We start from the raw sequence: 281329 nt of genomic DNA on the forward strand, positions 1-281329 counted from the left end.
AAAAACACCTTTTTGTCTCAGTCAATTTTCAAATCTCTTCTTCCCAAGTTGAAAGGTAACTTTTTAGTTGTTATTTAACATCTTAATAAAAAAAGGGTGAGAAAAAGTTATCTTGTTAACAAATCTAAATGTCTAATTACCATTTAAAGCAGTTATAGTTTGTCTAAGTCTTAGTAATTTGGCAAAATTCTATTTATTTCTATGTGTAAAAAAAAATAAAACATTGTATTGTGTATCTAATGCTGGGAGCGGTAACAAAATGTCTGTGAATAAAACATCTCATTTTAAATTTAAAATCAAAAATAATTTTGTCATTGTCAACTTTAGAAGTCCTTGTAGTTTTATTTTATTTTATTTTTATAGATGGGTTTACACAAGTTAGGAAATTGTAAAAAAAAAAAAAAGAAAAGAAAAAGGGAAAAAAGTAGTAGTATTTGTCAGTCAATTCATAAAAGCAAACTTATATAACATAGAATCATTAAATATATTTTTGAAAATTCTGAAATTTTGGCTTAGGTGAAATGTAAATGTACTGTCTAAAAATAATAAACGTTGTATGAAGCTAATCAAAAAATGTCAGGTGACTGAAAACTGTTATTTACGCGCTCAAGGCTTAGTTGGGCCTTATTTTGCATCAGTGCACTCTGACATGAAGACAATTAGATTGTGTCACTGCAAAGGTGCACTGGAAGCCCAGACTGCTTTGACAGCTGCATGCCGTTTAGGTTATCTGCGTTGTTGGGTCTGGTGTCTCTCATTTTCCTCCTATAGATTTTCTGTCTGGCTCAGGATAGATGAGTTTGTTGGTAAATCAAGCACACCTTGGTCATTAAACCAGCTTTGGGTACATTTCCCAGTGTAAGCAGGTATCAGGTCCTGCTGGAAAACAAAATCTGTATCTCTATAAAACTGCGCTGTGGGCTAGTGGTAAGGATGTGTTGGATTGCATAAAAAATACTTTAATTTTTTGAAATGATAAACAAATAAAGTTTTTAAGATATTTTTTAGAAGGTTGTATATCTCTGGTATAGCAAAGAACTCAAACATTTTTTTACAAATCAGAGGCCCTACAGAGTTTTTACTCAACCACTTGAATTTGGGTCATTTTTGTAGACTTCTCTGGAAGAAGCCTTAATGCAATGTTTTACTATTTATACAGGCGTAAATGTTTTAAGCAGCAAAATGAAGATGGCAGTTGGACATAAAAGCAAGATGTAAATCTAATCCTAGCCCAAGCAAGAAATATTTGTGTGCTTAAGATTGACTTAAATACATTTGACTTATAGCCTTATTAACCAAATCATTTGTTTATATTTTTTTAATTCAATTAGATCATGGACATAATCCTCTCTGCTACACCTAATCTGGCAGCTGTATCATTAAACCAAAGTCATTAGGTACCTTAAAGTACACTGGAATTTTAAGAATTTAAAGGACAAATGTTTTATTGTAAAAAATTGAGAATCCTGAAAGTACATTCCCACAAGTAGTTTTACTTTAACACTGGCTTTATTTCCTCTGAACACACGCCGCTGTGGTTAAATCCAAAGCAGAACTCAGCTGCAGATCTTCATTGGTGTCACGTCCTTCCACAGGAACTGTGACGTTCCAGCAGACCGGTGCTGGATCTTCACTTCCCTTTTCTTAATGCATAATCAGTATTCATTCCAGTCAGCCCAATGATTTTCACTCCCTTAGTGTTTATAACTCTGCTTAGCCCCCGATCAAAATGTACCATGACAATGATGACTGCATAAAAATAAGTCCCTAACAAAGCAAGGATCAACCAACAATTAAATGGATTAGGCAGATCAGTCAAACTACTCCCCAAAGAATTATTTTCTCTGACACCAGACCTAAAATTTATAAGGAACTGTCCCCACTGTCTTTAGTGTGGTATCTAAAATACGTTTTAATTAGTATTTTCACAGACATTTAATTAAAACAGATTAATACCTGTCTGTCTGTACTGTGGGGCTGAAAATATATAGTAATGACACACATAATAGGTGACTGGTTAGAGACCATTCTGTTAAATCGTTGTTCTTTTACCTAACAAATTCTACACAGATCCAAATTCTTTTAATCAACCAAAAAAAATGTAAATATACAGTCATGTAGAAACAAAATAATTAAGTTGTCTGGGTTTTTTTTTTTTATTCAATTGATGTCAATTTGTTATCATTTATTTCGAAAAGGGAACTAAAACACATTTACAAATGCGATTACTTAATATGTTTAGTGAAATGATTCTCACAGTTTCGCTTTTACTAATGATGATGGATTGCCAGGTTTTGTTCTGCACTGACATCCCAGCAGGCTGTGAAAACACATGCTTAAAGATTGATAAACTGGCCACTAGATGGCAGTCGAGTGTTTCTCTGTTCACTGACCCCGCGGATTCTACAACGTTATAATATTTTAGCATGAATCATTCAAATGGATTTCGTATGACTTGGGCCAAATTTGTCTTAAGGAACTTCCTATTAAATGAAATGCACTATTTTCAAATGTGGACACTAAATTATTAAAGAAACGATGTTTGTTTTTCTTTTAGTTATCTTTTTACTATCATTACTGTGCTTGAATTGAATTGTCTCAATGATCTTATAGAAACAACAAGAATAGTATTATTATGTAAGTCTGCTCCCTTCAGGGGTCTCCACAGTGAATAATTTACCTCCATCCCACCCTGTTATTTACATCTTTTTGAAATCTACAGCTCTCATTCAGCCATTCACAACACCAGGGAATTTTGTCTCTGGTCTTTCTCTGGATCTCCAACCTTGTCATTCATTTATCAATATTTTAATATCAGTCCTCTGAAAATGTGCAAACCATCCCAGCCGCTGTTAATCTATGAAAGACTCTATCAGAGCCCTTCCTCTGATGTAGTTATTCCTAATCCTATTTAACTTGTTTTTATGATTATTTGGACTTTACCACCATCTTGTATACTTTTCTATTTATCCTTTTATTTATAACACACTATACTTAATCCATTCTAACCTGCCTGCACAAGCCAGCCATATTTGATTATCTATATGATGCAACTTGTCATTTGATTAAAATTTAGGCCGGTCTTTCACATCTGCTTCCAGCATTTTGCACCTCTGAAAAGACAGTAAACATGTTTTCTTTTAGATATTGCTTTTCCTGTAACCCAATGTAATAATTATTCAAATTCAATTATGTCAACTAATGTCAACTAATATCAAGACTGCAGAATGAAAGACAAGGGCTGCACGGTGGCACAGTGGTTAGTGGTCTTGCCTCACACCAAGAAGGCCCTTGGTTAAGGCCCAGCTGGGGGACCTGAACCAGAACATCAATGGGGGACCTTTCTGTGTGGAGTTTGCATGTTCTCCCCAAGCATGTGTGGGTTCTCTAAAAACATGCTTCATAGGTCAAATGGCAACTCTAAATTGGTGTGAGTGTGAATGGGTGTGTGATTCTGCAACACTGCAACAGACTGGTGAACTGTCCAAGGTGTACCCTGCCAGAGCCTATCCCTGCCTTCACCCACAAGTGGCCGGGATAGGCTCTGGCAGCCTAATGACCTCATTAAAAAAAAATAGAAAATGAACTAATATTATCAAGAGAACAATTTGTGCCTTAATAGCCACCACATGGGGCGGTATAGGGCAGCTTTCTGCTACTTCCTTCAAGCTGGTGCAAGAAAGTTATTTTTGATACATCCATCTAGGCTGGGTTACATTGGAACATAAATTTAAAACTGACAAGGAGAAATGTCAAACCCTGTGAGACCTTAGCACATGGCAATATTGGACATTCTACCTGTCTCTGCCATCTGTAAGCAAGTTGGGCTTTGAAACATTTATTGAATTTTATTTACCATATTTTTCAATTTAGAAGCACTAACTTCTAAGTTGCAGTGTAAATGTTAGTGAGACTAACTGTCAGCACTACCAGTTTAATTTGAAGCCATTCTAAACTGTCTGCAAACACGGCAGTCATGCTTTTGCAGAACAACTCCACACAATTAAAGCCATGCACCAGATTCTTAACATGCATTCATACTTTATGGATGGAAACTGGACCTGGATCCTAGAACCAGTGAGGCCTCCAGACAGAAATTAAAAGGGGAAGCTGATGGGAATAAACATTTTAGGGACACACACCAAACAGAAGATAACAGTGGTTGATTTCAGGCCAGAATTTTTAAAGTCCCACACCTTTCATCAATTGATCAATTTTAAAAGTGTTCCCAGTGGTCTTTAAATTGTAAATATGGAGTTTTTGGGCAAATATATATATATTTTTATTTTTTAGACACAGTTTCTGTAGAATAGCAGGAGTTCATCAGAAATTTTCCTCTTTTTTGTGGGAGGCATGGAGGAAGCCTTCCCTTATTTCCCATCATTCCTTTGTTTACACTGTCTCCCACTTGCTTACAGCTTACAGCTCCTCACAACCCCAATAGAAGATTACCGGTGCAACAAAGATGGAGAGTAGTATTGGAGCTATCCAGCTGTACAGTTTTGAGCCAGATGCCAGCTAAGAAAACGAAGACGTAGGTCCTTCATGAATTATTTATCTTAAAGTGGATGCATCGAAATGGAGCAGAGCAGAGAGCTTGTAGCACGCCAATTGTAGCATCTGTGTCGCTGCTACAGGCTTTTTTGAACAGCATTTTTTCACCTGTTCTGGATTCACAACGATTTGAATAAAGAAATACTCAAAAATGCAATTTTAACCTTAATTTTCTTCATATATGCTCTCCATCATGAAAAAAATTTCTACAAGAATATGTTAAAAACACCAAAAACACAATTTCAGTGGTTCTTTAATAAAGCTTTATCGTTTCACTCCATGCATGAAATCTGAGAAATGCAATTATCTGGCGTTTTTTAAAACAAAGTTTAAAACAATGTTTTGTCTTGACTGTTTCAAAATCTTAACCGAGTAATTTTTGTTTTAACTAATACCCCATGTGCCATATACCCAAACCGAAACACAATCGTTTATACACTTACTCATGATGCAATATTTTATTTTATTTTTAATGGTCTTGAAAAATATGTATATTGGGGGGGGCGGGGGGGGCAGCTATGAATTTTATCGGAAGGAGCCTCTGCACATGTCCGTCTGCGTGGTGATGATGAGGAGGAGTTCAGTGTTCCCAGTGGGGGCTGTGGCTCCCCTCGTCTTTGTCCACAGTTCTGCAAAGCTCTGCAGTCCACTCGACTGTAGACTCGTCCGTGTCCGTCCAAACTGAAGAACCGACACGAGTTTCTTCCTCGACACGCGCTGATCTCCTTGTATTTTTTTTCTCACCGTCCCAGCTGCCGGTGCTGTCATCAGTGACGTAGGTGAGGGTTGTAATGAGTCACGTGGGCAGAGCAGGTCTGCATAAAGCGCTGCTCAGGACTACACCGTGGTTTAAATCCCGTCAGCCAAGCACGGCTTGTCCTTTAGATTGATTTTTTTGAGGGGGAGAATAAGTGAAAAAATATATAATAAATAAATACATTTGCAGCTGTAGACAGATTAACATAAGAGTGGACGAAACCAAGAGACATTTGAGTTTTATTTGGACGCTCCTTGTAACAGACCACCCTCTCATCGTGGTGATGTAAGTACAGATTTTTATACTGAGGTTGAAGGCAGTCGATCCGTGGACGTTTAGTCTAAATAAGGTTTTTTTTAATACTCAGTTTGGCACGCATTGTAAATGAAACGGAGCCATGATCATTCCGGTCCTCCTTCGTTGCTGGGTTGGGTCGGTTGAAGCTGCTGGCATTATTATCGTCGTGCAATTATTTGCATCTGAAGAATCTTTAAGAATATTTTTGATTTATTATCATTATTATTATTTTAAAGAGCATTTGTCTCTCTGGGGTTTGCCGTACGGACGCTGGTGTTATTGCATCCTAGATGCTCCGTAAGATGGCCTCTACAGATGTGGGGGTAAAACAAAGTACCCCCACCCACCACCACCCACAATAATGGCTTTGTGGTCCTGTTTTATTTTTTTAAATTTATTTAAATCACTATGTGTTTGGTTTAGGTTTAAAGCAAATGTTTCTGTTCACGTGATCGAGGCTTTACAGGCTTATCCCTTTTGGTCCCGTCAGAGTTTTCCAGCACCATCTCTAAAATGCTGTTGTTTATCCTCCGGCGTCTCTCTCTCTCTCTCTCTCTGTATGTGTGTGTGTGTGTGTGTGTGTGTGTGTGTGTGTGTGTGTGTGTGTGTGTGTGTGTGTGTGTGTGTGTGTGTGTGTGTGTGTGTGTGTGTGTGTGTGTGTGTGTGTGTGTGTGTGTGTGTGTGTTTGTGTGTGTGTGTGTGTGTGTGTGTGTGGTCTGCTCGTTAAATGGGCTGGGATCTGGAATCCCCTCCTGTCAAACATTATGTCAACGGCAAATCAGGGGTTTTCGTCAGAAAAATACATGTTGAGTGAAATAACTGTGGTTCCCCTCCCTGATCAGCACCCTCCCACCCCCTTGCCCTGCACACCCACCTAATCCCTGAACAGCTTGGCTGTCCAGCCGCCAGCGTCTGTCTCTTATACCACAGATACACCACAGCTGAGAGCAAAAGTCACACCTATCATAACAAAATTACTTGTGTTACTCTGGTGATAATAAATGGTCAAAAAGAAGCTTATACCATAATATAAAATTATAAAATGTCCACTTTGTTAACCAATTTCTCTCAGTATTTGAAAAGGTAGGAAAGGCAAAACTAAAATGCATTTTTTAAAGATTTCTTTCTTGAGATGGGAATAGAACTGAAACATTGGAACAGTTTGACGCAAATGACTGCTGAGTTAAAAGTTGGAGATGACTAATAAAAACCCGGCCAGCACTGGATGTGAATGGAGAAGTTGGTTGACAAAAAGAGGATAGGCCTATCTTCCATGTCCTTATTTGTAGTGTCGTGAAAAAAAATGCATTTCCGGGACAGACCGTGAGTCAGTGACTTCTTGAGAAAACAAGGGATTGCCCAGCATTGTATACAACAATAATTCAGAACCAAATTCTGTTTTTGTTTTTTTTAAGAAGACAAAATGGGTGAAAACCCTTTTAATGACTCAATTGTGTTGATTTTTCTCCTTTTTTTTAGAAGAGTGTTAATGCTTGTAGATCCAAAATGCTCAACATTCAGCGCTTAGTTCTTATGTTGCCATGGTGAGGCTAACACGGTTTCAGGAAGGAGCTTCCTGATGAAGGCTTTGAATAGGTGGATGTTGATGTAGTTGGAAGTTAAGATTATTTCTATATTTAATCTAAACCCTTTCAACTGTTAAATGACACATCTGTGATGGCAAAGACTACATGCTGAGCTCCCCGCATCAAACCGCTGCTGTAAAAGCAGGTATATTTATAAATTGGGTTGAGTGTTATGTCACATCTGAGAGGCGGATTTACTGAACAGAATAATCGTAGATCATTGAATTAAAAATCATTGTTGTGGTCTATTAGGCGGTTTGTATGTTCATAAATAACAAGATGAGATTTTGTTATGGTGGTTAAGCAGTGTCTTTCATAAATTAGTGGGATTATGTAAAAAATCAAAAATAAATATTTCAAAAAGTTAGATAATCTGAACATTATAAAAAGGGACAATTCTACAAAGAATGCAAATCAAATGTAGGGGTTGCAAAATGTACCTTTTTGCAGATTCTTTAGTGTCATAATTCTTAGCACTGTGTTGCATCACCATCTTTTTAACAACTAATTGCGGTGAAGCTGTAGTTTGAAGAGGAAAAAATGTTGAGTTTGATAAAGAATTTTATAATATTTGGCCCCAATATTTACCTTACTGTAAACAAACCAAAAAGCAGATGATAACCTACTGATTAGCAGCTGTCTATTGCATGAATGTTTTTCCCTTCACCTCAACATTGTCTCAAAAAGTGAAAACATCTGGTTTTTCTGTATCTGTTTTTCTTGCTCTTAATTTTATCTGTGTTAGAGTGAAGCAAAATGTAGATTTCTGGACACAACAATTGACTTTTTTCATGAAAAAAAAAATTTCTGGTAGCTTTACTGAAGTTATGCAGCTTTTGCCACAAGCCAATCATATCTTTTTATGGTTCAGTGTTGCAAGAAGCCCACATATCAGTTTAAAATTTTATTTTATGTTTCTAAAAAGTATTTTTAGCACCATAAAGAACAATTTAAAGAAATATTGAAGGGACTGTTACTGGAATAAGACAATTAACTCAGTTTCTTCCCACATTTCAAATGGGGCATGAGGCACTTTCAGGCCTCACTCTGGTTTAGAGATGATCTTTACAGATTGAATTTGTAATTTCTTTGTTTTCTTTCTTTGTTTAGTGATGTTAACACATCAACTCATGAGACAATATTTGAGTTGATTTTATTTAACACAACAAATTGCCTATATTTGGACTAATTGCAATGAATAACATTTGCTGTAATGATAAAAATCCAAAATTCTGCATTTATAGTTTGATGAACTATTGAAGGAAGTGACAACACAGCGAAACTCCCTGTCTTGCTGTGTCATCTTAAGGTTCAGCACCTCTTTGAGTAAATGTTCGCATCAAAAGAAATATTTCTAAACTACTGAGGAAACACTGGACATGAGAGAAAAGGAGACGCTGGCTGTAAGGCATAGAGCAACCACTGATGAGTCAGAATTTATGAAAGCCCTCTTTCCGCTATTCAGAGTAAACAGGCTTATGAAACGAGAAGTAAAACGTACTGGATTGATGGGGCTGATTTATTTTTGCCATAGACTTATTATTATGACACGAATATCAGGTACCGGTAGTTTGATTTCCTTCATGAAACCCCACCAATTTACAGATGTGTTCAGTGTTGGACTGTGGACTAAAAAGTCCTGAATGTGCATACAAATTCATATATGTACCAAGATCTCTTTAGTAATTTTATGAGAGCAAAGTGTTTTTAATTTTTGTGGTTACTTTAGTACAAATCTGTTTGTCAAATGCTTACACTAAAGGGCAGTTTGATGTCTGAGAGGCCAAAATGTTTAAATAAATGTTACTAAAACGGAGTGCCCAAATGTTTGCATGTCTTTACCTCAGTCGGTTTATCATCCTAAAACTCTGTAAGGGATGTTTACTCATCTGTCCTCATCAAGAACAACACAGAGAAGGATCGGTTTTGTCTGTCTGCTCTGTGGCCAAGTGTTAGAGTGTTCACCCTCAGAGCTGGGGATATTCTGAGTTTGAATCTGTAGTTGTTTCCTAGTGAAAAGTCTTAGACCTAATGCTTCCCTGCTGGCCATCCAATCAGCAGATGTTTTTCACACAGCTGTGTCTGCTACTCACATGTGGTCGACTACTAATTTAACACACTGAGGTGTGTGACACCTTTGCAATAAAAATGATTGCACACCAAAGTCTTTAAGTGATGGCCAGGTTTTGACAGTGGCACATGCTGCACAAAGGAGGAGAACACTTCACCCTCATGTCGCACAGCAGTGGAAATAATGAGGAGCTGAATGCAGAGGAAATGTTGAAAGGGATAAAACTATCTCTTCAGCTGAAGTAGCAGAAGACGGCACAGCGCTCGCAGGACTTTAAGGGGGAGTAAAGAAGAAAAAAGAAGACGAGATAACTTCAAAGCCGCTCCCACCATTTCTTTCATCCACCACATCATTGTTAAGTCCAGTATAAATGCTGTCTGAACATCATTTTAGTGTCAGGGGGGAACTGCTTTGTTTGCTGTGGTGCTCTTTTCTAAATGCTATACAAGGGATTTCTTTTTTTTCTCCTGCTTTTTCTTTTAAAGGCAGGGGTTTGATTTTACATAATGGGACATGGCATACTGTAACAAGGTCATTGGTTGTAAATGTTTCCATATTTCTCGGTGAAATATTGTGTTTGTGCAGACAGGAATCCATGTTAAACACTTCCAGATGCTCTCATTACAAGGTATTTTTGCTGCTTTACCATGTATGTGTAATGTAGGTTGTGTGGGAGATTTACATACTGCAGTAGATCTCAGCGCAAGGGCTTTCATGCTGCACTTTTGACAAACAGCATGAGTTTGGGGAGAAAATGTGAAACATGTGCTGCTCAGTCCAGTTCCTTCAGGATGACAAGCTCCTTGTTTTTCTTTGTCTTGTAATCTCAGAAACATATTTTACAAAGACTAATCAACCCCCCTCACTGCCCTCCTCCTCTCTTTACACCGTCCTGCAGAGTGGGAATGGGATATGATGGAGGATAAAGCTCCTCGTGTAGCTGACTACTTCGTGGTTGCTGGCCTCCCCGACTCGCCCAAGCCCCTTGAGGATGATCTCCACTTTGATGATGCCGGTGCCAGATCTGTTAAACCCAAAGCCCCCATCACCGACGTTGCTGTGGTGATACGCTCCCTGGGTGAGGAGGTGCCTGCAGGTTTCACCTGCGTAGAGACCACCCCCACAGGGCTTTCCGCAGAGCTCAATGGAGCCAGCCTCAGGGGTCCTCAGGTCTTCTTGTGCTTCAAGCGAGGCAGAGATAAGCCTCCACTGACAGATCTTGGGTAAGAACTAATCCTTACTTGCTGACCTTTTACTGACCATGCACCGCTAATCACTGCTGTGCCATGGTAATCTGGCCTTTAATGCACTCTGAAGCCTTACATGAGGTTTTCGCAAACATAAAATGGCGCTCTGGCTTGAACTGGGTTGCAGGGTTCTGTATGAGTGGAAGGAAAAATTGAAACCAGGATGTCACATTGTCCAAACCACACCCTCGGGTCGCCCTGCCAACATAAGCAGCTCGTCCTCCCAGCGCATATACATCACCTACCGCCGCTCTCCGAAGAGCCAGCCTCACACTTCACTGGCCGTCACCGATGTCTGCGTCATCATACCAGGAAAAGGGGAGACACCCCCTCACACCTTCTGCAAGGTGGACAAGAACCTCAACAGCAGCATGGTGAGACAAGTCCTTAACACCTAATGCACACTTTGAGTGAGCCTTTCTCGAAAGCCTTCATGATATGTGTGTTTCTTTGTTCTAGTGGGGATCCTCTATCTACCTTTGTTACAAGAAATCTCTGGCTAAAGCGAATGCAATTGCATACAAAGCAGGTAAACTAGAGAGCAGCTTGTTAACAAATGTTTTTCCAGAAAGCAAAAATGAAGCTTTTTTCAGATCTGAGATTTTATGTTAACTTGTTTTATTGTGTTGTGCCTAGGTCTGTTGTGTAGGTACCCCGAGGAGGACTACGAGTCCTTCCCCCTGCCGGAGTCTGTGCCTATGTTCTGCCTCCCCATGGGGGCGATGATTGAGCGATGGCCCACTCACACCAAACACTCCTTACCAGTTTTTTCTACATTCGTACTAACGGGGGCCTCAGGAGAAAAGGTGAAACCCCCTTACTGCTCACATTTGTGTTATCATATGCTGCATGTCTCTGCTAAACTTGTGTAACACTACAATCCTGCATTCACCATTAGACAAGGAGGAGTTCTGTCTTATAAAACACACATTCTGTCATAATTACCTCATTGGAGTTGGGCTCTTTATCATTGTGCCTGCCTCTCACAATGCAGCAGGAATCCTGATGGGTTTCGTTGTTGTGTTTCTGAGGGTGAAAGATAATCGTAATCTATTTAAAAAATGACGTGAATCATAAATGCTATAAAGGCTTTGTATGGAATCCCGAAAGGGCGTTAGCCTTTGAAAGCAATGCAGCATCAAACTTTTATCTATTTATTTCCAGTGTTGCTCATCTTCTGATCTTCTGAATAATGGATGGCCTGTGCGCCACTTAGGCTTGTGTGCTGGTTTGAATGCCTGAGTGCTCATTCTTCCCTGCAATCTCTTGTCTTCAGGCTAGTCTCCCAGCACTTCATGCCTGAACTGATTTGTTCATGTATTTAAGAGAAGGATCTTCAAAAGCCAGACTTAGTTATTATGCTGAGCACACTTTTATGAAGATCCAACAATGATGTATTTTAGTGTAGTCTTTTCAATGACCTTTGAATTTTAATTTCTTACATACTTTGGCCTCTTAATGTTACTAATTCCTCATTTCTATTGTTTTGTCTGCAGGTATATGGGGCAGCGATCCAGTTTTATGAGCCGCACCCAGAAGAGAGCCTCACTGATCGTCAGCGCTCACAGCTTGGTTTGACAAGCTCTGATTTTGGAAATGATGAAACAAAAACTTTTTACAGCAACAAGAGCATCTGCTTACTTTCCCATTGGCCATTCTTTGACTCCTTCAGAAGTTTCCTCACTTTCCTGTACCGATATTCCATCTCTGGACCCCACGCTGTACCCATTGAAAAGTGAGCAACTTTTACTGATGTACTCAAATAATAAAAACCTATTTTTGAATGAGTTGCATGCGAAATTTTAAACTTTTTTTTGGTTTGTTTTTCTAATTTTTTTTTCACAGGCATGTCTCACACTTCATGCAAAATGTCCCATTTCCATCCACTCAGAGGCCCCGCATCCTCGTGCAGGTATGCCTTGAATTTGATCTGTAAGGGTACAATCTGCTTTTTTTTATTTGACAGTGTTAAATTCAAGGAAACTGCAGGCTTGGTTGCCGGTCCGCTGTCGGAAAATCACCCTAAAATCTCCTGTTTGTCTTCCACAGCTGTCTCCACATGACAGCTTGATACTGAGCCAACCAGTGTCCTCCCCCCTGCCTCTTAGGTAGGCAAACACCAACAAATAGACACAATTTACTTTGAAAATATGTCTATCTTTGACACTTTTACAATATTATATCCTTATTTATGCTTTTTTGTGTGGCAGTGGTGGCAGTCTCTCCACATTACTGCTAAATCTTGGCCCAAAGAATGCAGCTACACTGCTCGTTCTGGCTGTCACAGAGCACAAGATCCTGGTTCATTCCTTGCGTCCTGCTGTGCTCACTAGTGTTACAGAGGCCCTTGTGTCTGTAAGTCCTTTTTTATTTCCCTTTTTGATGAAAATGGACCTCAAGAAGGTGGTCTTCATGGATGAAAGCAAGATTCAGGGCTGTAGCTTTATCCAATTATTGTAGTTGTAATCAAATCAAATATACTTTAACAGTTCCCTTTGAGAGATACTTTCTCATATGGGCTACACATCAATATGTTGGGGGAAATCAAATCAGAACAAAACGTAAAATCTCTGCATTGATTTTTACATATTGTTGCACTGATGTTCATTTTTGCCTTTCAGATGATCTTTCCTTTTCACTGGCCATGCCCTTACATCCCTCTTTGTCCGCTGGCCCTGGCTGACGTGCTCAGTGCGCCGTGCCCCTTCATTGTGGGTCTGGACTCCCGATACTTTGACCTTTATGTGCCTCCAGCTGACATCAGCTGTGTGGATTTGGACACCAACACCATCTCCCAGTAAGAAGCGTTTGACCCCAAAGCTTGTGCTAGACGTCCAGTGTGGAGTTTAATCTGACGAGTTTTGGCTGGAATGTGAAATATTTTAACTGTACGCAGCACACTTTTGCTCCCACGTTAGCTTTAACAGTCTAATGAAAACATGAAGGTGTCAGTGGTGATATCAGTAAATCTGCCATATATTTTCTCTGTCATTGCATCTCCCCTGTCCTCCCTTGTGATGAAATCCATATGGTGTGCTTTCAGGAAAGAAGACAAAAAGGCTTTAACATGGAAAATCCTGCCCAGAAGAGCTTGCAAGTATCTTCTGAATACCTTGAGTAAGCTCTATCAACAGCTGATAGAAGGTGAGTGAGATTCACTTCCAAATGGTTACCTGTATAATTTAGTTTGGCTGTATGAGTCAGCATATACACATTTCTTCACAGAAAAACTGCATCAACCTTCAGTTTCAGAGAATATTTTGCGATTGTTGCTATGTCATGTGCTCTTTGGGTGGGCTATAGGTGGCACCTATGTTTACAGGAACTACCCACCTTTTTGCCTGAAACCAGACCCATGAGACTTACCGTAACCATGACAGAGTTAGTTGTAGGGTCCAACAATAAACAAAAGATGAAGAAGAAACAAAAGAAGGAACTGAGTTGGTTGCTGTGTTACCCTTTGCCTATTTTGGCGGCTACTTTTTTTTTTCTTGCCCTTGTTTCTTTATGGATATTTACTGCTATGTCAAGATAAGGACTCAGCACTTACTCATACTGACAGGTTTTTGGGTCACTTAAGGAGTTGAGTCTTCTTCCTCATTAAAAAAAACCCCTAAATCTTCCATCAGAGTGCAGGAGTGATGAGAAGAGTGTCATGGGTTGCCGTCTTGTCAACCTGACCTCTACCATCCAGACCATTTAGACCTCAATTATAAATTTCCCCAGAGGATGCTTTTGTCTCTTACTCAGATTTCAACTCATTGTGCAGACAGATTGAAGATCTATTTAAACTTTGACAGAGACCGGTTTTCATGTTTACTCATTTAATTGCAAACAAGTATTAAATGAATAACTATTAGGAAAAGAACTATTAACTTGCGATCAAACTTAAACCACTAATACTACCAATCTAACCCCAAGATTAACTGAGAACATATCAGCAACTAGGAGAAAAACAGCAAAAGCTGTGAATCAATTTGCCTTTACCAGCGATCAGTTGAAAAAGCCTTTTTTAAAAGATTGAATTAGCTTATGTGCAGATTGTTCAGAACCAAGTGGATTTAAGTAACTAGGTATTGGTTGTCAAAGTGTGAATGCGTGTGGGTGGATCTATGTCTGTATGTAAGCAGTGTGTTAAAATGTAGAAAGAAAGCATCAAGTGAGAAATGATCTAATAAGAATATAAGAGAGCGAAGTCACAGCTTCTGCCGGTGAGCTTCAGCACTTAGATGTTTGCACTGATCAGCTGATCAAACTTAACCATACTCGCATAATCGTTCATGGGCTGCAACTCATTCAATGTTGCTGAAATGAATTTTTTGAGGATTGTTGCAAGAATTTAGGAAAAAAATGTTTTTGCTTCAAACTGATGAAAAAAATGAAAAGGTGAAAAACCCCTGAAGACAAAATTATTTTATTTATGTGAAAAGCATAAGTTCAAAGCTAAACCAGCTTAGTGGCCTCGTGGTAGAGTGTCTGTCCTTAGCCTGTGAGGTTGCTGTTTAATACCCACAGTTGGTTTACACGATAGAAAATGGGACCTTCCAGCTTGACTATTAGCATTAAGGGGTTGGGTTGGATTGGGGATCAATTCATTGGATCAAATTCACCACTTCTCCCAGTAATGGGTCAACTGTGAAGAACATTTGACATGCCTGGGTGTTTGGCAACCATTGACTGTATATGTCAACCGGACTGAGTGGGTGTGACATCACCCATAGAAAATGAATTGCTTCCAGTTCCAACAAAATGAAATAAATTCATTTTTCATTTTTATACAGCTGTCGTCACGTTGGAACCAGAAAACATCAGTAAGCAGTGATTGGTCTGAGTCGGTCTGACTAGAAGACCACACCCCTTCCACTAAAAGCAGGCTTTGGATGTTGATCAAATGCTTCGAACGTTTGATGCAAAACTACATACTTTCATGGAGGCAACTGATTATTCAAGTTTATAAGTTGAATAACTTGCACTACAGCAAAAATATGAAAAAAATGGATAAGCAAGAACATGTTAAATAGAAGGTAGCAGAGCAAAAATGACTATTCTAACAAACATGATGAATGAGTGATAGCTGTTTATATTGCAATCCAAGTTTATAGGATATTTGGAACAGGAGAAGGGCGGGGTCACTCAATCTAATTCTCATATACAGTCAATGGTGGACTAATGGAACTTTAACCATTTTTTTTTAATGGTTTATTTCAAGAAATCAAAGAATAATGCAGAAAACAATGCAATAAGCATTCATACAGTCATTCAAAGTCGTGTCAAACTTAGTATAATTAGATATTAAATCAAAGATTGTTTGAAAGGGAGTGGAAGGAAGCGAACTTATATGATGCCACCCCTGTTCTACCGTAACCATTTTATTACATGATTTATCATTATCCGGTTCATAACTTTTCATCTGATATCAATGCCTTACCAACACATTTCAGGTCATTACGTATGCTTAAGTATCAATAAATCACATGGCGTGGCGTCTTCTCGGAGAACCGGGAGAAGTAACTTAAGGTTTTTTTGGTTTTCAGTGTTGATTAGGCGCTGACAGTGTCACTGGAATTTTGTTTAATAAAAAATAGTCCGTCAAATCATGAATGTCCTCTTCTCCTGTTTGCATGGCAGATTACTGCTCTGACAGCAGATACAGCAATTTTCTGGTGCGAGTCCAGCGAAGGCAGACAAATAGGAGTTATCTCATGGGTGTGAAGTGAGTAGGGGCTTGTGGAAAATATGATTTCAGCTTGCCCTTTGTCAGCTTGTTGTTTGAATTCTACTCATTTCTTCTCAGGCTCTGTATATCCTAGCAGGGTTCATAACAGAATGTGCTGGCACAAGGTCTGACAATGGATTTCTGCCACATCAACTATACACATAGACATCATTTACCAATTCAATTCAATTCAATTTTATTTGTATAGCCCAAATTCACAACAACAGTCGTCTCGATGGGCTTCGTATCACCACACGTAAGGCTCACACTGTTTGATTCAATATGTCAGATTTTCAGCTCAATGTAGCATCATATTCGTCATTTATAACACAAAAATGAAATTAATGTAATTCATTTCATGGATTGTTTGTGAAAACTTAACTCAAGTCAGAATTCAAGTAATACTTCAGCAGGGTTTATGGCCTGGAAATGTGTTCAGGTTAGTCTCTCTAAAGATAATTTCTTTCAAAAACTTTGAACTCAAATAGCTTAACTAACCAGTGATGTGCTTTCATGCTTGCTCCAATACAATAAAAGAAGCTGAAAAAGTGTATTTTTTGTTGTATTTATAAGTACATTATTAGCTTCAAACTGTTTGGCACTTTTGGAGTTAAGTGGTGTGAAAAATACCACTGAGATATTTTGAAAGGTTTCCCAGTTGTCTTTTGATTATGATTATTTTTAGTTCATTGGAAATTTGCCTCTGGGTTGGAAGCGGGCCGTTGCCGTGGAGCAACCCCACCCCCCCTTCCCCTCACTGTTGCTGGAGTGGGTCTTTAAGCAACCAAGGCGGTTTATCTTTGTGGCTCCTCCACTTAGTAATATTAAACTTAATGTGTTCCGGTTGTTTTTGTATCCATATGGTGTTCTCTTTTGTCCTCTCAGGTGGTCAGGTAAATCGTGATGACGTGCAGATGAACCACGCGGTGACTGACGATGAGCTCTACGGTGGAAAAAGCCTCCACACTCTAGAGTTGGAGATTCAGGAAGCCTTCCTCCGGTTAATGGCAGCAATCCTGCGGGGTTACCGTTCATACCTCCAGCCAATCACCCAAGCTCCATCCGAGAAAACCACTGATGTCAGCTCACTTTTTGACCTCCAAGGTAATCTTTATTCTCAGTCTGGTAAACAGATTCAACAAAGTCCAGAAAACACAGTTGGTTTAGAAAAAAAAGTGGTCATTATTAAATCCATCCTTCTAGGTTTTCAGTGTGTGGATTAGAGAATCGAGCCTTGAGTTCAGTTGTAAGCCTAAAATGTATCCTATATAACAGCTAGTGATTTAACATAAGCCTCAGCTCAGATGAGTGGGTCCAAGAGGCTGTATAATTCATAGCATAATGTCCCGGCGCATCTGGATGCTCCCATTCAAGTGGAACAGCTGAAAATTGTTTCTTCAATCCCATGCTGTTTGCTTCCTGAAGCGTTGGCTTGGTGTACATCTTTGCTTTGTGAAATTTCACAGCCTGATAAGTAAAAGTCTGACATTTGTAAATTATGACCCTAATACTTATTCTGGACTCTGAAGTTTGTCATTAAATGACTTTTCTTTTCTTTACAGGCTTCCTGAAGAGCAGAGACCGCTCACATCAGAGGTTTTACTCCCTCATGACCAAAACTCAAATGTTCAGTCGTTTCATTGAAGAATGCTCCTTTGTCAGTGATAAGGATGCCAGCCTGGCCTTCTTTGATGAGTGCGTTGATAAGGTAAGCTCTAAGGGGTTCTCTATATTAAAGATTTTCCTGTGTGTTTGTGTTGCAGATGTGAATTTTTGCAGAACCTTTTATAAATGAAAACATGAATCTGTACAGGTTGAGATTAATTATAGTGTTTCTCATTGACAAGCCATTGGTTTTAGTAAAAAAAGAAAAATGAAAAAAAAAAGACAGAAAGAGGGTGAATCACTCTTTAATTTACCGGTATTCAATAACCGGCCACGTGAAGACGCTTTTCTCTCTTACTATTTCAAGCTTTTCTTGTCTGCTCTCTGAGAATGTTTTTCTGCTTTTTTCTTTACTCTTTTCACCTTTGCTTGTCGCCATGGCTCTCGCCTTTTAGTTATTTACCACTGGAGGCAAGGTAAGACACTTGAACCTGTGTTTTTATTAGTCTGCATTTGCACATAAATGTTGCTTTTTGAATTAATTAGTTAATAAAACGATGCATTTATTTTTTGTTTGTTCTAAAATTGTACTTCAGAAAAAAGCTTCTTTTTTTTCGATTTAAAAAATAGATCTTGTCTGCGTGCCTTGTTTTGAACAAAAAGATCAACCTTCCCCCACTTCTCATTAAAAAGGCAAAAAAAAGCTCTGTGCTTGCAAACTTGTGCAATCAGGAAGTCACATTTACATCCTGTCAGAACAGTAGGGACGTCTTTGTCAATGACCGCTGTCGTTATTATCGAGAAGTGGAAGCATTGGTTCATTCAGAACACTGCTGCTGAGGTGGACAACAAATAAGCGATTGAGAAAGAGCTCTCGAGTGCAAAAGGAAGGACAACAAGTGCTGAGCAGAATAGTAGTGAGGATAGATAGGTCAGGACCAGCTGAATGAATCATCCATTCATCTTGACTGAAAAAATTCCATTAAGCCAGCACGGATAGTGTAGCTGCTGTCACAATAGTCACATTTTCTGAAGCAGAGACCTGAGATAAGCTTGCTTTAAAGATCAGGAAATCCCCCCCATGTTTGAACCAAATATGAGTCCTTTCTGTTGCTGCAGGAGTGTTGTAAATTTTTGTCTTGCTGCAGTGTACTCAAACAGTTTAACATCTTTAGACATGGCATCAAATTTGTCCAGTTCACCTCAGCTTAGTTTAACTTCAATTTGGAGGCTTAATAGGATAAAGAATTCCCTGTGGCCCTTTGCTTTAGATAAGTGGCTTTTGGACAAGAGCCATCGTCCTGATTTATGCTCCCACTGACCCTTATTTGGTCCAAGGCTCTTAGAGCTACACTTTGGAGAGTTTATGCATGAAGCTTAATAGCAAAGCAGAAAAAAAAATCTCAAATGTGCTTTTCTTTTGCAAATCAGATGGACGGTGAGCGACCAGAGGACACCCGGCTAATTGAGTTGGATGAATCTCATGGCAGTGAACACACGGTCTACGTCAACCCTCCAGAGCTGCCTCCTCTACCTCATGGAGAAGAGTATCCCCTGCGCTATAGGTATCACAGTGGCAGGCAGTGTGATAAGATCAATGTCTAAAAAATCAATGAATGTGTTTCTTCTGCTAATCTGTTTTACTTTGCACAGCGGCTAAGCAGAAATGCTGACCACGAAGCTAAGGATTAGCATAAATTTTCCCGTTTTTTGATAAATTTGATGGTGGGCTGTGCAATTATTTTTGATTTGACCCAGAGGAGCTTTGGATTTATAAGTTACAGATTAAGATTTTTGAGGATCAAAGTTATACACATCACGTGTCTTACCAGTGCTTGTTTTGAAGTGATGATGGTATATTTATCCCTGCAGCTACTCCAGATTCCCTGTGCTGAGTGTTGAGCTCCTGGAGCCACTGGAGGGACCAAATCCATCTTCAGCAGGGACTGCTTCACGCCACAGCAGCCCATCCAGCCCAACTGCCATCTTTAGACGCTCTCAACAGGTCAGCCTCAACAGAAAAGACAAAAGATTTCACTGAGAACACCAGAGCATTTTTTATTTAAATTAAGAACATTTCTAAGTAATCAACATTTCACATTACATCTTGTAAGAACTGATGGGGTAACTTAATCCTTTTTTTCATCTTGTTAGTTTGGAACTTCGACTTCATTTTTGTCTGTTTTGAATGTCAACCTTGCATTGACAGAGGTCTGAACTGTTTCTTAATGAGATCTTTCACATCACAGGAGATCAAATCGGCTCAAAGGATGGCCAAAACACATTCATCTGTGCCCCAGATGTGGTCCAAATGTCTGCTGCGCCACTGCTATGGTCTGTGGTTTATCTGCCTGCCAGGATTTGTTGGCAACTGCCACTCCAAAGTGCGTGCTCTGCGCACAGCTTATGATGTGCTGAGGAAGATGCAGGAGAAGAAGCTACAAGCTCCAGATGAGGTAAGATTTTATTATGAAAAAAATGCAGGAGTTTAAATGTGCCTTAATTGGGTAAAGAAGAGAGACAGTTTTAACAAAAAAGAATAAATGTTTCTGTTTTAGGTGTGTTACCGTGTGCTACTGCAGTTGTGTGGTCAGTACAGCCAGCCAGTCCTAGCTGTGAGGGTGCTTTTTGAGATGAAAAAGGCTGGAGTTCAGCCCAACGCTATTACTTATGGGTACTACAACAAGGTGAGCGCTCGGTATAAATGTCAACAACAAACGCCAGGGTACCACCCCTTTGCCCACGTATCTTCATTTTTCAATGTGTTGTCTTGCACCGCTGTCTGTGCCGCAGGCTGTGCTGGAGAGCACGTGGCCTTCCACCACCAGAGGAGGCTACTTTCTTTGGGGGAAACTGAGGAACGTGCTTCTAGGTGTGCTTCAGTTCAAGCAAGCAAGAAGAAAACGACGGACTCCACACAGAGAACCACAGCTTTCAGGTGAGAACACCTGAAATTCAATCCTGTTAAGAAGAAAAAAAGGGCATCTTCAACAATGTTTCTTTTAGTGATAGTTTTAGTTTGAGAATAGCTACATATTGGTTATTTTGGTCAAAAATGTCTGCAATTTATTACTATTTGTCACACATGGTTGCATTGTATGTTAATTAGCCTTTAAACTAATATTGCTCAATTAAAAGTGTCTATAAAATATGTAAATCTGAGGTTTTACCACATTGAATGGATTAAGATGAATCTAATGAAACTGTTTTCAATTATCTAAACCCCCAACTCCTTTTTTAAATTTGATTACTTTGAGCTTAACCCTAATCACCCTTGAAATTGTAAACAAGTTAAGAATGTAAAATATGTTCTCGTTAGTTGTTTTTGCCATCAATAGTTCTCGTTGAGTTTGAACCTGCCAGAGTGCTTCCTTCTTTGAGGCTTTAATCCAAACTGCAGCCTCCTCCAGCATGCACTGTTCCCAGTCTGCATTTTCCTAATGACACTTTAATATAATGATAATCAAACAAAGTGAAGAGGTTTTCTTTCCCAGCAGCCTTGGCACACAGGATGCCCATGATGGCACTCTCCTTAATTGTCTACAAGCCAAAGAGACTTTCATTAATGCGATGACAAACTGTCTGTGGGTTTTAAAGAAGGATCATGGTTTGCATGATGTGCGGCCTCATTACTCCGCTTTTTATTGGGGTAATTTTTGAAAGAGATCAGTCTTTTTGCCACTTAGGAGAATTTCTGAAGTGAAGAACAGATTTATTCCGCTTTTTTATGTCTGTGTATGATTTTGTTTCTTCACCACTGACTTTTCTGTTACCTCCCTAAAGATGGCAGTGATCTTGACACTGTCAGTCATGGCAGCATGGACAGTGCAAACGACTCTGCTGAGCGCACCTCCATTGACACTGACTTCACCAAAATGGACTCCAGTGATGACGGGTTTAGCACAGGTAAGAAGACCTCACTGTTTTCTATGGGGTTCAGTTGAATACAGTGAAAGAGTAAGTAAATATGCAACTATTTTTTTTTCAGGCGGCCAATCTGACCAAGGCTACGATTCTCTTTCCAAAGAAGAGGAGAGGTTTTGCAGCAGAGAGACTGACGGCACAGCTTTAGCGGAAGAAAAAATGCTGAGGCGGGCTGGTGAGTCGTAGATGGTTACACCTCTCATTTTACCACTTTTGTAACCATGGCTGCAGGAGTGAGTCATTCCTGCAAAAGCAAAATTAACTCTGTCTTTAAAGCCAGGGAAAGATATCTCAGTGTGGGAGTGATGTACTTTACTTTGATTTGTTAGCTAGTATATTAAGCCGTTTGTCAGCATTGGATTTTTCTGGTAGCAGATTATGTAAGCAAATGATTGAGTGAAGTAGGAAAAATGTCTTTAAAATATAATTGTTTTTCCCCCAGCAGTCGCTTTACTGGTTTTTATGATAAGTAGTTCCCTTTAATGGATTTACTTTACTTAAAGTTTTATTTTATATAATATTTCATTTTACGGCATTTAAAATGTAGTTTCAAGTAATTTTTAATTTGTTATAATTTTAGGGTTTCTCCTTTGAGGAACAACACAACTTCATATTTTTCCTCTCTCCTCAATGCTATTTCATTAATATTTTTTGAAGCATCAAGATATTCATTATTCTAAAATGTCTAGATTTCCTTTTAATTTGTTGTTCAAAAGAATAATTTCATCTGTAAAATTTAGGACTTAATTTTATCAACTTTGAGACCAAGGTCCAAACATGCAGGTTCAATGCTTCTATAGTTGTTTACAACTTATAATTGTCAGTCTGAGTATTTTTAAAACAGATGTTTTCAGAACATTGTTTTTCCGCATAAAATACAGACATTTGTGGATTTGTTATTGGATTATTTTTTGTTGAAACAATGCTTCTCAGAATTTATTCTTGTATTACTGGAAAGCCTGTTTATTCTTTTCAATTCTTTTCAATTCTGCTTATTTAGAAACTCTTGCCTTACATCCAAGATCTCTTAAGGCCGGCTGGAAAAAAAAATGACAGAGCATAAAACAAAGCTAAAATAATTACAATTGAAATAATCCAACTCATTCCAAACATTCCAGATCATCTTAATCTTGTTCAGTCCAGACAAATCCAATAACGCTGAATTGTCTTAATTGGATAATATTTGCCTGTAAAAGGGGCCAACAAAGTACATTGAGGAGTCATCCTGAGCAAACAAAAGGCAACTGGAAACAAGAAAACTCTTTAAATGACGGACTGGGAAGAAATCTTTAGAAGACCTAGTCTCGATAAGAGCAACGATCTGCCGTGAACGGTTTGGGTCTGACAGGACCGGAAATCAGAATCAGAATCAGCTTTATTGGCCAAGTACAGGCTTTGGTGTCTTATGCTTTCGTGCAAACTAAACAAGGTATAGAATAGGTGTAAAAGGGTAAAGACTAAAAAGATAAATAATAAAAAAATATGAAGATAAATTTAAAAATAAATTAAAATACAACAGTAGGCAGACAGATACTGACTTACTTCTCTTCTGCCAACACCATTTCATTACGTCGTTGACTAGTTTGGTCTGTGTAGAACTAGATGATTAAAGATTGAACAAACAAAAATGTATCCATTTTATAAATGGGAGCCTTTTTGTGTGAAAAAACCATGCACCACAGCCTGAAACCTGCTCCCCATGCTGGTCTTCAGCCTGGCAGACAGGACTTGGCAACTCACATACTCGGCTCACAAATGCATGTTCTTTACAAATGAGTCACCATTAAAAAGGGGGGAAAAAACAGCCTAAAGTATTGCTGCAATAAAGAAATGGTATACAACCCACCATTTCCCTTCATTTATGTATACACACACATCTCTCTGACCTGAATCTTTTCTTATGGTTCCAGACAGTGGCAGCAGGCTGGCTTCTAATGACACTCATCTATATGGAGTTTTGCCAAAGACAGAGAGGCCCAAATCTCTAGATTTGTCAGGACAGGGATTTACGAGGCTCACCGTGCCTCTTCTTAACTCACCAAAGCAGCACGCCCCTGCTTCTGACAGACTGGACGGAGTAGAAGAAGAAGATGTGGAGTCAGTGAAACAGAAAGCTCTGGACAGAAGTGTCAGCTGCACTGCGGTGAGGAGGACAGGCTCTGAGGTGCAGTTGGATCCCCTGTCGCAGATGGCGGCAGAGCCCGAGTGTGATCAAAACAGCAGCAGCAGCACGCCCAGCTCCAGCCGCAACCTTGTTGAGGAGATAGAGACGTACATGAACAACAGCAGTAGCCCTTTGAGGAGCTGCACCCCCTGTACAGACCTGCAGAACTCTTCAAGTCCACTGTTTCGCTCCCCTTTATCTGGTCACTCTCCACAGTCCTCCACCCTTGTCCGCTCTAGTACACATCTGTCTCTGCCTGTCAGATCCAAAGAGAGGCTGAGGCCATCGCCATCTCTTCCTCTGGGAGTGTGTAGGAAGGACAGAGAGAGACCTTCCTCTTTGGTCTCCCCGTCATCACCCTCCCCTTCTAACTCCTCATTCTCCATGGACTCTCTCTTCACCCCAACTCTGGACATCTTCAAGAGCAGCGTCATATCAGCAGGCAAAGGCGTTGCTGAGAAAGCCAGTCGTCTCTACTCCCGTTTGTCCTCGCAGACTTCATTAACGCAGGTCAGATGTGTGAGATTTTCCAAACACTTTGCTCAACAGCTTTCTCTAAGAACCTCAGCAGTGTTTCAGCGGTTGTCTCACGTGTCCTCTGTAGGATGCAAACTGCGACCGTCTAAGTGTTTCCTCGCTGACCTCAGCGGAGGCAGAATGCTCCTCGTTGACAGAGAACTACGAATCCAGTCTGGACCCCGAAGGCTTTACTTCCCCTCAGCACAGCAGCGTGTCTCGGCTGAGAATAAGCCCTGTTGGGGTTTGCCACCCGAGCCTGGGCAGCCCCAGTAGCCCTACAGGGGTGTTAAGACACAACTCCTTCTCAGGTAAGAGTTTCTGTTTTTATTAAATTACAAGCCCATTGTTTTGATGGTTTTGAGCTACACAGAAGGGAAAAAGATCAGGCGACATTGATTTAAAGTGCTTGCTGTTCATTTCTGATTAAAGCCTCTGTGAAAGGAGAACTCTTAGAGCCCTGCTGGCTTTGTGCTTATTATAACTGGAGGGTTGATTTTATTTAAGAATAGATAGTGGAGATAGAAACAATAGATAGTCTAAATTTAGAGCAGGAAACAACAAAGTAGAAAACCTGGCCAATTGGCATGCAGGCTGATTTAGTGAGTGGCACATCCAGCCATAACCCTTGTGTACACATGCAGCCTCATATAGAATAAAATTGAAAAATTCAGTTTAAACTCTAAAAACTTTGAGTTGTGTTAGGGGGCATTTTATTTTTTAAGTGTAAATGATATAGAATGATAACTTTTGCTTTGCCCTGTGTTTCTAATTGTGATTGTTTCCTACATAGGTGCTTTGGCACTTCCCTCTAAAACTCCTCACACTCCAAGTTCCTCCCCTGATGCAAGCCGCTTCCAGCCAACCTCTAATTATATCATTGAGGTAAGATACTAAAATCACAGGATCTCTGATTAGACACTGATGTTAAAGGTTGTTGGGTAAAAAAAAAATGTTTCCTTTGTCGTTGCAGGTGCTGATGTCCAGTTGTTCTCTATGTAAGACATGTGACTGTTTGGTGTATGATGAGGAGATCATGGCGGGCTGGACGGCAAATGATTCAAACCTCAACAGCACTTGTCCTTTCTGTGGCACAGCCTTCTTGCCTTTCCTAAATGCTGAAATTAAAGATTTGAAACCACAAAACAAGTAAGATTTAAACATATTTAACCATTTTTTTAGGTTTCTGGTCACAATATAATGTATCTGCCTTTCCTTCAGTTTGTTTCTCCTTAGTCACTGGTAACTTAGATCTCCCATGGTAGATCTTTTTTTCTTGATTTACCTACTGCTATTAAAAAAAAAAACATACACATATGAATGAGAAACTAAAATCTTTCCTCCTTGTAGGCTTTCCTTAACAGATTCTGTCTCTCCTCAGGTTCTCTAAGCTAAGTAATCCTGTTAAAGAAGAAGACATCTCTGCAACGCTTAGTCCAAAGGACAATATGTCTGAGGCAGCTCAGCCATCTGTGGCTTCCATACACCCGGTGGAGACCAGTGGAAGTGCTGGCGTGTCTCCACCAGCCTCAGTCCCAACATCTGCTTCTGATTTAGTGACTGTGCCCTACCTAAGCCCACTAGTTCTGTGGAAGGAGCTTGAAAGCCTGCTGGTGAATGAAGGTGACCAGGCAATCTCTTCGCCAAGTGTTGTGGACCAACACCCCATTGTCTTCTGGAACCTTGTGTGGTACTTCAGAAGGCTGGAGCTGCCTAGTAACCTGTCAGCTCTCATCCTGGCATCCCAGCACTGCAGTAGTGGAGACCAGGTAAACAGCTAAGACCATTTCCTCTTGTTTTTTTTAAGGACTTTAGCTCCTCCTAGTGTTAAAGCAAAAAGTCAACAGGACACAACGTGAAATGAGCACACAATTTGTGCGAAAATGCATTTATCTTGCATTTTTTTAATCCCCTTTAGAGTCTACCCAGTGTTTCATCTGAGGACAGTAGGCAGGTGCTTGTGAGGATTATGTGGGACAACTTGAAGCTGCACAGAGACAAAGTTCAGCCGTGCTATGTGCTGTGGAACACACACTGTGAGTTCTCTGTGATTTTTGTTTTTCATGATTGTTCCTTAATTTATGACTGAAGAGTCAAAAGATAAATATGATTGAGGATCTAGACAAAGAAAATGCACAATCATGAACCCCTTCATTGTGTATAATCAATAGTCAGATTCAGATTTTAAGAAAAACAATGTTAATTTGGGATTTCTTTCAGGATTGTGACCTATTTTTCCATGTTTGCAGGTGCCAACTCCTTGATCCGCTCTGGGCTTTGTGAAGAAGGTCAGCTCTTCACTGTGGAGCTGCTGCAGAGCTTTGTGAGGAGCATTAAGAAGAGCGATGTCTATCAACCCATGACTCAGATCATCCAGCTGCTGGGGCCTGAGCTGGGATTCAAGAGACAGAGGTCAGACAGGGAAGATGGATGTGTTAATGTGGGAAGTTTTGAGATGAACAACCTAATTTATTTTTTGTTCTTTGTCCCAAAAAGGAGCCTCTATAGAGATTTGTTGTTCCTGTCTTTAGTGGCTTTGGGAAAGAACAACATTAATATCAGTAAGTTAAAATTATTTAACTTTCTTTTTTACTTTGATTGGTTCATTTGTCAAATGTCGAATGCTTCAGCTGTTAAATGGTTTTCCTGTCCCTCCTAAGGTTTACATTTTTCTTGAAAAAATGAAACGCCCTGGATTTGATTGCTGGAACAGCTCAAAAAGTTAGTCTGTATGATATCAGAGGAAGATTATCCTAATATGTAACATCATGACATCCTTCCATGTGCAGAAATTAGGCAAACCTAAAGAAGACAAAAAAAAACAATTTGAACTTCTTACTTCAGTGGTTGTAAAGAACTGCTTTAAACATTTCAATATGAAATTGTTTTGGATTCAAATTTAATCTTTCAATATTGTGGAAGAATTTTGGCCTGCTGATGAACTCTGCCGCAATCCAGTGAGGTTTGCCACCAGTCACTAATGCACGGAGTTGGAATATGCACTTAACCAGACTGCTGCAAGACATGCGTTGTTTTTTTATCATTTACTGTAGATTGATTTGTGTTCATGGAGATGTTGGTTTTTTGTACGACACAAATCAGGTCATTTTTTAAAGATAATTTGACAGATGTTGTTGTCAGAACTCAGAGCTCTGTCTCCCCCTCTGGTCACTGGCAGGAACCGTCTCCAGAGTTTCTGGATGCCACACACCTGACGTTCATGTGCAATCACTGACAGTATACTTAAGCACTGCACTGAGCCTCACTCAGTGTGAAGTGTTGTTTGTGCCACTCTGCCTGCATTACTGATTGGTAAATCCAGACCTGATCAGCTGATCCTGTTTTGGCTCTGGCTCTGGCTCTGGCTCTGGCTCTGGCTCTGGCTCTGGCTCTGGCTCTGGCTCTGGCTCTGGCTCTGGCTCTGGCTCTGGCTCTGGCTCTGGCTCTGGCTCTGGCTCTGGCTCTGGCTCTGGCTCTGGCTCTGGCTCTGGCTCTGGCTCTGGCTCTGGCTCTGGCTCTGGCTCTGGCTCTGGCTCTGGCTCTGGCTCTGGCTCTGGCTCTGGCTCTGGCTCTGGCTCTGGCTCTGGCTCTGGCTCTGGCTCTGGCTCTGGCTCTGGCTCTGGCTCTGGCTCTGGCTCTGGCTCTGGCTCTGGCTCTGGCTCTGGCTCTGGCTCTGGCTCTGGCTCTGGCTCTGGCTCTGGCTCTGGCTCTGGCTCTGGCTGCCCCGCCCCGACTCGACTCTCGTCTGGGTCCTTACTGTTCTCGTTGTTTGTCTGGTGCTCCCGTGCTCGTTGTTGATTACTGCCTGCCTGACCCTATTTTGGCTTTGTGGACTTTTAGCTGAGCTTATAAACCTGCTGCAATTGGAGCCAACCGTCTGCCTGTTTTGTGACAGTTGTTTAGAATAGTAAAATAATGAGACTTAACAGTAGATGTCAACCCCCTATTAACAGGGGGAGCAGGCTGGCTGTTTGTCATGATGGAGCACCTGGTTCACCCCAGCAGGTCAAACAAGTTAAAAATGTGAGATGTCAGTGCACTCATCTGCTAAAAAAGTGGTCATTATGAACAGAAAGTGACACCTCCACAGCTGACTGGGACCATTAGGCAGCGGTTTTAATGAAACATGTTGATATTGTTGTCAAAATGAGGTTTTATGACTTCCACCTTTATTGCTAAATCTAAACCTTCCCTGGGTTGCAATGATCATGAAACAGCACTCCATGCCCTGGTTTTGCCACTGCTCTGTACTTTAATGTCACACTTAACCGCCTGAAGCTAGTCCAGAATGCAGCAGCACCATTTTAAACCGGGGCATCAGACGAGTGCACATCACTCCAGTTCAGTTCACTGGCTCCATGTTACTTTAGAGTTGAGTTTTTACTTGTTGTCTTTAAAGTTTTTAATGTTCTTATTCCAGCTAATACTTAATTCTTTTTTTTACTTGTTCACTGCTATTCTGTGGAGTTCCAAAGTTTGCCAACCAGTATGTGCTTAATGCACCCAGATCACAAAATAAACATTGGGATGACCATACAAATTATTGTTGCCACCTTCCAAACATGTAATAATATCTCTTCTAAATCTATATCTATTGTTCTGTCTTATTTTTTATTTGCCTTTTATGTCATTTTATGACCTTATTGTTACAATGTTTCTAATTGTTTATTTATCAATTTATTATCTATTTTTATTACACAAAGCACTTTTTTGCCACAGTGGCATTGTAAAGTGCTATATCAAGAAAGTTTATTCATTCCTTTCCAAGCTAAACGTTAACTCACTGAGTGATGAACTTCTGTTGACATTAAAAGGCACAAACCTGCAACGTTCAACTCCCACCACAATGGATCCACGCCGGCCCTCATCTTTATATACGATTTTTTTTGTTTGTTTCTCTTTTTGCAGATGCTTTTGACCGGGAGTACAGGTTGGCTTACGACCGCCTCACCCCCAGCCAGGTGAAACTGACGCATAACTGTGATCGGACCCCTGGAGCGGGGGTCATGGAGTGCAGGAGGACCTTTGGGGAGCCTGGTCTCTAAATTTCTTTCCCCATAAATGTTCTCCTGCTACTACAATCACTGCTGCTGATGTTACAGACTGCTCTTCAGACTCAGGACCAGCTCGCTGGACTCGGACACGGAGCTGTTAAAAGCACAATGGATCATTTTTGTTCACCTGAAACAACAGCCACAAGCGTCTTTCTGTCAGAGCTGAGAGGTATGAAGGGACGGGCCTCGTTAGTAAATTATTTGAAATTTGTCCATATTTTCAATATACTTGTAGTAAAATGTTTATACAGTTATTATACAGACTATTTTATGCCTTTTTTTTCTGTTAACAGCTGTGAATGGTTACGTAAAGTGAGTGTGAGATGACATCGTCCAAATTCCTCTGAGGTCTAGGTGGCCTTGTTCTGACTGTTGTGTGTGTGTGTGTGTGTGTGTGTGTGTGTGGGAGGGGAGGGGGACTTTGTGTATTTGTGTGTGGGTGGGTGCGTGTATGTAATGTATACTCTCTAGTTGATGTCCATTTTTTTTACAAAGCACTTTGACAAGATGACCTCTTTTTTTTCAGTTGCATAACATAATGGTCCATCAACCAAAGCCACAAAGTCACAGTTTATGTAACGCTTGAAAGAGCTTCAGTAAGACTTCAAATTACACTCACAGTCATCTATAAACAAAAAGAAACCCTGACTTAGCAGCAGTTTTTGCATATCTGAAAATCTTTAACTGCACTGTAGCATCATATCAACACAAGATAATCTTCTGAAACAGGAAGGAAACGTCCAAATAATGTTTGCACACATTTTATCCTTTTTATTTCTTTTTACAATGTCAACAAAAGGGGAAAAAAAGCTCTCATCACAACTTTTGATTAATGTAACTTTTTTTTACAATGGATTTTTTTAAGTCATGATTTAGAATTTCATTAAAACAAGTACAATCAAACTAAAAGTGAACAAATAAAAGTCTCCTTTGATTTAATTCATTTTTTTTTTGTTGGAGACTGGGTTTAAATGACAGAGTCACAGGTCTCTAAATATGTACAGGGTATTTGGCTGTTGTGTTTTGTACATTCTCTTTTTGGTCCCAACTGTTTGATGTAAAAGTCGGCTTTAGATTTTTAGACAACTTAATGTTTTAATGTGACATACAGAGCGGAAAAAACATTTTGTGCTTAAAACCCTTGTTCTTAATGACTGTTTCTTCGAACAAATCACAGTGCAGAGAGTTTTGTTGCACTGTTATTAAAACATGAAATGCACTTTTATCTGCCAATTTGTTAGGTACACCTTGTTTGCACTGGGTCAGACCTCCTTTTCTCATTTAAACTGCCTTAATTATGCAGACTAAAGTGTTTAAAGGGGGATCTGTTGGTTTTAGGATTAAAATGCCAAGAAAATATCTCCTATCACAGTACTACTGCCACAAGCCTGGATCTTTGATGCAGGACAGACTGGATCTCATCATGCTGAGAAATACATTGTTTTCACTGAAGTTAAATATTCAAATTACTGTTTCCTTTTTTGTCATCGTCAATGACTGTCTTGGTATCAATTAGAAATGATGTTTTGTTAACAATTAATTGAATTTTTCTGTCCTTTGGCTTTTATTTAGATAAGTCTGATACTGATGTCTGTCAATTCCAGCAAGTTTCTTAAATATTCAGAATTTCTTTTTAAAAAGTATTTTTCTGCCTCATTCTGTTATTGTTCAAGATTTTGGATGTTTGAATAAAAAATGTCATGTATCCAATAAAGAAGCCAGTGAGTGTAAAGATAAAAGCTTTCTCCTGCCCCGAAAACACTTTAAACAATAGGTTTAGTCACTTTCTCAATGTTGTCTTTTGCCATTCAATAACATATATGTATATATATATATATATATATGTGTGTATATATAAAAAAATCTATGGATTATGTGCTTTTCCTGTACAGGATATCACAATCCCTTGTATTGCATTCCAACACCTTGTAACCAAGTGTCTGTGAACTACTAATGACCAAAACATTGCTATGTGTTTGTTTACTGTCTCACTACTTCTCAATTATATACAAGGTTTCTAAAGTGTTATTTATCATTTGTAACACAAATATCAATTTGTATGGTTTTTACATAAAAAAATAAATCTAAATTCTTCCCCTATCTGGATGTACAATTTTTCCTCGTTTGTGAATAAATACACGAACTTCTATGGAGTTTAAGTCTCTTTATTCCAAAATGAGCTTTTTGATTTAGAAACTATAAAAGACAGCTATTTAGGAATATATACTAAACAAAATGGAAATCAGGGCCCTACATTGCTAAAAGGTTGTGCACATGTTTGCATATTTTACTTATATGGACAGTATTTTGTAAAAGGAAAGTCCATATTTCGTGTTTTTTTTTGTTTTAGGTGTTTTAACTATTGAAAGAAAAAGAAATGTAAAAGCTGCCTTTATTCTGAAAACCTTTCTGGTTTTAGAAAATGTTGCTGCGTTTTCTATTTCTGCTGACATAGAAAATGTCACTGGCAATGATGCAAAGCAGCTTGAATAGTTTCTATTCAGTCTTGTGAAACAGCAAAGTTCAATGTCTTGAAATATTTGAAAAATGAAACATTTACTGTTCTTTGAGAAGTTGTCTAAACAGACTATAAATCCTAGGAGATACCCCATTAAATGTATATCTTACTTCGATCTTCACAAAGAATCACTCATATAAAAATGTAAACACGTGTCAACATTTAATCACCTCTTAAAACTGCTGAAATTAGAAGGAAGGGTGAATTATTGCAGCCTTTGTAGGGTTGTTCAAGTTTAATACTTTATAATACTTTTTTAAATACTTCAATGTCAAAAATTGGAATTAAATGAGAATCATGTACCAATACACTTTTCACTGTTTCAAGGTCCACAGTCATGAGATCCTTAAGTTACTGCAGATGAGGGGTCCTGCTTCAGTTCAAAACCAGAGAAAAAGTCTGCTTTAGAGAAGGTTTCAGCTTCCTTTTTCAGATGGAAACAGGGCAGATAATGACTCGATCCTCCAGCAAAACGCTGACCACCAGGAAAAAGAAGTACAAGAGAAACATAGTGAATCCCAGCACCTTATTCATCCTCCAGTTACAGACTGCAATGGAGATTATGACGAAGAGCAGCATGATGAAGAGCAGCACAATGGCACAGAAGAGTCCATTGCTGCTAACAGCCACTGGACCAAAACCATGGATGGACGCGTACAGCAGCCAGGGGACTGGAAGACTTTTGAATGAGACAACGGTAAGAGAAAAAAAAGGTAATAAGTCAGATGGTATTATAAACACTCTATTTACCTAACCATTGACTGTATATGAGAACTGGACTGACTGGCCCCTCCCTCCATACATTCAAAACAGGAAGTAGAAGAAGCACAATTCCATATACTTGTATTGAGATGTAAACAGCTATCAGTAAGTCATTCTATTTGTCAGAATAACCATTCTTGCTCTGCTACCTTTTCCTAACATATTCTTGCTAGGAAGTTCTAAACTGGCCAATCAGATTCCTCAATAAAAGTATGTTGTTCCTGCAGGCCCCCACGTTTAACTTCATTTAACTTTCGAAACGTTTGATTTACAGATTCTCCAGAGTCTGTTTCAAGTGGTAAGAGTGTGGACCTCCTACAAGCTTAATCCTGATTGGCTGTAGAAACACTGACCAAGATCGATGCAGATCTATCGCTGCTAACTGATGATGTGTGGCTCCAAACAGTGCAACCTCCACATTGCAAAAAAATAGCGATTGAAGGTTTTTGTTGGAGCCTGAATTAAGCAATTTTTTATGGGCGACGCCGTCCAGTTTCTTATGGACAGTCAATGGTCCTGATGAATCAAGTTACAAACGCTCACCCCACAGTGATGTCAAAGATGTTGCTGCCCACTGAGCTGGACACTGCCATGTCCCCAAGGCCTTTGCGAGCTACAATCACACTGGTAATGAGATCAGGGATGGATGTCCCTGCAGCCAGGATTGTAAGCCCCATAATCTCCTCAGAGATCCCAATGGTCTCTCCAACCTATAAAGATAAAGCAATATATGTAGAAGCTGCAAAAACTTTAATGGACTCCACAGTTAGTCTTAGAGTAATTTCATAGGAAAACAGCCTATTGAATCATGTTTTTAGTGACTTGTAGCCTAATTGTGACTGACCTGATGAGCCCACCACACCATAAGGTATGAAAAAATAGCAATCCACATGATGGAGCCCAGGAAGGTGATTGCAAAGAATTTCCTAGATTTCTGTGGATTAAAGTAAGACGTGATCAGGTATTAGACTAAAAGAGTTTTTGTTTTAAAGCTGATGTCTGCCTCATACCTCTCTGCGAACATCAGGAACAGTTAGCCACAGAGGGAAGACAATGGGCAACAAGAAGAGGTAGGTAGCTTGTTTACTAGGCGTGTCAGGCCACTGCAACGACAGGGGCTCATCTTCTTTTTCCTCTTCTTCTCCCTCATCCTTCTCATCATCATCCTCCTCCTCTTCACTAGACTCGTCGCTGTCGTCCTCTTCATCCTCCTCATCGCTGCCTGATTCTTCTGAGCCCCCAGACTCCCTCTGCTCTGCTGGCACATCATCCTGAAATGAAGACGTCTCCTTGACTGATGACGGTGGAAGTGCACAAACATGATGCATCGAACAGCTAAATTAGTAAAACACTTCTGTTTGAAGAGTTGCAGCGTTGTTAATTGACTCTTACATAGACAGGTATCAAAGACTGACTTCTGGGCTTTTTGAAAGCCATCAGCACATGGGTGCGGAGTACCTTCTTGTCATCTTGCTGCTCCTTCTTCTCTTTGTCTGTGGTTGGAGCAGCCTCTTGTTCTTTGGTCTGGTCTGTTTTCTTCTGATTGTCTGTAAGAGAAATCCCTAACTTTTTCATCATGTCTTTTCTGTTGAATTTAGTGGTTCAAAAAATAGTTCCCTATCAACACAGTAGTCAGTGAATAATTTATCAGTATATTCTTTTTACAACAAAGTAAAAAGGTCAGTTATTTTTCCCACATTGCTTGCAGTATTCAACAAAACAGTCATATGACATTTAAAATTTGTACTGATTCTTTTCCTGTGGTAATCTCTGAATCTACTTTGTTAAAGGGAAGCTATCTAGATGGAATTCCCTGTTTAGTTGGGCCTATCCCAGTTTATTTATCTTAAAAAAAGCCCAGAGGCAGACATGTCTAATCTTAATCCAACATTTATTACCATACTTTGACAAGGTAGATCACAAATGTTAAACTGGACTAAATTTAATAAATAAAATCAAGTATTAAGACTCCAACAAGTCATTTTTTGGAAAAAAAATTTTAGTATAAGATAGCAGTGCTAAATCCTTACAGGCATCGCTTTCCTCAATATTTTGCCTTCTATCATCAAACCAATAAAATTGTTGTGTTTTGTTTTGTTTTTCACAGGTTTAGCATTTACAAAGAAAGTCAGATATTTGTGATCATTACATCTTCTGTAATCTGTGTTTATGAGAATCTGTGAGATGTTCATTGCAGCTCACAACTGCTCAGATTGACAATAGTTTAAAAAAAATTGAATAACATAAAAAATGAATAGGAAAAGAATAAGTCATCAATTTCAGACATGCAACCAAGATTAAAGATTTTCATAAAAGATAGTCATTATTTTGGTGTGGTACAGACAGAAACCAGTCAGATATGAATCTCATACACTTTTTTTAAATCTATTATTTTTACCAAGTTATCAAGTTTGAAATGTAAACTACTGTGGTTTAAATCTGAGTCGGACTGCAAAATCAAATGAAAGGTGACGGATAGTTAAAGTCCTGCTGGTTACCTTCACCTTTGTCCTGAGTTTTGGGCTCAGATTTCCGTCTAGCCACGCTTGTCAGAATCTCAGCCTTTTCCTTAAATTTTCCTAAAACACAAGCATACACTGGCATCTGTAATAGTTACTAATCCACAACAATGACAGAGGCCAACAGAATTACACCAAAAAACGGATGAGGGAGCAGATATTCAAAAACAGCAGTTACTGGTGTCTAAAGAGAAAGTTGTAGCAACTTTCAGTCACAAGTTTGATACAAAAATGACATTGGCAAGAAAGAAAATGTCAATATATCTAAAAGTCCTTTTCAGTTAAAAGAAAAAATTAGCGTAAAACAACATTTTTGCATAGAGATTTTTGAAACTAGAAATAGCACAACACAGTTATATGTTCAAGATTGTTGAGTAAATAATAAGTCTCCCTGAAAGGATTTATTTTGTTACCTTAAATGGTCCCAGACAAACAGAAATTTCAACTTTAAGGATCCATGTCCCATTCAAGTAATCTTTTTGTGTGGCAACAGGAGAAAAATGTTTTTAAGATAAAATGGAGTTGTGCCATTAGTGTCAAAAAGAAAGGAACTCTACGAGGAGACAAAGCTGAATCAATGAAATCTTTTTAGAGCCCTTTCCAGTCATCTTTTGATCACAGCGTTAGTGGTGCTGTATTTTTGATTATGCTGTTTTTTGCCAAATTTGAAAAAACATTATTGTTTTCTAGGACATCGTTTCTCAAAGGTGGCAGGACTTCATCAGAAATGTACTTCGGGGTAGTGGACGGAACTGTTGATGAGCCTCCCCTCCTTTCCCATCATCCCTATGTTTACACTCTCTCCCGCAGGCTTACAGCCCCTCACAATCCCAACCTAACCTTTTTAGTGTAACAAAAATGGCCAGCAAGTGTACAGTTTTGAGCTAGATGCCAGCTCAAAGGAGGAAATGAAAATGTACATGGATCTAGTCATGTACAAGTGGATGCATCGGAATAGAGCGGGGCAGTGAGCTTGAGGCCCGCCAACTGTAACACGTACGTCACTGATACCGGTTTCTCCAGCAGCTGCTCCTGATCACAACATTCAGAATAAAAAACTGTTCCAAAATGCAATTTTAATATTGATTTTCTTTATATATGTCGCCCATCATCATAAGAATGCTACAAGAGCACGTTAAAAACCCCAAAATCATGCTTTTATTTGGAGTGGGTCTTTAAAGGGTATCGTTTTGCAGACTGTGTTTGATGTAAACTTGGCAGATTTTTAGCTAGCTTCCATGATAAATTTAAAAATAGATAAAAGACTGAAATCTGATTCATTGCAATGTAGGATTCTTTATTTCTTTAATTAAATAAAATCACCTCCTCTCGAGGTGCAGATGAAGATAAGTAACATCAAGTCAAGCCACTGATTCATCTCACGTTTTTTTGGTTCCACGTGAGAAGATTTTCTGTGAGAGCATGAAGTGAGTGATTGTAGCCTTGATCCAGATTGGATGGGCTCATTCAGAAGCTGATTATTGTGTACAGTTTATTGTGGAGTAACAGCTTTAATGAAAGGATGCTTGAAAGTGAAATTAAAGGTCATGAAACTGGAAGACGTCTTTTGTCCACCTCAATCATCTGCTTAACAATGATTAACAAATGCTTAATCATTTGTTCGTTTCATAAAATATTTTCAAAATAGAAGAAAATTGGCCAGCTCCAAAAGGATTTTAAATCACATAATAGAATTTTGAAACTTTCTGGGTTGACTGTATGATTGCATGTCTTTTGTTACATTAGCCTACAAATGAACTCTTCACTAGTCTAGGGGAGGAGGGGTATTTATCTACTTAGTATCAATCTGGACTTAGTGATGCCTTCCCACAGGACACAAGCTAATCCATTCTACATTGAGAGGATGAAGGAAACTATAAAAGTTGTTTTCAAGAAATTTATGCTCACCGTTTCCCAGGGGATCCAGTGTATGAATCATCAGTTGGAATATGGTATTTCTCATGGTGCTGTTGTGCAAAGAAGCTGAACTCCCCCCTCGCTGAAGGGACGGCTTCAACTGGAGGGAGGAAAAAATATATAGCTAAGGTCATGACAGCTATATTATGCACAGACAAAAACACTGCAGAGACAATCACTTCATTGTGGATGACAGGATGTTTTTCTCAAAAGACGACTGAGCATGAGCCAGAACTTCTATCATGGCTCTCACTGCAGACACACAAGTCAGGACCCAGCATGAACAAATTCCAAACATTTGGAGACAAAACAACAAAAAGACGACTGTTCTTTTACAGGAAATTGGTAACTTGGTTCCATTATTACCTTTAACCGATTCTTGTCCTCTGGAGCAGGAGGGGTATTCTCTTCAACGTTCCCATTTGTCTGTGTACAACAATTTTTTGTTCAGTGATGAGTATTAGTTGATAACTCTGGACAAAAGTTATGTCCTTTTTGTCAAGTTGAAAAACAAGCTCATTTGCTGTTGTTGTATATTTGTCATGTTAGGGTCATGTCCTGATTACATATTAACAAAAGTGTTTCCATTGTTTTTTGGCATAATGGGATTCTATGAAGGTGATTGGATCGTCTTTACACCTTTAAAAGATAAATGTTAAATTTTGAAAATTGACTTAACTTTCCTCTAAGTGAAGAAATTAGTCAAATACAACAATGAGCAAAATAATGAGAAGAGAGCTGTAGTCTTCTGAAAACCTTTTATGGAAACCGGTTTTCCAAGGGGTCTGCTCACACTTACAAAGCAACTTTGTAATATATTTGTGGGTAGAGTAAGAAATTTAGCAAAACACTTATTAACACAACACCTGCAACTGACTGGCAAACTGTCTAGGGTGTAAACTGCCTTCACTCAACAGTAGCTGGGAGACGCTCCAGCAACCTCTGACCCATAAGGGATTCAGAGGTCCAGAAGATACATTGATGGATGAAAACACAGGTCATGCAAAATCTGAGAGTTTTAAAGGTATCAGGTACCAGGCATGGTGGTATCAGGACCTGTCATGTAGAATAAACTAGACAATAAAAAGTCTGTTGCATAAATTAAAATAGTGATGAAAAAGATACCTTAAATGTTGTAAAAATTGAACTCTACAGCAAAGTATTTTATTCAGTTGAAAAAAGAAACCTCAACGTGAGCCATCAGGCCTGCTTACCTTTTCTGGTTCTTCCACTGCAATAACTTTCACAATGATCTTGTGTTTGTGGAGTTGAGTCTTGAAAGCCCGTTCCAGTTGTACATTATACTTCATAAATACCACATAGAGAGAGTAACAGGCCACCAGCATCATGCTCTCCCACCACAGTATGACGTTATCCAAGAAGAAAATTATCAGTAAGATGAGGTCAAGTATGTAGAATGATACATCTCTAAAAAGTGGCCACCAGGTGAGGTGAAGCACCTCTCGGGAAAACAAGGCGCACATTCCAATCACGAACAAAATGTTAAAAACTGCCGAACCAACTATGGTGCCGATACCCACGTTGCTGTGTGCGATGAAGACCCCTATCAAAGAGGTGAAAAGCTCTGGGGCAGAGCCTCCGGCAGCCATAAACGTGGCTCCTGCTACGTCATCAGAGATTTCTAATTTGTAAGTGATCACACCGAGTGCAGGCACAAAGAACTCATCACAGACGATTGCAAGAGACACAAACATGTACACCATCCCCAAGATGTGGAGGATCACCCATCCTCTTCTGCGGTCTTCAATTGAGAAGATGTCTTCTGGGTAGTCACCCTTTACATGAGCTTCTCCAGGCAAAACTGGAGGAATTGTGGTAACAGGAGCTGGAACTTGGGGAGGCGTCTCTGCTGGAGGTTCAGGGGCCACATAGATGCAGTTCACCATAGTCCGGTTTGTTGTTGGCAGAGCAGGTGATTCTGTTGGGGTGGATGCTTCTGACTCCGTAGCTGTTTCTGTGGTAACAACGTATGTGTCCATGTCCATATCTCTCTGTGTCTGGGATGCCACGTCCATCTCTGTTGTCGTTTCATCTGTGGGCTCTAACCCATGTGGGGTGGGAGGCCTTGTCTGCACCTCTGGCTTTAATGTTGCCTCCTGAACACCCTCTGCCGAACCTTCCATGTTCACGCCAACCTGAGGCTGTGGAAAAGGCTCATACAGCTGGGCACTGATGGTCAGCTGGTACAGGGTGCAGAGGAACACTCCCGAGAGGAGAAACAGGACCCGGCTCATCTGCAGTCTCTTCCTTCTTGTATAATGCATTTTTCCTCCCAAGCTGAGTTCCCGATGGCTACGTGGAATTGTTATGCAGCATAAACAGGCTTTGACGGAGTCGAGCTCGCTCCCTTGCAGGAGACCATTGGGTAACGGATTTCAAAACCTCAATGGCATTATTCATGTCATGAAACATTTGGAAAATCCCTCCTGAGGCAAATTAAAGAAAAAAACAGAAAAAGTGATGCAGTGTCATTTGACTTGATACAAAAATCAAAAATGTTCAGTCGTTTTTCAGTTATAAGGTGTTAAAGCTTTTCAATGTGCTGCTTTTCTGTCAACATGATCATGAAAACACCAGAGACAAAGATAATATCAGGGCGGAAAACATTAAACACTGAACTTTCAATAACATTAACATATCGAACCATGTTAAGAACTCAATTCATCAAATGCAAAGACAACAGAACAAGTCATTTTTTTGAAATACAAACCTACCATTGTATTTATTTCTTGCAAAATCTTCAGTGTTGAGATGTCCAAAGGTATAATGAAAAAGTATGTTCGATGACCAGACGGTTATGTAGGACACAGAACGAGTCTTCACAATGGATCAGCATAATACTTAACACCTGAAGTTGTCTAAGAGGATTAGGTACATTGTCTCACTCTCACTTTGTTAGCATACCTTAGTAATGACAAACACGATACAGTCAAAACATTTATTTTCCTTTTTAAGCTGTTGTCCTCCTTGCTTTTACAACTCAAAACATAAAACTCTTGTTTAGGCTTGAAAATAATATTTTACAATACTTATACTGATTCAATCAGTTAAATATTATGTTCAAGCATATTTTTTTTATTTTGGCAAATAAAAAAGCTTCATTTTTATAAGAACAGATGAAACACATCGTCATATGTGTCACTCAGGATTATCCAGAGGTCAATTTTCCCAAACTAGTTTTAAAACTAAACTGCAAAGTAAATGAGGGAGCATGAGTAAAACGCCAGGACTACTCTATCACACGCGTGCAGCATGACAGCACTTGTCATGAGACCTGACACCTGCAAACGAGCAAAATCCGCTGTGTTTTTTAAAGCCACATTTTCCAGTTTTAGTGAAAGTCTCTTTTTTCCCCTAAATTCCGGGTTTCAAACGAATTAAGTGTTTATATGAAAAAGAACTTTCTCGTTTAAAGTAAAACATTAAGAAAGGGACAAAATAATAAAATATCAAAAGATTGTTTATTGTGGAGAGCCTAAGCAGGAGTACAAGTGAATGAAATATTCCTCAGAGGTTAATAAACAGTAAATATTACACAGACATGAGTATTAAACAGTACAAAAACAAGAATAATCTGGTTTAAAATACAGTCCTGTATTTGTTTACATTATACTAAAAGACCAACCCCAGTGAAAATTGTGCTTTTATTATTTTCTTGTAGAGTCTTATTGATGATGGAGGACATATGTTAAGAAAATTAAGCTCAAAATGGCTTTTCTAAGAATTTCTTTATTCAAATTGTAAATCAGGAGCACACAAACTAAGAGAAGGGGGGGCGGGGTTGCTCTTCGTCAACGGTCCCGCTCACAACTCAGGTTTTAAATATATATATATATATATATATATGTACCGGCTGGGTAGCTCGGTTGGTAAGGTGCAGGACTGTCATGCAGGAAACCCGGGTTCGATTCCCAGGGCGGAATGAACAATTAATGGTAATGGAAAAAATGGCAACGGAAATGGGGCAATTACCATGGAAATGAGGCAATTACCATAACAATGACGGGCAATTAACATCACCCAGTGAGGGTCCTTGGGCAAGACCCTTAACGCTGATGCCTACCTCACAACATGAGAGACAATGAACCACATGTCATGCCGGCTAAGACGTCGCCCGGCCAAACAAGGTCTGCGTCAGGTGCTGGGGGACCAGAGCACCCTGATGGAAAGTGGGCTACTGGAACAAGACGGAAATGGACTAGATGTGAAAACAAGGTTCTGTTAGAATGCTACTACTCGAGTAATCCCACCCAGAGGGGTTACATGCAGAGAATGTGGAAAGAATGGATGCTTCGAAACCCACAATCAAGGCTAACTGCCAAACAACTGGTAGCCCAGCGTACTAACATCCACAAACGGCAACTCCTATCACAACTTGAGATTGAAGCGATACAATACAATGCCACAGGAGAGCCAGAACAGGTCAGAGAGGAGGTTATACCACACTCCCACCCTGAGATTGGGTACACAGCCCCAACAACCACAATTCCGCTGAGCGAGGCAGCAAGTGACCTGAAAGACAAGATCATGTCTACAATGAAGACTAGGCAACCCCGACACCAGCTACAACGGTTAAGTGATGTACCGCCTGAAAGTCTACTGGAAACTGTGAATGAAGCATTGAGGGCAATTCCTACCACAACCATCACAGAAACCAATGAACTGGTTTACACTTCAGCAACAGTGATCCTTGAGATGCTTGGCTATAAGAGCAACCATGGAAGAAAACAGTACCCACCATGGAAGCAACGGTTAGAGGCTAAAATCAAGGCAACTCGGAAGGATGTGAGTAGGCTGACAGAGGCTCAAAGAGGTACAATGAGAAAGCAAGTACCTAAGAGATACAGCCAGATGCCCATACCTGAAGCACTGGAAACTGCCAAACAAAGGCTCCTAGCCTTGAGCAGCCGCCTAAAGAGGTACACAAGAGACAATGAAGCCAGACGAATAAACAGGCTCTTCGCAACTCAACCTGCAAAAGTGTACGCTCAGTGGCAGGGTCAAAACAGCCGAGCAGACCCCCCAAGGCTGGAAACTGAACAGTACTGGAAAAGTATATGGGAGAAAGAGACAGCACATAACAGCAATGCCCAGTGGCTGGTCTCTCTGAGAAAAGAACATAGCAACCTCCCTGAACAGAATCCAGTAACCATCACAGTGGCAGACATCCAAGAAAGAGTCTCAGGTATGAAGAACTGGACAGCACCAGGCCCTGACATGATACATGCCTACTGGCTAAAGAAGCTTACCGCACTCCACGAGCGCCTGGCAGCACAAATGAACCAGCTGCTAAGAGATGGGACTCACCCCGAATGGCTAACGGAAGGGCGAACAATCCTGATCCAGAAGGATCCCTTAAAGGGTGCAGTCCCATCCAACTACCGGCCAATAACCTGTCTCTCCACAACATGGAAGCTCATGTCTGGCATCATTGCAACTAAGATAAATAGGCACATGGATCAATTCATGAGCAACACACAGAAGGGCATTGGTAGAGACTCCAGAGGAGCCAAACACCAACTCCTGGTTGACAGAACAGTCGCTCAAGACTGCAAGTCACGACACACCAACCTGTGCACAGCCTGGATTGATTACAAGAAGGCCTATGACTCAATGCCACACACATGGATCACTGAATGCTTGGAGCTGTACAACATCAACAGGACTCTAAGAGCCTTCATAGGAAACTCAATGAAGCTGTGGAAAACCACCCTTGAAGCCAATGGGAAGCCACTTGCACAAGTGTCCATCAAATGTGGGATATACCAAGGTGATGCTCTGTCCCCACTGCTGTTCTGCATAGGTCTGAACCCCCTCAGCCAAATAATCAACAAGACTGGCTATGGATACCGACTCAGAAATGGGGCCAACATCAGTCACCTCCTCTACATGGATGACATCAAGCTATATACAAAGAGCGAGCGTGACATTGACTCCCTGATCCACACCACCAGGATCTACAGTACTGACATTGGGATGTCATTCGGGCTCGAGAAATGCAGCCGGATGGTGACAAAAAGAGGCAAGGTAGTCCACACAGGAGGGGTCTCACTCCCAGAAGGAACAATAGCAGACATTGAGGACAGCTACAAGTACCTTGGAATTCCACAGGCAAATGGCAACCTTGAGCAGGCAACAAGGAAAGCTGCAACAGCTAAATACCTACAACGAGTGAGGCAAGTCCTGAGAAGCCAGCTCAATGGCAAAAATAAGGCCCGGGCAATAAACAGCTACGCACTGCCAGTTATCAGATACCCTGCAGGAATAATAAGATGGCCAAAGGAAGAGATACAGACCACGGATGTTAAAACACGAAAGCTCCTCACCATGCATGGAGGGTTCCACCCCAAATCCAGCACCCTGAGACTGTATGCGAGCCGCAAGGAAGGAGGCCGAGGACTAGTGAGCGTAGAAGCCACTATCCAGGATGAAACATCCAAGATGCATGAGTACATCAAGCTCAAGGCCCCAACTGACAGTGTGCTCAGTGAATGCCTCAGGCAATGGAGAGCAGAGGATACAGTGCTGGAGGACAGATCCTCATGGGAAGACAAACCCCTGCATGGGATGTACCACCGGACCATAACTGAAGTGGCTGATATCAAGAAGTCCTACCAATGGCTAGAAAGGGCTGGCCTACAGGACAGCACTGAAGCGCTCATCCTGGCAGCTCAGGAACAAGCCCTGAGCACCAGAGCGATAGAGGCTCAGATCTACCACACCAGACAAGACCCAAGGTGTAGGCTGTGCAAAGAGGCGCCTGAAACAATCCAGCACATAACTGCAGGATGTAAGATGCTGGCAGGTAAAGCATACATGGAGCGCCACAATCAAGTGGCTGGAATAATATACAGGAACATGTGTGCAGAATATGGACTGGAAACCCCAAGGTCAAAATGGGAAACACCTCCGAAGGTGGTAGAGAATGAGAGGGCAAAGATCCTGTGGGACTTCCAGATCCAGACTGATAGGATGGTAATGTCGAACCAACCAGACATTGTAGTGGTGGATAAAGAACAGAGGAAAGCCGTTGTGGTGGATGTGGCAGTGCCAAGCGATGGGAACATCAGGAAGAAGGAACATGAGAAACTGGAGAAATACCAGGGACTCAGAGAAGAACTGGAGAAAACCTGGAAAGTGAAGGTGACAGTGGTGCCTGTAGTAATTGGGACACTTGGGGCAGTAACCCCCAAGCTGGAGGAGTGGCTACAGCAGATACCTGGAAAGACATCAGACCTCTCAGTCCAGAAAAGCGCAGTGCTAGGAACAGCTAAGATACTGCGCAGGACCCTCAAGCTCCCAGGCCTCTGGTAGAGGACCCGAGCTTGGAGGAGAAACCACCCGCGGAGGGTGAGAGGGGCGTTTTTATTTTTATATACATATATATATGTATACATATATATAGGCCAAAAATAGCATAATCATTATTAAAAGATCACTTAAAACTCTACATCAAAAGACTAGAGTGTGCAATATCTGTAATAAATAGAGGGAGGTGTGGTATACTTGTACAAACTCTTACACAAGAAAAAGCAACTTTTGTTAATAAATCTAAGGTGTAAACTGACCAAAAATGTCCTTGTGTGCATTAAAATAAGGTATCAAATATCAGAATAACAGGAACTTTTTTTGCTAAAGCAAAAGTTGAATTCCTCTCATCTAGAATAAGGGACAGACAATGATGCCAAGGACGAAAAGAATGCTTGTGACCACAAAAATGATGTAAAGCAGGACCAAGCTGGCACCCAAAGCTTTATTCATCTTCCACTTGCAGGATATAATGGAGACGATGGCCAAGACGAGCATGAGGACGAGTAGCATCATGCTGCAAAAGATCCCTTTGGAGCTGACACCTGCAGGAGCAAAACCGTGGCTCAAGGAGTACAGCAGCATTGGCAGCGGGAGACTTCAGGAATGAACAAACAAAAAAGAGGAAATGTTGGAGGTTTCACGTTTATGTCCTCCGGTGCTTTTTGTTTTAGAAGTTCAGCGAACGCTCACCTCACAGTCATGCTGAAGATGCTACTGCCTATACTGCTGGATACAGCCATGTTCCCCAGGCCTTTGCGAGTCACAATTACACTGGTAATAAGGTCAGGGCTGCATATAATCAAGATCAAAATCCCCATAAATTGCAAGCCTTCTGCAGTTTCTCCAATCTACAAAAAGGAACCAGTTTTCAGTTCAACTTTAAATTATAGGATTCAGTATTTTTTTTGTGACAGACTTTGTTGCAAGAAATATCTAACCTGATAGGTCCACCAATGTGTGAAATAGGAGAAAACACAAATCCAAATAATGGAAACCAGGAAGGTCACCGCATCTTCTATATTTCTTTAAAAGAATCACAGGAACATGCCAATAAAAGCCCAAAATTGCACTTTGAGGACAGTTCACATGCAAGTCTTACCCGGGTTCGGACATCGGGAATGGTGAGCCACAGTGGCAGCTTGATCTGCAACAGGAAGAGGTAGATGGCCCGCTTACACCGGGTGTCCACCCGGTGTAAGCGGGCCAGACTCCTGAAGGAGGTCTTTGATACCATTGGCCCCTGGATAGTTGGTCTCCTTAACTCCTCTCTTGTCTCGGGGTGTGTGCCAGCTGCTTTTAAACATGCTGTTGTGCACCCCCTTTTGAAAAAGCACAACTTGGATCCCAATGTTCTATCAAACTTTAGGCCGATCTCCAAGTTGTCTTTTCTTTCAAAAATTTTAGAGAAGGTGGTTTATCTACAACTGCAGGAGCATCTAACAAATTATGATATCTTCGAGAAGTTTCAGTCAGGTTTTAAATCCTGCCACAGCACTGAAACGGCTCTCCTCAGGGTGTGTAACGACCTGCTTCTAGCTGCTGATTCTGGGGCCTCCACTGTTTTAATTCTTTTAGATCTCTCTGCTGCTTTCGACACAGTGGATCACAGTGTTTTATTATCCCGACTGGAGCACTCTGTCGGTGTGAAGGGCACAGCACTCAGTTGGTTCAGTTCATATTTATGTGGCAGGAGTTTTTCTGTCCAACTAGGACAGTGCTCTTCTTCAGAGGCTCCGCTCAAATATGGTGTACCCCAGGGCTCAGTTTTAGGCCCACTTTTATTCTCACTTTATCTGCTGCCACTGGGGTCCATTTTTAGGAAATATAACGTGTCATTCCACTGCTACGCAGATGACATCCAGATCTATCTTCCCCTAAAATCTGGAGGAGCGGATGTTCTCGACAGATTGCAGAACTGCTTAGCAGACATCAAGTCTTGGATGGAGCTTAACTTCCTCTGTCTAAATGAAAACAAGACAGAGGTGTTTGTCTTTGGAAAGACTGACCTGCTGACAGGCTGCTGTAGTGCTGTTGGCCCCCTGGACCCTTCAGATGCTCCATTCATTAGAGATCTTGGGGTAAACCTTGACAGACATTTTAAATTTGACAGGCAGGTCAGTGTTGTAGTCCAGTCTAGTTTTTATCACTTGAGGCTAATTAGCAAAGTCAAGCCATATCTTCCTCCTCACGCTTTGCAACAAGTGATTCATGCTTTGATCTTTTCCAGACTGGACTACTGTAACTCTCTGTACAGTGGTATAGATCAGTCTCTGCTCCGCCGCCTCCAGCTGGTTCAAAATTCAGCGGCCCGCCTGTTAACGGGGACCAGACGGTGTGAGCATATAACACCGATATTACGCTCACTTCATTGGCTGCCTGTGTCTTTTAGAATTACTTTTAAGATTTTGCTTTTGGTTTTTAAATGTCTGAATGGTCTGGCACCTCAGTATCTTTCTGAGCTTCTGCATGTTTATCGTCCTTGTCGAGTCCTTAGGTCTGAAGATCAAATGCTTTTAGCGGTTCCCAGGACTCGGCTTGTGACTCGGGGAGACAGAGCCTTTTCAGTTGCAGGTCCTAAACTCTGGAATGCTCTCCCTTTTTCTGTGAGGTCTGCCAGAACTGTCAGTAATTTTAAGACTCTTTTAAAAACACATCTTTTTACTCAGGCTTTTAACTCCAGTGAGCATATCTAGTGGGCCAGCTTGTTCATTGTTCATTTTATTAATCTTATTCTTTTATTGTTTTATTGCTTTAATTGTTCAATTGATTTTATTGTTTTATTCCTATTGTTTCTTTATTGCATCGTATTGTTTGTGATTTTAGTTGATTTTATGTTAAGCACTTTGGTTGCCTTGGCTTTTATAAGTGCTATACAAATAATAAATTGATTGATTGATTGATTGATTGTGTCAGACCACTGCAAGGAGCGGGATGCTTCTGGACCATCTTCTCCCAGAAGCACATCTGCATTTACCTAAAAGAGAATCAAAATCCAATAAAATTGTCAACGCTATAAAGACACCTTTACAATCTTCAAAGAAACTGATCATACCCTAAAGATTTTACTCTTTTCTTTTACTTTTTTTTTATCTTACATGTTTACTGTGCAAAAAGAGAATTATTCAAATCAATATTAGTCTGAAGTGCTAAAATTCTCTTAGTATTTGTGAGGTTTTCAATTGTACATTGTATCTTGAAATTGAGGTTATAAAACATGCCAGCAAGGTGAGGTAACAGCAGCTTTAGTCCAAAAACTTTCATCTATTTTGGATTTGTATCACAGGTTTGATTTACAATTCAAATAAACATGGATTTTTTTTTATTTTAAATCCAATTTTGGTCGACAATGCTAAAGTTTTTAGGTCACACAGATTGTATTTTAATCAATAAAAGTAGGAAATCATAGTTAAGACAAAGAGAAAAGCCTTTTTTTTCCTGAAAAGGTTGAACTACTTAAACGTGTCATTCTGTAATAACATGACATTATTGTATAATATTGTTCTTTTTTTTTTTACTTTAGAAAATACTGTACCTTTTCTTTATAGTGATTTTTGACATTTTTACTGCCTTTCATTGTGTTTGTATTAATATTGGAACTTAAAAATAGTCAGTTTGTTTTTCCGTTTGTTTTATGTTGATTTGCTATATAAATATAACAAAAATTTGATTTTCACTTTGTTTACAGACATTTCATGTGTGCATTTACAAGTCTATTAATTCTTTATTAAAATGTCCTTAAAAACCTGAGACCCACTTTCATGAAAAATGTTGTTGGTGTTTTTAAAATGTTCTTGTAGCATTTTTCTGATGGAGGACAAATTCAAAGAAATTAAGCTCACAATTGCATTTCTTAGTATTTCTTTATTTAAATTATTTTAAAACAGGAGCAGATGTAAAAATGCAGTTAAAAAAAATACTGGGCGGGGCCACAAGCTCCCTGATCAACGCCAGTGGTCCTGCCCAAAACGCAAGTGGCAAACTTCTAATGAGCAACTGCCGCTCTGCAGAAACTATGTCCAAGAATAACACAGATTTCTGATTTTGGCTAATCAGAATTAACGACCACTGGGAATGCTTTGAAAATAGATCAAAAGATGATCAGAGAGGGTATTTAAAAATGCTAGAAACACACTTCTGCTGATGACAGAACTGCAGTAGTATTTTTCTTCTTTTTCATTCTGTTCTTTCTTTGTTGTCCTCCCATAATTTCAATTCATCCTTTTTTTTTTAACCCGTTTTACCCCTTTCTGAGTCACAGGACTGCCAGAGCCTAACCCAGCTACTGTTGTGGGCAGGTCGGGCAAACCATAGACCAGTCACCAGGCAGGCTGTTGCAGGGCCACACAATCACACACACTCACAGTCACTCCTAGACACAACAATAATAATAATAATAATAATAATGGATGCTCAAAGCGCTTACAAGGTGTTCATTATTCATTCACACTTGGTGATGGTCACTACTGATGTAGTCACAGCTGCCCTGGGGCAGACTGACAGAGGTATGGCTGCCAGTACGCACCTACGGCACCTCTGACCATCACCGGGACATTCCTGCACAAGGAGGGGGAAGTGCCTTGCCCAACGACACAGCAACAGTTGGCTGGGGGAACAGGGATCAAACAGCCGACCCTTCGATCTTTGGGCGACCTGCTCAACCGCCTGAGACCATGGATGTAGAGTCATCAATCAACCAATGAAGCATGTTTTTGGACTGTTGGAGGAACCTAGAGTCCCTGGAGACAGCCCCCGCATGCACTGGAAGAACACGCAAACTCCACACAGAAAGGTCTGGACCAGACTGGACCAGGCAAGAGGCAAGAGCGCTGACCACTGAGCCCCCATGCACCAGCCCTTCAATTAACGTGTTGGATTATTGTTTGTTCAGCCAGTTCCACACATTTCCCTCTAAAAAAAGATCCTGAGAAATTTTAAAGAGTTTTGATCATAAATCAATGGGACATTTTAGATTAACCCTTGTGCTATCCTAGGCACTTTACCATTGGGAGTTGGGTCATCTAGACCCACTAGACAGTGCGCTGAACCGTTTTTCTTCAATGATTTGTGATCTTCACTGGTGTCCATGGATTACATGAAATTTTTCCACCTTTATCCACCTTTGTCCACTTTTGTCATGGTAGGAATAACATGTCAATGGAAGGGTGGGGTCATCTAAGATAGCACAAGGGTTAAAAGGCACAAAAATCCCTAAAGGGGTGATTCCTGCTCACCTTAGGGGAGGCTTCAGCTGAATTGTCTGTCTGAACGGGCTTCAGTTTGCGGAGGATAGACTTGAACACCATCTCTGCCTGAGTGTTAAACTTCATGAAGGTGACATACAGAATATACCCTGCCACCAGAGCCCCGCTCTCCCACCACCTTATAGCATTGTCCAAGAAAAAGAGCCCGACTAAAATGAGGTAAAGCAGGTAGAATGACAAGTCCCTGAAAAGTGGCCACCAGCTCAGATGAAGAACTGTCGGAGACAACCCAGCACACATTCCTGTCACAAACACAATTCTGTAAACTCCTGAAGCGAAGACTCCCCCCAAGCTAACTCTGCTGTCTGTGAAGAAGACTGTTACTAGACTAAAAAGAACACTGGGAAAGGATCTTCCAGCAGCCATGAAGGTGGCTCCAACTACATCATCAGAGACGGCCAACTTCTCCATAATTAGACCAACGGCAGGAACAAAGAACCCATCACAGATGATTATAAGTGACACAAACATGTACATTATACCCATCCCTTTCTGCGCTGTTCAACAGAAAATAAATCTGCAGGGTATCTATTGTAATGTGGAACGTCATCTGGGGAAACTGTGGGAGCGGTCATAGTACTGGAATCATCCGGCAGCTTTGTGTGAAAGTTCTGGAGGTTTGCATCATGAATGCCTGGAGATGCAGAAGCAGAACTTTTGCCATGTCCACCTCGGGTCCTAAGATATGCATGATCTGTGGACTCTGAGTCAAAAGTCATCTCCTCCTCCATCTCTCTTTTGAAGGTTTTGCCAAAATCTCCATCCTGAGTCTCTGGGAAAAGATAATCCAGCTGGATGCTCATGGTCAGACGGACAAGGGTCCAGAGTAAAACCCCAGACACGATAAACAGACATCTGACCGACATCTTTTCTGTTCTGAAAACATAAAAAGAAAGGAAAAAAGTATGTTATTAGGTGAATACATGTTTGTAACGGTTTAACAGACTTTATAGTTCAGGCTAAGGGGAAATTTGAAAAGAAAATCAAAAGGCACTACTGTCATATTTCTCCTTAAATATGTCAACAACATGATTTTGCCCTCAAATATTCAACCAAGAAAACTCGTTACACCATGTAAGATATACAAGCATTAAGTCAAACTTTACATGAAATAAATAAATATAAAACAAGATTCTAAATAATTGAAGAATAAAACTGAGGGACTTACGTAAACCAGCGCGGAAGTAGAGGTAAAGTTACTGTTTGGAGGATTCCTTTTGTCAAAGCAATGACGTAGGAGGGCGGCATTCAAAATGAGTCGGGGGCGATGTAGCGCGCTAAACTTGTAATCAACTGAAGAAAAGTTTTGTTTAAACCGGTTCTTTTAGATAGCCTATCTGGTCAGATATCTACGATGAAGTCAGTTTTAAACTAAGAACTTCAGTACCGATGAAATATCTATCTAAAAATGTGTCCGGTGAATCAAAAATTGACTGGGAAGCCAACTTCAGCAAAACTCTCTCATCTAATTTTCACAACTACAATCAAAACCTAGAAAAAGGCGCTGCTATAGATATATTGTTGTTCCCTGACAAATTTTGTATGTATTTATCAGTGACGTGCGGTGAGGTTAATGGCTGGTGAGGCACTGACGTCATCAGTCAGATTTACAAACATATGAACCATGAGTATAAATAACTGAGTAACTTATTCACCATTTGATTGACAACAGTTAACGTTTTGTTTAAAATATAATTTCAACATGTTTTTTTTCATATACAAACTGCAGCATAGAAAAAAGCACAAACGTTATTATCGTCTTACCTTTAGTTGTAAATAAAGTCCATACGCCGCTCCTTCTGAAGAAAATGACTTGCCGCTTGCTATCACTTCTTCTAGTATTTTTAGCGTCATAATCTCAGGGCTCACCGGCGCCCCCTAACATGAGGCACGAGAACTGCAACATGAGGCACGAGAATGTCTGGCCTCACCCAGCGGCTTTTTCGCCGTCGTTTAGCGCTCAGCACAAGAAACACGTCCCTCACATACAGTTATTTATAAAAACAAGCACTGTGCATCATATACATCTGCTAAATTATTTAAACTCAGCTCATATAGTACAAGTGATTGAACCGACATACAGAGAGACAGCAGTACCGTCTGACTGCATAGGTATTGCGCAATCCAAGGTGAGGCTCAGCGGGCTGGTGCCTCATCGCAGGTCACTTAGTATCTGAACGGCAAATGCGGGAATTCAGCGATTTTGAAAAGAAAAAACACCCAAAAATGGTACATTTAAATGGAAAATGACCGCAAAGCACAACTTACTGATTAAATATAATAATTGAATTTATTTTTTCTCTTTTCTTCCCATAATGACAGGTGAGGCTGTGCCTCACCTGCCTCTCCTGACTGCACGTCACTGGTATTTATATTTAAAGTCTAAAATATTACTGGTCGCATGTAGGAACTATTTGTTGACTGCGACGTTCTACTCGGAAGGATAACTTCGATGCACATTCTAAAACAACATCGCCCATAGCAAGACAAACCACTGTTCTCGCATTTGAATTATGGTTTGTTTATATTCGTCTTTAACTTTAGTAGTCGTCTAAAATGCTATAATGATTAATATGTGTTATTTTGAAAAATCTAGTTTTTTTTTTTTTTTTTTTCAAAGTCGAACTGAATGTTGACTGACTAGCTTAGAGACTAACTAGCCGTCCTGTAGCTTGAGCCGGGAATGGACCTCGCTAACTGAGTCTCATTCATTGCAAGCCACATCCTCGTTCTGGCTCAGGTTGACGCATATTGCAGAGTTTGTAAAGGGGGTCTGGACTGGGATTGAGCCATGCCTACTGTTGTGTTGATGGACGTGTCTCTGTCCATGACCCGGCCCGTGTCGCTCGATGGCAGCGAGGAGTTTCAGAGAAAGAACCTGGCCGTCCACGGACTTAACATGCTGTTTGAACACATGGCCTCGAACTACCGACTTGAATTCACAGCATTGATGGCCTTTTCGTCTCTCTGGGAGCTGTTGGTGCCTTTCACGAGGGATTACAATGCTCTGCAGGTAAAGCCAAACACAATGGCCGGCGTCCTGTCCTCTGTCTCTCTGTGTTGACATTATTATTTTGACTTTTGGAAAGCCGGATTCGTGTTTCATTTTCATTATTTTACTTCGCAGGAGGCACTTAGCAGCCTTGAAGACTATGATAAAACGTGTATCGAAGCAGCTCTCAATGGAGTCAATAATGTTGTTCAGCAGGAGTGGGGCAGTGGGTGTCCCTGTCAGGTACTGTGGAACTTCAACAAGAAGCTGTTTAAAAAAAAAAAACCGTTACATTTGTTAAAGAACTTAATCATAACTTTAATGTTTAATTTATCAGATAATGCACTTTACATTCAATTGTAATTATTTAGAGTACATACAAGTTGGAGGTGATTTTTTGACACGGGTTGCTTTAAAAATAGTTATTTTACTTGAAGGAATGAAGTGAAATTTCTCCAATTTAAGGCTAAAATATTAGGGTTCTTGAAGTTTTAAATTGGATCAGTTCCAGTGAATGTTGCCCCTCTGTCCCAGATGGTTGAGATAACCTAAAGCACTACTGCAAACACGCCATTGACTAAAACCTGCTCTTTCACATGATAAAATATAGCATTTCGCATTTTGCTGAATTGAATCTATTTCAAGGCTTGCACATACTAATACTTGGCAGTGGACAAACTAAAAACATACCTGGGACCTTATTTATAAAGACCACCATGAACAGAAAAGTTGCATAGACATGACTCATCCAGACAGACATGATAACACATTTGATGTTTGTTTGTTTTTTGACACCACTAGGTTCATTGTTAACTTGCGTTATAGAAGGAGAATAAATAGTAATTTTTCTAATGTTTTATAATCCAATAGATCCATCCATTTTCAGAACCCGCCAAATCCCATTTGAGGTCACGGGTAATCCAATTGAATTTATTATAGTTACAAGCCCAGGGGGCTGAGAGCTAAAGGTGTAGATGCACAGTAAAAGAGCAGCAGTGAATGAACAAAAATACACTGTTCCATGTTTCAATGTGGTTTCCTCATTATGTCATACCCCAAAACAGTTTACTAACTTTTTAAGATTAAATTGACAAAAGTATCTGTGCCTAGAACTGTGTCACTGGGGCTGAAAGTGCACTGGCTGCTCCGCTTCATTTCTGTGGATAAATGAGAGTAGACTGTAGAACTTGAAGCCCGTTTGGTTATTTTAGTATTGGTGTATATAAAGTTTTTCAAAACGAATGTGTTTTTACCTTCAGAAATGACCTGTTTAGCCAGTTCTTCATTTTTTACTCTGCCATCACTATCTTCTAATCTCTGTTTATAAAATACATATTTTACAAATACATGTCTTCACTACGTAAAGCACTTTGTGTTAAATATGTCTGCAAACTTTTTATAAATAAAGTTTAAATGGAATTGTAGATTTCAAGAATCACATGACTTTTCTGTGAACTGCTCATGTTTGTGTACCTCCCTCTTTCGTCCCATAGGTGGTGCTTGTTACTGATGGATCACTTGGGATTGGAAAGGGCTCTCTGCGCCACTCTCTCCAAACCTTAAAGCATCGTGGAGAAGACAAGAAGTTCCCACTTCCTTTCCCTTTCCCTACAAAACTCTACATCCTGTGCATAGCAAATTCAGAAGAGGTAATCCATCACACCTTCTATTGTCTAATCTACCTTTAAGACTATCAGTAAAATAGCAGTTGGTGTAAAATCCACTGAAAGGATGAGACCGAACCTCTTGTTATTGACAGCATCAGGAGATAGGTTGAAATAATACATTAACAGTTTTGATTTGATTGTATGCATTTATGTCACAATTTTTGTCATGTCACAACTTGGCAAGAACAAAAACCTCAATTCTTTTGTGCATATGCAGTTACAGATGACAGATGCCATGGATAATTTGGAGCATCTCCTTTGCCTCAGTGGAGGAGATGGTCAGATCTTCACCATGGAAGGTCCACTTTGCATGAAGAGCGTACAAACTATGTTTGGGTGAGACTACCGCATATACGAGATACTTTTTTTATGTGTACTAAGGAGTGTTTGTTCATAGCACATGTTGTTGTTTTCCAGGAGGTTGATTGATCACGCATACTCCCCTTTCCACGCGGTTCTGCACTGTGGGAACCTGTCCTCAGATGTTCAGGTGTTCCCTCGTCCTGAGCCGATGGTGGTGGATGAAGAAGTGGAGCCCATGCCCCGGGCGGTCAGCACAGGTCCTAAGCCGGCTTCACTATTCATTGGAATCAGTTCCATTTTATTTTAATTGCTTTAAACTAATATATGTTTTTGATGTACCCCATTCAGATCTGGAGATTGTGGGTTTCATTGAAATCGCTGACATTTCCAGCCCTCCTGTTATATCAAGGCACCTTGTGCTTCCTATTGCTGTAAATAAAGGTTTGTTTTGATTTTACACTTTAGTTATTATTTACTGATGAACACAGACGTTAATTTTAAACTTATTTATCTCTGAATGCTTCTGCTTTTTAAGTTAACAAGCTAAAAGTCTGCACAGCAGCTCGCTTCCTTCTGCTTTTTGCATCGAGACATTAAGATAAAGTCTGTGGTCGCTGTTACAAATGCAGATGGTTATTGTTTAGGGAACCTTCTTCTGCTGTTAGACAATTTCAGAAAATGCTCACGGTAATAGAATTCTTTGCAGTAAAAGAAGAGGGACCGACAAGATTCCTCACCACTTGGCCAAAAATGAATAAAAGATGTTTTTGTAAATGTTCTTGCGTTCAGATGTGGATGAAGTCGGTGCAGCAGCCACAGACGAGCTTGAGGATGAGCCTTCAGCAACCCAAATGGCCGGCAAAAGCCCCAACTTCTGTGTTCTTTTACATGGAAGTTTGAAAGTTGAGGGAATGGTAGCACTGGTCCAGTTAGGGTGAGATTCTTTTATTTTTTACATTCATGTGCAGGGTGACGAGCTTACTGCTAAACAGATGGCTAAATAGAGCTTGTATTTCTGTGTGTGTCTCAGACCAGAGTGGTATGGGATGCTGTACTCTCAAGCTGACAGCAAGAAGAAGTCCAACCTGATGATGTCCCTGTTTGAGCCCGGATCAGAACCACTGCCATGGCTTGGCAAAATTTCCTATTTGGGGCCAGTCTCAGGTTAAAAACAATAAAATAAAACTTATCATTTTTACAAGTTCATTTTAAATGCAATCATGCACGACATATTTATAATTAATATCTGACATTTTTCACATTTCTTTAGGATAATTTGAAATCTTCTAACGTAATAATAATCAACTCCAGAAGAAACTGATCAAATGTTCGAAAAATTTCACAGAGGTCTCTTTTTAAATGTCTTTTTTTATGTTTTAGAGGCTGCAGAGAATCCGTATGGAGAGGACGACAGTAAAAGCCCCTTTCCAGTGCAACCGCCAGCCAAACGAAGCTATGCTCAGAATGTCACTGTGTGGATCAAGGCCAGTGGACTACAGGTACAGTGGTGTTCCTAGAGAATATGACATCACATCTTCAAATCTATCCTGATCAATCAAATAATGAAGTTATTGTTTAGTTCATGCAATATTTGTTGACCATATTCAGAATTATTCCTTTCAGTAAATATCATTGCAGAACTGGACCTAAGCTTAATAATGTTTCAGTTTCTCTGATAAATAACAGAATTTTTATATTTTACCTGTTAATTCTACATTTTTTTTCTCCACGTTCTTAATAGAAAAATAAAATCTTATTTCTTTATATGCAGGCTAATTCTATAGCTAGTTAAACTGAATCAAAGATCTGTGGAAGTGTTTTATTAAGCTGATTAAAATAAAACAGCTGGTTTTATAAACAGTCATGTTGCCATAGTAACTTTTCCTTTCTCTGCTCACCGCCCAGCATTGACCTGTACTCAAATCTAAATGTTTAGTCAAATGTGAAGTTGAATCCTTTTTATTCTTTTGCCATATTTCACCTTGTTGATTTGCTGTTAATGCTGTGAATGTACAGGCGGATGTCCAGAAGATTCTGAGAAATGCCAGGAAGCTACCAGATAAAACTCAAACCTTCTACAAAGTGAGTTGATCTGTCAAAATTAGGAGTTTAAACTTGTGCAGCCTCTAATGTATATTTGAATGTGTCAGGAACTGAACCGAATGCGAAAAGCTGCTTTGGCCTTCGGGTTCCTGGAGCTCTTGAAGGGCGTGGCGGACCTGCTGGAGAGGGAGTGCACCCTGCTGCCAGACTCGGCTCATCCAGATGCTGCTTTCCAGCTCTCCCATGCCGCACAGCAGCTCAAACTGGCCAGCACCGGCGACTCCCAGTATGCCGACTTTGATCACAACATTGCTCCCATGCATACAGACTTCTCCAGCTGAGAGAACTTTTCACTTCTACGAACGAGACATGAACACTGAAGCTCCAGCTAAAAGTGGACGAGGTGGGACGCTGCTGAGGGGATCCAAATGGTTACATGTGGAAACTGGTCCAGAAGCCAGAAGATGCAAGACCAGAAGGTTTTTTTTTTTCTCCCATGTTTATTCAAGAAATGTTTGACACACCATTCAAATGTAATCCTCATTCATATTCACAGAAAACAGGTTTGCCTTGAAAATTCAAGTGACTTTGAGAATAAAGTGAGAAATGATTTTTATATTAACGAAAACTCAATAAAATGAGGGAAACAATTCTTTAACTGTTGCCTTTTCCCTGAGCTTTAAGAGACAGTTCTAGAGCAATTATGCATTTGAGCCTGATAAAACAGCACAGCATTAAAGCTGATGGATAAAGAAGCCCAGTATTTTAAAGAACAACATCTGTGGTTTCTGAACCGTACCTGAAAAATGACTCAGTTGGTGTGACTGAGCAAAAGATGCCTCATCTTTAGGGTCATGATAATACAAATGAAAGGAGAGAGACAACAAGCGTGCCATAACATTGAAAATACATTTTCTTCAAAAGTAAAAAGAAACCCTATTTGATCAGAGTTGTTTGGGAATGTGAGGATTGTAAAAGTTCAGAAATGAGCAGGCAGCAGAGGTGTTGGAGGAATGTGGTTGAGCTCAATTGGCTTTCCTCTTTTTGGTGCGGAAACGCCTCTTCCTCTGCTTGTGAAGATGACGGAAGTTGATAAAAAGCCCTGGGTAGAAAAAAAATGTAAAAAGATTTTTTTTAAAATACAGGAGAGCATAAGATGATGTAGGCGTGTTATAGTAGGAACTTACCCAAAAACATAAGGATAAGATAGCCTTGAAGCACATAAGAGAAGCTGAGAGAGCCACCGATGGCTTTAGGCAGCGGAATGCTAAAAAGCTTGTTTTTGTCAAAGATGGGAATGGCCTGTAGCACTGCAACGGCTGAACACATAATAGGGATGTTGGATATTATGCAGTGAAAAAAATGTATGATTAGGATTTTTTTTTTTAAGAAGCTCACCTTCAGCTAAAACACCTAACGGGTACAGCGGGATCCAGACTGTGTATCGCAGCCAGGTGAGGGTTTTCCACTCCGTGTTGAAACAGCCCAGCATATAAAAGGGGTACCTGAAATCAGAATACCACACACTTTTGAATAAATGGGAAGAAAATAAAAAAAGTACCCCGCTATAATCAGACTACTTCTGTTCATAAACGTGGTCATAAACGTAGCGCATAGTCTGCGTGTTTAGTCAGAAAGCATCACAAACTATTCAGTAAAAGAGTTTAGAGACCTGGGAGGAAAAGCAGACATCAAAACTTCAAGGTTTATTAACAGACGCTTCCAGCCATGGATAGACAGTAAATTCCTACTTCTACAACGAATAATCGGACAGATTATCTCCTTCTATGGCCTGCATTTTATTTTTTCATACCGCTATAGACGCCTTACGTCTGGCATAGCCCCACAAGTTATTCTGTGCCTGAAAAAATTAACATTACCTTTACATTTCATCATCTCTTACCAAAGAACGGCATTTCTGATGCATTAATGGACGAGAGGCTGTAGCTATTTACTACATCCAGCAATTAAATGGATCCATTTATTATCTACTTACTGCCAGAAAACAAACATAAGAATAAGGAATAATTGGCCTCTTTGACTCGTTACATCTGCTCAAATCTACACTTCATTAGCTTAATGTATTTTTCAAAAAATAACAAACCTCGCAGAAAATAAAGAAAACATTGAAACTTATGAGAGTATTTCAAGAATATTAACTAAAACAAAACGACATATTTACTATGTATATTTACCTAAAAATCTCAATTGCACTCCAAAGATAGAAAACAAAAAACACGACCGGCCGATTGTGCATTTCATCCAAACTCCCAAAAATGATGAAGAGGATGAAATTCCTTCCAATCACCTACAAAGAAAAAAGTAAAAATATAAATAAAAATAGGCAGGAAAATCAAAATGTTGTTCCATTTGTGATTCAATGTTAACAGTCATCCCTGTACCTGAATGAAGGTGGGAACTACGCCTGTCCGCACCACACCAAAAGCAGCATTAAGAACTTCAACTGCTGCCAGGGTCTGGCAGAAGAACATCACATCCGATATGGTGTGAAAAGTGTCGTAGAGAGAATCTGGAATGGGTTAAATCACTTCGATGACTTTAGGAAAGATGTAGTGACTAGCAAAAACAAAATACAGCTTTAAAACTTTCTTTACCTTTTCCAAAAATAAAGAGGCGCACAGTCATGTTGACAAATATCCACGAAAATCCAAGAAACTGGACCAAGTTATATGCAAACAAAAAGCCTGTTTTAAGGCTAATAAACCCTGAAATACAGAGAAACTGAGTTTCAGGCAGCTGGTTGTGCAAACAATGTTTAAGAAAAGCCACTTAGAGTCTAAAAGGTGAATTGGGTTAGTATAAAAGCATTAATATAAGCTGCCATGACACCAAACTTGCAGTGACCTGGTTCTTTGAGCCTTGCAGACCTCAGCCTGTTCCTTCTTTCTTCCTTTTAAAAGAAAAAAAAAACAAGAATAAAGCCAATAAAAAATAGTTTCGTTTGTCAGAGTTTTTCAGAATAAAAGCATGCCATCCTACTTTTTCCCTGATCTCCATCTCAGCATCTGATTCTTCCAGCCAGCGATCAAAGTCCGGCGCCAGGAAGACGGGCTTACGCTCCTGCGTAACCAGCCTTTCCCACCAGCCTCTCTTCTCCTTCCCCACCACGACATTCACCTGCCTCTGTGTGGACTTGTAACTTACCTGGGTATATATGCATGCGATGAAAATACAAAAAAGACTCAAAGGAAAACTATCATTAAAGTTGAGACATTTTAAGAGAACACATACCTCAGGCTTTACTGGAAAAAGAAACTCCAGGCTGAACTCGTACTCGTTTTGTCCTTTGGCACCATGACCTCGAGCTGAACAGTTGATAACACACAAAAAAAAAAAGGTCAAAGATTGTGTCTCTTTTTGAAGCACATTCTTCATCGGGTGCACACAACAACAAAAGACCTAATCTCACCTCTGAACTGAAGAACTTTGTCGTGCACTTGGACATCAATGTTCTGCAGAAAGACAGGCAGTTGGTAAGCATACCTCCTCTTCCAATGTGAACTTTCAAAGACCATTGGACTTTTTTTTGTGTACAATGCAGTGGATTATAAATGCATTCACTACAAGAAAAAAAAAGTCCATCCTCAAAAAATCAACTACCTTAACATACAAGAATACTCTAAATAAAAATATATGACAGCTATTAGTTGTGATTAGTTGCTTTGTTTCCCTAAAAAAGAGGCATTGTCCTCCACAACAGCTGTTTAAAAAAAGTTTAATATGTTTATGTGTTTCAAAAATTGAAAGTCCTTTATTTTATGGAATTATTACACAAATATTGAGATAATTTAAGCCATTATGTCTTTTAAGTTTGGTGATTATGGCCAATAAACAATAAAAACTTTAAATGTAGTTATAAGAAGATCACATCAGGCAGATTATAAAAGGATGTCTTCACCTTAAAGGGCAGATTCCTGAAACTGTGTTCATGTCTGACATATATAAAGAAAATAAAGCTTAAAATTGGATTTCTACACATTTCTTTATTCAAATTGTTGTGAATCAGAAGCAGACGAAAAAATGCTGTTGGAAAAAGCTTGTAGCAGTGACATAGAAGGCACAACTGTAAGCCATAAGCCCCCATCCGCCCCATTCTGAGGCATCCACTTGCAGACAAATAGATCCATGAACGTCTTTCTTTTCCTCGTCCGAGCTGGAATCAAAACGGCTGCATAGCTCAGATATTGCTTGCCATTTTTGTTGCACTGGTAATTGGTGCGAGAGGCTGTAAGCTAGTAAGCTAGTGGATAAACAGATGGATGACGGGAAAGGGGGGAGGTGTTGCTCTGCACCAACCAAATTTCTAATGAACTCCTGCCGCTCTGCAGAAACTATGTCACAGAAGAGGACACAGTTTTTGTTGTTGTTTTTAATTATTTTTGCCTAAACGCAGCATAATCATAGTTAATAGACAACTGGGAATGCTTTTACAATAGATCAAAAGATGTTAAGAGAAGTACTTTGAATGTTGATGTGTCTGCCTGTGTGTTATAAATGACTGTTTCAATTGTAGACTCCAGAAAACACATAAAATACATTGGCCATGATCTGAAAGAAGACTTTGGGCTTTGTTTCTGACATTTTCTCTGGTGAGAGGCTTGACTGAAGGAAAACAACATTTGTGGCCCATAAGTCTTCATCTGTGTGGTGATGGCTCCGGTTAGACTGACTGCTAACCAGATTCAGATTCTTGAATGAATGGATGGTGTGGCCTATTGACTGTTTTTCAAATGTGTGGCCCCAAGATAGGGGTTTGGAACCTGGTTTAACACAATTTCCTTAAGATTGAGGACTTCAGACTGATTGGCGCTCTGGGTCTGAATGCGTAAAGTCACGTGACTGACACTTCACGCTCGCGAACTCGACTCTTATCTTTAATTCGACCTATTATTTAACAGCTTTAATGGGGTTAACCTCCTCAGTGGCTGCATGAAAGATCAACACCGAGGACTAGAAACATGTAACATGATGTACGGAGAGCTTCACGCTACCTTCTAAGAATGAAGACCCTCTCCAAACGTATTCATTCATTTATTAAGAGCTCGGAGCCAACAGTGAGTGATGTCGGCGGCAGGGGTCGGGTTTCACTCACCTGAGCATCCGTGAGCTCCACTCGCAGGTAAATTTCCTCGTGACGCTGGGCCCAGTAAACGAGAGGCGTTAGCATCATTGTTGTGCTCGAGTCGTGTTTACTTCAATTAAAAGGTTCTAACTAAAAATCGCATAAAAGCGCGCTAGCTGCCAGAAACCCGGTCAGCTAATACCCAGAATATTCCGTCAGCGTGCGCGCTCTCAAAGCGTCAGTTTAAGCAACGTACTCGTGCGGGGGAGGGTCACGTGATACTGTCCTTCTCTCTGATTGGATGTTTGGGAATATTTACAATAGTATCATTGGCTGGTAAAAAAAAAGGGTGACAGCCAGTTCAGACGGGATGTTAGCTTCATCTTGAGCTAGCATGCAACAGGAGAAGCAAGTTTTATGTAAAACGGTCGAGTCGCTGAACTCTTCTGGAAGTTTCCGTGTTCTCGTTGGGGTGACGGGGAGTGTTGCATCGTTAAAACTACCAGCTTTAGTCGACCAGCTTCTTCAACTCCCTGGGGTGAGAAGAAAAGAACTTGCGTGTTGTTAGCCAAAAGTGCTTGATATTTAGCCTCTGGTGGAACACCCATGACAATACAGCAGACTTCCATTGTGTGCGTGGCTTCAGTTTTACCGCAAGATGGGGATAATAGACAGTCACTTGAAAAAACTGAACATCATCTGTATGAACAACAAAATATTAAATGTTGTTGTTTAGTTGCTAATAACATTCAGCAATCCTCGAGAATGTCAAGAATAAGTGTATTGATCCATATATCCACATGATGGAAGAAGATCTCTTTGACTAATTAAACTATCAATGTTTTTTTACCATATTAATTTATTTCATTTTTATATAGATTTAGCTATGTGGATTTAATTAATTTGACTAAATAGAAATTGGATTAAACTGGGGTGTATAGTCTGTAGTTCTGGTTAACTCGTAGACAGGTTTGTTGATGTAATTTTGAAACCAAGAAGGTCTCAATAAAAAAAGAACTATTGAGAAGTGAAACCTGAAACATCCGGTGGTAGGAGTCCGTCTGGGAGTTGTGAAGGAAAATGTTTAGCAATACACTAAATAAAAACAGTGATGGTACTGTTGTTCTAAACAGGAAGGTACAGCTGTGTGTCAATAAATGCAAATATTTCCCCCTGTTTTCCATTCACTATGTGGACTTTTGTCAACAGCCTTTTTGGGGGAAAGTCCCCCCCCCCCCCCCCCCCCCCAAAAAAAAAAGAAATAAATAGAGCCCAACCTATTGTCAATATTTTAATTTTAAAAAAAAGTATTGAAGCCTCCACAGAATATCTCGGTGTTGAGCACCAAAATAAAACCATATTCCACCAATGCATGAAAGCTAAATCTTGGAATCTTCAATGTAACGATGCACAAGAATTTACTTTATGATGCATACGTTTGCAACAAACTCCATTTAACAGCTCCTGCTGCAGAAAATGTGACTTTACAAGTCTGTCTTCATTTGCTGCAAGCTTTAGTGTGTCTAAAGCTTATCAGTTCCGTTCATTTTAACAGTTTTTTTTCTCAGAAGTTTGATTAAACGACAGACTACTTCCCTAAAAGAAATTATTGTGGTTTTCATGGTCCAGTTTTGTGCTTTAGGTGGATGTCAGAGTGGTCACCACAGAGCACGCCAAGCACTTCTACAAGCATGCAGAAGTGGCAGTAAAAATCTACAGCGACAAGGATGAATGGGAGGTAATGTTGGGATTGCCCCAAATGTTTTTTGACATTTTTTCTTGTCGTCTTTTCTTGAACACGAGTGAATTACTAAGAAATGTGGGGAACTGCCTCTAAGATGTGTAAATATTGTGAAATGCTGACGTCGCGTGTCCCCAAAGGAGCAGTGAAGAAAAAAGCGTCTTAGTGTTTGCTTGCCAAATATCCTGTTTCTCATTTAGCTCTGGAAGGAGCGCACTGACCCCGTGTTACACATTGAGCTGAGGCGCTGGGCAGACCTGCTTGTCATTGCACCACTTGATGCCAACACACTTGGAAAGATTTCTAATGGCATTTGTGACAATCTGTTGGTGAGGAAACATATGATCGGTCAACACAATTTGTCACACAGTTCACTAAGGTCCTTTGTAGATTTATGTGACTTTTATTTTTTTATTGATGATTTCTTTTTTTAGACATGTGTCGTAAGGGCCTGGGATACAAGTCGACCTCTTCTTTTCTGTCCTGCAATGAATACAGCAATGTGGCTGCATCCCATAACAGCCCAGCAGATATCCAGACTAAAAGAGTTTGGATACATGGAAGTCCCTTGCATTTCCAAGAAGCTAGTATGTGGAGATGAAGGTTGGTTTATTTTTTTACAAAGTGATTTCTTTGTTTTCTTTCCTTGCCGTATCAAATATGAGGTTATGGTGTCTTTATTTTGAACATTTTCTAAAATAACAATTATCCCTGCTCCCACAAATCAAAAGAGTTTCTCCCATATGTCACATTTTAAATCAACAAAGTTTGGTTTTATTTTACAGGCAATAAAACAGGAGGTCTTGTGCAGAAGCATTAACTACAAAAGTGTCTCTTTTCCTCCTTCAGGATTGCATAATTTCCCCCAAACTGTTGCTGTGCCAAACGATCATCTGAGCGTATTGCCTTTCAATCAGGAAGCCCCCAAAATGCCTCGGAATGTGCAGACAGGTGTGGATTTGCAGCAACTTAATACTTGCTGCTGATAAAAACCTATCCTGAAACCATAACAGACATCCATACAAGTTAAAAGAAAATGCCATTACTTGTTAAATTCACCTTTTTACTGGAGCAATCATTGCTGAAACTCCCACAGGCCTGCTCCCAGGCCCACACTTCCCTTTGCACAGGTTACATTTTTTAGCCATTACATACAGATATATAGTATTTCCTGTTTTACATATTTTTGCGATTACGCAATGACAGTGCGGTAGCCGCGCTGTCCTTCCCGCCGGTTTCTTCTCCTTTCAGACTTAAGACATCTGCAGTGCGACCCATCCGACTTCAATTATCGCACAAAGGTTCAACTGTTTCACAAATGACGTCCAGCAAGATCCCTGTAAACCCATGAGTTCAAGGCTGCAATGAAGTTTTTAACAAGTTTTTGATGAACAAAGTAAAAATGAGAAACTTTTTCTGATAAAGGCTGTACAAATACGGTAAACCTGTTGTTCCATCAATGTTTCAGTTATCCTCCTACATACAAAGAGTGACTTTCTTTGTGATAATTTGAAGCCCTTCATATAATATTCCTAATTTTGGATTACCTACATAAAACCTGTCCATCTATGCATAGTTAAAAGGCTCTAAAATGCTAAGGATCCTTTTTTTCTTGATGAAAAAACATAAAATGATTTTCTTTATGATAGTATTGAAAACTTCATTACTTTGTTTTACAGAAATATACTTTATTTTATACGATAATATGACAGTAATCATTTTCCCATTATTAAATATTTTCCAGTCAAAAACAGAAATATACTAGACACAATCCTCTTTCAAATGTTGTAGATTGAAGGCACTTAAAGTTTCAAATAATCTTAGTTTTCAGAATTTAGAAATTAGTCACAAAATATTTTATTGAGTGAGAAAACAGGTTTGAGCTGAAGCTCTTGGCGCTTGATTAAGGCGGAAGCTCATTTGTGAAATAGAGCCGCGTTTTCATTGAGATCGGTATCACATCTGAGATATTGATGGGCGTCTCAAGTTTGGCTTCATCTTTCACAGAAATCTGACAGTTATTTCAAAACAAAAATCATATCTACCGGTAGTCAGTTTTTCTATTGGTTCATGTCCAGTGAGGTTAAAGATCATTTTATAGAATAAATGCATTAAACAATAAAATCCTTTATTTGTCTATATTGTCTTTGCTGGAGAGCATTTATTCAAGTTGATCAGTTTTAAGGGGTGACATAATGCAACTTTGTCACTCTTAGAATTGGACTCAGACATGCCTCCAACTTTTTAATCTTCCTTTGCAGCAAACTGTCAACATATGGGACTAGTACCTAGAATTGGGTGGGATGTTTTTTCATATGAACAGAGGTATAAAACATGATGCATTAGCCCTAAATCACCTGTAAAGATCTACCACTAACTGCAGAAAACTCGGCGGACCTAGTTTCCCAACATTTCATCATTCTCCTCTCGTTAAATTTCCTTCATTTTGTTGAGGCTTGTTGGGCAGGAAAGAATTGTTCTGGTTTTACAAGTTTCCCTACACGACGGAAACGTCTCGAGACGTTTCACAGATTCACACAGGCTTCATCTTTTGGCCACTTGCTGTGAAATGCACGCGCCTGTTGGTAGGACCTTTGGTGGAAGAGGTACCAAACAGGACAACTTTGATCTCACTAAAAAAATACTGACTGGATTATAGGAGTGTTGAAATGTTTCTGCGAACATCATGCCTGCAGACGGTACAAAACCTGATCGACGTGTTCACAATGAGTAAGATGAGTTGTGCAAAACGTTAGGAAGGTAAACAAACTGTCAAGAATTTTTGCTTGTCAAGTTGGTTTAAAAAAAAAAGTCTCTGGTTTTATGAGTTTCAGATTTCATCAAATGGATGCAAACGTGGATCTTACCTCATAGAGAGGAGAGCAGCAGAGAACTCCCCCTAACATTTGAGGCAGAGGAGTGAACTTCGACCTTCAATACTTTGCATACAGTTACACCGCGACATCTCTCAAAAACAGCATAAAGGCGTTAACCACAGCAGGGTGATGTGACATCGTTAATTCGAAGCTTAAACTCCACAGAGTGCTAAAAATGAGGACTTCCTGACTATTGGTGCCTCCCGTTTCACAAGCCGCCATCACCGCAGAGCCAAAGGCTGCACGAATCAAAGGAAACTGTTAATGCCAGCGGTGTGAGAGGTCACACCAACCCCCCTTTGGCACTTTAAAATATGTTTTTTGTGTCCCCAAGTGATACTTTTAACTACTGATGTCTCTACTCGATTGAAACACTTTATTTTTTGGACTCTTTACTCAAGTGATGTATTAGATTTGGAAAGGCTGATCTGAGAACCTCCAAACCTGTTTTCTATTTCCTAAACTTGTCTGAATTCACTCCATTTTCTTCTCACAGCCACTCGGATCCACCTGTGAAATAGTTTATAGTTTTGGTGTAAAAAAACAAGCAAAAATTAGGCCAAACACTGAATGTGGCGTCTAGATAAACAGTCTTAGCAGGAGTTTATCTCTATTGTTACTTTCACTGCTTCAGACGCGAGGTATCCTCTGCATGGGAACTGCAGCACTTGCATGCAGCGTCATTCCAAAATAGGTCAACAAAAATGTAAACCAAAAAAAAAATAAAATGTGTTGTTTGGAAAAAAAAAAGTTTCGAGGACTTTTATAGAAAGCAGGTGCTTTCAGCCTTTTTTTTTTAAAGAAGGACAGGGTTCTGGGTTTTTATGTTCGTTATTTTGTTTTGTTTTTTTGATCATTTTTTTAAAAGATGGGAAAATGGAGATTATTTTGGATGAATTTTTCTGCTCAATAGAAAATCTAGGCTGCTTTCTCATTATACTCGATTTTGATCAGAATTTTAAATATTTAGATGCCCGATGGTCGCAAATAAAAGGTAAATTCATTTTCTAAATCAATATTCAAACAGGTTATTTTATTGTTCTATCTTCTGTTTATCCCGAAATTGGTGGACAGAATCAGCTGGAAGAGCTAAAGCTGCTTCAGTGTTCAGTTGGTTAACCTGGCCTTTCAGTTGCCTCTAGTTCCAACTGAGTGAAATGTGGTCGGGCTGTTGGGTTGGTTTGAAAACATGTTTCATGAACTTCCACCATCAAAGGAGAGCTGCCAAAATACAAACTCAATCTGGAACCCTTTGAACCCACCTGATATGTTCCAGTTGTCATTCACAGTACCAAACCCTGGTATGTTTGCAGACTGTTCATCAAGTGTGTTGAAAAACTAAACACATAAAACAATGCAACATGCTTTGTTAGTACCTTTAATCATGTGTGTTATTTTCAATTTGTTCTTTTCTTCGCTACACTAGCCTAAATTTCATTATTTCAGTTTTTTGCTGTTCATGTCAGTTTTTCCATAGATGTATTCCTTTTTTTTTAATGTTCTTTACTAAATGTATTTATTTTTTAATCCAAGACGTTTGCCTGATTGCTTTAAATTCTGTGCTTTCTCGTGCTCAGTTGTGTCTGAGTCTACTATCTCATGCACTCAGTCAACCTGCAGTTTCTCTGCCTCTGGCTCTCTGCAACAAAGGCTAAAGAGTTCAGAGACTATATTTAGGGATCAGAAATTCTTGGATGGACTTAGTGACACAAAAGGTGAACTGACTTTGCTTCTCTTTTGCTTCAGGTAAAGGCGCCATGGCAGAAGTATCTACTATTATCAGCGTTGTGGAGCAGCATCTCCACAAATCGAAAGAGAAACCAGAGGAATCTCAATAAAAAACGGACATCACCAAATAAATATGGTTTTCCTTCATATTCATGTTTGACTGGAGCACAAAAGGAATTTAATATTGTTGGGGTTTTCTTTTCTTGTTCATGACAAACTTTCACAAATCATTCCAATGTAATGATTTTTTATCATTCATGCGTCCTGCAGTTTGGCCATAATCTCCCGCTTTGACAAATGCATTTATGTTTATGCTCCGTTATCAAAATGTCTGATTTAGAAGATGTGATTGCAGACTTTTAGATGGTGGATATTCTTGATTTGATGAGGTTTTTGTAACTGTAGAACTTTATACTTAGTGTTTCAATGAAAAATGAATGGAAGAGATTTTAATAAAAGAGTGATTTTTGTAACAATGTCTTTTCACAGCAAAGATGATCCTCAAAAGAAGGTTAATATAGTGGTCAGATTTTGTTCATAATCTGGTGTAATCTAATTCCTTTATTTTATAAATCACTTTTATTTACGAAAGATTTATTTTAAGGAAGAGTAGCAAGTCCATCCATAATCAGGATTAGACAAGATAGTAAGAAACAGAGGGTGGGTTCCGAACCATTTGTGTGTGTGTTTTTTTTTTAATTGTCTGTCAAAGCTTTCTCGATGCCTGTGGGGATTAATTACAAGACACAAAGCAAATTCTTTTCCCAAAAGATTGGCTTCACAGCAGAGACCAAATAAAAACAAACCGAATGCTGACATGTGTCAAGATGATCTGGATTGTTTTAGCCAATCTAAACATTTATTACATTTGAAAAATCTGGTTTTCAAATTCGGTATTTGTATATTTTATTGCGTATTCTGAAACCCATGTATGAAAAAGCTTGTAACTGCTATTTCAAGTGAAGATCACATTACTCCTCAGGCATTTATTGCTCTAAAAAGCCTCCATCTCACAGCAGATGTGGAGTGTGTCTGGAATAGACGGACAAGAAAAAGAGCAAACCAGGTCCAGAGTTGCTTTACTGACATCAATCAGTCGAACAAACAGCAACAACTGCTCTTCATGGCACAATGGCGCATTCTTTGTTACTGCATGTTGGTGATACTCGGTGAAAAGTACTCCACTCAATCCTAATGAGACACTGTTCAAGCTTGTTTTTTTTATCTTTTTGCCCTGCCTAAGATGAATTTTATCTTGATTTATCTTTCTTTCCAGCAAATCCATTGAAAACATTTGCTTTGCAAATAGCTGCAGGGCATTGTTGCTGTTGAGCCCGTGAGGTTGCAGCACATGGAGCCATGTGAATGGCTCACTAAATGAGAGGCATCCTTCCTGGAGCCACAAGCAGTCTGTCCTGTTGCTATTGGCTGATGGTTAACTCAAGAGTGTGACATCAACCAAAATGATGAGGGGAGGGGTGACAGAACTGGAGTTTACTGCTCGCGTGTCATTTGTATTCAAACTAAAGTAGGGTCCAAACATTAACATTTTGGACAGTTTTTTTTCTTTTACCAGCCTTCATTGTGTTTTTCTTTGAATTTGGACGTCTATTTGTTTCCCGAGGAAAAGGAGAACAGTACTAAGTAATGTTTTAACAAGAGGCTCAAGTCCTAACACCTGGATTACATGAAATGATGGCAGAAAGGACCCTCTTTTTGTCCTGGTTATGGCCTATGCTGGGCTCAGGACAAGCTGTTGTTGAGCGTGATACCTTGAACAGTCCATGACAATATAAATACGCATTCTATCTGAATGCATATTTAAAATAAATATGGATCCAAAATCCTCTTTCTCATAATTTGCCAGTTTCTTTCATCCACAGTCCGGTATCCTATGTCTGATGGTAAATTTCTTTGTTTTGGTTAGTTGCTTATTCAGTCAAAATCCTATCAGTCAGGAAAGTATTATATAACTAACCACTGATTGATATTTAACTAGTAGAAGTCATTAAATAAATGATTTGGTTCTTCCCAGAAAAATTCTTTTTCTTTTTGTTTAAGTAGGAGTGCTTTTATTTATTTTTTGTACCATAAAAAGGAAACTGTACTCTGATTTTTCACAACTCTAATCCCAAAATAAACTTGACTGATGGTTTTATTGATGAGACAACATTTTAAAAAAATATTTGCACCCCCCTTTGCAACGGCGGCCGTGTCCCCGGGGTGCCGGCTTCCTGGGCCCGGCGGTGCTCTCTCCGCGCGGTGGGGGGGTTCACATTACATCTGAGCCGGGGGTGTCTGGTCCCTGGGGGGTGGGTTCTGGTCCTTGCTCCTGAGTGCTGGGCCCCGCCAAATTTCCAACTGTGGCCGAGCCTGGTCGGGCCATATTTATAACACCCCTTGTGGGCCCTCTTTTTTTCCCCGGGGTTCCCCCCTCCTGGGCGGGGGCGTCGGGCCCCCTGCCTCGCTCCTCCCTGGACCAACCGTGGGCCGGGCGGATGGTTGCCTGGAGTGCGGAGCGGGTCTCCCTTGGGGGGTCCTGGCTCGTACCTGGGGTTGGGGCGGGGGGATGCCCGGAACTCCTGGGTGGTGGTGGGGTGCTCGTTTGGGGCTGTGGGCGTCCTTCTCCGGTGGGGCTCTGCGTTGGGTTCTCCCGGCGCGGCGGGGGGGCTGCTCTCCTGGTTGGGCTGGGGCGGCGCTCTCTTTCCCTCCGTGCTTCCCTGGCCTCTGGCTCTGGGGGCCTTGCGGCGGCCCTGCTGGCCCTGGCCTGGGTGGCGGGCTTGGTCGCCCGGGCGGCGGTTGTTCCCTGCCGGTTCCCGTGTGGCGTTGGGGGGATTCCGGCTGCCGCTGCTGCTGCGGTGGGGGTCTTGGGGTGGGGATGGCTGGGCACTCTCCCTCCTTCTTTTCACGTTCCACCATCCATTTTAGAAGAACATAAAACCTCACCTGAGCACTGGTGTTAGCTCACCTTTGCACTAATAGCTTGCATGACTGAATGACTGAAATATTTCACACTAGTTGGTTATCAGGCATAAGTATGCGTGTGAACACTATCTGTTTTGTGTACATGTCGACAGGTGGACATTTTTGCAGCTAGCAGGTGTGTTTATAACATTTGAGTGTGTGTGGACAGGCCCCGCCCTTTTTGTACTGCATTTGAACCTTACCATAATGATTAACAACCAGTAAACTTGTTGCTGTATGCTGCTTCATGGTCTTATCCCCCTTCCCCTCCTATTATCACCCCCTACCCCCCCCTCTCTCTAGCGTCCCTCTCTCTTCTTCCCCTCTTTCCTTTTCCGTCCGGTCCAACACCAAAGATTTTCAGACATGATTGAAATTAATAAAGTTTGGCCTCAATTACAAAAGGGGTTTATTCAGACATACCTTTGGTTTGTCAGAAGATTAATAACCCCTCTTGTTAAAGCAAAATATGTCCAACACAAGAGGCCCTCAGCTCTCGTCTGTCTGCCCAGCTGTTGGACAGGACAAGTTAAAAAAAAAAAAAAAAAAAAAAAATATTTGCAGAAACCGGTTTTTCTCAGAGACAGCAGCCATTCATCACCAGTCCAATCCATCACTAGACCGGCAACGGAACATGCTTGATTCGTTTGAGAGGATAAGATTCATTAATGCTTTTAATCACAGAGATTATTTTTAAAGAGTCAAACAACAGTGCCTGATGCTGAGTCACTGATTGGAACACCAATGTCTAGATGGGCTCTTAATTTAAGTATCTTATATTAAAAAGGCAGCAAAGGAAGTTAAAAGGAGCTCAGAAAATAGCAGGGGTATTTAGGAGTCAATTTGGAATAAACAAAAACATAGGTGACCCTATATTTCTGGGGCTTAAGGCTCTGCTTGCACACTTTAAGGGGACAACCAACGTCTTCTTTTTACTGCTGGTTGATAGACTAATAAAAACAAATAAATGTATTGATTATGTGAAAGCACAGTTACAAGAGAAAGTCAACCACTTCTATTTGTTTCAGTTGTCCCTTTGTTGCTAACGGCTTGAAACTAAATCCAAATATGGTTCTTGTGTCTGAATAGTGCAATCACAATTTTTCTTCTACTATCTCAATGTGCAAGATGTTGCTGCTTTTAAATAAAATAAACTAAAATAATAAAGACCTCAAATATCGTGTAGTTTTCTTTCTAATGAACCTCAAGTCTCCATTTGTATCTTGGAGGTTTTTCCTCGTTTTCATTCCCCAATCCAAGTAGAAAGGTCAACAGTGTAAGGTCAACAGTGATGAGACGCAGGGATCACATTAGTGTTAGACATGTTTACATTTGTGAAAAGTCGACATCTCCCTCCATCTACCAACAAAGGGAAGAAAGCCCGTCTGGAGTGTGTCTAGGAAAGACAGACGAGATAAAAACACGTGGAGTAGGACCTTTTTTTTTGGTGGTCTGGTTCTGCAAAAGGTAAAGACTAAAGTCCATCAAAGTTTGCCTGTCTCTACAACAGAAAAGATTGTTCCAGAAATACTCGGCTCAATGGTAGACGAGCCTTTTTCACTCCCCGTGCAGTAGCCCACAAGCATTTATCAAATAAATATTGCTACATACAAGCCTTTTTCTTCAACAGCTGTGTCTGATGTCGGAAGAGTTCCCCAGTAAAGAACCAACGCTTCAAATTTCACCCAGTTTTGTGTGGAAACCCCCCAAATATTTATGGCATTTTCTGGATTTTTCTTTTTCAAAGACTGCTGTCTGACCAGGGAGCACCGAGAGGTCAGAGTAAAGTGCTTTCAGGGGAGGAAGCCACGAAGAGAGAGCAGGTTTAACAAAACACTTAACATGCATCCTGAAATGAGGTTCTGCAGAACTGCATAGAACATCTTTTATGCACACATTCGTGCACATTTGCTGTAGACCCCACAAAGAGCAGGATTGTGGTTGGGTTACATATTTTAATTTCTTCTTGACTATAAGAAAATTCTTCTAACATATTTGGAGTTGGTAAACTTTATCTCCTGAATTCTTTTGTTGGGCATAACAAATACTCTAACAGCTTCTGTTTTCCCTCCACTGGGCTGGTGGTTATATTTTGTCTCCGTTTATCTCTTTCTCACCACATCCAGTGGGCTCGGAGCAATTTGCTTTGCAAATAACCAAGAGGGCCTTGTTACTGTCGAGCTGCCGAGGTTGCAGCCTATCAATGAAAAGCGTCCTTCCCCGGGTCGTAACCTGGCCTGTTGCTATTGGCTGCCGGGTGATCTAGGTAATAAGAAAACAGAACTTAAACCATACGCCGATGAATGCAGGAGTGCGCAGTTTTCCACACTTCACGGGCAATAAACAGCACGGTCACACAGATCCAAGTCATGAAAACTTGAGAGAGATTCCATAGGAAGCTGGTTGAGATAAAACAAGCCACTATCTCTACTGCTATAAACGTTATCATGGGTTGTCTTAATGCAGGCGACGATAAACTGACTCTATAGTACACCATGACATTACTTTGACAACCTTTTAGCCTCAATTACTCACATAAATTTAAATATTTGCCATGATTGGATCATCACAAAAAATATATTTTTTTAAATATTTAACAATCCATTTAAATGTCATTTATTGAAACAGGTGAAATTTAAAAAAATGTGTTCAAAGGAAATAAATGTAAAAGTTTGCTCCCATAAAAACGAGTCAGACTTTCTTATACACTTGTTAGGAAAGAAGATCAACTGAATGTGGACGGGTCAGGTGTCTGTGTGCCTACGCAAAAGCACCTGCGAGCTGTGCGTCTGATGCAACTCAAACGGTCTCCAGGCTCATCCTGCAGTTTTGGCCTCCGGGAATGAGAAAGCAGCATCCTGAGAGATCACCTGCTCTGCTGTATGTCATCGCAGCTCACTTTACAGACTCTGATTCCTTTTAAAGGCATAAACACTTCCTAAACGTAGTCAACAGTAAATTTAAAACAACACAATATGTGTGTCTGATTTTGTTTTTGTGGAATATTAGAATTTCTGGGTTGTTTTTTATCAGGTTACTGTTATTCTTGACTTTGACCCACATTTCAGGCAATTTTTCAGGTCTTTTGTTTAATAAAATTACCTCAATTTGGAAATTATGATCATATTGTTGCCTAACATGGGAAAAAGCAACTATATGAGAGACCCCTTGTCAATAAATAGTGATGTGAGCAGAACTTTGCATTAAATCTGTTTCCTTCCAAAGATCAAGTTTGGCAAGATATTTCTGTAAATTTCCTGGAAATCATGGACTATATGTACCTCAACATTTAGCACAATTTGTTTCAAAAAACATTTTTTTAATGTCATAAATGCTTAAAAACACTCCCTGGTTGCTTTTGTTGATATAGCCCCAAGCTGCAGCACCATGGTAACTGGATGTGGGCCATGTGTCGGCTCCACTGGGGAGAACGACTCCTGGCTCTTCAATCAAACCCCAATGAGTGAACACCCTTTTTACCTGTGAGGCCATTGGGACTGATGGAAGTCACCTACTAGTCTAGACTAAACTTTGGCTTCCCTCATGGGTGCATAAATGAGACCGAGCCTCATGGGTGTAGAGGGACCTGCATGATGCAAGTGCGACAGGCAATTGGCTCACTCATAAGCAGAAGTGGAAGAATTTCCATGTAAGCTTTTTATGAAGTGGACTTTGTGAAGAGGTCGAGCTGCAGTCCAAAGCTCCAACTTACTGAGGGGTAAAATGTGGGTCATGATTGGTGCTAAAAGGTGAAAACACCATCTGTTTGCTGTGTGGCAGACCTGATCTTAACTTTGCTCAAATGAAGTCAACCATTAACTATATTGGGGATAAGGCAACAGCTGGGCTTTCTTTCAGAGCGAGTCTCTTCCCTGCCCAATGATTATAAAAGGATAGATTGGAAATACAAGTGGAATTGAAAGTACTTCCTTTACGAGGACAGTCATTTCCGGTTGTCAGGGGGCAGAAAAGGCACGATACTAGGTGAAGCAGGTGACCTGTCAGCGGATGGAAACACGTGATTCCAGGTGGCAGCACGCAGCAGGGCGCTCGAGGGAGACAGCCAATAAAATCGCGGAAGCCAGCCGCGGGAAAAGATCATATGAGAAGAAAACAAGCCGTGGTCGGAGCGAGGGTGTAGCTCCGCCTATTGATCAAAGACCATCCTCCTCCCTTTTGTCTTTTCTTCACTTTGTTAACCTCACTAAATGCCTCGTGGATTTCGGGCCAAAGCTCCTGGCATGCCTTCATTAGTGTCCGTGGGATCACTGCGCATCGGCGCGCTCTTAATCCCAACGAGACTCTGTCCTGCTTTTCTTCTTTCCTCCTGATCTGTTTCATGGAGTGGAAGTGGAGATCTGTGGCAGCGGCGAGGTAAGAAATTAAGTTTTTATTTGTGTGTGTGTCTGTGTTTTTTTTTTTTTTTGTTTTACTTCCCAGAATCTTTTGTGCCGTGACGACAGATAGTGAAGATTGCGAAAGTGGAGCAACGCCGAGGTCAGCCTTCCCTTTGGTGGGAAGCGCAAAAGAATGTGAAAGTATATCGCCTAATCAAAACAGAAGCACGCGTCCTCTGCGTGTGGAACTGTGTGTGTCTTTTTATTTTATTTGAATTTAGCCACATTTGTGGTTCTACTTTCTCACCGACTCTCTCTCAGCCCCGCGTGGAAACGCGCTGCCATCACTAAATCCAAAGCGCGTAATTTCATTTTCATAATATTTGCGTCCTGCTATTAATCCGAACCGGTTGGTCACGGAGATGAGACAACAAGCTCGTGATTATGTTTCCTCACATCATCATGCAAATGCATCCGAACAAGTTTGTTCCCCCCGAGTTTTAAGTTCCGTTTTGAGTTTTCGGAGTCCATTTTTTTAACGATCCGAGAGGAAACTTAACCCCCGCCTGTCTCACGCGTAATCTCTAACATTCCAAACCTGTTTCTCCTGAGGGGGAAAAGCCTTTACAGGTAAAATGATTAATGATTGTTAGACTGGAATGACGTGATTTCTGGTTTTTTCCCTTCTTTTTTGCCTTTCCTGTTCTCGCGTGGTTTCAGGCCTGTCAGTTTGGACGGTTTGCTTTCGGAAGTCACACTCCATCACCCCACTCATGGGAGCGAGGGCACACGCACACCAAAACGCGCACAACGGCTCCTGACAGTTTCCTTGTTGCACACAGATGTATTTCTTGTCCCCTCGTTGATAGAACCATCTATGGAAGGTGTCATCCTGCAGACCTGCTCACTCACTGCCAGGAGCCTGGAAAGGGCTGATATTTGACCTTAGTAAATAATTGTTTTTCTTTTTTTCTTCCTTACCGAATATCCATTGCACTCTGCAGATGTCATCTTCCAGCGTCATGCAGTTTGCAGGATGCTTCAGTTGCAGCTGTTTCAATATTTAATAGATGATGAATTCCAGACCTGCAAGTGTTTTTCACACCACTTTTGTTTAAGGAAGTGTAAAAGTAATGCAGTTGATTTACTGCAAAAAAACAAATGACAATTAAGTTATTTGCCTCAGTTGTGTCACTTTTCTGCCTTTCAAGTTAGCAGTTGAACAAATGTTTCTTTACATTTTCCACTGATTTAGAGAAAAATGTACAAAGATTTGCCAAATAGTCATGTTGGGGGTCACTTTTTTGGCAAACCCCCTTCAGGGGTTGAGAGTCACCTTTCACTGATTCGCACAGGCTAATATTAGTTTGAAGCTGAAGTGGGGCTTTTGTAATGCAAATTAAAAGATGACAGTACCACTTAATGTTTAGAAATCAGGATGAAAGTTTTTATTAAAGTAAACAACCAAAATAGTAAAACTTCAATTTCCTACTCAAGCATGTTAAAACATCAGAGGAACGATGCCATTGTCCGTTGCTGTTATTGTTCATCAAGAACGAAGATGCAGAAGTGTGTGAGTGGAAAAACTGCAGCCTTTAACAGCTCTGGGAATATATGAGGCAAAAGTTCATAGAAAGGTTGGAGCGTGTAAGCCACATTATATATAGGAAAAAAAAAAAAAGGAGTCAAGACCCCAATCACTAAGATTTATCTATTTGACATGACTGAGTAAAAAGCTGATTTTGCTTAACTTTTAGAGAAAAGGTGCCCTTTTCTCTAAAAATAAAAATAAAACATGCATGCTGGAGAAAACATCCTCTAAGGAAATGAGACTGGTATGACCATAATGCATGCTGCCACATTTTTGACAGTAAATACCTCAAAGGTCCGGCATGGTGGTGGACTGTTGATGATCTGGGCTTATTTAACCACAGCTGAGGCAACTATAAACTCTTCTGGATGAGTGTATGGTCAAATGTGAGACCGTTGGTCGTCTAAAGCATTGCCAAAACTATTTCAAAAAACACAATCCTCGTAAACACAGCAAGAGAATTGCTTAGGAACAGACCATAATGCAACGGCACTTTACCAAGCTATTACGTTGATTCAATTACTTCTAAAGAATTCCCAATTCCATCTCACGTTAACATATTTTTCGATTACTTTTATTTAATTTATCTGTTCCTATTCTTCAAATGTGTTACATTTCCATCTTTTTCTAGGTTTAAAAACTGTTTTAAAATGCTTTGGGATTCAACTGAACAAACATTGAACTTTCTTTGATAAGGTTATGAATTCTTACATGTAAAGAAAAATTATTTTATTGAAAAAAAAGTGTTTTCAAAGAAAAAAGAATCCTTGATTGATTAACATGGCATTTTCTAAGTGAAGACTGATTTGATTTTTGAATATTTTTAAATCATAGCGATAAATAAAGTGTGTTTTGCCTTTAAAGTAAGCTTTAAAATCTTTGCTTGTATCTTTTTGTAATATTTACTGCTGTGGAATAGCAGAGTTGGGAAGAAATTAGTTGACTGTTTTCTTTTTGAAAGTTACTCGGTATACCACAATCTTCCTAATTATGCATTTTTTTTGTTTTTACATTTAAATATATTCATAATGAATGGAAATAACAGGTTGCATTTAGCAAGATCATGTGATCATTTGTGTTGCCTTTTCTGTAATAAAAAAGCTTGGGTTAAGTGTTGACCATAAATGTGTCATTTGGACTAATCTAAACTGCTGCTCTGCTGCTCTGTTGATGTTGAAGTGTTCATGAACCTGCTAACCAACAGAAAAACCAAATGCACTGAATGCAACACCAGTTTGTCATTTCCAAAAACTGCAGATGTTTTCATTTCCTACTTCCCTTCTTTTCTAAAAATGCAGAAATGAATTAATTTAAAGTAGCAAAAGTTTGCTTTTTGACAAAATTAGCAGTTTTTTCTGAACAAAGGTGGCTTGAGCCAAGTGTTGTACAAGTGTGTGTGTTTTTGGAAAAAGGAAGTTTGGTTTCACTGAAAGTTTGCGGTGATTAAAAAAGCAGAATAGAAACATGACGCTCGTTCTTCCATCGGTCTTAGGATGTAAACATAAGCTCCTAAGTGTGCGTTAGATCAGATAAGAGCTGGTTAAATTGAACCTTTGGGTGTGACGGTTGACAGAGTCTGGTGTGTAAAATTAACAATGAGACCACCAAATGCGGTGGAGATGTGTAGTCATTCAGTCCCATTATAGTCTCATCTTTGTCATGTGACCTTAAAGTGAAAGATGCCGCATGTGAGTAACATGTCAACACCCAAATCAACCAATCTGGAGGCTGTGGTAGAAAAGGCAAGATTGTACTTTGACTCAACTTTGGTGTACATGGTAAGCTCAAAACTATTAATATATGTGCTCATTTCCCAGATTTGCAACCTCTCCCCCATTGCAGGCTGCTATTATCGTTCCTATGCCTCAGCTGATCATGGCGTGTGTAGCTTGTGCCATAGGCAGACAGAATTGTCAAGGCTGGAAAAATGCAGGTTCCCCATCTGATGATTTTGTGCAAATATGTATTGTTTGAAAAGAAAATCTGAATTCACTTTTTTTTTCTTGTTTTATTTCCATCAACCCCAGGTCTGGAGCCATATGTGCGCACCATTATAAAGCTACCACAGGATGAGCAGCTATCCTGTCAAGACCCTCGCTGACCCAACGCTCCAAAACAAGATGCCCTTATTTGACGGACTTTCCAAAGCAGAATCCGTGCCCGGCCTCCTAAGTAAGCAGTACGGCGGGGCCTATCTTGCTTATGATCCTCGAGGAAAAGACTCCACAGGATTTACTCCTCCCTGGAGACCAACAAAGACTTCTCCACTGGATGACAGGAGTCCCGTGAGTCACCTCTCCGGCATGGAGGCGAGAAACCACTTGATATACAGACAAGACAGCACTTCTCTAGAGGAAGTCCGAGCTCAGCCTTCTTCTGTGAGTCACACCCCAATGAGAAAAGGTTTTATGTTGTATACTAAAAGCCCGGAGATCAGCGCTCCCACAGTCGCAACTGTTAGAAAGCAGAAAAGTGAACATTCCCCACCTCAAACACACCTTTACCTGGCAATTCCTAAGCCTGTGTACGGACACAACCCCTGCTGCAGCGACCTGGGCTGTGTGATGGGACAAAGGTACATGGAGCACCTACCACCAAAGATGCCAAACTCTGTGTATGAGCCCGACTGGATGCAAACCTCTGCTCACTACGCCGAAAAGACCCACATTCAGAGAAAAGAAGTGCTGCAACAGAGGAGCTTACAGTTTGACAGCAGCACAGAGCCAAAGCGGATACCGGTGCAGGCGTACAGCCCAAGCGGGCCCAGGACGTTTCCTTCTGTCAGTGAGCCTACCTACAGCAGTTACCCCTGTACCCCACCTCGCACACTGTTTACTTCTTTAAACGAGCACAGCCAGCCGTTACACACCATCCCAGGAGGCTACCCCAGCCTGTACGCCCCCCATCCCACATACGAGCATATGACCTCAGACATTTATCAGGAACGCTCTCCCGTACCCAAATATGGTCAGTTAGCACAGCGCCCAGTGTTTTACTACGCTCAGGCAAACAGGGAGTTAGAAAACAGGACACTGTGTAAAGATGGTGGCAATAAGCAGAGGGATGCCCCCCTCCCTCAAAAACACTCAATCCCTAGCCCTCTGCCTCATTACATAGTGCCTCAATCTTTTCATGCTGAAATTCCTTTTTCTTGCACTGAAATTCTGCCTAACCATTCCTTCATACGGGGGTACGACTACCCATATTTTGCAGTTCCACGGTTTCACTTGAACTCGAGCCAAATGAGAACCCCCTTAGAAAGGTCATCGCCTACCCTGCTTTCGAGTCGCATCAACATTTCCCCACCCAAAGACAAACCTGCCACCACCCTGCACATTGACAGCTCTGCGCCGCTTGTGCATTCGGACCATGGCAGACCACCCAGCCGTGGAAGCCAACCCGCCATCTCGCCGTCCAGACAGCCTGGCAGGTTTTTTCACCCACTCGCCGGTCTGCACCGAGATGCGCCCACTCTTTCGCCGGCTGCTGCGAGCATGGACAGACACCCAGAATCTTCTTCCTGTCGGGCTCAAGTGATGAAACAGCCGCGAAACCTTGCTGTCTCCCCGGCAGGGTGGATGCTCCAGTCGCCCACCTCTGATGAAACGTACGCAGCTGCGGCTTCGGGCGCAAATGGTCAAAAAGTCATCCGTTCGCCCACAGTTACGGCAGGAAGTAATCGGTCTGATGCGGAAAATCTCATTGGCAAGCGAGGCCTGAAGAGAAGCATCTCGCACTCCTCTCCACCTGTCAAAATAAAAGAGGAGGACAGAGATTTATATGAAGTGGAATGCAGCCAGAAACAACAAAAAGTGGAAAAGGAGACTGGGAGCAAAACGGATTCCCCTCCTATGCCAGTTATTGACAATGTCTTCAGCTTGGCACCTTACCAACTTCATCTGCAGGCGTCAGGGGTGTTATTTCCAGGAAGAGTACCTAAGAGAGCCACCCAGACGCCTGAGAAACACAAAGACCAAACCAAGCATGACGGCAAAGAAAAGATGCTGGAAGGAGATGATGCTGTCTTAACTTCAGATACTCCAGATGCTGCAGCTTTTAAAGTCGAAAAAGGAGACCAGTCCGATTCAGACGCATCTGTGGAGATCTGTAACGACTACAACAAGCAGACGATCAAAAAGGAGCGCGTGGAGGCGGCTTTATCTGAAAATGGGTCTGTGAAAGAAAAAGCTGAATTTAAAACAAAGTGCTCAACTCCAGGTGAAAATGAGAGTTTAGCCGAACTTAAACCTGCCGAACCAATTTCACCGGTAGACCCGTCTTCTGACGCAAATGTGGGCAAACATTTAGTGACCGTTCAACCCAAATCTAGCCAATCCCCTCAGAGCACTGAGAGTAAAGTCGATTTCAGAAACATCCCACCTCATTTTCTAAAACTTTCTACCTACAACATCATTATTCCTGGTGGCAAGCACCGCAGCACAGAGCTGGAGAAGCTGTCTCCACAGCCGGTGACCGTTCTCTCCCCAAAACCAGACCTGGAGATGCCAGTTCGAAAGCACTTCTTTGAGCTGCACCACTCTCTATGCAAGCTAATATCCAAATCTGTGTCTGCCTCTTTAGAGGAGAACCTCAAAAAATGGCTGTTTCAGATGAAAGTCGCTGAAGCTGCATGTCGGACCGATAAAGTCAAGGTGTCCTCGCTGCTGGGAGTAAAAGCCAGAGAGGCGTGGATTAACGAGGAGATCAAGTCAACTCTGGACAGGGTCCTCGACAGGCTGAGGGAGTACACATCTCAGGAGCGCTGTCCTTTTCCGCACGTCATGCGGACGGGAGCGGTGTTCCTCCCCATGCTGGTGATGAAGGAGCTGCTCTTCCCTATGGTCCAGGGCAGCTTCATTGACCAGGTCCTGCAGGAGCACAAGGTGGAGCTGCGGCCCACCACGCTCTCGGAGGAGAAGATCCTAATCCAGCTCCACAAGCGAGCCTGTTCCTCCAAGCTCAGGAGGCTGATGTCCCTCAAGCACCTGCCCGACGTCTACACAGATGTGGTCAACCTGCTGTATTACACCGACGTCTGCAAATATCTGGGTGAGTGCTTGTTCATCCGTATATGAAGTCATTGCACTTTTGATTGCAATGACTTCATTCTGGATTTATTTAGCGATAGCGCAGAAAACAAAAGTTCATCCTTAATGACAAAGACGCCAATTTTTAAAAATAATTTCATGAAAGGCTTCTCATATTTAGATGTCCCATAAACATGCACACTTTAGAAAAATCATGTAAAAATCTGTTTCTAGTTACAGTAGACTGTTGGCAAAAAAGACCACAGTCAGTTTTTTGTGAAGTGGCAACAATTCTTGCAAAAAGAAGTTAAACTGGTCATATATATTTGAATGCCTAATGTGAAAAACACAAATAACTATTTAAATTAAACACATTTGTAGCATGATATAAAAAATAGTGTTTTAACCCCTTCATGCCTGGATTTATTTCCAATTACCGTATGTAGAAAAATATTCTGCAGTTTTGTTTTTTTCTGTTCAAGGTGATTCTATTTCTAAATCAAGTGAACTCCTGGATCAAATGGTAGGTTGGATATTAGGGACATTTGGCGTCAAGAGGTCAGTGTAGGACATCAGTGGAAAACTGCTGGATCTTTAAATCAGTGTTTGATTTAGGGGTTTGTTACTTTAAAACTTTGTGTTGGAAAATGTTTTTTTTTTTCATTGTACGGTTATTTTTATTTCCCCTGGAAAATTTTACATTGGCTCAACATCACCTGGTAAAGCTGGCTTTGTTCATTTTTGGAGTTGTAGATGCAAAGTTAAAGAAAAAACAAGGACTTTAAAAATATTCATCTGCTTTGTTACTCTTAGCACTGATTGGATTAAAAGAAATAATTGTGACGGTCTGAAGTAAACATGTCGATTTTAAGATTAAAAAGGGAAAGTATCCAGTATTTCTGGAAATCCTTTTGAGTTGCACATTTGGCAGACTTTTCAAAATAAGAGACAATTTTCTGTAAAATATCTAAAATTATATAAAGGTTTCATAAGAATTTTTCTTCAAAATAAACCCATTTATTTTTTTCACAGAATCACCTTCACCTGATGCCCAAAAGACAGTCCAGGTATATTTGTATTTTATGTTGTCCCACAGTTTCCCCACTCTTTTGCTCTTTTTCTCATTTAGAAAGCAGAAAGCCTTTCTATTTACTCTTCAGGGGAAAACGTAACACAAACTGCATGGTTTGTAGTTTTTTTCTTCTTCTGGGGGCTGAGTAAGAATTCCTGCATATTCCAGCCAGGAATATGCAGGAAGTGAAGTTTTTCATGAATTGCTGCTGTATAAAATGAGATTTAAAAAAGGCAATTTGAGCTTTTATTAGCTCACATGTTAATTTTGACTATGTTCACATGTTTTTTTACTTTTTTTAATTTAACATCGTTTTTGGAGAAATGAGATCTGCAAAGTCCACGTGGCTCTTGATAAACCTCCCATCTTTTCTACTTCTGTATTCCTTTTTAAAATTTTTTTTTGTCAGTTGTGCCATTAGCATAGCCAAATTCTTTTTCCCTAAAGACAGAGTGATTCTTGTTCTGTATTTGCTCAGATAGTGTGAATCCTGGTGGGAGTATTTAGCATTAACTCAAAGTACAGAACGTGTTTTATCATGACAGGACATGCACTTTAACCTATTAGGGCAACGACTGCACTGAAGACTAACTTTATTTTGTTGTTCACTCCCCATGTAGCTTTTCTGAATCGGGCTCACTCCACTGACATGTGTGTGTTTTATAAAGATTGTTGCGTTGATCATGCCTCACTTCCAGTTGGTTCCTGGTTTGACGGCATGGCTTGTAGCAGTCTTGGTGTTTACTCCTACAGCCTTTGCTTCTGTCTAATGGTGGAGGATCGTTCTTTCTAATCTCTAAGCGTCAGTCAGCTGACGGTCTTGTTAACACTTTTAGAGCAATCATCAACTAGTCTTCAAAATCACCAAAACTTGATTTTTGAATCAAACATTCTTACTAACCAGTGTTTTAACAATAAATTCAATTTACAAAAAACTTTGTAACATTTTTCCTTTTTTCATAAACGATCTGGATTCTTCTGTATCCAACACTGAATACCTGTGAATTTTCCAGCAGGCTTTGTTTTTGACCCCGATGTTCTTGTGTTGCAGGATTGACTCTTGATCAGAGAGAAGAACATGAAGGTCTCAAAGCATCCATCAGAAGGATCTCTGACGTCACTGCGTCACCAATTTCCCCGCCAGAGCCACAAGTCGGGGACCAAGGATCAAAATCGCCCATCGGAAGGAGTAGAACAAAAGCCAGAGTTAAGAGCCATTCAAGAAATTTCTTTCTGGACAGCGAGATGTCCAATGAGGAAGAAGATGGTACGAAGACAGCTGATGAAGGTGTTCTAAATACACCCACAAAGAAAGAATGTGGGAGTGGCCTCGCCGTTAAAGAGCAAGACTCTACAATCCTTTCACCCAATACAGCATGTGAAAATTCATGGATGTGTCCCTTAACGCCGGACAACAGGTCTTCCTCCCCTGATGAAGCAAAGATGGAGAAAGCGTTGTGCCCGCCAGCGACCTCAAAACTCCAGATTGAATCCAAGAAGTGTTCTGGCATGATTCTCAAACTGAGGAAGATGCTCAGTGCGGGCGGGAGCCAAAAAAAGCCCCGCTACCAAGCAGTGTCAGGGACCATCTTTGATTCATCCCAGGCGGACAGAGAAGATGCCAGTCTTGACGGGAAACAGCAGAGGACGCCTAAAGCCTTGCACAGGTGGCGGAAAATGGAGGGTTTCACTCGCGCCTTAAGACCACTAAGCAGCTGTTCTCTGAAAAAGCAACGTTCACTCCTGAAAATCAAGTACTGCCCCTACTTGTCCACCTGCCACAGCGCCGAACACAGGAGGCGGTGGGTACTGCGCTCAGCTGTGCAGAGAGCACGTGGCGCCATGAGGCTCTACTATCCAGACTTGGTGGGAAAGAAGATCCACCATCTGTACGAGGAAGATGACAAATCTGAGGTGTGGTACAGAGGAGAGGTGCTGCGGGTCCATGAAGCTCATACCAACCCCATGAAAACCATATTTGAGGTTAGGTATGACAGCGAGCCCGAATGGAAGTACTACCTGGAGCTGCTGGTGGACTACAAAAAGGGCTGGCTCAAGATAGAAGACTAGCTTCTGAAGACGCACCCTATATGAAAGTTCTGCTCTCCTTACAGTGTGACCTTGAAGAAAGAATGAAGCTGGACCAGAAGTCGCGAAGTCATCCCATCATTTCATGCAACGTTCAGGACTTCTGGTGCGTTTTTGAGATGAATTCAAATGCGACGTTTGCGTTATTATATTAAGTGAACGCATTCCTAAAGAAAATTACCAAGACAATTCAATAAACTGCAGGAGACAGGCGACTTAAGTCCATCTTTATAAAAATGTGACATTCGTTTTATATTTTAATAGTCAATACTGTAACTTTTATGAAACCGTTTTGTAAAGGGATTGTGTGTTTACAGTCATCTTTTTGTGCACGTCACTTTTTTTTAACCCCTATAATGGCTGTGTTCAAGCTGCTCAAAGGTTTGAAATTGAGTTTTTACCCCAAAAACTAAACCTTTTTTTTTATAAAAATATATTAAAATGTGTTTGTCTTAAAGGTTTTTTTTTGTCTTCATCTTTAGTTGTGATGGTTTACCTTCTTCGGCTCAGAGAGGGAAATCAGTTTTAGTAAAGAAACTATGAAAAATGGCACAAATGTTTATTTTAAATCAGCATTTGTCCCCACCCAGTGGAAAAAAGAACGTGCTGCATCCTGTAAGAAAGGGCAGTTCAGCTGGGGTTAAATTTGCAAAGATTTGATGTTGTTGCAACATTTCCCATAAACAACCACCAATGCAAGAAAAAAATATTTTTGCAACATTTTGCACTTTAATGTTTTCTCCAAAACAGACATCTAGTTTTTATTTTTTTCCCCACATTTTTACACTAATAGGAAATAAAAGACTTTGATAGCATAAAGAAAAGATATGTAGAAAAAGTATTAAAAGGTTTTTAGATGACTCAATTTAATGTAAGTCGTTTCTGTTAAAAGTTGAAATGGTCATGAGTTACTAGCAGACACAATGAAAAACAGAGTGAACCCTGGAGAGCAGATCAGCCCAAAGATCACAGCTGTGTTTTGGCTGCAACCGCGAGACAACTGAGAAGAGAGTCCATCTTTGATCCTTTCATCTGGTATCATCGGTTTGGGACCTGAGGCAAAATCCAACTTGAAAACGACAAAAGATCAAATAAAATAGAATAAAAAGTGCAAGTATGATTACCACAAAAAAAAAAACTAAATTATAAGTTTTTAATTTGTACATATTTCTGGAAGACAGCTCTGCCAAGGTCTTTAGGATACATCTTGAAATACATAAAGCAGAAATGCATAATGGATGTTTGGCTAATTAGTATGCTTCAGGCCAAACCTACTCTAATGACTGACACAAGAACTCCCATAAATCTGATTTCTCATAACATTTATTCAAATAAACAGTACAGTTTATAAATTCCTAGGATAAAATAATAAGTGGGAACACATACGAAGCATTTGGGAGAGAATTCTCCAAAGTTCTGGAAACCGGGGCAAAGGGCTCCTACTTGCATCAGTGCCTTATTTAGTGAGATCCCCCTTCCAGTCAGCCTCTGTGAAGACTGCCACTTCGTCCAGACACGTACAAGCATTTTACAAGCCGGAGAGCTCCACAACGACAGCAACCACCAAACGGAACGATCCGAAACCCGGAGGGGTGCTCATGTTTCCACACTAAGCCTCAACCCATGTCATAAAAATATGCTTTTTTTTTTGGGTTTTGCATAAACTTTATGCAAAACATTAGAAAAACAAAACAAAAACACCCCTACAACGTTTAGAGGTTTGCCCTGTAACTGATCTGTGTGATGATCACAAAAGTCAAGCTTGTTTTTACATTTTGTTATTCTTTTTAAAGCACTGTAGTCTCACTGCAAGGAAAAAGACATCTCTTTACAGGGGTGTGGCCAAGCCCCCACCCATAAGAGTTCTGCCCGACCCTTAACAGAACAAAGCTGTGCCGTCAGTACATTCTATTGCCCTCATTCAGTTCCCAAGGTGCAATGTCAGCTTCGAGAGGGCTACCCCAAGTCACGCAAGGAGAGGAAAAGAGAAAGAAAAACCAACAAAACAAAAAAAAGAGTGAATGTCACTCAGTTTGGCTCTCGCAAATAATGTTGTTAAATACCTCTAAAAAAGAACTAAGGATGTGGCAACAGGTGAGAGGGCCGTACGTCGGTGCGTTCGACGTGTAAACCCTTTTCCTGGTCTTGGTGTACTTTCAGTCTTTCAGCTGTTCCCTCGACAGCTAAGAACTTAGCCGCCCAAATCTCCACTTAAAGTTACGGATAAAGTGTAACTTGTGTTCGGATCTTCGGAGACGGAAGATGATGGATGTTTTAATGTCAACACTTTCATACTCCAAGTTTATGGAGAGACTGAATGTACTCGACCCCCAATTTTTTTTTTTTTGAAAGTACACCTTTACCGGATATAAGTAAAGAATAAATATTTCAAAAATGATGCAGACACGTGCCACTCTTGCTCTTAACTTCCATGCATATGGACTATTTACAAATTGAAAAATACAGTCTTGCTAGTTTGTTCTTTTCGTTTTTTTTTCTTTTTTCCCCTGAAATGTCGTTGCCCTTTTTTTGCAATCAGCCCATCGATATTCTCCCCGTCCAGATGACGACCTTAACCACATGTTGCAGACATAGCCAGGACAATTAAAGCTGTATTAAATTCTTTCACACTAATGGGAAAGCATAAGTCAAAATCCAAACAGGAAAATTCACAATCAAACAGAAAAATAAAAACAAAACAAAAAAGAGGGGTGGGAAATGCAACAAACAAAAAAAAAAAAAAAAAGAGGGAGGGGTTACAATACAAGCCAAAGGATGTATTTGTTTAAGATGGATTTTTCTGCTTTCTCAAGACTCCACTCTGTTCCTAACAATACTGTAGTACACTTTCTTTTTATTACTCTACAATTTATTTAAATATAATGTACTTTGAAGATTTTTGTTAAACAAATTCAGGAAAAAAAAAATGATGCAAAAAGTGGTTGGTTTTTCTGAATGAGACGGCAGAAGGCCCGTGCTGCCCTGTTTAATTGCATCAGCGCTGTAGTATGTCGAGATACTCAATAGTCTGTTGCACTGGACGTGTCCTCAATCCTCAATGTACTCCCACAGGTCCTTCTCATAGCCTTCATGCACATGCTGAAGCAGCACTCTTCGCCTGCTCTCACAGTATCTACAGACAAGAGGCGCATTTTAGTCCAGGAAACACAAACGTCACCGAGCCACCAAGAAATGCTTTGATTTTCTGCTGACCTGTACTTATCTTGAACTTTTTGCTTGATGTCCTGCAAAGAATCCTGGGAAATGTCCCGCTCTAGGTAGCCAGACAGCACCTCGGTGGCATTTTCTAGGTCTGCCTGGTTGTTCTAGGAAAGAGAAATTGATTATATGACATTATTCTGAATTATTGATAAATCTCAGCATTGAAGGTTCCACAAAAGCCAAAAATGGTTCAAATTATGGTTTAAACCTTTGGATTAGCTCTACTGTCATTGGGGAAAAAAAACACAAATACAAATGATATAAGGCTGACAGAGTTTCAGAGTGAATGTGAACAGGTATTTTTCATAAGATGTATGAACATCCAACAGAATTTTAAAAATATTTATCAAAGTGAAAAAGCAGGGATCGATTTTTTTGGTTACCTCAAAAATAATGGACTGGTTGTTCTTCTTGAGGTAGAAGGCAAAGACATAAGTAAACATGAGCGTGGAGCGGCACTGGCACAGCACATCCACAGCCTTCTTGAGGAACTGCACTTCAATCCAGGACATGTTGTGCTGCTGCATCTCCTCCATCTTCTGCTTAACCTGAGCGTAGAGCTTGTGCTCGAAGCGCAGACTCTGCATGTGGTTCATGTAGCGGTTGCAGTAGAACAGGTACCTCTGCAAGGCTGCCCTGGATCGCTGTGCACACAGAACAGGACTTTAACTTTAGACCCCATTAAACCCTGGCACAAACACAAACACACATTTTAGCCAGCAATGTAAGGGTTCGGTGTTTGTACAAGGGGAACTTTGAGCAGACAGAGCAAGAACCAAACCGGCAACTCTCCAATCAGAGGTTGACCACCAGTACGAGTGTAGGAGCTGGAATGTGTGAGAACAGGAGCTCAGAAATATTTTGTTCCTCACAGTCACCGAGAGAATACAATGTATAAATGTAGGGGTGTGCTTTTATACAACAGGCTCTTCTGGGGCGGTTTCCTTCTACTTCTATCTGTGGGTTTTAAACGTACATTGTCTTCAACTAAAATTTAAAGAGGTCCAACTAGAAAAAAAATTCATGAAGGTAAGGTCTGGAAAAAAAAAGTAAGTAGCCGAGGATTGGTGGCACATCTGCATGTAATTAATATCAAACTCCCACTTCAAATTAATTCAGTGCAATCTAAAACTTTGACAGGATTTAATGTCGCACCACACATGGAACTGTTTGGATCCGGGTCTGGACGGCGGTCCGCTAGTTAATGACTCCTAACCTAGAGTCTGTACTGTAAAGCGAATGCAGGAAGAATAAAAGTCTGGATTCAACTGTCCTCCAAAACACCAGAAATTATTGAGTTTAAATGTGAAAATACAGTAAACATTAAATGTCTGTGTCCTCTCATAACCAGCAACCTGCACCAAAATGTATGGAGATTTAAATGTCTTATTTGTAGAGTTTGTCTAACTTTACTTAACAAAATCCAAACGTTATTTTTGTTGCAGAGCAAACAAAAGTTTAGCTCTAAGATTTTTTAAATTATTCTCTCTAATAGAACAAAGTATCTAGTGGTGCCAAAACGTTGAAACTCTAAAATAATTCCTGATCATGTAATGTGGTGTTTCCAAAATAAATATAATAATAAATAAAACAATTTGACCACCAGGCCCTGATAGACACGTGAAACATAGCTCAAACTTTGATGCAAACAATCCTAAATCCAACAAGTTGGCAAAAACCCCTTTGCATAACTTTACAAGAAAAGACTGAGCAAAAACTCCAAAGTTATTCAAAGTCTGCCCCTGCACTCATGAGAGGAATTTCTGAAAGCAGTCATGAGATCCACCAGTAATAAAACACATCTGACTTTGCAGGAAAAGTGTGTTCTTTCCGGTAAGACGGCCTCTGGCATAAAGAAGGGATGGTCACAGGTCACTTTAATGAAATGAGCTACATTACTTGGAGTATGTTCAAAACTGTATTTTTATAGCTATATTACAATCATTCCACATATTTTTTAAAGGATTTTAAGCAATGAATCCCATGTAGTTTTGACTTGCATTTATACCATAATGGGATATAATTAGAAAAGTAATAGGAATTTATGAGGTGAGCATAACTTTTTACCTCTTGAGCATCTCTGGCTGCCTTGGCATCATCCTCATTGTAGCGGTTACAGTTGTACCTAAAATCAAAAGAAATGCAGAGAATGATTTAAGTAAGAAATAAAAAAATTAAAATAAACAGCTTTTATCATGAGACCATATGCTGAACAAATAAGAACAAGTAATTTCCAAGTGATTTTGGGATTAAAAAAATAATGCATTCTGTTTGTTTGGTTACTTTTACTTTGAAAAATGAATGCAGTGAGACTTGAAGTTTCTTTTATCCTAAACGGTTAAGTTATGATGAAGTGAGAGGAGAAGGCTGGGCACAGCAGCTTTATTTACTCTATGCACAGACAACTTAGGGATCTGATCCTTGCTAAACAACAACACATCCTACTGTCATCATCAAGCAGTCATCAAATATACTACAGATGAAAGTGCATTAGTAAATGGCAATGAGTTACCCGGATGGGAATCATGGAAGCATGTAACTAAAGCATCATTTCTTACCACGCTGAGCCATGGGGTTCCCATGGTCCCAGACAGACCCAACAGAACTCTGCTTTACAGTTTTGGTTCCGACAAACCATGTGATTGCAGCCTCCGTCTTTCTCGATAGTCACATGGCATTTTGGACACTCCTGTAACAAAAAGGTGTTTTCTGTTTTCAAATCGTGTTGGTAAGCAGAATATTTCACTGAAAGTTTTACCTTTTCTTTTCTTTCTTTTTTTTTGGTAAATTGAGGCAATAAGAACTCAATAAAAAATAGTTTACATGAAAGACGGCTGGATTGAGTCCACACTCATCACAGCAGTGAGACATTGACATGGAATTTCCAACCAGGTGACGACATTTCTTTACTCTGGAGCTAAAACAAAGCCTCAATGATGATAACTTGTTTTCATTTTGGTATGACTCCCCAACCCTGCAAATGTAGTCCAAGCAAGGAGAAAACAGGAACACTAAACCAATACCTTGGTATTTGCTGCAATCCAGTTTGAAGTTTCACTGTCATCATCACACTTCTTTATCCATTTTCTCAGCCACTGCAATCACATCACACAAACTGTAAGACGTTCTAGCGATACCTGTCGACCTTCTCTTCAGAGCTAGCATGAGAACATTCATATTTCTTGAAAAACAAGGAAAATGTGGCCATTTCTTTAGACCTACTTTACACTTCACAGGGTCGTGCCAGTTCTCCCCACAGTTGAAGCTGAAACAGCAGAACCGTTTTCAACTGATTTTAGAAAAAACAACAACAAAATCAACAGAATAAACATTTACTAGAAAACTCTTACCAGAACTGACGGCCACATTTGCATCTCACTGGCTTGGCATCTGGGTACTGGACTTTGACAACATGATGGCAGTCTGGTGCAGGACACCACTTTAATAGTCGATTGCACTTTCAGGAGCAAAAGTAGACAGATTTTGTAATATTAGCTTAATGTATTATAACAGCAAAGATGATCTTTTGTCTTTTTAAAGTTGCATGCACTGATAGTCTTAAAGCATTTCGTGAATTCAGATTTCACCTTAATTTTTCCAAAACAGAGTTGAGCAGAAAACAAAAGACTTACCTCAACAAAACTATTTGTAATTAAATGCTGGTACTTCAACTTCACTTTTGAATCTGTTATGAGGCGCCTACAAGAAAATGTAAATCAATTGTTAGCCTTAATTGCTTTAAACTCAGTAGATTATTTTTGAAAAAAAAAACAAAATTGTCATTTAAAACGAACATTAAAAAAACATAACCTACTCATTTTCCAGCTAAGGATGCAAAGACTGTTTAAATATTTTAAAATTGCAGTAATATTAAAAAAAAACGGATTCAATAATAAATTAATTGTGGGTCTTTCTTTTAAACTGTACCGTTTTTTTTGCTTCTCACTTGACAAAACAATCCCAGTCAGCTTTCCAGCTCTGATTTTAGACATAATCCACTCTTTATATGATGAACTTCTCTGATGGTTTGGAATTAAATCCTCACTTTAAATGTCTATAAACATAGTAGTGAGTAAAGGAGATATGCGGAGCAGAAAGTAAGCTGCCTCTGAAAACACTTTTAGGTCTGATGAGAGACCTACAGACCACAACATTAAGCTCTAAAGCTGGAATCAAGTCATTTTGAAAAACTAAAACATGTTTGTCGCTACAGTAAACATCATCACAGACACTTGCATTTGATACAAATGGTTTTTATTTAGGTAAATGTAACAGCACAGACTAAAGTAAGACACAACAATATTTTATATAAAAAGTTTTTATTTTTAAATTTATACACAAGATAGATGAACTGGTTATGACAACTAAAACTGTAATTCTACAGTGTTTACTTACACAATGAAATCGGTAGGGCTGGGTTGATAAAATCTATTAATCCATCGATCATTGATAATAGATCAACGATCGATCAAAAAAAGTAGAGAGCAATCTTTTATGCCTTTCCTTTTCCGGTGACCTAATGTTAATCTCGTGAGATTTTGTCAGATTTGGCGACAGTTTACAAAACACAATCTGAAGGTTTATGGAAAATTACTAATATACTCTGATACATCTACAGTGTAATTGTAACAATCACAGCAGTAAAGCCAAAATCTGCTAGCTTGATGCTAAGATATAATGGAATTTCCCATAGCTCGGTTTATGCTAACGTTTGGTCGACCTAAACATACATTGCTGACTAAATGAACAGCTTTATAGACTCGTAGACATGAATTTTAAGGAAACTGTTTTTTAAAGTAATTCTAATAAATTTTACAGCATGTGAACTGTATCAGAGTAATATTAATCTCTTGAAAAAGTGTATAGATTATTATTATTGTTTCTTTAAGCAAATATGTCTAAATGTATAAACTGTGTAAATTCAAAATTGAATTGAATCAATTCAAAAAAATCGTTAATCAAATCGATCCAGGCTCTGGTGAATCCAATCAATTCTAGAAATTATTGGTGACACGCAGTCCTAGAAATCTATAACTGGAAATGGTGATCTCTGCTGATCTTTATCGCACAACAAAAACAACACAAGACTGGATGTTAAATATACTTACATGACTGTGTTGTCATCAACCAAAATGTCACAACTATGAGCAGGACAGGAAATGGTCTGGGAAGAAAACAAAAAAGAAAATGATCAGTCAGATATAAAAAAAATGACTTGACATTCTTTCAGATACCTAACTGCCTTTGTTTTTTCTGAACAGACAATAGAAACAAAGAAAAAAAAAAAGGTGCGTGGCAGATTAGAATGATTGGAACTCATTTTTATACATTTCTGCAGCCTGCCATGGGGCCATGACAACATGTTACCAGGAGAACTTCACTAAAAATAAATAAAATACAAAAAAGTTCAGAAGTTAATAAATTAATATAGACTGCAATGTAGGCCAAAACAACACTCAAGGTATAATAATTGATAGTTTTATAATGCTGTAAACTGCGATATTTGTGCAAATAGTAAACTTAGAAGAAAATACACTTAATTTTAACCTATCCTTTCATAATCTAAATATTCTTAAAGAATATGTAAAAACAAAACACCCACCAAATCAACTGCAAATAAGAAACCAGAAGAAATATTTACATATTAGATTATTTTAAAACCATGTAGCAAAACAATAGTACTTTGGTGTTTGGATTAAAAGTAACATTTTAGACTATTACATTATTCTTAAAATGAATCTAAGCAGAATGCAGATCTAACCAGCCCACGCTTACAAAGGAAAGAAAACAACTGAGTGAAATTAAGAACAAAGAAATCCATTCTCCATTTCATGCTGTCACAAGACCTGAGACAAAATAATATTTTAGGCTACAAGGCTGAGAAAACTGCTTATCAGAATATTGTAGCAAAGGTGATAAAAAAAAAACCCGGTTTTGAAAATGTGGCAAACTCAGGAATGACTTTTTAAGATAACACATCGAGACGAGAGGCTTCAAGGTTGGAAAAACAACAGTCAGTTTAAGAAACAGAGCTGAATCGGGCCGTTTCTTATGCTACAGATATATTGTTGAGGAACGTCTGCATCTGTGTTTTCCTTAAAACAGGGCAGGTGACTTTAAGGCTATTAAAACAGATGGCTTCTTTCAAACAGTAGGATGAGTTTGTTGGAGAAATATCATTAACAAAACAAAATAAAATTAGTAAAAATTAGAACGCGAATGCATTAATCTGTTATAATCCATCCTTTCCTGTTCCATCCCACCAGTACTTTCAGGTACTGAGATGATAACGTGTATGTTAGTGTAAACCCTCATGAGACAGCAATATTTTAGGCTTTTCAACTGCCATTTATAACTTTTCACTAAAAATGAAATATGTAGGTAATCCTGGCAGGAATAAGGTTAAAAGATTCCAAGAATAGAATAAGATGATTGGGTAGCATGTAGCTGCTTGTTGTGTAAATATGGATCAATAATACTAGAGCTAGCTGATACACAAGACCAGCTCCACAACTCAAATGGAGAATTAAAATGCCTGCAACTTTCTGAATGCAGTTTTGTATTCTAAAGGGAGTAATATTACCTGTCCCATTCCTTCTTCTATGATTTTGGTGGTCAAATAATCTCCCCAGCACTGCATACAGAATTTGTGTCCACACTCCAGGCCTGTAAAGTACTGCAAAAAAAATTAAAAATAAACCCAATTAAAAAACAAGTATTATGTAAAATAACAGACAGACAGCAAAATAATGCTCTCTTAATCAAGGAAATCCAAACTTTTTAGCCTAAGACTACTCTGGAAAAAAATACTGCCAACCAAAAAAGATTAGAATAAAATCCTATTCCTGATAGTCTCTTTCAACGATCAACAGAATCTGCTTCTACAGGGAACGGTGGGACTTACAGAGTTGGGGAAATTCAGGTAGCAGATCTGACATGGCATGTCTTGTGCAGACGATCTAGTATTGATTGGAGGACGGATGCGAGGCTTCTTGCTTGGGTTGATGACATGACACTCAGAAAAGAGCTTGTCCAGATTGCCATCAAAATATCTGCATAGAATAAGTTACAGTTAAAGTAAGAAAATAATAAACACACAACAAGAACATACTAGTTCTTCACTTATGAAAGACTTAAGATCAACTAGTAGTTCTAGAAAAGGTAGAAATGAAGGGTTAAGAAGAACCAAGTATAAATCTGAATTTGTTACTGTATCTCCAATATTCTGGTTTTCTTTCTGCATCCCGATAGCCTGTAGACCATTGTCAATCATTCTCCTTTGTGCTGTGTCTCCAGTATAGAATGTGTTCAGCTCGCAAAATGTACATAAATCTTAGATTGTGAGCAGATCAATATTTTCATTCTAGAATATTGGAATTATTTTTCTATAAAGGTAAGTGTTAAAATTTTAACATCTGTTTGTGAAAAGTGTATACCAGTGTTGTTCAACCTTTTTTGAGCCACGGCACACTTTAAACTTGACAAAAATCCCGCGGCACACCAGCATCCAAAAAAAAAAAAAGAAAAAAAAGGAGAAACTCATTGTCTGTACTGATCTACGGCCCCTCCGCAATCTCACATGCATTTTTGTGATAATTTTGGCAGAAAAACCTGGAAGTTGCAGCTGTTTTTTCTAAAAGATGTAATAAAAATTAAGTTAGAAGATTTAAAAATTGTTTGATGTGCGTTCGTTGTGGTTTCAAGACGTTTAACAACGAAGACTCATTGTACGCTGAGACGCTGTCACTTTAACCTAATGCATCATGGGAGATGTAGTGCAAACAGCCACCGAGGGCAGACAGACTCGCGTCTCTGAGCTTCATGGTTTTGTTCACTTGTTCCACGGTCTGACACCGGATTCTGCTACACCGCTAAAGACGACCTTTAGCTGGTATTTTTGTTCAAACTGAGCGACTTTATGAGCAGAATCAGAACAAAGAAGTGAAGACTTTAACCACTTCTGATTGGTCAGACTGATGATGTGTGATTAAGCCTCCAAGAATGATTGGCAGAGACAGTTAAAGGGGCGGGACTTTTCAAAAAACGTCTGAAGCAACGGCTAAATCGCGGAACCGTCGTTCTTATCAAAATGTCTTTAATAGAATCAAATAAACACAAAGAAAAAATCTTTTACGATCTTTCATATTCCTATCTACTAAGTGTTTTTATAAGGGCCTGTTTGAATGAAATAAGAGCTGATATCCTGTAGATGGAAAATGTGTTTAGATCAGTGAATGAGGGCAATTTCCTACGGGACACCTGACCATCTCCCACGGCACACTGGTTGAAAAACACTGATGTATACAATGTGTTTGAGAACAGTTTTTAGAACAATGAAACACTTCATCTTGTTTTCAGGTCACCTTTAGCTCTCCACGGCCCTGTTTTAACCTTGAACTGTAAATATTTATGAACTTCTTACCTTTCCATAAGTTTCTCTTTATCCCAGTTAAAGTGACTGAGAAGGATGCGAGTTATTGTAGCAGGGTTCTAAAAAAGCAAGAAATTACAAGTTATTTATTAAATTTGATTTCACAATAAATAGGCTTATTCAACATTTACTGTATTTCGTTCCTAATTTCAATTTCATATTTGTGTTGCTGTATAAATATACATACTGCTTTAACATCGAAACTGTTCAAATACTTGAAAACTGAGAATATTGTTTAGTGAAATTAAAAATTGGCTGTTCCTACTTCATTAAAACATACCTATGTAAATTTTCTCGTTAAACAGACTTCTGTCCCCTAATTCAAAAAATCTGCAATGATACAGGAGTCTTTTAGACTCGTGTCTCAGCAGACCAAGAAGCTTTTGACTCCTGCTACAAGGCAAAAAAGGCGCTGTGTCAATAGAATTATTTTGGTGAGAGGATGTTATATCTCCGCCTCAACAGCACAAAAGCTTTTTCCAATTCATATCAGCAGAAAAAAATAAAAGAAAGATTTTTAAAGAGTAGATTTATTCAAATATTTCACAACAACAGTTGGTGTAAACCCATTTGTAAAACAAAATAAAAAGTTTTTTAAATTTTTTTTCCTGAAGTAGAGGACTTCACAATAAGAACCAAATACTCTACTCCAAAATTCAGGAAGTAAAGGTTTGCACCGCCCCCAGGCTAACACACATATCCACTGTCTCCATGGAGCTAGCCGTTTCTGGCTAAAACGCTGTCCTTTTATCTGCACATCCATCTGTGCAGAAGTTCGGATGTTTGTTTTCGTGGGCGAGATGCAGACACGCTGCCGAGGCCGACTCCAGGTTGCCGTCATGAAATGGGCGGCGCCCACATGGAGCCAAAGCCGGAGCCTCAGAGATCGAGTTATCTGGGTAGAAAAATGAGCTGCGAAAAGAACTCATTTCATTTAAATAATGTTCTTTAGTGTGCCAAAGGTAATATATCATCATATATATGGATATAGTTTACTCTGAAAGGCATGATATGGGCCCTTTAAAAATAACCAGACCCAGTCTCTTCCTCTCCCACTGTCTTTACTAATTTGTCTGCATCGTTGGTAAAAACTGCCAATGCAAAAAAAAAAAAAATCCAACTTTTAGCTGCTTAACCTAAAATGTCTGATTGGTGCATGGCGAGAACTTTTTATAAAATATTTTTTTCCCTCAAAATTGGTCAAAATGATTTCTCAAAGCAAAATATAATTTTCTAGAACAACAAATACATCAAAACTAATGAAAAACTAAGAAAGCAAATCCACTCACGGAAGGGTCAACAAGTCCTGTTTTCCAATAGAAAAAGGCAAAGCCCCAAAACTACAAGAAACTGAATTCACTTAAATATCAGAATGTTGCATGCATCAAAAAGTGCATCAGCAAAGACAGCAACAGAGATTAAGGTTGCTGTTTAAAGGGCAAAACTGTTCTGGATTTATTTAGTGTAAGAAGACAATCAAACTCAAAGCGTTTTAAGCCAATTAGAATGTATTACGTAAATGAGAGCATCTTGTCTTAAACACAAAAAATAAATCTGTAGTTAGTGGGTGGATGTTATAAGTTTAACAAAAGCAGATATGCTAACATGTAAATAAATAGATGTTGATTGTGGAGAATTTTAAGTTTTGCGTACTGAAAGTTGGACTGTCTTAAATGATGTCAACCTCATTGATTCAACACATTAGTCGTGGGTGTGAAGCACACAAGTTCATGGCAAGAGGGAGAGGCCGTGGGGTAGGCATGACAGTCGAGTAGGGGGCTGCTTTTGCCGACAATACAAAGGTAGAAAAACTCCTCTTAGGTCCCAACAGGTAGAACTGTGCCGGCGCCCAGCTGCTGTAAAGCAACCTTTTGTTACAGGTTAACATTCTAGTTACTTTAAGAGGCACTACCCAAAACAATGTGGTGTATATCATATAGAATCATCTGCTACATCCAATGAAAATTGAAACAATCTATTTTAGAAGTTGAGCCACTGTTAAACCTCTTTTAGAGAAGGTTGACCTGGATGGAAATTGGGGCAAAATTGGCATTAAAGAAATGATTGAATTTCAACAGAAAAAGTGCAGGCAGACTCCAACTTATTTTAAAAATTTCGACCAAAATATAACGTTATGAAAAACTGAAGCAAGGCCAAAAATATAACAGTGAGAGGATCCAAACAGAGCAAACTCGTCTGTTTGAAAAATGGAAAGCCAGGTCAGAAACAACACACACGCAAATTCTGTTTGAGAATATGATTAAGTGCTCAAATCACGTTTTCTGTCTTTAATACGAGTAGCACCCAAACAGGAAATACTAAATGTAAATGATTTTATTTTTAAATAAAATACTTGCTGAAGATGGAGCAACTTCATAATTTGACTAAACATCTCAGCTGAGTGCGTTTGGTTGGACCTATTTTTCTGTTCTCTAATGAACAGCAATATCTCCTTTAATATATCTCTGATAGAAATAGTCAAAGACAGAAATCTGTTTTAGCATATGGAGAAACAAAATATATATATATATTAAACCAAGCTATGCGAGAGAAACATGCACCAAATACTGTAACACTTTTTATGCTTGTTTCTTTAACAGGTTTATTTGAAGAAAAAAATGCTGTACGTTTGCTATCAGTTTAATTGAAAAAGATCAACTTCAGGTTGAATGTAAAAAAAAATTTGAGCCTAAACCTGTATGATCAATGCAACACTGCTGTTGTCTGTCAATAGAAGACTCAGTGGTTTTGGTTCACTGCTTTATTTAGCTTACTTCCATGGGTGTTACTGGAATACAACGCCATCATAATGGATCCACGGCTGTAAACCTGTCATTTGTGTCCAACCAAACCAACTTTATGATTTGCCAAACTTAGTGTTTCCATGCTTTTGTATTGAAAGCCAAGATTAAAACAAATAAAACGACTGACTGGGGAAATGGAGGCCTAATGCCACTTGACTGAACAGCAATCCCTGCTATGTTTAAGCAACATGGTCGTGTCATTATATTCAAATGTTGTTCTGGTCAAAAGAATATACGACATTGAACAATTGTGGTAAAGGGGGTTAACACATAACTCAAGTAGCCTGATAAAAAATAAACACTTGGATGACCAAGCCTTAATTCGTTAAACTAAGCCAACATTATTGTTGATAGAGCTTATCGTAACTTATGTGCAGTCGGTTTTAAACTGAAAACAAAATTGCTTCCAACAACATACATCTCGGATCTGATGCTAAACATGCACAATTAACAGCTAATTGCGTTGTGGTTTAGCAGCTAGGTGTTAGCTTAGCTTTGAGCTTTTAGCGATAAACTAGCCAAAAAGCTAACATTAGCTTAGCAGGCGTTTCTGCCAACTTCTCTTTAGGGATTAGACTACTTCCTGGAACAAACTATTGTGAACATCTTTATTTTTGTTTGAACCTGTAACTGTCTAAACGTCTAGTTCAATGTTATGTAACCGAAATGATCTATCATAAATAAAAGAAAGTGAAGTGTTCTTTTTTGTGAACAGTCATCTTCCAGCAAGTGAACTCCTCCAGCGAGGTTAGCAGCTAAAGCTAACATCCGTGGCCTGTTGACGCTTCACACAATCGTAAACCCCGGTCTTTCCTGACTTAGGCATACCAAGATACCTACCTGGATGACCTCATTGACCTCCCTGATACACTCCACCATATGCTGGAGGATTTGCTCGGCAGTCAAAACCTCGAAGCGGTAGTCCTCCTCCTCGTCCTCGCCGGGGCCGTGGCCACCTACACCGGTCTCTCCGCTTTCGTCTCGCTCTCCGCCGGCCACCACGGGATCGACCAACTCCACATCACCGAGATCCAGGGTGTCGTCGGGCTCCTCGCCGCTGACCTCGCTACATTCGTCTTCTTCGTCGTATTCATCATAGTTAAAACCCTCGTCTGAGTCCATTCCTGGGTTGTTTAGCAGCTTGTGAGGAGCACACCCAACGGTCTGAACTCTTAGGTGTTGATTGCGGAACAATGCGAGAATCAAAATACTGGAGCCTGTTTTTCAACGGCAGCGAAAAATAACAACAAAACGTCGCCACTGCTAAGCCAACAAAGGGACGAAGCGTCAGCCACTGACGACGGCCTTACGTCAGCTGGAGCGAACAAGATGACTTTAGTTTTTACTTCCAGATATTTTAAAATAGAACAGAAAAATAAATCATATCATACGTCCGATTTTAACTTTTATTAATATATATTTAAAATATATATATTTAGCACTCGTAAAAAAAACAATACATAAACTTTTATTGCGTTGACACTATCTTTCTCCGCTCTCATCCAAACACCAATTTCCAATAGCTAGGGCTGTATGAATACATGAAATTAAAACAATTTTAATGCAGATTTTGTTTAACAACTGCCAATGATGGGGCCTAAAGGTATTGGCATAGTTTAGCTGTGCAGATACTGGTAAACAAATAATCAGAGCTCATAATACCAACACTGACCACGTGACCGCTTGCCTGTCAGGGGTGACGGACTGAGTTTGTGGGGCAGAGGAAGGGGAATTAGCTTGAATGAAAGTCATGAGGGCAGTAAATACGAAACAATGCGCCCCTATAATTTACGCTTTACTTCAGCTAATTATTTTCTACGCTGGCCTGAACGCAGTAAAGGGAGTGTGGCCGTTACCGCACGCGCTCACTTCGTCGGTGGAACAATACCCGTTAAATCCTCAAACTTTTGCCTTTGATTATGGGAAACACTCAGCCACACAGCAGGGATGTTCTCTTCTGGATGCTGCGTTCAGGAGATACTTCTTGCTTATTTTTCCAGACTACACCGCTGGTAGGTGGACTGAAGAGTTCCTGAAATGTAAAATAAGATTTTTTTTTTAATTTGTATTTAAATGTAGCCTATTTTTGTTATTGTGTATTTTATTGTTAAAATTAACTTTTAGTCACATTTAAATAGTTTTACCTATTGTCTTTTGTTTAACTCATTGTTATCAAGAGCAGATGATGTTGTAGGGCACTATATAGGTACAAAAATAGAGAACAAAGTGCTCACTAGTGTTGTTTTGTATGTACTTCTTGTCACATGGCCTTTTTAAAGTGCATCAATGGGTTTTGTAGAGACAACAGTTCACTTGTCTGTCACTATGACTATCTGTGAAACATTTAACAATAAACATCTCCAGCCCCATGTTTTGATTGAGAAAAAATTACTTTCTAAATGTGGTGTTTTGTACTTCTGTAAAAGTTGAAGAAACTGCATCATTAAACTAGCGTTTAACCAACAGAAAATGGTCAACTGGAAGTAGCTGCAAATAACTCATTCAGTCTCTATATCAGCACTGATCACAATGACTGTGAGAATTACCCCAATGACGACTCATCTGAGAGATGTAAGTATGGAGTTTCACATAAAAAAACCACCAACGTTTATAATTTATAACAAGAGATTATGAAAACAGCTTCAAAAATGTATTGTTCTGTTGGTTTTCCAGACAATCTGAGTGTCTCTGCTGGACAAGCATCCCTGAATGCAGCAACAGTTTGGGGTATTTTAAGAGGTGATCTCTACATTTTGCATAGAGAACTGTCATAAGAGGAAATACATATTTATAATAGTCCAGTAAATGAAGAACTTTCGTTGTTACTCATCTACTACTTACAAATCTGTATTTAAATAGGTACATGTGTGTTTGTTTAAACACAGGTCTGGAAACGTTTAGTCAGTTGGTGTATCAAGATGATCTTGGCTCTGTAAGTCTTTTTTCCAAGTTTAGAAAGTTTTTGTGTTTGAACAGTAACTGCACAGTCTCTCTAAAAAGACCTGTTTTCATTTTGGTTTTGCTTTTCCTCTCCTTTTTTTTTCTTTTTCAGTATTTTGTGAATGAAACGTTCATCGAAGACTTCCCCCGGTTTCAGTTTCGGGGGGTTTTACTGGACACTTCACGCCATTATTTACCAGTGCATGCCATTTTAAAAACTCTGGTAATAATTTAAATATAATTTATACTGCAAGCTTCAACTTTAAGTCCCATCAGTTTTTAATATTGCACTTTTTTTGTTTTTGCTAGGATGCTATGTCTTACAGTAAGTTCAATGTTTTCCATTGGCACATCGTTGATGACCCATCTTTCCCATATCAGAGCCGCTCCTTTCCTGAACTTTCTAAGAAGGTGCGGTACACAGATAAGAAAAGCTGCTAAGTTCAAACAAAATAAAGCCTAAGTGCTCCTAATTCCGTACTTGGATTATAGTTTTAACTTGAAAATTGATTTTATTTTGCATTTCAGAGGTGCCTTTCTTTTCTGACATAGAATTGTTGGCCAAGCATTTGTTTAAATATGAGTGCTGGAAATCAGCGTCCGCCTTTACCATAAGCCTCTGTCCTGATTTAGGGGGCTTTCCATCCAGCAACACACATCTACACACAATCAGACGTGAGGAGAGTGATCTCATATGCCAGGATGCGGGGCATAAGAGTCCTTCCAGAGTTTGATTCACCGGGACACACGGGATCTTGGGGAAAAGGTAACACGTCACTCCATGGAAAAAGAATTGGATTCATCCAGATGATCTCAGAATTTTGATACTCTGATGAATAAATCTGATAAGGCCTAGTTTGACTCAGCAAGAATACATTTCTTCTACATTTCCTACCAGAATTGTGAAAGGGCAAATGACACAAATGAGGCTGACTCATTTTCATAATCTGAATACTCAAGAAATGCTGGTAGAAACATTACAAATACTAGAATATTTCTACATTTGGTTTGAATGCTTTTCATGCAACGTACAAGTTAAAGACCCACTCCAATGGAAATTGTGTTTTTGATGTTCTAACATGTTCTTTAGTATTTTTTTCATGATGGAGGATACATTTAAAAGAATTTAAGATTAAAAATGCATTTCTGAGCATTTCTTTATTCAAATTGTGATGGATTAGGAGCAGCTGTTTGAAAAAGCTCTAAAATGTGACGCACACAGCATCTGAAATGGGCGGGGCATAGTCTCACTGCTTTGCTCCATTCTGATGCAACCACCTGTAAACAAATAGATGCATTAATGTCTTCATTTTCCTCGCCCAAGTTGGCTTTTGGCTCAGAACTGTACGGCTGGATAGCTCCAATATTGCTTGCTATTTTTTGTTGCACTGGTAATGTTAGCTTTGGATTGTGAGGGGCCGTAAGGTAGAGGGAGAGAATGTAAACAAAGGGAGGATGGGAAATAGGTGGAGGGTTACTCCCGCGTTAACAGTCACATCTCAGAGGTGAATTTCCTATGAACTCCAGACTATAGGCCCGTACACACCGGGACGAATATTCGCCAGGCGTTATTCGCCAGCGTTTTTCGCCACGTTTTTTGTGTTCACACCCAGGCGATTTTCGCTGACGATGAGTGGAGTGAACATGCAATTTCATTCCCTGACATTAGATGGCGCTTAATGTAAAACAGAAATACTCCTGTACACAAGGTGGCGCTGCGCAAGTTTACGCTTCTGAAAGTCGCTTTTCACTCAGAAGAAGAGAGCAAGTATTTACACGCTTGTCAGAATCAAACAAAGAAAACATGAATATTTCAAGCACCAGTAGCTCCAACTGGTGCTTGGTTCGGGGATATTTTAGAATGTCCGTCATTATTGTTTCGCGGCTGTGTGTAGACGCTACTTGGCGTCTATCTTCTTCGCTGGTATGTGTGCTCAGCAAGGCAGTTTTGTGTTTGAGCGCCCCCAAGTTGTGTTTTACTGTAACTTCAGAAGCTCCAGACACGTGAGCAAAAGCGCCATTCTCATTGGTCGAGTAGATTTCGACGCGACGCGTCGAAAAAAAAAAACGAACCCGAGGCGTTTTTTTTTTTTGACGCTTTAACGCCTGGCGTTTTTTCGCGTCGGTGTGCACACTCTCATTGGGGCCCTTTGTTTAGTCACGAGGCGTTAAACGTCGGCGAAAATCGCCGGCGAAATTCGTCCCGGTGTGAACAGGCCTTATGTCTTAAAAAAAGGACAGGTTTTAGGATTTTGGTTAAAACTTAAATTAAATTAAAAGACCACTAGGAATAATTTTACAATAGACAAACATATAGCTGGAGTGGGACTGTTAAGATTTAAAACAAATCCTTCTTTAAACACCTCAATAGATTTCAAACTACCCAGTAAAAGGAAGTTAGAGAAAAGTTAATAAAAAAACACGTCATATGCACAAATCTTCTAACCCACAGCCACAAAAACTCATTTGGTTTGTCACACCTTTCTTGGCTTAATTCTTAAAATGGACTGTGCAATTTTTAATAAAGCTTATATAGATTCAAGTGTGGACTCTTTCAAGGTCACTGAATGACTCCATCATTCTTCACTTGTAAGCCAATTTCTCTTTTTTAATGTAATCTCTGTCATTCTTGGTGGCATCGATTCATAAACGCCCAAAAACAGTTTCACTCTTGACTATTGTTGTGTTTTTACATGAGATTAACAATATTAGTCTGTAACTCTGTCATACTAGAATTTGTGGGAGGGTTACTCGGTCTTTACTTCATCTGATTAGATCATTTTTGGTTGTAATGGTCTTAGAATTAATCCGTTCTGGGTTGTCAACAACATTTCTAATCCGCTGCTGTTTTGATTATCATCAAAATTCAAGTCCTTTGTCCTTCCTTAGATTTGTTTCTCAACATAATACTATTTGCACGTATTTGGAGAATGTTCTATACTTCAGGAAGTGTTTCCCTCTAACACACATTAACTTTAAGGCTATGAAATATTTTTTGTGTCTATTGGTTTGCACTGGATCGAGCGAATGAAAGGAATATTAGCTTAAACCTCATATGTGAAAGTTCTGACATAATAAATCTTTGAATGCTTTGGCAAGGAAAATATGTGTTTCTCAGACGTTTAACTGAAAAAAAAAATCCAAAAGATTGTTTTTGCTCTGGTAATTTTCAAAGAATGTTGCAAACAATGAATAAAATCAAATACATTTTAAGTTGTTGTATGATTCCAAAATCTAAAATCCAGAGAGCTCTGATAAGTCTTGAAACCATCCTTTCTTCAAATTAGTGCCACTGTGGAACAATACGTTCTGTTGAGATTTCTTTTTTTTTATTTATTTCTCAGGGCAGTCTCACCTGTTGACTCCTTGCTACAAAGGAGGCGCTCCTTCAGGTACCTTTGGTCCTGTCAATCCAGCATTACAGTCCACCTATCAGTTCATGGCATCCTTCTTTAAAGAAGTGACCTCTGTGTTTCCTGACTCATACATCCACTTGGGAGGTGATGAGGTCGACTTTTCCTGTTGGTAAGTTGGCGAAATGGAAAAACAGACTACAAAAATCCCTCGAAAATATGTCTATTTGACCAAATTTAAGTACAGTTGCAAAATACAAGTATGTTAATTGAATTTTTAAAGTGAATATGTTTGGGTAAATATTTGCCTTTATTGTGTAGGAGATCTAACCCTCATGTCCGTGCATTCATGCAGAAGATGGGGTTTGGGGGAGATTTCCCTAAACTTGAAGCATTTTACATTGAAAAGTAGGTTTTCAGGATACATTTTTATAAACAAAAGTAGAAACTGTGGTTTATTGGGTTCTTATATTTTCAGCATCGTGAATATCACATCAGCTAATAACAAGACATCAATTGTGTGGCAAGATGTCTTTGACTACCATGAAAGGGTAGGTGCACATCAGGATTTTACTGTCTGCAGCATCATCATCTCTATACAGATGTGATGTCTAATGCTTATTTGAAGGATGAGACGTCTGTCATGGAAGCACTTTTAAATCAACGTTAATCATAACTATCTCTGAAGAAAATGTGCAGCTTCCTTTCAAAATCTATCCATCAAAATAAAGTTATATTGTCTTTGTAGATTCTCATTCCTCCAGGTAGATTCCATTGAAGTAGTAGGTACTTAGAAATGAGTTAACTGGATTTGGTTTATCTTTTATAATTGAAGGTATTTCATCTTTTCTGAATCGACAAAGCCTTTTTTAGAAGAGATGAAATATCCTCATTAATAAAAGATAAAACTAAGTCCAGTTTACTCTTTTTTTTCCCCTTACCCTTTATGTTGATGCTTAATGGATGTATGATAGCACAGACATTAAAAACTCGTTAAGTAAGAGTTTAAAAAATACATTACTCTGATGAGATACATTTAGATGAGCACTCACCTTTTAATGGACAACTCATGGCTGTTAGCTTCATGTTGCAGCGCAGTGCTCTGTCAGTGGTGGAGGTTTGGAAACATGGCTGTTACCTGTGTAAAGTACGGCAGGTGACCAAAGCAGGACTCCGGGTAATCCTAGCCTCCCCGTGGTATCTGGACCTACCAGGACCCACGCATAACTGGGCTCGCTACTACACTGTGTGGCCCCTTGCCTTTCCTGGTCAGAAAACAACTCGTGTGCTGTGGTTTGCTGAAATCAAACTAACGGTTGTGATGTATACTCTGCAGATTAACCATAAGCTCCTTTAGATGTAGAACACATTTGTGTCTAGGGAAGACTTTCAGACCTAAGATGTTTTAGCTTTTGACTTTGATCGTTTTAAATAGATGTTGCTTGATAAAAATAATGTTTTTATGATTAAAAAAGGTTCAGGATGAAGGAGACTGATTACTTTGGTTCAAATTTAAAATGTAATGATTGGTCATGAGAGACAATAATGACAAGTAATTATTGAATTAAGCAGCAAAAGTAAAACCCTAAAATTGAGTCCCTCCCCAAAAGTCACTGTGATTTCATAAGTTGCTTACGATATACATTTATGTTCTCTTGTCATAATCTGCAAATAATCATTTAAAGGGGAAAAAAAAAATTATGGCAATAAAAAATGGCCCTATTTCTCCTGATGCTAAACCGTTTTTTAAAACAAAAATAACTAACAAAATAATCAATACCCCCGTCTAGCATTCTTGTCTCATCCCCAAGAAAATGATCCTTACAAGAATTTTCAGTCTTTTAATCACATATAAACTAAATATCACATATGGGGCATCGGTAGGGCGGTCGACCCATAATCGAAAGATTGCAGGTTTGATTCCCGCCTTGCACGCCCATGTGTCGAAGTGTCCTTGGGCAAGACTCTGAACTCCACCTTGCCTCTGGTGGGAGGTTGGTGCCAGTGTTCGACAGCGGAGCCGCCATCAGTGCGTGAATGTGTGTGTGCATGGGTGAATAGGTCTGTGAATGTAAAGCGCTTTGGGTCTTTGAAAGAGGGTAAAAAGCGCTATATAAGTATACGCCATTTACCATTTCCCATATAATTCAGGTGCTTTAGTGTGTAATAGTAATTTATAACACCACAAAAAAGTTTTAGACATTTAAAAAAAAAATTTAAATAGCAATAAATGTGAAGAGATCCATTGAGAAAACAATACAAGGACATAATAATGCTCTTCTGTTAGACTGCTCAGTGCTTCACATCTGGGAAAAAAAACCCAGCCGGTTATCAGTCTTAGCTCAGAAGGATTATCAAATCTTGGTGGGATTTCCAAAAGGTCAAAATAGCTCCCTTGTTGTACAGGATTTTCTAGTGTCTGGATTGTTTTGACATTGGGAAAACGCCAGAAGTTCTTGTGTGTATATACATAATTCACACAATTTAATTTGTTAAATCACAAGTTTAGAATTTAAAGTAGCAAATGGAAGAGGTCTGAACGAACTTCATTTAACTCAATTCAGTTTGGACTTGAGTTGCTGTGATGTATTTGAAATGAAATGGTTAGTTGGTGGGAAACTTTTTCCTATTAAAATGAACTGTTTAATTAAATACGTTTAATATTTTTTATTCCATCTCAGGTTCTGAAAAACAGAAGAGGCTGGTTATAGGGGGTGAGGTCTGCATGTGGGGGGAATATGTCGACGCCACCAATCTCTTCCCAAAACTCTGGTATGAGATTGATACGAAACCACAAACGTATTTAAATAAATCTACATGACAGTGTCAATGATTTTCCTAAATCTCACATCCAAAATTCCAGGCCAAGAGCAAGCGCTGCTGCAGAGAGACTGTGGAGTGACGAGAAGCAGACCTCCAGTGTGGAAAAAGCTTTTCCTCGACTGGAAGACTTCCGATGCAAGCTGCTGAGGTGTTCAACTTTTTCCAATTCCAATTCCACCTTTTTTGAAGCTTGTTTTTGTGATTCATTCTTTTACTTGCTTTCTTCTTTTACTTGCTTTCTTGAATTTGTTTTTTTAGGCGTGGAATCCAAGCAGGGCCTCTCAATGTGGGACATTGCAAACACGAATATCAAAGTGTTTGAAGATGAACAGAATTTCACCTTTCGGAGCATTCAGATAATAAAATACAATGTTTAGGGATTTTTATGAACATAAATTATTGAGTACTGTTTTTTTGCCATAGAAATCAAATGTTCAGGAAGTTACTATTAACATACAGATTTTGTGATTGACTTTTAACATTTGGTTGTAATATTTGGGATATTAAAACATACATACTGTATATTTTATGCAGGTGTTTAAAGCAATGGGATTGATATGTAATAAGATTCCAAGAATGTTTAGATCATATACCTATCTTGTTGTTTTCTAATAGGTAAAAAGGTGAAAAACAAAATGGAAAATTTGAAGAACAAAATCAAAACAAACCGGTAATTGTATGTAAAATCCATAGTAGTAGTGAAGTAAAATTTAGCAAATAATCTGCCTTCTAGTGTGTTTAATGGTGCATTTTCCCAATGTGTGCTTGTTTTTTTAATTGACTTTTCCCAGTTGAGAAGAAGCCAGTCGAGAATCGAAATCGCAATGTCCAAACTTAAAGATGGATTCTAGTTAAACATGACTTCAATGTTTATCACAGTAGTTTTGAAAGCAATTGGCCAAAAAACATAACAACAATGAAAGCATTTCTTTCACATTGATTCTTTGAGCATTTCTAGGAGCCAAAAACCAGATTTTCCATATGAGTAATTTTAGCCCTTTTTGACTCTCACAGGGTTGTAGCTTCATTGTCTTGTTGTTAAAATATTCTGAAGGATCTTAAAAAAAGAACTGTCCTAAATCCAAATCTGTGTGTGAAGGACAAACTGTTTTTGCTCAATCCCTTAAATGATCTTTTAAAGCAAAATCTATGATGCCAAGACAGACAAACAAGGCATTTTGGTCAACACTATCGAACAAACTGCAAACAAAAGAAAAATTACCTGAATAAAAGGCACTTTGGAAATTAACAAGTGTCTATTGACTGAAACAATGATGCAACAATAAAACATGTGCAGCAGTGATTTTAACAAATGTACGTAATGTCATTCAACCAAAGGGCTGAAGGGAAGGAGTCTGAAACAGTCTTTACCTCCAACCTGAACAATGTGAACGATCTATGCCGGACTGGGTCCCTAAGGAGGATTGCAGCTCTCTTGATGGATCTGATAGCCTGTGGAAGACAATGGAGCTCTAATGATCTCAGCAATTTACACCACTCTGCATGGGTTAGTGGTCCATCACAGGAGTGCTGTGGCTAACAGAGATGCAGCACATCAAGATGTTCTTAGCAATATAGATATAAAAGTTTCAGTAGATGTTGTTTAAGCTTTAGAGGAGGTTTCGATAGATATTATCAATGTTAAAATCCAACAATGGATGACTTTAAATGTGTTAAGCATCAATTCAGGAAAAAATAAATATTAGGTTCTGTTGTTTAACATTCTTTTCTAAGTTGAGGGCTTAAAAGAGCAATTTCTCCTTTCTTTTTCCCAACAAATTGACAGTGTAAATATGTATTTATGCAAAATGAGAATATATGCACATAACATAGATTTATTTTTGACACAACCAAACAGAATACTAACATATTAACAGTTAACAGAAAGTAATATATGCAATCACACTTACCCTCAGTCTACTACTAGGTGCATGTTTCTCCCAAAAAAGTCACCACACTGCTGTGACCTGAAAATAACAAAGGAAACACCAACAAACGTAACCACAAGGAATGGCAGCAAGTATCATGTGTGAACTGAAAAAATAATGAACTGTACTTATTCGCTTTTCTTAGTAATAACCTCTAATTATATTTTTTAAATGAACCTTTATTTATTCACAGTTAAGAACAAATTTTTGCTTATAATTGTACAGAATAAAGTCTTGTATGGGACAAGAACTAGAAAATGATTTTTTTAGTCTCTAGTTTCCATCAACTTGATCTTGATGATTAGAAAACTGTAACTTATCAAGAAAACTGTCGAAGAGCCACAGGGAAGACATTTTCACCTATTACTTCATTAAAATGTTTTTTTTTTAATTAGGGAAACAATTTACCCACTGGATTAGCTCACAATTCAACCATAAACTGTTACTCTGATTATTTTAGATAAAGGATTTTAATGATGTGAAAAATGTCAGTGAAACCTGCAGTATGTAGCAGTATGAAGTAACACTAAAAGAAAACAAATATGAGTAACCTATAAAAAATCAATAATGGTAGTATGAAATATTGGCCAGGTTTTTCTTTTTATAAAGCCTGTCAAAGCCTTTTGTCTTTGTGCGCATGTTTCATCTGTATCTGCTAACACTGACACACTCACCCAGACAACTTCTTACCTATTTAACTTTTGTTTTAGTTTTTACATTTTCCTGCTAGTTTTGTAAGAATGATTAAAAATCAGTCTCTGTCCATCTTGTTTTAGACCCATGATTTGGTCATTTCAGAAGAAAACTTTCTACCCACAGTGTTCAGGTTAGGTTTCACATTCCTGAAAATAAAATCCTTTGACAACATGAAAACAAGAAGAAATACTCATAATTAACATCCGGATCTATGCAGGGCAAAGACATATTACTACCTTCAGTATGAATTCAGCTCTAAGTCCTCACTAAAGATTCATGGACAGCAGTTAACTTAAGTCGTAACTTTCATTTTCATTATCAATACAACTTTGTGTTGACATATTTTAGTGATCTATGCCCTCCAACTGTCAGTGTTTGGGTTGAATATACATCTGTTTTTATAATTTAAAACCAGTGCAAAGAAAAACCACTAAGAGTTGGCGTTACCTTGAATATTGTGTTCATGTTGCACAAGTAGGGTCTGTAAGTCTATAACTATTGCTGTACCTCAAAACAACTTTTCTGTCTTGTCTCAGCTTTAGCTAACTATTTTCCCAATAATCACCATTTGATCTCTCAGACAAAGCGTGTCTGTCTCCCTCTGGAGACCAACAGGTGAGACAGACACACCTGAATGACCCAACAGGGTCTGTAGTGGGCTCAACCTAGAAATACACTATGGCTTCTCAAAAACAATAAGTCAGAGACTTTCAAAGCATATATTGGGGCTCTCTTTTATTATTTCAGACCATGCTCAAATGAATGAAGAGTGTATGGAGAAATACAGCAAAAACCAATACATTCATACATTTTTCCTAGCAAAAATTTGCAATATGTTTTTAAAAAGTTAAAATGTTTTTCCTCACTTAGACCATAAGTGAAGTTCCTTCACCTGTTGAACTTAGATGACACGACTTTGATATGGACTGAGATAACTCATAGGCTCATATTTGGATTACAGTAATGACAGCAGATGGCAAGGCGGGGCAATCCCCGGCAGCCATAGTGCTGACACCTCAATCCTTCTTCTTCATCTGACTTTGGGGCACAACAGGAAATGCTGAACTGAAACCCAACAAAGCTTAGTCAAGAATGCAATCAAGTAGAAATGATAGATTTTTAAAAATATTTTCTATTTTCTTTCAATTCTTTCAGCTTTATTTAAAAATTCCAAAATATATGATTAGCCTTTTGATAGATTTCAGTCTGAAAGAAATATATTGAATTGTTTGGCAACAAGTTCACAGGTTAATCTCTATCTTTGATAAAAGCTGTCGCATTAAGAAACCACATGCAAACACTGATGCAAAGCTTTAAGCTAGAACATGAGGCCATCATCTCAAGGACTATATAGATATAATTCAAATATATGTACAGTTCTTGCACAAAAAAGCTTCTTAGACTTGCACATGGCTTTAGAATTATAAACCGTGCACTGCAGCTGAAAAAAGCTAAATATCTTTGAACCGACACGCTGCTTCAGAACTCATCAATGTGCAACAGCTGATCAGTTTGGGGTCACAAGCAACTGAGCTGGGTTTTAATGGTGACGTGTTCCAAATCACCTGCACACCTCTGTCATCATCAAATTTTCCACTTAATACATAATCACTTGGCTCATGGCAGCATGCTGCTAAAGATTGACCTGCATCCAAACAGTAATCACACGGCTCAGACCTGAAGGAACGTGACAGTTATCCTCAGCAGGTAAAACCTCAAAGCAGCACTTTGCTGATGGCTGCAGCCTCTTTGCTGTGCAGAGAGCAGACTGTTGTACGTTCAAGAACCTAAACCAGGAAAATACTCATTTAATGCATAATTCTCTGAGCGTGTTGTCTTTAACAGATGTGACCATTGCATGTGTGCATCATTAATCACATAGTAATCACAGTTGAAAATATCACAGGCAAATGCACACAAAGGCATGTTGTTTCGGGAACATGTTCTGCTCATTTAATTACTTTTTTTTCTGTAGTTTGCACCAATATTTCAAAAATCCATTTTTGAGGGCTTTATTGGTTTGAAAAAGAGCACAAAGGTTACAATAAAGCAAAAATGGGCTCCTGCATTCAGAAACGGGAGCATTTTTGTGGGGGCACTTTGGGCTCTGCCCTGTTGGTTCTGCGTTGGGAACTGAAATTGGCTGATCCCAGATTACCCAGTTCCAGCATCTTGGTTCAGTAGTCATCAACCTGTGAAGCGCCTCAGGTGTTAGTTAAGAGTCGTCCATGACAGGTTTGTCGCCCCTTTTTGATTTATGCACTTTGGTAATTGGACATCACTGTCAGCAAGCAGAGCATTTTCACACCTTCTCCCCTAAACCCACACAGAAAATCTGAATGACGTTTTTTGTGTATGATGCCCATCACATAACCACACTCTGGTGGTTGCTGTTGAATCTCTGTCCCTTACCTCCATTGCTCAAGAATGAGGGGCCATTAATCCTTGTATTTACCAATGACATTGACTAATACCTTATGTATTATGTAGTGACTAATACCTTATGTAGTTTTTGGAATTATTATTCTACTTTTCTTCTTTCCTCCTATTATTTGTGCTGTTCCATAACCCCCCTCCCCCATATGTCCTCTTTTTTCCTCCATGGATAATGTTAAGTGTCTTTTTCCCCATCATCTTCTGCTATGACTTTCTTTAAATGGGAGCCCATATTGTTGGAGACTGAGTTTATTGTACTAATCTAGGCTGGATGCATTCTCGAAGATTAACTGTCATTGTCCAGACCTTGAGAGCACAAAGCCTAAATACACTTACTAAACTACAAATGAGGCTAACAAAAATACTGCCATATATATATCAACAAGTTAAAAATAGTCCCATTTAGAAATATTCAATTCCAACAGGGTTTAAGGTAGATGCTCAATGGGGCACAATTTAACCAAAAGTCCTACTGTTGATGAAATCATCAGTAAGTTATCTTATTCATGACAAAAGTTTATCACTGCTTTCTTTTTTAAAGCACTCAGGGTGAAGATGTTGAAGAATAATTTGTTGGGTAAATTAAGTGGGTTCTGTGACTGGTTGATTTACCTTCATGGAGGGTAAAGATTAAGAGGATGACAAATCAACATTTGCTGACACAGGGCCTGGTGTTAATCTGCTTGTCTTCCTCCTGAAAGCCTCTAGACAATTCAAGCTACGGGACTGACCCCAGGAACTCCACATTACACCAGAGACGCCAGGAGGAGACAGCAGGACCGACCCGTCTTTACCTCTTAAAATAAATGAGAAATACAACAAAGGAACCATAAGAAAAATTCCCAAATTACTTTATATGAAGGAGGAAAAATAACCTGTCATATTTTTCTGAAAGAATTAACCAAAATCCTGAGAAATCACAAGAAAATACCTAGAACGAATGGAGGAGCATGATATAAAAACGGATATGTATTCATCAGACCACACACAACAGACCATTGACGGATGTCAATCAGGTGAGGCCTTAACTTTATCAACATATATAATATCTTTTAAGATTATTTTAATGGAGAACCTTCAGTTAAATCTACCCAGTCTGTGCCTTTAAAGGCTGTAGAGTTTATAACACTAGAAAAGTACTTTAAGAACTAATCAAAGCCTTGTTAAAATGTTACTGAAGCAATCTAATCATAATTTCTATTCTTTTTTAGTCTTGGCAGAAAAAAGTCCTCGTAAAGGTCGTGGCCCAGACGTGCTTTGTAAAGTGTGCTCTGATTCCAGCAGTGGTAAACACTACGGCATCTATGCCTGCAATGGCTGTAGCGGCTTCTTCAAACGCAGCGTGCGGAGAAGACTGATTTACAGGTGAGGTGGAGCTGCCTGGGAACCAAAAGTCCGAGCAGAAAACATCAAGGACACAAACGGCGGTCATAATCTTTTCAAACCATTTCAAACTGTTCTATAAAATGATTGCAGATCAGACAGTGTCCCCAGACAGAGATGTTAAGCCTGTTTGTTTAGCTGTACAAGAATGAAAAATGTATGTTCTTAAGTTATATATTCTTTATTTTATGTTTTAGGTGCCAGGCTGGAACTGGAAGGTGCCCTGTTGATAAGGCCCATCGGAACCAATGCCAAGCTTGCCGACTTAAAAAGTGTCTCCAATCTGGGATGAATAAAGATGGTGAGAAATGTCAGCATATTTGATAACTCCAGTCATAGTCTTTTTTTTCATGAATGAATGAATGAATGAAAAAAATCAGTCATAGTCTGTGTTTTTTATATAGCTGTGATGCTTTTTTTTCTTTTTTTATGTCAGCTGTGCAGAATGAGCGACAGCCTCGAAGCACAGCTCATGTCAGCCTAGAATCCCTTAATGTAGAGGCTAAAAAGGAGCACTTGGCCACCACAAGGGAGTTCTCAACCTCAGATCCCTACTCATCAGCCATCTGCAGACCTCTGGTTACTTCATCTGCCTCCAATTCATCCACTACACAGCCTTGCAGCAACCCAAGTATCAGCCACCGCTTTATGGTCAACCTGTTGACTGCAGAAACCTGTGCAAAACTGGAGCCTGAAGATGGTGAGGTCACCAAGGAGAATTAAAATCAATGACTGTTTCTTTAAGCTGCAGTTCTTACGTTTTTGTTCAGGGTTATATTGGGGGAACTGGGTGGGTGGAGGGAGGAATCTGGTGAGGGAGGGGTGCGTTATTGTCTTTTGTTTTTCTGTTTTAATTAATTTTCATATTTTATGACTATTTTATTTGCCTATGTGTAAAGTTATCAAGTGTTATGAGGTCCTATACAAACAAATAAAGTTTGAGTGTGAGTGTACTTGGATTGAAATGACTGTAAACTAGTTCTTTTTTCCTGACTCACAGTGGAAGAGAATATTGATGTCACATCAAATGATCCAGAGAGGCATGACGCCTTAGAAGGTCACGCGTTTAACTCCATAGAGAGCGTGTATGAAACGTCAGCACGACTCCTCTTTATGTCAGTAAAGTGGACCAAAAATTTGCCAATTTTTGCTCACTTGCCATTTCGAGACCAGGTGAGTCTGAGTCTCCAAACAGTTCTGACACGTTTTTGCAGTGCCTCAGTCTTCATGTAGTGGCTTCTCTTGAACTTTGTCAGGTGATTCTGCTTGAGGAATCCTGGAGCGAGATGTTCCTTCTGTGTGTCATCCAGTGGTCTCTGCCCATGGACAGCTGTCCTCTTCTGTCACTGCCGGAGCTTTCTCCCAAGCAGCAGGCCAAGGTCAGCCCGCCAACATCCGACCTGCAGATCCTGGAGGAGGTTTTCAATCGTTTCAAGGCTCTGACAGTCGATCCCACTGAGTTTGCCTGTCTCAAAGCCATTGTGTTGTTCAAGCCAGGTAAGCAATTAATCATTTAGGAGGTTCAGTCACTGCTGACTGCATTTTGTAAGTGTTTGCTGTTTGTCCTTGGTGCAGAAGCACGCAGCCTCAAAGACCCAGAGCAGGTGGAAAATTTGCAGGATCAGTCTCAGGTGTTGTTGGGTCAGCACATTTATTCAGCATATCCCAACCAGAGCACCAGGTGAACCATTTTTACTGTGTTTTTGTCAGAACGCATGGATTTCTAAATGAAAATATCATTAAATATTGCCAATGCTGCTCTTATTTGTCCCACCAGATTCGGGAGGATGTTACTCCTGCTGCCATCCCTTCACTTTGTGAGTTCTGCAAAAATAGGGCAGCTGTTCTTTCAAAGAACCATAGGGAACACACCCATGGAGAAGCTGCTGTGTGATATGTTCAAAAACTGAACACATCCTGTTACTTTAAGTATTTTGATATTGCAGTTTTATTATCCTACAATAATAAGTACTTGATTATTTTCAATTACTACCTAAAGTTTTTCAGTGGTTTTCAGCTTGTTGTCATGTTTAAACATTTTCTTCAGCTTTATCATTGTGATATTTCACGTTAGTCTCAGTTTTGTAATCACTACACACTAATTGTCAATTTAGCATTTAGTCACAAACAGATTTCTTCTTTTAAAAAACCCTGGACATGACAGATGCGATGTGTGAACATGTTTTGATCCTTAAATAAAATGGAAATTCTTAATTGTTTTTATTTTTATTTTTCATTGTTTGCTCCATTTTATTCTGCTAATGAGAGTAACGCTTTTTTCCGTATAATTTGAAAAAGAAACTAATTGAAGTTTAATACTTAACATCAACTTTGAGAACTAATGTCTTAATCGCATTATTTGTCAGACAGTCCCATTTAAAATTTATCACATTTCAGTCTTTTATTGAAATAACAAATGTCATTGTACACTAAAATAAACTACATAGACAAATACACATAACAATGTTGTAAAAAATAAAAAATAAAATAAAACAAGTGAACAGGCAAAGACCACAGCCTAAAAACAGTAACATACAAATCAACAAATGATCAATTTAAAACGTATACAGATTCTTAAATCAGAGAATATTTACGAGAGGGCTAAGGGATGAAATTACACATAAGCAGTCCATAAAGTGGGCTTTAGGACGTGATTGAACAAAAGCAAATAAACAAACAAACAAACAAGCAAACAAGACCCTAATAATTCTTTCTGTCTTATCCTCTTTGTCAGATTGTGTTGAGGGGCCTTATTCAGACCTACAAATCATTCATAAGAAAGACATTTTGTCTTTTAAAACTAATTAGAGGTTAAACTACAGCATTTGATGTCTATTTAGAAGCAGAGATTTTTTTAAAGATAAATGCAATAATAGATATTAACACATGCACAATCTGTTGTTATTAAGAAGGACCCATGTGTGGCATTTAATATTTCTAGAATTTGACCCCCCTGGAAAGGATGAGTGAGTGAAGATCATATGGACTATTTACTCAATGGAAAAATTGACATTTCAACTAAAATGAAAGATATACACTATAAAAAAAGAATGGAAAAAATTGTGCCAATATTTGTAAAACCACTAAAATTCTCAGAGGATTTTGACAAAAACAAAAAAAACAGAACAAAAACAGGCCAAGTGCTGTGTATTATGTTTATTTCTGTTATATGTTGTAGTTGCTGACCTATGTCTGTAAACGCTGACAACTAGAAAACACTCAATGAAAACAAAGTAAAAAAAAAAGGGAAGTTGATGATGGAGACCAAAAGAAATAAGGAACGTAAACACTAGATGGCAGTAGTGAGCATCTTTTATATGGACACCATAAACTTCAAAGGCGAAGAAGAAGAGATGACACAAAACACGGAAGTTCCGCTTGTGGAGCTGTAAATAAACACACATGTAACAACGGCGTGTTTAAAATCAATAGCGATATTTTCAAATTGGTTTTTTTGTCAGTCAGCGGGTGAACGTGATGTTTAGCAGGTCGTATCAGCAGCTCCCCCAGAGAGACTCTAACCTTCAGAGGAGCTCTGGTTTGTCTACGGACTTCCGCTACAAAGGAATTTCCTTTGACTATATTCCAAATGTTACTGCCAACGACTTCACTGGTGAGTATTTGGCTAAAACGGACATTTAGGAACCCATATTTCTATTTTACACGCGAACAACTTCATCTATCATTGTTTAACATCACTCGCTTTTTCACAACTACAATTTCAATGCGTCATGTGATTTATAATATTCATGCATTAACTCAAACAAAACACGACTTACAAATATATGGTCCCTTGTGAAACAAAGTATTTAAAATAAATGTATAAATTAACAAGTACAAATAAGAAAAACTAAAATAAATAATTATTAAAATGAAAATATATCAATATTTCTTCCAAGAGAATAATATCATCATAGTCTTTTCTTTTTAAAGTAAGGACAACACATCATATTTACTAGACACCTCAACCATGCAACCATCAACATCAGTTACCTCCACTTTTAGACTGTTGCAGTTTTATCCCACAAACAGAAGGACAAATGTATTTTCCCCCTGACCTTCAGTTTTTCTGGTCCCTCTGCCTGGAACTTTTTTCCAATCTCCCCTGAAATGATCTAAACTTGCTTCTTTTACATTATTCCGCCCCCTTTATGAGTCCCAGAGAAGAAGTGTCCATACATCAGTGCCTGTGTTTAAAACATGGGCTGACAACTAATGCATCTTGCATCTATTGTACTTTATTAATGTCATGCTGCTCACAACTTTTGCACCGCCCAAATGGCTTTTTCTATATATTCCCATCTAAAATCACTAAGTCACTTTGTTGCACATGACTTTTAATTTTATATTGTAAAATTCTAAAGTCATCATTCTGTTTTATTTTTGTTTTAAATTGAAACTTTATGCATGTGACATATGCTGCTGACCAGGTCACCAATGATGAAGAGATCCTGCTCTCAGTGGGTTTCAACTGCTTAAATTAAGGTTGAATAAAAAAAACTAAAAAAAAACTAGTTATAATAAAGTAATACTTCTTTCTTAAATTAAAAAACACATTTATTTTTTAATAAACAAATGTAAATACATGCTGTAAATCATTTTCAAATTGAAAAGTTTCTTAAATTCATACATGATGTGATTCTTTCAAAGATACCTCGCAGGGATGGTTTTCCTGGATTTGCAACTTGCTTGTCTCCTTCCTTGTTTATACCTGCACCTTGATAACATTTCCTCTATCTGGATGGTTTGTTCTGAAGGTGAGATGAAAATGAATGCATTCAGTCACACTTGCACAAAAATTATTCACCTTAACTTAGATTTTTTTTTTTTTTTCACAGACCGTGCCCAACTATCAGAGGATAGTAGTGTTCCGCCTTGGTCGAATTTGCCCTCCAAAGGGGCCCGGTATTGTATTTGTGCTGCCTCTTATTGACCAGTGGCAGAGAGTGGACCTTCGCACTCGTGCCTTCAACATCCCTCCCTGCCAGGTAAAACCTTTTCCACGCGCTACTGGGAATTAGCAGCTGGGGGTAAAACCTGCAAATATTGAAACACTGTTGATTTATTATTATTATTATTATTATTTATTTATTTATTTATTTTTTTACATCCTTTCAAATGATTTTCTGATAGATGGAAGTTTTAAAGATGCATTTTCTCATGTATGTAGAGCCCTCACACCATGGTGGATTGTTTAAAACCATTTGTTGTAATCAGTTTCTGTGCAACGTTTTATTTACTGTTTTACAGTGTATTAATATCACTTTTAGATGTTTCCTATTTTTAATTTTATGATCATCTTGCATTTTGGTCTATAGAAAATGTAAAATGTGTCCAAAATTTGGAAAATTCAGCAACTAGAAATAAAAGGCAAATAATTAGTTACATTAGTTGTAGTGTCTAATTTGTCCTGTAGGTGGCAGCCATGGTTTATTAATTTCTTTGCCTTTGGATCACCTGTAGTTGAGTTCGAAATAATCTGGGATGAAATAGGATTTTCCATCATTGTTTAGAAGTTCTTTAAAATATATTTTAGCACAAGTTACAGGAAATGCTGTCGTCGTAGGTGATCACTCGGGATGGCGGCTTGCTTTTGGTGGGAGCAGACATCCAGTTCCGGATCTGGAATCCCGTGATGTCAGTTGTATCAGTTCAGGATCTAAACGCTTCCACCAGGATGACTGCTCAGAATGCGCTGACCCACAGTCTGGCCAAAAAGACAGCTCGGGAAATCCAGAGTGAGAGATTGAAACTTGAGGAGTATCTCGGGGTCGGTCCACATGATTTTTTTGAATATATGTTTTAAGAAAATTGTCAAATGTTGTAACTTTTTCTGTTATCTTTATTTTCTATTGCAGATAGACATAAATGAGATGACTCGTCTTTGGGGTCTTGAGGTGGATCGAGTAGAACTGACTTTCGGTTCTCTAGGAAAAGCCTTTGAAGACATAGACGCTGCACCCCATGTCCATTCTTCTATTCCTGGACTAGAGGGCCTCGCTGGCCCCATTCAGCAGCTGGCCATGCAGTTTCTGAGCCCCAGCTGTCCTTCACAGCCCACTCAAGGTAAGGCTAAACACTAAACTCTCAATTTTTTAGTAAAGTATATGTTCACGACTCTAGCCTTTCCTTTTAAATGTGTCTTCTGTACTGCAGACAGCTTAACATTTACAGATGAGCGTCACAGTGGCCCCGAATCTGCGGTCACCACACCCACTTCAGTGGAGGAACTGCTCGGTGGCGTCCAAAGGTTGCTGTCTGAGTCTTTAGTCCGCCATGTTGGAGCCAGTTTCCAGTTTGAGATCAGTTCCATGAATGGGGAACAGCACAGATACTATCTGGATCTCAGCCAAGGTGAATCATTCCTTACAGTGTGGTTTGCCTTTAGAGAAAGATCATTAATATCAACCATCTTACAAACTTTAAAACACAACAAAAAAAAAAGTAATTTACAACTACATTTGGAGAAACAAAACAGAAGAATTGTAATTTATTACATTAAAACCCCAGAGCAGTTAAAAGAAAATCAAAACACACTGGACAGAGATTTTTGGTGGAGTTCTCACATTTGTGTTGTCACAGTACATGTTTGCACAAAAAATGTAAAGATTGGACAAAATAACACACTATACGTTTAGGTGTTGCTTTTAACAGTTGAGTTTTGTTTTTTTTGGGTCAAAATTGGTTTAAAATTTAGCATCAGCTCAAACTGTGTGACCATTTTGTGGGATTCAGAGCATGGAGTGTGGCCAAAGGTGAACTAAACCCCTCCCAAATGATCAGATGAGTCTGATGACAGTAATCACAGCAGCATCAGAACTTACATGACCTAACACTCACACCACTTATAATTTTGAGTTCCTATTTGGGTTTTATGACTTAAAAAATGCCTGATTAAGAAAGTCCTCTTAAATGAAGCAGGGAAAATTTAACGTCCAGCATTAGATGAGATGAACAGGATGTTTTTACTGTTTTTGCAGACCACAGAAACGACTGCTTCTCTGCAGCGTTCATGAAGTTGCTTTAATGGTTAAAAGGATTGGCTTTTTAAAATGCAAAATTAATTCAAAACCCTTAATGTACGTGAAGTGAAGAAAGGACAATAATTCCATTGGATTTCTTCAAACTAAATGACATTAATCTCGTTATCTGAGTTTAATCCATTCAGAAATGAAAATATTTAAATGAAATACTCAGACTGGAACGCATTTGTTTCCTTTTGCAGGCACCGGCAATGCTGGATCTGGATCTTTGCTTCTTGAACCTGATGTCACGCTGAGCATGAGCGATTGCGACCTCCTGGCCATGTTCCAGGGTGGGCTGCAACCACTTGCGGCTTACACCAGTGGCAGACTGAAAGTTCAGGGGGAGATCAGTACAGCCATGAAGCTGGAAGAAGTCATAAAGCTCCTAAAGAAACAGCAATCATAATCACGTATATTTTTCTATTTATTGAAATCTTAACTTTAACTGTAAATTATGTTTTTACTGTAAAATCAAATTCAATTTTGCTTCAAATAAACTACCCTGTTTGCACCCAGTTGCGTAATTAAAATAAACCAACTCAATTATATGTTTACACCATACTTAATAGGAAGTTGCATCACTCAGTTGGGTTGAGATTTCTTTAGATGCTATGTTGTAGATCCATATGCCACAAATTTCTGCAGTATTTATATACCTGGACTTAGAGGTCTGTGTGCACTAAAGGGGGAATCTTCAAAATTATAATCAAAACTTTGTCTTTAAACCAAAGTTTCACATAAATTCTACAACTCAATTCAATTTTATTTATATAGCCCACTATTTAAAACAGTAGTCATCTCAATGGGCTTGAAACCGGTAATTGTGTAATAAATATGAATAATAAAGAACATAAAGTCATAGAATTCAATAAGTAATGGCGAAACTAAACTGAACAGACTAAGCTAAAGTGGGCATCCCTGCCCTTATACCCTCCTTCGCGTTAAGGAAAAACCCCCTTAAAAAAATCAGATTCCGGAAAAAAGAGAAGAAACCTCAGGGTTGCCCAGATGAAGGAGGGATCCTCCCTAGGACGGACATGCGATGTACCAGAACTCTAGAGAAGAATTAGCTTATCTAACACTAGAACTACATATGTAAATAGTCCAGCAGATGGACTTCATCCAGATGAGTGAGGGGATGGCTGGGGGCGCGATATGAGCCAGAGGTAAGGTCCAACTGAATCTTTATCTTCAGTATGACTACTGGTACATTTATAATCCGCACACAGCCGAAGAAACAAAAAATTTCGAAAGTTAACAAAAAATGATCTTGTAAACTAGGTCAGATTTAGTGAGATAATATGACTTCAGTGAAAAAATTAGTTTGCAAAAAAGCAGTTTCCCTTTTTCTTTCCCATTTTTCCCAGCAATTTCTTTTTTTTTTTACTAGAATGAATCATTAGGATCAGGTTCTTGTATACTTTTTTAATAGTACCTTCAGAAAAACATTTTGTTGCTGCTCAACATGATGGCACTGTATCTGCTTGGTTGTTTGGTTAAACTTCGCAGCCTTGACAAAAGTGGGCCTGACTATGTGGACCGGCCTCCTACCTCCCTTTTTTTTTGCTTGGTAAGCCGGCGTGGCTGTCCAGGATAAAGCAGAGTGAGGAGTGTAGTCTCTAAGATGGCCAGGTGGCATATGTGTCGGAGACCTGTGGGGCTGCCGCTGTCCTGGGCAGAGGAGCCGATAGCATCAGGTGCACGCTCCAGCAGCAGCATGCCTGTCATCCGGCAGGCATACCCGGAGAGCAGCAGCGTTGTCAGGCCTTTCAATGAGATTCCCGGACAGTGGAAAAACGGGCTGGTCAACCTGTACAACTTCTGGAAACTGGACGGCTTCAAAAACCTTCATCGGATCATGGTGCAGAACTTCAACACATTTGGACCCATTTACAGGTAAAGAACAAAAAAAAAACATTTTGCAAAATAGTCTGATTTTTAGACACAACAGTAATGATGTGACTGGAAGTTAAGGCTTCACAAGGTCGAATAAATACAGAAGATGAAAAGGCCTTTTCATTTTTTCTCTCTTTGTGTCAGAGAGAAAATAGGCTATTATGAAAGTGTAAATATCATCAAACCTGAAGATGCTGCAACCCTGTTTAAAGCTGAAGGCCACTATCCCAAAAGGCTAAAGGTTGAACCTTGGACATCATACAGAGACTACAGGAACCGTAAATATGGAGTTCTGCTGAAGTATGTACTCTGACACGCTGTCATCACGGTTCAGCTTCCGCTCGATTGATTTCAATCGAGCGGATAAGTCACTTTATCAGCTTTAGAATTTTCTGTATCATCTTCTTTTATAGGGACGGTGCAGACTGGAGATCAAACCGTGTGATTCTTAATAAGGAGGTGATTTCCCTGAAGATGCTGGAAAACTTTGTGCCTTTGCTGGATGACGTGGGTCAGGATTTTGTGGCCAGGGTTCACAAAAAGATCAAGCGAAATGGCCAGAACAAGTGGACCACAGACCTTTCTCAGGAACTGTTTAAATATGCCCTGGAGTGTAAGACTTGCATTTCCCCCCCATTTGTGTCAGTCTGCATGTATGCAGCTATTCTCACAAAGCTCTTTGTCTTTGTCTCATCCCATCCTCCACAGCTGTGGGCTCAGTACTGTATGGGGAGCGTTTGGGTTTATTGCTGGACTACATCGACCCTGAAGCCCAGCACTTCATTGACTGCATCACCCTCATGTTCAAAACTACCTCGCCCATGCTGTACATACCCCCCAGTGTGCTCAGGCGCATTGGATCAAAGGTGTGGCGGGACCACGTGGACGCTTGGGATGGGATATTCAACCAAGGTGAGACTATTATCTGACTTTTGTTGTCTTTAAACAGTTTTCTAAAACAGTTCTGAGGTTTTTTGTTGCACTTCTATCTTTTCGGTGCATCAGCGGACCGCTGCATCCAGAACATCTATCGGGAATTACGTCTGGAGACAGGAACCTCTGAGAAATACCCAGGAGTCCTGGCTAGCCTCCTGATGTTGGACAAGCTGTCCATTGAAGACATTAAGGCCAGCATCACTGAGCTAATGGCTGGAGGAGTAGATACAGTAAGAATAAAGAAATTAATGAAAATATGTCACTTACACGAATGTATGACTGTTTAATTCTTTGTTGTTTTTTTTTTGTCTATCAGACTTCCATAACACTCCTATGGACTTTGTATGAATTAGCCAGACACCCCAGCCTCCAGGAGGAACTGAGGTTGGAGGTGGCTGCAGCTCGAGCTGCAAGTCAGGGAGACATGATGGAGATGCTGAAGCGGGTTCCTTTGATCAAAGGGGCTATAAAAGAAACATTAAGGTGAAAAAAAAACATTTGAAAAGGTTAAATTTTAGAAATGAGACAGCATAGATAGACAAAAGCTTTTTTTTTAATCAAAAGGCTCCTCGTGATTAGTTTGTCTCAATGACTCAATAAACAAATAAAGCCAACATTTTATTGGAATATTTTCATACCTCAGGTTACATCCTGTTGCCGTGAGTCTGCAAAGATACATTACAGAGGATATAGTGATTCAAAACTACCACATCCCGGCTGGGGTAAGAAGCAGTTTTTTCAAAACATAGGTGCAAAAATGACATGACTTCTCTGACTTTTTCTACTTTTCTTGTTGGTGTTTGTGTCTAGACTTTGGTCCAGTTGGGATTGTATGCAATGGGAAGGGACCCTAAGGTGTTCTTTCGTCCAGAGCAGTATCAGCCCTCCCGCTGGCTGAGGACAGAGACACACTACTTCAGAAGCTTAGGATTCGGCTTTGGCCCTCGCCAGTGTTTAGGACGCAGAATAGCTGAGACAGAGATGCAGATCTTCCTCATCCACGTGAGATCATTAACATTAGAAAGCTTAACCTGCACAGTTGATTATTATCAGTAAAATATGCTCGTTTTGAACAATATATCTCTCTTGCAGATGCTTGAGAACTTCAGAGTGGAGAAACAGCGACACATTGAAGTGCAGAGTACCTTTGAGCTTATTCTCTTACCAGACAAACCAATAATACTGACTTTGAAACCACTACAAGCTAATCCCTAGCATCAAGCTGGAAGATTTGTGGTGTGCGGTAAGTAAAGATGAATTCTGTTGCCCTGTTTCCTCCCATTCAATTGTAAAGGGCTTCACCAAACACCACTTTAAAAAGGTTGGAAAATCTTCCAAAACGTCAACAGGGAGTGACAAAACATTAGGAAAGGAAAAAAGAGCTGCAATGGACATCAAGGACCTCATTGATTGACTATCTAATTTAGAAAGCACTTATATATACTGTACATACTTTATTTAGAGATTTGACTAGCTTTAAAAGTGTAATGTACAATGTGTTGAAAAACTGGAATGTACATGCAGATAAAAAAGATGTATTTATATAAGCTTAATAAAGAATAGAAATGATGTTAAAATGTAATTATTTTGCATTTTATATGAAAATTAAGACAGTTTTGTTTATCAAGAATGACTGTGAAGGTTCTGACGCTTACTCCGTTTGCAAAAAACATTTTTTTCCCCATTAGAATTTATTTTGACATGAACAAAATAAAGGCATGTTCCTAAAACAAAATGATCTCAATAAGATATGAGGGTGACTACGAATTTATATTGTTCATTTATACTTTTAGCCTGAATGTTTAGTATCTGGACTGGCTTTTTCTTAATTACTTCACCAATTCTCTGGTAATTAAGATTCCTATTTCTACAAAAATTGCACAAAACACAAACATATATTATTTTTAATATTCACTCCAGGGGTGAGTATTAGTTTTTTTATTAGTTTTTGTCATTATGAATAAGCCAAACCTTACATACATTATAGTAGTGGGTTTAAAGGTTGTCATCTGGACTTGGTTTTTAAAGTTGAAGACGTTTCACCTCTTATCCAAAAGGCTTTGTCAATTCTGAAATAGCTGGTAAAAGAGCTGGTTTATATGCTGGTTTAAACATATAAACCAGCTCTTTTACCAGCTATTTCAGAATTGACAAAGCCTTTTGGATAAGAGGTGAAACGTCTTCAACTTTAAAAACCAAGTCCAGATGACAACCTTTAAACCCACTATGATGGATTCTGATGAATGAGAGACTTACATACATTATTATTTTTCTTTTAGGCATTTTCCAATTTAAAAAAAAAAAAAAAAATTACAACTATTCTCTTGTAATTTTCTGCCACCAGCATCCGCTCTTCTTTTTAAATCAACCCATTTATCAGCATCTGAGTAAGTCTTTGTTGTAAATAAATATTGTTAACGTGAAATTGGTTAGAAGTATCAGGAATTAAATTTGCACTTAACAGTGATATGACCCCTGCAAACCAAAATACACACTTTCCTTTCATTTTGAAATAAGGTCTCTATAAAACTAATCAACAGCTGTTTTTTTTATTTTATTCTTTATAGAAAGAACTCTGGATAAACAAAACATCTGGTTAAACCGAAGGGACTCTTGTTGATGCTGAAAACTCTAATAGCTGCTATTTCTCACTGTCTTATGGGGGACAAAACGTACGGTATCTTACTTCTGTCTCCTGTCAACATTTGACAAAAATGCTAAAATGTTAGAATTGAACCATTAGAGCTTTGGTTTGATGTCTTCGTCCAGTCAGCTTTTCTGCAGCTATAAGATCCTGGTTTGCTTGAATTTAATAGCAACTTTTAAAAAAAGATTTATTTGCAGTGAACTGCCTTATAATTGGTAAAAGAAAAGGTTTGAATATTACTTTATTTACCTGCTTGCAACCTTGATAGTTAAAACTTTTCTATAATGACAAAATAGTACATTTTAGATGTTTTTGCAGCTATAATGATCAAATGATGCCTCTAAGTTTGTATGGATTTGGTGACTGCTGAAGTTCCATCCATCCCCTTTACTTTGGTGTAAGCAGAGACCTTCAGCAGTAACTTCTCAGTGAGGGTCACAAACTGTCCTTCAGGAGATAAGGGTTGTTATAACCACAGAGCTTATCGGGGTCCATGGCCCAAATGAGCTGTCTTATCACAAAATGCCACAGACTGGTTGGTAAAAGACACCCACAAGGATTTACAAACACAAAAAAGACTCTGTTTACGTAATAGCTTTTTATTTTTATTTATTTTTTGCTATTGAAATGACCTTACGGTTCTTTCCAAAGATCTAGATTTTTTTTTAAAATCCAGAGCAGGCCGTCATCTGCTTTTTAAAAACAAAATGTTTCGCTTTTTTTTTTTTTTAAAACATAGCGGTCAGGACAGTTTTAAATAAGGTTATGATTGCAGAAAGATTGCTACAAAGTTACTACATCTTATGAGAAATCGAAATAAAATTTCATCAAGATAGTTTATGTTTGGCAGTAAAGTAACTAAAACAAGTGCAGTGGTGGTATTGTACTGTACATACAGTAACACATAACCTCTTATTCTCTTCTTCTGGTCGTTGGGCAAATGTTTGCAAAATGATGAAAAATGAATGCTTTCTTTGCATCACAAAAGCACAGTTTCTGATATATATCTTATTAAATACATTTATTTTTGATAAATTTGGATAACTAAATGGATCGTTTTGCATGTGTTGCTCTAAAGGAAGTTTAGGAGTTTAACTTTTTCCCTCCAAATGAACTTTTGATCATTTGGAGTCTATCATAGATTGAAATCTATGGTTTCAATCTATGGTTTTGGTGTAAAAATAATTCTGCAGATATCACTGTAACAGATTAAAGACCTTACTTTTTGTGAATTTGCCAGTTGTAAGAGACAATTGCTGATAAAGAGACATAATTGTGGGTAAAGCAAACCATCGGAAGAGGCAGTTTATCAGTCTGGTTTGCAATCTCAGTCCTGGTCATGACATCAGAATCAACGTCATCCACAGACACCGGCCAAGGTCAGCTACATGGATGGGTATCAGAGAAGAACTGCTGCATTCTTCCTCCCGATCTTAATTTTTTTTCATGTTATTTCATCATTGCACAAGTTTTTCTTTTAATTTCCACAAGATCAATTGTGGGTAAATGTTTTTTTTTTTATTTATACATAAAAATAATACAAGCTTTAAAATGCAATTTTAAAGGTTAATACACATGCACATTATTTTGACTAAAGAAAAAATATCTTAAAAACAATCATAAAATACAGTTTTTTCTGCAGTCTTCTTATAAACCATGAACATTATTTTTAGTTGTCAGTTAGCTATGATTAATACTTAATATACTTAATTACTTAATGTACTTAATTGTTTTATTTTTTCTCTTTATAGCTTTATAGCTATAATCTATGTAGCTGTTAGATGTTCTTCATCTGAGCTTTTTAAAAATGTCTTATTTTTTTAGGTATTTGATGCCTCCAGCTTCAGCTGTAGTGAGACATGTAATAGGGATACATATTAAAATGACCTCCTTTAGTGGTCGAAAATTTACATATTTTTTTTACAATATTACTTATATTTTAAGAAAAAGCAATGATTAAGTTGTGAGATTTCAAAGATTTTTATTTTGTTCACATTTGAATATTTCAAACCTTTTCCAAAATTTTAGTTGAATTTGAGTCAGAGGGAGGAATTAAATAAGACTATTTACAAAAAGTGTTGAAAATGTTTAATCATTACCGTTTTTTTTCTCTAACAAAGATTCTGATTGTGTACTCAGAGTAGTCTTAGGAAACACATTGCAGGCCTGCTATCATGCTGTTCATAGCTCGTCTGGCAGCATCTAACCGCTTTTTGTTCCCTCGCACGCCACATATTTCTCTGTCATGTTGAAAAGCCTCCACTGAGAGGACACCAAGAGCGGGATCCAGCTGTGCCTATGAGAGGGGTAACAGAGAAGGAATTCTAATCTGAGATGGCGTGTGACTCCCATAGGACACAAGGGTGAAATTGAGCATCTAATTGAAAGGGCAAGGAAGAAGTGACAATCATGACTATAGATGAGATGAGGGGCCCCCACAGGCATCATGGTGCGGTCATCTCCTCCTGATGATTCTGGAAAGTCTCTTTATGTGTCCAAAATAAGAAAAAGAATCCCCAGTTGTTCTGTCAGTTCCTTTTAAAACCCAACCTACTCTCCTTACTGATCAGCATTCTCAACAATGCTGATCTCAACAGCACAGCACATCAAAGAATATTGTTTTTTTAATGTCACATTAGTTTGTCATATAATATTTTTTAATCAGAAACCTCTTGCCCTGAGTCGCACAGTTTCATATTTGTTTCAGTATGTCTTATTGAAATCTGTAAAACTATGATTATCCATAGGGTTCTATAGTGTAATGATTAGCACTCTGGACTTTGAATCCATTGATTTGAGTTCAACTCTCAGTAGAACAGTATAAAACTACATTGTCATTAAAGACATCTGTGCTGAGGGATGAAATGCTCCTTTGTATTTTGCATGTGCTGTGCAATTTAGCTCCAATGAAATAACCTTCACTAAATCGATATTTAAAGACTGCATTCCAGCCACCTGTAGTACTCTGAATAGAAAAGAAATTATAAAATGATCAGAGAACTGATTGAAATGTCAAGATCACCGTGGTGAAATTGTCAGTCTTATCATCTCCTTCACTGCCATCACACTCAAAAATGTTTTATCATGCAATGATAAGTAATCCAGCCTCTGTGTCACATTTACAGCCTCCTTCTCTCGCCAATGTCCCCTAAATAACCCTGACACTGGGAATAGCTTCACTGATGGATTAGATATTGATCACGTTGATCATTGATGACCCCTGGATCATCTTCAGTGTCTCACACCTGGAGTAAAAACACATTTGTGATGGGATATTATTTCCTGGGTCTTTGCTCTTCAGAGCTCTACCCATTTCTATTTGAAGATCAGTTGTATATAGAAATAGAAATACAAAGATAATTTTTCTTCTTTTTTGTTTGTTTTATCACAGCAGTTTCCTGGTGAATCATACAGTCATATACTCTTCTAGAGCTAGCAAAGTTGGGTTCATTGGATTTTAAATTGAGCCATATTTGTTAATGTGACTAAACAAAACAACTAAAAGGAAATGATTTTTCTTATTTAGATTTTTAAAAATATTGAATGTCAGGGTGTAGTTTGTGGTTTTAAGATCTTTAATTTAAATAAAAAATACTGTAAGAATAAATACATTTCAGCAACTCCCAAACCTGTGTAACAACGTATGATTGATTTTTGTTTAATGAAAAATTATGAATTTTAACCAACAACTTGCAGCTATGTTGTCTCAGTACTGTCTGTAATGTTTGGCACACTTTTACTTAGCTCTTCACTTCTTGAATATAAATGCTGTTGCATCACTACACAACCCACAACATAACATGAGGGCTCTTATGGGCAAAAGTACAAAAGCCCTTCAATAAATTTTGCATGCACACTTAAAACAGGTTGGGAGGCTGTGGAGGTTTACCACATAGACATAAAACTGTGTAATTATCTATTATCATCCGACAGAAAACACAATATGATCACAACAAAAAACATTATGGTCGGAGGGGCTGCTGGGATTAAAAAAATAAAATGGAAAATGTGTACATCCCACAGACATTATAGTGGCTTTTGAGTGATGCCAGAATATTACATATAAATTCCTGTTAGGCTCATTGGCCCATTTTGTTCCACCTTCTCTTTAAGCCTTTTGAGCTATCTTAGATGACCCCACCCTTACATTGACGTGTTATTCCTACCATGTCAAAGGTGGATAAAGGTGGAAAGATTTCATGTAATCCATGGACACCAGTGAGGTTCACAAATCATTGAAGAAAAAAGGTTCAGCGCACTATCTAGTGGGTCTAGATGACCCAACTCCCAATGTTAAAGTGCCTAGGATAGCACAAGGGTTACACTGTCTTTTTTCACGTTGCCTTCACAACTAAATTTTTTTAAATGCATGCCATGAAAATTGGTTTAACTGAAACATGAAATTACAAAAGATAATTATGATAATTTCTTAAACTGTTTACCTTTCCTAAAAAGCTGGGAGTCCCTCTGGAAGATCTGTGGAATTGGGTATTGGGTTATGAGCTGAAGTTATAAGCAAAACAGGTGGCTCAGGTGGTTGAGCGGGTCGTGCGATGATCGAAGGGTTGGCAGTTCGATCCCCGCTCCCACCAGCCAAAATGTCATTGTGTCCTTGGGCAAGACACTTCACCCTCCTTGCCTCCAGTGTGGCTCCACTGGTGTGTGAATGTGCATGTATGATCCCGGTGATGGTCAGAGGGGCTGTAGGCGCGAACTGGCAACCACGCCTCTGTCAGTCTGCCCCAGGGCAGCTGTGGCTACCATCACCAAGTATGAATGAGGAGTGAATGAATAATGGACACAATGTAAGCACTTTGAGTGTCTTGAAAAGCGCAGATAAATCCAATCCATTATTATTATTATTATAGAAGCAAAACCTAACAGCTCTGTGTCTGGCTGAGATGTAGTTTGGTTCCAAGCGAGCCTCATCACTGAAGAATGATTAGTAGTAACACACTAATGACCAAAATGTTGTCAAAGAGAAAAAAGGTTGAAGTGGAGTCATTTTTTGGATTTTCGGTAGCTATTGATGAAAGCACCGACATCACAGATGAATACAGCTGTGCATATTTATTAGAGGTGTTGAAGAGACCGTCACAGCAGAGTTTCTTCAGTTGATGGACACAACAACAGCTGATAAATTAGGCCGCATTCTTATGTTCACAAATGTTTGGAAGTTTAACTTAGTTTATTTTTTAATGGTTTGGACATTAACATTTTAGGCTGGTGTTTCATTTTTTCCGTAGCCCCCTCTTGAGTTTATTATCAGGATTGCTTCAGCGTCAGATGTAAAATATTCAGTCTGTATAAAATTGAATAGACCTTTTTTTAAGTGAAATTAATTTTATCTAGGATCCATTGGCCTCTGTGAAGGAATGTGTAATAATAAGTGAACAGACTTCTATGTCGGTTGAGGCATTTGTTTCCAATTGAGTAAAAAAACAAAAACAAAGCTGCTAATTTGTTTTTATGTTAGTGGTCCGGCCCACTTAAGATCAGACGGGTTGAATGTGGCCCCCGAACCAAAATAAGTTTGACACCCCTGTTTTAGACATCATGCCCTTAAAAAATACATTTATTTTGAAAAACTTTTCATATGCAATCATCACATGCAAATCCGTGTTGAAGGATCATTAATTGTCTGTCAGTACCTCTTAATCAGGTTGCTAATTGATGGTGAAGATCAGGTTAGAAGATTATTGATGACAAAGATCTAATTTGGAAGAAATGAAAGGAGAAAGAAGGCTAGAATCCAATAATTGGATCAAAGCTGAATAGTCTGTTGAAACCCACACATTCCGGACAAGTAAACCCCACAGTCCAGAAGAGATTCCAACCAGGAACGTTAGTGCTTTGTGCTAACCACCATCATCTAACACTGGCTCAAAAATAAACAATTACTTATGAAAGCAAATCCAGAAATAACCACACGCACATGCTGCAGCTGGTCAAATGAAATTCTACTCACGTTTCAAATAAATATTTTAATTCATGATAAATAATTCACGGCATGCTTTCAGCTGTATGCTCTGCTAGAAGACATAATCTCTACTAATCCAACTTGGGAAAACCTGTGTAAATGAAAAGCACTTCCTGCAGAGTGTAATGTCTCATTTTCATGCATGAGATTGCGCAACAAATTTACAAAATAATTCACATTCACGTGAGCTTGGCAGTCACAGCTTGTACTCAAAGAGCCTCTGACCTTTTTACATAGGATCTCTGGGGAAAGAAGGGGGCAGGGGGGGACTCTGACTGAGTCGGCAAGACAAAATATGGTGTCTCGGTGGTGCCTGGTCTGGGGGTTAACATGATCAGAATTCAGCACACAGTGTACAAAGTATAGCAAATGTGCTGTTTATTGAAAAACCAGTGTTGCTTCTGTTGCCTTCAATTAGCCTTCCAGAGAAGCACCGCCCCTATGAAGCTTCCTCAGCATCTTCATCTCCTTTTCCATCAGTCCTTCATCTGATCTACGCTTTTCTAACATTTCCTCTTTCCCCACATTTGACATCTCCATCCTCTGACCTTGTCGTCCTTCAGCAGTCCCCTATGTCGCCACCTAAACATGATAAGTGGAGCAGAAACACTTAATGGACGCTGAGGTAAAATAGGCGCGAAAAGAAGTGAAATCAGTTGATGCAGAAAAATGGAAGCTGTTTGGTCTGTTGGACTTCTTTCATTTATTTCTGCAAAGATCTTAAAAGCTTAAAAGATTAGACTGAGAGATATCGACAAATTAGATCATAAAACAGACCAAACTGGCATGGATTATCATGTCGAAAGACATGCATATCATTTTTGATTCTGACCCATTTGGAATAATTTGATTTTTGATGAGCACTGGGACAGTAAAGCAGAATTATTAACCTTAGGTTTATGCTGACGGAGGCAAATGTAACTTCCTAAAATTTAATTACATAGATCTGCCAGGGAAATGACATTTGCCCTGCAAGGAATCTGCTGTCAGCAGAATGAACTCACATCTACAATGAGTGGCTGAGGGTCTAAAGGTTTTTAAATGGTAATATGGAAAGAGAAACAGAGAGGGATGGTGAGTAGGTGGAGGGACAGAGAGGGAGGTGTGTGTCAAGGACGGCACATGGCTTTGACTCAAGGACACGAGGGGCTTGACGGGCAGTAGTGCTCCAAGCAAAGTCCACTGCACAAGCAAAGCCAGCTATGATCCATAAATCACCATCTGTCAATTATGCTTATGCTTCTGTGAAAGGCACAGCACCCCATAAACAAACAGGACACGCAGAGACTGACAAGGCCGAGGCGACTTGGAGCATAATGAGCAGTCAATTAACAAAAAGCAACAACATGAGAGGAATAAAAAAGGTAAGTCAGGGATTAAAATCCTCCATAACAGAGACAGAACATATACTGTTATTAATGCATATAAATGAAAAAAAAAGGCAGATTTATTAACACGTGATGAATTTTGATAGTGTATAATTGCAAAATATTACTTTTCACCATCACAAGTTGGTTTATTCAATTTTGATACAACGGTAAATAAACTAACATTAAAACACATTTAGCCGTTAAAAAACAAAACTGTATTTTTTGTTTTTCTACATTTAAATTCTGGAAGAGATTCTTAAAAATAGAGGCTTTGGGGAGCATTTAACAGAAATCAATATCAGTCCTTGACCCTTATTTTTATTCCAGGCTGGTATCCATCCCACCATCAGCATCACAGCAAGTGTCAATGACTCTTTTTCCCTGCTGGCTCCATGCGACCTTTTCCAAAATGCTATACAAGCGAGGCCTAATGACTCACACTGCAGATGACATTTACTGAAGCCAGCTTGAGTTGGAATAATTTGGGAAAACATGAAAACTCTAATCTTCCTTGGATAGAAAAACAACTTGAGTAAAAGTGGAGATATGAGTAAAACATAAAATTGAACAAAGTTAAAAAAAATTATAGAGAATTATACGTCTTCTTTTGGAATTAAGGAAAATCCACTCCCTGTTTGAAGCTGTGAAAAGGGCATGAAGATTGAGAGAGAATTAGGTGCGTGGTTGTCTTTGTGATCCATCATTCCCTTGTGACAGATCTGTCACTTGGTTCTTATTTATATTGGAGAGGGTAAGGATGTCAATGCCCAGCCACAGATCTCTACTTAAACCCTCCGATTTGAGGTCAGTGTCAAATTACAGGGATTGGAAAGCTTACAGGCAACACAGACTTACAGAGTAGATCCTCTCATGAGACAAATATCTTGAGAAAGCTTTGTTTCTAAAAAGGAAGCAATCTAAATCCGCTGAAAGCACAAGTGGGTGGAGTTACTGCGGCAAAAACGAGGGGCTGCAGACTTAAATCTAACTGTTCCCCCGTCAGTGAGTACATCACGGTCTGAGTGGAGGATTTTTATTGTGGATTCTTCTGAAAAATCACTTGTCAAAGCATTAGCAGAAAGTGCATCAGAGGGTTAAAAACCCACATTAGCCTGGTATTGACCATGGCAGGAAAACGCTTAGTGTGCATCATTTACATTTCAAAAATCAGATAAGAGCACGGCACAGAGACATTAACCTCAAACCGTTTTTGTGCGGAAAATCACTCTGATGTTTTAATGAGCTGGCTGGCCATTCATTTGTGATGGACAATGCAGCGTAGATAGAGCAACGATGGGCCATTAGCTGGAGCTGAGACAGTCCAGACAATGGCTGACACTGTTGAACAGCTTTATTGTGCAGTCGCAGACACTCTGTATTCAGGGACCATCATGAGGGAACACATTTAGCTTAGGTGAGAAAATTAGATCTGCCTTAAATTTGTTCGACACGGCTGTGGTGTAAAGATATGGGCACTTCAAAAGCAGGACCGCAGCCCATCCTGCCGTCCAGGCTGGGGAGGCTGTGGTGTTATGTCCATTCACTCCTCTGTTATCAGTGGACACAGCAGCATGAGATAAAAATAAAAAACTGAGGAATCAGCAATAACTGAAAGCAGTAAATGCTCATCATGTGCGGTAAATGCAGATTTTTGAGCTCCCAGAACAAACGTACGTCAAACGGAAAACTTTGCTGCAGATGGTTATGTCTTCAATTTCAGTGCCTGATTATATGTAATAAACTCTGATGAAATGATTTTTGTTTATGTGGTGAGAGTGAGCTTGATCATGTGTGATGAGGTCCCACATAACAGAACCTTGGCTTGTTGTGACCCTCGCTCTTCAAGGTTTTTTTTTTCCCCAAAGCATTTAGCTCTTGTAGTTGGTGTGGAGGCGGACTGAACCTCCCACATTCATAAGCTCCCTCCTCTTCCCACACGTTCCATGCTGTCTTTCAGCCTTTGTCTGTCAAGGCCATCTTCTGCTCTACGTGCAGTGGGCTGAGTCCAGTGCCTGTTGGCCTTGCAGTCTGTTGTCAGCTCTGCTTCTTGCATTCCAGCGCAGACAAAACAAAATGGTAGGAAAGCAAAGCAAAATGAGAGAACAGGGTTTTCTAGAGAAGACGAAAGTCAGACATTCAAGGTTTGAGCCCAGAGATCCGATGATTTACATTAACAGCTAGCTTTTAAGGAAATTAGTGCTGCATGAGCCAATTTTCCAAAGACAGAGAGCTCACTGACAACCACTGGGTGTCACTCTGACTCCACTTCAACCAAACCGAAACCTGAGTTTAAAAGGGAAGTTTCTCTAGTTCTGATTTGCTTTTGTTGATGTACTTTAAATGTGTTGCTGCAATCTATCCAAAGCGTCTGTAAAGCCATTACTATTCAGGAGCAGTTTTCACACGTCTAGTGACTTCTCTCTCCATTACTCACAACAACAGCAGCGGTCTCTAGAGCACTCTGAAAATACTGTCTGCTGTAGTTTTGCAGGATCGGGGAATGCATATATTACACTGTATGTGAACCCAAAGGTCCTTGTCTGTGGAGAGGCTTTTGCTAAAAAAATACATAAAACATTGCACACAAACTATTACTATTGTTAGTTGAGCTGGAGGGATGCTTGGGCATGAAAATCAAACATAGGAGATTTGCAGCACAATTATTTAATAGCAAATCTGAACGACAAACATTCATCCAAAGGAACACACGTCATCCTTTGCTACACTAAAAATTCTAAGATTTACCTGACTGTCTATCTGGCTTTTGTGTGTTCTGTCTGATGGGGGTGAAGTAATCCGATTCTTTTGAGAGCAGAAAAATCAATACCATATAAGGAGCTCTGATGAATTTGAAATCTGTACTTGGAGTAGATATCAAAGCCTATGTCCACACACAATCTATATGCAATAAAGAAAGGGAAAAACATGTATGTTGTTTCTCTGTTGTATGGAAAAGAAAGAGCTGCACATTGCAATCATCGGATAATTTCCCGCAACATGGACCCATGGAGCCCTGACAGGAGGACCAGGGGTGTGGTGTGTTTGTCTTGACCAGAAGGAACAATGAGAGTGAGAAAGCAGCCGCTAGGCATTTGCAGCATTTAACACGATTTTAGTGAGCGCCTCCCAACATTTAAGAAAATATGAGATTTTAAAAACTGATAGGAAAGAGGATTAAAATACAGTCATCTCATACTAAATCGGTTATGTTATCGGATGAAAGAATCACGGAGCCTGACTCTGCAGCAGACACAGCCAGTCTCATGTGAAATTGAAAGTATCTCATTCACGTCTTCCTGCAGCTTATAAAGAGGAGAGAGCTGTGGGCTTGTAGACACACTCCAGACTTCTTCCTAATAACATTACGAAAGGATATCCATTGCTTGGGATAATCCAGATGTTCACCACAATTACATTTTAACCCTCTAGACATCTCTAATCCAAGTTAATTGCAATAGCACTTTCCAGGCAAGACTTAATGACACAGTTACAGACTAGAAACACATAAAAAAAACAATTATGTATTTTTTACGTGTATTTTTTTTTTAGATTAAAAGATTAAATAAGTCTATGTCACTGTGGTCTAGTAATTCAACTAATAGCAGTGAGTTGAAATGTTTTGTCCAGAGTGGAAAAGTTCAAGCAGTGCAAAATGGGGAATATAAACAGGCACAAAGACATCTATATAAACCAATTTATTCAGGAGACTTGATGCAGGATTACGCCTGCTTATCTATTTTTTTTAAGAAAACTTTCTCTTTGCAAATTGTCCTTCATTATTCTGGCATCTGGAGGCCGTAATGAGCAGACTTTTTGTGGAAGCGCAATGGTCTGTTTCTGGAAATTGAAATGCAAAGAGCCCAAAGTGTGTTTGAGGAAAAACAAAGAGAGGAAAAAGCTATGCGCTGTCACACAGCCCTACCTTTGTTTTTCAGCACTTGTTTGGTCTGCTTGAATTGCCCACTCACTGACATGTAAGTATTGGTGTTACTTCTTTTTTCTTTTCAATATAAATAGATCCTAAATTGTGTTTTTTGCTTTCTGATTGGGTCAACCTCGTCCAGAAAAATCCCAATTTAGTCAGTCAACAAGTGCAGTGAGAGAAACAGATGAGGTTGCATGCAGCAGCACGCAACCAGTTGCAAACAGAGTCCCCGCAGTTCTGTCCATGGTGCTGAAGAGAACAAAAGCATCAAAGCCACAGCTCTCCTCCTTGCTCCTCTTTTTCTGGGAGGGGCCAAGCTTTAAAGGCTATAGGCACCATGTGTACTTGATTCAATTAGACGGGCTGTGAGGCCTCCCCAGGGATCTGCCTGCAAAGAGGGGGGCTGCAGGCCTGTCTAACAGAGATGTTCAACCTACTCCGAATCCGCCTCATTAGTTAGCTGAGTAAGTGCTGATCACCACAAACAGTGTCTTGTAAATAAAATAAAATTTGAGTTTTTTTTTGTGCATGTAAGTATTTGCTAAGAAATTATGCAGTAATTATTAATTTGATGAGTTTGAAAATAAAGATCAGCTTTATAAACCACGTAAAATGTCTGACAGTTCAGTTATTGTTGTTAGGAAATAAGATGTGTATTTGTAATTTAAAAAATAAAACCAGATGTGATATTTTGAAACTCTGTGCGGTGTGAGGGCGTCAGTACAAGTCGTATCTCGTGGCAAACATCTGCTGTTTTCACTGCCTGAGTCAGCCCACTAAAAGCCTTGCCTGTTCAAAGTTGCCTCTGTGGCACAGAAAATAAGAGAGCATTGAGCTCTTTTCAAAGTCATACTGATAAATGCAGTCCAGTCACATTAGTATTCAACGGGCACATTACGAGCCTCTTTGAAACACGGATGTGCTTGTTTCTGTTTTTGCATGTTGAATTTTAAAGGATTAAATCAGTAAATTTATGAGCTTGACCCCCTATAATCTATGCCATATTGTATCAGACAAAACCAATCTGTTCAGAACATTTGGAAGATAATTATTCAGAGATGGGAGACATGACCTGTTGAAAAAAAAAAACTCACACCCAGGTACCCCTTTCTAATCTGACAGGTGTGAGTGCTGGATGGGAATTGATGCACAATGTTTGGAATCTTAAGGGAATTTGTGTAACAAATTCTCCCCTATGAAATTCATTAGATCACCTTTAATCCTCCTCTTTTCATTTGCACAAGCATATTCTAGTGTGTTCTTGTGATCACAAATCTATCCACTGATGTGTTCACGTGCACTCAGATTCAACGACACAACCAGCAGTCTGACACTCACACCTGCTGTGCTTTGGGACCTCTTGGCTGCTTTGGCAATCATTGCCACCATAGGAACCAGAGATAATTACACCACCTCCACCCACCAGGCTGGTCTGCGTTGCTAAAACTGTATTGGTCCTGTGCAGCAATAACACTTATCTAAATGAATACACAGCAATTTACTGCACAAATGAAAGCACCCATTTATTGTACTATCATCTGGTAGAAAAAAGGAAAAAAAAACTATCAATTTGGCACTTAAGGCCCCATCCTTTTAAATAATGCACCACCAAACCCTTAGAAAAATCACTTATTTGATAAAAAGAGAAATAATTGTCACATTAAGTCAATCTTTCTTCAAGGATTTCCAGTTTCAGCTAACAAAACAGTTAAATTGTCTTTAAATAAACTCTAATAGATAAAATACATTAAAAAAACTGTTAGATCTCAATTAGATTTTTATCAACTCTGCCATTAGTCTAGTTGGGCATTTGTCATCATCAGAACACCAAGAAGGAAAGCATAGCTGTAAAACAAAACCAAAAGAACGAAAAATGTGAAAACAAAGAAAAAAGGTTATTTAGCAATGCAACATTTCAATCTTGTTCCTTGAATGAAACATTTTGGCTCACATTGCACAATGCAGCCCAGCATCAGAATAGCAGCTCTCCAACAACCGTCTACTGATACTATGATCCAGATCCCAGTAACACTTCTGCTCCTCCCCTTGGGAAGGACAGACGTTGGGCTGTTCCCTCTCCTGTGTCCCATTATATTCATGCAAATGAGTCTGAAGTCAAAGGAAATGTGGGGGCATCTTTTCCTGTTAGGGCTAATTAGCAATGAGTGCAATATTTTATACATTATGTATGAGGTCTTCATCCATTCACTTAAAGTTTACAACAAGGAGCATGTAGTCACAAACTTTAAAATGGGATGAAACTGTAATATATTTGTAACTATAATCCTGAAGTATAATAGTCAAAGAGCAAAAATGCTAAGGCTAAAAAATTCTGGCTGCACACAGATCTATTAATATCATATGACTGCAGCCTGCCAGTGAAGTAGGGGCCATAAAGGAGCCAGACAGCAGGAGGGAGGAAGACTGGATGCATGTCTGTGTAACACACCACAATCAAGATTGCTTCTGTGCTCCTGTAAACAGCATTTCCTGAGATCCCATAAAAGAGGCTGTATTATTATTATTACAATGTTAAGATACCCATTATGAAAGAGCTGTAAAGTTAATTTAATGGCCTCTCCAGAAAAGTGCCATGATTTTTATTTTGTTACAGAGCCAAAAGGAGAGGACCTATTTTTTTCTGCAAGAGGAAAAGGAGATAATAAAGAGAATGTTTGCTTGTGAGGCTGTGTTGCCTTTGGAAAAGGTACTTTATGCCTTTATGCCTGCAGCAACAGTCCGTTGGATGGGTTTAGGTATTAACAAAAATGTTTGGGTGAAATTAAACTTGTTTCAGGTTTTGTCTTTTGGTTGTTTTTTTAATTTTTTTGTAAAATGGCTATTAACTTTTATTAAGGAAGATAAACAGAAAGGAAACACACATTTAAGGGTAAATATCTAGCAAAAATGTAAACATGCTTTAGGTCTGTCTTTAGTCTAATGGACATTCATGAGAAGTATAACACCAGTTTTTGCACAGACTCTTATCAGTAAGAAGACACGATGATCAACAGTTGGCACAGCCTGGCTGATCCCAGCAGGAAGTGCTGTTGTTGCATAGCTGAGGCGAGAGCATGCCCAGCACCTGGCTAATGCCCTGAAGGGTAGCTGGCAGATGGTACTGACTCAAGGGTGTGCATCCGCATACGCTGAGCATGTTTAAGCCTTGCTCACTGGAAGAGTAAAGATAAGAGGATGGAGGGATGCCTGCAGGTGAAGAAAAAAAAGCAAGGTCACCTGATGGGTGAAGCTGCAGAAGGTCTGCAGGGGTCACAGTGTGCCCCCGGCAGGCAGATGTTCCTGCTTATTAGTGTTCATCAGGCTCATCTGGATACTTTACAAAGCAACATCATATCTGCATCTTTCTGAAATTAGTCTGCATGAAATGTAATCATCCGTCTAAAATTTTGAATCCTCTATTTATGAATTCCTACCTTCTGCCAAGTTGAGCCCTGCTCTGAAGCATGCAGATAACCATGATTTGCATCTCATGAGGTCCTGTCTGCAGGGACTTTGGAATACAAAAAGGCCATTGGATGAGGCTCTTCAGAGAGCAGGCTTAGGTCATCAGTGATCCAGCGTCCGATTTTCTTATTGATTTCCAATTTACCACCATTTTGCCTACCAATTACATTCCCACCTGAAATTTTATTTCTTCATTTGTATGGTGTACCTTGACTATACTGCAGCGCCAACACATTTAAAATGAGATCTAAGGTCAGAAATTCTTGATATGTGCCACACACACAAAAAAAAAATCAAAATTAGGTATTTTGTTAAATTTTTTATAATCATAAATAGATCTAAAATCTATTTAAGTACTGTACATGTTAAGTGTAAATGTAAATATAAAAAAGAATTATAAACATAATGTTAGTTGAATAGAACTTGCATAAAATGACTGTGGTTGTTGAACTTGAGCATATGAGTCACAAACTACAGAAATACAATCAAACAGGTCAAATTATTCCCACAGGAATTGGCCTATTTTTCAATTTAAAAATTGTTCCAAAATAAAATGATCAAAATAGTTATTTTTATAATGTCTTCATTTTTTTGTCTATTGTTTGTCAATACTTTACTTTTTTTTTTTAATCCATAGAACATGCAGCATGCACAACCAATTAAACTAGATCAAAAATGTAAACTTTCTTTAACCTGTCAGTCAACAATCCCCAAAATGCCTACATGTAGAGTTAAAAAAGAACTGAACAGAAAGGGCTGTGCAGCTATGTGGAGAGTGTATATGTGTGAGATGCCTGCCTGAGCACAGATGGTGGCAGAGCAGGATGTACCAACCTGTACTTTTGCCCACAATTGTGCGTGCACGCTCACACACGCATACATACATACATAATCTCATGAGCATGCATGAATGTCCTCCATACATTCACACCAACCAGCTGGTACTGACTGGCCAATTGAGTCACACATTTGATGGCAGAGAAAAGACAAGTTCTCATTCAGTTTCTTCTTTTTGCAAATCAGATGTTAAAATCAACATGACTTAAATTGTAAACCAACCAATTACTTTTCTTTTCTCTTCGTTTGTGTTTTTATATAAATAAAAAAAAATGCATTTAGAAATGTCTGTCAGTGGCTGGCTGCTGTTCAAAGCGACACCCAAGGCCGAGCAGAATAATTAGTGCACTGGAACAATCAATGCGCCTGATGAAGGGGCTGGTTTGATGAAGAAGCAATCTGAGGAAGAGTGAGAAAAAAAGCTGCAAGGTACAGCAATATTCAGGCAGCCTAAATTTAAAAATCAGTGGTTGTAATGTTTAGAACAAGCAGACTGTTTGGCTTGGGGGATGTATTATAAACAATATTTATTATTTAAATGCAATCACTGACTTTCTCAGCATATCGATCAGCAAGACAAGCCAGTGAGATATTCTCAGTGAAGAAGGCATAAAGATAGGAAGACAGTTGGATGAATGGAGGTGAGGGCTCAGCGGATCAATCAGCAAACGAAGAGCAGTAGTCCCTTAGGAGATGGGAGGCCTTTTTAACACTGTGTGAGTAGAGATGGATGACATGTGTCCTCTTTAAGAGGCTGAGTGCAGCAGAGAAGTTTGTGCCGCGACAGTCACAACGGTAAAAATGAAATAAGAGACTTTGTGGACATGGCGCTTGGTGGTACAACAGACGGTGCTGTTGATGGGATGGGAGAGATGGGAGATGGGAGAGGAGGGCATGTCGTTTCTCCAGACTCCAGTTCCCCGCCGTGACTGTGGGATGGCAGCCATGCCCGGCACAGCCTTGCTCAGCTATGGCCAAATGCAAAGCCTGAATTTCAAAGAACTGTGAAAATTAACCTATAGGTTTTTCCATAAGTATTCCAGGAGTCAAACATAAAATAGCACAACTTTGCCTTTTTATGGGTTCTTTCTATCTAAATAGGTTTCAGTACAATCAACAAACAGATATAAAGCTATTGCAATGAAAGGATATAAATATAGGCATGTTTACTTTCACTCATTGTCCTTCAGAAACACACTCTCTGTGTCGTCATCCGGAATCTGTCATTTGTCTGCAGCTGAGTGATGGAAACATGGCTTCTCAGCTAAAAGCAAACTGCTCTCCATTTTTTCAGGATAATGGGAATTTGTAATGGCGACCTGTTTTCTGCATAAATGAAAACATGATGTGGGTGTGCACAGCCATCCCTGTTACCGATTAAGGTTCCGACACCCAGAGAGAAAATCCATATGAGAGAGCCAGATAAATAAAACATTGAGTTCTACCATTTTCACTGCAGCCACAGCTTCTCTATTATTAGAAAACGGGAAGGTGCTTCTGTATGTCAAAGGCAAGATGGACTCATGAATGCACAATAAAAGAAGCAACACAGCAATTCAAAAAAACATTTTACCGTAAATAACTGATAATGCTAAAATGATTATAATAATGAGGTTCAAGAAGATGAAATGGATAGATTTAATAAAAAAATGTTAAAGAGCATGAAGTTTAAGAATTGTGATGCTCATCAATTCCAATCCATTTATGGCACTGTGATATTTGAAATAAAAACGCAAATAATAAAAGGTTTATAGTGAAATTCTATACTCATCCCAAAACATGTGTATGCACAAATGTTTTTGTCTAGTTTTTGTTTTATTCTACACATATTTATCTATTTTAATTTTCATTAAAGTGTTTTTTTCCTAACCAAGTTTAACCAGATTATCATCCTTAGCTGTTTTTGTTCAGTCATCAAAGCAAATGAGTCTGTGGTTTTGTTTGCATGTACATTAGTTCTGTTTTTTTGTTTTTTTTTGTCATTCCCTTTTTCAAGTCATATTAGTTATCTGTGATGCATTTTATGTCATGTTTCTGTTTACTTCATTATTAAACTACACATTCATGAGTCATTTTTCTGCCACTTTCCTGACATTTGCACAGGTTTCTGACTTCCTCCAAGAAGCATAGAGGCAGTGAGCAAAATTAAATTCACGAAATACTAAATTAAACTATTTTCCCAAAACACTTGTCAAATGATTTCTTTAGTCGTTAAGTTCATGATAAATAGCGAAAATACATTGTGGTGCATCTATGTTTTAACTTCATTTATGAAACATTTGGTTACAGATAAAAAAAATCTTATTAGAGCTCATATGCTACACACATTTTCTAAGTATTGTATTTTTTTAATTTAGTTTTTGTTAGGTTTGACACATTTATGCATGTGCTTCGGTTCACATCAATATACACATAAATACCCTTTTAATTTTCCCCTTTTCCCACTCCCAAACTATTCCTTTCAGTTTTTTTTACATAGTAAGTATTCCTTCTGCAAACACAAAACGTGAAAATGTGTTTAGGGTTCCCAACACTTTTACAAGAATGAACACGCAACCATGGGTCCTAACAATTTGTGTCTCTGCCATGCCCTAATAAGTTGTGTTGAGTTGAATGAGCCTGGTTGGGTTGGTGCCATAACTATAATCCACCAAATCTTGCCCAAATCTGTGTATTTTTACATATTTTTATATATTTATATATTTTTGTTGTTTGTTTTTTGAAAGCTGATGTTTTTCTGGTCACACCTGGTCTCATTACTAAATACCACAGGTGCAGCTCCTTGTGTTGATTATTCCCGTGTGTTTTTCTAAATCCGTTCAAGATACCTGCTAATTGGTTTAGTCAGAAAAATCTTCTGTTCTTCATTGGTGCAGTTTGTGGCATTTTTAGCATTTCTTTCTTAGTTTGTTCCTTTTTTTCATTAGTCAGTGTTTAAAAAGGGCCTTGCTGACAGAAGAAAGTACTTCTCAGTGGTCCATTCCAGTTGCCTTAGTGATATTTCAGCCTTGTGTTTATGCTTTCATATAGAGCAGTTGGCATTGTCTTTCATAATTGAAGTCAGCACCCTGAGGTGCATTAGTGCATTACAGCATGTGTGCATGTGCCCTCACAGACTGCAGCAGGCGGGCTCGCCCACCAGCCGTGCAACTCTTCCAGAGCATATTGATTAGACTGCTCGTGGATGCAGAATAAAAGGAAGGGAATGTTTCACTTACCGGTACCTACCCCGTTTGAATGGTAACGGTCCACTGTAGACCAGTTCTGCGTCCTGCAGGGGTTATGCATTGAGCTATTATGGAGTCTGCAAGATCACGAGAAAAATCAAGAAGGAATTTTCTGGGGTGGAGAGGATTGAGAGGTTGGCGTATGCTATCTATAAACCCCCCACTTAATCTCTGCTCGGCAAACATGGCTCATCTCTATTCCTGGTCACTCCCAGTTCTGCAGTATCACATGCCTGCATTTAACCTCAAGCTATGTGATACCACCCAACTGTCTGAAGAAAATCAATGAAATGACTCGCTTAAAATCAAATTCTCGCTTTACTTATTAAACTTAATTGGTTTTCTATCTCGCTTTGGAGAAAGAAAAGCTAAAAAATAAAGATGGTTATCATCTTCTTCTCAGATAATCTTAAAAAGATCTTAAAAAAAAGAAAAATGGTTTTAACCATTGCTTGGATGAAGAGGTTGTAAAGTCTTCTTCTTAATCTTACTGCTGAAAGACAAAGAAAAATGGTTGCAATATAAGAATTTGTAAACATGAGTTCAGTTAAGTGGAAATTTTTGCTGCAAAACCAAACTAAGGGAAAAAAAACTTGAGCACAACGATGTTACTGCCACAGAGGGGCAGCAGTCAATTAAATAAATTGAATTCCTGCAGATTAGGGTCTCTGCAGGAAGAGCATAAATTCACCTGGCAACGAAAACCTGTTTATGACCCAAGGCCAACATCTGTCTTAAGGGCATAAAAGGAAATAAATATTAGACTTCACCAACAGTGATTATGGCTTTGGCTACTCAGGAGAGTCTTCCACCCATACCTCTGTGGGAATCGATGTTTACGACCGTCATAAAAAACCAAGAACCAGGAAGCCCCAAAAGCCGGAACAATAATTTCCAGTCCTCAATACACCAAAATCATTTTAAGTTCAAATAAAATTAACTTTAAAACTTGCTTTAATCTCTATAATTAAAAAAAAAACATTTTACTAAGAAAAAGATTGCTGTTTTCTTATTTCAGCAACATTGTTTTAAAAAAAATACATAGATAAAGTATTTCACAGATTATTTATAATGACATTCTTGAGAGATGTGCATATACAGTTTACCAAATTACATGTCTGTCAGCTCACTCAAAGAACTTCAGCACTTAATAAGGGTAAAGCTTTCGGAAAACCTTTGACATTTTTTAATCTAATAGCACAGCCTCTAAAACTTTAAACAGGACAGGACAACATAGTAATTACAGAGCCAAAAGACAATAGGTCACCTAAACTTTTTTTTAATCTTCCGTTTATGAGATGAGGAGGAGATGGAAAAAAACAAGAATCTATTTTTTTTTGTTTATCATATGTTAACTAACTGCAAAATGTTTTTAAGATTCTTAGAAAGTGTTAAAACTGAGTGGTTATGTATTTGTGTGCATTTTTTAAAGTAAAATTAAAATCCCTAATGTAAGCAGTGATTAGATATAAAAACAGAGAATGAGATGTAACTCTGAAGCTAGAGTTGCATAAAAAAAGGGGAAAGAAAGCATGGATTATTCATGTCTATTCCCACAGTGCAAAAATCCCATTTCTGATGAATTGAGCCGGGGGCGCTCCTCTCTGCTCAATACCAACAGTCTGAGGCAGCTCTGCTTCACTCTGAACCACATGGTCAGGGCGATGAGCTCCCCCAGAATCACAGACGGAGCCGGCGGCTCTCGTCTCCTCTCTGCAGTCAAACATAATGATGCTGTGTGGTCTGAGGTGAATCTGAATTCAAACTAGGGCATCAGGATCAGGGCAGTGGAGCAAAAAGGCAGCGGGGAGTGAGTGCTGATGGTATTTCAGTAAGCTGACAGAAGGAAAGAATTAGCTGAAGAAGTTTGTAACCAATCAGCTGGTAGATAGAGGAGCAACAGGGGGAATGAAAGACACAGAAGAACGTTGTGTTTGTCTGCGGCTGTTTACTTTGTGGGATGAAACTTAGGCTGCATCACTGATGGTAGAAGGAAAACTACAAGGATGCTGAGCCTTTTTCTGTCCATCATGCTTTCTGCAAGGATCACACCTCAGCTCCATGCAGGTGAAGAGTTAAAAGACAGAATGAGGAAAATTTGCTGATGGTTAACAATGAATGGGACTTTCTGGGTATTGTATGAAGGATTGAAATGCTGGAGGCTCAGTGTGAGGGCTTCCATTTCACACTGTGAATGCTTTGCTTTGACTGCAGACCCCAGACAATGGCTAATGATAGGTGAGGCACAGAGACGGGAGGAAGGGATGGATCGAACAAGAAAGAATGATGAGCTGACAGACAGGAGGACAAGTTAAAAATGTGCACTAAAAGAGATAATTGGAAGAGACACTAGCGAGAGCATATAACTGTAGGGAAAAAAGGATGGAGTAAAGCTGGCTAATAATATACAAGTATAGAACAACTGATCAAACTGAGAGAATGAAGGTGATTGGATGTAATCGTAGCCTGGTCCAAATCTGCACATGTCAGTTGTAGCTTTTATGGTCCATCTACAAGCTTTTTCAAACTGCAGGTTTTCATCTGCTTCTGATTCACAACGATTTTGGCAAAGAAATTCTCGTAAATATAATTTTAAGCTCAGTTTTCTGCGTCAGACTAATGACCTGTCCAGGGTGTACCCCACCTTCACCCACCAGTGGCCGGAATAGGCTCCGGCAGCCCCAAAACCGCAAGAGAGACAAAACAGGTTTAGAAGATGAATGAATGAATGAATGAATGAATGAATGAATGAATGAATGAATGAATGAATGAATGAATGAATGAATGAATGAATGAATGAATGAATGAATGAATGAATGAATGAATTTTCTTTATATATGTCCTCCATCATGAGAAAAATGCCACAAGAACACCTCAAAGCACGATTCTCATCGGAGTGTGTCTTCAAGCCTGTATTCCTCTGTGTGTGGCAGTTCAGCCCATCAGGCTAAGCACAAAAATACCTTCCCTTCACATGAACTCTGAACTGAGGGTGAACCGGCATTTTTCCAGCTTTTTAAAAAAATACCCTGACTACAGACAGCATAAGTCTTTGCCAAATTTCTTTTGGCAGACGACTGAAAAGACAGAAAATAAAGGAATCCAGGAGGATGCGGGTCAGTTCTCAATAACGAATGTTGCCTTGAGCTGTCTACACCCTAGACACCGACTGATGGTGAGAGCCAGCTTTGTGATGAGAAAAAACACACTTTCAATGTGGTCCATTTCATCACTACACATTTAGCAGGCAAAAGTGGTAAGCTTAGTAACTCATGTAATGAGCAAATAATCATTCAAAGTACCTTAGCAACAGTTGAATCCATCACGCTGTGGTCCTAACTGCCAACTCGTGACTTTTCTGTCCTCCAATGAGCTTGCTTTACCTGCAGGGGGAGGAGGAAACTATAGCAGGATCAGGAACAAAGAGAAACATTACACTGTCTCTGTATTCCCTCCACATTTGCCGCTTTCACGTCTCACATTCACTGAGAGTGCTATTCAGTCTTGTGTGTAATTATCATGTCACGCACCTTGAACAAACAGAAGTTCGACAATCGTCAGTGAAGTTTTGTCTACAACTGATAAACAGGTGGACACAAAGAGATGGTTATTGTTTCATGCACATATTAAACCTTGATCTAACATTTTATATTCATTTCAGGAGGAAATTGTATCAAAATAGTGGCTCAAGAAGTCAAAAGACTTTAACAGGCCACATTTTTTTGGTCCCAAGGACCAATACGGGGACACTTCCAGTAAATTTGTTCCCATTTAAGATGTTTGAAACCAATTTGTGCTTAAATTACATTGTTTTCGTGTCTGTGTTTTTCTCCTTGACTCAGTTTCAAAGGCACTGATAAAGGGTGGAAAGCATTTCAACTTTAGCATGCCATGAAGTCAAGGCTTTGTATTTGTCTGGAGTTGGTAAAACCTCAAGTCACTTCATGCTGGGTTTCAAAATGTTTATGGCAATAATCGGAATCTAATCCAAACTGTATAATTTTATTAAATCATAGAGTTTTCATAGAGGTGTTGCAACCTTTAACTGCCTATTCCCGCAGGCCTGCTGCTCATAGATCTCCTCTCTCCAGAGACTGTGTGGGGGCTGATCTCTGCTTCAGCTTAAAATCAGCCCTGCACTTCCACTGGCCTCATTTACATCAATCTCAATTTTTCTCTGTGAATAACCAGGTAAAGAAGAAGTTATATGTCTTAATGAGTGTTATCTTCCTCATAAACTCTTATCCCAAAATAACAATGTTAAAATCCCATTAAACCAAAGTACAGAGAAAACAAAATAGCTTTTTCCTTCTTAGTGTTTTAGTCAGAAACAGAACAACAGGTTTCTGATCAGCTTTTTCTAACATTCCACTAGAGTCAAAGAGCGAAGTGAAATTATGCTGTTAAGCAATGCGGCTCAAAATGCTTGCCTAATCACTTGAACAGCTCACCAGTTTCCCAAACTTCTAATGGCCTAACTTGAATGCGTTCCCTCTCTCTTCAGAAGCCTGATCCTTCTTAGCCAGGATGTGAGAAACGTGCCACCTGCTTCCAGTCCTACAGCTCAAGGCCTGACTGCCCTTGTGACACTACACTGCCCCTTAATCTCATTAACAAATGCACAGCTCAGATGATGCTATCAGATACAGACTCATGAATGCAAATGCATTTCCATCAACCAAAAAAAAAGCTTATGAGAAACTCAGAAAACATCTAAAAAATCTGCAAATGCAATGCTTATTTTTACTCCAAAGAAACAAAAACCAAACCTTACAGACAATGACATCACATATTGCATTTTGAAAAAGTCCCACCGTCCCAAACTCCTGTTTTACTGGAAAAGTAGCCCGGCGCTGCCTATTAAAGTTGCCTTTCTGAACATGAGCTGTTTAAACAAGGATGGAGATGTCAAGCTGCATCAGCATCAAAAGAGGCACAAAGAAAAATCACTCATTAAATTTGTAGAGGCACTGCAGCTCTGCCGTCTGCTCATGGGACACGAGGCAGCACAAAGGGGGCATGGAGGCTTTTAGTAGCAAAGTTCATCTTTCAAAGTCACCCTAAATGGTCAAGAGTGGCCTGAACCGAACAACCCAAAATGAATAGGAGGGTTTCCTTTAAATCTCTTCCAAAAGATGTGCTCCATCGTGCTAATGTGAATCAGGAGTCAGCCAGATCTCTGAAATAGAAATTTATTATTTATGTTTGATCTAAGATAGCTGTACTTTGCTAAAATACTTAGTTGTTTATTCTTTATAGTCACATATTCATTAAAATGATAAAAACCCACTTTGAAATGTAAAGTCATTCTATTTAAATTCTATTTTAGTGACATAAAGTTGCTCACCAGTAAATAAATGTGAAAAAAATAATTCAGAATGTGTTACTGAATGAATATTCATTAGATTCAAATCTAACATTTTTAGATAGAGCACAGGGCCTTCGTCACACCAAAATGTACTACAAACTGTCTGATGTCTTTGTAAAACTGTTGTCATGTTGCCATGATTATTATTCATATTATATTGTTGCTGCCCTGCCTTTTCATTCTGCGATTACTGCAGTTGCTGTTCCAGGCTGAATTTTCTTGCAGCTGTTTGTTCTTCTGTTGTAAACAAAGGTTGTTGTTTTTTTTCTTTTTTTTCATAGTTTCTTATTTCAAGAGCCCCCTCCCCATGCCTTTTGTCTGTGAAAGCCCTGGTTTGTCATTGGAAGCCTTCGGCTGGCCTGCCCCTCTCCCGCCTCAAAGCCGGTTGTAGATGAAAAATTGATGACTGTATGTCTATTTCATATGAAGGGCTGCTGTGCTTCTTCTGATGCTGCCCCCACTGATTGGGACCGCGCCCTCCGTCTTCAGTCGACCTGCTCTTTTCCGCACAGCAGGAGCACCAATCTGGGAAAGAGAGTGGGACTAGATCCACTCTTTCACCAATTCATTAATACAGAACACCGTTTTCTTACTTGGACTGCCAGCACAGCTCTGTATCTGCCATTATTTCTAACACAAAATTATGTTTAGGACAATATCCTGCATGAATTATTTTTTATTAATGATAATTTCCCTTCTTTTTTATAACTGTCAAAGACTCAACAAAGAAATGTACTCCAAATTATTTTCTGTGCTACGCTGTTACATTTTTAAATTTCTTGTTAACATTTTCATTTAATTTCTCTACAAAAAATCTTAATTTTTAGTTTCTTGGAAAGAAAGACTTGCTTTATTTACTTTTTCATTTATCAGTTTTTCAGACTTGATGTGGTTTGGTTTCAGATTTGAAACTGACCGTCCAGATCTTAACATCCAAAGATTATTGGGAACTTTATCTTAAAATTGTAGGGGGAAAAAAGCTGTTCAGCAATGTTACAGACTAGAGTATTTGTTGATAATTCACAGACTCTGTTTTCGTTATTGTGTAACTGTCAAACATGTTTATCAAACGATGATTCCGATTATGAGAGTTTCCTTGAGCTGGGAAGAGTTATCTAGTGTGCATCGTGACAGCAATAACCCTTGTGAAGACATGGGTGTCTCTTTATATCTTGAGAAGAAATACAAAAAAACACATTTTCACACATTTTACATCATTTGCATATTACGCAAAACGATTAACTTGTCATCTTTGAGTGACTCTACCTTCAATTTCTCTTCTCTTTATAAAAAAACAAAATTAATTTCCCTTTTTTCACATCACACACTTAAGAAATTGTTTTTTTTAAACTTGTTAGAAAAATGAGCACAATGAGCTAACACATTCATTTATGTTAGACTTCAAGCAAAACTGTAGATAAGTCCTTGTGCTCAAAGACCTTGGCAAAGTCTGCTCTCATGCATGAAATCACATTGGTTTCCAAGCAACAGGTAATTTCACAACACACGTCGCAGTGTGCTCAGCAGCAGCTTTTCATAGCAGGGTTTCAAGTCAATTTAAAGTCACATCAGACAGAAACCCTGAACAGCACAATGGTGTTTCAAGCTCTGGTCAAACCGGAGGGGGCAGTGCTACATTTGTCACTATGAACGAAGCTGCAGCTGGAAAGTCTTCTTCGGTGCCTTGAATCAACGTCCTTCCCCCGAGTGGCCTGCGGTGTCCAGGAGAGGGCTCAGGTTGCAAAGCTTAAAAAGATCAAATGGAAATTGATCCATCACATTGGTTTCCAGGAAGAGCCCATCAGCACATGGAGTTATTGAAATAATGCAACAAAGTCATTAGTGAAGACATTAAGACTATAATCTAATAAAATTGTGACAGATGAGATATTCATATTCAAAATGGGTAAAATGTGCTGGTGGATGGAGGTTTGTTAAAAATGAAAAACACAATGTCTTGCATTTAATGACATGTAGCCACATGCCAATTAACATGCCTTTTACTACTAGTCTGTGCCAGACAACATATTCTTGCAAAAAGCACAAACAAGTCAAATAAATTGGTTTTTCTGGCTGCTTGATGGGTGCTTTTTTTCCAACAGTACAAAGTTCATCAAATACAGAGTAAAAGCTTAAAACCTAGTTTCTCAACATCTGTCTGAAGCCACTGATAATCCTAAAAACTCAATTACTTGAATTGATTAGCAAAAAACACGCTTTAAAAACACAAACAAGCTAATGAAAGAAAATAATTCTCAAATCTTGACCATTTAAAACACCACAGAATGTAAAATTCTGAACTTAATATCACGCTTCTCAGCAACGTTAAAAATCTACACCTCTTCTTCCTCTTTCGACTTCTCCCATCAGGGGTCGCCACAGCGAACAAGTCGCATGGTATATTTGGCAATGTTTTACGCCGGATGCCCTTCCTGACGCAACCTTCTCAAACCGGGCTTGGAACCGGCACAAAGGTAGAGAAGGGAACAGGGAGCAGCCCGGAGTCGAACCCTGGTTTCACGGATGGAAGGCGCCGCAAACCAGCACGAGCTACTTTGATTTAAATGCGTGTACTAACAAAACTGGCAGGTTATACATTTCCCTAAAACATGATCATGACTTCATATTGGCTTTAGAAAAGCAGCCAAAAGCAAAAACTGCTCGAAGCTGCAGGCAGGCAGCAACACTCCAGGAGTTCAGTCACATGGGATTCCAGGAAAGTCAATAATTCAGAGCAAGTCGAGACATCTTATAAGAAGAGATGGAAAAAAAAGCAGCAGAGTAGATATGGGGGAGTATGGAGGATAGATCCTGTTTGTTGCTCCTGACCCAGACCAATAACATGTCAGCAGAGGCTTTCAGGGATTCTGCCTGTCAATCAGGGTGCAGTCAGTACAGTGGGAGTAGCAGAAAAAGAGACACTTTACTTCCATTTTCCATTTTCTGTGGCCAAGGTTACATCAGTGAAAACACATAAAACCTGTGATGTGAGATAGTGTGTGAAGGAATTTGTTGCTGCAGGTTTAAACAACAGATGCAGGTAAAAAAAAGAAAAAAAAGCTGAGCACTGCACAGCATTTGGAGCTTAAATGCAAATCACTGCAGAGGACATTTGCATGGCAAAGGCTAATGACAGCATGAGCAATGACATTTGGTATTGAAACAGCCACTAGCATGAGTATAACAGATCCAACACTTCACACAGATAAGCAAAAGCTAAGTTGGTGTGTTTTTGACAAATGAGCTGCTAAATATGAGAGACGATGAAGGTTTTACTGGCATATCAAAACCTATTTATTATTTCATAATTAATGATGAAAGTAAGAAAATTAAGCTAGGTTTTAAAATATGTATCTATTCACACACACACACACACAGATACATATATGTGTGTGTGTGTGTGTATATATATATATATATATATATACATACATATAAAACAAATCTCTGAGTAACATGCATTTGGTAGGAATACATTTTTGTGGAATAATGCACACATTGACTTCATTGTATTTGTACAACATGTATCTGACTAAGAAGAAAGCACCAGACAAAGCCCACTCACTTGAGAAAAACAATGTTTGTACATCCAAATAATGCTGCCAGCTACCTGGAAACAGTTCCTTGATGTTTCTGCTCTCCAGAGGCAGAAAATCCCAGCAGGCAGAAATCAGATCCTTTGTTAGGATTAGAGCGCTAACATGTATTGGAGTTACATATTAGAGTTTGATTTAGCAACAACTATTGAAAATAATGCACTGATATTTTTTTTTCTAGCAAAAAATATCTTGTACAAAAGGCCAGAAAAACAACACTTCCAAATTATTATTACTTCCAAATGATTTTAGCTTTACTTTAAGCTAATTGGCCCTGAAGTGTTCCAATTCCCCCCATCATACAGATGTACACCCACTCATTTGTGCCTATTCATGCAAATGACAGTCTGCTGAGGTAATAATCAAAGTCTGGGTCACCTCAACAGAAAACATGTTAGTTTTTGTGCTCAAAGAGATGTTTTTTTTCTTTTGGTGTACATTTTGTTCTAAAATTCTTCTTTAAAGAGGTTTGCTTCAGTTAACAGAAGGGACGTATTTATTTTTTTCTTCACCGTCCCCACAGGGGTTTCCTCACGGGCTTATCTACAAACTTCTCCGGGAAACATGAGTCAAATTTCTGTGATGGTAATCGTAAATTGTAACCATGACGTCATTGAGACAAAGTGGATGTATTAAATTTTCAGTTACGCATCAGGGAAATCGTGATCACAAACATATTTGCCACAAAAACAAAACAGCATACACCTTTGTTTCATGGCTGCACTGTTTTCAGAAAATAACCTAAAGTCAGGACTGAACCACAAGGCTTTGCTCTAATCCCTTTAACTGTTTGAGGTGTCTTGGGTGTTGGTAGAAATCTTCAATACTTCTGTTGATAAGTTTTAGGCCAGACTCTTCTTCTTTATGTCTTTTAACTCATACCAATCCTGACCCGTTTTCCCTAAAACAAAAAAACAATGTGGGACATACCACAGACCAAGTGGACCATGGAACACATTTCTGATGTTCATCTGTTACAATGAAGTCAACAGTGTTATTATGGTTCAAGACGCTGCTGCAGAATTTCATCTGCTTTGAGGTCTGGACTTTAAACCACTGCAAGAGATTTGCCTTACAAATCTAAAACACTCTACAGTCTTTTCAAAATCCCATTCCGATCATCTTTTGATCTATTTTAAAAGCGTTCTCAGTGGTCTTTCAATCTCATTATACTTTTTTCTAGGACATAGTTTCTGAAGGGCGGCATTAGTTCATTAGAAATTCACCTCTGAGTTGAGGACAAGACTGCTTGCACAGCGTAAGCCCCTCCCCATTTCCCATCATCCATCTATGGTCTCCCACTAGCTTACAGCCTCTCACACCCCCAACCTAACATTACAGGTGCAAAAAAAATGGTGAGCAATATTGGAGCAATCCATTTCAACAGTTTTCAGCCAGATGCCAGCATGGATGAGGAGAATGGATCCATTTCTCTACAAGTAGATATATGAGAATGAAGCGCAGGGAGCTTGTGGCCTGCCGACTGTAGCTTCAACGACACTGCTACAAGCTTATTTTTTTTCTGCTCCTGATTCACAACAACTCAAATACAGAAATACTCAGAAATGCAATTTTGAGCTTAATTTTCTTCATGTATGTCCTCCATCAAGAGAAAAATGCCACAAATACACGTTAAAAACACCAAAAATATCTTTAAATCGATCACTCAAATCAAGAACGCCAAGAGTACTGCCCCTTTGAACATTACACAACATTGTAATTTATGAATTACACAAGCGCTTTCCTTCTGTCAGGCTGTATTTACCTAAGCTTTATTTATGGCTGCTGGCATTCCTCCTGCAGTGTGGGGTGTATACATGCATCCTTGTTCCCCCGCTGACATATGGACAGCAGTCTTTTGCTAATGGAGTCCAGCAAGAGTGATCCTTGCAGAGGTGATGGCATTATGGTCTCAGGGAATCCAAGGAAATGCCTCAACTCCTGCTGGTTTGGCCATTTGGGCTAAACTATTACAAATCATCACCCTGACTGCTCCCCCCTGAGTTAAAAGCAAGGCCGTGAATCAGAAGTGACAGGAAAGACACATTTTTCTCATCATCTTAAACCATCTTTGTGGTAAAACTGTTTGTAAATCATGCAAAGGCATCAGAAATGCAATCTGTGATGTCCATTTAGTGGGAGGATTTACAAAATGAAAAATAACCTAAACAAACACATTTTACTGGGAAGACCTGATTGTAAAGTGAATCATGTTGAAAAAAATTAAACTAAGTTCGATTGATTCACAACAAGCTACAACAGATGTTAAACATTTGTTTTATAAAATTGTTTTTTAAAAACGAAACTTTGACTTGTATATAAAGCATTTCATAAAACTTTTTCTTAATAAACTTTTTATAAAAAAAGATTGTCTTTCCAAAAATAGTTTTGCTTTTTAAAACTTTCTCTCTTCGTTTATTTTTATTTGAAGGGGCATTTAATTAATTTTAGTCAAAACTAAAGAGTCTTTTGATATTTTCAAGTGTATTTGTCGATGTTGAAATATTCAATTTTTAAATGTATTTCATTTTATGCTATTACTATCATTTTCTTTGTTTCTTTTGTGAAAACTGCTGTATTGATGTCTTCACTGTTTCCCTCACCCACAACATTTACATTCAGATTAACTACACCATTTACCTTTGTATCTTTTCTTTAACTTACATATTTCAGTTTTTATATTATATTTGACATAATTTTACCTTTTTAACCAGTTTGTGTGTTTGTGAAAGTCCAATTTCAAAACCCTACATGCAACATCAAAGCCAAAGTTTCGTAATAAAGGACATAGTAAGGCTCTCTGTTCAGTTGTGCTAAAGTTCTGAACTCACCTTCTCCTTGATTTGCTTTTCTTAAAGTACAGATTCCAGATGATAGAAGATCATTTATCCCATCTGTACTCTGTTTATGGTGCAGCAGAGATAAGCAGCCGATTATCTCTTTGTTAAGGAAATATGGCCTTTGTATTTGATGTTTGTGAAACCTCAGCACTGCTTGTATTCAGTGAAAAGGAAGACACAAACGGTTGCAGTTTGAGATATACCTGCCACCGCCCTTCTATAATAGTTTCTGAAAGGCAGCTATTGTTTACATAGCTAAATAGACATTTTTGTAAAAACACTTTTTAAATTAATGTCCTCTGTCTACAGCTCAAAATTCAGCACAAAAAAAGCTGTTTAAAGGACACATTAAAAGAAAGGATTTTACAACTTTAAAAAACGCAGCAGCTGTCACTTCACAGACTCACCGTACATCAGAATATCCCAAATAAAACCTTTTTTTTTAAGTTAAATTAATCAGTATGTGTGCAGAAAATCAAAGAAGAGGCTTTACTTCTGGTATTTCAGCAAGACCTTTTGAGTGCGTAACTAATCTTTTTGAGACCTTTTAAACTTTTATATATATTTTCTCAGTGAAAATAAAACCAAAACAACGTAAAACACAAAAAAACGTAATTGCTTTCTCTGTCCGTGATGCTAAATTCATGCAGCTGTCATTATAAACCATCCAAAGTCTACATTTACTCAAAGAAATATCCATATACGCTACAGATTCTCTATCATGTCTTTTGTGCTTAGCAGGATATTCCCCGCAGCCTTTGATAGTTCAGACAGGCTCTTGATTCAGCCTCATTCCAGCAGAGATGTGTTAAAGTCAAGCATCTCTGAACACACAGAGAGGCTTCTGCAGCCTCAAACGATGAATACATTATTCATCAGAAAAATCTAACAGATGGAAAATGGAAAATGGTCAGACGTAACTGCTTTGGCAAAAATCAGGCTTGCACTCTACCCAGACATATTTTTGATTTGCAAAGGCACAAATTTTGACAACAAAATTACCCAATGTACCATATTCTTTATTAAGCATCTCTTTCTTTGTAGTACTGCTTAAATGTTTTCCTATCTGTAATGAGTCCACAAATAAATATATTTACATGCATATGCACTCACCCACACAGATTATCCTTTATGCTTCAACAACCCAATCCTTACTGCCCTCAATTAGCTTTTGAAGGAATTTATATTTTGTACACTTTTCAGGGAGAGTTTGGTGCATTTCTAATTTTGATATGATCCAGACGTACTGGGGGCAACATTTTAAAAAAAGAAAATGATGGTGCGAGAAATTGTAATCACTCTGCCGACTGACACAGAAAATAGCTGGTTAAAAACTTGTTTTCCACTGTATTTTTTTTCCTTATACACTATTAAAACATCTGTTGAACCCTTTATTGCAAACATTTAAGGTTTTATATTTTATATATATATTGAGTCAAAATAAAAGGTGTTTTTGAACATTTTTATCACCAAGATAACATTGCAACATGTGAACAACAAACATGCAAATACGAAACATGCCAGCTCATCTGTAAAGCCTTTTAATTTATGCTGACACCCATGACAGGTGCATTGATGAAGCAGAGGCCATGGACACAACATCATCTATCACACAGACATGTCTCAACACTCCAGAGTAATCACACGGTTGCAACAGCAAGACTTCCACCTTAAAGCTCCACGTGGAACTCTGTCTGTAAAAAGGTTTATTTACACCTCACACAATAAACAGTGTTTTTCCTTGCTACCTTTTATTGTGAGTCTGTGTCTTACGTACCCTATTCACATAGAAGGATATTAGCTTGTAAAGGTGGTCTTCATAAACCTTCAAGTTGCTTCAAACACACATAACACAAAACGCCACAATGATTGAGCGTATTTAATCACAAAATATAAGCTCTGCCATTTGAGATAAAGCGAAGATCAAATTGTTGTGTGTGCGCGGCTTGTTTAAAAGGTGTTTCCCCAAGCAGTTTCATAAAGCAGATTGTTATCCTGGTGCAAAACTGGACCCTGACTCGCTGCCATAAATTCAAGGTGCTTGTCAGGCCATTGCAACAGGAACGTGACAGAGTGTGCGCTGCAGACCACCCTCAGTAGCAAAATGATGATGACCACTTTAATAACTATCAGGGAGATTTGTACTTGTCCAAGGCTGCCTAGAAACAACATCCCATTCTCTTTGCTCATAAAGACTGAGATAAATCTTTTTTACTCCTCGCTGCAGCAGCTATCATATATCAAAGCAAACAGATCTGTGGACCCCGTGAGTTTTTCTCTCAATGTAGGCTGTTTAACGTCAGACAGATGCAGTAAAAACCTCAAGTATTCAAGAATCACTCCAAAAATGTTCTTGCAAAATGAAATGTTTATCCTGCTCTTGTCTAATCTCTTTTTTGTAAGACACCTTTAAGTAATGATGTCAGGTAGGGAGGGCTGGTGAGCTTGAAGGACCCAAAGTGCAGAGACGGGAGGCACACGGTTCCAGGGCAAGGGATTTAATCAACTAACAAAAAGCGCTGCAGAGCAGGAAAACAAAACTAAACTCACTGTGGGCAGAACATGAATACATGGCAGAAGGGATGCGACGATAGAGACATTACATGAGAGACATTAATGGACCAGCACAAGAGGAAGGCAGAGACGAGACTTATATACAGACAGGACTGACAAGACACAGGTGAACATGATCAGATTGGGACCAAGGAAGTAAAACTCAAGAACATGACAAAACAGGAAACCTTTCAAAATAAAACAGGAAACAGAACTCAAACATGACTAAAACAAGCCGGAAAGCAAAAACCAATAGAAAGAAACCCAAACCATGACAAATGATTTATTGATATTTTTTTTGGTATGTAAAATGTGTTAACATACAGAAAAAAATGAAGGTTAGGAATTACAAATATTTAGATTTAACCCTTAAATCTTAAAACTGTTTTTTTATTTAATTTTTATGTCAAAGAGACATAAAATGCAGAAACTGTAAAATATGACTGTTGTGGGGATTTTTTAAAACATTTGTATCTAAGTTTTTACCATTTAAATGACTCACAGACATGACCTGCGCCATGTTCTTGATACAGAGACTGGAAGTACTAAACATCCACTGTAGCTTGACTAACATTAATGAAGTGATTTCACTTGATGCCTTATTATTAAGAATTTACATTAAAATTTGAGTTGCAACCTTGTAAATCCATCTAGGTAGCAGGAATTACCTTCCATGAATTAATTTGTGGCCCTTTTCACACCTTCATCTCATTGTATTGACCTAAAACAGATGTCCTTGCGTTGACTGCCATTTTGCCAGGGCCATTTGTCGCTGGGACCACCTCTGTTGCTGCTTGCCTCAGTTCCACCTCCCTGTTCTCTGAAGTGCATCAGTGCTGCCCTAAATGGGTAAATAGGAATTTAAACTGAGCCTGGCACAGTTATGCCCGAAAAAGCAGGCTGTGTCTTCTCAATGACATGAAGTTGGGACAGGCTCAAAAAGTCAGAACCATGAACAGGTTTTTTTTTTTTTTTAGTATTTCAGATGAATTACCATGTTTGATTCAAAATAAAAGTGCTGTCCACCTTTTTCAGTTGTCTTTGTTTTTAATTTTGAATCAAAAGGAAATGTTCTCATTTTCAGAGTATAGCCATGGAATATGCCGTTAAAGCTCGTCACGTAAATCCCAAGACACTGTTTGAAGATGTTTGGATTATGGCATTATTATAGCCCTGCATGTTTTACAGAAGCAGTCTCAGTTACCCACTTTGTTGACTATCTGAGCGGGAATTTTGAATGAGGCAATTTTCCAGACAACCTATTCTGTGTTTTTCACTTTATACCACAATCTACAAAAATCTGGTTGTCTCTGTAAAATGATCAGCTTTCAGGGTCTAACAGAAGAGATGAGGACTTGGACTTGAGACAGGCGGAGACTTGAAAACCTCAAAAACTTCAGACTTTACTTACGACTTGACTTTTGGGACTTGTAAGCTGTGTTTCAATGTTGAATCTCATTTTTACCTCAGGGCATCACAGTCAGGTCTAACAAAAAATAGTTTGTTTTAGTTTCTCTGCAGTAGTTTAATTGAGCTTTAAACTCTTTTTCCTAAATAGACTTGCATGTTCTATCGGTGATTTTAGTAGCAGAGAGACAGCAAATAATGCCAAAATCAGAAAGCATGTTTTATACGTGACAGTGTGAGGATAGAGATTAAGCTGAAACATATGGCAGCAAAAGTATCAGCTGAAAACAGAAGTAAATATCGTAAAATTTCGATCTTCTAAATTCAGTTTTTACAACTCAGTCTAGCTTTCAAGGCTCATGTCAATAATTTTTCATGCGTGTTTGGTTGTTCAAGGCATGGAGATTTGGGGTTTGTAACTAAAATTATTTGTTGAAACCAACAAGAAACAAGACTAATGGATTATGAGAGAGAGAAATGTTAATTTAAACATCTAAACCTGGCTTAAACAACAACACAAAGACAACAAAAAACTGAAATCCTCTCACACACTGCCAGCTGAGCTAATCTGTTCCCTCAAAAGAACATCATGTAGGTGTGGAAAACATAAACTGGGTAGTAAAATGAAAATAAAACTGTCTTTTGCCATGTCAAATATAATCAAGCATCTTAATCTAAATATTGAAATAAAAAGCATCACACAAATCAATAAAAAACACAAAATAGTCTCTCAATGTTGCTAAAATGTACAACTACCCAGCCTATTTCTGCTTTATTGCAGCTGTCAACAGAGAGGAGAAGCGTTTTTCATGTCTGCTCAAATGTATGGGCTTCCACCTCAAATCCAATTATATTCTAATTGAGTGTTAGTGGGCTCATTGATTATGACAGAGGCAGTGGAACGGACCGAGCGGAGGAAATTGTTCCCAGTAATTAGTCTCGTGCACACAGGAGGCCTAGAAGCCAAAGAATGGTTAAGGCAATATTTCCCTTCATTGTTCATTGTTTATGGACTTTTAAAAACAAAGAAAGTCAGTGTATTTCCATCAAACAATAAACCACAACATAAGCAAAAATATGTGTTTTCAAAAATGTTCTACACGACTTAGCCACACAGGACTTCCAGCCGTGAAAGCAGTTTTCAAACAGAATCAGCATGGAAACGTCGACGTTTTCCACACTGAGTTTGAGAAATCAGATAAGGTAGCACCAGACACAGTCATAAATACTGTTATGGGCTGAACAAAAGTAATCTTTGCCTGACCTTTAAGTCAACAAATTCAAACTCCTCTGGTATAATAAGCTTTTAAAGATTAGAACATTTCACAAACAGGATCAAAGTTTGTCCAAATTCACCAAGGCTAAAGTATTTGTTTGGGTCTCACACTTAACTGAGGGGATTGTTCTAATATTATTAGAAAAAAGTCCTTAAGAAAAAATGTCAAACATATTCCTGCTATCATGCATAATCTACTGTCCTTGTGAGTATGAGAGAAATTGCACATAATGGTTATTTCTTGCTGTTCAGGGTCACAGCAGGGCTCAAGCTTTCATCAGGCTAGAGGCAGGGTACACCCTGAACGGTTCACCAGAGGGACACACTGACAAAAAACCCAGCAATCGCACTCCATCAGGAATTTTAAACTACTTATTAAATCAACATGCATGTTCTCTGGGCTTTGAGGGAAAGCCAGAGTTTTTGCTGAAAGCCCATTCAAGCATGTGGACATGCAGTCAAACTCTCCACATGAAGGTACAGTCACAGATTAGCTGAAAATTTTCTATGTAAGTCTTAAAGAAAATCACGATTTGATTTTTTTTTTCAAATTTAGTTTTTATTGAAAAAGCACATGATAAATTGTACATTGCATTGGCAGATTACACAAAATTTGATTTTAAAGAGCAGGTTTTATTTAATTTAAAGTATTTAATATTTTATTTATTTTATATTTTTCTCAATTTTAATATTTAAAATTTAATATTTTTTTCATTAAGACCAAAGTGATTGGCCTGCACAGTCAAGAATGTTTAACCTGCGTGCAACTTTAATTCATAAACCTGGATTTCCAGTTTCCTCACAGCTATCAATTTTATAATCTCTTAATCCCACTTGTCCTTTTAAAGTCTGTAAAAAATAAAACATGTAAGCAAAATGTTCTTGGTACAGTTCTTTTCAACAACTTATTTCTGTTAGAACTTTGATATGAAAACAATCTGTACAACAGTATAGCACCAATTAAGAAACCCAACTTCAGATATATGTATATTACGGAGCCCCTAAAGGGCCATTGATAGGAAAAAAATGGAGGAAAAAAATTTTTTTTTTGAAGTAAAAATTTTTTTTTGAAGTAAAAAAAATAAAAAAAAATAAAACTAACTGGTGCGCACCAGTTAGTTTCAGGTGCGCACCCCTTAGTATCAGGTGCGCACCAGTTAGTATCAGGTGCGCACCCCTTAGTATCAGGTGCGCACCAGTTAGTATCAGGTGCGCACCAGTTAGTTTCAGGTGCGCACCAGTTAGTTTCAGGTGCGCACCAGTTAGTATCAGGTGCGCACCAGTTAGTTTCAGGTGCGCACCAGTTAGTTTCAGGTGCGCACCAGTTAGTATCAGGTGCGCACCAGTTAGTTTCAGGTGCGCACCAGTTAGTATCAGAAGATATCAGATAGTTGACCTACTTGCTCATTGTGCACCAAGTAGCTACAGTTGTCTTGAGAATGGCTAAAGTTGAGGATATGGACCTTGTAAACTTTCTGAAAACAAGAAATATTACTGACAATGTCATGATGTCACCTGAAACTAATTGGTGCGCACCTGAAACTAACTGGTGCGCACCTGATACTAACTGGTGCGCACCTGAAACTAACTGGTGCGCACCTGAAACTAACTGGTGCGCACCTGAAACTAACTGGTGCGCACCTGATACTAACTGGTGCGCACCTGAAACTAACTGGTGCGCACCTGAAACTAACTGGTGCGCACCTGAAACTAACTGGTGCGCACCTGAAACTAACTGGTGCGCACCTGAAACTAACTGGTGCGCACCTGAAACTAACTGGTGCGCACCTGAAACTAACTGGTGCGCACCTGAAACTAACTGGTGCGCACCTGAAACTAACTGGTGCGCACCTGATACTAACTGGTGCGCACCTGATACTAACTGGTGCGCACCAATAATTTATTTTTTTTCCTTTTTACTTCAAAAAAAAATATTTTACTCCCAAAAAATTTTTTTTTACTTGAAAAAAAAAATTTTTTCCTCCAGTTTTTTTTTTTTCATCAATGGCCCTTTAGGGCTCCGTAGTATATGTATATATACATAGTCTTTTTTATTTTATTTTTTATTTTTCAAACATGTTGATAATTAAAATACAATGATGTACCCCTAAATATGATAGCAATAATAAAAAAGTGCCACAATAACATTAACACAAAACATGTTTGGAATGGAACAGGCAGAAGCTTAGCTTGTTCAATAAAGCCTCCCCCTACAACAGACAAGGAAATAAATGTTTAGTTGAAAAGAGCGACATGAAAGTTGTTTGTAGTCCATGGAAAACACACTTCCTTAATTGTTGAAGAATATTTAGTTTTGTTGCCACAAAGACTATATGAAGCCTACATCTTCTCCATGTGTGTGTTTTTTTTTCTCAGTCCACTCCAGATTTCTACAAAATAAGTGTCATAGGTTGATTGCCGACTCTAAAATTGTCTCCTGTTGTGTTACTCGGTTTTGCCCTTTGATGAACTGGTGACCTGTCCAGGGTTATACCCCGTCTTCATTCCACAATAGCTGGATATGCTCCAGCGTCCCAGCTACCCCGACTGGGAATGGGCAAATATATAGGTGGATGGATGGCCCCAAAACTAAATTACTTATTTGAATCATGGCAGTCAGACTATTTATATTAGTAAAAATTCAGAAAGGGGCTTTTTGGATTACAATTAAAATCTTTTAGCCATCAGTTCATTTTATCAATAAAAATAATTAAGATTAAATCAATAAAAAATAATTGAATCCACATCTGAACCACAAACTAAATCCCTTGGTTTCCTGATGGAGACTCAGATTGATTAATTTATTTTCCGACAGTATTTATATAAGATACAGAACTATTTGCAGCCTTCAGTGCACTTTTAGAGAAATATTCGTCTTACAATGCCTCACATAAAATGCATTTGCTTACTTGTTATAATTTGTCTGCAGATAAAAGAGTCTACTAAATGACTGGTTCAGCAAAGTAAAGGTAACATGTTTTCATCTTTAAACTGTTAGAACTATCTCTCAACACTTATCCAAATGGCATGCTTACATATCATTTTGTTTAAATGTTGAACATTTAATTTAAATTGGACCTTTTTTAACATGTGCTGTCTTGCAGAAGGACAGCAGTTAAAAAATAATGAAACAATTTCATAAGACAAATGAATGTGGTCTGTTTTATTCAAGAATTACCATGAAATGCAGTGACTCGAATCTGCCCTAATGATGTTTAAGTTGCTTCAGTCAAATTTTGTGTTTTTTTTCTTTCTTGTGAAATAACCTTTCGTTGGAGTGAAATAACTGTAGAAAGAGGAACAGTCTGACATTTAAACTGAAGAAATCTTCTGATAGGTCATCATAAGTCACCAGTACATAAAGGTTGTGGTTTAAGGAATCAGCCAGAATATTTCCTTGTTATTATTATAACCTGAGAAATTAGTGTGTCTAGGTTTTTTTTAATGCATCAATTCATTTTTTACAGCTTGCATTTATCACATTAGCCACAACAAGTACCTCACGACAGCTCTTTGTCAGTTTGCACACATCAGTACTTTTATGGTTCTTTCACCATCACAAGATAGAGACAGATCAAAGTCCCAACCTTCCTCGGAGTGAGGTGTACAGAGAAAAAAAGAAGAGTTGCTCTTGAGATTTTTGTTTATGCAAAAACTAGTTTTTTTTTTACCCCCAAGACTGGTGTGTGGGGAAGAAAAACAGGATCCAGCTGCTGCATAAGGTAAGAAGCAGATCTAAATTTAAAGCACTTTCTCTGAACAGATTTTGTTTCTATTATATTTGAGTGCAAAGAAAGGGGGAATCCTTCCACATAATAAAAAAACATGCAAGTATGATTCCCCAAAAAAGCACTTAACTTTGAGAGTATATGTTTGCTTGCAGCGAAACATTTAAACAGTCGGTTAGTCTTTTTCCTGTACATAAACATGTGTGATAAATATACTCTATAGGAAAACTTTTAGTCAATTTTGCCACAGAAGAGTGAAAGTAGGAAGCTGTTAATTGCCAAAAACACATGAGAAAGTGACTCCACGGCTCTGTACACATAAAGGACGCAGATGAAGGTGAGTCGGTGACCATCTGTGGCTGGCGGCTGAAAGCGTCTCTGTTCAGAAGATCAAGCTTCAAAGGCATGAAATTTGTCCACAGTGTCTATTTGAAACCGAATCCAGCCAGGTCGTCTGTTTTTCACTGGAAAATAAGAAGAACTTGCAGCTGCAGGGACTTTTTTTTTTTTTTTACCAGTTACAAACAGCAAAAGCAGATTTTTCAATATTTTTTTGAAATATTTTGTTTATTGTAGAGCTTTTCAGATGTTTTTCTGAGAGGTTTCAAATTTACTTAATATTAAATAGTTCAGTTTTTGCCCTTTGATTTAATTAAAACTACCAGTAATTAGTTAAACAACTATGTTTGTTTTCACAAAGTAAGTCTTTTGGGCTGACATCCTTAACCTGATACAAGTGAGCTGTCAGGCTCGAGCTTTGTGATGACAGTGTTCAAAGCATTCTTTGTTCAGTGACCCCTGTTTTGCTTTTATTTTGGAAGCACATTTGATTTGATGGCTTTCTCCCCCATTGAGAGCAGGTTTTCTCAAAGCTTTCAGAGGGGATGTTTGTTGCTTTTTTAAGTAGTGGGACAGTAATCTTGTCATAATGAGTGTTTGCAGACATGGAGGCGATGGAGCAAAACCAGCTTAGTCTTACTCTGAGCCTGAATATCCACTTGAAATTCTTTCTGCTTTCAGCAGGAAAAGTCAAGACTGACACTGTGGTATTGTCACGATCCTTGACCCTAGTGTGTCTTAGGAGCTCACATGTTTATTAACAATAAGACTTTGTATTGTAAAAGAAATGAGCCGCAAAAAAGTCATGATAAAAAATAAGAAATGCCTGTGTGCTCTTTTGTCAAAAAAGCATTTTTTTCTAAATCATAAAGTTGCATTTCTACAGTGTAGTCTCTCCTAACTGCATTATTTCACAACACATGGACTTACTTCAGAAATGACTTGTTTGTGACTTTTGCAAGTTTCAAAGCAAAGTTTTTGTTTGGGAAAAGAGCTAACATTTTCTGACCTGATATAACTGAAAGGTGAAGAAAGGTTCTTTGCAAAGTCTCTGACTGAGCATTTGATTCTGCCACTCAGAAGATAAAAACCCGCATAAATGAAGAATAAGTTTTATTCACTCTTTCACAACTCAGGTCATTTCAGATCATTTTTTAGAGAAAACATGCAGGTTAAAAAATGTGTTCAATACAATGCAGTTGAATTAAATTCTTTTCTGAATCACAAAAGTCAATTTTGCATTGAAAGTGGAACTTTGCTGCATTAGCTTTTTTCAACTAGTTTTGGTCGAAATGTCAAAAATACCAGTAATCAGTCAATAAAACAGGAGACTGAATGGAAGCAACATTAACTGGGTCCCCTGATCTGGATACAAATATGGAACACATTGTAAATCTTAAAGGACAAACTTTAGAAAAAAAGACAAAGCTTCATCAAAATCATGTTAATTTGCAATCTGAGCTATATAATTAAGAATTTCAAATAAAATGAGGTGTCTGGTAGAACAGAGTATTTTGTTAAAGAAATAAACACTTGCACCTTTCACATCCTGCATTACATTTGTCTTGTTCCAAAGTAAGTTTGTTCGATTTAATAGTTATTCTAATGAAAACCAATAAAAAATTGATAGAGTAAGTTTTTGCATATACTGAATATGAACCATTAATTCTCACAGAATGAAGTGGAGAAAAACCGTAACATAAAACAAAACAGTCATCATGACACAAATAATTCCTTAAAAATTCAACAATGTGATTTCTTGGATTCTTTAGTTATATTCTGACTCTCAGGGAATCAATGACAATCATAGCAGACCTCTCTCCTCTGTTGACAGGGTTGGTGGGTACAGAATTGGTGACTGACAAATACTTTTTCCCCCGCTTTACTTAAATATGCATTGATGTAAACATTTTCTTAATTTCCAAATTCAATTTTTCTGTTGATTTTATGTACTGAAACAAAATAGGAAACAAATGTGTCCAAACCTGCCTGGGCCCATGGATGGCAACAGTTTCCATATAGACTTTGCTGTAACTGGCATTGGGTTTCACCTCACATTGGACAATTTGTAATTGTTCATTCCAACAACTTTTAAATCATTTAAATTAAATGTGGGCATGAAAGGTGTCTTTTAATATGTAGAATACAAAAGCACTGAGGTGAAGGAGTTAATTTTATTCTCACCCACAACTGTCTGTAATCTGCTGATTGGACAGTGGTGCTTTAGCTGAATGATCTAAACAAATATTGATTACATATTAGAATTGTTAAGAAGAAATTGGAATAATCAGTCGTGACATTATTCCAATCTTGATATTGTTTTATTCTTTGTGTAGCAATTTGAGACAATCTTCTCAATAAACAGGAATAAAATGAACTGGATTATAAACTTCCGTGGGAATCCCTGTGGTTCGAGATGTTCCTCCATTCTGATTTATTCGTTTCTATGTTATAGAGATGATTCATTTGGAATAATTGTTTGCAAATTCCCTTGACCTATGACAGGAGGAAAAGATGGGATGATTTCCCTGTTATCAGTCCAAAACTCCCATTCCTCTGATAGATCAGACTGATTACATGCAGCAACCCACACAGCCCTCACAGGAGTTTCATAACTCTGCACACCTGACCCCCTCCCACCACTGGCCACAGGTCTTCAAAAGTAGATGTAATCCCTGTAAGCTGCAGGTGGCCATCCAGATTGGCTCCCCGGAATTCCACGTTTCCCCCTCCTCTCACATGGAGCGCCCCTCTCTCTCTTCCACAGGCTCTTGGTGCGGTGGTTACCCTCAGCTGAAAAAAGGGCCTTTATCAGGGTGGAAGCAGCCAGCAGTGGCCGGGACCTGTCACATTACTCTCAGCACCACAGTGCGACCGGGGCACCTGCATACCGCCTGAGAGGGAAAGCAGCAGAGTGTGAGTGAGAGTAGACCAAACACAAGAAAACAAGGACGCCTCTTCAGGAGCCGAGTCCAACGTGGGACTTGGGAGATACTTTTCCCTTGAGGCAGGGCCATCTCAAATTTGTGCCATCAGAGACTGACGTTTACAGGATTCCAGCTCCATTGGGTGAATATCTGTCTGAAAGTAAAATGGATAAAGATGCTCTGGTGGACTATGAGTATCCAGATCTGGATCCTTTGCCAACTAAAATTCAAAAAGAGTAAGTATTTTCTTTTGATGTGCCAAAGAATTAAGTCTTGACAGTTTTTTTTAATGTTGTTATTAACTGTGATACATTTAAAATCTTTGCTTTTCACTCTAAGATCCAAGTTGCATTATCAATCTCTCCGTTTGTTAGTTCTTCCTAACATTGTGCTTTGACAAGCAATTATCTTGGGCTTATTTGTTGACACTTGACACACTTCTGCAGGGCCGGTGTCACTGCGTGGTCTTGATTCAGTCAAGTTGCTATCATTTTCCAGCTAGTAGGTCACAGGCTGATCTGAAAGCTGATTGGTTTTGGTGGTTGAATGAGTTACTGAACCAACTTTTTAACTTAAAAATGTTGTGATTCTATGCTTAAACCGTGTTTTACTCAACACATTTCCCCAAATGTATCAGAGGCCTGTCATGTATCACAGAAACAATAGAAAATGCTGTTAGGTTTAATTAATAAACCTACATTATGACAGGTTGTGGGAGTTTGTTACTGTGGCAACAATTTGTGGTTCTGTCACCCTTAAATAAGCACTTTGTTGCACGTATTGTACAGCCAATGCATGCATTATAAATTTAAATTGTCATGTTCTCTTGGTTAAAACAAGGTCATATGTTCACAGTCACAAATTCAGATATTTTTAGTCTAATTTAAAGCAAAGTATGCATTAAATTTATCACTGCTGTAAATCATTTTTTCAGGCTGACTTCTGTTCTTTAATTCCACAAAAACAAAGCCACAGGCATTTGTTGTTTTCCCACGTCACACTGATGCCAATCCGTTTAAATTCAAATCTCCTTCAGCCACAGAGTTCAGACCACAAATGGTCCTCCTGACGTTGACATGTGAAAAGTTTGGCGGCGTGTCACATTTTAGGGATCAGACTGCTAGTTTTGCTAACATGTGAATGCTTTGTTTCCCTCTTCAGAACAATCCCACCATGCCACCCCACTGCTGACGACATGCTGTATCACATATGCATCACTGCCATCTCTGTAAGTGCATCTTCAGTGTTCGTGAGCCGACTTTACCACTCACTGCCAGTCGAACTTATCATATCACAGCTTGTTATCTGACCACAAAATGCATTATATATATATACAAATTGGATCATTTTATTTTACCTGAAGAGGTTATGCAAGCTGGGTTTTAAAGACGGTTTTGTTTAATCCCCTTCAATACGCTTGTTACTCCATGTTTTCTCCCTTTTGCATGTCCTTTCATACAAGGAGTCTCTGAAAGGTTTGGACATAAGCCAAAGGAACAAATAATCCTCGTTTGGATTTCAGCCCCAGGAGCAAAGAATTTAGGTTACAAAAAAAGAACACTATTGAATATTTGGGCTTCTCATGAAACACTCACAAACGTGACAAACTTGTATAGACTTTTTCCGCTGATTGAGAACAATGCAGCTGTGTCTTGGTTACCCAACTTTACTCAGAAAGTAAAAGTGAGTCTTCAGCATTTTCTAACATACTTACTTTGTCGTTAGTTTTTCTTCTGTGCTTTGTTTTGAGATGATCCTTGTATTCTAGAATACCTTCAATTAAAGCAAAGCATGGGGTTCCTAAATGTGTTGCAGGTCATGACCGGTCACTAAGGCCACACTGGTCACTGATCCTGACTAATGACAAGTCTTTCACTCCAGACCAGTGGGGAGTTGTAATGAGACTGTGGTTTGGCCTTTCTGACACAGACTATCATCAGTTTTAGTGAATCTAAACGGGTTGTCATGTCTTCCAGCTAGTTGTCATGCTGATCCTTGCTGTGTTAGCCAGGCGCTCGAAGGCAGCAGGCAGACAGAAAGGACTTCCAGGTTTGTTAAGGTAACGCCCTTTCTTTTTTTACTTTAAGCCTGGATTTTTATGTTAAATTAAAATGTATGTTTTTTTACAGCTTTTCCCATTTTTCCAAAACAATGGGCTACTGTTAGGATCATTAACTAAACACAGGTTAAGCCTTTTATCTGGGATTGAAAAGCCATTTGCCATTTGGAGCCATTTGGAGCTGAGGGTGAAAAACTCAGTTTTTCTAAATGACCAAAGCATTAATTTGTTCAGTTGTTAGATCGTAAATCAAACATGCGACATGATGCTAAGATTATTTTAGCTCCAATGTCACTTTTCTACTAAAACTTGAATCTGTAGTATCACTAAGCACAACCAGCAAGAAGTAGAACTACTTTTGAAAACTTAAACATTCGGTTAACGATAATCAGAAAGAATAAAGTCATGTTCATTAGGGACCTTAAACTTATAGTCTCACTTCAATCGTCTTTTCATCTATTTTCGAAGGTTTTCTAGTGGTCTTTTAATTATAATTATGCCGTTTTTAGCCAAAGTCAAAAACCCCAGGTCATGTTCTAGAACATAATTTCTGCAGAGCAGCCTTAAAAAATCACCTCGGAGTTATGGGCAGGACCATTGGTGCAGAGTAAGCCTGCCTCTACTTCCTGACATCCATCTGTTTCAATATTTGAGCTATGCAGCCGTACAGTTTTGAGTCAGATTCCAGCTCGGACGAGGAAAACAAAGAAAGACATTCATGAATCTAATTGCCTGCAAGTGGATGCATCAGAATGGACCGGAGCATGGAGCTTGTGACTTGTTTCTACACTTTTTTCACTTGATTTTTCTTTCAAAAAAATTTATTGTCTGTTTCCTGATGATTTGAATAAAGAAATATTTAGAAATGCGTAATTTTCTTAATATATGTCCTCCACAATGAAAAATAAAACGCCACAAGAACATGTTAAAAACACTAAAAACACAATTTTCCTCAGAGTTGGTCAGAGGAAAAGCATTTATTTTTAATTTAAAATCTGTGAAGCTTGGTGATATTTTCTTCACTATCAGGTTTTCTAATTACAGGAGAGGTGAGAGTGTCAATGTGGATTCCTTATGCTATGTTGACTTTCAATGAGAGCCAAGGGGAGCTAAATCCCTTATTCTAAAGCTACACATTAACCAACACTTCATATTACACTGATTAATGATTTTTTTATTTCATAAGTGAATGTTTTTTTTAGAGTGTGTTTCTGTTTTTTTATGAATAATAAATAATTTCTTCTTTTTTTCCAGTCCTGTCAACTTTTTGGACCACACTCAGCACAAGGGCCTGGCGGTGGCTGTGTTTGGAGTGCTCTTGTGCAAACTGTGGGGCTTGCTCATCTCCCCAGATCCCCTCCCATTTACAAATGGCACAGAGAACAAGCGTAAGCTTATTTTGTAGCACCACTATGCTTCAATGTATTCACCTCAACACTACTTCCAGAGCTATCTTTGTGCACTTTTCAATTTAAGTTTGTTGAAGCGAACATTTGCCTTTTAGAAGCAAACAAAACAAGACTTTACAAAAACGGCTCAAGTGAAGCAGGAAACTCTACACTTTTTGTTCGTATTATTTTCAGCACGTAACTGGATTATAATGTTGTGTGTTTGCTACTTTTGTCTGAGGGATTTAAGACGCTTTGTCTGAAATTGCATAAGAAACAAGTGTAAGAACTCCATCCCCTACTCGTTTGCACAATCCCAAACTAGGGAAGTTAAGCTGGAGCCCAAAACGGCTAAACATTTGATTAATACTAAACAGAAGATGCAGAATTTATAGAACAAAGCCATCCTTAAATAAAAGTTCAATAAAAGTTGTCTCATTTTAATTCTGTCACATATTTATGTTGTGATTACAGAGAACTGGGTGATATTGGGAGTCTTCTACTACCCCGCGCTGTACTACCCTCTCCTGGCATGTGGCACTTTACATAATAAAGTTGGTTATGTGCTTGGAAGCCTCTTGTCATGGACACACTTTGGTATTCTGGTGTGGCAGAAAATTGACTGTCCCATAACACCTTTGGTGAGTAGCAGTACAACTCTTAGAAAAACTCCCATGGATATTTAATGTCAAACAGAAACAAGTGTCAGTCGTTTTATCATTTGGAAGTATTGAGTAATGATGTGACACTTCAATACACTGCCAAAGTGTCAACATAAAGACAAAATCTCCTTTTTTCCAGCTGACCACACAAAAACTTGCTTTGTAGTTCATCCAGAATTCTGGAAAATAAATGTTGAGAGGCTTAAAATATTATGTAATACCAGGTTCTGGTCCAAATTCAGGATAAACATTTAATAGACAACTTTCAAAAGAATTTGTTTTGCTGCCATTTTGGTCTAACCGAGAGACTCTATGGTTGATAATCAGTTTAGTGGTGGTGGGGAACTTAATCACATGGTGACAGTAGAATACATTTGAATAACATTATATTTAGACCCAGTAAAGAGAAAACCCCTACAAGTCTCTTTTGATCAGATTTTGATTTGGTTTGAGATTTAATATTTTATCGTTTGCACCAAAGGAGGAAATGCTCCTTGTAAGTCATTTAAAACCCTCAGAACAAGTTCCTTTCTGACTGAAAGCATGTCTTTTGTTCTTTTTGCAGATACACAAGCACTACTCCCTTTTCTCCAGCCTTCCTCAAATAGCTTGTTTAGCATTCCTAAGTTTCCAGTATCCCCTTCTTCTATTCAAGGGGTTCAAGGGCACTGAAAAGGGTAACGCCACAGAGGTAAGGTTTGTCCTGAGAGCTCTTCCTCTGAGACGCCTACATTAGGCTGATTGTACAGCTCTTAAGAATACTTTCCTTCCTGACAAACTAAAAATAGCAGAGCGTGTTTCTGCTATTGCGAAATCTCACTAAGACTCCGATTTCATCCGAAATTGTGCATGTTAGAAATCCTTTTAAGCTGCCTGCTAATCGAGGAGCTTACCTGGTCCATGGAGTCTGGGCTCACAGAAAATGTGGACCCACACAGTGCACCAGTGGCGTAACCATTTTAAGCAGATTTGACCAAAACTGTGTTTGCGATATGTTCTTGATCAGATTATAGAAAGGTCGCTGTTTTTTCAAGAAGACATACAATGGTCTTTTTTTTTTACTTAATGCTAATCTTGACATGAGGGGTTGACAAAGATTAGTAGGACAATTCCTCCACCAGATCCAACCAGATATCTTGAACTGAAATGAGCTTCATAAACTGAACAATGACAATTTACTTCTTTTTTTTAAAGACAAACTTACACATAAATCTGAATTTTTGAAAGCATGCTTTCACCACCTATTGTCATTTTAGTGGAATTATTTTTACATTAATTCCAATAATTAGTTTTGCTTGAGTACTATTGCTTGAGCTTCACTTTGATTCATATCCATTTCCACTTTAAAGGTGTAAAATAACTTTCAAATTATTAGTTTTTTTTCAATAGCAGAATCCTCACTGATGGACAACAGGCATCCATCGACTTTACCCTTTTCAAGGTCACTGGTTTGCTGGAGCCTGTCCCAGCTACTGCTGGACACACCCTTGACAGGTTCCCAATCTGTTGCAGGGGACACAATCACTCCCACATGCATTCCTAGGAAAATTTTAAGGTAACCAATTAACCTATGAAGCATGATCTTATCTGTAGGGGGAAGCCGGAGTGCCCACACAACATGCAAACTCCACACAGAAAGGTCCCAGCTGGGGAATTCTCACTTTGAGGCAAAAGCACTAACCACTGTGCCACTGTGCAGCCTGCCAAACAGGCAAAAAATCCCAAAAAGAGCCTGACAGTGTTCATCTTTGGACCAAATTCACAGTGAAAATTCCAAATATTTCTTTGTCTTACAGATGTTTGAATATTTGTGGACTTTAGGTTACCCTTTATTTCTTTATCTTACTTAGTTTTCCAGTTTTGCCAAACTCTCTGTCATCAATGTATGTTGCAGTGATGATTTTCCCATGTGTTTTTTAGGATCTCAGCAGCAGCTACTACAGAGATTATGTAAAGAAAATTTTTAATGAGAAGAAATCTAAAAAAAACAGGTAAAAAAACCGTCTGTAGACATTAAATAACCTCAGCTTCACTCTTTCATGGATAAATTGCAATAAAAATGTTCCTCTATTTTATGCTTTTTATGTATGTTGATGAATAATTTTAGATGTTGAACCATGAGGAGTTCAGTTTCACACAAACTCTGCTATCATCACTAGTAAGTGACGTCAGAGGTGTTTCTGATGCCGCTTCTTTAGCTTCTTTATTTACATGCATTTTAATGCAATGCCGCCTCATGAAGCCTCACTTCCCTGTCCTTCCAAAGGATTCGGGGTGCATTCACACCAGCAGTGTTTGATCTGGACCACAGTTTGTCCCCTCCTTTTGCTGGTTTCCTTTAGGCATGTGTGAAAGCTCCTCAGAACTCTGGTGTGGACCAAACTTGGTCAGATGTGAAGATGTGTGAAGGTTCAAACTATATACACTAATAGGGTTTTCCTCTTCCCTGTGCTTTGCTTTACCTGGTCAGTGCTTGTTTTAGGAAATACCGCTCCAAACCAGCAATTTATGTAAAAGTAATACAAGTGTGGCATAAAATCTTTTAGCATTCCTGGGCTAAATGAATCATTTTTTTGCTGGGATACTTGTCTAAATTTGCCTTCAATCTCTTTACCAACTGATCTCAAGTAGTGATCTCATCAAGTCTAAGTTAGATGCTGACTTTAAACTGTGCTGTGTACAGTATGTATTCAAACGAGTCCTGCAAAACATTGAGCAAATTTTAATCTGTTCTTGCAGATTTTTTGGGGAGAATTTCTCAACGCTAAGGAAAAAAGAATTAAGGACGAGTAACACAAAGCTCTAGCCTTTAGTCTTTCAGTTGTTTTCAGTCAAATACTTTACTGTAAAAATTGGATCCAGTCAAATACTGGATCCTGTTGTACCAAAAACAACAATATATAGCCATCAAGTGATGGTTAAGAAAAAGCACTTCCCTTTCCTCTGATTTAGATTTACCAGTTCCTTTTTTTTTTTTTACTTATTCCATAAATACTGAACCACTGTATAAGGAAAATGCAAATTAATAAAAACTTTGATTCAAAGATATGTTGAAGACATCTGATATGGACCAAATGAGGTTGACTATAGATCTTAGTAGCAGATAGTCTCCATTTTTAATTGAAATACTGAAAATTTCAGATTAAAAAATCTACATGAGTAATTTTTGTCCAGCAGAGTCTTTCAAGTGTAATTTGAGGCAATGTAAAGGAGTATATCATTCCTCCATAATTTGTAATAAAATGAAAATGGGACATTCCCATTTTTTATCTGGACTCAGTTTGATTAATTCAATGATGTCAACAGTACAGTGATAAATCAAGGACTAAATTGTTTCCTAGTTTCTTGAATCACCTGTTATTTTGACCAACTCATCATGTTACTCTCTGTCTTTTACCTTTAGCTCATCAAACATAGACAAGCCAAAACTTCCTCAGAGAATAATTGATGCAGTGAAGTCCTACATTTATACTCCACAGGATGGTAACTATTCTCTCTCAGATTCAGATTATGCTTGTTTATACTTTAATTTATCATTTTTAAAACTTGCATGAAAACAGTTTTTTAGCTTCTATCTGGCAGCAGAACAACAGCATTTTACCTTAAATGATTCTTTCACAAAAAGAGAAATGGACAAATGAGAGGAAGGATTTTGAGCAAACAATATTTGAGCTAAAATGGGTCAAAGATTAATTTAGAAAGATAGTTTGTAAAACATATGGTGTTCTTTGTGATTTTTTTTTGTCTCATTTGAAATGTGTTCTGAACAAAATTAAGAAAATATATGGTTATAGAACAAAATGTGAACCATCAGAAATGCGTGAAACTCTTGTAACTGTTTTTTTTTGTGTTTGTTGGAGCAGCTTTCCGTTTTCCACTGAAGTTGGCTATTTCTGGTGTCATATCTTTTATAACCCTCTATCAGGTAAATGCTGTTAACTTCACATCCCTCACATGGATATTGTATCTGGTTTTACATGTAAGGGTAAAGTAAAGACTTAATATTTTGTAACGCAGTAGACAAAGCTGACATGCTTTTAACTTTGTATTTCCTGCTAGTCCCCACACATTATGTAAGATCTTCTTCGGTCTTTAACAGTTACAGCTGAAGCTGAGAATATTTTTGTAGAGCAAACAGGAGAAACATGTCAAACATAAAAAAGCAGTTGTCTAACATTTTTTGATCAGAACCCTTACTTGAAGAATTATAAAACATCAAATGGCTTTAACTTAAATAGAAATATTTATGCCATTGAAGGGATTGTTGGTTAATTGTAGTGTCTTATCAGAGATATAAAAGTCCTGTTTAGCAATTTCAAGTCATGTCTAAAGTCTTTGGCAGTAGCTTCAAGTCAAATTTCAAGTTGTAAAACTTACAATTAAAATCCTATCATCAAACAATTTTTAAACATCTTGCTTGGACATAATAGAAAAAAAATATTTCTGCATTCCTAAATGCTAAAACTGTATAAAGTAAGCTTTTATTTTTAGACCTAACAGCCCTGTTCTACAGTTAATAAAATAAGAAAACAAATGAACGTTGTACTGTACACTAGTCGTCTTCAAGCTCTTGAGGTCAAGTTTCAACTCAGTTCTCTGCAAGAGAGACATAAGTCTGCTTCTTAAGTCCGATGTCTGTGTTTTATTGTCCCACATTGTCGCACAAATTCTAGTTCTGTATTTTTTCTCCTCCAGGTGGGTCTCCTGTTGATTTCGGCTGTAATTCCGACTCTTCAGACCGCCCGCTATGGAGTTGATGAAGACATTGCAAATGTTTTAGCTGGATTTCAAATAGTTTTGTCTCCAGACAGACGTGAAGTAGTCAGAATAGTGGTTTATTACATGTGGTGTGTGGAAGGTGAGTGCAACCAGTCGATACCACTGAAAATGCAGTTCGTGCTCATGATAATGTGTCACTAAAGCTGTGCTAATTCTCTTACAGTATGTTACATCTCAGCCATGACTCTGTCTGTTCTGATAAACCTGGCGATGCTCATGAGGTCTATGGTTCTGCATCGGTATGTCTGACAGTAAAAATTGTCTTTCTCCTAAGTAGTTTCTCCCTTTTTCAGCTGTTCCATTTGTCCTTTTTTATTCTGCTTTCCATCACTTTAATGTCAACATTATATGAACATAAAGAGCGCTAATCATGCAGACTCTGTGTTAACTGTTGGGCTGAGTGAGAATAGCTATTAAGAAGAGAAATGAAATGATTTGTTATTACTTTGAAGGCGACATTGGATTGAAATGATGGGATTTTAAAGCGGAGGAATGAATTGCTTTTCGGTTATTTCTTCTCCCAAATGATCACCTCGGTATACGATGTCATTTGCACATTTAGAGATTGAGCGTTTTGGTGCTGCGTTGTCTTGATTGTGTTTGTCCTCGTCCAGGTCCAACCTGACGTGTCTGTACAGAGGAGACATATTAAATGTGTACAACTGTCAGCGGAGCATCAGAGCATCCAGACCCGCTCTGGTCTGCTGGATGGGCTACAGCAGCTTCACAGCTGCTCACATCTGCATTGGTATCAATAAACACTGAATATTTTACCTGAAAACTGGTTAATTCAAGGAATTATATCACAATTCTGTATGGAGGAAGCAATCTCTTCCTGTCCAGTTATTTGAAGATTTTGCTGAACTTCCTGAATGAGTCAAACTGATTGTGGCGGTGGTGTTATGGTTGGATGTTGGCCTCAGTGAGAGTTGTGAAGCTCTGATCTCCACCCTGCAGGCATGGTGATCCAGACGTTGGTGTTCTTCCTCTGTCTTCTGATCACCGTCTTCCTCATTATCATCCCCATCTTCCACGGACAGAATCTGTTCCTCCTTCAGACCGCATGGAGCATGTGGTGAGTGACTTTTTCAACATCTGTTTTATACCATAGGTTTTGACTACAGCATACCGCTCTACTATGGCATTTATGTCACTTTAATAGAGTTTCAAATGAAATTTTTTACAAAAGCACGAAATGTGACAACATTTATTTTGTCTTAGTTGATGATTTAGTGCAGGTGTCTATAAACTTTAACAGTAAAAGAGGCATTTGACCTAGTTTCTCACAGATTAATAGATTAAACCTTTAACCATCAATCTGCTTAGCTATCTGACGTGTGAATTTTGGAGGAATGGAAAAGCTCTCAATGCCTTTTGATTTAGTGTAATGTCATCAAAGATATAAAAAAACAACCTGTAAGATCACATCAGTTTAAAAATCTAAAAATAAATGACAAAACTTAACCAACAAACCTGTTATTTATTCAAATTGTTAGTGTTTTCCTTCAAAGCCAAAGAGCCACAATGGAGGGATAAACGAGCCACATGGGGCTCTGGAGCTATAGGTTGACCCCTGGTTTAGTTTAACACCTCCAGCAGGCGACAGAAAGCTCCATGTACACTGAAGTGAATCTGGTTCACATCATTTCCTGTTGGCCACAAATTGCTTTTGCATTTTCAGACTTCCATCATAGCAGGAAATGACTTTTTGTTGATCTTTTCCTTTCAGGCCCTTCTGGCTAATGATCCTCCTGTCTGTGTTGATTCAACACATCACTGCCAGGTTTTGTTTTATCAAGAAAACAGCAAGCACGCTGGACTTAGACAACAGGTGATTCACAGAGTTTAACCCAGAACACTTTCTGTGTCTAATTTTTTGATTTCCTGTGCATTTGACACACTCTGATTTGTTTTTCAGGGGTAATCTGTTCCTACTGACATACCTGCTGTTTCCTGTCAATGTTCTGATTGGAGTCCTACTTGCTCTGTGGCGCATGATCATCACAGCCCTGTTCAACATTGTCCACATGGGCCGTACGGATATCAGCCTCCTGAACCGCAACGTGGAAGCATTTGACCCAGGTGAAAGGAGAATTCTGCACCCCGTGGATGGGAAAAAATGTCACAGCAGTCCCTTAAAAATCTCTTATTTGTAAAATTTTAAATCCTAGATAGCTAACTTAAGTCTGACAGCCAGAGCTTCCAAAATATGCTCTGTAATAATATGCAGGTCAGTGCTTCCCTGGATCTCATTGTCTGTTTCTCTCATGTTAACTTCTGCAGACACAGAGAATTTACATATTAATGTGAATTAGCAACCTGCCCTCCAAAGGGGAATGCAAAAGAAAAATGCTGCTGTTGTTCCCACTTAAATTTGCACCATAACCTATTTGCTCTTCTGCCAGCTCACTGCAGCTTGTATGATACATGTCTTCCAACTCTAATTGCTCACCAATTTCTGACATGGCTGCAGTTTTAAGACATCTGATGTCAGAAAAAGCAGGTGGTGCTAAAAAGAAAAAAAGGAGGTGTGATTGCATGTCTATTATGCGTGATTGCCTAAAAGCCAGCGTGGGGTGGAATCCTATGTGTTTATTGCTTTTGCTCTGTCAGAGTAACACCCGCCTCCTCCCTGTGTCTGCCTCCAGCCTACCGCTGCTATGCTCATTATCTGAAGATTGAGGTGAGCCAGTCCCACCCAGTGATGAAGGCCTTCTGCGGGGTGCTTCTTGAGTCTGTGGGCCAGGAGAGCAAAGCTGCGCAGAGACCACGCGATGCTGAAGAGGGTATGTAAATTTAAAAAATTTGTCCACAGCATCGACACCTCCTTCACGATGTATTGTGCAGAAGTTAAAGTCGGAAATTACAACAGATTTGGAGATTTTTGTGCTGAAATTATTCATTTTAGCCGCAGTGCCTGTTTACACTGATAAACTGATGTTTGGAGTAGGACTATTTAGATAAACACTAAACTAATATCTTCCACACATGAGCTCGGGTCTTTGATTGAATTCAGTTGTATGCTGCTACAACATAATCAGATTATAAAACTGTTTACAAGTGCAAAGGCCGTAAGAACTCCACAGTCGTGATTTAATATGCCCACAACAAATTGAATTCCAGTCAGGCTTAATTTACAATTCAGCTGCTGGTTCTGATCAGTCACAGAAAAGTAAAATAAACTAATGACTTTGATGCCCGGAGATCTGCAGCTAAAAAAAACTGCACTAACTGTCAAACGCGATCTCTTATGTGACGTTCACACTGACTTACATTGAAAGTCTATGTAAACGTCTATATATGTGTTTACACGTAGCTATGTACATTTTTAGGACCATTTTTGGACTATACAGCGATTTAACACATGTTGCAAGTTAAACCAGGTCAAACTTTGACCAAACAGGAACTCGGATTCGGTATGGATTTATGAATGGTGTCCTTTTTAATTTACAGAAGTGCCAACCATTTGAAAATTGATCATGGTGGAGAGATTTGAGACTGTAGGTGGCAGACTAGTAACAGAAAAAGAAGAAGCCCCTCCCTGCTTTTCCAGTGTGAACACCAGGGGCTAAATAGCACATTCTTCAACGTGCGTTACATGCCCCACGTGTCCGTAGCTCTAGACTGCATATTTCAGCTGAGCTGCTGCCTTTCAAACACCAGCTTTTGATGAAAATAGGAGCTGAATGATGCTGATGACATGTGAATGATGACATATTGGCAAAAAGCTCCATCTGGACTCATCAATTGCTGTGGAATTTCAATGTAGCTGAGTCTACTTACAACTGTTTTCATCAAGAAAACAATGCTGTATCCAGAGTTAGTTATTGTATTACACAGATTACCTCTCCTGTCGCTGATTACACAGATGAGATACACTAATTGGCTGTTACATATTCATGTGGCCCAAGGGGTTTAGGCTTTTACTGTATTCTTCCTACGTGGTTAAAAAAAGGAAAATATGATTGCTTTCTATAATTACTTTTTCTGCAATATTATTCTGGGTGACCCAGGAAAGCTTGAAATCATAAAGATCTGTTTTTTTAGCTGTTGATTTACTCTTTGTCTGAATGTCCTCAGGGATCCAGCTGGTCCAGCAGGAGAAAAAACAACACAAAATATCGAGTGCCAAAAGAGCCCGCAGGCACTGGCAACTCCTCTACACCCTGGTCAACAACCCCTCCCTGGTAGGCACCAGAAAGCACTTCCAGCGTCAGACTGGGGAGGGCTTCCTGAACGGTAGTCTTAACCGCAGCACCAAGGAGGAGAACAAAAAGGAGGCTGCCGTCGAGGAGACAGAGGCGCCTACTGTTGACAACTGAGCAGGAATCTGTGACCCTGACTGTGCTTAGCCTGCAGAAGCGACCTTCATTTGGCTCAACTAATATTGTTGTACCTTTTTGTGAAGGCCGTTTTCAAAAAGCATTGTAGTTCGGTGCCTCGTGTTGAGAAATTTGCCCAGTCTTACCTATTTATTCAAGTCTTTTCTTTGTTCTCTCCTGTTTGTGTGAAGATGTTAGTCTTTGAGGGCAACGCTTGGTTGACACTGACCTAAATGTATTCATTTAATTTCCACACATATGTGTGCTTATGTTGGGATAAATGACTTTTGCACTGGATTAGGTAGAAAACACTTTCTCCTGCGTTACAGTGCAGGTTTATGTTCAGAGCATTAATACAGAATTCACTTTCAGTGGCCATTGTAAGAGAGGGCTAAAATATAAAGTGACAACTATTTATAAATAAAATACAAAATCAAAATTTTACAAGATTTTTTTTTAAATTAATCTTTACCTTTTATTATGTCTGCCGTAGACATCTGGTGTCAGGAATACTATCAGGAAAATTGCACCTTGTATTCTTGGTTTCAGCAATTTTAAAACCACTAGAAGCTTTTTTGCCACCATCACAAAAAGCTTTTGTGTAAAAATGTGAAAGGAGATTTTTTTTCTTGTCTGTGAAATTAAAAGTAAAACGATTTAATGTGTTTTAGTGTTTTTCATTGATGTTTTTCACCCAAACGAGTTCATGGCATGGAAAACAAAGAAACATCTTAAAATTTACACTAAAATCTGATGGTAATAATAAATAAATAAAAAAAACTCATAAGGCAAACGTGTTTCTTTTTTTCAATTTTGGATCTTCAATTTGTTCTTTTTTTAGTCCCAATGTTGCAAATTCTTGTTTTTAAGTTCCAAAAAACACAACTTTAAATTCAGCCCAAAAAAAATCCAAACAGATTGTTATTAGTATTTATTTATTTATTTATTCCACTTACATAAAAATTATATTAAAAAATCTCAAAAGGTCACGTTTTTTTTGTTCTCTCTGTAACAATGGTTCACAAAAAACTCACTATATGTATCAAATTACAAGACAGCGGAGCGACCAGACGCACTCTGCGCCCCCCCCCCCCCTCTCTGACTCCGCTGAGAGCGCAGGAAGGAGAAAAAGGAAATAATTTCAGTTCACTTGGCTTTACATCACAGGTAGAGTCACGTCTATATCCTACAGACTATAGGAAAATAACACACAAGGAAACACTTACAACATGCCATTGACAAGTTCATTTTACAATGCAAGATTTAGTGAGCACCCGTTGGCTGTTGAGGAGGTTAAAGTCGCACTTTATTAAAGCCTTTTTCGTGACACATGTTTTCGTGAATAACCTGGGTTTTTCATAAAGCACAAAACAGTTTGAAACTCACACGCGGACAGACGCGGTCATGTGCCGCGCGGTGGAAATTCTTTTTTCTATTTTTCTTTCTTAGGAGCGAGACCCTATGGCAGTGTAGTTATATTGCATCCTACAAATATGGCACTTGTCTTATCTGCGTGCATTCTACAGTAAAAAAAAATGAAATTGTTGTCATACATTTTTTTTAGCTTTTTTTCTTTGAACTCCTCGCGCCTTGGCGTTTGCGTAAATTGCGCGCCCGCTCGTGCGTCTGGCTCACTAAGTCTGATCATTGCGCTGTACTCCTGTCGGTTTCGAAGCGTGATAAACAGTAGCTGTAAACTTGTGCTTTAATGGAAAGGCTTTAGGTCTGATCTTAAATCCCGCAGCTGACCACGACTGCAACACAAATTCAGATCGCAGGGACCAAAGACTGGCTCTCTGAGGTAAACAGAAATTAAGATCCACTCCTTTTTTAATATATTTTTTGGATATTTTTAAGTATTAATGCACATAGCTACCTGAATAAAAGAATGTTATTTAGAAGGAAACTATAATACATGAAAGCGGCAGGGATCCGCGGAGCTCAGCGGCCGGACTCCTTGTAGTTGCCGTTGATTTCCTCCGAGATGTTAACAGCCTCCGCGCCGAGCGGTAATCTGTCACTGTACTCTGAGCCCATCTCAAACTCCTCTTGGTTGGTTTTGGATGAGGATCCGGGGATGGACTCGGTCACCACGCTGCCCTCAGCCTCCCCCTCCCCGTCTCCTTCCTCCCCCTCGGCCTCTCCGTCCCCCTCCCCTGCCTCGCTCAGGTCCAGGGTTTTCTCAGACTCCACAAAAGACGCTCTGGGGTCAAAGTCTCTTGTCATCTGTTTCTCAATCTGATCCACATTCTGAGCTTTCATGATGAACTTGTAGGTCTTACCTTGGTACTTGTATAAGAGGTGACAGCAGGTGGCTCCCAGCAAGGGAACAGTGGCCAGACCCAATAGGAAAATACTGACAACAACAATAATAAGGAGGGAGGGGAGTTTTTTCCTGGTTGTGAAGACGACTTGGACTTGGCAGTCCTGCCCCCCATAAGTGAGACAAAGGGTGTAATTGGTACCAGGCTGTAAACCATGAAAGTGGTAGGAATTCACCCCCTCCTCTATTGTGGACCACTGAACAATTGAGTGTCCATTTCCTGTGTTTATGCAGAGATAGAGCATGTCTAGTGTGGCCTTGCTGGAGGAGGACTGTAACAGACCTGCAGGCTCTTTGTTCACCATCCCCTGGTTTTCACTTTGGCTTATGTGGAGGTTTGATTTGCTGCTGGGAAGCTGAAGAGGATTGAGCTGCACTTTGGCCTCTGTCTCCGACACTTCCAGTGCAATAACCCCAAAATCAAAGGTGTACTGCTTCAGGTCTTCCAGAGTCAGGTTGAATGCGTGGTTTGAGATGTATTCGCTGCTCTCCCTGACACCACATTTGCTTGCAAACTTGGGGTCTTTGGAAACTCCTCCAGCCTTCTCCGTGTGTTCAGTTTTACTTGAAACATCTGGAGTCGCTTTTGTTTCTTCATCCTGCGTTTTCCATTTAAGCACATTGTTTTTGGAAATGATGGGGTCTGCAGGCTTTGTGTCTGATGGGCGGATCTTGTCCACTGTGGACTCTGGGATTGATTTACCGCCTTGTTTGTGTGGTGTCACAGCCACTTTAACGCTACTCTCTGCTGTACCCAGCTCATTCACTGCAATGCAGCTGTATTTTCCATCCTCCTTTTTGCTTAGGTGAGGGATGATGAGAGTGCCATTCCTGAATACCAGCATCCTGCTGCTGGTTGTTTTATCATTCACAGGTAAATCGCTCTTTTTTTCCATGGAAGGCAAAGAGAACAAAAGATTTTGATTTCCTGCCGTCACTTCCCAGCTGACCTGCGGGCTGGGGCTCCCTTTTGTCTCACAGTTCAGGATGACAGAGGCTCCTTCATATAGCTGTGTGTTTTCTATGTCTGGTTGGTAGGTTATGGTAAGAGTAGGGGCTTCACATGTGAGCTTAGGGATCTTTGTTACCATCACACCCTTCAGATGCTCTGGGGTCTCACATGAAACCGTGTTCAACTCTGGGACAGAAATTTTGGTCGTTAAGATCCAGTCTCTCAGCCACTCCAAGTTGCAGGAGCAAGTGAACGGGTTGCTATGAATCTGAAGATGGGACATAGAGGACAGTGCATTAAAGGTCCCCTCCACGATGGTGGTAAACTTGTTGTTATTGATGCGAAGCGACCTCAGATCTGTGAGAGTGGAAAAGGCATCCTTTGGAAGGTTCACCATCTCATTGTTGTTCATCTTCAGCAGCTGGAGCGTTGTGAGGTTCTGCAGATCTTGCCACGGAAAATGCACAATCTTATTGTTGCTGATGTCCAGGTTCCGAAGATGTATCAGGGGGGCCAAAGTTCCCATTTCTATGGTAACAATCTCATTGTGGGACAGCCAGACAGAGGTGACCTGAGGGATGTCGACAAAGCTGTTACTTTTCAGCAATTTGATCTGATTGGCTGAAAGGCTCAGTGTGGTAACATTGGAGGGGAGGCCAACAGGTACTTCCTGCAGATTTTTGTAAGCACAGTCTGCAAAATATTGAGAATATTTATCCTGGCAGGTGCAATGCTCTGGACAACACTGCAGTGCGCCCAACACGCAAGTCCACAAGGCAAGGAGCAGCAAGAGTCTGCACGCCATTTCTGCACCTGCAAACACCAAAAGCAGAAGTCAGGAAACAATAACACAGCCTCTCATAAGCATGTGATAGATTTTTGTCATTTAATGTAAAATGCGCACTAAACATGTGGAAATCATTGGAAAAATTATATTTAAAAATACCCTTTTTTAAATTAATTTTTTTATAAAGCAAACAGGTTTCACGGATTTGTTCATAAATGACACAAGAAAAAGACATTTCTGCAGAAAGAAAGGCTGTTGGTCAGGTGGTCTGAGCGCTTTTGGAAAACTGACTCTGTCCATGGTGTTGGAGGGATTAGTGTACCTCACTCTGTCCGTTATTTCACTTTAGTTTGAATTTTCTGCACAAATTCAACTTTTTTTAAACAAACGCCATGTTTTTAAACAAGATTTTTTTTAAAGGTAGATGTGAATACTAATCTTGTCCAGTTGATTTTTCTCCTTTCAGTTAATCCATCATCTTACCTGTCAAATGTAAAGTTTCGTGTTTCCTCTTGCTTCTCGGAGCTTTAATTCCTCCAAAGCAGTTCTGTGCTCAAAAAGACTGGAGTCCTGGGTTCCGTTCACATGGCTTTGGCAGACCCTGACAGTGCGTCGGCATCATTTTTCCCGGTGAGTCGCTGTTCCAGAGCTTCGTCCGCTTTTTCCTCTCCAGCGAGTGTGCGCTCCAATGCGCGCTCCCGTCGCTGCGGAGTGAAAAAAGGGCCACGAGCGCGCAGCCTCTCCCATCTCTCTTCTCACTATTAAAGATACAGAAGCTCCTGCGGTCCTCCTCCCTCAAAGAAAATTCATAATTTAGAATCTGATGTTTCATTTATAACTCCATCCCAAACTTAATCTTTGACCTCATTTGCCCACTGCTGCTGGCTTGCATGGAGATGGGCTTTGTGATCTGATTAGATTAATACATTTGGGCTGTAAACGAGACGATGCCCGCACCAACTACCAATTATGCATCTCTGATACATAATTGGCAAAAATGAATAAAAAAAAGAAAAAATGTGGACTAAACAAAAAAAAACTCAAACTCTTTTGACCTGTTAAATTGTAATAATAGGTCATATTTGTGTGAAGCGCTTCAAAACTTCGAAAGATTTACTTTATAAAAAAAAATAATAAGATATAAGTTCTGCTTTTGTCGATTATAAAAAAAAAACAGTTTTAATGTTTGAAAAAAGGCCAAATTAGCTGGAGGTGAGAGCTTTTCCTGTACAAATACTGCCCCCTTGTGGCTTTAAAACTTTTCTTCAGTCTTCGCGTAGTAAACTAGCAATACATAGTTGTACTAAAAAGACACCGTAAATTTAAGAATAATCCAAATTTAAACACTCTTGTAAAACATTAAGAAAATATGTTTAGTATAATCTGAATATTGCTTTGAATATGCTTAAAAATGTTCGAGTAATTTGTGTAAATGTAAGATTATTTTAGAGCAATGGATTAGAGGGGTAACACTGCCTTCTGCTGTTCACATATCCGAATTACAGTAACTCAATCCGAATAAGCCTGTATTTCACGTACATTTTAAAATAGGGGATCTTTTTGTCTTTCTTTGCATTTTTATAATAAACAGAATCAAATATAAAAATATGTATTTAAGTCTATATAATCAATATGAGGCCCTTCATAGTAAACACTGTGAATTTACATGTGTAGTTTTGGACGCTTTTTTCTAAAGTCTCCTGTTGTCTGGTCTCCTTCCTCTCCAACTCCTTGTCAAGGCAGATAATGGGAAAATGTGGCGATACAGATCTTATATCTGATCACAGCAGGAATGTTTTAAGAACACAATAACTTTTATGTCTCAACATTGTCGACAGTCTGGCACCCTCTCATCTGCTAAAGTTACAAATATGGCAAAAACTAAAGGGTCCTGTTTAGGAAGCCCAAATGGAAATGCTACCAGACGTTTTGCTCTCCAGTAAGAAAATAGTTTTTTAAGGTACGATATGAGCAAAAGGCCTTTTTTTTTATTACAGGGAGTGGTTGAGAAAATAATAGTCCTCCACCCAATGTGACATCAATTTAAGCACATATTAATAAGTATGACAGCTGCAACTGAAGGTTGAAGGCGGGATGTGCCCTGCCTTCAACCTTCAGTAGTTGGGTGGGCTCCAACATCTCTATTGATACGTAGCCACTCCTTTGTTACTTAGGCGATGTGTTTGGGATCATTGTAAAATCCTCATCTTATGCAGCTCTTTGGTCTTGGTGGAGAAATTGTAGTCTGACTTTTAATGGTATAAACCAGGGGTGGGCTAACTATTTGACTCTTAACAGAAGGGCCATACCAGGAGCAATAGTGGGGTGTCCACAGTGGTGGAAACTGGAAAAAAATACTTTTGTTCTCATTTTAGGACCAATTGCACCAGTGGGTTGATGTCCTTCAGAGGAAACGCACATTGGAGAAATGCTGCGTTTATGTGGTGTTTGAATAATCGGACGAATGACTTTCTGACTCAGAAAAACAACAAAGTTTCCATCAACACATGAATGCAAAGTAACTGCACCAAAACAAATGTAAATTTATTTGTAGAGCATCATCTATGGATGGACACCAGAATTACAGAGAAAATAAAACATTCACAAGGATTATCATTATAATTTGGTTTGCCTAGCCCTATTATAAACTGTCTGGTGTGTGCATATAGTTGTGGGCAGGGGTCACCAGAATTAGGTTGACCAAAGTTTGTTATTTGTCGATGAAAGGTTTGAAAAAAAATAAAATACATTTACACAAAATAAGTTTATTCAAATCTGGGAGACTCTTGGAGAAGAATTGCAGATCACTCAGTAACGGCATGTTTATTAGAGCTCTCAAAAAATATACTTGCTTTTTATTCATTGCACATTGACTAAGGGAATATTTTAACATCAAAACATTGTCAGCATGTCATAACTTCTCTGTAAAAAAACAACAAACAATTTATTCAAACAATATCCTTGAAAGTTTGCCCTTAAATCTGGAAAAAAGGTGGACATCATTCATAGCAAATCTGGTTCCATCTTTTACCAGTACAGTAACCAAAAAGAGCTTCACCATGGGTCTTGCTGACAGTTTTCTTGTAGATCTCAGCCGGACTGGGTTTGTGTACTAAAAGAACTGATGAGTTTGTAAGCACTACTCCATGGAATTGTTGAAAATAAAGTCTAAAGCTAACTAGTATCCAGTGCAAGGACTTGGGAGCAGAAGTTCAAAGAAAAAAAAGTTAGTTTTTCCTCAAACATCATTAAAAAGGCACAGCTGATGATTTAGTTTGCAAAAACAATATGTTTATCTCCAGTATGAGTTTGTGCAAAATGCATTTATTTAGAAAAAATATGTTTTTGAACAAAACAGGAAAATTAAAACTGCATCCAATGTTTTCTAAACCTGGCATTGTGTTAGGTTGTGTAGAACAAGTTATGCTGAGCACATTTTGAATGCACCAGCAATGGCTTTCCAACCGGAGCTCTTATTGCAATAAAGCCATTCGCTTCAGTTAAAGATTCAATCGAAGAATTCCAGTTATCTATTTACTATGTCCGCTTTTCCTTCTACCATTAGATGATACCCACTTTTGCTCTCCCTTTATAATAGGTTTGCATTGGACACTGAAATCGTTCATTAGTCATAGGCTCATTTATTCAACCAATAGACTTTAAACCCACCCTGAACTTTTAAATTATTGCATGCTTTTTTGCTGGTCTATTGAGTTGCTTTCTTCCACCAAATGTTAAAGTCTTCCTGTTTTAGCTTCTATTTAAGTACAACCGAGAAGTGTGTGTTCTTGCTGATTAGTCCTCAAAGCACATTCCTGCCGCAGTTGCACAAGCAGCAGACGTGGAAATGCTTTTTATCGTTCAGCAACATATTTTTCTGATGCTGCTTGCTTTCCAGCCTGATGAGTGAGAACAAGGACAGAGAAATAATGATATCTGAAGACGGGCTGCAGCTTTGGCCAACACTCTTTAGATATTTTGCAAATGCTATCAGAAAATGTCCTACAAAGCAGCAATCAACAGAGTGAGCCAGATTACTAGTGGAACCAGACTCGATGCACTGTTCTCAATTTGTGTGCTGCTCGTCTTAGAGTCTTTTCTGGGTTCTGGGTAAATTGTCTCCTTCAGTTCATATGTATTCACAACTTTAGTGTAGTCTTTCTCTGTTGAGACACAGTCGTAGGTGCCATAGTGTTCTTGATTCATGGAGGGGATGAGATGCAGACAGTTAGAGTGCATCTGCAGACAGGGGCTGGTTTTGTCATGATGCTTCCAGTTGTACACAGCGTGGTAAGAGTGAATGGGGCAGGACAGGTAGAATGAGACATTACGGGGGACTGAATGAGTCTGAATCTTACTATTTTCTGATGAACCTGCATCCCGCTTGTGTACCTTATGACTATTTCCTTCAAAAAGAAAAAGAAAACGGGATTTACAGAAATTATTTTGAGTAGAAAACATTGAGAGTCAAACAGTCTTATTATTAGTTACCTTTCGTTGTTGTAGAGCACACACTTATGCTTCCATTCATGATGTTCTGAATGCCCCCACTGTTGATTGAACAAATAAATCTCATATTAATCAAATGATTTTTTACTGTCTTGCTTAAGTCTTAAGAACGCTGTCTCTTACAGGACTGTTGCGGTGCACTTCGTTGTCCAAGAACAGTAGGGGTCTCGCGCCAGGACACACTCCTCACAGGAGTTATACTTCTTGCATGTTTGGAGATCCATGGTGGAGATCTTCTCAGAAAAACCAACCACTAACTTTTTCTGAGGAAATAAAACAAAAGAAATGCTTTCAAAATATACATGGGCAGTAAACTTTACACCGGAAAATTGTTACTGTCTTTAGTTTGTGAAAATGATCTGAAAACAGCTGCCAGGTGCAGCTGAATGAGCCTTGATGATAGCATGAAGTCAAAGCTGAAGATAAGTATGTTACAGTGCAGAGAAAAGACTCACTCACAGTGTGAAAAATAGTTTAGATAGCTGAATGTACAAGACATCACATGTGTTTTGCACAAAAAGAATATGAAATGAGTCATTGAAATGAGAAGGCAAAACATTTTTACATTTTAAATCAATCTTACCTTTTTAGAATCAAGCTTCATTGCTTGAACACTCGAATTGTTGGAAATTTGAGTTTGAGAGATGATGAAAGGCTCAGAACCAGCTTCTAAGACTTTATGGATTAGTCCAGTATCTGTTGGAGGGAGTTGATATCTCATTAGTCTGGCAGTGATTTTTTATTTTAATTCTGTTTACAAAGACTTACCAGTAGCAAGTAGCAGAATATTATATTCACGCTGGTCGGCAGCTTTAACTCTGTCAACGACGATCTTGGTGTAATTGTGACTGCTGATATAGAATGGAGCTGTCTGATGTATGGAATGAACCCAGTCGGTCATTTCTGGATGATCCCTCACAATACTGATGGTTCCCCATGGAAGACTCTTGCTGTCCTTTACACACTGGAAAAAAAACACAAGTGGACAAATTATTTATAAGCCAACTAATAATTAACTGACGTTTGATGGAATCAGTGAGGTTTCCATTTACATTTGCTAAAACTTTATCTACATAGAGTGTTCTGTTAAGAACTTTGAGATCACTCTCCCTGTTAAATCAAATTAGCCATTAAAGACAGGAAATGCCTATTAGAGTATTTCCCAGCATGCATTTAACTGATCTATACCACATTTCTCTATTATTCCACAAGATAACAATTTATCACAATTATTTAAGCTTCAGTTATACATTATGAGGAATTGTTTTTTTTAAATATCTAATGTGTGAACAATTGTATTTTATAACTTTCTCATCAGAAAACTCCTGTTATACCTGCTGATCATCTCCTAAATTGTTGCTGTTCATGTAAAGCAAAATATTAGCCTTACATAGATATTAATAGCGTCACTGTTAATAGGTGCACACCATCTATTTTCCGAACCAGCTTAATTCCTTTCAGCGTCAGGTTAATGGCGCCTATCCCAGCCACTGTTGGGCGCCAGTCTGTCGCAGGGCATAAATGCACACAACTTTGATAAATAGCATTGAAGAACTTCTTAATGTTTAATTTTCCCTTGTTCTGTTTCCCTGAGCCCTGCAAAGAACTGGTGACCTGTCCAGATGTATGCCGTTTGCTCAACAGTAGCTGGGTTAGGCTCCAGCATCTCTGTGATTCCGAGAGGGATTAGGTGTCACGGTTTTAGGTTTTTCTGCTTTTGTGTTCCAGTTGTTTTTTGTTCTGTGATGTTTTGAGTTTAACTTCCTGTTTTATTTTGTAGGGTTTCCTGTTTCGTTGTTGTGCGTTTTACTTTGAGTCCCCATCAGTCCTGAGTGTTTCCACCTGTGTCTTGTTGTCTGCATGTATTTAAGTCTGGTCATTCCCTTCCTCCTGTGCTTGTCCATAGTTTGTAGGTTAATGTTCCCTGTTTCTAGTGTTTCAAGTGTATTTTGAGTTTTGAGTTTTTCTAGGCTGCTCTGCAGTGGTTTTTGGTTTTGTCAGTCTGTTTTACCTTAGCTCCTGTTCCCCTGGAATCTCCTGCCTCCTCATCCTCACTGCGCCTGGGTACTTCCCCTACCATTCCCCGTAACATTAGGCTGGTTTGGAGAATGGATGAATGTTTAATTGAACCAAGCAGCTGCTATCACTGACCGTTTACACTGCATGCCAGAGAAACACTGGGCGTCATGGTGACATAAAACAAGAGTAAACCTTCCCTGCAAGCCAAGTAAATAGTAATCTGGGTGGTTTTCATTACCAGATGTGAAACTGTTTCTATGAGCAAAAACACTCTTTGGTTGGGTCAGCTGTTAAAAACTGTTACCATACATTTCAAAACTGTTTGGATCAAGAATCAAGCTGGAGGGAAAAAGACATGTCCTCAGACACACAATTTCCACCTCCACCCTGTTTTCAAGAACATGTGATAAACAACAGACTGCAAAAAATGTCTAAGCGGAAGGGGAAATACAGCAATAGCACAATTAGATTGTTTTTTTCCTCGCTAGGCAACATTAAAATAAAACTGATTCTCACCGTCCCTGGTCTCGGTCGCGGAATTTCTTGATCATAACCCGTGAAGGAGGAATTCTGAAATACTGTTTCAATCATTTCTATTGAATAGATGCAAACTGCTGTAAAGTTCCTGCAAGAAAAAAGAAAAAAAAAAACATGTTAGGATAAATGTGGGTGTGGTTGCAGTTCTTTTTAAGTGGATTGCCTCATGATTCAGAAGGCATGGTCAGCTCCATCCGACAGAGATCATGATCAATGACAATCTGTTTGTGCCTCTCCTGCTTGTGTGTTGAGGTTGGCCTTCGTGTTGCTTAGTTTTACAAAGAATAACAAAGAGCTCACCAACTGCTCGTGAAGAGAGCATAAACTCTCGTTTGACGCCAGTTCTCCGCATGGACCACATAGATGTCTTGGAGGTGGTTGAAATACAGCGACTCCTCTGGAAAACCGCAGATGAGTCGAGACTTAAGGAAGGATGTCCACTTATTTTGAAAGAATCCTTTTGGTCCACCTTCATCTACCTGCAAAGATGATAACAGATCGAACCATAAGGATGTTTTGTTTTTTTCCTTAAATCCATGAACTAAAGATGATTCGATATCTGTCAAAAACAAAACAAAAACATTGTTGCTGGGACATATTTAAGGAAAATTAGATAGAAGTTTCTGCTTTGGGTTTTGAAATAGCGACTGGATGGCTCAGTTGGCTGCATGCAGGGCTGACACCTGGGAAACCAAGCTTTTTATTTCCCAGGGGGTGCAATAAGCTTATTCCAGTCTGGGTCTCTAGGCATCATCCCTAACACTACTGCCTAATGAAGCCACAAGGGGGCCCAAATCTGGGGCTCCCTGTGCCGGTCCCCATCCTAGATAATCTCCCTTATCTAGCTGATAAATGCAATATTAGAAAGATATTTTTACAAGATCTGTGTATCTCCCCCGATGTGGACAAAAAACATATTAAAGCTGTTCGCCAGTAAAAGGAAAGCAGAGACTGCAAACATATATCTATGTGTTTAAAACTAAAAATAATATTATCTTGTCTTATAGATATTTGATTCCATTTTTTTCTTCACTTAACTAAGAAAATTACTGTAGATTTTCTTCAGTCTGTCGTACCTGTAATATATCTTTTAAAAAATAAAATTAAATGGTTATTTAGTAAATCTGTGGAACACAGCATTTTTGATTTTCAGGTGACAATCTTACTTTGCAGACTCTGGCAACTCTTGAAATCCAGGGATCAGCTTCTGGATTGTGGTAAGAATTCCTTTCACGGAAAAAGAAATAAATTTTCTCATTGTCAGGGTCATCCGCACGCTTTACCAAGGAGGCTGAGATAAACGTTGGCTCTGGAAGAAGAAACAGACACAACACTGTTTCACAAGAGGATATGCAGAACAGAAAAAAACAAGGACACAAAGTTTAGGCTGGTTGACGGTTTGTTAAACAACTAAAGAGAATTTTTTTTAACCTGAATAGATCAAATCAATCTTAAAATTGTTAATTAATGAGTGGAAATGAAGAGAAATGCTTTGCTTTTTAAAAAAAAACTAAATTTGGGATGATTTTATAAAATCCAAGTTCCCCACCTGATACCCAGCTGTCATGCATCCAGACATAATTTCTATTGCCGGCTACTCTTCTAAACTGCAACAAACTTCCATCGACCTCCGAGGGTGCTGCAGCATAAAGATCTCCATCTAAAAAAAATAGGAGGAAAAAAAAGAAATTAATTGGGTTTTCAGTTCACCCAGGCTGTCGCTCTTTTTGATATCGTTTTTTAAACATCTACTTTACAGACCTGCAAAAAGAGACAAGGAGTTTTGACTGTAGCTAAATGGAGAAATGCCTCTCCACTTGTGCTGGATGTTCCCTGAGGGAGACTGTGCACATAGAAGCCAAAAAAAAAAAGCGAACAGAAAGCATAAAAGGCAGCTGTAATGAGCACGTCAACACAACATGATCACACAGTGACACAGACTGCACCTTGAAATTAAAGCCTCTCAATTAAAGTTTAAAGCTCATTATAGGTTTTTTAAAGCCACATGAGCCCCTTTTTTTTACAGCAACATTATCCTGACCCAGCCAGTAAAACTCAGTCTGTCATAGAAATGTCCGACTGTCATCCAGATGTATAAACACCCACCAACTCCCAACACTGTGGTTTAAGTCCGTTCGCCGCACACACAAGCAGCTTGTCCTGTAACTTCTCTATGACAGTGACCACATTTTTGCAGGGTTCCTAATGCACAAAAACAATCAAAAATAAGAACAAATTGAGATATATAAATATATATATATGTAAATCTTTTTTTTTTTTTTAACTAAGGATAACTTCAGAGGAAGTCACTAACCTCAGAGCACTGCTGGTTCTGTCCAGTTACATTAAAATTCTGAGAGGGGGAAAAAATGGGAGAGACAATTATTTATTACTTACATAAAAACAGTGACATTAATAATAAAAAAAAGATTCTAAATTAATTTTACCTCCAGCAGGTTTGTCTAAGGAACAAAGGTCATTTGAACGGTCATTAAAAAATTAAGATGGAGGTCTGGAAAAGGTATCTAATTATAGGTGCTACGTCATAATAATATAGGACAGGACTTGAATAAATAAATAAAAATATAAAACAAAGATACTCACATCTATAAACTGAAGGTGATCCATGTCAAATGTATATACAAAATCAGTTACTCCAACATACAGATCCTCTGAATCTTCGGGTTTGAAAAACACGCTGTGGTTCTGACGGACCCGATAGTACAATCCAGCCATTATTTCTGTGGAAATTCACGTCGCCTTCAGAATTACATGGAAATGTTCACATCGACGCATCATTGGATTAGAACTGCATTCAAACACTTACCTTCCGTTAACAGTCGGGGGATATTTTTAGATCCCAGAATCGGAATTTCTTTCAAATCGGCACTAAATACGAGAGTCAAAGAAAGAAAAAGGTAAAAATTGACCAAAAATCGCGTCATTTTACGCTCCAGGTAAGGAATCGTGTAAATATAACGGGTCGGTCTCATGCGCAGGGTAGAATGACCGCTGTTGTCGGAGTTGTTACACCGACACCTCCCCTCTTGGAAAAGCCTCCCCACAAAAAATAAACAGACAATCTCAATTGACTGTGTCTGGTTAGATATTCCTGAGACTGGGAAGATAAAGAAGCTAGTTTTATTTTTTCCTTATCTTGTTTTGGTATAAATCTTTATTTATGGGGCAATAAGACCCACTCCAATGAAAATTGTATTTTTATTGTTTTTAACATGTTTTTGTGGCATTTTTCTCATGATGAGAAAGAAAATTGGGCTCAAAATAGCATTTTTAAATATTTCTTTATTCAAATTGTGGTGAAGGCGCACACGAAAAACGTGCCAATTGGAAAAAGATTGAAGTAGTTAGTAGAAGCTGTAAATTACAAGCAACAAGCTCCCTGCTCTGCTCCATTCTGATGTATCAACTTGCAGACACATAGATCCATGTATGCCCTCGTTTTTCCCTTTCTGAGCTGCCATCTGGCCGGGTAGTTCCAATATTTTGCTAGCTATTTTTGTTGCACCGGCATAGTTAGGTTGGGGTTGTAAGGGGCTGTAGGCTAGCAGGAGAGCGTGTGAACAAAGGGATGATGGGAAATGAGTGCAGACTTGCTCCCCACCAACAGTCCTGCCCACAACTCAGAGATGAATTTGCAATGAACTACTACCGCTCTGCAGAAACTATATCCAAGAAAAGTCACAGGTTTTCTTTATTTTGGCTAACAGCTGTATCATGATACTTAAAAGACCACTTGGAACGCTTTTAACATAGATCAAAAGCTGATTGGAGTGCAACTTTAAATGTTTTTCTTGTCTGTATAATGCAGACCTAAATGGGCAGACATATCCATCGGCACATTATCGTTTATAACAATCAATGATCAGGCTTTACTTTTATTTATCTGCAGTATCACTGATCTGAAGTCTCAAGAAAGTATCAATGCTCCCTTTATTTTGGGTTTTCACTGCTTGATCTGTGGCCATAACAGTTGGTATGCTATTTATGCATGTCACTGACCCCTGATGGTGCAGATGTGATGTTATTTTTCTAGTGATGACCTCGGTCAAATTCAATTAAAAAGAACAGATTAAAAGTAAACAGTCATCCTCAGAGTTTCAGCCCCCACACACCATCTCTTTCTGTGAGGCTAGTCTCAATTTAGAATGAGTCAGTAAATCCAGGCTGCACCAAGCATAAGCCTCTTAAACGCAGTGCATCTATGGGGTTGAGAACAACCCCAAAATAAGCAATGAGTAATGGATGATGCTGCAGGTCTGTTAAATCTGTTCAAAGGGCTTTCTTTTCTTTTTTTCTCATCAGCAAGTTCTATTTTTGATATAGTTCTGCTACGTTTTTATGTATATATTATTATATATTACGTATATATTGATGTGATAGAATAAGTTTGGAAAGATGGAAAAGATGAAAAAAAACACTGCAGTTTGGTATTAAAGAATGAGAATCTTGTTTACGAATAGTATAAACAAAAATGTACTGTAATGTGTTTTGCAACATTTCTTTTGTAATATCTATGCCCCCTGGCATTACCATTGTAATGACTGGTGTTCTTGTCATTCAGACTTTGTCCTATTTTTTGTTTGAACAATAAAGCATCTATAAAAAATTAAGGGATTTTTCCCAGGAGCATTTTGGCTTATCTCTGTGACATATGGCATTTTCCGGCTCCTTTTATGATTGCTTTAAACAGTGGTGTCCATCTTGATTGTCTCCTAAGAAACCCACTTTGGGTATCAGATACCAACAAGTTCAGCTTCACTGTACTTGTTGGTTGTTCTGGGCTCTTTGGTTACACAGGCCTACAATCTGTTTTTTAATTTGCTTCTTAATGACAAATGAAAGAATCAGATAGTGTGTTTCTTTAATGACAAATTGAAGAAACACATAATCTGCTTCTTAAATTTGTCATTAAGAAGCACATTTTCTTTTTGCAGCTGTGTTCCGGGAGGTTTTTTTTGTTCTTGTGGGATCTTTAACATCTGAATAATATATTTAGTGTCCTACATTTATCTCACCAAACGGTCCACTGACTGCTTTCATCTTTTAATTAGATAGATCAACTGTTGTCAAGTTATTTATTTTTTAACATTTTCAAAGAGTTTTATCCTTTTTTTTGTCCTGCACAATTCAAAAGCTTGAAAAACAATAGAGCGTTTTTACCTCTTTAAAAAACCCACCAAGCAGTGAATCAACGTATATCAAAATGTGCTTTCAAATTGTGTGCTTTGTGTCAGCAGGCAAAAAGTAGTTCATTCATTGTTGTGTTTTACTACTTTAGTCCATTTCACATTATTTTAGCGTTCAAAAATCACTATCTATGCAATATATCTAAAGTTTCTGCTTTTATTTATTTATTTATTTATTTTAATTTTTATCCAAGCCTCCTCTTATTCTACCCTGATGATAATCTTGTTTATACTGTAAGTCTCACCAAACGTTACTGACTAAGTCGTCTACAAAAGATTTTGATTTAATGAGGCATTTCCTTTTCTTGTAGCTAATTTTGGTCCTACCCCTTCCTCCTTTTCATTTTGGTTTTCCAGTAACTGCATAAAGTAGGCCTAAATTGTAAAGGGAAAATACGCCACAGACATAAAAAAAAGCAGGCTAAATAAAAGTAACTTGTTAGAGTCATAGCTGGGTGTAGCTCCTTCTTTGTGAGGCCTTTCAGATATGACATGCAAAGGATTCCAATTGACATTAACCTAAAATATAGAGACACAAAAATCCTTATGGAAGAAAAGAGAAAAAACATTAAAATACATAGTTAAAATTAAGGTTCTTCTTCATTTCATTGCAGAATGAACATAATATATACTTTGTAAATACATGGAAAGTAATGAGTATTAAAATTCTGTTAATTGTATGAAGTATGTTCATACTTCAGAATATACTAATACTTTTGGTTAAATGTATATTTTCTTGAATTAAAAAAGGCAGTTACAGATTTTGTGATGTTGCTTGAAGACGTCACATGATTCAACACGGAAGTCCCGCCTCCTTTTCTTGTCCATCCAATCAGTGAGAAGCTAACAGGCATTCCGTTTTCGTCCTACAGCAGTCATGGTAAACCTTGTCGAATTTATTTTCGTTTTAAAGTCTCAGTTCACTAATATACAGTTGATTTTAGAGTATAGCTTGCATGCATATTGTTCTGGTGTCTTAAAGTAACGCTACTGCAAACAAAGGGGTTATTCACGTGCTATTTCCTCGTAGTTAGCATGCAAAGCTAGTAGCATATGATGCTCAGCTGCTGTCAGAGTTTGTTTACATTAATGGCTGTTCTGTTTCTAAGTTTTTAATGTTTTAATATTTTTCTGTTAAAGAGGTTCCGTTTCTGTGGAGATTTGGACTGCCCCGATTGGGTGCTTGCAGAAATTACAACATTAGCAAAAATGGTATGAACCTGATAGTGACACTTATTTCAACTCAAAGTTTTTTTTTTCTTTCCTTTCCTCTAGCTCCATGTCAATACTTGTTTTTGTTTGTTTGTTTATTTGTCCTTTTTTTCTTAAAAGTCTAGTGTGAAGATGAAACTCCTCTGTGGTCAGGTGCTGAAAGATTTGCTGGGTGAAGGAATTGATGTAAGTCTTTGAATGTTCTATTAATGTTTAAATATTGTTGGGTTACACATCACAAATAAACAATCATCATGTCTTCTCTCAAACCTTTCAGTATGAGAAAATTGTGAAGCTTACTGCAGATGCAAAGTTTGGTATGTATTTTATTATTACTTTTAAAACTCCAATTGGTAAATATTATACTGGACATAATATTAGAAAAATGTTCCCTCAAATTATTAATTTGTGCTCACAAATTAGCATTTTCTCAGCACACACAAACTAATATTTTGCACAACCCTTTAGTATTTTCTTATCAAACAATAGTAATAAGAATTGGAGATACTAAAATAATAATTTGTGCTGTACAAATGCTAATTTGTGTGCCCATAAATTAGTATTCTTATTAATAATTTGAGGGAAGAATATTTTTTTTTTAAATACTGTCATGTGCAGGCCTCCGTTGTTTTATTTTTATTTATTTCTTTGTTTTGTTCCAAGTTACTTCTTCCACAGCTTATGGATCTGAATGTGTATCTGTTTAATGTGGTGCAGATTATGATACACTGTACACAAATATGCATATTCCTATTATAGAAAAGAATAATATAACTTTTTTAAATCTTTGTATTTAATTTTTATAAATACCAATTGTTTATTTCGGCTCCAGACCTTTTTTGCTGAGGAGCACCAGTCTTTATAGCAACCCTCTTTGTTTAGTGTACAAAGGCTTTCTGTCTGTTTTGACATCCAGTGAAAAGTAATGGTTAGTGAAAGTCAAAGCACCCCTGTGCATGTGAGAGACGAAACAATCTTACACAAAGATGTCCTTTGAGATGTAACTCTCTGTTATGTTAGACCAGAAGGAAAAAAAACACGATTAAAGACAAAAGAAAAAAAAGTAAAACAGCTGGTTTGCAATTGTTTCGGTTAAAATTGAAAATGGGGTAGTTACAGATCTTGATTGGATGCCTGATCACAAATGCTACAGACATTTTGTTAGTTATTGGGAGAATTATTCTGAAATGCCAGGTATATTCAGATTATTTTGGGATATGTAGCTTTTAAAACAGACAATGTATGTTTAGGCATGACTTTGTGTAGTTCAACAGTTGAAAACTTCATTTTTAAGATCAAATGTTCCACCAACATGGCTATGAATTTTTTCTTTGGTGTCTGTTTGTAATCCAGACTTGATCTGTGTGATTAAATAAAGAAATAAAAACATATCTCAAAAGGCCTTACTGTCAGGACCGAAACTGTTGGTTTCTTCAGCTTCTACACAATTGCCGGTTTCTTTTCAAAGAAAATAATGTGCCTTGTAGTAGTCTTTTTAAAACGGTTACCTTTTTTTTAACCTTATATTTTATAACAAACCTCTTATTTGGGAAGAGCAGTTAGTAGACATTTTGCTGTCTTTCAGAGAGTGGCGACATCAAAGCAAGTGTGGCTGTGCTCAGCTTTATTTTGTCCAGCGCAGCAAAGCATGATGTTGACAGTGAGTCTTTGTCCAGCGAGCTGCAGCAGCTTGGTCTGCCTAAAGGTTGGTCCTTTGTGTGCAGTATTAATCACTTTCTCTCTGCAGATACCTGAGGATTAATGAAGAAAGATTACATTATAGGGCAAGCCAGGGCTGGCTTTCTTCTATTGCACAATCTATCGACAGAGTTATTCAAATACTTTACAGATAAAAAGATGACATAAAATTAATTAGATAAAGTCATATTAAATACAATAGATATCAAATTTAAAACGTTAGGTAACATTTTATTTAAAACCAAACCAAAGAGATAAAACAATTTTATGTTTGTGCATATCTTTAAATTATTATTAAATTAAAGTGAATTAAGGATGTTTGAACACAATAGTTTGAAGGCAGTACTGATGAAGATCTTTTATGCCTTTACAGTTTTTATGTTATGAAACACATTTTACTTGTTGATTTATGGGCTTAATTTTTATGGATGTTGTGGTTTTTTTGAACCTGTTAAAAATGTTTCTCCACGTACAGTCTCATTCAAATGTTTCCATGTGGTTAGAGCATGCTTCTGGACTGTGCAAATCCTATGAGGACAAGCACTCTGCACTTCAGGACAAGCTCAGAGAGACCAGCCTAAGATGTAAGCATTTGTTTATTTCTATGTTTCTCTAAAGTAAGATGATTCAATTTCAATTCAATTCAATTTTATTGGTATAGCCTGAATTCACAACAACAGTCGTCTCGATGGGCTTCGTATCGGTAATGAGAAAGTAAAACATAAAATCAAAAGGATCATGAATACATAGAATTCAATAGGAAAGTACTAAATTGAACTAACTAAACAGACTAAACTAAACTGGATATCCCTGCCCTTTAACCTTCCTTCGTGGTAAGGAAAAACTCCTTAAAAAAACGGATTCCAGAAAAAACGAAGAAACCTCAGGGATGCCCACATGAAGGAGGGATCCTCCCCCAGGACGGACAGGCGATTTACCAGAACTCATAGAGAATGATTAACTTATCTAACTCTACAACTACATATTTAAAGTCCAGCTGACGAGCTTCATCCAGACGGAGTTGGGGGGACAGCCGGGGGTGCGAGTCGAGCCGGAGACAGGATCCACAGCCAGGTGTAGGAGCAGGAGCAGAGACGAGGTACTCGGTCAGGTACAGAGCAGAGACGAGCCAGAGATGAGCCAGAGGCAGGATCCACAGCCAGGTGTAGGAGCAGGAGCAGAGACGAGGTAGACGGTCAGGATCAGGAGCACGGATGAGCCAACTGGAATCTGGAAGCACTCCCACTCCCCAGGAGGGGAGAGGGAAAGAGGGAATGAATCGCACTGCACCAAACAGATGATTGAGTGTTGTAGTGATGAGCTTGTGCCTATGCAGGTTAGGCAGGCCCGTTCACTGCATGATTTTAAATCCAAGTTAAAAACTCACTTTTTCTCCCTGGCTTTTAACTCAGTGTGAGTTTATGTTTTTATTGGTTCTTATTGATTTTATTCATTTTCATTTAATTTATTGATTTTTTTATTTTATGCTGTTTGTTTTAGTTTTTTGTTTTGTTTTTACCCTGCATTGTTAAGCACTTTGGTCAGCATCTGCTGTTTTAATAGCACTTTATAAATAAAGTTGACTTGACTACCCTGCTCTGACTTTCAGTAGGAAGACTGGACTCGGTTTCTTGGCGTGTCGACTACACCCTGAGCTCCAGTGAATTGAGTGAGGTCAATGAACCTCTTATACATCTGAAACTGCAAAAACAAGGTGCAGAGTCAGGCTGTTCCGAAACTGCTGCTTTCTCTATTTCTGCTGACAAGTTCAGAGTCCTTCTTTCTGGTAAGTTTCCTTAACTCTCAGATGTCTTTAGAACAAACATGATACTTCTGCTTTCTTTTCAAACATTTCATTTTATGAAATATGTGTTTCTGCAGAGCTCAAACAAGCCCAGGCCTTGATGAACACACTACAGTGAAGACTGGAAAACCAATTGGTTGATCGGGAGTTGCCCATTTGTTGTGAAGAACTGCCTAAATGGGATTTATACATTTTGTATTGTATTAAATAATCTTAAATGTTAAATAAAATACTGCTTTAATGTTTGGAGATTCTGTGGTATATTTGTGCAGCGTTGTTGTTCGCATTGTAAATGTTTAAATAAGTAAAAATACTCTAACTTTTATTTTAGTCACGGAGATTTTCAATGATAAACCATCAATTTGATTATGGATAAAATGCAACTTGCACTGTGGCCTACATGTGCCATCATGCATCGGGGTGGAGACGAGTTTCCGGTGTTTTGCTTGTGTTTTCGCAGCTATTCCCGGTATGCATAAACATACTGTAAACAAAAGTTTTTCATAAAAGGGGAAATGGGCACATTCTATTTGTTATTTTTTTTCTTTTCTTTATTTAATTTGGTTTGTAAATACCACTAAATCTTACTAAGCACACAAAAAAAAAAAACTAGCAAGATAAAGCTCGTGAATCTCGCGATATTTTCAGTTTACTTGCAGAACGATGGTTGCACAACTTGTTTGGTAACACAAATGTTGTAAAAGCATTTTTTTGGTGCCGCATGTTCTGCCAAAGAAAGCAGCAAACTTTCATGCAGCTGAAACAGGAGCACTAAAACAAAGCACGTCTTTAAAGGCTGTTTTCGTCGCGTTGGTAAGTTTCTACGTGCCATGATGATACATTTTACAGTCTAAGTTAACAAGTGCCATTGCACACAAATACAGACTTTAGTTTATAGTTGGTGATGGGCTGAATAATTGAGCATTAGTTATGTTTTTCTTGTTTGTTAAATCCTGGTGGAAAACAAATCGATGCCTATGTATGACCAAATGTTTTAAAAAATATATTGTTCTTGCAAAATCAGTGCACTTGTTTGTTAAAAGGGTATTGCACGAGTAGTATTTTGCCATTGAAGATCATTGTTGAGCTTGTTTTGTAGGCCGATTTGAGAGAAAAGTAATTTTCTTTTCATTCATAGTTTTCCAAGATTCTGCTGCCTCTTTTCTACAACATCACATTTTAAAAAGCTTCACTGGCTTCACGATCATTTCAGAATTGAATCCAAAACATTTCTGTCCTTTTTTTGAGGTTCCTCTCCTCCATTCATGATCTTCTTCTGAACCCTCTCTTTTGTCCACCTCCTTCAGCTATCTCAGAACCTCCTCCATCCATCCAACTGCAGCCGTTTCAGCCCCTCTGCCTATTAGCTTTAGATCTCGTTCCCATCTAAACATACCAAAATTCTTCTCCCAAACATTCCATTTAAAACACCCTATTCTCAGAAGTTTCAAACTTTTTCCTTTTTTTTTGTAAAACTCCCATGTTCTTTGTTGTCTTCTGCAATTTTTAATGTTGCTTAATCTCTTCTGCATCCTTGCATGCTGTGAAATACTGTAAAATGTGATGCAAACATGTTCTATCACGAGGGCGTTTTCCTATTTCTGTAGGACGTGGCCACACATGCTGTTTTATTTTTTATTATTTGCATTTGCAGAATAGTTTTCATCCTTTTTCTTGGAAAAAAAAAATGCCTGAGGGACCAGAGTTGCACTTGGCCAGCCTGTATGTGAACAGGATGTGTGATGGAGTGGTATTTGCTGGTGCAGTCAGAAAGTCTGAAGTCAGCAAAAACCCAGAGGTGGCCTTCACCTGCGAGGCCTATCGCATAACAGCCGCTTCAAGGGGAAAGGAAGTGAAGCTAACGCTGACGCCCATCAAGAGTGACGATCCCGATCGTAGGGGAAAAGCAGCTCAGCCCATGGACATAGTCTTTCGCTTCGGAATGTCAGGTTATTTCCGTTTCACGAGCGAGGACGAAGTGCCCAAGCATGCCCACCTGCGGTTTTACACCAAAGAAAAACCCTGCAAAGTGCTTAGCTTTGTGGATGCACGCAGGTTTGGAAGCTGGCAGCCCAATGGGACGTGGCAGCCTGACAGAGGGCCCTGTATCATGTTTGAGTATCAACATTTCAGGTTCGTAAGGCTGAGAGTCTCCTATTTTCACATTCATCATTGAAACGAAAGTCTCACTTCTCATTTGCACAGCCAAAACACGGCTCACTGAAAGTAATAATGTTTCTGTAGGGAGAATGTTTTGTCAAATCTGTCTGATCGGGCTTTTGACCGGCCGATTTGTGAAGTCCTGCTGAATCAAAAGTACTTTAATGGCATCGGAAACTACCTCAGGGCTGAAATCCTTTACAGGTAAGGGTGCAAACTGGACACGATGAGCATCAGTCCACATACTGCTAAAGAAATATTGGTTTAATTGGGAACATGTTAAGCAGTCAGGCTTAGACAGTCATTGGGTTATTGGGCAGAACCCTTAACTCAACATTTCCCTCCCAGCTGTGCCAGTTATCAGTATTTTAGCCGAATCTTTGAATAAAATAATTTTTTAAATGTGTTAATGTATAATCAGAGTCGGTGTGTTGTTTACTATATTACAGTAAATCACTCATGTCAGACAGGTTTGACAGTTGTTTCGCTGTGAAATGAGTTTGCTTACCATGGCCCAGTGGTCCCACATAAACATATGAAGTAGAAGATAAAACAATTAATCTGCAATGAATTCTGTTTTGTTTCATAAAATGACTCATGATTTTTACTTTGATCAGCTTGGGTAGAAGCTGTTACTGCGAGGCACTATTATGCAAAAGCTATTTTTGACCTCCCCCTTTCTTTTTAGGTTAAACATCCCACCCTTCGTGCCGGCCCGGGGAGTACTGGAGAGCCTTGGTGCAGACGATTTGTTTGAGAATAAGAAGCCTTTGAAAGATGTAGCCACAAAGGTGAAACAGCAAAGTTGTGCATTTTTTTTTCAAGCTGAGAAAATACAGTGTCTGTTATTTCAGACAGTATTTTCTTTGTTCCTCCCACATCTCCCCAGAGAGCGAAAAAGAAAGAAGTGAAGCAAGAGGCAGGTGACCTCCTCAGGCTTTGTCACACAGTTCCTTTGGAAGTCATCAGTCTAGGTGAGTCTTTGTGCGTTTAATTTATATATTTGTTGGTTTACTCCAGTCATATAGTTCCACAGAATGCTTTCTAAATATGAAACTTTGGTGTTTTAGGTGGGAAGGGCTATGACCCTGAGAAATCAGACTACTCAGCCTTTCAGGCGTGGCTGCAGTGTTATTACGTTGATGGAATGAAATCTATTCGGGACCACAACGGCAGAACCATGTGGTTTAAAGTGGGTGCAACATTGTAATGAGAGAAATTTGAAAGAATTTGGTTTAATGCTAATGTTTCTCTATTTGTTTCAGGGAGATCCTGGTCCCATGGCACCCAAAAGTAAGCATACACTTTTGTTAAACCCAATAGAATGAAAATTGTGTTTTTAACATGTTATTCTGGTATTTTTCTTATGATGGAGGACATATATAAAGAAAACTAAACTTAAAATTGCATTTCAGAGTATGTCTTTATTCAAATAGTTGTAAATCACCAGCATTTTCTTTGCCACTAAGATGGGTGGGCCACAAGCTCTCTGCTCCACCCTATTCTGATGTATGGTGTGGGACTTTAAAAGAAAAGAAAATAGGACCTAAACTCTAGTTTTATTGATATTTTGTTTCTGTCAAGATTCAAAATCACCAAAGGCTAAAAAGAGAATTAAGAACGAGGACGACCATGATTACACGAACAAGAAAAAGGTAAAAACCATAACTTTCTTGCAGAAATGGCATCTAAAGCTGCGATTCTTAAACGTTTCGGTTTCTTTTAGAAGATCAGAAGTCAGTCTAAAAGTGCAACAAAGAAAAAGGTGGTCAAAGAGGAGGGGGAGACCGAAACATCGAAGGTAAATGAAGCAAAGACAAAGGAAGCTATTGTTGCCAGAGCAAAGACAGGAAAGACCCAGGAAACATCAAAACCACAGATCGGAACAAGATCGAGTGCACGTCAGAGGAAGGCCAACACAACAGAAGGAGCGGGAGGTAACCTTGCTGCTGAATCCAAAATTAACTTCCTGTAGCAGAGAAAAAAATGAGGACTTTTAATGTTTTTTTTTTTCATGTTTTTGTTTCAGACCAAAAGAAACTAAATGGAAAAGGATCAAGGAAGAGCAGAAAACAGGAAAACTAAGGGAGCATTTGATACTTTCAAATATTTTTTTAATAAATCATTTTTTAACAAAAATCTAGTAGAAAGGTGTTGATTGGTTTAAGTATGAAGTGATTAGTTTCATCGTTGTTTCAACCCCTGCTGTGCAGACATGTTGCACCAAATCACAAAACGAGCAGAAGTGTAACAATCTGAAACGGTCTGAAGCTCAGCATTATTCCATCCGATGTGACGTGTGCCGGCCGGGCGGGGTCCCGCCTCTCCAGGAGGTCGCAGCTGAAAGGAAAAAGGTTTTTGTTCTTAGTCAACAACAGAGAAATCCAACAGGAGCAGTCCAAACACTTACTGCCAGGCTTCTTTGACTGGAAGAGTTGTGCACAGAGTTGCAGTCAGGCTGCTCCCGTGTGATTCATAGAGACGCACCACAAGGGTCCCTTTTGCGTCCTCAGCCTGTTAGTGAAGACGCTGGAATCAGTTTCCTTTTATGGAAATCTTCAAAAGGTCAGAATGATACCTGTTTAATGGTTTCAAGTATGACTGGTTTGGTAACGGAGAAGGAGCTCCATGCTTTGGTGTCAGGATGGCACTGCATCCGCCTTAGAGGGAAGTTAAGGTTGTAAGCAGCCTGGATGACCGAGGCGTCCTGAAATGAGCCTATATGGCGAAAACATAGTATCACATGTCAAATGCATCTTGAGTTACACTAATTTGCAGCAAAAAAAAAAAAAAAAAAACGACCTGTGTGTGGCATGATGGCATAAGTGAATTGATGAGCACCCATGTCAGCTGTAGAATCTGGAGCTTTTGGTGCTCTTATCCTGAAAAAGAATCAATTTAGGTCAAAAGCGGGTCACCCGTCAACAGCATTTGATACAGCTGACTTGAGAAGCAAGGGAAACCTCACAAGGACAGAGTCATGGTGTTCTTGTGGATGGAGTAACCGTATTTGCTGTCATTTAAAAGGGAAACTCCAAAGTTGTGCTCAGAGAGGTCAGCCCATTTGTGACCCCAAACCTAGAAAGGAAATAAAAAATGTCAAGTCTTTAAAAACCATTCACATTTCTGGAATGAATTATATATACCTCAAACCTGGCCCAGTCCCAGGAAGTGTTCCAGTGTGTTGGTCTTTGCAGATGCCCAAACTGGATCTCATAGGTAGCATTGGGGCTACGGACTCTAACAGGAAATTCCACCTTAAGAAACTTGTGAGACTCCGCCCATTCCACCTGAAGGGATAAGATGTACTTTTTTTTTACTCAACAAGAAAGTCTACTGTTGAGAGGTTAAAAGAATGATGCATTTACTTTAGTGTTGAACTTGAGATAAGGACTCATGGCATCCATGACAATCTCCTGGACGATTGTGCTTTTGTCACTGATCCTGAGGGTGAAGCTGACGCTGGCCCGAAGACCGCCAGAGGACACCACATGAACCGGCTGTATGACCTCCTCCACCGGCTTCCTGTGGGATCACCATCTCTTATTCTGCGCCACGTGTTTCCTGAATTTTTCATGACACAGGGATGCACTCGACATCTAAAGAACAGTGACTGAAACCTTGTCTGAAGGTGGTAGTCCATTACATCCCAGGCATCCCAGTACAGGGGGACGTCATCAAACACGACAAACTGGTTTCCGCGACAACCATCGGAGAGGGCCTCCCTGAAACAAATGTCGGTTATTGCTTGTGTGGACACATACAAATACAGGTGTCCAGATTTTGGTTTTGGCATTACCGGTTTGCATTGATTAAATGCAGTGAGGCCAAAGTGCCATCTTGATTGATGGCAGTTCTTAAAATTCCATTCTCCATAACCACAGTGCCGTCAGCCTGCAGCGTCAGACAATCCCCGGTTAGACACAGTTGACGACAAATGCAATATTCCTGTGTGCAGTAAATACCTGGCAGGTGACAGAGACTGCCGTCACAGGTTGTATGGCTTTGATAGTTGAAATGCCAATGCTGGGAACTTCCACAAGAACTGACAAGATAGATTTAGGAGCATCAGAACTCTGTCTTCCATATACATGAAAAGTGTTTTATGAATAAAGTTTGATTTGATCAGAAGGTTAGAGAGCAGCAGAGTAACTTTTATTGATATTTTCACACCCAGATCAAGTCCGCCGGGACCATCTTTTATCTCGATTACTTCCTGACGTTCCCATGGAAGGGAGTTGAAGAGCCCAGCAGTGCTGCCCTTTGACCCCAAGGCCTCACACGCTTCATGCAGAAGGATAGAAGCATCAGCTCGGATGTCTAAAATGAAGTGGGAAAAAAAGTGGAGGATTGTAAATACATGTAGCTGACTAAATTTTGAGTAAAAAAAAATAAAAGAAGTCACCTTCATAGTACTTTAAAGCATCCTCCACAACCATGGCTGTGCAGCTGCCGGGAATCACATCATGGAACTGGTTTAGAAGAAGCAACCTGTCAGACAGACAAAAACATTTTTTTTTAAAATCAAATTCTTGAATTATAATCTAAACATGAGCAATTACAGATCTTGTTTGAACCTCCAGAGCCGCTGCAGTTTTTCCTGAGGATATGAAAAGGTTTTGCTTCGGCACAGGGCTAAGCTGGAAGCTATCTCCACATCACGAAGCAGCGCCTCACACTGGCGGTTCTCTCGTTTGATCTGCAAAGGGCACAGCAAACATCAAAAGCTAAATCTCAAATCAACATTTCAGTCCATTTAGATGCAAAGCCAAAAGGGTTTAGATCATTAGTGTCCTTTTGTTTTAGTTTTTTTTACATAAATACTTTAATTATTTTTAGAGATCAGGTTATTTGTGTGCCGTTCTGCAGTGATGCCTCTTTCAAGTCAGTGATCCAATAAAAATGCTCATTCAGTGAGTTTCCTCGGACAAGCGATTTAAAATCAAGCCAGGTTTTTAAAGCTTTGTCATAATTCCTAATATGGTTTGAGCTTTTGAAATATTCATATATGACTTACATGTTTATCTTTAATAACAGTTTATTAAAAACCTTCATTAATAACTTTCAGAAATGTGTTGATGGCAGAGAATTTCTTACAGTTCAACCAGGCCAAAAAGAGGTTTTGTTTTTGATTCTAAAAGACAAGAGAGAGAATATTTCATCAAAACAAATTCTCAATTTTTATAGAAACCTGGGTGTTAGTTTTGACTCAGAGACTATTTTACTCTGCAAATTTAAAATATAGCAAAAACAGGATTTTATTATCTTAAAAACGTTGCTGGAGTCTTTCTATTTCTCTCTCTGGCCAGCACGGAGATGCTAATGCATGCTTTGTTTATAGATTAGTTTACTGTAATGGCCACCTCTCTGTTCTTCCCAGAAGGATATCAAACCTTCAACTATTCCAGAACTCGGCTGCACTTGTACTGACCTGAGGGCGGGAATACGATACACTCATTTTAAAAATCGATGCATTTAGGATTGTTTTATGGTATTGGGGTGTCATATTTCTCTGATATGGCTTTACAGTATGAGCCCTCAGCGACCTTGAGGCCTTCTGGTACAGGCCTGTTTAGTAATTCCTAATATGTTAGAACCAAAACTTACTGCGAGGCTTCTTTCAGTTATTATGGACGTCACCTGTAGAACAGCCACCCAGAGAACCTCGGTGCTAAAGAGACTATACATGTTTTTAAAGGAAGGCTAACAATCTACCTGTTTAATCTGGCTTTTAGCTGAAATTGGGCAAAAAACTTTTTTGATTTTCACTTCATGTAATCAGATTTTCTTTTTAATTATTTGATTTGATCTTTTTTATTCATTTATATTTTTTATTCACTTTTAGGGATTTATACCCATCAATTCAGAATCATTTATTTAGTAATTTCTGTTAATATTTTTATTTATCTTATTCCTGTCACGTTGTGTTTTAACTTCAGCGTTTCCCTCAGTGAATAGAGTCGCTGCAGTGGGATCTCCTGGGTCTCGATCCTTGCTTTGATCGGGGGGCATCTTCTGTCAATATGAGGAGGGGGACGGGTGTGGACGGGCCCCAAACATATCATTTCCCCACCAGTATCAAGCCAGATTTCTACTTTGCATTGTATTTATAAATCATTTTATGCTGCGTTGTGTGCGTGTGTTTTACAATATTTTCTTTATATATGTGAAGGTTTTTTTTTTGGTTTTTACGTTGAAAATGTAAAGCACTTTGTGTTACACGTGTATGAAAAGTGCCTTTGCTAATTTACAAACGACAACAGTTAAAATGGAAAGCACCCTCTGGTTTTACCTGGGCCTGTGTGGTGTAGGTGCCATTGTGCAACTCCAAAAAGAGTTCTCCGGTCCAAGTGCACAGCAGAGAAGAGTCAGCCTGAAGCTGTGAGAAAAGCTGGTCTGGACTAGACATCTGGACCCTGGGGAGCATCAATGTTTGGAAATGAATGTTAGCAATCATAGCTCTCCACCTCAGTTATTCATTGTCCCCAAACATGACTGTAACTCCCAGCACAGTAATGGAATATTGACATAGTCAATATGACGTCAGTAGGCATGTCTCATTTCCCTTAAGGCTGGTGTTTTGAATGATTCTGCTAAATCACCCATTAGAGCAGCCATGACACCAGGAACAGTCAAAACCAATCCTTTGACTCATTTCTGGTGGGAGTGTTTTCTGCGTGGAATGGGGTTGCTGACAGCTGATGAGATAAGGTGAAGGACAGGAACTGACCTTGGAAGCCCGTCCGTATCCTGGACAAGGCGTAGCCTGTCCAACATCAGCTGGTTGGGCCCCCCGCCTCCGTCTCCAAACCCAAACAAAGCTGCGCTGTGATTGGCTCGGCCTTTGTCTTTGTTATTCTTCACAGTTTTTACCAGCTGCGGGCGGACAAAATGTTGACGCCCAGAGAGGGTTTATACGCTTCCACGGAATGTTTTAGCTTCATGTACTACGACATACACTCACATCTTCAATTTTGCCCTTCATTTCATAGGAGTTTCCGGGTGGGAAGTGGGTTAAAACCTGGGATCCATCTAAACCTTCCCAGAAAAACGTGTTGTGCTTTAAGAGACAGAGAATAGAGATGAAGCAGGAAATGTTGGAAAAGTAGTTTTCTAAGCCAGCTTGTTTAGAATACTCACAGGAAAGGTGTTGACCAGATTCCAGCTGAGTTTCTGAGTCAAGAAATTTGGAATGCCACAACCTCGCATAATTTGAGGAAGCTGAGCAGAGTAGCCAAATGTATCTGGAAGCCAGAACTGCAGACCCCAAAGAAAGATATTGTTCGTCTTTATAACATCATAAAACAAAAGGGGATGTAGACACTGTACAAAGGAATCTCTCCTTATTATTTTTGACATTACCTCTTTGCAATAAGTCCCAAACTCTTGGTTAAAGAAGCGCTGGCCCTCCAGGAACTGTCGGATCATTGACTCTCCCGAGGGCAGATTGCCATCCTAAGGGGCAAATATATAGTTACTAAAGAGGAACCAAACAGGACAATGAGCACTTAAAAAAGCCAAAAGAATTTCAGCAGACCCGTTGTTACAGCTTTAAAGACCCACTCTGCTCATCTGTTGATCTTTTGAAAAAGTACTACAAGTGGTCTTTTAATTTGGATTATGCTGTTTTTAGCCAAAATAAAAAAAGAAATCTGTTTCACTTTCTAGGCAGTTTCTTCAGAGCAGCTGTAGGTCAACAGAAGTTCGTCTCTGAGTTGTGGGAGGGACCGTTGGGGCAAAGCAACCCTGCCCCCTTTCTCCACACCCATAACACAGAGCTGCTTACAGGCTCCCAAAAATGGCGAGCAATTTCGGAGCTATCCAGCCGTACAGTTTGGAGTCAGATGTCAGCTCGGACGGGGAAACCAAAGATGTAAATGGATCTAGTCGTGTACAAGTGGATGCATCAGAATGGAGCAGAGCAGGGAGCTTGTGAGCCATCCAGCATATTTTCCATGTCACAGATGATCTTTTGCAAATGGCATTTTTTGTTTGCTCCTAATTAACAATGACTAAGGAAGAAATACTCAGAAATGCAATTTTAAGCTTAATTTTTTAAAAACATTTCTTCCATCAGAAAAATGCAAAACTGCGACGGGCGGGCCAAAGTCTCGCTGCTCCGCTCGATTCCACCTGCAGACAAATACAAGATCTATTAACGTCTTTGTTTTTCTTGTCTGAGCTGGCATCTGGCTCAAAACTTTACGGATGGATATTTGCTCACCATTTTCTTGTTAGCTTGGGGTTTTGAGGGGCTGTAAGCTAGTGGAAGAGAGTCTAAACAAAGGGATCATGGGAAATAAGTGGATCCTTCCTTCCACGCCAACAGTTTTACCCACAACTCAGAGGGGAAATTTTTTTAATTTAGGCTAAAAACGGCATGATCAAAATGAAAAGACCACTGGGAACGATTTTAAAATAGATCAAAAGTGGATTTAAGTTCTAAGATTACCATTTCTACCCATGTTCCTCCAACTGGAATGAACTGGCCTTTCTTCACAAAATACTGAATCCTGGAGAAAAGTCCTGGGTACCAGCTCTTTACCCACTGGAACTGCTGGGCCTTAAGCAACACAAACATCAGAATCAGAATTACTTTATTGATCCCACACGTGTGAAATTTGTTCGTCACCATAGCAACTGACAGCAGAGGGAAAAAAAGACAATATAAAAATAAAAAAAAACAAGAACAAAGAAAATGTAGCATAAATGCAAACAACAAGGTGGTATAATTTAAAAAGCTATTTACAGAACAGTGCAGGGAAAAAGATGTGCAAAAGAAATGTGCAAAAAAGAAACAAAAAATGTGCAAAGGTTATCTGTTGCATTGTGACATGGTCAAGCATGGAATAATGTATCAGATTGGTAGAGATCCCCAAAAAAACAAGTACTGATAAAGTTTACCTGAGAGCAGGTAAAGGTGAACTCTGGGTTCTTTTCCATTAGACTGATCACCGTCACCCAGCTCCGGCCACACTTCCGAATTGTTTCTTCATAGGGCCACAGCCAGGCTGCAAACAGAGAATCTTGTTTAGGCACCACCTACTGCAATAGTTTTGAAGAACTGAAAACAATGGACAGAAAAGAGAAAAGTAAAAAAGAGAGACCAGAGTCTATGTGGCAGTGACCCATTGCGTGGACAGTGTGTTGGCTTTCTCCGTTTCGCTGGTTAAAGAACTTGCAAGCCAGGTTGTGTGCTTCAGAGAAAGAGCTGGGATCTGTGGGGTCACAGCGATTCACCATCTCATTGACTGTGAAAAGAGCCTGGTACCCTCGCTGCTCTCTTTCTCCAAGTTCCTGTTTATCAGGTGCAAAAAAATGATGCCAGTCCAATGCCATGTATCAACATGTTTTCACTCAAATGTGACAGTACCTTAACAATGTCAACAAGCATCTCAAATTCTGTCAACAGCTCCCTGACATCCCTGTTGAAAATCACCAGCTCAGCTTTGTGAATAGAAAATCTCCTGTTTGGGTCTGGAGTTGCAATCATGGATCCCTGTCCAGCTCCAAACAGCCCATTGCAAGCCACCTCCACGTATAAGGTGAAACTGCAGGATCAAGGAAGGAGGAAATTAGCCATTTAGAGAGTCAAAATAATTTTGGATGGGCAACAAAGTCCTATTTTAGTCAGCTGACCTATGAGGGTCTTCACTTTGAAGACAGTCCGATAGGATATAGCTTGTCTTTTCCCCTTCTTTAGTCAAACCCTGAAAGCAAAGACTTTACAGCTGTAGTTATCCACCCAAAAGGCTTCTGTTTAACAAGTCTACGCTTAACCAAAAACTGAAAAGCTTAAGCAACAAGAGATCTTTAGAATTGTATCTCCATAGTAACTATATTACCTGTACTGGATGTCCATCTTTCCAGACCATTCCTTCCCCATCACTTTCCCACAAAAGATGGACCTCTTTGCCCCTCCACGATTCAGGAATTGTCAGTGTCACTTTAAACCAGCAAGTCCACCACCTTCAAGAAGCTTTGGTTAGAGGTTGGACATCCACACACACAAAAAAGAAAAACCTATTTGTACCTAAAAACCTCACTCACGTTGGCCCAAAGGTGTCTCCCACTGTGTACGGTTCAAACTTCTGCGTGGAAGCCTCAGAAAATGGAATTCTCTTGGGGGAGATGAATGAGGCAATGGACTGCAGGGGGCAGGAGTCTCCATAAAGTCTGCAGAAACCAACTCAAAAAATTCAACTCAGATAAGTGGTAGCATGTTCTAATAATGTTCCTTTTGGATTATTTTGATGTGAAAAAACAACAGTGGGCTGAACTTCAGGAAACTAATATCTGAATAGATTTAGCATTAATTTTTGTTTACTTGTTTGTTTGTTTGTACACATTTCATTTACACTTGATTATCTTGCAAGAAATACAAGGACTCTGGAAAACTTCAGCTGCACTGTTCAGTACCCATGAATTTCTCTCTGAGTCACTCTAGTTGAATTTTTTGGCTAAAGATGTCCTGGATTGATTTTAGGTCAGTAAATTGGATCGTTCTAAATTAATCAATATCATATCAACTAGGAATCGGATCAGCAACCTTATGAATTGAAATAAATCGACCCCTGACCCCTAGTTAACATCTTATATTTTTGTTCTCAAAGTTGTTTTTTTGTATTTCGAACAAAATTAGGAATGATATACGTCACAACTGTGTCTTTTTCAACTTTCTATTGAATACAAACACTAAACTCAAACTAAATTATTTATGTAGTATTATTTTATTATAATTTTTGTACATTTTTAACCTTTGATCTATAATTTGACTGTTTGCAATTTATTGTTTTTCGTTGTTGAGCTTATGAATGCTCGTATGCCCTTCACGTCTGTAATCTCACAGGTTGCCAATAAAGTTAAATAAACATCTGAATGTCAAAGCATCACAAAAGCTTTCGTTGCTTCTTTTATTTCATTCACTGAGTCTGTTGTTGGAGCCTTACCGTCCTCTCAGGTTGCAGTCTGTGAAATACACGTCAGAGATAAACTTCTCGGCTCTCTCCAAAAGTGTACGCCTGTTTTTCAACACGGGTTGGCGATACATGCTGAAATAACCACAAAATATCCAGAAATAAGCAGTCTTTTGTGAAGAAATTTAGTTATCCCGGAAGCTGCACTTTTCCGCGACCCGGAAGTGAATGTTGTTTACTCAGGCTATAGTTACAATAATCAACCGCTAGATGGCAGAGCAGCTCAACACCAGCAAAAGGGAAACTGAGCGTGCATATGTGAGAAAGTAGAAGGTGGTGGGGATGTCAAATGTAAAATTCTAAGTATAAAGCAGTTTAAGAAACATACTCTCGAAATAGAATTGCATTTGAAAACATTTTATTGATCACAGTGTTTATTTACAATCACTTAACACAATGATACAGTTGTAGAGAACACAAGTTATTGGCTATAGATAATTCTCTTGGAAACCAGGGAAACAAGAAGCTACACTTAGCAATTCACATGCAAAAACTTTATTGAAAACTTGTAAGTTATGTGTTTTTGTAATTATAAATAACAAACAAAAAAAACTATACCAAAAACTCAAAATTGAACTGAAGGGAAAAGTCATTTTACGATTGTTTAACCAACTAATTTGATCTTTTAAAGTTTATTCCATTCAAACACTAGGCAATAACATTTGAATATACATTTAAAGAAAAAAGGAAACTCAGAACCACAGACAGTGATTCCCAATTTTCTTTTACAGTTTTAACTTTCCAGCGTTCTGACTTGACAAGTGCTTTCCTGAGAGGCTGTTGTGCTGAGAAGTGAGTCTTGTGAACGGACAGAGGTTAGAAGTCAGCCCACTTTCAGCCTGAGAGCACAAAAGCCTTTTTTTGTCGCCCTCAGCATTATCCAAAGGAAAGGCGCTGCATTTGTATGCAGCTCAAAACCCTTTTATTATAAAATCCATCGAGCAAGTCTAACAACAGGGTTAGCGGAAATGTGGTACAGCCCGTGCTTCTCTGGCTTTCCAGTAATGATGCATGTCTCTCTATTGTTTGGAGTGTGGTTGGGCTTTCTACCTTATTAGTGCTCAACTGTGGAATGGGACCCAAGATCGGATTTGACCCAAAATTCAAAGTTCAACTCAAGCTGTGCTCTGCTTACCTGAATACATCCTAATAGATCCGTCCTACAGACCCTCACCACACTGTCAAGACAAACATGTCCTTCCTGGTACAACACAGGCCAAAACAAAAGCCGAACTTAAAGGGAAGAAAACTAATTTTCAAAAACCTAGAGCTGCATGCAAACTCAACTGTTTATGCACGCATGCATAAACGTTCAAAATGAGCCACAGAACAATTTCACCAATACAACAAATGAGAAGTCAATAGTCCTGCAAAGATCCTTTAAAGGGAGAATTATACTCTGGAGCCGTACTCGTCTCGGTCTCCAATAGTGTATCCGACTCTTTTGCTTTCATTATGATCTGCAGCAGATCTGTAAAAATGACAGAAACACATGATACCAAGGAGAAACCTGGAAAAATCTGAAACGTTGTTCCAAAATGTGGGATAATTATCACAATCAGCAAACACCTTACTTCTCAATTTTCTCTGCTTGGTTGTCGTTTTTACTTTGAAATGAGAAATTACCCTAAAGAGATGTTTCATGATCTTTTCCTGTTTTGTCCCTTGTGGGGTCACGGGGCTGCCGGAGCCACTTACGGGGGACAGGGGGGGACACCCTGGACAGGTCGCCGATCTGTCGCAGGGCCACATATCACACACCCATTCATTCTCACACCTATGGACAATTTAGAGTTGCCAACAGACCTATGGAGCATGTTTTTGGACGGTGGGAGGAAGCCAGAGACCCCGGAGAGAACCCACACATGCACGGGGAGACATGCAAACTCCACACAGAAAAGTGTTCTGTTTTCAGGTCCCCCAGCCGGGACTTGAACTGGGGGCCTTCTCGCTGTGAGGCAAGAGCGCTAACCCATGCAGAAACCATGTGTGCCAATAAAAATTATTACAACTTAAGGAGGAAGTTATCAAGACGTTTAGAATTGTTTATTGGTTAAAAGCTTCCTCCTCGTCATTTGGTTCACTTCCACTTGTGATAAACTTTGGATGACATTTATTGTTTGATTAAATGATCATAATGAATAGTTTTAACAATCTCAAATTTTCTTTGGTTGCTTTTTTGATTCAAGTTTGATTCAAGTTTATACATATCCAGATGTGAATGTATAAAAATCAAGTTAGTTCTCATGTTTTTATTCAAGGTCCACAAGGCATCTTTTAAATCACATCCTGTTTTTGTAGGTTATTTTTAAGCCTAGTTTTTTTCTACCTTCCTCTCTTATATTGTGTTCTAGAGCCTGTTGAAATCTATTTTTTTTTTCATTTGGAAAAAAATGCCTAACTTTCCTCATGAATTCAAATCTAATTCCTGGAAATTATTAGTTTGCAGAAACCCCAAAAATGTTTGTGTCAATATGTGAAAAAAGTGAGACACAGGTTCAAATTTAGTGTTTTAAAACTCAACCTAATGGGGGCAGAATTCCTATAAAGTCCCTGACTTGTGGGGCAATTAAGTTTAATTGTTTTCTTGAAATAATGTCTGCAGTTTTCCATTTTGTATCTAAATTATACAGCTCAATCTATAAAAAGAAGAATGGAAAGCTCTGCCTATGCTGGATTCACTGGTTGCAAATTTAGAAAAGCTGTCATCTTGTGTGAAACAAAAGGCTGATTTCAAATTAAAATAAAAGTAAAAAATAAACTTACCTCTTTTGCTTAAATAGGCAGCAAATGAAAGAGACTATGAAAGCAAATCCCAGTGCTGAAATCACCAGAATAGGGGCCAGTAAGCCTGCAGAGCAGAGAGGCTCATAGTTGTTACTCTTTTACTTTGTTTTGTGAAAATTACGGTAGTAATTGGATGTTAATAATACCCTTAGAAAAGCAAAAGTAGACTCTATTATAACTGTTCATGTTGGAGGAGCAACATAATTGTTAGACGATGTGAAGATAGCACAGTAAAAGATGGGAAAAGCCCAAAGACATAAAGGCAACCTACCGGTGTTGATCCAAGAAAGGTCATCTGAGTAGCAAAAGACACAGAAACAGTAGAAAGGAAACTGACATAAATGTACTTTATTAAGCGATACACAAAGTTACCGGATTAAGATGACAAACAAACCTCGCCATGACAGAAGTGCCAGATTTGACTTAAAATAAATATTGTAAAATATAGTTTTTCAGTGACGTTTCAAGGCCAGTCTGTTCTGTACCTCAGAGTTATTTAATATAATTAAACATCAAATTGTTATTCCTCAAATATTGTAAAAAGAATTAAAGAGAAAAGAGAACTTAATCCCCTCACTACAAATTGACAAGAGTATAACATTTAGCTGTTACAACTACCATGACAGATACTGTAGTCTGAAGCAGGATAATTATACTGACAGTTTGATCCATTTTCCCTTTTCACAAAGACAAGTGCAGCTTAAAATACATGACCATTTTGTTTTGAGAAAGTAGTTAGAGTTTATTAAAAAAATGTCTAACTACGTTTCCAGAACCATTTCTGCTTTCCAGTTGCATGCATATCCTGCTGAAAGAAGATCAGGGATTGATGTTTCCACATTTCAAGGTATATAACGGTCTGCAATGATGATTAATGTGTCAAAGTGGCAGATGCAGTTTCGGAGCATAACATTAACCAAAGCATCAATCACACTGTCTTCACCAGGATGCTTTTACACATACACTGCATGGTGTTGTGGGTTTCCCTCCCAGACAGCACATGTACGAGTTACGCAAAGAAAACATGATTCATCAAAAAAGGTTTTGATTTATTTTTAAAGCACACACGTCCATTGTTCGCGTCTTCAGTGATGGACACGGTAGAGCAATACAGCTCCAAAGGTAACAGACTGTGGTTCATTATGTATTCTGACACTTTTCCTTCCAAATCAGCAAAAACCTCTCCAGAAAATTCAGTTACTGCTGGATTGAACCACACAGCCCTGTTTTTCCTACTTATGGGTATCAATGAGCCTTGGCTGCCAAGGTTTTTTCATTATGCTGACCACTGCAGACTAAAAAACTGCACCTTTGGAGATTAACTGAATCAGTAATCCACATGTCAGCGTTTGTCAAATTTCCTAAAATTTGCACAGATTCTCAAGTTTGTACTTCTTAAACTGGTTTCTAACACTTCCGCCAATATGCCCCACTCACTAAATTGCCCCCCATATGAAGATGGAATCTGTTCAGAACCCTTAATTTTTGAGTGGAAAGTCATCTGTCCTTTCAGCAGCTAATAACATCTCTATTCTGTACCCTAAAGTGCAGGGAAATCAGCATTTCAAGAAAACGATGTCTTGAAATGCTGTGTCTTGGAATCATGGTCCATTACAGGACATTACTTTTTGGTTACTTTCTTTGTATCACCTGCAGCAAAAGAACATAACAAGCTAACAGGACAAATGTAAAACAAAGTATTTGACATCTAGATGAGCGGTTATATGGTGTGTGTTAATTTATCTAATTATGAATGAATTCCTCATCAACACTCATTTTGTCCTGAAAAGTGCTGGAGCCTATCCCAGCTACTGTAGGGTGAAAGTTTTCTGAAAAAAATCCACCTAAAAAGCCGTTTTTTATAGCTGCACCTACCCCAAAAAGGGCTAACAACTGTTGGGGAAGAAACTACATCCAGGAGCAGCACAATGTAAGCATATAAATCAGAGAAGATCAAACGATTCAGTCTTCTTCCAGGATTTCAAAATAAATACAATTTTCATTTGTTTTCAACAGTTATTTGTTAAAAAATATTAGTTTATTAAAGCCCACAAGGCTCATTAGTACATTCTAAAGCTCTTACTTTAGTGTTACAATTCTGTTCTTCCACTGTATTCATTTATGCTTTAAATTTAAAATGAATTTTGAGCAACAGATGCATACGTCTTCTTCTGCATGATTGTGGTACCTGGATGTACAAATTTGAAGTATTGTTTATTTTTAATACAAGAAGTCATAAGGTTAGCTTTCTTAGCCTACTCATATTTTTGCAAAAATACCATCAGCTCTGATGGAAAATGTGTGCAAATGCAAATACAGAGAAGGGCAGTCAGTGTTGAGACAGGACTACACGACTCATTGAAAAAGAAAAAAAAAAAAAATATATATATATATATATATATATATATATATATATATATATATATATATATATTAAAGAAATAGATACAGCAAATCACAAATGTTTTATGTGCACATACAGTTAATGAAAAATTACTTGATTTCATTTATTATTGAATAAATGAAGTAAAGATAGATTTAAAAAAATTAAAGTTAAGTTATTCACACGCAGGGGCCCAAAATATTTACAGCAAATATGAACATTGATAGAATTGTAAGAATGTACCTAGTCTTCCCATTCCATTGGCAAAAGCCAAGGATGTGGGTAACCCTGACTGGGAGTTTTCCTGGAAGCAAATGAAATGCTGCTATGCTTTGTTATTTGGCCCCCTTGTTTGATTGCAACAGAAGTTTCCCTCTGATTTATCCATGCTTTTGTCAGAGTGCGTTCCAACTCAAGAGCCTCATCTGTCGGCCGTCCACAAAGAATTTGTCTAACAGTGGGGAGAGCTAAGTGCGACTTGCACTCCAGGTAGCTCTTGAGGTTCAGTTCAGGATAAACTGCGTCTCTGAGAGCCTGAACAAGATGATTCTTCTTGTGAGACTGTTTGAGCTGATGGAAAACTCTCTGCTCCAGTGAGCTATAGTGCAGTGTGTCTCCAGCCAGTCCCAACTTTCCCACAAAGCAGTCGGTCTGGCTCTTCCTCCTGAAAGATGGACTCGTCATTTGTTGCTTTGGTTTGGCCAGACTGTCCCTCTGCCATTTCTTGAGGTCTTTCCTCCTGCCAGCTTGAAGCTTCTGAGAGCCGCTTGGTAGGAGCTTATGTAGCTCTTCATCAGCCAAGTCTGCTAGATCACCAACCAGCAGCTGCTGAATGATTTGCTTCCTGGTGTGTGGGGATGTGACTGTAAGAATACCATGCAGTCCTCTGCCTGCATCAGACACAGAGCCAGTGTGGTTAAACATCCCAGGGTATGGGGCGCTCCTCAAAACGATTTAGGTCTTTAATTCCCACCATGCAGCAGCGTTGCCATAACAATGCACTAAAAGCCAAGCCATAAACTTCTACATTTTTTTTAAGAAAACCAACAGTAAACAATCTATATTACACTTTTAGAATATGTGTCATGAGGAGAGTGTGGTACACATGCATGTTTGGCCCTGGTTCTAAGATTGCTAAGGTTGTCAGTGCTTTTCAGTAGATCAGCAGAATGGTTCATTCTGTATTAAATATCTGACTTTCTAACATAAAACTCATTAAGATCAGTTAGATTCAGCACAAAGCACAGCCACAAGCAGGTGAAAAGCCAAAGCCACACAACACAGCCATACAGACAAAAAGAGATCTCCATCATTCATCCAAACTTGTTAATTTTTAATCATCAATATTGGCATCAACTAATGCCTTAGTCACATGCTTCAGAACTGGAGTTGACCCATACGGACGCTGCGGGTTTTTGACTTGTCCGGGCCCCTGTGCGGCCTCATCTTAAAGGGAACACAGGTGTGTCTTGCAGTTCCCTTGTTTCTTGAGAAGCCACCATAAAGGACGTCTTGGAAATGGAAGGTACCATTGTCGTTTGTGTGTAGTAAGTGTATCGTGAACTAATTGTTGGAATAGTGTCAATTATGACACTTATTACATGTGGCTGACATTGTCGTACAGTGACTTCATGCGCATTCTAGTCATTAGTGTGGTGCGTACTGACTGTATGTGATATGTAAGTGCTTGTAAAATGCCCACATAAACCACACTCTGATTGTCTAACCTACTCATTTCTTAAAGTCAGACTGCAAGCACAGAGTTCGCAAGGAGCGCACATTTATCACTTAAACAGCCCCCCCCCTGTTACACAGTGCACAGGTTTTGAGGGGGTAGAAAAAAATGAAATACCCATATGACATGCCTGCAACTCAGCTACTTCACCCTTACTTTAACCTTATGTGTTGTTTAAGTGTTTGCTACGACCTGTCACTCGCAGCACGTTCATAGAAAAAATTGCGCATGAACATTTTTGCTCACTGGGTTTTCTACAATTGTAAAATTTCCTGCAGGCTGTACAAATTTGCCCATTTTTGCCCGCAGACGCCCGTATCCACCCACTAAGGCTATGCAACTGACATTGCACTCATGCACTAACAACAAAGCAAGCATTTTCGAAAACCTATAGTTACCTTCTTTAAAAGATGCCAGGACAATTCTGCTGTCGACCAGCTGTGGTTTCCTGTAGTTGCTCTGAAGTGGGATTGTGGCTGAATCCTGGGCAGAGGAGGAGTAGAGCGCTGTAGCCAGGGCATTAAACTGGAGACATAAAGAACAGAGTATCAGCACAAAGATTTTCCCATGTGAATAAACTGTTTTTGAATAATATATGCTTAATTGTGTTCTTAATCTGATAAACAGTTATTTAGGAAAAAAACTGTACAAACTGAAGTACCTGTTTTTGAGAAACCGTCATGGTATTTCTGAACACCGTCCACAAAACACTGGGATAGCACGGGGGAGTCGTCAATGAGCCATCATATCGATAATATTCATCCAAACGAGCAGGCAGCAGGGCTCGAATGTTAAAACCAGGCACCTGAACTTTTTGATCTGCCAGTTAAAGTGAGAAAAAGCCCGGTGGCGAACGGTTCAAACTTAAATGTAAAATCCACCGTAGTCCAATAAATGAGCAGCTGACTTACAGATATGAAAACATTAGAAACAATGTTTTGGACAAGAGCTGCTTATTAAACCAAATCATTTTTTTTTTCAAACTTTGTTCATAAACTGCAGAAAATCTCTACAAAAGCATTAAGAGACAAACTCTACAGAGAAAGGCTCCAGTTGGACTTTAAATTACAAACCTTCTTGCTTTTTCTATGTTTTCATGTAGACTATACACAAATTTTAAATGTTTTAAATTAAATATTATCTTGCTATAGACTAAGAGTAAAATTACAGCAGATTCTTTCTACCAACCCTAACCCCCCTCTGAAGTAAACAGGAGTCAGAGAGGTATGTGGGATGCAACAGGGGGGTTGGGAATTGTAAAAAAATTACAAATTTACAAACAAATTTGCAAAAAAAATTACAACAAAGAACCAGAGCTCCATAGATCTACTTTTGTGTTTTCTTTTTTTACTTTTTGTAACGAAGCAAAACTATTGCTACATTTCTGTACACAGAGGCAAGTTAACTTCCCTCCAAAGACATGGCAGGCAACACAGGAGAAGCAAACAAAATGGCTCGCACTATATAAAAGCATTTAAAATTTGGAAATGCATGCCTATGTAAAGGAATGCAAGTTTTGGATTTGATATGCAACATGTTGGAGTTACTTTAACTTTACTTTAACTTTTACTGCAAATTAAAGTTAAAAGCTTTATTCATTAAAAAAAATACCGTGCTTAAGTTAAAAGGAAATGACCAGTGCATTTCATGTCATGGGGGACTGATCGCCCTCTTGACTTACTTCGATATTTGATGCCGTTGATGAACCTTAAAAACTGTTCAAACGTTGGATTAAACTCTCCGACCTGTTTAGAGATCACAGTCAGCTAGTCAGATTTTGCGAGCACAACAAATCTGATCTAATCTCTCAGTTTAACTCACCTCAATGAGGACACCCAGCACGGCCAAGCCATCAGATTTGTCAACAGCATAGGATATATTGGGGTACTTGTCTGAATTGTAGTGTACTACGTGCATCTGTTGAGAAAAAAAATACGGAAATAATGCTACATATTGAATAGTTTATGGAGAAAAGGTGTGTTCTTTTCTGTCTGTTGTCACAAGAGTTCCTGGACTGCTCAATTTATCTTTTTAGTCGAAGTTTACTGAAATTATGTTTCTTTCTGAATTTTATTTTAAACTCAGCTGAACTAGCTTTTTTATTATTAAAAATCTGCCGGTTTAAACAAAATAATGCAAGAAGTTCATGTAGGATTCCTCCAACTGATAGCCGATAAAAGTCTCTTTCATGTTCGCAACACTTTTTACAGCTGACAACTTTATGGTAATTGCTTTATATCAGGCATTTATTATGTAAACTACACTTGTTGACAAGTCAGAAATAGAGGACACACTTTTGGTAGAAGCTGAATGAGAAGCAACCTGTTAGTGATAGGATTTTGACTTGAACACTAATGTGAGTTTGTCATTCTAGCCAAATTTGATTCTTTTGTATATATGGAACATTTGCAGTATTTCTGGGAAATGCCCCATTATTGCTGGTAAAACATGTCATCACACAGTTGCGGTTCTGAAGCCTGGAAAAACTTCAAATGATCTGTGGTCTTGATGTGTCTGCGTAGAATTTATCGTGAAACTCAGGTCAAACCACAACACCTCACATGCGGCTGTGCTTCAGCTGGGTCACGGTAACGTGAAAAGACACACGTTCCAGAATCTACTGACTATAATTAAATTGATGGCACATTTAAATGAACGGGCTCTTTTTTCACCTTGTTTGAAGTTTTACAAAGTATTCTGCTTGAGTAAAACTAAAGTAGATCGTTGTGAGGAAAATGCTTACAGGGCTTGACGTATTAAACCAAACAGACAGACACTTCTTTCAAGAGGTGGATGAAAGCCACAACATATAATTGTCTGGTGCTTTAATCCCTTCAAGCCCTACAGGAGTGAAGCATTGTACTTTATGTCCACATACATAATTAGACTGTTTCATACACTGGCCTCTGTTTTCAGTAAAAGCAGCTTGAAGACAAGATGTCTTATTATCTCTTATTGTAACTGGTGAAAACAACGTTTGAGGGAACAAAAAGAATTTTCCTCTCCAAAAGGTCACTAGTAGTAGTATTTTTAAATGTTTTTTTTTAATCCAAAATAATATTCAGGTTGCCTTAATTACTTTCAAAATGTGGTCCATGAGCTCTTTTATTGGCTTAATTTCTGCCTTAGCATCAAGAACATGTGATTTTCTTGATAGATTCTTCTGCATTATCTGCACTAACTTTGATGTGTGTCAGCTTCAGTGATCTTTCTGCCAGGTGAAAGTTACACGCTCAGGCATGTGTCATGTACCAGAGATCCCAACATCTGAGGTAGCACATAAAAAAAACCTGCATGCTGGACATATTTTCGACTGATTGTTTTTACATCACAAACATTGTTGCATCATGTTGCGTCCTGTTGTCTGTTTTCATGTTAACTTAGCTTCCAAGAAAATCTGAAAAATGAGGACGTAAGAAAATGTAAAGCTGACATAAAATAAGAAGTTTTATTATACTTGCATATCTAAACACAATTACATTTTGGTTCCCAGCAATGTTTGTGCCAGCTGAAAAAAAACAAATACCGGTACATCAAATGTGAAAAGGTTAAATAAATTTCCAATATAAACAGTTTTTTTTTAGGAAATGAAGCTGATTTATTACTTTTTGCTGTGTAAAGGTTCTTATTTTAAAGTACACTCAATATTATGAAGGTGATGCCTGCACCGTTTTCTCAAATCTAACATTCATTTTTGCACTTTGAGGCAATGTATTGATTTTTCAATGTTAGGAATTTTTTTAAGAGTTTAGGAATAATATAAATATTGCAATTTTTCTTTTTAATCTACTTATTTTAAAAGAAGTGAAATAGGGATAGAGAGTGCAAAACATAGTACAAACGGTATAAAATAGGTTTATTTATTTTTAGATTTTAGAAATTTTCTTGAGTTTTAGTTGTTTACATCTTAGCTTCTAATCGAGCATTTACAGTAAACTGATAACCAATGTCCAAGCAAAAATAAGGGTTTAAGTTTTTATGCTTTTAAAAAAAGGTTTCTTTCCTCAAAAATGTACATTTTCACATATTTTTCTAATTATTTTTCTTTAACCCTTCAGGTTGGCTAACTTTTGACCCAATAACATGCAAAAGATGTTTTTTTTAACAATGATTCTTATGAAATAATATAAAAGAAATAGAAATAAAATAATTGTAATTAGGTGTTATGGTGGATCCAACTCCATTACCTCTGCTGCATACTGTTTGCTGTTCACCATGTGTTCAGAACCAGCGATTTGACTGGAGGAGCCCCAGTGGAAATGCAGCTGAGCTGCACTATAACGATGCTGCAAGCTTGAGATGTGCATCTTCGAAGGCAAAGATATTTGCACTGCAGATCAAAGGACAGAAAGTTTCAACACACAAAGCAGAGCAACAACCTCTTCCAACACTCATTAAGCATCAGTTTTACCCTTGACTGAACAGATAAGGTCAGCATGGCCCACTCTGTGAAAGCGGCGTGACTGTATTTAACATGCTTAATGGTGGAGTGATGCTCAGTGTGCTCCACATGTTTGTCATGAAAAGCCTACATCAGCTTCTTTTGTAAACACGTCACAGTGACGATGTCATTCAGTTTGCGGGGTAGCGGCCTGTCAGGTATGCGCACATAAGCATTTGTCTGAGCGTTGGATCATGTCACGGCAGTTTATTTATACAGAGTTCCCTGTGATGAATCATTAACATTTTTGCACACACAGTCTCCCTAAAATTCCTGGTGTATGGCAGCCCACTTGGGCAGCTCTGCAAAAGAATTTTAAATGTAACAACCCTTTAACGTGAAACACTTTTGTCTGCATTCTATTCTGGCAAGAAGCAGTTATATGCAAGACTGACTCTGGAATTGCACATTAAAATAAATCGAGTTTTCTCAATGCACCAGAGCCCAAGGAATGGACATCAAAAAGCTTTCACCCATATTTTCCAAGAGAAAACTTGGAGGTTTTTCTTAAGCAAAAGGCAGTTAAGATAATGGGAGAGTCATTACAGAAAATTGCTGCAGCAGGAGGATTTTCCTACCATTTTCTTTAAACTGACCTAAGAATGTGGTTTCTATGGACCAACATCTCTGATGAAGACACTCCTGTTTTATATTGGACTTGATCCTAAATGTTTACAGACACCTGTTTTTTCATGATAAATTGAAATTAATATTTTGAAGAGAAAATAATAAACGGAGTAGATCAAATTTTACTTACATGCATGTCCATTGTTACCAAGAGTCAGCTGCTCGTCTGGGGACAGGTTGTAGTTTTGAACCTCAATAGGTCGTAAAGTTGGGTCAAACCTCAACAGCTCTGACTTGATGTCTATTGGAGACTGGAAAGAACCGCCACAATATGGATAGTGTTTGGACCAGTGGTGCTCTCCCTCTGGTCCTGGAACAACACCAAAATATCAGTTTTGTTGCTGCATTTAAGCGCTTTGATCCTGGAATAGGAAGTAACCGCCAACTTCAAAAAATCCTTAAAGAAAAAAGACAAATCTGTTTCTTTTTTAAGGCTGCCTTAGTCTGTAAAGATGTCGTTAAGCGGGTGGTGCGGAATTGTGTGGTGAATTGTATCAACACTGAACCAGAGTAGAGTAGAATAATGCAGTTTCCATTTTTATTTCCACCAAACTTCAAGCCATGGAGAATTTTCTTCCTCTCAAAAGCAGGCAGCATAAGAATACAACACTAAATTGCTCTACATTTTTAAATCAACTGCTTTGAAGACAAGCACAAAAACATTGTTGAAAGGAAGCATCTGTACAGAAAATGAAAAAATAAAAAAAAGCTATTTAAATGGAAATTTGTCAAATATGTAATTTTTTTATGAGCTTTAAGTAAATACAAAAACATTTATTTCTTGAGACAAATTCTTAGACTTCAGAAAAAGATTTATCTCAGGATATGTCCAAATTCCCTCCCTACTTACTACTAAAAAACTCAATTTTGCAGGACTATAGTGCACTGGATTTTAAAAACAATTTGGAAACCATACTCACTACTTTGTTTTGTTTTTTTGTTTTTAAACGGCAAATATGCCATTACAGATTTCCCAAACTAAAGACTTAATAAATATGAACATTTTAAAAAGACTATTTATAAATCCACTGTCTTTTGATGATGAAAATGTGGATGTCTCTTTTAAAAAAATAAATTAATGTTCACTTTATTCATTCAAACGCAACGCATTGCGGTCGGTATTTACCAATCTAGTGAGCATCAATGCACACTGTTATTTTTTGCAAAGACTTCTGGGAAATTTCTAGGGAACTGGATTTTGATATTGTAGATTCATACATCCCAAATAAATGACAAAAGCACTTTATAGTGCACGAAGTAGTGAGTCGTAAAGGGATACGGACACAATTCAATTAAATTCAATTTTATTTATATAGCTCAATAGTACAACAAAAGTCGTCTCAATGGGCTTCATACTGGTAATTGTACAAGAAACATGAAATCATAAAGAACATGAAGTCATACTTTTCAATAGGTAATGGCTAAACTAAACTAAACAGACTAACCTCTTTTTTCTGAAACCTTTTCTGCTATATGACACAGTGTCATATGGATGAATAATACAAATCTAAATGCAAATACCATTCAAATTTGGTGTGGCTAAACATGCCGAGATGTACTTATAATGGCTATAAAACCAGGCATTACACTCAAACGTGATCATTTTGGATAAACCAGTTTAAAACAAACTTTATTCGAAAAAAAAACAACATTTTTAACAATAAAATAGCAGAAGTTTTGCATTTGGAGAACTGATGTTGATTTGACGTCTTTCCAGACTAAAGAAAATAAATCTAACATACCTGCATATTTGTAAGATTTTAAACATGAGTAAGAGTTTAAAGTGGAGTGAATAGAATGAAATAGAGGCAATAAAAAAGCAATTATTCCCCTATTGTCTGCATTCTTGACATTTATTTACAATCAAAAATAAATGTGAAGATTCTTCGTTCATCACGTGAAAGCTGTCCGTGTTTAAATGATGCAGCATGAGGTCTGCCCTCACAATGCCTGTCGGACAAATGTTGATTAATTGCATTAGACATGCCACAGGGCATAACATTGAAGCTGAGAAATCACTGGATACTTGCTTTTATGCAACTTTACCAATCCAAACAACTCGGTTCCAACTTTATAAAAGAATGTATGGTTGTAATTACCCATTGTCTTCTTGATTCTTGCTGTTATTTACAGCTATCCCATGTTAAATCTGTCTGTTTGCCCTCTGCAGGAGGGCGAGGAGCTGAGGTTACAGTAAATTATATGACTCAGCAGTGTTCACGTCAACAGAAAAGTGCTACCAGCCTTACAGACAGCTGATTACTATGACAAAAGCCCCGTCAGGGATCTGAGTCGAGTTGAACTTCACTGTGCTGTTGTGTGACAAGACCGGAGGACTTTTCTACACTTTACCTACTCTTTCTTCAAATCTTTGTTGAATTTTTCATTGTTATTGAAAATCCTGACATTTAAGACTTACATTTTAAAGCTACTTTATTTATAAAGCAGAATCTGTGCAGCCTTTCGAGTAAAAGAAATTAAAACATTCTTAAATGGGCAGAAGTGGCTGAAACAAAGTATGTGAGTTCTTTTCTTATTCTTGCACCAGTGAAAAAATCTTTCCTCATTATCTTATCTTTTGTATTTTATCATTTGCCTACATTTGAGTTCTTGTGCTTCAGTGCTTGAAGGCCAAAGAGTTTTGAAAGACACTGATAGTGATAAGAAGTTGTGCCCTGAGTCCACTTTATGTAAGAGAGGTTGGGGTCAAAAACTCCATAGACCTTTAGGCTCAAGATTTTAAGGGAGGATTCCACTAATGTAAAGTTGTCAATTCAGAGTCTGCAAGTGAAAACTGCACAGAAGCTGTCAGTATCACTTTTTCTGAAAGAAAAACAACTTTATTTACTTTTAACCATCATTTGAGAATTTTGTTTTAAAATTGGGGATGTGACTAAATGGCATAATGCATGATTTGAGTGGAAATATTTTATTTTTTAAAGTTAATATTGCTTAATAGCAATATTTTAAATAATATTTACTAACCTTATTATTTTATTAGCATTTTTTAAATTACTAGTTTTTTTTAACCAAGATTATGCTTATTGGATAAGTTACATTCTAAAGTCCAAATATACAATAAAAACTCAATAGTTAAAAATAGCTCAAGTTGCTTTGCTTTTAAACCAACTCTGAATGTCAAAAGGGACTAACTTTTTTTTCTGGGTTATTTTAACATGAATTGGAATAAAATGAGACCAATGTAACCCCCCCAAAAATACTTTAAAAAAGTAAATAAAAACAATGTCCCAAAATGAATAACCCAAGGATTGGGTTTAAAAACAAACAAGTGTTTTAAGAGTGTCACTTACCACTGTACGTCCATTTGTAACCTGAAACACACAAAAACACCAAAAACCTTATCATACTTTACAGTTATTATCTTTTCTCAGCATAAAAAGTTCTGTGACCAAATCAAAACTTGAAAACTTTATTCATCATCTGCCTTGTCACATGCTTTCTGATCAAATTCAGTCCCCCATGTTAACTCTGCAAACATCCTACCTTGTAGTGCACCAATCAAAGAGAGGTGCAGAGCAGCGACTGGGATGAAGCTCGGAGAGCGCATCTTGATTTCTGAGCAGGAGCGCCCCTCTTCAAACAGCCTTTTATACCATCTTGCCAGCTTCTTTGCAGCTCGCGCTGACGTCACGGCAACAACAAAAGCAGCTATCAGTGTCATCTGGTCACCGGAGGGTGACAGCACCGCAGCCGTGGCTGAGCCCGAGCAAAGCCCCGCCATTAAGTTCACGCATCACTTTCGGGGGAGTTCGTTGGAACGGACGTAGGAGCGTAGCAGAAAGGTGGCGCGCGCCAACTGTCAGGTGACGCGCAAACTGCGCGCATTACTGTTATTCGGAAAATTATAAAGCTGGCAACTTCCAAATAAATTAAGGGTCTAAATCAAAGGCGAAGTGTCGTGTAATTTTCTCAACTTGATTGTGAAATGGATTGTGCTGTTAGTGCAACAGCAGGAGGGCTGTCTCCATCCTTCTGGCCACTTGACTCTGAGAGAAGAGGATTTGATCCCAGCTGACACCCATGCTGTTCAAGCTATGTAACTCAACAGTATGATATCCAAACTAGTTATGATTTATATCTTAAGGCTGTTACATTCTAAATGGGGTAATTTTATGAGATTTGACAACTAGTCTGTGAGACGATACCAATTGTGTTTCTCATTTTCTGCTCTTTGTTTATGTTATTTTATTTCATAATTTTATTTCTAATAAAGTATAAAAAGATCAAAACAAAGAAAATGAAAAATCCTGTTAATAATAATCACAACACATTCATTTTTAAATTAATCTACTTAATTAAATTGAATTTTTTTTATATTCTAAGTATTTGAAAAGAACATGAATCGTTTACCTATTGTTATACTTTTTGATTTTTGTTTAAATGCAAACCATTTTTTAAAAAGATCATCAGGACTTAGTTGAACATGTTTTGCATGAGAGACAAAATGTGTTCAAATGATCTTTTTTGAAGCTTTTTTCTGTTTTTCTGCTATATGGAACAATCCTGGATGAATTAGAATCTTCACAAATCTATTTTTTTAAGCCACTTGTGTTTCATTTTTGCACATTGTACAAGGCATTTATAGCCTTTTTTATGACAGATTAGTTCTGATTAAAGAAATAAACTGGATGGGGTCTCTTTTCTACTCACCAAAGATGGTTTAGACATAAAGAAGCTGCACTCTGTTGCCATATAACAAAAGTACTTCCACATCATCCGAGATTAGCTGAGGTTCCTCACCTTGTTTGAAACTTTGTTAAAACTCCACAAGCAAAACTATTTAAGAACCAGTATGCTGCACGTAATTCAATCATTTGTTTCTTTCTCTTAGATAAAGCACAGCACTCTTAGGCACTATTATGATCTAGAACATCAAAATTTTAGAAAAACTGATTGTCTAATACTAATTTTTTAACCACGTGTTCAGATGAAGGATGAGCTATGATTGAAAATTGTGCACAGAAAAACCTGAGGTTGCTGCTAAACTAAATCTAATTTAGTTTAGGTCCAAATCCACAATGCTGCTAAACTAAACCTAATTTAGTTTAGGTCCAAATCCACAATGCTGCTAAACTAAACCTAATTTAGTTTAGGTCCAAATCCACAATGCTGCTAAACTAAACCTAATTTAGTTTAGGTCCAAATACACAATCTTTAATACACATTTTTTTTTCGTTCAGAAAGTTGTTTCCTGAAAAACTGAGTTTTGGGGGCTGGAATATGGTGTAACCAGTTAAGGGAACTAAAAAAATGTAAATGAGTGAAAGAAAACTATTTTTTATCTAAGTAATTTAGCATTAATTATACAACCAAATAACTCAACTGATACTGTTTATTCTAATTCTGTTCTTCAGTCAAAAACTGTAATCTCCTGACAAATATGAAAACAAAGAAGATGTTTAAAAGTCAGCATAAATTCATTAATCTAACTTAAGAATTTAAGTTAGATTAAATTCATTAAGCTCGAGCAATACTAATTGATGCATCAGTGGCACCAAAATGGGTCATGGCTAAATTACCTGATTGGGGCCCATGTTTGCCCTATTTCATTCATTTTTCCAGCTCACATAGGAAGAACTATGAGCCCTATGTCGGTTCTAATGTTACTTACCCAATTGAAGCCTACAGGAAACCCACTCAGCACGCACTTCGAGCCTATGAGGGAATACACAGACCACCACGGGAACTGCGGACAAGCCCACCTATAGCCCACATTATAGCCCATTTAGGTCCCACATAAAACCCATATGCAATACTGATACATGTTAGTGGGGCCAAAATGGGTCTTGGGTACTTTTCCCAGTTGGGACCCTGTTTCAAACCCACTTCCAGCCCACATGGGCAAAAATATGGGCCCTACATGGGTTCAAATATTATTTACCAACTTGGGACCTACCTGAAACCCATTCAGCCACCACTAAAGCCAATGTGGGCAACACAGTTGGCCACGGAAACTACGGATAAATCCATTCAGGGCCCAAATTTTCTGCCCATTTTTAAACCATATGGGGCCCACTTGGCCTTGCTGGCTGGGTCAACATGCAATGTTGATTAAGTCTCACATATGTATCATTTATTAACTCCTACTCGTGCCACACAGATGGGACAACGACCTCTTCCTTAATACTACACTCCTAAAGACCAAAGTTTCCATCTGAGGCTCACTATCAGGAACCAAGACAAACCCCCTACTTTGTTTAATCTCACTACAAAATACAGTGGAGCAAAAAAAATTGTCAGTCACTGATTCTGTAAGTTGTCACACCTAAAAGGATAGCAGTAAAGCAGTATTTTGATCCATTCACACATTTCTGTGTATTCCTCTAAAAACCTGCTGAGCACCAATCCCTCCCAACCCACGAAAAACAAGCAGGTCTCACATTGAAGAGTAAATAAGAGAGGAACTGACCCTTCCAGCAAAAGTCTGTGCTGCACACCCACTTTCCCAGTAGAGCTAGTGGTGTTCTGCAAAAATACTGTCCTTTTATATGCACAACATGCATATCCATTTTTGTAAACTTTTGGATGTTGTTTGTTTTCACGGGCGAAACGCCGCCTCATGGCGAAACGCCTCATCATGAAATGAGCGGCACCCACACGGAGCCAAAGCCAGTGCCTCAGAGATCGAGTCGTCTTACTTCCGGTTTGGAAAATGAGCTGCAAATTTGACTCATATTTCATTTTTAAAAATGTTTTTTTACTGTACCAAAGGTAAGATATTATCATAAATATGGATACAGTTTTCTCTGACAGGTTTATGAAAAGCTCTTCCATCCTCCACTCGTTACCTTAACGTCACCTGTTTGTAGTGGTTATCTACATAAAAGGCACCTTTCCACACCTTTAAACTGTCACACAGAAACTTCTCTATCATGGCCAAAAAGGAGTTGGGGAACACTGTTCTGCATGCTTTCCATGTTGCTCTGCTTGAGCACACCTGATTCAGCTCATCATCAAGTTCTGCAGGTGCCTGATAATGGCAGTCATCAAAAGCAGGTGTGTTTAAGCAAGGAGACTGACAAAAAATGGAGGGCAGTGTTTCTACAGGACCGGGGTTGGGAAATAATGGTCTACAGACAACAGGGATAAAACAGTCCACCTAATTTTAGTAGGACGAATTGCAGAATCGGTGCCTGCAAAACACTTTTTTGCTCCACTGAAACTGGGAAGGGCAAGATTATTAGTGCAATAACCGTGGGATGAGGCAGTCCTGTTGGAAGCTGCAGGTAACTCACAAAACACTATTTCATTTCTGTTTATGAAAGGTCGAAGGGCTGCTCTGACAAATGACTCTTTATATTGCCTTCATAAAAAAGGGAGTAGGTCTCTGGTGTTGGTGTTAGCTAATCATTACTCATCTATATGTGCAGATGGTTTCAGGTTTAAAAAGCAACTCACAAAGCAACTTGTAATTAGCCACATTTGGATCTGAAAGAATGATACAGCAAGCATTTTTTTCCTGTTTTTTAATAAGAATAATTTTGAGAAAGTGTTCTATCACTGTAGGACGAGTCTACCCCATGGATGTTACTTAATGACAAATAATAAGCTGAAGATGGAAGATGAAATAAGCTGAAGATGTTAGTCAAAATTCCCTTTAAAGACTTTCTAAAACAGAGTATTTATCCATCCATCCATCCATCCATCCATCTATTGGGATCACGGTTACCGTAGCCTAACCCGGCTACTGTTCGGCAAAGGCAGGACACACCCTGTACAGGCTACTAACCTGTCGCAGGGCACAAATTACTAAAAAAAAATAAAGATCCTTTATACTGTTAGAGGACTTGGAACACCAATTGGTTATTGTTTATGGCTGATGACACCATGAAAAGACTACATGACCATGAAGCTCTTTTGAGTGAAACTGCATCAGAAGCTCTAGAAATTAAACAGATTTCCCAATATACCTAATAATTTGTATATGTTCTAAATGAGGAAATGTTTTAAGCCATTTTTGTATATTTTCTACCTTTTGTTATTCATATATTGCAACTTTTCTTATTAGTATTTGATCATATCAATGCATCACAAAGTGGTCAAACATTACAACTGTTTATGCCATTCAAAACAAACATCTTGTTGGCTGTTTAAAAAAAAGAACTCATCACTCTTATAAAATAAAATCAGAAGTAAAAACAGTTTTTCCTTTTAATGAATCATGGTTGTGTTGCTGGTGTTATTTTTTTGTAGAAAGCAATGTTCATCTTTTTAAAGAGTGCATTGTTGAATATAACGTTGGCATTGAGAAATACTTCATATGCATGACATGCGAAAAATGAACCTTTTTTTTGTTTTTGTTTACTAACACACACAAAAAGAAACTTGGAAAAAGTAACATGACAAATGCAATGCAACCTGTTTAGAGATTCACGTAAAAACAGTGATTTTTATATATCCTGTGCCACCAATTCTGTTTTGTTTAAAAAAAATTTGAGTTTAAAGTGTTGTTTTTTTATCACCGTTTTAAAGACTTTAAAATGGAATGTTTAGGGGGAAAAAAATCCTCATAAATTGTCATTCCTGAACAAACAAAATTTGTGGAACAATGCTGCTACAAACAAGATCGAAGTGTATAAAGACCTTTGTTTTAATACACAATGGCACACTTGTAATACTGTAATTGACAGTGTTAGCAAAAACTGCTCAAACTACTCAGAACAGTACTAAAAACTACTGTAGCAGGTGGAGGAGGTTTTGGACTTGCTGTGCAGCTATACTGGACGACGACAAACCTCACTGTAGCTGAGACCCTGAATGCACAAAACACACCCAAACAATAGGATAATACACTTCCAAAAATGTAACAAACCTGGATGCCTGAAAAAAGATGTGAACAATAAAAGTATACATTTCCTTTAAAGAAAATGTGTTTTTTTTTTTTAAATTAAGTGTTAAAGGAGCGTCAGTCCAAAGATCACCAGGAAGTACCCACTCCCGTTAAAGATAACGGCCCTCATTCACTCTGGGATGTGAAGCCAGATGACAAGCAGCAAGATGAAGAACCTTCTGCTTTTAGGAATTTTTTTGTCAATATTTCAACTCAGCCTCTCTGACATTCCAGGTATGCATAAAACTGTTGTTTCATTTTCTTGGTGATAAATCAAATTCTACAATCAAAACTCAGTTTAAATTGTGGAAGTTTATTTCTCAAAAGAGAACGCAAACTCTCAAACAAACTTCTTCAAAGCGTTCAAAGTGTTTGTATGATGTTCATTTATTATTATCAAATAATTGTGAAAGCTGGGATGTGTAAGATAAAATGTGCGAGTCTTTTACTGCGAATTTGTGTGATGTCCAGTGTCAGAATCCAGAACTGATGCCACATTTCTCGAATAATTTCTTTTTTTTAATCTAAAAAGGATTTGACTATCATATTCTGATCTGCTGCTGAAATTGTAGTGTTTTCCTTTTGCATTGTCTTTGAAACATCACGTTTTTAATTCAAAACTATTAAAAATATTCTGTTGGAAACTTATCGTTTATAAAAAAGCTACTCTTCCTCTAAATTTGTATTTATATCAGGCTGTAATGTATAATTGCGGGAAGAGTCAGAGTGTGAGAAGTTCAGCGAAAAGTGTTTCACTTCTGTAAATCTATCAAGGTCTAACAACCGAATACTACGTGGTACTTTTATTGCAGTCATTAAAAAAGGGTGGTGCTTTGTCAATCATTAGTCATAGAACATATCATGTTTGTTTTAAGATATTCTGTATTTTTAACTGTTCTAATTATCTCAACATTTGCAGCCATTTTTTCTAAACTTGAAATTTTCCAATTTTAAAATATAACTGACCTTTTTTCTTTTTCATTTGTCCTTAGAATTCTGTAAAGAACCCAATGATCCGGGACATGGCACTATTTTCGCCTTTTCTATGTATTATGATCCCAAAAGCGACCAGTGCAACCCTTTCTTTTACCAAGGCGAAGGAGGAAATGCCAACCGCTTTACAAGTGAAAGACACTGCATGAGCAACTGTTCACCCAATGCAGAAAGTGTCTACCCCAGGGTTGGTAAGTATTACACATGTTTTGAATAAAAATGTGCATTTGAAGTGGAGTAACTTCAGGAACTGTCCATACCAGGTTAGGCAAGACTAAATACAAAGCCTTCTTTCAGTCTGTTGGTGGACTCTGGAGCCTAAGTGTGCTGATAAGATTTATGGTCTGTAAAACCATAAGAATAGGCCTACTGCATAGATAAAGTCCTTCTTGAAATGGTTTACTGCAATAACCAAACACGTGATTTTTTAAATAAGTATATACTATTGTAAGTCATGTTTAATTTTTGGTGTAAAACCTAAATTAATGTGTACTTTTCTTTAATTTTTACGGTGCAACTTTTTTCCCTTTCAAAAGCCACTTGCTGGTATTAGCTGAGAACAAGTGTGCCACCCAGTGGTCAAATAGTAGAACTGTTAAGAATGTACAAAAGTGAATCATATTAGCAAAAATCACAGTCTCTCCAGTGCAGCAGCTTAAGTACCATCAACACAGTTATGGCTATGAGATCATGCTAATGAATGTGAATACTCTTTCATTTGACAGCAACTAAAGCCTGCCATTTAAAAAAGGAAAATGGGGGATGCACCGGCACTTTTCTGAGATACTACTATGACTCAGTCCATGACAAGTGTAAAAAATTCATTTGGACCGGATGTCGCGGAAACGGGAACAGATTTTTTGACTACAACAGCTGCAATGCCACCTGTGCTGGCGTCCATGGTGAGTTCACATTTCTGATGTTTCATAAGGTACTTTGATATCCCAAAGTCAGGTTGATTTCTTGTACCACGACAGAGAGGAAATTGAAAGGATGCACACTGAAAGAATCTTTATGATTTTCATTCACAGTTGATGGGGAGGAAATGGAGGAAGATGAGCCAGATACCCCTATTGGTAAGTGAGAGATTATTGATAATTTGATTCCTACTTTAGAACATTTTTGCATTAAAAGAATATTCCTTCCCATTGCATCTTTCATTTTTGCTTTTACACGACTTGTTGTCCCTGCTTTAACATTTTACACTCACTAGGTTCCAACCACATGAACGTTTTCTTAAGAAGTTTGTCACACTGAGCAATTAGTCACATGGTATTTGCATTTCCTTTCAACAGCAATCATCTGTGGAGTCCTCCTCGCTCTAGTTGTCGTTGCTGTTATTGGAACAGTGACTTTCCTGGTAGTTAAATCAAAGTAAGGTCATTTTCTTCTGTCTTTTTGCAACTAAAATGCAAGCTTTGCTTTTAATAAGGTTCGTCTTTTACTAACCTTGTATTTCTCTAGGAAAAAGAAGGGGAAAAAGAAGGACAAAGTGAAAAGTGATGCTCCCCAGGCTGAAGCACCTCTTCAGGAGGGAGGAATCGAAATGACATAAATATGTTTCTAGAGTTTTTACCAGCTAGTGTTTAGGAACTAGTTTTGTTTGTCTTGACTGAGAAAAGACTGACAAAGAATAGGATTTTTTTTTAACTGATGTTTTTTGCATTTTCTTCCATTACATTCTTACGATGTGCAAAGAAATGTTTGACTTTCTTCTGATTTAATTTCCCCTCTAAATCCAATAGTTCTCCTTAACATAAGCTTTTTGAATCAAATGATCTTTCAGAGCTGCAACAAATGTTAATCCATTAGTCACTGTTGAGTTTTTGTTTTTTTAACAATTGCTGTCTTGCTTTTAGTTGTCAAAAGTACACTGAGTAAAATGGCTTCATGCTGACACAAAAAAAAAGAAGAAAAAGAAGAAAATTGTCGGTTATGGATTTACTTAAAATTAAAAACATTTACAATTTAAAAGAATTATTTGATTGTTATTAGTATTTTTAAGAAGAAAAAACAAGAAAAAAATGTTCAAAAAGGACTGGTTTGGAACTCTCTGTTTTTATGTTATGATGAACTGAAGGTGAGCATTTCTGTCATTTATTCAATACATTCATTTAACCTTCTGTTTTTTAAAAGATGATTAATTTCTGAGTAACTCCTGGCATCAAAGCCAGTGAAATCTAAATATTCTGAAATAACTCTTTCACTTTTTTTGTTCTTTTTTTCCCCACTTATGTTGAAGAGTAAATTTTTTAATGTCTTTTGTGTTGCATATTTCTGCACACAGTTGTTTTACTTCACCTAAAGTTGGCATTAGGTTATTTTCGTGTGACCTTTTTGTTCTAAAATGTCCTCAGTATTGGTAAAGAAGTTTCTTTGATACCTTGTAAAAGGTGCTATTATTTCCTTTTATTGCTGCGAGAAGAAAAATGCAACATACATTTTTTCTCAAAGTTTGTTTGATTACTTCATTAAAGAATGTGTGCTTTGTTCTTTCTTTGTCTTAGTGTTGGCAGCACAAACAGGAATATTGACAAAATGCCAAAGTTTTCTAATAATTTATGAGTTCTTCATTATATTAAATTAAAAAAAAACAGTCTAATGTTGACAAAACATTACCCACACAATCTGCTTTCAGCATCCCAATTTTTGTTCCAAACATGTTTTCTTCCTTGTAGATCATAATGTGAGATTTTCACAGGAAGAGACAAAGACCATTCAAAGCACAGATGGACAGAAAAAGAGTGAAAAGAGACTTAGACTTTTTTTCCCGTTGCCCATTGTAATTAGGCTTTGCATTGCATTTTTGTGTAGCTTTGGAAGATTTATTGAATGCGTTTTCTGTCAAATCAAATGATAGTGATAAAATTATAACGATAAATTAAATAATAATAGAAAATTTCTCTTTCCCAAAATAAAAGGAAATGAAAAAAAAAAAACTCAAGTTAATTTAAAGTCCTCCTATGACAATTTCAGAAAAATAAAAACTTTTAAAGTGGTGTATAAATTATGATTATGACATTTTTAACCAAAATCCCACAACCTAAATTTCTTAAAAAGCCATAATCTCCTCTACATGGGCGTGGCCATTGGTGCTGAGCTGAGTAGCTTTGCCCTCGATCCCCACTTTCTGCAAGATGCGTCTTGCATAGATGAAAAGTTTGACACAAGGGAGGGCCAAACGACACCGACTGACAGTCTCAGAAACAGTGAAAATTGTTTAAATAACTTGCGCAGCATATAAAAAGAATTGCCAGAAAGAAAGCTACTGTATTATTCACACCTAGTTTTCCAAATATGTGCAGCCAGCGCTGAACGACCCAGAGGAAGTGTTAAGTTTAGGATTACTGGTCACAATTAAGCTGTGTTCACACCGAACGTGATTCGGACAGTAGAGGCGGCCAGTTTCAACGTTAAGTCAATACTACAGATCATTGTGGAGTGTTTTGTGTTTGTGTATGTCTTCTGTGAATTTTCAATTTCCTGTATACTTTCTTTGGCATTCGGCGCAAACAGTAAAGTAAGAATTTCATTGTGCAGGGAAACCCGTTTCTTACTGTGCATATGACTATAAACCCTTTGAATCTTGACTGCAAAAACAGTGGACAGCTCAACCCACTGTTTCTCGCACTCCCAAATAGGAAGTACCATTGATTCCTGATACAGGCGCCGCCATGTTGAAACCACTCAACAATGATTGGCCCAGGTCGCTCTGAGTCATCTTATCTATGGCAACTACTGTCGCCATTGCCATACATACGATGACTCAGAGTGACTGGGACCAAAGTGCTTTCAACATGGCGGCGCCTGTATCAGGAAGCAATGGTGAGGGATTTTGCCTCATTTTGTGAGACCCAGAGGTAAGGAATTTTCAATGGGTGGGATCATACCTCGATTTGTCTATTGTTTTCACAGTCTATGGTCCAGGCCCGATCTGACGTCCAGCTGCACGATTTGCTGGACAGGTGCTGAGCAAAGGTCTGGCAGCAGCCCGATTTCAGCAGTGCGGCGTGATTTGGTACCCATCTGAACCCAGTTGGGTGAAGGCATGTACACCCTGGACAGTCTGTTGCAGGGCCCATGTAGCTGGAGCGATCGCGATCACTATGCCGGCTCCTGGGAGGCAAGCTGGCGTCCAGACAGACCTGCTGCAGGATGGGGAGCCAGCCTGCTCAGGCCTCCTCAACTTCATGTTATTTTTCTTATTTTCATCAAGGCAATAATAAAAAAAGGTCCCCTGATTTTATTCTTGTTTTAATTTTTACCCTTTCTGGTTAATGTGTAACAGAAAAGGCAAGAGGGAAACTGAAAGGACAGATTGTGTATTCTTTTTATTTATTTATTTATTTATTTATTTATTTATTTATTTATTTATTTATTTATTTATTTATTTATTTATTTATTTATTTATTTATATATATATATATATATATATATATATATATATATATATATATATATATATATATATATATATATATATATATATATATATATATATATATATATATATAATTGGTTACACGTTTTGTTTCATTGTGTCAAAAAATAGTGTTTACTCCAGCGTGGACAACAAAAGGCTATATTCATTGACCTTTTTTTAATAACAAAAATATTTCCCTGTACTGTGATACGAACAGAATAAATTGTTAATACAATAATCAGTAGGCGTCATGAAGGTATTTTAGGTTTTGTGTGAACTATATTTATCACGGTTAGAACAAAAATACATAATTTTCTACCCAACTTTGAAATGTCAAATGAACTCGGTGCCGATAAAACAAATAAACTTGCTGTTTACGCATTTGGTTATTTATTTTTTAATTAAGCGCTTCCAAAATATAGAAAGTCAAATTCTGACATATTTGTTAGATTGTTGCCCCAAAGCCACGGAAACAAACGATCACGGAAGTAGCAAACCAATTTCCTCTGGCGTTTTGTGGCAGCAAACGGGCGAGCCGATTGGCATTACGTCACTTCCTGAAGTTATTTCCATTTGTTTGTTGTTTCGAGAGCAAGCAGTAACCTGCTTCGTTACTTACCACAATATCCTCAGTTTTATCTCAATGTGATTTAAAGTGTGTTTTTTTCCCACTAGTAAAAAAAAAAAATTGAAGAAATTGCCTACTCTTAAACGTATGTTTTGTGGAGCGCTTACCAAACGTGTTGGCGTAAGCAAAGACAGGAAAACGTGCTCCTTGCGGTCAGAAGTAGTTGGCCGGCTAACGAAAGCTAGCTAGTTTTTACTTAATTGGCTAACTATTGTTAGCTACCTGGGTCCTGGTAGCATTAGTGTTGGTTTGTTGGGAGAATCTCTCGAATGCAAAAATAATGGAGTGCTCTCACCTAAGCCTGAATATAAGCTGTACCACTGATTCACCCAGATTCCCCAATGGCACACCGTCGTCCTGGTGTTGCAATGGTAAGAAAGAATGTTGCTCTTCCTTCACGTTACGAACACGAACCAGAGTGTAAACAGAGCTCGCGGCGTGATCACGATAGCATTAGTGTTAATCTTAAACATGCTGTGCTGAAGTCGACAACCGGAACCACAGGGGCAAATCAACATAATTATATTATCTCAACGCTGAACAAAAACACACTATTTAGTTAGTTTTCTTTTCAACCTGTAAACAGCAAAGTAGCGAAAGTAAACGTGATGTTTGTGCCCAGTGTGCAGGTCTAATAAGAGTCCTTGGATCTGCCTTACCTGTTTGATGGTGCATTGTGGGCGGTAAGTTGATTTCTTTGCTTTTCCCCGTCCTTCCTCCTCATCTTTGTCAGAATAGCCAAACTTGAGCAGTGTTTTATACTTGATGGTGTTGGTTTAGAGGAGTGATTCAGTGATGGTTAAGATCCATTTTTAAAAAAAAAGAAGAAGCAGTTATTCTGTCAGGTGTTGGGCTTAACTGTTGCAAGTCTCAGCTGGTTTAAAGTGAATGTCATTTTTATTAAAACACTTATAAACAACCTCAAATCTTTATGTGTGAAGTTACTAATTTATAGAGGCCTTAGAGTTGTTGGTTTTTTTTATATGTATATAAAATGTGTCCTACTTTTAAATTTTAATGGGAATCTTTAAAATAAATTACAGTGAAAATGTTATTCTGATCAAATAATATACTTGAGAATACATGTCTTTTTTTCTTTTATGTATGATTTGTTTCATTTTTTTTAAATATAGATATGTGAATGGACACGCGAAGAAACATTTTGAGGACAACCAAGGTCCTGGCTTTTGTCAAAGGAAGGGTGACAGGCAGGAGAAGGAGAAAACCCAGCATTCTCTGTGCATGGACTGTAGCAGCTTCAGTGTATTTTGGTAGGTTTTTGACATTTTTGTTTCATGCATTGGTGTCTGACAATGAGTTATATCGCCAGAGGAGACACGCCCGCTTGGGAAACCTTGCACACGGTGGTGGAGCGCGACACCATCTTGGTGAGGTCGACGGTGCCCACATGGCAATGATTTCTACAGCCTTTGTGGCACCTAACTAGTTTTTATATAATTTATATATATTTATGTTTATATATATTTATACATACATATATATAAATATATCATATATATGTATATCATTTATGTATATATATATATATATATCTCATTTGTTGTTGTTAATAAGGAGAAACAGGCAGCCTTAAAAGGTCAAACTTTAATGAAAAATGCATAGTTGCAGGACTTCTAACAAAAAACTATTATTACAAAAAAAATGTAAAAAAAATTTTTAGCATTTAGAGGTTTTAGACCTCTTTGACATGTAATTTTAATTATTTAGAAAAGCCCAACAATAAGTCAAAAGGAAGTCAATAATGATAATAAATAATAACAAAATATACATAAGTCAATAATTCTAATGATAATAATAAATCAATAATAAACACTACTAATAATAAATCAATAGTAATTCAATAATAATAATAAATGATAGGAATAAATCAATAATAAGTCAACAATAAGTCCAAAAGTTAATAACAGATTTACACTTTAAAAAAAAAAAGAAGAAAAAAAAGAAAGAAAAACAATAGATTGACTAATTCATGTGAGTGATCAATTTGGTGTTACACAGATGGTATGGTGTTGGGTTTCAAGCGAACAGTCTGGCCAGTCTTATCAAAATCTGTTTCCACAAAATGTTTTGAGCATAGCCAGACTGTATTACTAGTTGGTACCACAGTGATCCATCTGGGTTAGCTCTTTTGATAGCTAAGGCCCACATTTTCCTTAAGTCTGAATCCATTGGAAACCTGCAAGAAAAGTTCAGTCACTGAGTCAGAAATGTATAAATCTATATCGCTATAATAGCTTGGCCCTAGTATCCTGTATACTATAATATGTACATTTATGTCGACAGCAAATTATACGTACATTATCCCTACATGTTGATAATAGCCCTGCAGCATCATGCATGTCAATGTGTACTATTAATGATGCCCCTGCAGCATTAAAAGAAAAAAAATTATAATACTTACCTGTGAAATGTTATGCATTCCTACTACGTGGACTAATTTCTTCGATATTGGCAGTTGGAACCCCCACAATGAAGTGGCATTTTGCAAAAAATGTGTTCACGTGCATGTACTGCAGCAGCAAGGTTATTATAGTTAACGAAAACGAACGAAAAAACTAAAACTAGAACTGAAAAAACATTTTCGTTAACTAAAATAAAAATAAAAAGGAGAGTTTTAAAAAAAACGAAAACTAACTAAAACTGTTTGTTGTGTGTATAAAACGAACTGAAACTAAATAATATCAACCCCAAAAAATACTTCGTTTTTGTCTTTGTTAATACATAAGTCTTTTGGGTTGAAATAAAATCTATTTACTTCACGCTGCTAGTTTTACTGTGTATTTGACCCCTACGGCATCACGTTGTCTGTGACGTCACATGATGTCTGTCAGACACTGCCGGCTAGCGTGGTCATAGACATTTACATGAGCGTGATGGCTGCATTAAAAGTTGGGAGAAAGCGGGAGAGTCCTATTTGGGACTTTTTTGACTATAACAGCGTCGAAAACTAAAGTAAGTGCCTTGTAGTCGAAGCAGGAGACAAAATTTGTGGAACGCTCCTCAAAGGGAAAAACCCTACGAATCTAAAAGTACATTTAAAAAGCGCACACAAAAACGCAAATCAACAGTACCTAGACAAGCTAGCCTGTCGCCCGCCCTCCCCCGAAAAAGAAGCGAGAGCAGATAACGTAATGCTGTTATCGGCTGTTATATTTTAATTTAAGGATGGTTGTCCTTGTGTCCTCTGAATAATAAGTGTTTCAAAATGTATCTTTGGTTGAGTTTTTATTATACAATACTTATTCCGGTGATTTTGAATCATGCACCTGACAAATATCCTAATTTACAAAAAAAAAAAAAAGAAGAAACTAAAACTAATAAAAACTAAACTAAAACGAAGCAATTTCAAAAAATAAAAACTAATAAAAACTAGTAAAGCTGCCTCTAAAAACTAATTAAAACTAAATAAATTTAAAAACAAAAATTCAAAACGAAATAAAAACTAAAACTAATAAAAAATCCGAAACTATTATAACCTTGTGCAGCAGTGAAATTACCTCACCAAGATGGCGGTGCTCTCCTCCCATGAGGAACCATGTGATTTCTCCTCTAGCGATATAACTCATTGGTGTCTGATCTCAAGAGACATTTCAAAGCTTTATGTATTTAAAGGACGAATTTAAGCATTTTCAAATATTTGTTTAGTTTTTTGTTCATACTACGGTAAAACATGGCAAAATATATCATATATGTTTCCCACAAAGGTTTCAGGTGTGTAAATAGAGCATTATTGTTTTTATAATAATGCTCTGTATCAGTGATTGTTTTTTCTAGTTACAGATGTGATGACTTTGTTGTCAACGACACGAAGCTTGGACAGGTTCAGAAGCTGAGGGAGCAGCTACAGAGTTTAGAAAAGTAGCAACACATTTCCAAAATAAATAATTGTATTTTTAATTTTTTTATCATTATTATTCTGTATTTACCGTTTTGATGTTTGGTGTTGTTGCAGTTCTTTACTTATGGGAGACCGACAGAGGAAAAGGAAGTTTCAGGAAAACTCGGCTTCAGATGGAAAGCTATTAAAAGACGGTGTAAGTTCTGCTTGAATGCTGTTTGATTTCCTAAATATACACAATTCTTCCTTTGTTCTTCTTCTCCCACAAATGTTGATTGGAAAATATTCATCTGCTTCTCAATCATTTTTCTTGCAGGAAAATGTGGCTCTAGGTGCAACAGGTCTGCGGAATTTGGGCAACACGTGCTTCATGAATGCCATTCTGCAGTCTCTCAGGTAAACTCCAAACTGAGGCCAAGTATGTGGGTGGTAGACTGGGATTGCAGCCGGAATCAGTAGCTCATCCCCTGTGGATTCAGGGCCCCGCGACCAGTCATCCTTTATTAATACAGTATGGGGCACACAGGGGGATTATAGAGACTGCTTGAAACAAGACCAGTTTTGTCAGCGAATGCATTTACTCCGTTGTATTTTCTTTTTTTTGTGTGTTTAGTTCAATCCAAGTAAATGTTGCTTAACACAAGCATTGATCTCATTCTTAATTTATTTTCTTGTCAAATTAACTCATGTATTTTAAAATCATCAAGAGATTTATTTCAATAATCCAAATGCAATGTATTTGGATTATATTGGAAGAAGTCAGAAATTAAAAATGATTCATTCAAAGCAGAAAAATGCTGCAAACTGGATGCTTTTGTTTTGAAAATATACAGCTGCCTGACAAGTCATCTGTTTACATATCAACTCAGTAAAGCCACATCTTTATTATGGTAAATGTTTTAAAGGTTAAAATCCACATGTGTTTAAATGTTCTTTGTGTTTTGCAAAATATAATCAAGGTGTTGGATGTCAAATTGGTGACTTCTTAATGTGTTTGCTTGACAGTAACATCGAGCAGTTCAGCTGTTACTTTAAAGAGTTGCCTGCAGTTGCTCTGCGCAGTGGTAAGACTGCAGGAAGAAGGATGTACCACACCCGCAGCCAAGGGGACAACAGTGTGTAAGGTCCTCTTCTGACGGAGGGAGAATTTATGGGCATTAGTCTGGCATTGAACTCTGCTATTGTATAATTTACAAGTCAGTTTTTTCTTGGTGTGTCCTACTTTTTGTCTGTAATACACCATAGTCTTACTTTGATCACTAAGGGTCTTGATCTGTTAAGATAGGGGGGTAAAGTATTATTGTTTGAAAGAAGGCTGCCTTTTCTGGTCTTACTTTCCGTCAAACAGGTCTTTGGTGGAGGAGTTCAGGAAAACTCTCTGTTCTTTGTGGCAAGGAAACCAGACTGCCTTCAGTCCAGATTCCTTGTTCTATGCCATTTGGAAAATCATGCCAAGTTTCAGGTACAAGTGCGCCGTTTCCTCCCAACTTAACCATGAATGTACTGTAGGTGCCACGTACCCCAGACCGATGTCTTTACACATGTGTAATTCAGAGCTGCTTTGTTTGACAGAGGCTACCAACAGCAGGATGCCCATGAGTTCATGCGCTACTTGCTGGATCATCTCCACAGGGAGCTTCAGTACAGCCGCAACGGGGCGTCGCACCCAGTCTCTCCTCAGGATGGAGTCAGACTCTCATCTGCTGAGGGAAAATGTTGCACGTGAGCCAATCTAACCTCAAAGCAACTTATCTGTTTGCCTGTTTTTGTAGCTCTGTTTCATGCCACTGTGCACAAGTTGATTTTGTGTTTCATGACTGCTTATTTCTCATATATAATATAATAAAATATAATATAATAAAACTGTTTTGTGCCCTTTGGTCTTTACAGAAACGGGGCTCCCAGTGTCGTCACATCTATTTTTGGTGGTTTACTTCAAAATGAAGTGAACTGCTTGATTTGTGGAACAGAATCCCGGAAGTTTGATCCATTTCTTGGTAAGACATCTAAAGTTTAGAAATAGAATAGAATGGCTTTGTTGTCACTATAAACATGTACAATTCGCATCACACGCGCATACAGTGAAATGAGAGCCGCTCACTGTTCAGTGCAAACATGCATGAGAAAAATAATTTCACAAAATAAAATAATTTCCCAAAAAAGAAAAGTACAATTTATAAAAATGTACAATAATTATTTTTTTTGCCGAGGAGGTTTTACTTTCAGCCAAGAGGTAGGTAAAGATAAAAACTGCTATGCCCATGATAGCAGAGATATATTAAACTGAAGTACAGAGTAAGTACAAATAACAAAATAAGTACAAAGAACAAAAAAAAGCTCATTTCCTTTTTTGAGCATGGTGTAAGCTCTGTTTCTGCCATTATTTTTCCAGATTCTGAGGGCATGCAAGTGTCATGTATATTCACATGAAGAATGTTTTTTCTTTTTTCTGTTTTGGACTCAGATCTGTCCTTGGACATTCCCAGTCAGTTCAGACAAAAGAGAAGCAAAGACCAGGAGCCAAGCCCAACATGCACCCTGCGTGGTAGTTTTTCTAACTTTTTTTCTTATTTTTGTTGCTCTGTTCTTTTGATATTTTAAAGCAAAATTCATGAATATATTTGGTAAATGTTGTTTTTAGACTGCCTATACAGCTTCACTGATCTGGAAGAACTTGATGAGACAGAGCTGTATTATTGCCATAAGTGTAAAAAACGGCAGAAATCGACAAAGAAATTTTGGATCCACAACCTACCTAAGGTAAAAGAAAACCAGCCTTGTTTTATTTGAGTACGAGCAGCTGTGTATTCAAAATATTGTTTTCATTTGTAGGTTTTATGTCTGCACCTAAAGCGATTCCACTGGACGGCCTTTTTGAGAAACAAGATTGACACTTATGTGGAGTTCCCACTGAAAGGCCTGGACATGAGGGGCTACTTACTCGAGGTGGGCTTGGACGAGAACAGAAGTTGATCAGAACCTTTCACTGTTCTGTTATTCATCCTTTTGCTAAAAGATAGTTTACTTGGCGGCTGACCAGCACAACCACTAAAACTGGTCTGATGTCAACAACAACTGACTCTAGGCGTAAAAGTGCAACTATTGTAGTTTACAGAGGTCGTAACAACAGAAAAAGGGGGATTGGTACAAAACAAGATGTGATTTATTGACATATACGTATATATTTTTCAGAAACACCAGCTTTAACTATAGGTATGTTTACACATTTTTACACAGATAAACCTGCAGAAAACTTGAACTCCTCATACTTAATGTGGGCTAAAGATTGTATGAAGACTGAAACATTTTCCAAATCCTTGGTGGAATATTTTTTTTTGCCTCTGCTCATTACAACCCAGTCTTTTTTTTCCAGCTTCATGCCTTTTGAAGTAAAGTTTTTGTTTGAGAACTTAAAACAGAAGAAAAGAACCAGGAAGCAAAATATGAGGAACATCCTGGAGTGTCCTTATATGTAAACCCTGAGAGACGACTAAAATATATGCATTTAAATTTACACACTTCAATTTCATATATCTCTACATTTAATCAAAAAAATATTTGATAATTGAAAGTTAATTATGAATCCGCATTTGTGAATAATAAAAAGGAAATCTTAAAAGCTAAAATTCTTGGCGTGTCCATTTGAAGATGATTTAGTGGATGAAGAAGCTCAGATAATACTTTTTTCACCATGAGAGGGTGATAAGACCACATATGGATGTTGGAAAGATACATTTTATAAGTTGTATATATATGTATATATACACACACACACACACTTACATCACAATATAATTGGAAGTTAGATCAGAAATTCGTGCGTTTGTTCTGTCCGTTCTTTTTCTCCAAGCAGAAACACTTTTTTTTTTTTTTTGCTGATGCAGCCGTAAGACTTTTTTGATGGACGTATAATCTTCATATGCTGTCATTAAAATCTCCGACTCCGTCTCGCTAAAGTGTAGCGCTCTTTTTTTTTCTCCACGCGTTTCCATGGTGACTCCGGAAATCGGCTATCTATTGAGGATGTCTTTATGTACTTGCTGTGCACGCGCATTAACCCAGGGTTACCAAGTTGAGCGTAATTACGCTAACTCATATCCAGTCTTTTGGAACCAACATACCCAGAGTAAGCAAGTTCAGGCGGATTTCAGCCAGAGTTCAGGGTTAAAGTCAGGGTAGTTTAAACATGCTTTCTGGAATACCCTCCAGGGCAGTGATTGCAAGCTCAAAGTTAGTTAAATTGAATGACCTTTACTGCAGTTACAATAAAACATCCACAAAAATGTATACTATTAAGTTGTTTTAGATGGGTTTAGTGGTTACAGCCTAACTCCAGGTTTAAACTTCTGATTTTCAGTTCTAACAAGGACTACATGACATATTTTTTGAATATCCTAATAAATTTGACTTATTGTAACTTTTGGAAAAAAAAATTCTCTGATGCATACATTTTTAAAAGGCCATATTTGAAACTAATGTGTTTGAAGAAAGCTGTTTCTACAAATTCACTATTTTGTGTTTCTTTTTTATGCCGTTAGCCAGAGAATTCCTTACCAGGGAGTTGCCTGTATGACCTTGTGGCTGTTGTGGTCCATCATGGATCCGGGTGAGAAGATACATTTGCTGCTGTTTGGCTTTAAATTTTAAGCTGTATTATGTACGTTTTTTATGTGCTTTTTTTCCCATATCTTACTGGTAAAGGAATTACTTGGATGAACTTTATTATGCTGTTGGTTGAAATGTGGAAGCTTTTTTTTTTTTTTTTGATGAACTCAGTCCCTTTACAAAACCAGAAGAGCATAATTTAATCCAAATTGACCAGTCTGTGAGCTGTGTTCATTCAGAAAATCATTGTTAAAACATTTCAGACCCAATTTAGTCAAAAGGTTTTGGGAACAGCTGCAGTTTAACATTTCATGCAGACAGTGAATGCTGATTGGCCTCAGACTTGAGTCCTTGATAATTGAGTTAAGTTTAAGATGTTGCTGTTTTAGCTTTGGCCTCTGAGTGGCAGTGTTGTGCTGCTGCTTGGTGGTCAAACGACATTAGAAGTCCTGTTAGCACAGGAGTAAGAAACCTTGACGTGATGCGTGTGTTCACAGGGTTGGATCGGGGCATTATACAGCATATGGCAGCCACGAGGCCTGCTGGTATCACTTCAATGACAGCACAGTGACTCTGACCAATGAGGACACGGTGAGGAAGGCCAAGGCCTACATACTCTTCTATGTGGAGAGGACTGCTGAAGTTCCCTCAGACAAGGTTGCCGCAGACGGGGCGGCGACGGGCGATCCTGACGTGGACGAGGCACCGACACACAGTGTTTCATTTGAAATGAACCCTCAGGCCAACAGTGCAGCAGATTCGGCACAGACAGACATGGCTTTAACGGACGCAACTGCTGCACACATTGATACTTTGGAGGAGGAATGTGCCAAGCCATGGCAGGTTTAAAGGAGGCTCCAACAGAAGAGCCGAGCTTAGATCAGACTGGAACAGAGGAGACCCTCCAAGTTCTAAAGACGGTTGCACCATGATTCTGTCAGACTTCACTGAATTATGTCACTTTGGTTTTTCCTAAACCACATTTTAAGGTTTTTTACAGTATTTTATCATTGTCATAGTTAATCTTCCAGTTTAATGTACTGCATCTCTTGTGTTTATTGCTTAAAAAAGAAAAACATGTTTAACTTGCTGCTTCTAATTGTTGTTTCTGTTTAGTTTGTCTTTAGATTTTTTTCTCAAAGACTTCCTCTGCTGAGGTAGATGTTTGTGTATTGGATTTCAAAGGTGATTGTTAAAGGTAATTATGTCGAGACTTAGTTTTGTTAAATCTCTGTCTGTCCAATGTGTAGAGGACGGAGTCGTTGTGTCAAAGAGGGTGTTTTTGTAACAGTTCTTTGCCTTCGTGTCCTTTTTTCTTTCAGTTTTCTTCTAAATCTGTATATTCCACAGTAGAAACCGTGGTTTTGTTTTCCAGTTACTTGAGGACTCGTAGTGTTGAGCTGTTATAGCAGGGGATCATGAACCATGAAAAAACTTTCCAACATTGTTTGTTCGGTTTCACACAAGCGAAATATCATTTTATCATCTAAAATGGGCATTCAGAGCATATAATAAAAATAAGCAGGTGTTAACATGACAAAATTAAGAGGAATATTCAGTTTTTAATTTTGAAGGCATCTTTCTATGAAGCTCAAGGTTAAATAAGCCAAAATGATTTATAGTAGGTGCCAGATCACATGGAAGAAACAAATGTGTTTTAGTTGCTGAAAGGAACAAAAATCCTTTTAACCACCAGGTGCTAACATGATTTTTTTTGTCATTTAATGTGAGCAGGCTTGTTACTGGATTGTAAGGAAAATGGCACAAATTGTGCAGCCATAGAGCCTCATAAGGAGCACTTGTGCAAAATCTTTTCAGGCCCTGAATTATTTTTTTCTCAGTCATGCAGGAATAGGGGATTGCCACAATAACCCTCCACAGATTCAAGATGTTCTGTACAAATTGCAAAACATTCAGATGTGAATGAAAAACACTCCTCGATACACCGAAGCCCAACTTAAGAGAGCAGAGCATATTTTCTTCTGAGCCTTATGTGGTGTTTTTCATCTCCCTCTTCATGAAGATCCAGACGCACGCACGTATAGTGCCCCTTGAGACACGACCCAACCAGAAAGCTCCTCACCCTCCCCTGCAAGAACAGGCACTCCTGTATGCAGAGGAACAGCTGCTGTTCATTGTCCCCTCACAGGTGCCTGTTAGCTCACTACTCTGTCCCCATTAATGGCACAAGTAGCCCTTTTTTCCCACCTCCCCTGCAGAATGAATCCGTAGTAAATGATGCGCTCGCATTGCCTTCTGTGTAGCAGCAGAGGCTGGTTTTGAGGGTACGATGACATGGCGAGAGCCACAGAACAGGACGTTATCCTTGAAACTGGCATTCCCTTTCCACCCTGCTGCTGCTGCTTCTCACTGAGATTGCTGCTGAGCAGAACGGGACATTCTCTCAAAGGAATGCATACGACAGTATTTTGCTTTTACTCGTCAGTATTTCCTCCCTGCAGTGGAGGAGAAAACTGTGCTGTGTTGACAGAGACAAATGCTGACTTTCAGTATTCTATTTTTTGCTGTACTTAGGTCTTAGACACCAACTTTTTATGAGCATGCTCCTCTTGAATCATAAACTTTTGAGACCCATTGTAATTAGGGGTGTGACGACTAATCCACTAAATCGATGAATCAGTTTATATTCCTACAATCCAACCTGATCAATCTATTTGAGGCAAATTTTAACATTATTAAACCATTTCAAATTGGAATAAATTTATTATATCGATATTGGAAAATACTATTTGCATTGAGGCACAGTAGGTTTATTTTGCTATAACGTAAAAACCATCAAGTGCATCACAGCGGACAAACAACGGACGTATGATCAGTCCATGTGACGTGTGACCAAACAGTTTGGTAGAATATTCTAATAATGTTCTGTTTGTATTAGAAATACCAGGAATCTGGAAAACTTCACCTGCACTCTTCAGTTCCCAAGTGTTTATGTCTGAGTCACACTGTTTGAACTTTTAAAGATGTCCTGGATCGGTTGGACAGGATGAGCGGTTGGGTGCAGTGGTTAGTGCTCTTGCCTCACAGCAAGAAGGCCCTGATTCAACTCCCACCTGAAACAGAATCACAAATGGGGGACCTTTCTGTGTGGAGTTTGCATGTTCTCCCCATGCACGCCTGGGTTTTCTCCAGGTACTCTGGCTTCCTCCCACCGTCCAAAAACATGCTTCATATGTTAATTGGTTACTCTAAATTGGTGTATGTTGTTGTGGCCCTGTGACAGACTGCCGACCTGTCCAGGGTGTACCCTGCCTTCACCCACGAGTGGTTCCAGCAGCCCCATGACCCCGAAAGGGACAAAAACAAGTTAAGAAGATGAATGAATGAGTAGATTGTAGGTCAGTGAATCAGATTGTTCCAAATGAACCAATATCAACTGTGAATCGTATCAGCAACCACTAATTATGATGTGAATTGAATCGTTAAAATGTATTGTTACTCCCATTATTGTAAATATTTTTCATAGAAATCAACACCACTTTCATGTGTTTTTTTAGGTTAAAATCAAGTCCAATAAATAAAGAACGGCAACCTTTTTTTCAAGAAATGTGCATCTTTTGTGCCTTGTATAATGCTTGCAAAAGTCTCATGTAATCCAGTTTTTGAAAAATATACTTTTTTCAGCACTAAGTGTTTCCATTTGGTTCTGAAATGATGAAAAACATCCTCTTTTTTACAGCAAACAGCTGGTTCTGCCAAAGCACATGCACACAAAAGAAAGAAAATCTGACTTACAGCTGTACCTTCAGATATGTTCTCCCTTCATTGAAAAGTAAGGTGATAATTGCAGTTTGAAGTGGATTTTTGCACAATTTGTGAGAAAAATAAAGCCAAATAGCAACACAATTTTGATAGGGTAGTGGTTTTGACCAAGTCCCATCACGGCACAATGAACTGAGAATATGAAAGGTTTCTATTACACTGGATGCTGGAGGTGTTTCTCCTTCTGTGTCTTGTTTCTGCAAAGTAGGCCAGGAAAGTGTAAACATCTGGTTCTGTCCAGTGCTTGCTGCCTGTTGAGAGCCATGACAGATGGCAGGGGAGTGTATGCCACAAACGCTTCCATCGCTAACCGTACGACAGTTGTCCTCCCAAAATAGCTTTCACTCCGCGACCTTATATGTACAGGCCTTCGGCGTGTGCCTGAGGGGGGCATCATGTATCTAGGCCACACAATACAGGCTCTTGGCTCATTGTTGGCGTCCTCCACAAGGCCTGTGGACTGCCCTGGGGACGAGGCCTCTCAGTGCTCCTCTGGATTACTCACCATGCATCTCACAGAGCTCAACCGCGAATGTCTCCTCCACCTTTTCTCCTTCCTGGACAAGGACAGCCGCATGACTCTGTCCTTCACCTGTCGTCAACTGAGAGAAGTCTTCCTGGACCCCTGCCTGTGGAATCTGCTCCACTTCAGCTCTCCCTGTCAGCTCCGAAAGGACAACTTTGTGCTGGGACCCTCGCTGCGTTGCTTGAGTATATGCTGGTACTCCAGCAGGGTCCTGCAGGTTTGTAACATTGAGGACTGGTTGAAGAGCTCCTTTCAGAAGGACATCTGCAGCAAACATGAGAAACTGGTCAGCACTTTCCTGTCCCAGGTCTGCTATATGTGAGTGTCTGTGTGAGATTATCTTGCGGTAGGAAAACTGACAAAACATATTTTTTATATATCGAAAGTGATCTGACAAGATAACAGAGCATTTCATGCTAAATATGCCATGATCTTACCATTAAAGCGATCCCCTGTGGATGTGTGATGTAAACACAGATGAAGTGTAGAGTTACTCTACAGTCTGCCGCTTGTGTTCTGTTCCAACATTCAACAGGAAGTTTTAAATGCCGCTTTATAGTTGGATTCAACACCAGTTTTGTCTCTTCACTTTAACCTGGAACACTGGAAAAAGAAAATGGTTTTCACCTCCCTGTTTACTCCAACTGCCATGTTCAGCTGAAGGCAGCGTGCACGGAACCAAATCATTGGAAACAGATGGTGAAACTTGCAACTGGCTTTTGAGACTGAAAAATTGCACATCTGTAGGACATGAGACTAATTCTATTAGCTAACACAACTGTGGGCACAAATTATATTTACCGAGGTACGTGACATTTGGGTTTGATAGGCCATTGAAACCTCGCTGTTATGGCTCTGGGCCCTGTGTGCTGCCGACATGCAAGGAATCAGTTTGGAGAGGCGTTATGAGGTCTCTGGATAATTTCTTTGGGGGCAGGCAGTAATAACTGCTGATGTGAGGGACCCAGCCCCACCGCAGCTGGCCAGCAGACGAGGAGGGGATTTAGGGTTGGCTCTGAGGCTCAGTGTACGACCCGGTGCGCATTTACTGAATTTTTGAAACTTGAGCTGTGAGACACGGGAGCCGGGAGATGAGTCAGAACCAGCACCTCCTACTTTTCCAAGGGCTTGTGTTTCAGCGTCTTTTTAGACACAAGCATTGCATACTGATAAAGAGGGAGGGAAGCAGCCGCACGTGACGGAGTGGGAGGCGACATAGAGAAGCTGTGGGGGTGATAAAGAGTCATTTGGCCACAGACGCTCCCACTCAGCTGCAGAGTGGAGATTTATGCAGGCAGGTGGAGCCTACAATTGGCTCTTTGTTGCTGTTGGAGGAATGAACATGTGCTTGTGTCTCTGCCTGCCTCTTTAACTCTGACGCCAAGCTCACGTTTATCTTTATCGTCATGGAAAAAAAAAAAACATACCATGTATGTGTGTGTTGTTTGAAATGCTCTACCCATTCAAAGAATGACTTGTAAATACAGAATCATAAGGACACGTGACACACAACAGGTACTGGGAGACATTTAGATTTGATAGTTTAAGTGCATTTATTCCACACTTTTATGAGGAAATGTATGCGTGAAGCATAAAAAACAACCCCTTTGTTCATTGTATATTTCCCCTTCATCTAGAAAGTGAATTCTTGCTGAAAAATCTCTTTAAAACATCTCATCAGTGCAGTTGCACCGTTCATCTCATTTCAGGGTTCACTGAACTATTTGACCAGACAAAATACATGTTGTGAGGACCAACGGGTGATTAGAGACATGATTATAGGTTGGTGTTATGGTCGTTTTGTGGCATCCACCGGAGAGCAGACTGCCCTCTCAGCTGTTTAGTTCAGATGTGAACTAAGTCATGTCTCAAATACAAATGTTGCCAGAAAACAATGGATTTTCTCTAACCCCTGTGCAGAAAATGATGGGGGGAAAAAAATTTACTTTGAAGGAACATGAACACCATTTTAATGATAAAACTTACAATCTAGTCAAACTTAGGTGTAAAAAAAATTAGAATTGACATTGTGAGCAAAGGTGAAAAGTAATCATATTTATTAATTATTATTCATGATCTCCATTCAAACTATACAACCATTACACTACTGTTACTGTATATACAGTCAGTAATACAATGCTAGAACGCAAATGAGCCATTTTTTATTCATCTCCCTTCTTCTCATATTGCTAATGTTAATTCTCCCATAAGTGATTGAGTTCATGCAGCCGAGCAGCTGCGCACATGGATTCACTGTGCTGCTGCTGCCTGTTCACGGGTTACTGGGGTACAACCCTTGCAACACTGGAATAGATTTGGCTCACATGTGGCGAAGTGGAAAGATTATGTAAGTCTTTATGTAATCTGCATCAGCCAACATGAATGAAATCACCTATGGGTTTTCATCTAAGTGTCTGCCTCCTCAGCAGTGCTGGCCTGCCAATACGCTGCAGTCTACTCTTGGTGCATTCCATAAAATAAAATAGCATCTTACTGCTCTTCTTTCCTATAACATCTGAGGAGAGCTTTGCCCTGTCATGCTGCAAGTTATTCGGCATCGTCAAAGATAATTGATCTGAACAACAGCACTTAAACCGCCTAATCTTGGTAGACTTTCAGATCGGGGAAAGAAAGGATGACTCGGGCCTCCCTGCTGTTAACTGGATCAAGTTGCTGTGTCATGTTCCAGCCTTTCAATGGTTTTTGTTTCATGCAAGGCTTTGATCAGGCCCAAATGACTCCTCTTTTATTTTGTTCAGTTAAAACGTTTAGATGAATCACCTGCACACTCCAAAAAGCATTGTTTACTTAGGATTTTACAGGCTAATCCCTTCTGCACTGCAAAGTCTGGTGACTAGTAACATCTCTTGCCTTCAGTATTAAACCTGCTTTGTTTGAATTGGCTATTGATTGCTTTCTGTGCTCCAGGTGCCCCAATCTGCACTCACTGACGCTGTCCGGCTGTGCGCACATCACCGACCAGGATGTGATCTCTGTGCTGCAGTGCTGCAAGAGACTGCGCAGACTCCACCTGGAGAACTGCGTCCGCATCACCGACTGCTGCCTGCAGGGTGTGGAAGCACACGGCGACAGCCTGGAGGAGGTGAAGGTGGACTTCTGTAGGAACATCACACAGGCAGGGCTGCAGAGCTGTAAGCTGATGAGGCCGGCCATCCGGCTGAGTGCAGAAAGGAGTGCTGATATGATTCCTGACAGCGAACCTGAGGAGAAGGCACCCCTCAGGAAGTCACTGCAGAAATTTCTGCATTTTTCCTGAGAGGAAACTGCACAAACCAGGACCACAAGAACAACAACATTCTAGGAATTGAATGCATATTTTTTGGGTCATATTTATTTGTTTTTTTATACTTAAAAGTGTACTTTTACTGCTGTTTCACAGACTTTCTATTATTATACAAAAGGTATGAGTCTTATCAAATCTGTTCTTATCTTTGCATTTTAAGTAACTTTCAAAAGGAATTCTGTAATTTGCTTTATATTTTTCAAGAAAAATATGAAATATATTTTTATTATTTAACTCACTTTTAAATACTAATTGTTTTGACAAACTACAGTTTTCTTATTTTTGTGGTGTTATGCATCAGACCAGTTGTTGGCAAAAGAAGTCAGATAACCTGTTAACACAAAAAATGAATTAAGTAATACCGAAATAAAAGAAAATTTAAAGTAAATTTCTACATGAATATTTTTAATAAGCAGTATAGAATTAAAGCATAAAACAACAAAGTGTAATGTCATGTTTTATGGTTTAGGCCATGTGACACTTAATCCAAATTAAATATATTTTTTCTGTTGTTGATTTTTCTGTAAAATTCACATTACATAACAAGAATCAGGAGGAAGCAGCTTGTTACAACAATTTGAGGTAGAGGTACTGCCACTAATAATGATGAAAATACTGATGCTGATAAGGTTTAATAATTTTTTCCTAGTAATTTTAGCAGAAAATTTCAAATTAACACTGCATAAATAATCTTGTAAACAGTGAAATTCCAGTATATGTCCAGTGTTCTTCAAGTCGTTTTGGTTATTTGTTTTTTATTTAGTTTATTATGACGTGATTTACATTACATAAACCCTCACAATTTTTGCTTTGCTTTTACTGTGAAATGCACAGAGCTCTCATGCAGTAAGTAGAGCATAAACTACATCAGGCTGTATGAACTGAATGTTAATCAGTGTTTATGACTTCAGTTGCGACTTTTCTGTTATTGTGACCAAACAGGTTAATTTTGGTTTCATTACAAAACAAGAGTTTTGTTGAACTTCTGTGGTATTTTGTATCCTTGTGGAAATTAAAAGGGCTTTCTTCTGGTGGTGCTATCGTTGTGGCTTTCTGTTCGCTGCGTGACCTGTCAGAACATGTCAGCACTAAAGTTAACTGTAAACTGTTATTTGCTTCAATGGGGAAATTTTTAAGGTTTTTCCTGCTGGCAATTGTGAACATTTAGGGTCCAAACCATCAATCTAGGAGGGAAAAAAAGTCTTGTCTAAATTATGGCATCTATAATTTTGATCTAGGGATGAGACATGTGACAGTCACCTTTTTCTTATTTCTGATGTTCACATCAGAAAAACATTTTTTTTCATTCAGTGATGTCAGTAAGCCTATCAAACACTTCTAATGCTAAAACATCAGATTCCATATGCAGACAACACTTTGCTTCAATTAAATTTCTGAATTTGAAAAAAAAGCAACAACTCTAAAACACGCTAACAGGAAAAGTTCCTGCAGCTTTCTTGCTTTACTCTTGACTGCTCATCACTGATTACATTTAGTGATCTTATGCTTCAAAACAGAGACCCTAAACAATAAAATTCATACAATTTGTGTTAACAGAGAGGCTCCAACTTAGCAGAGGTTTAAAGCTAAGTTTGCTAAACTACTTGCCTATTGTTTGCCACAACTAACAATAGAAATCCATTAAAAAACATCCATAAGAGGATGTGAGACATCTTACCACGTGTGAAGTCTTGTGTGATTCATAATTTTCTCAACTATTAATTATGAAAAGTTTTAAATCCTTGTTTTTAATCCCTCTTAAAAAAAAACACTTCAACAATTGACTTTGTTTTAATAGAACAGACACAGCCCCTGGTATTAATCTGTTGTAATCTAATCCAGTCCCCTGAGTAATTTTCCTTCACTTGTGAAAATGCAAAAAATATCTGTAGTATCCTCTGGAAAGATGTTTATATCAGTTGATCAATACATCCTTACATGTGTGACTTCATCTGTGCCTTTCCAGCTGATCTCCACACCAATCATTAAAATGTCCCCTGTTAACGTGGAACCATGTTTTTGATGTATTAGTTTCTTTTCACTGACTGCTACGTTAACACAGACACTTTTCAAATTTCATTTGGCACTCATTCACCTCTCGCTGACTGCAACTCTCCATTCTTGCTTTATTTATCAGACACTGAGTGTTCTAGCCTAGAACTGGTGGCAGGATGTTCAGCTTTCAGGGGTGTCCCCTTTAGAGCCAATTGTCTGTCTGGGTGTGAAATGTCAATTCTCTTCTATGCTTTTAAAAATATATGTTGGTGCAAATATTTTTGGAAAACATATATTTGTATGAATCCATTTTTTAAACTCATTTAAGCTCTTTTACAATATAAAATGCTCTGAATTGTTTTCCTTTTATTCAACACAAATGTGTGGTATTCTTTCATTGAAAAGTTCTGAACAGAAGCAAAGCCCTTCCAGCTCAACAGAACTGAGAGATTGAGTTGTAAAAACACAACCATATCAGTTGTCAAGCAAAAATCTAGATGTCTCACGAAGGTCAACCGCTATTTATAGCTGGAAAATGCAGCCGTCGGTCTAGCAGGCAGAAATCTCAGAAGATGCTGCTATTTACCCTGAAGCCTTTGCTACGTGGCTGTAACATCAAAGTTCAACTGGACCGTCACCAGAAAAAGATATTCTTAAGGATAAAGATGTCCACAGCTTTTTTGAACATTATTTTCTTAATTCTGCTTCAATTTTGTATTCCATTTTGGGGAAGAAAAAAAAAATAATATATATATATATATATATATATATATATAAAGTGTAATTTTAGACAATTTGACCTGATTCTGTGTTCCATTTGCACTCATTGATTTCTGTGAGTTTTATTAAGCTTATAAAAAACAAGTATTACATAACTGCTATTTCTGTCTATAAAAAACAGTCAGACAAATCCTCTTCAGCTATTTATCACTGAGTTCTTTTTTAAAATGTTGACAAGGACACTTGTGTGTGTGTGTGGAGGGGGGGGGGTGTAATTGCAAGTGTGTGTGTGTGGCCATGCATGTCCTGTCATGCACATGTTTAGCAATGTGCTTTGTGTGTGCCTTATATAAGCTCTGCATTCGTGGCACACAAGGGTTGTTTTGACATCTCTTGGTGCACACATTTTATACCTCTTCCTTCCATTTCTTCCTTTTTGAGTAGCTGTGAGTTCTGCTCCTGCATCATCTCTAGCCTTTGCATCAAAGGGCGGCGTTTGGGGACGGCGTTGGTGCATTTGAACAACTCCCTTTTTTTCCTGTCACTCACTAAATTTTGTCTGAGATTCAATCAGTCTTGATTAAAAACAATGCTTACAAAGGGGTGGCAGGGTTTAACATGATAAAAAAAGCAGCGAGACATCAACATTTATGATTTATTACATCCTAAAAAAATCTGTCCATCGAAGTAATAAAAATTTCTGAGTGGCATTCAGTACAATAGCATCATACAACACATTGTTATTTTCCTCAGGCTGCGGCCACAAAAAAGTGAGCAAAATTGGAAGCAAATCGATCCCTATTTTGACATGTGAATGAGGCAGAAGCCAGATCAGACTGGTTTCTTTCCTGTCTTTAGTAGATTGTGGTCAACAGCATCAAGCTGAAGAATAAAATATGATACATGTTGTGTCCATGGAAACCTTCAGAGCCAAATGCTTCCATGTTTTTTCTTTTTTGGGACAGACCACAAACAGCTTTTCTATCTTTCAACTGCATGTTTTAAGCATAAGTTGTCCTTGCAACATATGCCAACTTTGTGTGGTACATTTACATGTCAGAACTTCATGACTGCTGCCAGCCTCTGTCTTTGAAGATAGCGTGGTCTTGTGTTTCTGTAGACAAAGCAGACCAGCAGAGACAAAACATGTCTGAAGTGACTTTATGGCAGGAAAAATCTTGGCTAGTGGCTGAATCCCATGATCTGGTGGCATAAATCCCTTCTGCTTCTGTACATCCCACAAAGACTCACAACATATACGTACGCCTTAGTGGGTCTCAGTGACGTGCGGTGGGATTAACGGCTGGTGAGGCACTGACGTCATCAGTCAGATTTACAAACATATGAACCATACTGAGAAACTTCCCTGAATCAGTTCTTCATCTTTTATACTTTTGTAAATTTTCCCGTGAATTTTGGAACCAATTAGAATGCTTTGTAAACAGCAAATTAAACTGTAACATTGTTTTAAATTTGAAACAAATAGTCGCATATTTTAATTCGGATGTTAAAAAAGTAGAAAAAAGTATTAATTTGTTACTTCTCGATTCCAAATTTTACATTCATAAGTGCAGAATAAAAATAAAAATAAATAAATAAAATAAAAAAAAACAACTCCCAATTTCACCATATTTAAGATCGAGTTGCTCCAGTTTTACGACTATATTAAAAAAAATTAACACACCCAAAACAAGTAAGACTGAAACAATTTGTGCTTTTTTGTTTGATAAGTAATCCCCTCTAAGAAAACTTTGTATTGTAAATATTATTATTATCTTGTAATCCCCTTTTATATATTTTAAGATACTTTATTTGTCTATCAGCAAATTCTATTTTGGATATATTTCTGATAATTTTATTTTATATTTTTTACTTGAGATGATTCAATAAGTTTGGATTGATGACATTGACTACCACTGCTGATGCTATCTGATTCATTCATTGATGCTGGATTTTGTATGTTAATACTTTGTTCAATAAAGTTGGAAAAAAAACATACTGAGTAACTTATTCACCATTTGATTGACAACAGTTAACGTGTTTTGTTTAAAATATCATTTCAACATGTTTTTTTTTCATATACAAACTGCAGCATAGAAAAAGCACAAACCTTATTATCATCTTACCTTTACTTGTAAGTAAAGTCCATACGCTGCTCCTTCTGAAGAAAATGACTTGCCGCTTGCTATCACTTCTTCTAGTATTTTTTAGCGTCATAATCTCAGGGCTCACCGGCGCCCCCTATCATGAGGCACGAGAATGTCTGGCCTCACCCAGCGGCTTTTTTGCCGGCGTTTAGCGCTCAGCACAAGAAACACGTCCCTCACATACAGTTATTTATAAAAACAAACACTGTACATCATATACATCTGCTAAATTATGTAAACTCAGCTCATATAGTACAAGTGACTGAACCGACACACAGAGAGACAGCAGTACCGTCTGACTGCATAGGTATTGCGCAATCCAAGGTGAGGCTCAGCGGGCTGGTGCCTCATCGCACGTCACTTAGTATCTGAACGGCAAATGCGGATATTCAGCGATTTTCAAAAGAAAAAACACCCAAAAATGTTACATTTAAATGCAAAATGACTGCAAAGCACAAATTACTGATTAAATATAATAATTTAATTTATTTTTTCTCTTTTCTTCCCATAATGACAGGTGAGGCACAGCCTCACCTGCCTCTCCTGACTGCACGTCACTGGTGGGTCTCCTTTCTATTGAGCTGGCAGCTAAAGTTATATTTTTGGAACTGGGGACCAAAATGTCTGGCAAAGGTAAACCTGGCATTTAACATATAGAGGATAAACCCATAAACATCTAATGAACCTACAGGGTTTTCAGCTTTAATTGGATCTTAAAGTGAATTTAGCCACTACAGTATATGAATGTAGTCAACATTAGAAAGTAATTTCAATAGGAAACTGCAGCGTCAGAGTTGTGAAAATGTACCTGGTGTGAAATCTAAATATAATGAATAATTGCAGTCATTTTTTAGGTTGAAGTGGCTAATTGTGCTGACCAGATCAGCTGTTGGCTTGGTTAGAAATGTGACTTCCTACTTTATGTAAACTTACTGCTCAATGGTCCTGAATTAGTCCTTTTATCGAGCCATGGAGATAAAGACCAAAACCAAGATGTAAAAAAAAAAAAAGTAAAAGCAACAGCCAAGGAGGGCCATCTTCATCATCATTATTGGATTACTCATTAAATTGGTTCTGTTATTTTTTTACTTTTCATTCTTAAACTTCAACATTTCTTTTCATTGAATTCTTCTGCGCTTGAATTTTCATTAAATTAAAGCTAAGGAAGGAATTCACACTTGTCATATTGTGTTGGGCTTTCTCTCCTCCCAGGTGAATCCGACTTCCAGAGTTAATGAACTCTGGCGTGGATCAAACAGACCAGTGTAAATGTTGTCCAAAGATTCTGCAAGTTTACTCAGGGGCAGAGCTGGAACATATTATATGGTGCAGTGGGAGGGGGGGGGCAGAAGATTTGGGAATGGGGGCAAATGAGAACAGCTGATTGGAAGACCATTTCAAATGTAAACAGCAAGTACTTTAGCTGCTGTTTCCCATGCTTAAAGAAAATTGTATAGATGATTTCTTAATCTTTGCCAATAAATCTTTGACTGTAAAAATGAGAAAATATGCCATGGGGGCCAAAGTTCTCAAAAATCTGGGCTCCAAACAAAAAATGGTATAAATGTCAAATTGCAAGAGACCAATTCCATTTGCTGCCCTCTTTTCATTAGAATAACAAATTTCATTAGCACTTTTCTACCAAGACAAACAGCACACTGATCATTTTAATTAGCCCAGCAGCTTCTCACATAGAGCTGAGAATAAGCAAGCCTGTTGTGTTTGGATGCAAATGAAAGTAAATGTTCATGTTTTGGCACCTGATTTGGTTTTGTTATCCTGGTTTTTTAAAAGCTCTGAAGAAGCACATAAAGGAGTCAGAGGGAGCAGACTTGTGCAGAACTCTTGATGCTTCCGTGGGGTTACAGTGTTTTCTGGTGTGCTCTGCGGAGGGTTGCCTCTTTGAACCCCATCGCCACATAATGAAACTGTTTAGCCAAGGGCTTTAGCTTTCACCGACTGCTATTGTTGGGACTAGAGTGGAATGTTAAACTGGAGAGCAAAAAATGCTGTCCAGTGATTTTAGTTTCACACAAAAAACTGATTCAGTAGTGATGCATCCTACTGCCAGAGTCACAAAGAATGATACTGTGGATCAGCAATGCAGCTCATCTAGAAGTAGAAGATGCTGTCAAACTCATTTCTTGTTAAGACACAATTCTTGTTTGTTTCCACCTGACACTTTTATACTCACTTTTTTAGTTCAGTTTTTTGACAACACTTTTAACAATACCTATTTTCAATAGGTCAACTTTCTTTTTTTGTGATAGTCTACTTAATGTTAGTAGAACCTTGTTGATTGTTGGTTACAACCTTCAAACTTTTAAAACAGGAAATACCCCTTTTCCTGTCATCAAGGAGCGAAGTTGGTATAATTCTTACTCTGCATAGATAACAAAACAGCAGCCTTGCACTCTTTTCTAAAGACTTTTGTCTAATGCTTCTAAAAGACTTCATGAAAACTATGTAAAAAAGCAAGCACTATAATACAAAAGACTGTTCTTTTGCTGACAAAAATTATAGCAAAAAAATCGCACCACACTGTATACTGTTAGCAAGTCAGACTCAGCATTAATGAATGCTGTTAATGACAACATGGAAATGAATCAATTAACAAAGAAATGATCCAGCAAAAAGCAAATTACAGCGAAGTACTGCTCAAAATGAAGCCGCTTTTTCTACATAAATTAATATAATAAATTATTATTGTAATTAATATGGCATAAAACTGTGCAATGTTTACAAAATGAACACAATTAAACACACACTTGGAACAAATATATAACAATATTATTTGAATAAGAATCAGCCAAAAGCTTAAAATCAATGGTGCCAATGAACAAAACCCAGCCTCAGTGCCTCAGAGCTGGATAAGTATTCATGTCCTTTCATGATCCATTCAACGTCTACTTTAGTGAGCAATGATTTTCAAGCAGATCTTGATTTTCACATCTCTGCTAATCCTCTGTTTAATCTGAGAGGGATCTCAGAAGGATACCTGACATTATCTCTCTGTTGAGCACTTGGTGCCACATTTTGGAAAATAAATGTTCCTTACATTTAGTTTGTATGTAGGGATACAATGAGACAGAGAAAATTAAAAGAATAAAAACAGTGGCACTGCTGTGTGCAGAAACAAACTGGTCCAACATTATTATGATGTTGCTTGTACATCTTCACAGTTCTAATAAATCTAACTACCTGCTTTAACACTGACCATCAGTTGACTGAAAACTTAGATGTTTTGACCAACATGTGAGTTGCTGTGCTGCTCAACCTCCTCCTTAACAAGACACGAGTAGATAAAGACAGGATGCTGGCTGTGGCAACGGGGGAGGGGGGGGGGGGGGCACTGAAGGTAAAACAGAGAAGTCAACTGAAATCTGAAATCAGCAACTTCCTGACAGACAAGTGTACATTCAGTCCTGGGAAGCAGGACCTTCATTCCCTAATTACTACGTCACTGAAGAGCTGGAAGGACAAGGAAGGACGTGCACAAAAAAGGAGATCATTGTTTTCTATTTTATTTTATTTTTTAAATATGATCATAAAGACTTGCAAGATACCCCTCATCCGATAATGTAGGATTTCCTTTTATGACCACTAGAAATGGCCTCTAAGCCTCAAAGCACATGCAAAGTCATTGATGTGCATCTTTGGTAGATTTAACCAGTGTAATGGCTGTAACCTGACACTCCTCAGATTGCCCACTTTGTGCACTTAACTCTAAAATGACTGAAGCAGTGTAGACAGTTTAAGTTTTACGCTTAGATCTCTGACGCTGGAGAACACGCTGTTTTAAATTTTATTGTTATGTGCAGATGCTGTGGTCACTGCTGATTTTAGGTTTTATAAGAAAAGTTAAATTTTGGACAAAAACCAAACCAAACACCCCTCTAACTAAACTTTTCTCTTAAATAAAAGGATTTAGTAAAAGCAGCAATCAATGACACTGACTAGTCTTTCCTCTCATTCTTTACTTTGAGTGATACCTTCAGTGAGCTTGTGTTTCTTGACATTTGCTGACTCCATTTCTTTACTGCTAGCAGGTATTTATCTGATTGCAGGAAAACAACTTATTAAAAAGACTGTTCTTTTTCATAATTTTTAAGTGTTTTAAATTAAATTATAAGAGTAAATTTGTTATGTTGTTTTGGGCTGAAACTGTTTACTTATTAGAGCTTAGATGCCATTTTTGTTTAAACGTTGGATAAAATTACTTATTGCTTTCAAATCGAAAGTGCATGTAAGACTGTAGGAATAATATGATTATGTTTATGCATTAAAAAATGTTAATAAAAGTTTGCTTTTATTATTGGTACTCTTTCCACTAGGTAGAGCGAAAATCCAGAAATGTAATAATCCTTAATTAATAAAGTAAAATGACGGATACGGACATGCAGATGAATTTGTATGTTGTTTATAATTTGGAACATATGCACACATATATGTATAAATATCTACCATAATAAAAGATGCGAAAATACTTCATTCTGGTAGATATAGCCAGCCTGACAGACTACCTTTAAAACCTGTAAACTTCTGCAGATGATTATTTTGGTTTCAAAAGATTCCAGCCTCGTGTGTTGGTGCACGTGTGGACGTCAGTCCATGTTTGTGCCATGTTGCACCTCCTCGAGCAGGTGTGAGTCTGTCCTCAGGTCGCAGTCTGTTGCAGATGGAGAAAGCAGTTTAATAATGTAGCAGTGCTTTGAAGCCCCTCTGCAGTCCCGGGATATTTTACTCTCCCCATTCCCTGCAGGAGAAACTCAAAAGCTTCATGCCTTTGGGTCTTAATCCTTAAGCAGCTCTCTGGAGCATATCTTGTAGCCCAGGCCACGGTACTGAATTATTTAGGTAGTTATAGTCATATTTATTCCATAGATGTTTCTCTGCTTCTAGGGGATGAATAGATGCTTTTGCTTTTCATGCCAACTAATTTTCATGCGAAGGGTGTAAACAATTCAGTCAGCTTGCAGAATAAAATAAGAAGAATAAAAGAATAAAAAGAGCCGTCTTTTAAACAGACAAGGTGTTGAGAAAATGATGTGGGTCACACAGCAGTGAGGGGCACAGAGAGATTTACACAGAGGGGCGAGAAAAACTGGCTCAAGGACACATGAAGTCTGGGGAAGCAACAGTCTGTCAAAACAGAAAAAGAAAAAAGAAGCAACTGGGGAGGTGAAGCACAGATGGAAGCATGACTCAGTCATTGACAGTCTCTCACCTCCCACTTTCAGACTACATGAAACCCTCATCAAGACCCTCTCCTGGAACTTGAGCCTGTCTCTCTTTGAAATCTACTCAACCCATCGACCTCTATTTAGTTGGAATCGAACAGTTCTGCCATTTCTTTGCCAAATGGAGCATCTTTTTGAGTAATTTCCACATATTCTTTTGTGCGAGTGCGGTTTCTTTCTTCTCATCAAGGCATCAAGTAACATGTCTCGCTAAAAAGAGAAGTCTCGGGTAATCCAATCGCCTCACTAATGGCCTCCGAGAGATGAATGTAATCACATTCTAATTGTCTATATTAAAAGCTTGTCTTTTCATTTCTAAAAATCCACATTTAAAGAGACCTACAGGTTATGAAACCTTTGCTCCACCGGCTGATGTAAGGTATGCCCTGCTGCATTGCAGATAAAGTTGATCTAAATTTCCCAAACCTTTTTGCAGCAAAAAATCAACCTATTTTTCATAACAATATGTATTTATGCACACATTTCTCTTCATCTGCTGATATTTTTGGTATGGTCTTGAATTTCCAAATTTGATTTCCCAGTGGTTCCCTGCTAACTTGTTTTGGCCTGAGGCACACATGAAAATAGGAGGCAAGAGCACACAGAAGTGGGGCTAGTGTTCCCTTGTGAGCCGAAGGATGGGTCTATTTGTGGAGCTATTTCTGTTTCCGTCTGTCAGAGCATCTACAAAGGCTGTGGTGCTCCGGCCACAGAGCATGTGAGGGAGGAAGTGGAGCACTGGAAGGTAAATCAGGTGAAATTGATAGAGAGTCTTGACTGGGACACATGCAAAGAAGCGGAAAATGAAGGAGCACTGTTTTGATATCATGTACTGCGTATTGATCTATTGTTTCCCATATGGATTGATAATTGGAAAGGCTGTTTGAGAGCTCTCTGTCAATCACATAGCTGAAAAAGAGGCTTCCTTATCAGCCCAGACTGCCAGTCCAACTGGTCACACTTTTCAGTTCATGTAGGAGGAACTCTAGTCTTATCTGACATCAGTACGAAGGGAGGACAAGCACCACAGATGACGTGCAAATAGGAGTGGGAGGCTGTATGAAGCACTCTCGTGAGTCAGGGCATGGACACATGCAGGAGCTTCTTATAATGATAGGCTTTCATCTTGAGTTGGTAATGAATTCATTCTTTTGTTGTCAGTGCTGTAATTGCAAGGGGAACTTGGGAAGAGCTCTTAAACCGTTGTGAACTGAAGAAAGGAATAAAAAATGCTGCATTCTTAAAGAAAACCTTGGAATTAATCCTACAGAGGGAGCTTTATTTTTCCTATTAGAAGAACACATCACCCTGGCAATATATATATATATGTAAAAGACATAAAACTTTAAAATTACCCAGTTGCCCTATGAGTGGTTTGATCCCTTTGCTCAGTTCCTCTTGACTGAGCCTGAGGGTCCTGTGCAGAATCTTATCCCTTAGTCAATAACTGCCCATCCAGGTGGATATAGGCTGTTTGCGGGTGAAAATTGGGCAATCCTGCGTGGCCCGCACAACAACTTTAAGATTGTAGACCACTCGGTGAGCCCATAGAGAGAGAACGTTCATGCACATTTCTTTCTACTGGCATGCTGCAGGCGACAGGTTGTAGTGAACACTTATGCAATGCTGCATGCACACCCTGTACTTACATTATCCTTACAAACACTTCATGAGACATATACCACATGCACAACAATGATGCATTCCAATTTTATGATGTCCGTTGAGGTGGCCACACCAGCCTCAAGGGAACTCCAAGACCATCATACGAGTCAACCCCTCTGTGGGTGCATGTGACTCAGCTTTAGCTGTTCCTTGGATGGAGCTCTTGAGGATAAAGTACTTGGATTTTTGTGTGTGCAATCTTCTAGTTTGGGGGTCACAGCCTTGAATGTTTCTATTACTTCTGTAATCTTAACTTTTCACATTTTTTCACACTGGTATCTTTTGATCCTCATAGGCTCCTTCTCCCTGGTGTTGCTATATTTGGGTTTCTATATTTACGGCTTTCTTCTTTTTTCTTGTCCAGCACTACTGTGTTTGGTCAGCCATATTAGCTTGATCATTCTCAACTACCCTCTGAGGTGTTACCATCTTGACCTTGGGACTTCCAGCCTATACTCTGCATAAATGTTTCAATAAATGATGCCATCCACTTGGTTGTGGTGTTACACAAATGCCTGCCTGCTAGCATCTAACACCCAGCTGCTGTGTGTTGGATTGTCTCAGGAATGGCTTTGCAGAGCCTGCACCCAGAGTTCTGCCAGTTATGGTAGATCCTGTGGTCCATTGATTGCTCTTGTGCCACTATGATTTGTGCTTCTATGTTGTCTTTCAGTCCATTTTTGTCCTTTCACAGGTAGGATTTTCCAGTAACATCTAATGCTTCTATTTGCGGGAGGTAGATACTGTGCAGAGGGTTGTCCTTCCATGATGGTTTCTGCTCTTCTCTCCACTCTTTTTCAGGTTTCTTCACTAGACTTGTTTTCTTTTGGAGCCATCTTACTGGTGGATCCCTAAATCTTCGTTGCTTCATCGTGGATATTAGCTCTGTTGCTTAAAAGTTCTCAACCTCCCTGTTTCCACTCAGGAGTATTGTGTCATGGTGTTGAATTTTGGGTGAAATGCATCAGGAAGGTTCTCTGTCATGGTGTCAGTGGCTTCTATTTTCTCTTATTGTACCAGCAGAGTATCTGATGACCGGCAAGGTCTAGATGTTAGGCGGTACATTGTTCTAGTCATTCATCTAACTACTCAGGACCTACTCTGAAGGCATGTTGCAGCTGCTGCTTTGGTTTTACAGCTCTTAATGGCAGTAGAATACTGAAGTGTGTGAGTGTATGTGTGGGTAAATAACAATATGCAATTTAAGATCCCCTTTTATTTCAAAACGAAATTTTGGGATTTTAAATGAATAAATGTTTGGACATAATATCCTTAAATTAACAGTTAGGTTAACTGGTTTGTTCAGGTTTAGAGCATAAAATAAAGGTTATCATATAACATAATATGGACGAGAGAATGGAAAACATCAAATTATTATTATTGTTTGAACCCTCCAACTAGGCAATTTATCACTTTTTTGCAGTAAAACAAATCATTTACTCAAAACTCTTGTCTTCCTTTTCATGGTACCACATCACAAGATGAATTCTCCACTGTGAAACCTGAAACCTTTGACCCTGTTTGTCTGATTTTCCCAGTGATATATGCCTCAGCTGTGACATTTTACTCTCTCTCAGTTGAATGTCTTACAAAATTAATTCTGCAGCATGTTAGGGTAGACAGCCTATTTCACAACGTGTCTCGTCACATTCTTCTCAAAATCTGATGACAAAGGTCATGTCACATTCTGAAGGAACCGCTGTGAAGTCTTCCAAGACAGTAACTTCCTCCAGAAGTTCAGTGGAATGCACGGTGGGAAAAAAAATTGTAATTGGTCCAAAGATGGGTCCTTGTTCAGTTTTCAGCATATCCCTTCAGGGGTAGCCACAGCGAATCAGCTTTCATTGATTCGCACAGGTAAGATGGTCTTGATGACTGTAAGTGATTTATTTCACCTTTATTTTCACCTTCATCAATCTAACATGTAAGAGGTGGGAAAAAATGAATTGTTGGCATTAAAACAGTAAAACAGAAAAAAACTCTGTCAAATAAGTTTGCTATGGTAAACAGTAGATGGATCCGACTGCTGCCCCAGAACACATTAAATGTCACAGAAATATGATAATCAAACATTTCAGGTTAGAAAAGACACAAATGTATTCCATAGTTGAGTACATTTGGTCCTGAGGAATGTGCTGACTTTGCCAAAATTCTTGAGATTGAAAACATGAGTAATCCCCTCCCGAAATGTCTTTATAGTTTTCACTAAAAGCAATGTTTACCCTGTTTATCACCCACACATATTTAAACCACAGTATTTTAAAGTAGCTCAGGTATGTGCTTTTATCTAGAGATACAAGTTTTATTGTTGTAAAACATCAAATTTTGGGTTAAAATTACAAGTTTTATTTTTGTTCGGTCATCCATTTGGAAACTGTAGCAATAGTTTTGAACCCCCGAAGTTTACTCATCAATTCAGAAACATGGATTTAGCCCCCACATTACAAATTACATAAGAAATGAATTGTTGCCAAAGAAAAATGGTTATTGGTTAATGGTCAACTTTTGTAAGAATTCTAAGATCAAAACAAGATGTTCAAAACATCAGAAAGAATTTCTTATTTTTCCTGGAGTTCAACATTGAACAGAAATTGCAAAATTAAACTAAAACTGTAGAAATTTAACTAAACTTGAATGTTTATTAATATTGTCACTTGTGACATTTAAGGATGCAAAGTGATTCTTTATTCAAAACAGAGGAAAAATGTCAAATGTCACCCACATAGTGATCAATGTTTGCTTCACCCACAAAATTACATCACATACATCAACATTCTTTGCATTGCCTAAGCATTAAAGTGGAAATTTGAATCATAATATCCGTAAACACACATGCATGAGCAAGCATTCTGCGCACACACAAACCTCTGCCTGCAGGCTAATTTAAGCTCCTAATAGAAACAAACGTGTGGATACAAACGTAATCGCTCATGACTTCCATACATTCAAGAGCACTAACACACAAACCCACTGATCTGCTGAAGCCCACCACCTCCATGTTTTTTGCTCAGGAAGACCAGTCTCGCACCTCCTGGGCTCAGCCATCTGTGACAGTCTGAATCACCTGACTTCTCCCTCGTGTAAATTAGACAGTAAAATTTCTGTTAGAGGCTTGAAGAATCACTTCTCCATTGCATGGTTGGGAAAAACACTATGTGACACTTTAATAGTACTTTCCCACAACTGGCAATCACACAGCTTCCTCTACCGACTGTCGTCATGGACAAGAATTATTTAAAAAAAACAACTTTTGAGCCTTTTTCTCTTTAAAGTTGTTTCTCAGTTTCCTCATTTTAACATTACCTGTTTAGCTTCCTCATGTTTTTATATTGACGGAGTGAACAAACAAAAACTGTTATGTTGTAGAGGAAGTGAAGGTGTAGAGCCCACACACTCCCTGCACAGTCACATTTTATTGACTGAATTTAAATATCACAGAGAGGATGGGCTTAACTCAGGCCAGCAGGAACTGTATGAAACCGTAAGTGGAAGCACATTCATTCATGCTTATAGGAGGAATGTTTGTGCTCATGGGGAATTAAAAGAGCATCATTCAAAAGAAGATTTATCGTGGGGATGAAGCGCTGCAATAGGTCTGGTTTCGGATGTGGCTCAAGCCTATACATAATTAGACATGAAGCCATTAAACTGTTGAACCAATCGCCTTCAATCTTGTTCCAAACAATGCTGGATAATTTGAGAGCTGGTTTGAGAGTTGGTGGGTTGTGTAGGAGGCTGGGGCTAAAATTACATGACAGCATTTCATCCTGATGATGAGATTTGTGCTTGTAGTCCACAGCTTCCACCACTTCTCTCCACCCTGTCACCACCACTCTTTAGGCTGTTGGCAGATTCATTTGTGCTTGACCTAGTTAATGTCCCTGGGGAGATGGAGGGGTAAACACACACACAGGCACTGCTCCTCACAAGAAAACCTGGAATTTTCCATAACGTATCCACCTATCACACACTGTGAGGAACATTTTAGACATGCGTGTGAAAAATCCAGAGATTTTACAGCATCAAAATCCACTAAAATATCTTTTTGAAAGGGTTGCATTGTTAAAAATGAATAATGGCTGTTTGTCCTCATTAAACTGTGTAAATAAAATTATTTACTTTGTCAGTCCTAGTGTTTAACGAGAAGATTGAGTTAAATTGCGTTTCAGGCCAGTAAAAGAGTTTGAATTACCAAAAAAAAGTGTTGTAATGATCACTAAAAAGACTTGTCAGAGCTCATTCATATTAAAAGTCTTAAAAACAGACTTTTTAAAATATATTTTTACTTTTTCTAAAATGTGCACATTTGATACTCATGGAATGGAATAATTATTGTTTTTGCAAATATTCTAATTTCACAACTTTATATAGTTTTTCGTTTTCAGAACAATTCATTTAGATAATTTCATCAACTTTTTAAAAACATTTTTATCTTTGCAGCATTTATTAAAGTAAACATTACATGCACATAGCGTTGTTTGCTGTGCACACATGTTTTTAAGGGGAAATATTGCTTCACATTCAGAACAAACTATAATCTGACAAATCATCCACCCTTTTTGGCACAGTCCATTACTGGCAGACATGGCAGAAAATGAACTTTGACCGATAAAACAACCTTTCTTGTTGCCAGCAGCAAAAAAAATATTTCTGTTTTTGCATTTGGGGGACAGAGCAGTTAGATATACGCACATTCACAAATTTACTTCCACTATCCATTGTATCCTAACAAGATACAGGCTTTGAAAAAAAAACTCATGTGAGGAGGAAACACAGAACCCATTTTGTTGTGGAGCACTCTTTTCTTTTCTGCTTTTCATTAGTTTTCTGTAATAGAAATAGTCAAATTTGGCAAATTAGAGACCAATTAAAGATGGCTTAAGAGAGAAGAAAATTGATGTTTCCAGAACAAAATGAATCAAATTGCCAAGAGACTGCAGGAACAAAACAGATTCCCATGCTTGACTGGCTTTCTGACCCTTATGCTGCGCCTCAGCTCAGATTCCTGCTACAAACTGCATTGGTCTGCACTGTGTGAATTTACTTGGTAAGGCAGTTTTTGGCTGAAACATGATGCTCTGCCCCCCCCCCCCCCCCCCCCCTCCCAAAAAAAAAAAAAAAAAAGTTTGTCTTCTCTTGCATAAAATAAACCTGCAGGACTTCACATACTAAGAATGCTTGATCATTTTGTAAATTTTAAGTGAATTGATAAAGTATATATACTTTCTGTTAACAAAACCACAAATATTCAATTTTATATAAAGTGTTTTTTAAGTGAAGTGATTTTTTTTAAAACGTGATAATTTGGATTTCTGCAGTAGAATATTGTCTGAGTTTTGATTAAATTCACAAATAAAAAAAATCTGTAAAAACTATCAATTATGGATTTCCTTTTAGATTTGCACATAGCTTCATTACAGAACTTGTGCAGCTGAAGGATTAAGGCAGTAAAAAAATGTTCAGTTCTTGTTTCCGTGGAGCTGAATCCATGATAGAAGAAGGGATTTATCCACACAGAAGAAAGGAAATCCCAATAAATACAGGTGTGTTCAGCTTAAGCCACAACAGCAATTGATCTCACAACCAAACTCTGACTTACTATCAAGAACTTTATGTTTTCTCAGAAAACTGTGATCATTTTCAATAAGTGAAAGAAATGAAGTCTGGTTTAGATCCTGTTGGACAAAGAGAGAATGGGAGATACTGTTAGACTCCAGTTTGTACCAAACAATAATCTAACACTGCAAATTTAACAAAATACAAAAAAACACTGTGATCACAAACAGATAAGACTTTGTTTTACTTTATTAAAGTCTAAAAACCAATTTATCTTTGAGAGCTTTCCCATGATTACATTTTTCTCTTTGTATCTATGCCATATACTGTTGGACCCAAGTCAACCACTAATATTATGAGAGATATTAGGAATGCAAGTGAAGATCTGTTTATGTTACAGAAAAATGTGCATGGAACAAGTCCATAATTTTTGATGGTAAGGCTCTGAGCCGATGACGTCTTGTTTGCTTGGGATGTACTATACCATAGATACTGTCAATCCCAGACCCTAGATGCTGACGGTAGTTAGAAGTCAGACCATTACAAAGCATCACTCAAGGTGGAGAACAGGTTGGAGGAGGGCCTGCGAACCGCCTAGAATGCAGAGAGAGACAGCCATTGAATTTAAAGGCAAAGATATTATTGTGATTGGCTGAAAAGAAATTTAGCCATTGGTTTAAAGTGAAGACCTAATTGATAAATGTTTGTAGCGTGACGAAACAACCCAGCATACCCGTGAGTCAGTCAGATCTTCCATATTAAAATTGTGCCAAAGCTTCACTTAACAGGTGGTTCCTTTTTCCTTCTTTGACAACTAAACAATATTTTGTGTGCCTTATTTTGCGTTACCATTCGATCGATGCAGCAAATGAAATTTATTCCCCAACTTTTTCTTTTGTCTACTGCAAGCATAGTAAAAAACACTTTTTCGATTTTTATACCTAAAAGCAGTGTTCACATTTCATTTAAATGAGTGATTAGTGCCATTGTTTTTTAAAAGGATAATTGGAATTGGTTTATTTTAAACAACGAAAACAACATAATGAATCAAGACAACTACAAAACCTAAACAAACACAAAGAAATATATATATAGGCATAGATAGATCAAACCTAGTTAGAATGTTTAGTCATGAACTGATTGGACAGTTAAAAAAATAAGTAAAAGAAGATCAAGAAATGCACATATATATAAATATATGAACACATACATGTGCATTAATCCACATTCACATTGAAATGAGGCCATTATAATTACTCATAATCATAAGAAAATTGCACTTATACATACAGTACATGACACACTGAATCCATTATATATTAAGTCTATCAAATGGAGTTTGAATAGAATAACTTCTTCTCTAGAAGGAAGTCCTCACAGCAAAGTTCATGTGGGAGAAGAATGCTGCCGTAAAGGTGGTTTATGACAGGAAAAAAATGAAGAACAACCTAAACGGATTAGTGTCAAATCACAGAGGGAATTAGGAAAGAGGATGTAAAAACTGGAGGAAGGATTGTGAGGGGGGAAGGGACAAGATTAGTGAACTGTATAGAGTGAGGGTTGGTATGTGTGAGTGAAGCGTAGTGCTGGGTGTCGTAGGTAAACCTTAATGGGCCAATATGGGCAGAGATTCAGCAGCAAAGCTACAGCTACAGTCAGTAAGGTTGCTCCTACATGATGATTTTTCTGCAGCAACCAGCCTTTGACACCTGTCCTCCTCTTCTCCGCCTCTTCTTTTTTCTGCCTTTCTCTGTATTCCCACTTACAATCTGTCTCTGACTGCTATTCCCGTGTAACCTCCAAAAATAATAATGCATGTCAGACGTTTCCACATAAAGATGGATTATTTTCAGCTATTTTATCTCAGCATACGTGTCATTATTGCTCCAAGAGGAGAAAGCCTTCACTGTTCACTGCAAACACCTCATGGTCAGACTAATCACTGCCCAAGGATTATAGTCAGTCTAGATTAATGCCCAAAAGGAGAATACATAGCAAAGTCATCATTAATTGTTTTTATCTGAGTCACATTGAGAGTGCAGAAAAAAGCTAACTCCTCTCCTTGGCCCTCTGACTCCCAATGCTACTCCCCTCGGAGGAAAAAAGCTGAAAAGATGCCAGGTACTTTTTCACTTTAAAGGCTGGGATGACATCCAAACAAAAGATCTGTAGTCCTAACGTGGGCCTCACAATATTGTGCAAGTGTGTGACTGTAACAACAAGAAGTTTCTTTCTCTATTGGAGCAAAATAAAAAAATAAAAAAGAAACAAGAAACCTCTCACCTGAGGCAGGGCCAAAGACACGTGTAAGCCACAATCACTCTGACTGTGTACTTTTATTCTTCTTTTATGGCCATTGGTTTATTTACTTACCGAAGGGGGTTAAAGGGGGTTTGAAGGTTAGACAATTGCATACCAGACCTTCTCAAACCAAAGGTTAATTTGACCCTAAAAGCCACATTTCTGTACTGGTCACTTAGAGTTGTAGTGGTTCAAAACGATTTTGATTGCCTTTAGTTCAGCTGTGTATGCTTGATTTTACTAGCTTTGTAACCCACATCATTGTCACATGACAACATCACATGACTGACTTGGATAGTAGTGACTCATCCAATGACCCGAAATCGCATGAGTAAAAAAAACCATCTGGTGTTCAAAAACATCTGAATTTGTTAATCGTTTCTTGTAAGAACATAAAAACATTAATTATAACTCACATTAATTTGAAAACTATCAAGAAGATTTTTATATACATTTTTTAAATAATTATTTTATGTTATTTTGCACAGAGGTTTGTCTCTAATGATTCAAAACTCCTTTTCCACCAAACCTATGACCAAAAATAGACTTCACAGAATGCTACCAGTACGTGTGACGTCCCTACACAATACTGACGTAACCGATGCAGTGAGCCGTCACTAACTGACACCTATTATGTGATGAGATAAGGAACATAGAACTTTGTAGGTGTTTGTGTTTCACCCGAGACACCAAGTT

The 281329-nt window shown here is 38.6% G+C and overlaps 21 protein-coding genes and 1 pseudogene across 37 annotated transcripts; 14 read left to right on the top strand and 8 right to left on the bottom strand.

The window, feature by feature from the left end:
* Positions 1–5347: 5347 nt before the first annotated feature.
* dennd4a (DENN/MADD domain containing 4A) lies at positions 5348–31638 on the top strand. Of its 2 annotated transcripts, XM_023955783.2 has the most exons (30): positions 5401–5596; positions 10164–10488; positions 10640–10886; positions 10972–11041; positions 11149–11318; positions 12009–12247; positions 12358–12424; positions 12562–12620; positions 12723–12867; positions 13134–13309; positions 13556–13656; positions 17114–17332; positions 17791–17936; positions 18289–18309; positions 19265–19398; positions 19706–19838; positions 20083–20289; positions 20392–20520; positions 20627–20771; positions 21617–21739; positions 21822–21932; positions 23668–24431; positions 24526–24748; positions 25231–25322; positions 25411–25586; positions 25819–26206; positions 26356–26473; positions 26687–26849; positions 26934–26998; positions 29346–31638. In XM_023955783.2, the coding sequence occupies exons 2-30, from the start codon at positions 10178–10180 to the stop codon at positions 29480–29482; spliced, it is 5079 nt and encodes a 1692-aa protein (XP_023811551.1). In that variant the 5' UTR covers positions 5401–5596; positions 10164–10177; the 3' UTR covers positions 29483–31638. The 2 variants fall into 2 exon arrangements, with proteins under 2 accessions (XP_023811552.1, XP_023811551.1); XM_023955784.2 differs by lacking the exon at positions 18289–18309 and having other exon boundaries at positions 5348–5596.
* Positions 30242–40064, bottom strand: LOC101172077 (sodium/potassium/calcium exchanger 1-like). Of its 3 annotated transcripts, none has more exons than XM_011476092.4 (10): positions 39943–40064; positions 38422–39654; positions 37574–37633; positions 37199–37307; positions 35270–35350; positions 34230–34318; positions 33782–34042; positions 33616–33705; positions 33315–33481; positions 30242–32688 (listed from the first exon to the last, which is right to left on the bottom strand). In XM_011476092.4, the coding sequence occupies exons 2-10, from the start codon at positions 39490–39492 to the stop codon at positions 32439–32441; spliced, it is 2178 nt and encodes a 725-aa protein (XP_011474394.1). In that variant the 5' UTR covers positions 39493–39654; positions 39943–40064; the 3' UTR covers positions 30242–32438. The 3 variants fall into 3 exon arrangements, with proteins under 3 accessions (XP_011474394.1, XP_078804840.1, XP_020559695.1); XM_078948714.1 differs by having other exon boundaries at positions 35276–35350; positions 39943–40055; XM_020704036.3 differs by lacking the exon at positions 35270–35350 and having other exon boundaries at positions 39943–40054.
* A 6392-nt stretch (positions 40065–46456) lies between these two features.
* On the bottom strand, positions 46457–51290 carry LOC105354221 (sodium/potassium/calcium exchanger 2-like; annotated as a pseudogene). The gene is made up of 3 exons (XR_013656412.1): positions 50969–51290; positions 49771–50676; positions 46457–47513 (listed from the first exon to the last, which is right to left on the bottom strand). The product of XR_013656412.1 is annotated as a sodium/potassium/calcium exchanger 2-like (transcript).
* An 837-nt stretch (positions 51291–52127) lies between these two features.
* Positions 52128–57463, top strand: ints14 (integrator complex subunit 14). Its single transcript, XM_004069619.5, has 11 exons — positions 52128–52813; positions 52928–53035; positions 54286–54441; positions 54677–54795; positions 54877–55019; positions 55111–55203; positions 55552–55696; positions 55793–55926; positions 56143–56261; positions 56779–56844; positions 56913–57463. The coding sequence occupies exons 1-11, from the start codon at positions 52592–52594 to the stop codon at positions 57144–57146; spliced, it is 1539 nt and encodes a 512-aa protein (XP_004069667.1). The 5' UTR covers positions 52128–52591; the 3' UTR covers positions 57147–57463.
* Positions 57286–62141, bottom strand: hacd3 (3-hydroxyacyl-CoA dehydratase 3). The gene is made up of 11 exons (XM_004069621.4): positions 61919–62141; positions 60236–60278; positions 60058–60131; positions 59806–59970; positions 59671–59716; positions 59421–59531; positions 59208–59335; positions 59001–59113; positions 58204–58310; positions 57993–58124; positions 57286–57907 (listed from the first exon to the last, which is right to left on the bottom strand). Exons 1-11 carry the CDS (start codon positions 61994–61996, stop codon positions 57831–57833), a joined length of 1074 nt encoding a protein of 357 aa, XP_004069669.1. The 5' UTR covers positions 61997–62141; the 3' UTR covers positions 57286–57830.
* Positions 62142–62213: 72 nt separating this feature from the next.
* On the top strand, positions 62214–68709 carry ppcdc (phosphopantothenoylcysteine decarboxylase). Of its 2 annotated transcripts, XM_020704040.3 has the most exons (6): positions 62214–62426; positions 63531–63626; positions 63830–63958; positions 64064–64232; positions 64479–64580; positions 68252–68365. In XM_020704040.3, the coding sequence occupies exons 1-6, from the start codon at positions 62283–62285 to the stop codon at positions 68341–68343; spliced, it is 732 nt and encodes a 243-aa protein (XP_020559699.1). In that variant the 5' UTR covers positions 62214–62282; the 3' UTR covers positions 68344–68365. The 2 variants fall into 2 exon arrangements, with proteins under 2 accessions (XP_020559699.1, XP_004069670.1); XM_004069622.5 differs by lacking the exon at positions 64479–64580 and having other exon boundaries at positions 62216–62426; positions 68252–68709.
* A 6423-nt stretch (positions 68710–75132) lies between these two features.
* Positions 75133–85769, top strand: c6h15orf39 (chromosome 6 C15orf39 homolog). 6 transcript variants are annotated; one of them, XM_011476097.4, is made up of 5 exons: positions 75193–75571; positions 78943–79058; positions 79153–82174; positions 83185–83219; positions 84276–85769. In XM_011476097.4, exons 3-5 carry the CDS (start codon positions 79195–79197, stop codon positions 84279–84281), a joined length of 3021 nt encoding a protein of 1006 aa, XP_011474399.1. In that variant the 5' UTR covers positions 75193–75571; positions 78943–79058; positions 79153–79194; the 3' UTR covers positions 84282–85769. The 6 variants fall into 6 exon arrangements, with proteins under 6 accessions (XP_011474397.1, XP_078804841.1, XP_011474399.1 ...); XM_020704041.3 differs by having other exon boundaries at positions 78943–79054; XM_011476095.4 differs by lacking the exon at positions 78943–79058 and having other exon boundaries at positions 75133–75571.
* Positions 85770–86617: 848 nt separating this feature from the next.
* arih1 (ariadne ubiquitin-conjugating enzyme E2 binding protein homolog 1 (Drosophila)) lies at positions 86618–100891 on the bottom strand. The gene is made up of 14 exons (XM_004069623.4): positions 100610–100891; positions 96957–97024; positions 95439–95586; positions 95118–95210; positions 93643–93698; positions 92167–92233; positions 91885–91991; positions 91757–91799; positions 91558–91629; positions 91093–91223; positions 90602–90659; positions 88918–89178; positions 88526–88638; positions 86618–88445 (listed from the first exon to the last, which is right to left on the bottom strand). Exons 1-14 carry the CDS (start codon positions 100889–100891, stop codon positions 88361–88363), a joined length of 1584 nt encoding a protein of 527 aa, XP_004069671.1. The 3' UTR covers positions 86618–88360.
* A 499-nt stretch (positions 100892–101390) lies between these two features.
* hexa (hexosaminidase A (alpha polypeptide)) lies at positions 101391–109606 on the top strand. The gene is made up of 14 exons (XM_004069992.5): positions 101391–101781; positions 102236–102340; positions 102443–102508; positions 102655–102701; positions 102822–102932; positions 103019–103120; positions 103343–103475; positions 106054–106234; positions 106384–106470; positions 106541–106613; positions 107156–107330; positions 108744–108834; positions 108926–109033; positions 109144–109606. The coding sequence occupies exons 1-14, from the start codon at positions 101511–101513 to the stop codon at positions 109205–109207; spliced, it is 1614 nt and encodes a 537-aa protein (XP_004070040.1). The 5' UTR covers positions 101391–101510; the 3' UTR covers positions 109208–109606.
* Positions 109607–114688: 5082 nt separating this feature from the next.
* On the top strand, positions 114689–117826 carry nr2e3 (nuclear receptor subfamily 2, group E, member 3). Its single transcript, XM_004069624.5, has 8 exons — positions 114689–114961; positions 115157–115310; positions 115526–115629; positions 115765–116028; positions 116329–116501; positions 116585–116825; positions 116904–117009; positions 117106–117826. The coding sequence occupies exons 1-8, from the start codon at positions 114886–114888 to the stop codon at positions 117236–117238; spliced, it is 1251 nt and encodes a 416-aa protein (XP_004069672.1). The 5' UTR covers positions 114689–114885; the 3' UTR covers positions 117239–117826.
* Positions 117827–118627: 801 nt separating this feature from the next.
* Positions 118628–122864, top strand: stoml1 (stomatin (EPB72)-like 1). Its single transcript, XM_023955785.2, has 7 exons — positions 118628–118941; positions 119979–120085; positions 120167–120316; positions 120895–121098; positions 121187–121394; positions 121485–121682; positions 122554–122864. Exons 1-7 carry the CDS (start codon positions 118806–118808, stop codon positions 122757–122759), a joined length of 1209 nt encoding a protein of 402 aa, XP_023811553.1. The 5' UTR covers positions 118628–118805; the 3' UTR covers positions 122760–122864.
* A 1084-nt stretch (positions 122865–123948) lies between these two features.
* Positions 123949–126915, top strand: cyp11a1.2 (cytochrome P450 family 11 subfamily A member 1, tandem duplicate 2). Its single transcript, NM_001163086.1, is given in 13 exon segments — positions 123949–124079; positions 124081–124087; positions 124089–124112; positions 124115–124140; positions 124143–124249; positions 124394–124549; positions 124663–124862; positions 124958–125161; positions 125255–125415; positions 125502–125668; positions 125829–125907; positions 125996–126187; positions 126278–126915. Coding segments are annotated over 13 exon segments (1548 nt in total). The 5' UTR covers positions 123949–123977; the 3' UTR covers positions 126401–126915.
* A 40293-nt stretch (positions 126916–167208) lies between these two features.
* stra6 (signaling receptor and transporter of retinol STRA6) lies at positions 167209–184673 on the top strand. Its single transcript, XM_004069625.5, has 18 exons — positions 167209–167398; positions 170511–170906; positions 171832–171898; positions 172647–172729; positions 173984–174117; positions 174592–174758; positions 175345–175470; positions 176700–176770; positions 178183–178262; positions 178643–178704; positions 179475–179637; positions 179722–179797; positions 180173–180306; positions 180516–180633; positions 181288–181389; positions 181477–181640; positions 182207–182344; positions 183639–184673. The coding sequence occupies exons 2-18, from the start codon at positions 170836–170838 to the stop codon at positions 183878–183880; spliced, it is 1998 nt and encodes a 665-aa protein (XP_004069673.1). The 5' UTR covers positions 167209–167398; positions 170511–170835; the 3' UTR covers positions 183881–184673.
* Positions 184674–184798: 125 nt separating this feature from the next.
* Positions 184799–188723, bottom strand: islr2 (immunoglobulin superfamily containing leucine-rich repeat 2). Its single transcript, XM_004069626.5, has 2 exons — positions 188426–188723; positions 184799–187968 (listed from the first exon to the last, which is right to left on the bottom strand). The coding sequence occupies exon 2, from the start codon at positions 187958–187960 to the stop codon at positions 185822–185824; it is 2139 nt and encodes a 712-aa protein (XP_004069674.1). The 5' UTR covers positions 187961–187968; positions 188426–188723; the 3' UTR covers positions 184799–185821.
* Positions 188724–190465: 1742 nt separating this feature from the next.
* On the bottom strand, positions 190466–198064 carry sema7a (semaphorin 7A (JohnMiltonHagen blood group)). 2 transcript variants are annotated; one of them, XM_023955786.2, is made up of 15 exons: positions 197835–198064; positions 197612–197748; positions 197455–197469; positions 197322–197360; positions 197114–197209; positions 196769–196850; positions 196557–196667; positions 196174–196316; positions 195308–195486; positions 194987–195095; positions 193220–193415; positions 193035–193147; positions 192575–192714; positions 192434–192492; positions 190466–192348 (listed from the first exon to the last, which is right to left on the bottom strand). In XM_023955786.2, exons 1-15 carry the CDS (start codon positions 197998–198000, stop codon positions 191945–191947), a joined length of 1989 nt encoding a protein of 662 aa, XP_023811554.1. In that variant the 5' UTR covers positions 198001–198064; the 3' UTR covers positions 190466–191944. The 2 variants fall into 2 exon arrangements, with proteins under 2 accessions (XP_023811554.1, XP_011474402.3); XM_011476100.4 differs by lacking the exon at positions 197455–197469.
* A 2932-nt stretch (positions 198065–200996) lies between these two features.
* commd4 (COMM domain containing 4) lies at positions 200997–205177 on the top strand. The gene is made up of 8 exons (XM_004069627.5): positions 200997–201094; positions 201355–201426; positions 201547–201612; positions 201704–201743; positions 203012–203131; positions 203628–203708; positions 204734–204910; positions 205006–205177. The coding sequence occupies exons 1-8, from the start codon at positions 201092–201094 to the stop codon at positions 205044–205046; spliced, it is 600 nt and encodes a 199-aa protein (XP_004069675.1). The 5' UTR covers positions 200997–201091; the 3' UTR covers positions 205047–205177.
* A 179-nt stretch (positions 205178–205356) lies between these two features.
* On the top strand, positions 205357–209227 carry neil1 (nei-like DNA glycosylase 1). 4 transcript variants are annotated; one of them, XM_004069628.5, is made up of 10 exons: positions 205357–205741; positions 206583–207061; positions 207173–207292; positions 207777–207879; positions 207978–208062; positions 208159–208280; positions 208354–208381; positions 208673–208743; positions 208815–209025; positions 209118–209227. In XM_004069628.5, the coding sequence occupies exons 2-10, from the start codon at positions 206616–206618 to the stop codon at positions 209171–209173; spliced, it is 1242 nt and encodes a 413-aa protein (XP_004069676.1). In that variant the 5' UTR covers positions 205357–205741; positions 206583–206615; the 3' UTR covers positions 209174–209227. The 4 variants fall into 4 exon arrangements, with proteins under 4 accessions (XP_004069676.1, XP_078804845.1, XP_011474404.1 ...); XM_078948719.1 differs by having other exon boundaries at positions 209142–209227; XM_011476102.4 differs by having other exon boundaries at positions 208818–209025.
* man2c1 (mannosidase, alpha, class 2C, member 1) lies at positions 209181–218261 on the bottom strand. The gene is made up of 26 exons (XM_004069994.5): positions 218038–218261; positions 217139–217264; positions 216934–217057; positions 216728–216798; positions 216462–216639; positions 216196–216385; positions 215993–216099; positions 215541–215651; positions 214451–214543; positions 214229–214345; positions 214053–214148; positions 213819–213964; positions 213381–213504; positions 211666–211787; positions 211494–211579; positions 211262–211408; positions 211054–211133; positions 210888–210982; positions 210709–210813; positions 210457–210613; positions 210235–210378; positions 210057–210166; positions 209891–209970; positions 209667–209806; positions 209499–209602; positions 209181–209428 (listed from the first exon to the last, which is right to left on the bottom strand). The coding sequence occupies exons 1-26, from the start codon at positions 218136–218138 to the stop codon at positions 209317–209319; spliced, it is 3066 nt and encodes a 1021-aa protein (XP_004070042.1). The 5' UTR covers positions 218139–218261; the 3' UTR covers positions 209181–209316.
* Positions 218262–218400: 139 nt separating this feature from the next.
* Positions 218401–233895, bottom strand: ca12 (carbonic anhydrase XII). Of its 3 annotated transcripts, XM_011476104.4 has the most exons (11): positions 233542–233895; positions 233349–233369; positions 230168–230347; positions 229157–229299; positions 226791–226886; positions 226651–226714; positions 225631–225788; positions 225368–225494; positions 221123–221146; positions 220831–220915; positions 219314–219535 (listed from the first exon to the last, which is right to left on the bottom strand). In XM_011476104.4, the coding sequence occupies exons 1-11, from the start codon at positions 233777–233779 to the stop codon at positions 219457–219459; spliced, it is 1215 nt and encodes a 404-aa protein (XP_011474406.2). In that variant the 5' UTR covers positions 233780–233895; the 3' UTR covers positions 219314–219456. The 3 variants fall into 3 exon arrangements, with proteins under 3 accessions (XP_011474407.2, XP_011474406.2, XP_023811556.1); XM_011476105.4 differs by lacking the exon at positions 221123–221146 and having other exon boundaries at positions 218401–219535; positions 233542–233893; XM_023955788.2 differs by lacking the exons at positions 219314–219535; positions 220831–220915; positions 221123–221146 and adding an exon at positions 221182–224124 and having other exon boundaries at positions 233542–233891.
* Positions 233896–237071: 3176 nt separating this feature from the next.
* On the top strand, positions 237072–242373 carry si:dkeyp-73b11.8 (thrombin inhibitor hemalin). The gene is made up of 7 exons (XM_004069629.5): positions 237072–237284; positions 238951–239122; positions 239881–240072; positions 240607–240783; positions 240913–240957; positions 241177–241255; positions 241346–242373. The coding sequence occupies exons 2-7, from the start codon at positions 239041–239043 to the stop codon at positions 241434–241436; spliced, it is 666 nt and encodes a 221-aa protein (XP_004069677.1). The 5' UTR covers positions 237072–237284; positions 238951–239040; the 3' UTR covers positions 241437–242373.
* A 2459-nt stretch (positions 242374–244832) lies between these two features.
* usp3 (ubiquitin specific peptidase 3) lies at positions 244833–254689 on the top strand. Its single transcript, XM_023955789.2, has 15 exons — positions 244833–245303; positions 245555–245615; positions 246066–246203; positions 248728–248811; positions 248906–248987; positions 249108–249187; positions 249797–249910; positions 250140–250253; positions 250364–250513; positions 250682–250788; positions 251256–251336; positions 251433–251551; positions 251624–251737; positions 253330–253397; positions 253894–254689. Exons 1-15 carry the CDS (start codon positions 245213–245215, stop codon positions 254243–254245), a joined length of 1755 nt encoding a protein of 584 aa, XP_023811557.1. The 5' UTR covers positions 244833–245212; the 3' UTR covers positions 254246–254689.
* A 2849-nt stretch (positions 254690–257538) lies between these two features.
* On the top strand, positions 257539–262040 carry fbxl22 (F-box and leucine-rich repeat protein 22). Its single transcript, XM_004069997.5, has 2 exons — positions 257539–258023; positions 260634–262040. Exons 1-2 carry the CDS (start codon positions 257575–257577, stop codon positions 260980–260982), a joined length of 798 nt encoding a protein of 265 aa, XP_004070045.3. The 5' UTR covers positions 257539–257574; the 3' UTR covers positions 260983–262040.
* The last annotated feature ends 19289 nt before the right edge of the window (positions 262041–281329 follow it).

The sequence above is a fragment of the Oryzias latipes genome, chromosome 6 (genome assembly GCF_053564925.1).
Source record: "Oryzias latipes strain Hd-rR chromosome 6, Olatipes_Hd-rR_3.1".
NCBI classification, from domain to species: domain Eukaryota; kingdom Metazoa; phylum Chordata; class Actinopteri; order Beloniformes; family Adrianichthyidae; genus Oryzias; species Oryzias latipes.

Excerpts from the sequence above, each read along its gene's own strand:
- dennd4a (XM_023955783.2), top strand. The coding sequence starts at position 10,178 with ATGATGGAGGATAAAGCTCCTCGTGTAGCTGACTACTTCGTGGTTGCT. Across the intron at positions 18,310-19,264 it reads TATTTACCACTGGAGGCAAG|ATGGACGGTGAGCGACCAGA; the intron begins GTAAGACACTTG and ends TTTGCAAATCAG. Across the intron at positions 26,207-26,355 it reads ACTGCAGTAGTGGAGACCAG|AGTCTACCCAGTGTTTCATC; the intron begins GTAAACAGCTAA and ends AATCCCCTTTAG.
- LOC101172077 (XM_011476092.4), bottom strand. The coding sequence starts at position 39,492 with ATGCATTATACAAGAAGGAAGAGACTGCAGATGAGCCGGGTCCTGTTT. Across the intron at positions 37,308-37,573 it reads AGGACAAGAATCGGTTAAAG|TTGAAGCCGTCCCTTCAGCG; the intron begins GTAATAATGGAA and ends TCCTCCCTCCAG. Across the intron at positions 35,351-37,198 it reads ACTGGATCCCCTGGGAAACG|GAAAATTTAAGGAAAAGGCT; the intron begins GTGAGCATAAAT and ends CTTGTGTTTTAG.
- ints14 (XM_004069619.5), top strand. The coding sequence starts at position 52,592 with ATGCCTACTGTTGTGTTGATGGACGTGTCTCTGTCCATGACCCGGCCC. Across the intron at positions 55,020-55,110 it reads GCCCCGGGCGGTCAGCACAG|ATCTGGAGATTGTGGGTTTC; the intron begins GTCCTAAGCCGG and ends TACCCCATTCAG. Across the intron at positions 56,845-56,912 it reads AAACTCAAACCTTCTACAAA|GAACTGAACCGAATGCGAAA; the intron begins GTGAGTTGATCT and ends TGAATGTGTCAG.
- hacd3 (XM_004069621.4), bottom strand. The coding sequence starts at position 61,996 with ATGATGCTAACGCCTCTCGTTTACTGGGCCCAGCGTCACGAGGAAATT. Across the intron at positions 59,336-59,420 it reads CCTCTTTATTTTTGGAAAAG|ATTCTCTCTACGACACTTTT; the intron begins GTAAAGAAAGTT and ends AACCCATTCCAG. Across the intron at positions 57,908-57,992 it reads TCTTATCCTTATGTTTTTGG|GGCTTTTTATCAACTTCCGT; the intron begins GTAAGTTCCTAC and ends TTTTCTACCCAG.
- ppcdc (XM_020704040.3), top strand. The coding sequence starts at position 62,283 with ATGCAACAGGAGAAGCAAGTTTTATGTAAAACGGTCGAGTCGCTGAAC. Across the intron at positions 62,427-63,530 it reads AGCTTCTTCAACTCCCTGGG|GTGGATGTCAGAGTGGTCAC; the intron begins GTGAGAAGAAAA and ends TTTGTGCTTTAG. Across the intron at positions 64,233-64,478 it reads GCTAGTATGTGGAGATGAAG|GATTGCATAATTTCCCCCAA; the intron begins GTTGGTTTATTT and ends TTCCTCCTTCAG.
- c6h15orf39 (XM_078948715.1), top strand. The coding sequence starts at position 79,195 with ATGAGCAGCTATCCTGTCAAGACCCTCGCTGACCCAACGCTCCAAAAC. Across the intron at positions 82,175-84,275 it reads CGACGTCTGCAAATATCTGG|GATTGACTCTTGATCAGAGA; the intron begins GTGAGTGCTTGT and ends CTTGTGTTGCAG.
- arih1 (XM_004069623.4), bottom strand. The coding sequence starts at position 100,891 with ATGGACTCAGACGAGGGTTTTAACTATGATGAATACGACGAAGAAGAC. Across the intron at positions 97,025-100,609 it reads AGGTCAATGAGGTCATCCAG|AACCCTGCTACAATAACTCG; the intron begins GTAGGTATCTTG and ends TTGCTTTTTTAG. Across the intron at positions 91,800-91,884 it reads AAATGTGGCCGTCAGTTCTG|CTTCAACTGTGGGGAGAACT; the intron begins GTAAGAGTTTTC and ends CTGCTGTTTCAG.
- hexa (XM_004069992.5), top strand. The coding sequence starts at position 101,511 with ATGAAAGTCATGAGGGCAGTAAATACGAAACAATGCGCCCCTATAATT. Across the intron at positions 102,933-103,018 it reads ATGCCATTTTAAAAACTCTG|GATGCTATGTCTTACAGTAA; the intron begins GTAATAATTTAA and ends TGTTTTTGCTAG. Across the intron at positions 103,476-106,053 it reads CACGGGATCTTGGGGAAAAG|GGCAGTCTCACCTGTTGACT; the intron begins GTAACACGTCAC and ends TTTATTTCTCAG.
- nr2e3 (XM_004069624.5), top strand. The coding sequence starts at position 114,886 with ATGGAGGAGCATGATATAAAAACGGATATGTATTCATCAGACCACACA. Across the intron at positions 114,962-115,156 it reads CATTGACGGATGTCAATCAG|TCTTGGCAGAAAAAAGTCCT; the intron begins GTGAGGCCTTAA and ends ATTCTTTTTTAG. Across the intron at positions 117,010-117,105 it reads TATCCCAACCAGAGCACCAG|ATTCGGGAGGATGTTACTCC; the intron begins GTGAACCATTTT and ends TTGTCCCACCAG.
- stoml1 (XM_023955785.2), top strand. The coding sequence starts at position 118,806 with ATGTTTAGCAGGTCGTATCAGCAGCTCCCCCAGAGAGACTCTAACCTT. Across the intron at positions 120,317-120,894 it reads TCAACATCCCTCCCTGCCAG|GTGATCACTCGGGATGGCGG; the intron begins GTAAAACCTTTT and ends CTGTCGTCGTAG. Across the intron at positions 121,395-121,484 it reads TCCTTCACAGCCCACTCAAG|ACAGCTTAACATTTACAGAT; the intron begins GTAAGGCTAAAC and ends TCTGTACTGCAG.
- stra6 (XM_004069625.5), top strand. The coding sequence starts at position 170,836 with ATGGATAAAGATGCTCTGGTGGACTATGAGTATCCAGATCTGGATCCT. Across the intron at positions 176,771-178,182 it reads AAGAAATCTAAAAAAAACAG|CTCATCAAACATAGACAAGC; the intron begins GTAAAAAAACCG and ends TTTTACCTTTAG. Across the intron at positions 181,641-182,206 it reads CGTGGAAGCATTTGACCCAG|CCTACCGCTGCTATGCTCAT; the intron begins GTGAAAGGAGAA and ends GTCTGCCTCCAG.
- islr2 (XM_004069626.5), bottom strand. The coding sequence starts at position 187,960 with ATGGCGTGCAGACTCTTGCTGCTCCTTGCCTTGTGGACTTGCGTGTTG.
- sema7a (XM_023955786.2), bottom strand. The coding sequence starts at position 198,000 with ATGAGACCGACCCGTTATATTTACACGATTCCTTACCTGGAGCGTAAA. Across the intron at positions 197,210-197,321 it reads AGAACCAGCAGTGCTCTGAG|GAACCCTGCAAAAATGTGGT; the intron begins GTTAGTGACTTC and ends TTTGTGCATTAG. Across the intron at positions 196,851-197,113 it reads AACCACAGTGTTGGGAGTTG|TCTCCCTCAGGGAACATCCA; the intron begins GTGGGTGTTTAT and ends CTATGTGCACAG.
- commd4 (XM_004069627.5), top strand. Across the intron at positions 201,744-203,011 it reads TACTGCAGATGCAAAGTTTG|AGAGTGGCGACATCAAAGCA; the intron begins GTATGTATTTTA and ends GCTGTCTTTCAG. Across the intron at positions 204,911-205,005 it reads GTTCAGAGTCCTTCTTTCTG|AGCTCAAACAAGCCCAGGCC; the intron begins GTAAGTTTCCTT and ends GTGTTTCTGCAG.
- neil1 (XM_004069628.5), top strand. The coding sequence starts at position 206,616 with ATGCCTGAGGGACCAGAGTTGCACTTGGCCAGCCTGTATGTGAACAGG. Across the intron at positions 207,062-207,172 it reads TTTGAGTATCAACATTTCAG|GGAGAATGTTTTGTCAAATC; the intron begins GTTCGTAAGGCT and ends ATGTTTCTGTAG. Across the intron at positions 208,744-208,814 it reads ATTACACGAACAAGAAAAAG|AAGATCAGAAGTCAGTCTAA; the intron begins GTAAAAACCATA and ends GGTTTCTTTTAG.
- man2c1 (XM_004069994.5), bottom strand. The coding sequence starts at position 218,138 with ATGTATCGCCAACCCGTGTTGAAAAACAGGCGTACACTTTTGGAGAGA. Across the intron at positions 211,788-213,380 it reads CCTACACCACACAGGCCCAG|ATCAAACGAGAGAACCGCCA; the intron begins GTAAAACCAGAG and ends TGCCCTTTGCAG. Across the intron at positions 209,429-209,498 it reads CCAGTCAAAGAAGCCTGGCA|CTGCGACCTCCTGGAGAGGC; the intron begins GTAAGTGTTTGG and ends TTTTCCTTTCAG.
- ca12 (XM_023955788.2), bottom strand. The coding sequence starts at position 233,779 with ATGGCGGGGCTTTGCTCGGGCTCAGCCACGGCTGCGGTGCTGTCACCC. Across the intron at positions 233,370-233,541 it reads TTTGATTGGTGCACTACAAG|GTTACAAATGGACGTACAGT; the intron begins GTAGGATGTTTG and ends TGTGTGTTTCAG. Across the intron at positions 224,125-225,367 it reads CCTGGCATCTTTTAAAGAAG|GCAGAGGACTGCATGGTATT; the intron begins GTAACTATAGGT and ends TGTCTGATGCAG.
- si:dkeyp-73b11.8 (XM_004069629.5), top strand. The coding sequence starts at position 239,041 with ATGACAAGCAGCAAGATGAAGAACCTTCTGCTTTTAGGAATTTTTTTG. Across the intron at positions 240,073-240,606 it reads AAGTGTCTACCCCAGGGTTG|CAACTAAAGCCTGCCATTTA; the intron begins GTAAGTATTACA and ends TTCATTTGACAG. Across the intron at positions 240,958-241,176 it reads TGAGCCAGATACCCCTATTG|CAATCATCTGTGGAGTCCTC; the intron begins GTAAGTGAGAGA and ends TCCTTTCAACAG.
- usp3 (XM_023955789.2), top strand. The coding sequence starts at position 245,213 with ATGGAGTGCTCTCACCTAAGCCTGAATATAAGCTGTACCACTGATTCA. Across the intron at positions 250,514-250,681 it reads GCTGAGGGAAAATGTTGCAC|AAACGGGGCTCCCAGTGTCG; the intron begins GTGAGCCAATCT and ends TGGTCTTTACAG. Across the intron at positions 250,789-251,255 it reads GAAGTTTGATCCATTTCTTG|ATCTGTCCTTGGACATTCCC; the intron begins GTAAGACATCTA and ends TTTTGGACTCAG.
- fbxl22 (XM_004069997.5), top strand. The coding sequence starts at position 257,575 with ATGTATCTAGGCCACACAATACAGGCTCTTGGCTCATTGTTGGCGTCC. Across the intron at positions 258,024-260,633 it reads CTGTCCCAGGTCTGCTATAT|GTGCCCCAATCTGCACTCAC; the intron begins GTGAGTGTCTGT and ends TCTGTGCTCCAG.